The following is a 288,358-nucleotide window of genomic DNA, read 5'->3' as shown; positions in this document are numbered from 1 at the left end:
AATGTGTCTTTCACTTCTAATGAAAAGTAATTTTGCTTTTGTTAATGATTTCAGTGTTAGAGAGAATAATGTGGAGCCATGCAGCTCATAGACTTTTCAATGTTTTTCCCTATTAGAATAGTATAGTCATATCTATTCCTAGGGTTACTCCATATGTTTGTAGGGAATATTTTTATCTTTCTCACTATGCTCAACAACACAATTCTCATTTCCCCAGTAACTGCAACTGGAGAGAGAAAAGATTTTTCCCTTCATTTTCAACAGCTCCTTAAAAACACTTATCCTTTTCCCCTCATATTTATATATAAAGAGTTTTAAATGCCCAAAAATCTAGGATTACAGTGTCCTAAAAGTCCTCCTGGAGAGTACAAAAAAGGCCCTGAGTTGCCCTTCTGGATTTTTGTATGGGTTATTAAATTACTTCATATATTATGACTTATTTTCTGCAAAGCTAGGGAAAATACAGTTTTGAGGAGTTCTTAATCTTGCAGACAGGCAGCAGAGTTGGTCCTTTTGTTTCAAAGACCCCATGATCGTGTAGGCCCTTTTCCCCAGTGTGTACCCACTGGCACTGACTCTAAGGTTTAAGCAGTATATTTCTTCAAATGAATTTGGACCACAGAAATGTAAATTAATTTGAAAGCTTAATTTTCATTCTTCTATTTTTGTAAAGACCTTTTGGCCGTGGAAATGAAGAAGCAGCCAGGTGTCACATGGAAGCATTTTTTTTCAGCTTTCAGATTGAGCCTTTAGTATTGATTAATTGCAAAATTCTTCAGATAACTCCCCCTGTTGTAGCACAGTCCGTCAGTTAAGAACAATAACTTTTAAACCAGTACTTTCCCACCTGGAAATAAAAAGATGGTGGAGGTAAGAAGATAGCTTTGTATATTCCCTGCCATTTGGCTGATGACACTGCCACCCTTAGCCAGTCCCAGACATCTCATGTCTGGCAGAGCATGGATGCAAGAGAGCTTGGTTCAAGATGACACTGTGTCATCAGGTAAATTAGGTCATGGTGGAGAGCCCTGCTATTCCCTTCTCTGAAAGAGGAAGAATCACAACTTTCACTCCTCAATCATCATTTTACTAGAAGCCAAAACTGCCATATTGATACTTGACAATCTCTAGTATGATGGTTCAAATGATGCAATGGAACTTGGAAAACTACAACCACTGCCATATCTTATTTTTTGAGAGATTTCCAATTCAGAAAAGAACATTTAAATGTGTGTCAAACTGCTTTCCTGAAGCAACACTTAGTACTCCCTAAAAATCTATGAATTAAGAGTCAGGACCAAAATTGAAAGCATTTTCTCACATTTTTGCCTCCAGGCAGGCAAAGTTCCCATTCAAAACCAATGTATGTTTCACCTCAGTAATAATTGAGCAGACCATAAGGATTTGGCTGTAGATGAATAGAGTTTTCTAAGAATAAATAACAGGAGGTTCAGTCCAACTTGGAAAGGGAAATAACAACACGTTCTTCAAATTATACATGTCTATATACCTTTGCAATTTCCATCAGAAGATAAATGTGACAACTTCCAGACATTTTTGCTAATCTTGGCATCAGTCACACTGGAAAATATTCTTTGAACGATTTTTTCTCTTTTGGCCTTTGGCCACAATCAGTCCTTTGGGAACTGAATAATTTTATATTTAATAATATTGAGGTATATGAATTGTTTAGTTGAATGTCCCACACATCAAAATAAAGTTCTTATCTCTGATGGTAATATTAGAGATCAAGCCTGGGGAAAAAAAAAAAAAGGATAAAAAAAGAAAGAGCTGCTTTGGAAAATGCATCTTGCTTTTTCTCTAATATATGCAGCATTGTTCTGAGAAGTGTTCTCTCAGGAACAGTCACAGAGTATGTTCCTGGCCTTCTAATGACAAACAGAGATTTTGTTTCTTTAACATTGGGTTAATGTAGGAGAGGTTATGTGTAATCAAATCAGGTCCTTCTTCCAGTAAAAAGCAAAGAATCATTGACTGAAAACCAACTGAAAGCCACTTTAAAGACAAAAGATCTTCATTTATTAATTTACTCTGTAAAGCTGATTTTTCATCTTGTGCAGTAACAAAGGTCATGAAAAACAATGTTTTACAAAGATTTTGACCACAACATTTGAGAAGGGAGCATTAGAGCTTTGTTTATTCATGGATCAGAATTTCTCCATAGTTACTACTCAGTATATTTATCAGTTACAAAATAATTATCTTGTTTTGGGGAATACAGATATTTTTAGGAGGACCTTCTTGCACCTGAATGGCTTTTTTCCTCTCTCTTTACAGGGGATGGACAGCAGCATGCTTGCAGGAGTTAATCTACTAATAGCCGTGGGTGCCATCATTATGATCCTTGGTTTCCTGGGATGCTGCGGTGCTGTAAAGGAGAGCCGGTGCATGTTGATGTTGGTAGGAAAGAAAAGACATTTGTCTACCTTTAAAAGGCCACAGTTACATATGATTGATGGATGGAGTCCTTGCAGGCAGTATCAAATGAGGATGGGAAACTTTTAATTTAACCAAAAACATGATTATGATCCCATGTTTTCATTACTTACTTTGAGTTTGGGCCCCTTCTGAATTCTGCTGTGTAAAAATGATGGTTGGTCTCATCAGCAAGAAGATAGGATCCAGAGAGACTTCAGCATGTCACTGGCTTTTATTTTTTTCCATCCAGCCATTATCAAAGTTCCTTCCATCAGCTTTCATCCTTTACCTTCCCTATTAAATTTTATAAATTCCCAGTTGGTCCACCAAGGACCTCTTGCCTAACTCTCACCTACACACTGTTATCATGACACTATTCTGGTGTGTGCCTCTGATCACCAGCAGAGCACGCTCTATCTTGAGCACCACTTTTTCTCATCTTCAAAGAAAAAATAATTGGAGCAGCTCTGACTGACAAGACATTGTCTCTGCATGGTTAATCAAGCACATGAAAGATAAATGTTAACTTATAAGACATTATATCACCTTGGTCAAAAGTAATAATTTTCTACCCCTTTTGTTTTCTTCCCAGTTTTTCATTGCACTGCTTCTGATCCTGATTCTTCAGATCATAGGAGGTGTTTTAGGAGCAGTGAACAAATCTCAGGTACAGTATTATTCTATATTTTCATTGATGTCTTCATATAGTTTTGTTTGTTTCCAGAAAATTAATAATATGTTTTAACTTGCAGGTGGAAGCAGCCTTTGAAGTTACTCTAAGCACAATGGTGAATTCACTGCAAAGTACTACAGGAGAACATAAAGAGTATCAGGAGGAGTTCCAGAAGTTCGAGAGAAAGGTAATTAAACAGTAAAAAATAAAAAGTTGTTGCTATCCATTTCATCTTTGGTATCTGTCTCCACTTCATTTTATGATTACTCTATCGTAGATTTGAATTTCATTCCCTGGGGATGGGGAAGGGTCTGAGTTAAAGGCTAGTTTAAATACCACAGAAGGGACTTTTGTTGTCTTGATAGGACATGGTCTTCCTGTGATGATTTCTTTGGCAATAGTGCTGTCTATAAGAGCAATGAAGCAAGGCACACCACATGCAAGTAAGACTGACAGTTAGCTACGCTCTTTCATGAGAGCCCTTTCTTACAGATTTCCCTTCTGAAGGAGCATTGATCCTTCACTATATCCCAAATAAGAACTCTCCAGTATTTTTAAGGAAAGATTACCCTAGGAATTAGGAAAACATCAGGAGTGTATCTAATTTGGAATATCCACTGCTATAATGTCATTAAATGCCATGCTTTACTGTGTGAGAAGAGGGAAGAAAATATGATGAGAAGTTGGTTTTTATTGTGTTTGTGCTTTTCCTGCCCCTCCCCCCTGCAAGACCCTAGAAGGTGGACACTTAGTGCAAGCTTGCTCCTGGGTATCTCACAGACAATACCCTGGAATCTCATTGATATCATTGACAGAATACATCCCTTCCCCTCCCACAAGTACATTGCTTGCTATTCTGTTTTTTTCAGTCCCTAATGGGTAATGACTTTGATGGATAAAGTTAATTTTTATGTTTTTAAAGACTGCTATATGAAAGAAAATTAAACAAGGAAGAATATTTAGGTGCCTTATGTTACTTCCATTTCTCCTTCCCCATTCCCCCTCCAGCCTTGTCCTCTGGTTCTGAGACAGCTTATTACTTCTGATATAATAAGGCCTCTGGAGGGATGAGCAAAATGAAAAATCCCATAATTACTGCATTAATTTTTAAATGTTCCACGACTGCTATATTATGTGCCACAGCCTTTGCTTTTATGCAAAATTATGTGAACATTTCCAGCTGCTTTTTAATAGAGGGAGAACCTCAAGCCCAAGTTTGCACCCCTGAGCTTTAGTGGATTGAATATAGTTGAACATGAAGTGGAAACTGCACCTGGTTTAGGTTTCACAAACCTCAACTGGAGCCCTGGTCTCCTCAGTCCATTTCTAGTTTAAAGAGATAACCATCATTCAAAGTGGTTATTTTTCCAGATTTCAAGTTTTATGTGCCTGAATTTTACATTTCCAGTCTGGCTTTTCAAGATGCGAAATATTGATGTTACTGGAGCTGGCAACTTACCTTCTGCAAGTATAACACACAGAAAGTAGGTTTAATTCTCAAAAAATACTATACCCAGTGGTCCAGTTCCATTCTAGCATTGATAATTATTAGCTTTGTAGTATGATAGCATGCTAATTTTTTTTGAGCATTTTATACAGAAAATCTGGTCATTTCCCCCTATATCTTCTTTTTTTTAAAAAAAAAACACAAACAAACAACAGCTGATGCACTTACATTCTGACAATTGGTATAAAAATGCAAAGGGTATTTGAGACATACCAATTTGTGACAACTTCCACATTAAAAAAGATGAAATGAAATTCGTTTTTTGTTGTTCCTTTTAGCTCCCTCACCTACTCTCTCTTTAAACTGAAAATCACCTCTTTTTTAACTCTTCTCCCCATTTACTTCTTTCTTGCAGAACCAGTGCTGTGGATTGCAGAATGGACCTAAAGACTGGGGAGAAAATTTTAACAAACTTTCCTCAAACATCTGCCAGTGCAAACCAGAGGAGCAATCAACAGACCTCTGCATAAAATATCAAGGCAAATACATTTATACAAAGGTGAGAAAAATGTTCACTCTTCCTTCCAAAGAGCTGAGTTTTAACACAAGGTTATCTTTGGTGACTTGTATAGTCAGCAGTTCTGTATCTTTCTGAAAAGGCAAAATTTTGCTTTCTCTTTCTTAGCCAGAGTTACCCCTGTGCCATCTGTTAAGAAATGACTGTTCATAACTCTACTCCTTCCTCTTCCTGAGATGTCTCCAGTTTAGGCCCTTAGCAATCTGTATGGTTACTGTTGTTGAAAATTATTATGACTTTGGGGTCAGGGTATGACTCTGGGTCAGAGCTGCACACCAGCTGCCCTTTGGCTCTCATTCCTCTCTCAGAAGGTTTTGCTTCCACCCAGGCTCATTGTGGTAGTAGACATGTCAACTTAGAGACTTTCAAAATGCTAAGGTATACTGAAAATCAAGCACATTAAATTCAACACCTTTGGGATTTCATAATCCTTTAATAAAAAAAAACCTATAATCATTTTGCAGGATCTTCTGGAGAGAAACCTTACATATTGTGGGATTCATGGCAGAATATTCAAAGAAGGATTTCTTAACGACAGCCTTTTGAAAAATCTTAATTAATGTAATAAAAATAAGGCAAAATATCTGGTGTCAGGCAGAAGGAAAGCACACTCGGAAAAGTAGGCATACCATAGTCCTACCATCTGGTAGACAGTAGAGATCTCAAATAACAAATTTCATGGTTTGCCTGTCTCCTTGTGAGGAAATCTGAACTCCATGGATGTGAAAAAAAATAATAAAAAAGCACAAAAAAATTGAATAACACAAAGTAATTGAAGGTTCAGAATGCTGGTCGTGCAAAATTTGCCAGTATGCACCTAGCACCAAACAGATTTTAGTAAATGTCCATTCTAGTTGTATAATTCTTTAATTGCACAGCTCCTTAATCAGGTCTTGCCTGAGCTGGACCTGACTTCCTCCCCATGTAGTCCCACAGAAGCAAATACTATTTTAAAGCAAAGAAACAGTCTGGTTAAGTAGAGGATACCAAAACCCAATCTGGAAATAAGATGTATACAAATAGGCTGTTTTGGCCACACTTTAATATCTTTTTTGCCTCAGGCAAGCCCTCAAAGGACACATGAGAAGCCATCTGTGAACTTACTGCAGGTGCAAGATATGGCTCATATGAACACACAGGTTTCATGGTGGTGTGAGATGCTAGTAGAGACATCCAACTCTTCTGCCATGGAAAAAAGATTTGAAATTCAGTGCAGTTATGAGTCAGCTTAAATGAGAGATTTTTAGAAGAACTTAAAGGAAAAGACCCACGTGTTTATTGTGAGAGAGGAAAAATGTTGTAAAAATACAACTATATTTGGGGGGAAGACAGTTGTAGTGTTGCAAGAGTAATGTAATTTTGATGTATTTAAGTGGCACTTGGCTTTCCTTCCTGTTTGCAGGAGGAGAATTGTCAGTGCCTGGAGAAGACGCAGTCACTGTAAGAACAGACATATTCAAATATTTGAAAGGAAAGTAGATCTGCATGGAACTTCAGTTGTAGAATCACAGAATAGCCTGAGTTGGAAGTGACCCACCAGGATCATTGAGTCTAATTCCTACACAGCACAGGACAGCCCCAAGAGTCACTCCATGTGCATGAGAGCATTGTCCAAATTCTTCTTGAGCTCTGTCATGCTTGGTGCTGTGAGCACTGCCCTGTGGAGTCGGTTCCAGTACCCAACTACCCTCTGAGTGAAGAAACTTTTCCTGATATCCAAGCTAAATCTCCCCTGACTCAGCTACATGACATTTCCTTGAGTCCTGTCACTGTTCCCAAGAGTGAAGAAATCAGTGCCTACCCCTCTGCTTCCCCTCATGAGGACACTGAAGACCCAAATGAGGTCCCCCCTCAGTCTTCTCTTCACCAGGTTGAATAGAGCAAGTGTCCTCAGCCACCTTTCACATGGCTTCCCCTCAAGGTCCTTCACTATCCTCATGGCCCTACTTTGGACAATCTCTAGTAGCTTTATATCTTTCATATATTCAAATCTGCCCCCAGGATTTGAGGTGAGGCTGCCCCAGCTGAGAGCAGAGCAGGACAATCCCCTCCCTTGCCCAGCTGTGATGCTGTCCCTGATGCACCCCAGGACAGGGTTGTCCCTCCTGGCTGCCAGGGCACTGCTGACTCACGTTCAACTTGCCATAGACCAGGATCCCCAGGTCCCTTTCTGCAGGGCTGCTCTCCAGACTCTTTTTTCCCAGTTGAATCCCAACATCACCAGGGTTTCAAAGTCTGGCACTTGACCTTGTTAAACTTCATATGTATTGGTGATTGCTGATCTCCCTGTTTTGTTGAGCTCTCTCTCTAGAGCCTCTCTTTCCTCAAGGATGTCAACAGCTTCTCCTAGTTTAGTGTTGTTGGCAAACTTCCTTGGTATTCCTTTGAGTCCTGCATCCAGGTTGTTAAAGAACATGTTGAAGAGAATTGTACTGCGAATGGAGCCCCACTACTAACCAGACTCCAGACTGATGTTACCTCACTTACTATAACTCTTTGTGCCTGACCCATGAGCCAGCTGCTTACCCATGGCATAACATGGTTATTTAGCTGTGTGCTGGACATTTTGTTCAGGATACTGTGAGAGATAGCATCAAAATCTTTGCTGAAGTCCAAAAAGTTTACATCTCTTGGCTTTCCAAGATCAGTGAACTGGGTTACCCTGTCATAGAAGGAAATCAAGTTCAACAAGCAGGACTTTCCCTTCATGAAGCCATGCTGATTATTCTCTTCCTTCCAGCTGCAGCCTAAGACCACCAAACACTGGAAAAAGTTAATTTTGAATCTAAGTTTTATAACCAAGTATTTTTAATCCCAAGTCTAATAATAAAATTTGAAGATTCATATCCAAAGATTAAATTGGTGGGAAACTGAAGTTCCATCTCAGATCTGGTCATGGCTGAATTGGCTCTTTCCTGGTAGCAAATGATTATCAAATGAAAGTACAAACACTTCTTTCCTTGTCAACTGAAAATAATGCAAACATTAGGCATTACAGCTGTATGTCTTCCTTTGAAATAGTAACTTTTTATTCTCAGCTACTGAATCTTCATACTTGGGAGGGCAAGGACTTTCACAGAGCATAAGGTACACATTACTGTTAATTAGCAACAAGCCAGAGTAAATTCAAACAACCTTTTTTTAGCACAGAGTTAAAGAGAAAGAAAGAGAAAGTTTGAGAGATTTATTTTAGAAGATGCATTCCTACATAACCATAGGATTATATTGCTTACCTATAATTAATATTTTTTTTTTATTTTTCAGCCTTGTGGAGAAGTGATTATGCAACAAATTAAAGACAATCTGGTCATAATTATGGGGATCGCCTTTGGACTGGCTGTTGTTGAGGTACCAGTGTACACTGTTAAAATACTTAGTAGCTGACAATCAATATGTTCCACTTGGAAATAGATTGGGAATAGGATTAAAACACATGGCTTGCTCAATTAATAGACAAGGGAAAACCACCTCTCGCCTTAGCTATAACCTTACTGTTATTTCACACAAACATATTTCATTAAAAAAGTATATGGCTGTTGAGCTGCAAACTCCAGGTGAGATCAGACCACCCTGCTGCCTCTATAAGTGTATCACATGGGACATTTTCTTCAAAAAAATTGCAAGTCCTGAAACCAGGCTGTGCCTTGACACTGAGCCCTGTATACAGAGAGGTGTGCAAATAAACAGTGCCAGAAGACATGAGAAAGAATAGCCAGATTTTTCCTTCTCTTTCTCAACTTTTTTTTGAGGAAAAAAGCCATCTCCTAAGAAAAATTAGCCCCTAAATTACCTATTTTTATCATTAAGAAGTTTTGGTACAATATTATAATTCTGAGGCATTAAAACTTCAATCATCAAGATGATGCATGAATATGTCTGAGTGCACACATGTGATGCTCCATATATTCCTGTGTTCAAAAACCACAGTATGCAAACTGCTTATTTTAACTTCCTCACCATATAATGAAGAATAACATGCAGGTTTTTCTCTGAAGAGAGGAGGAAAAGAAGTGAGGCTATCCAGTCAGCTACTTGATTTTGATTTGAATAGGAGAAAATGATAAAGAAATGGGATTTCAGCATGATGCTTTTTTCAGTAATTTTTTTCTTTTCACTCTTCCTCTTTGGCTTTCCTCTACTCTCTTTCTCCACCAGTAAATGTTTGAGGGAAAAACAGAAATGAATAATATTGCTGTGGAAAGTTCAGCCTGTTATTCAAAGCAGAAACTTCTTAACGTCATTTGCAAAGGATTGCTCTTCGTGGTAGAAGAGTGGGCAAAAGCTCCAACTCAAAACTGTGTTTCTAGGAAAACAGTAATAAGTGGTGAAGAATTATGTAGCTGCAGCACTGGAAGAGGACAGATCACCAACTTCTTACTCAGCACACGCTCTCTGGTATTTAAGGAGCTATATGTGGGCAGTCAGGTCTCTCACCCTTATGTTTACTTTAAGGGAAAAATAGGTGAAATACACTGTTATTAAATAGCCTTAAAATAGAAGTGTAAAATTGCATCTGTATCCCTAAGGCAAATTATAAGTCACTTTGCTCTAGTTACTGCAGTTATGTGAGTTGTAGCCCTTAGTTCATTGGCCATCATTCTTTCCTGCTCTCCAGCTGGCATTTTCAGCGCTGGCTGCCTTTCCCAGTCATAAAAGGATTAGAAAACAACATAAATAAACAATATGAGACTCAGCACAATTTTTCAGATGGCAATTTGCATCTGATAAACATTTAGATTTTCCATATTAACTCAAGCAATTACAAATCAAAGGCCACTTGCTTAACCACCTCTATGCTCTAGGAAACCCCAGAAAGAAAGAAGTGCTCTTCCCCCCTCTGCCTGCTTCCTTATGCCACTTGTGAGCTGCTACTGCTTTCAGCTCAGCCTACTAGTGAAAATTATATAGATAAGCAGGGCCCAGTTTCATCTGGGTGCAAGTGCAAATGTGGGCATGGTATGTCAGGGGAGCCCTGGCAGTTTATTCCAGGTGTGAGTCCACCCCTTTGTCTTAGCTGTACCTCTGTAGTACATATGCTCTTCTCTGTCTCTTCCTTAAGTAAATAAAGTATGTCAGCATTCATGGCTTCAAAACTGTCTGTTGGGTGCTTTCCACTTTTGTGGAACATCTTCACAAACTGGTTAACTTTAAATCCAGAGGGAAGCTTTCTAATCTGATCTCACCATCTGTCTGCCACGGGTCATGGAATTGTAACCAGTAATTCTCCATACAGAAGGTGACTACTGAATTTTCTATTTCAAGTAACAGCTGCTTCAGTGAACTCATTATTTTTTCTATCCCAAGTCCATTACTGATAAATACAAAATATTTGTTGTGTGATCACTTGCAACTCAAAATAGAGAAGTAGGTTTATAGATGTATACAGTACACACATGTATGTATATACCTGTATACATGCACTTCACACATATGGTTACACAAAAGAGAGTGACAGTGGAAAAGAAGAGAGATTTCAAAGGGAGACAACCCTTAGAATACACAGTGAACATTCCTCTAAGTTTATCAGAAAATAAAATGTTCATTTTTGTCCAAATTTCTTGAATTTCTCTGTAATTGCTGTTCCATTACAGATAACAACTGCATTTTAAACACAGAGGTACATGGGTCCACATGCATGGTGGTAATCCAACTTTTAAACAAATGAAACTTCACCGTGGTGTTGGCAGTCTTACCTGTGATATATACTGATTTCATTATTCTGTTCTGTAAGAGCCACATTGGAAAAAAATCTTCTCCATAGCAGATTTAACCTGCATGTAAATCCAAGACATTTACAAACAAAATACTCACATTGTGTATCATGTGTACCCTGGGATTTCCAGAACTGCCAAGTAATACCAGCAATATATTTGTTTTCCAGATTCTTGGTTTGGTGTTTTCTATGAGCCTCTACTGCCAGATTGGGAGAAAATGAAGCTGTGAAAATGTCAGAATGATGTCACCAGTCAAATCAAGACCTTTCCAGAAAGAAGGCTACAGATTTGGCTGGGCACATTCAGATAAATATATGCATGTCTCAGGCAGCTGTTTTGATGAAACGGCAGCCCTTGTGCTCATGGATGCTTTACAACTTGCAGAATGACCTCTTTATATTTCATAAGACTTAATGATGTGAATATGATTTTTTATTTGCAATAAACATCTTTGTTTATGTTTCTGAGGTGTTTATTTTGTCCAAAGACAGCAATTATATAATGTTGAGAGTCTGAGTTCATCATGTGGTGTGCCCTTATGAATGTTAAACCACCCACAGCAGAGTCACCATAAACAGCTGCAAACCATCACACAGTGGCTGACTGCTCAGGGCAACTCAGGCCCATGGGCACCACTGCTTGTGGAATGGCATGCTTTCATTAAGATAGTTGTGGGTCAGGCTTTTGTTACCTGTGAAAAGGGCAACTAACTTGCAACCAAACAGGAAAGCCACGTTTCCTTTCAGGGATGTTTAAATCAGTATCTTGACAGATGAGATGAAGACTCTTGGGCCGAAATGATGCTTAGGTTGCATAAATGAGCAGGATTTAATGGCATGTGTTTTTCAAATAAGCATCAATGATGAAATCCTTGTCCAAGTGGAGGCAAGGCATACACAGAAGTCAGGCAGGTAAGGTTTTGCCCAGAGCAGTTAAGGCAAGTGGGTGGACAAACACAGGACATGGCTGACAGCACAGCAGCAGCCTTTTAAACCTGCCTGCCTTTGGACTGACCAGCCCATGGAAGTGTTTGGGATACTGACAACCCTGATTGTCCCTGCCCAGATGCCTGGTTTTCCTTGCACACTGCCCATGACAAGGACACCACATCAGCCACATCCTGGGGCACTTGGTCCCTGCCCGACCAATGTCACAGCGGGGATGATCTCCAGCTCCTCTGCCTGGTCATGGTGTCCCACCAAGCTGGGCCTGCCCGTGTGTCCTGGTGTGAGCTCAGCCCATCCCCAGGAAGAGCGTGATGCCAGGGGCTGGGTCTGCCCTGGTGCCCTGCACTGCCCCACTCCTGACTGGGACAGAGGGTTGGGCCAGGCTCTGCCTTGCCACCCCAGTGGAACCCATGTGGTCCCAGGCCCTGGGGAGCTGCTAGCCTTGGTTTCCCTCTAACAGAAAGTAAATGGCTTCGGGGACAAGACTTTTAAGGTATGAGGATGTCTAATGATGCACACAGGGACCTGCTGAGGTTTTACACTGCAGGTTGATGGCCTTCCTGCTGTATGTAGGGATTAGCTGATTTTCCAGCTCCTCTGGGCCCTCATCTTCATAACAGGAAAAGCCTCATATTGCTGCTCTTAAGTGAAAACCACATATCATGCCTCTCTAGTTAAAGACCCCTCAGATGCCCTGAACTGACTGGGAGCACACCCTGACTGCTCCCACCTTGACAAAGCAATGCAACTTGCTTACAAATGCATTAAAAGCTTCCCTTGAGCAGAGGCCTTTGTCCATGTCTTATTCCAGCAGAACTGGGTTCAGGTAATATTCATTTGCAGCAGCCAGTTTTTTTTACAACTCAACCAGAGGAAGTTTCTGTCACATCCCCCATCCTTCCCTTGCACTCAGACCATCAGGCCAAGGAGTGATCCTGCTTTCATTTGTCTCCCAGGAAAGTCATCTAGCTACCAGCAAGTTCTGGCACTTGTCCTTCCCTCTGCAGAACCTCAGAAGTCATGCCAGAAGAATTCAAACTTTATTGGACTAGAGAAGAACCATGACTCCATAGCCCAGCTGTGATATCTAGAAAAAGAAATCCTGGCTTCTAGTTCCTTCTCCTCCCCAGAGTGCTCTTTTTTTTTCTATGCATATCTTATCCATGATCTGAAGTCCTGGGAGCTGAGCCTGAATCACCCAGATGGCAGCTGGAGTCCTGGATTATCACTACAGAAAAATATTGGGAATGTAAGGGCAACATGGAGAAACAGTTGCAGCCTCTTCCTCCTCCTTCCCATTAGAAGGACCGTTCTATTCAAACGAAGAACCAGAGGGACTTCCATAGAGAGGGGTCTTAGAGCTGTGGATGCCTAATGGATGGACATAAGGGGAAATTACAGCTCACCCTTGCTGCCAGGAGGAGTCAACTTCAGGCAGCTGCAAACTTGAGTATTACTGGCATGGATTTGTAATGAGCATTGAGATGAGACTGATGATGTATGCTGGCTCAGACACCAGTCTGGTCCTGTATGCTGCTCTGGGGATCCAGATATGTAAAACCAAGCTGTTAATATATCTAAATTTCGGTTGTCTACTGCCTGTTTTTGGATATAATCCTCAAAATAATCTTTGCTTGCATCAAAATAATGATGTATGACACATTAGATTTTTGCTAAAAGAGTTAAAACTGTTGATACTAAAACCAGCATCAAAATGTTGTCTTCAGTGAGGAACTTTGACACAGGAGTTTTATCTGGAACTAAGGTGAACAGCTCCTCTGTTTATTTATGCAATTTGTCTCTATTACATAAAGCTCTATGGAATAAAAGTAAAGCACTATGATTATATGCTACCATGACTGTTTGAATGGGATTGAGCCATTGAAGTAATTGAGAATATTATCAGCTCCTGGTGAAGTGGGTTTGCCACTAAAATATGCCCATTGCCTCTGATATTGCAAAACTTATTTTCTTCTAATATTCTCTAGCCTCCTGAAGTTTTCTTCCCCATTTTTTTTCAATGGAAACAGCAAAATATTAAGCATAAAGCAAAAAGAAATCTGTCTGGATGAGATTCATCTGGCCATTTACAAAGCAACAGAGTAGAAACTCATATAAGATAATTATGAAATGGTTTGGATTGGAGGATACCTTTAGAAAGCATCTAGTCCACCCCTGCTGCCATATCTGAGCTACCAGTTTTAACTCTCCCTGTAATCAACTAAGATAAAAAAACACATCTAGGATTTGAGCCATCTCATTCTAAAGTAGATGTCCAAAGAGGTTAGGAGAGTGATTTTCATTGCAAATAGGTGAAATTGAAGAGAATGAATCCCACCCCACAATACTGAACTTGTTGAAAACATTAGAAGCACCGATCAGTCAGGAAAGAGCATTAGTCTAATATTCCATGAAGGTGCATAGATTATACATTGATTAATTGACATTTTTTGCTCAGTAATAATCCAGCCTGCTAGGAAATGAGCCCTGCCTATTCTCTAGGCTGGTAGGATAAGATTCATCTGGTGTGCACAATGACGTAACAGACATCCCAGCACCATTTCTTCATGAAGTCCTCTCGGTATTCTTATCAAAGAACATTTATAGTTAGCTATCAACTCAAAATAGCACTGGGACACTTTTCTGAGCCCACAAACACTTTTTTGATCCTGATGTCTGGAATTGGTGAAACGGAATTTGACAATAAATCCTTGACAGAACAATAAAACCATAAGGGTTTTCTTTTGTGGGGTGTTGGGGTAGGTTGCTTTTGGTTTTTCACAACCATCTCATGCAAAGTTATGTTCATTTCAATGTTACCCAATAAAATCAAGCATACAGAGGAAAGACACATGTCCAAGACCTTAGTTCTTTAAAATATCAAAGGGAAAAAAAACATTTGTCATTATAGTCTTAACTGGTATAAGAAAGAGTGGTAGGAAGAAAGACAATGTGTCCTCGTCTTTGCCAATGGAGCTAAATTCCACCTTAAAACCAACTCTATTTAAAACACACTGGTGATTTATTATGTCAAAGCCAAGTATCTATTTAATGGCAACAAATAAGACATCATACCTGGGCCAAAATTTCTCCAAAGACGGATTTGTTACATCATTTAAGGGACTTGAGGGGAGATGTGTTTTTCTCAAAAAGGATTGTGTTTACAGGGAAATGCAGCCCAAAAAGAAGAATGTTATAATTTATGGCGAAATATGAGTCAGTAAAGCAATGTCATAAGCAATGAAGGGAAAATTATTAAGCCTGTTACTGGAAACAAAAATTAAGGAAGAAAAAGACAGAGAGAGATAGACAAAAATAAGTAGGATTTTTTAAAAAATGAAAGAAGAATGAAGCAAAACAGGACAGGTCAACTTGAAAGAAAGAAAAAGCTAAATATTATCAAGATCCAAGAATTGGCTGCACTCAACTGACCATGAGGAGAATTTGGCCCCAGTCCACCTTTGTGTCCTGGATGCCATGTTGAAAGCCAATTCAAACTTTTCTTTAATCAGCGCCAAATCTGCCCCAAATCTGTCCAGCTTTCCAGGCCTCTGAGAAGCTGGGGTTCATCAGAGCATAGCTGGTAGCCAAAGGATGTACCAAGAGACAGATGTAGTAGTTGTATAGCCTCTGGGGATCCTGCAGAACAAAACCAAGGAGGTGAAACAGCTGGCTTTCCCTCTGGAAAGTATACCAGGATGCTGTGGGTCTGGCCAAAGTATTTTTGGAGACATGATTAAGTGAGGCAGCAGGGTTTATTTTTAAATTAAGATGGAGGGTTATCATTTTAAGTTTTGACAAAGGATTGAAACCACAATATTAAAAGCCAGTTCTTGGCTCTGCTGTAAGACCTGTCCTAACTGATTAGCCCAAGGTTTTCTGGCATGGGAGAAACTCTGATCTGTATGGGTATCAGCCCTCCTTAGCTGAGGTGATGTTTGACTTTGGGTTACTTGGGGAGGTCAGTTAGAGAGCAAGCACCTAACATCGCTCCAGGCCAGAATCAAAACCTACTCCTGCAAAGATTCAGGATGGAGAATCTGCCTGGACATTTTTTCTTTCAGGAGGGAACTGGGATGTGCTGATAGAGGGAAATGTTACATGAGGACTTCATTCAGGGACCAAAGGGAGGCTTGGATCTCTTTTGGCTTCATCCATGGCAATTTGATTACTCTTAATACCAAGTAAATGGGTACATTTTCTCCCCACCCCTGTCAATAGCAATATTCTCATCCTTTCACTGAAAGACTTTTTTTTGTGCAGTGGTTTGTATGAAATTCCTTTTTGTTCTTTTCAACTATTTATTTTTTGAACTGAAAGCTGACCCCTCGGTGTGTTTTGCAAAATGCTCAACCTGCTTGGGTTTCTTGGGGAGATAGAGGGGTGATGTAATTCACCACTTGATAAGGCTGAATCCTTTATCTATCTGAACTTGGACACTGGGGAGGAATGGGAAAATCATTCCTCTTCCTTTCTGTCTCAAATCCGCTTGCAATTTTTTTTCCCTTTGTAGAGAAATACAAGTCTCCACTTACTCCTAGACTTCATAAAATTTGCTTGAGCAGTCCAGAATTCTTTAAAAGACAGGAAACAGAGACACAGAAAAGGCATGGAGGAATAAGAGGAAAATGAAGTCCTTGTGCATTAAGAGCGATAAGAGACATATAATACTCGTTTTTCCTAATCTGTGAGGAGCTCAAATTCAGCTAATATAAGTCTTTAGAGAGACTTCATCTGCATTAACCTGTGAAAAGCTGGGAAAGATTGTTTGCCCTGTATTTTATATGGAAATTTAAGTAAACTGGGCTAATGGATTTGTATACACAAGGTTATGGAAGAAACTGGTTAAAACGACCAGAAAAAAACTACGGGCAAACACAAGGGCACTCTCAGACAACTTCATAAAAAAATTTCAAGGCATTTCAGTGCATCACTCCCATACACTGAAAGTCTGTGATCTTGCTAATGTAAAAGATTAATTAGTGGTTTACAGGGGTTGCAGTAAAAGGCCCAAAGTATCAGTATAAGGTTTCACATCTGCTATTAAGTGAACATAATGTGTTTCTAAACTATTTCAAACTGCATTATATTGTTTGTTATCTAAAAGATTTGTCAGGTCAGCTAAACCCAGGCTGATAAATGAATACTGAAAATTTCACTGCTGTAGTGCATTTTCTTGCTAAAGTTTCATCTGAATATATATTTTCACCTTAATACAAATGTTTCTTAAACCCTATTTCATGATACTCATGAGTTAAAGAAGCAGCAACTCTCTGAAATATTGAGTATATCATTATTCAACTTGACATTAAGTTCTTTACTATCACAGTTAATTCAGACCAGGGAGGACCTTTTGTATATTTGATTTGCTGGGGAAGAGAAAGAATTTGAATGTACTTTCTACTGTCTCTGTTAAAAATATATCCTTTAGAATGTACTTAATTTGGTCTGAAAGTTTCTGTCAAAACCATTGATAACATAGCTTTGTCAAAGCTTATTATCATTGATTAGGAGTGTATAAAGAGTAACAAATATTCTGAAGTGGAGCTATGGAAATGAATGTTTGCTGTTCACTGGGGCCTCCAATATTTACTTCTGTTTCCTGCTTGCACGAGTGTCTACTGTAAAGACTGTTGAGATCCTTTGAAATAGGATTAAAATAGACTCTTTCAAGAAAAGCCAGTGACTGAGGAGGTTTACCAGAAGTTATATAGTAATGGTGTGAACAGGAATAGAAATGGATACACCAAAGCAATATACCAGCACTGCATTGATGTGTAGGAAGGGAATTATCATCACTTTTCCTGTTGCTGTAGGAATGGAGTTGGGAGCACACTGCCTTGGTATCCTGGCTATTGCACTTCTGTACATGTTTTTAGACAGTCAGAGTGAACAGTAAGAATCATGTGGAAACAAGGCTCAGAATATCAGAAACTAAAAGTGAATGATAGCAACAGCAACTGAAAGGGGCAGGTGTGACACAAAGCTGAGATAGTTTGGGACAAGAGGGAATGGCCTCAAGTTCTGCCAGGGGCCATTTATATTGGATATTAGGAAACATTCATGGAAGGGGCTCTCAAGCAACAAGAGGAAGTGGCTTTCCAGGGAAGGGGCTGAGTCATCATCCCTTAAGATATTTAAAAGATGAGTGGGCTCAGGGATGATGTTTAGTGGTGAGCTTGGCAGTATGGGTTTATCGCTGGACTCAATGATCTTAAAGACATTTTCCAACCTAAATGATTTTATGATTTTATTATTCTGTGATTCTATAACATACTTAATTGCAACTGGGAGAGGAATTCAGGGAGCCAGAATGTGTATTACATGAGCTGGAGTGGTCATAAGTCCTATGTGAGTAGGAGTGACAAGTCTACAACCCAACCTGATTGGAAGTATGATGGATCCCTGCAGCCTCTTACCAACTGATCAAGGACTGGGATGTTTGTCAGCACAAATGAGATATTACAGACTACTGAACACAACAGAGTGTGCTGAAAGAGAAAGGAAACAAGGACTTGTTTTACGGTGGTTGGATTTAAAAATGGTCCTCTGGTCTAAGAGATATTCCAAACTCTATAAGAGTTCATCACATTAAGTACAGGAAATTGTCTGTCGGATATGGGTTTGGGTACTGTGGCCGAGGTATAAAATATCCAGATGTGCTATCTCTGATATGCTTGATACTCTGTAGCACAATTATGATGAATTACCTTCTCCCTGTGATTTAAGATTCTGCTCTCATTCTACAGATGGACTGTTAGAGTGACATGGGGAACTTCCTGCTATTACCTTTCTCGTATTCCTCATATTCTCATTCCTCAGTCTTTCAGCCAGTGGAAAAAGGATATGAATCAATAGAATAAAGAGGCCATTCTAGAGTACATGGTGATGAAATTGTTTAAACATAATTTTTAAAATATATACAAAAAGAAATACACAAACCATCTGAGAAAAAGAATTGCCTGTGGCTTTAACATAAGAGATGTACTACAGATGAGAAAAACTGTGGACAAAAGACTTCAAGAACAGTTTTTTCAAGCTGAAATTGGCTCTGCTTCAAATATTCTTGAAAGACAGATTTTCTTTGGATGGTAGTGACCATAAGTTGATGTTAATAATGCAAGTCAATTCTAATAATGTGTGGCTTTAACTGCAAAAACCACAGCAATATTATGTAAAAGAAACAACTGCCATGAACTTCTTACTGGCGTGGAGAATTTTGTTTGCAGGTGGAGTGGATTTTATATTTTCCAAGAGGGACACTTGAGGTATTTCTGGTCATATGGCAGCCATTCGTGAAGCTTGAAACTATAGGTGAGAAACTTAGTATAAACCTTCTGTTCTTGTAGATTCCTGATATGAATTGATGCCTATTGTCTGATGGCTATCACTTTGAGTTACATTGGAATAGAAAGGTATTAGAGAGCCTGGAACTATGTAGGCAGAAATTAAAAATGTGCTCAAAGAGATGAAAACAGAAATGAAAATTGGCATCTTTCTCAAGAAATGCAAGCCAATAGACTGAATATTTAGAGAGTATTTCACAGGGTAGCAAACTTCATGTACTACTGCATATTACAGATCCTGACCATCACATCACAAATATGCTAAAGTCTCCACAGAAAGTAAATACAGAAGTTATCTTATCTGTTCTGAATTTCAGTGGATCTGTTTATCAAATTAAGATTGGAAAATTAAGGGGGATTCAGTCACCTAACAATGCATTTTGTGTCTTCTAGACTTCTGTTTGGGCTCCCACTGCTGGTTGATGAGACCATATATATTCTCTGTCCTATGTTACATCTAGCAGCCCTCCATGGATTTCTTCCCCGCCTTAGTAGAACTAATGTGAGACAATCTACTTAAATGTTCTTGATTCTTTCTCCCTAAAAAGTGTTTTCTATCACTTGACTACCAGTTATGAGGGTTATTGCAACAGGCTGCCTACATGCTAACAGCACAAGTCTAGAAAAGTTTGGTTTATGCTGGAAAGAGAATGATTGTGTCAAATGCTGCTGTGGATTAGATACCCAGGTAGCCTACTGTTGTGAATGCTAATTGAGCTACAGTAACTTCACAGTGTGCTGGAAATAAGACACAGGCCTGATCCAAATGCAAGAAGGAAAGTCAAAAAAAAGCTCTTGTGGACCTTGTGGACTTAAGTGTTTTGTTCATGTGAAGAAGTGACATGGAATCAACAAAGCAACAGGCATTATGAGTGAATTAATATCATAGGCAGCAGAAAGGAAAAGAAGGCTGCAAGGAAGGGAATAACTAACATGTTTTAAGGCTGCCAATTGCGGTTCAGTTACACTTCCTCTTCTGAGACTTCATCGTGCACCTGAGAGCAAAGTTATATTGGTATGGAAAATGTTGGGCAGTCTGAAGGTGAGGCAATAGTAGAAAGCTAGGCAGCAAGCACTACTTTAATTAAGGTTCATGACCAGTTCTAAGGCTTGTGCACATGTTGAGGACAGTTTCCTCAGCCATTAGAAGTGCAGAACACACAAAAGTTGTGGTCCCACGATACTACTTTCCATTGCCTAGAAAGGGAGTATGTTTAACTTATATTTTGTATGTTATATGTGTCTTCTTGCTCTGGCCAATGTGTGGCTACAAGTTTTGCAAAGCTTGAAGGTCGCATGCAGCCTAGCATGTGATAAATTCTAGCAAGGATTTATATAGTTATGAAGGTCCAGATGCCTGAAAAGAGTACAAGGCATGACTAGGGTTATGGGTTACAGCAGACTCCGTGTCAGCAGCCTGCTGTCAAGCACATGACACAGATCAGCACCTGAGCCACACTCTGAAGTTTACCTGCAGACAAGAAATGTCCATCCCACTGGAGTATGGATTAGCACAGTGCATGGAAAATAAGCCTTCACAGTCAGTTTATAATTTATCATGTTTACTTCTCTGTAAGATTTTGCGAAGATTATTGAGCAGAACTAAGAGTTAGGGACTCTGGGGGGCAGGTGAGGTGGTAGTAGATGACATAGGTTTGCAGAACAACAGTGAACTAATAAGATGACAGCACACTTTCACAGATTTTTTATACCATGTTGTTATTTTAAACCACCTTGTTATTCTATGCTGAAACTGCAGAATTCTGCAGAGGATGGTACAGTTTTTTTCTAAACACTTAAATTGCTAAGCCACCAAGCTTTTGAAAACTATATCTACTTTTTCTAACAAAAATTGAAGAGTATCAGACTGGTGACCAGAAAACATTCACAGACAGGAGTCAACATTCATGCAAATACAGTGAATTTGTGCAACCTCAGAGTAGCAACAAAGAACACCACATCAAAATCTTAGAAAATCAGAAAACTGTTTTGTTCTATTTACCCTGATTTAGACTAAGGAATCTTTGGGAATCAACAGATTACAAAAGCAAGTTGGTGTTTAGGGCAACAGTGCTGTGTCATTTGTGGAGTAATAATATTCTCCTTGACACCAAACATCTTATTTACCCAGGAGACAAAACGGGGCCAAATCCTCATCTGATGTCAATCAGCATGATTCCTTTGCCATTAGCATGGCTTCAATGTGTTTGATGGAGCAATAGCAATTTACTTGTACTGAGGGCTTTGCCCTGTCTCATAGCTCAAAGAAATAAAGCTGCATTCCAAGTTTTTTGACTGAAGTTGTGTGTAATTTAAATCTTGTTGCAAAAAGTCTGCTCAGATATGTTTTATTCCTTTCTGTTTCAAATGATTTTCATATTCATCACATGAGTTTAATGCAATATGTCTTATTTTCATCAAACCATGACAAACCAAGAAATGTTCACAGGTTATGCCAATGATCCATTTTGCTGAAAAAATAAAAATGCACTTAGGCTAAATTTATGTAGTTGAAATGGTTTCTTTTCCCCCCTGTTTTTAAATTTGCAATGAAATGTGAAGAAAGTAAGCATATGAGACATTTTACATCTCATTAATAACATTTTGACAGTTCTGTTTTGAAAGCCGACTCAAAATAATGCAAAAAATCCAAGAAAATTATATCAATATTATTTTAAGTTAGAAAAGCACCCTTTTTCATTTTTTGCTTTTTTCCTTTTTTCCTTTTTTTAAATTTTCTTTTATTTTTGTTATTTCTTTGGTCATGTTTACAGTGGCTGTCTTAAATTTGCAAAACACTATAAATTCTCTAAATTCACACTTAGAGATATGTTTTGTCCTTACTGAAATTAACAGGAAAATAATCAGAATTACAATTTGCCATGTTTCATAGTGGGCACACCCTACACAGATTTTAATGGTAGCTGACATCAGGAGTGGTGCATACTTCCTCCTGCTATGCTAAGTTTTGCAGTTATTTTTCATACCTTACCATCACTAGAGTCAACTTTTTTATTAAGTGAGGTATTGGGTAGGTTTATGAATTAATTTAGTTGTATATTTGTTATGGTAGCCCTAAAAATCTCACAGTCTTTCACATGTGTGTGTCTCACCTTCAGCAGGCTGCTTCCTCAGTGATGAATTCACTCAGGAGGTGATTATTGCTGAAGACCAACAAGCAAGATTTGTGTGGAGCTTGTGAGAGAAGGAAAGGACCTGAGAGGGGTGGTCAACCCCCGTGGTGAGGAGGACCTGCCCATGTAGGATGTAAGTTCCAGTGGAAGGAGACTTTGACAGACTCAGTATCACCAACAGGGAGTCAGGTCCCTGCTGGTGATACTGAACTGGGGGTCTGAATGCCAAAGGTCTTCCGTAGGAGAAAGGAATCAAAGAATGGTGCCAGTAGTTTGGAGATATTCACACACTGGTGCATGAAATGTTGTGCTGGATTGTTTGAGAGAGGGGGACATGAGAGAGGATCAAATCTCTTGGAGCAGATCTACCTAAAGAGGAAGCTCCTAGTTTCAAATTTCCCTGCACCTCTGTCATCTTTTATCACCCTGTGACTATGGCAGGAAACCTCCTTGTAGATTGGGTTCAGTGTGATCCTGCAATCAGAAGACATGACTCTATACATCCAATCATGTCACTTAGGATTGCCATCATGGAAGTGAAGGGGAGAAAAGTCAGAGTGGGTGAGGACATGGTGAGCCCAATGCTGCTTGGGCCTGCAAGGATCTGATGGCACATCTAAAGAAGTAAGCCCTTAAGTAAGTAAGTAGAAAAATGGAGACCGTTCCTCAAAAGAACTGCACAAGACGACCAAAACAAGCTGCTTCCAAACAGATCCTTGGAAACAGCTAGGGCTGTGCTGGCATGACTTTTTCAGCAAGTCTGGAAATTCCTAACTGAAGCACAGCTCCAGCAGCCAGGCTTTAGTGCAGATCAGGACTCAAAAAGGGCCAGGATGCTCTGATGCATAATTTCCAATGCAGGTCCCACTAGATTAGGATGTGTTTTTCATTTGAAGTTGAGCTACTCTAACCCAGTTCCCTCCAAACAAACAAACAACTGAAGGAGCAAGCAAACAACCCCGTGGGATGGGATGGCTTATTCGTGCACAGCGGGGAGCAAAGTGGGGTGGGAACCAACTGGCTCCAAGTGCCGGCGCTGGCCTTGTTTTCCCCTATAACTTTCATCCTGTTTGTCACTGTAACCAGGGGTTTACAAACCCAGAGCAAACATCTGGTCTGGTTCAATACCAGCAAGAAAGAAAACTGGATATTAGTTTTGATATGATAGTAAAGCAGTTTGATAGTGCTCACGCTGACAGAGCCACCACACCATTTACAATCTCTAAAACTAAATAGGTTTTCATAAAACCCTTGCAAGATCATATTAGGACTGATAATTAAAATTATAATGCAGCCAAGCCTGCTGAGGAGCCGTAAATTTTCTGGGAATTTGGTCAGTGGGTTACATTGATTTTATATTAAGTTAGAGAAAATTTTGTTCATGTAAAGGCAAAAGCAGTTTAAATCTGTTTCATACATTGCAGCAGGGTCTCACTGATTAAAAATACCTGGGCCTGTTCCAAACTTGTCGTCATATTGGCTACATGACTGTTTTAAGCAAACCCCCACAAACAGAAAGATCTGAAAGTTCAAAGCTTATTTAACCTGAGAGTGCTTGTAAAAGGGAAAAAATGCCATTTCTGTATGGAATAATGGCTCGTAACTTTTCCAACATTATTTTTTTCATTAATATCACCTGAATCTGATATGCATGTTTCACAGCAGACTCTAAATAAGAAATCTGGTACCTTTTGGCATGTTATTCCTGTACCATCTGGCTAACAGGTACTGTACTGTTCTTGCAGTGTGACGCACCAAATAAAAAAGTCAGATCTTTTTAAAGTCACAATAAATTTCCCAAATGAGTTTGTGTGAAATGTTAAAAAGCAGAAGATAGAGGTTTTGGGTTACATTGCCTCTAATTTGAAAGGGGGATAAGTGGAGCCAGGTGGGCTACTTAGCCAATACCTGCGTGTTCCAGCTTTTTGAAACTGTGAACATTACACCCGGATACAGATGGAAATTGGAAACAATAAATGATTATTAAGAGACTTTATCATCCTGTAACTGGTCACAAAAGATGAGCCACTCTTAAGGACACTTTTAAAGTGTGCTGCTTAGGCATATATCCGGACAGGTGTGGAGGAGTAGGATTATGCCATATATCAAGTGAGAGGAATAAGATTTCTTAATTCCACTGTGACAAGCGCAAGCATCTTCTAAGAAATAAACCTCCCCTTCTCAGTATTAATCCAGTTTCCTTCTGATGTCTCTTTTTTGGTTAGGACGAGCATATCCCACTTCCAGAAATCTGTTAGTCCACAGATGGAAATGGGGGATGGTATAGGCACAGCGATAGAAAAAAAGGGGGTCACAATCACTTACTGGAGTTACAGCTACAAGTCATAATGGCAGGCTCAGACAATTAAGTTCTTCACTTCCACTGGCCACATCAGACTTATAAGTCCGTATTCCCATAAATTTTCAAAAGAGCTGAATTTCAGGACAACAACTGCAAATAAAACCAAATCAGAACATACTCAATGACATATTTCTTCATTGACTGCTCACAGACAAAGCTTTCCACATGGATGGCCTAATTTTTGGGGGGAATGGCTGGGAAGCAGAAAAATTTCCATCACAAAACCTCTCACTTTCTTCCAACTCGTTTGGCAGGGACCAATTACCCTGCAGCCTGTGTTCCCTGCTGCATGTTCCCTGCCAGTTGTTGGTAGCAAAGGCTGAAGGAAAACCATGGCTCTAGGAGCTTTGGCAACAGCTCAGCTCAGATCCATCACAGCCTCAGGTGAGACAAATCTCCCTGCAGAAGTGTCTGTCTTTTCCCATTAATGAGGAAGGCAGGAGCTCAGGGCTTTCCTTTGGAAGTGTTGAGTTGGTGACAAAATGAATGCTGAGAGATGAAAAACCTCAGCAGGGGAGGATGAACCTCTCTGCACATCTCTGTAACCAGCTGGCAGGCTCTTCCTCTGGGATAGGAGACCACCAAGACAGCACAAGTTTTGATAAAGCTTGTAAATACTGGGCAGGTCTTCCTACACTTGCCTCTGAATCTCACCCCTGTTAAAAGGTGATAATTCTTTTTGGGACAAGTACACCAAGGGGCTGAGCATCAGGATGCCATGCCAGGGACGGGGGTGAAGGGCAATACATGAACCCAAGTCAGGGGTTCCAGCCAGTGGCACCCTGAGAGGAGCATGAGGGCTGTAAGGTCAAGGATGGCTGCAGCCCATGTGGCATACTAGTGGGATAACAGGGGATACTGGGATAGTGGGAGATATTGTGGCCCTGCAGAGGGATCCTGCTTGCACCAATGGGATTCAGAGTCCAAGAGGTCTACTCAGGAGCCTAAGGTATGCCTCTGTTTTGAGGGACAGGTTTTGTTTTATCACAGTATTGCAAGGTTTTCTAGAAGTTCACTGAGCAAAGTGTACACACTTTGGGTTAGAAAGAGAGGCCAGAGCACCCACTGTGCTGGACTTTGGCGATTAAGTTTGTCCATGGCTTTTTTCTGCCTCTCACTCTCATGCATTACCATTTTTTTACATTGCCTACTGTTCAGCCTTTTTTCCTTCACAATAGTCAGCTCACTTCAGTTCCTTGTCAAGCATCACTAGTCTCTGCAACACAGTAATTAGTTAAAGGGCAAATAGGGAAAATAAAACATGAGCTGGAACAGCAGGACTGCATTTAAAAGAAAAACAAAAACCTCTTCCAAAATACCTCCATGCAAAAGAATGGGAAATTATTCCTTGGATTTGGATCAAATCAGGGTATTCCACAAGATATAAGACTTCACTCAGGAGGAACCGCTGGGATGAAGTACAATGGTGAGCTTAACACCATCTGTATTTAAAAGAGAAAAAAACCTCTATTGTATGAGAAATAAAACAATATTTTCAACATTTATATTCATTCTGAATTAGTGGAAATGCCACAAGGATGGTAATTCTTTGACCTAGCACGGAAAATGCCAGTTACATAACAGCAGTATATGTTAACATACTTGTTCCATTTGGGGTATGTCTTACCAGCTTAAATAGCACCGATACTTATAAACTAGTACACAAATGCCTAACAGATGTACAAGTTCACACGAGAAGAAATCAAAAATGTACAAAATCCCTCACTCTTTCACAACTAATCTGCTTTAATGTAGCAAACACAGCCCACTTGCTCTTCCTTCACTGTGAATGCTTTCTTACTCTGTGAGATCCCTGAATCCCAGCCTACCCTTTGTTCTTTCATATTTGAAATAGCTGTTGGACTTTTGGAAGTGCTCTGTAAGACTTTTTTAATTGTCTCATAAGACTCAATGCTCTGAGCAAGCATAAATAAATGTCTTTCAAAACTCTGAGAAGGATTTACTGGGAGGGTTGAGGTGGGTACTTTGCCCCTTACATAACAGCAGCTGAGCTGTAACCCTCAGGGTTTCTTTTCTCCCCTTATCCATGACTGTGAGGCATTCATCTCTGAACAGTTTAATTGTCATTAATTTGGCACATTAACCTTCATCTAAACAGTTTTGAATTCCTAGTTATCCTTCTTTCTAGCTCCTCTCATTTTGTGACTTCGGGTCAGAGCTGTCTGGAGCTGATGCTTCTTCTTTCATTCTTCTTTCTTCTGCCTCTTGTTAGTCATTTCTCCAGGAGAAATGCTGCATCCTTTCTCCAGGAGAGCATGTACATTTGGGATATATCTATGATGTCCCACAGTGTGTTCTTGCAAAGAGATGGCCTGAGAAAGCTGTGTGCTACCAAGCAGAGGCAACACAGCACGGAAGTCTTTGCAAAATAAATCAGCCTGAAATGTTTCCTTGAAGATAAATTTATCCTTCAAAGTACAATAAAATAGTCACCTTGAACTGCAATATTAATTTGGCGTAACTACTTCTACTGTCCAAGCTAGCTTACTTTTGTTCAAGGCAGATTGTTCGTATGGCAGTGATTTGTGTAACAGCACCTGCATGACTCAAATTCGGCTCAGCAGTGGAGGATGTTTGGACTGATCAGTCACACAAGTGAGTTTCTCCAAATGCTGCAGAGTATATGGTCTTGTGTGCTGTATGACACCAAAGAAATTCTTATGCTATTAGGAAACCATGTCATTTCTGAAAGAAATAAGAGAAGAAAACTTCTAGACCAATTATTAGTCCATGCTTGCGGGAGCATAAATAAGGAGTATATTCCTATCTCTTTGGAAGCACTCAGTGCTCTGCTGAACATCCATTACCTTTATGGTCATTAAGCTTAACTAGATGACAGTTAAAAGATGGCAAATGCTGTATTCTTAACAATGCTATGAATCTTGCTGGTTTGCTGTCACCAGTGAGACCTAGACCATCTGGCATTTCCCCCCATGTTCTTTGCTGTAGATCCTGTCTATGGCTTTTGGGTTAGCTCTTCTCCTTTGTCAAGAGAAGCAGTAAATAAGCTGGTAAATCTGTCCTCTGCATTGTCAAATTGTAAAGTTACACCGCATCTGTACTTTCTTCTTTGTTTTGTTTTTTAATAATCTATTGGGTTTGTTTGTTCAAGTTAATGAAAATAGTATGTTATTGTTATGTAGTTATGCCAAAACACTTCACCAGAAATTTCATAAATGTTTTCTGGTGCATTGCCCAGTTTCATGTGGTTTCATTTTTTCCCTTCATATAGAAGAAAAGCACATGGAAGATAAAGATCTTAGGGTTACTACAGCTAGAAAAAGCCCTAGGAAGATTCCCTTAAACAGCAAAAAAGGAGTTAATGAAAAATCAAGTAGAAATGAATTATTGGCTGGCTGGCTAACAGTAAAGCTTTAAGGCCTCAGTCACAGCTTTTATTTGCAACGGTACACATTTATTCTCAGCAGGAGTCCAGCCAACTTTTGGGGGGACTATTTGTGTGAGAAAGCACACATCACCACAGGGAGAGGCTTCGTCACCTAACATTTGCAGCTTCACAAAGTTTCAAAATTGTCCTTTGCTCATAGTAGCATTTCTTTTGGGCTAATGAGTTTCCATACAGTTGAAAGGAGAAGGTCTTTGCCTCCAGGGATTTCACAGCTGAAGGTCAAAAAATTCAAAGGGAATCAGCCAAGGTTTGGGGGTTTTTTTGTTTGGTTGTTTTTGGTTTTGTTTTGTTTGTTTTTGTTGTTCTTTTTTTTGTGCAAATCAGCAGGATGCTACAAAATGACATTTCACTAGCATGTCTCTTAGGATGTCTCTGACTTGTTCTTTTAGTAGAGAGAGGCAATTTTCCCAGAACACATCCATTATCTATGTAAAAATGCTTGTTTTGAGGATGGCACCTGAGAAGTTCTAGAACTGTGAGAAAGAGAATTATAAGAAGACAAAACCTAGCATATTGTAGTTTGTTCTGATACACAGTGCAAAATTTGAGTGCATTAGACTTGCAAGAAGGAATATGTGCTAAAGTGTAGAGTTTGTCCCACTCATGGTAATATATCTTCTAATTTAATTTGAAAGCCTGGATTCTGACAAATCAGCTTTGTATCCCATTTCATTTCTGATTTCTCTGTTGTTCATGTTAAATTTAATGGAAAGCACTCTTTGATTTTATTCAAGTGGGTTCAAACTCTCAAGCATAATTTAGGACCTCAGCCCATTCTAATTGCAGCAACCAGGTCCAAACACTAACAGCTAGACTTGCATATGCAGATTGCCAAATGGAAGGAAAACAGGCTGAAAGAAGCATAAATACAAAGGGCACTGAAAATAAATTTATTGGAAATGAACACTGAGTCTGAATTAAAACCTGAATTGCTTTCAAATCAGTTTCAAAGAACTGATACAGAATGGAAAGGCCTTCTTGGCCAGTATTATGTCCGTTACCTTAGATAAACTAACCTACTAATGATGTATAGTGGAGTCACTTATTTTTCTCTGATGCATCATTATGTATAGCATATATGTGCAAGTCATTTCACAGATCCTGGATTGCTTTCAGAGGCAGAGATGTAGACATATAAGTTCCCAAGTCAAAGTAACGTGACCCTCTTGGTAGCTAGATACCTTTTGTTCCCTCTGTTGCACATGCACTAGTACAAATTTCCCCAAGACCAGTCACATCTGCGTGGAGTTATGTGAGAAGGCACTTTGATGAACCACATGATAAGGGCACAGATTCTGAATATGGGGCCCAGGTTACAGTATTGGGCCACAGTCTTTCCCCTGCTCTAGGACACCTCAGGCCTGAGTAGCATATATTGCACATTTAAGATCAAGCAGAGAAGCTGGATTTGACATTTAATTTAATTACCTGAAAATAAAACACAAAAGGCATGAAGTAAAGAAAAGTAACACAGAGTCTTACATGGTGAGGTGGTGGGTGGTGGTAAACTGCCCCGTGTTATTTCTCAGTCCTGCTTACCACGGGTCCCCACCTCTCCTCACACAGTGCTCACCTTTCCAGCCCCACCCCTCCAGCACCTTTCAATCTGCAGGTCTACAACCCCTTTCACTCATCCCCATCTGTAAATTATCCTGATCTGTATTTCCAGACCTCCTTGTGCCTGATCTCCTACTGCCCATGCACATCCCCTGCCTAAAGCCAAGCTTGTTTATGAGATGATATCCCATCCCTCTCCTTAGACTAGTTCCATCCCCACCTCTGTCCACATCCACTACCTCTCTTCCATCCTGGCTATGTCAACTCCATACCCTGATCGTCTCTGGAGAAACTGGAATTTTAAGAATCTGGTCACAGTCTGCAGCCATGGAGAGCCTTCCAGAGCTGCACCATGAGGGTGCAAGGTGTGGCAGAGAGTGACTGAAACATGACTTTGCCTTGGATCAAAAACTGGCAAGATGTCTTGGCTCTCCCAAAATGTCAGGTACAAGTTTCATGGAGGAAGAACGTGAAGTAGGAGCCAGTTACAAGGGTGTGCATTATCTGACACTTGAGCCCACCATCAAAGAACTAGCAGTTGTTCATCAAACTTACAACAAATTGTTAATGGTAAGTTATTACCAAACTTACAATAAATACAACAATGTCTAGGACAGCTGGGGTTGGGAGAACCAAATATGGAGCTATAAAACTTTTGTGTAGCCACCAAATAAATTCAATTCATTTCCTCTCACACGCAGCGACAAATTATTTCCATGAACATGAGCCTGTCTTATCCTTTTCCTCCACGTTTCCTACCCGCTTCCTCCAGAGGTAGAGGGACAACAATAAAATAAATTTTCTTTTTCTGTCCTTGGAAAGACTCACTGCACATTAGTAACTTCCCTTTTGAAATCTAAACTGAAAAATTATGTGCACTAGCATACCATATTGTGTTATTATTCTTGAAGCCAAGCTCCCCTTGGGTATCTATACAGCTTAAAAAAGCAGTGACATATATATCTAGATAGATAGATAGATAGCTGAACAGATGATTTCCAGTGAAGCCACTGTTCAATGGACAGTGACATTTTGGTGGAATATGTTGATTCTGGCAGAATTTGTGCTGGGAGCCAGTCTGGTAAGCAGGTGGGTGGCCAGAACCACAATATATATTCCATTATACATTTCTTTTGTCTTTCTGACTTTTCCTTCCAATTTGAAATAAAAAAATAAATAAAATCTGGAATTGGTAATTTTTCTGTGGAGCAGGAATTCCTAAGCCTTAACCAAAGAAGAAACTATTTGTTTATTTTTCCATTTGGCTCTTCCTCTCTGTTTCTCTGGCTTCTCTCACTCAGTTACCCTCCCCATTCCCCTGTTTTGTTCCTTCTGCTCATTTTTCCCTTTTCACTATTCCATTTCTCAACTGAACTGTTCTCTCTCCCTCTCTCTCCTGGCTTTGCAATCTATTTCACAGCTGATCCTTTGCTAAGCATGAACTCAGTAACACTGGAGGTGAACTTTCACACTTGCGTCGATTCAGAGGATTAGGGTAGACAGGTTTGACCCTCTTTATGAACTAAGTAAGGCTAATGTATAAAGTTCCTCTCTCTCTGCTTTATAGTCTCTTGGTTTTATTATCTTAACTTGCCATTTTGTTTTAAACCCCTGATCCATACCTAAACACAACCTCATGTGAGCTACCTGGCCACCACCACCACTTCACCATAGCCTAGCTCCCCTCTTTGGGTGCTAGAGTTTGAAACAGGACCTTAAATTAGAAATTACTTCAGCGTTCAGTGCAGTCCCTTTAGTAATGGAGTTCACTAATGGAGTTCCTGCTATAGGCACCTTTTCCCTATCAGCCTGAGAAAAGTTTTACCTCCCTTATTATTTTTCACAAGCAGTAGCACAGGTTGTTTTAATATTCTATGCTGCCTGTAACATATTGCAGATGTACCTGTGTGAAATGGTCTCTCATTATTGGAATGCAATAAAAAGAAAACAAGCTTCTCAAGAGGAAAGAAGGTAAAAGAAAAAAGTTAACTCAGTTTGGGCCTGAAATTCCCCAGATTTTTATACTAGCATTAACGTTTATAATACAGCTATTAAATTACACATAGAAGTGTATTTAAAAGGGCTCTGGGCTAAATTCCATATTCCTTCCTTTACTCAGTCCCTATGTCTGTTGCTGAAGCAGTAACAGAGCTTGCCTGATTAAGGCAGAAAAGTAACATTTGCAAAAGCATGGTGGTGTTTCTAGGACCTCTTCCCTGAAATTCAGAAGCCTGGTGATGCTTGTGTCATGCCTCACAGAACAATGAGCAGACACCTGACACAGCCGAAAGTGCACCATTTCAGGACACATTTCAGTCTGGGCATATCATCTGTGCTGTACCCCAGCTCAGGGCAGAGCACTTCAGCTCAGCTGCACCTTGTTGACCTGGTTGCAGCGTGCTGGAGACTGGGGCTGGTTTTCACACACATTTCTGGACCATAGTTTGACGGTATTGGTTTTGTTATCTGTCCACTGTGTGTTCTTATATGGTGTAGATCTTCTGTAAGTCAGTTTTTAAATGGGACCTAGTCTCCTAAATTAATGGGAAATTTGCAAAAATGCCCATGGAAAACACAAGCAGCAAATGTTTGCCCTTGAAAGAAAGCCCTCATCTGGTATGGTTCTGACACACTGACCCTTTTCTCATTAAGCATGCAGTGTGTTAGGATACTTCAAATGAGGCAAACTGTATCAGATACATATGATACAAGCTGTAGCCCTAAAGGGAAAGGGCCAAGTAATCCAACAGAATGGCATCCATGATGATCTGAAGTATATTTAATGCAGCAGAAAAGTGGTAACAGGATCAAATTATGTGCCTGTGCACTTGTTCTGTGCACCCATGGCCGTCTCTAAAGGGCTTTTGGATCATCTGAGCTGGCAGATGAACTCATTCTCTAATTCTAAATACACCTTCAAATTGCTTGCATGAGTGTGTAGATATCTCCAGTAAGTAACTCGAAGCCAGTACAAGCATTTTCATTTGTTTTAATTCACTGCCTCTGTGAAATGAAACTAAGGCAGAATGTCCCTCTCTTCCTCAGAAGAACAGAGGATTGTGTCAGTGCATATCTAGAGGCAAACTGCATTATTTCACACCAATTTCCTCCATGTTTGGAAAGAGTTCCCTGCGAACACTGGCTTTCACTCAGGGTTTGTTTTTTTAAGTGTAATGTTTATAATGGATCCCTAATAGTTTGAGTGTTTTATTGCCCATTGATGGTGGAGCTAGAAATTGGATTTTATTTTTTTTTTTTTGCATGAGAACATTATCTATGATTTCAATGGACTTTGTGCACTAAAATGTAAGGGTGGATTGCAAATGTGTGGTTGGTCCCATGCCAAAACAGATCTCACCAAAAAAATGAGTCCAAGTCAATATAGCTGGGGATTCTGACTTAGGCTGTGTAAATCTATGAGTTTGGTGATTTAAAACTAGGGGATAAAACTGTAACTGGCCCTCCATATCTTGAGAGATGAACAGTGAGAAAGAAACAGTATTTTTTTTTGTAGTGGAAAGGAAAGAAAACATTGGGCAGCAGTTGTTTGCACTGGGCTAGTTCATCAACACGGTTAACTTGTCAAAGCTCTGCTGCCTTCAGTGAAGTTGCCCCATTTTATACCACTGGAAGTTCTGTTCTGGTGTAATTTATCATTACTGCCAGGAGTCCCTGTAATTTTAATCTTATAGCACCTATGAAGACCAATGTTAGGCACACCACAAGGGAATCATAAACCATTTAGTAATCTTGGATAATCCCTGAAGCTATGAGTCACTAGAAGCAGAGGCCCTTCCTGCATCGTTTGAACCCCTAATTACCCAACACATGTGGGTGAAAAGTGAGAGGCAACAGCAGGGCCAGAAGCAGCCAGAATACACTGGATGAGCAATTTTGAAGGGGACTTCCTTCCCACTAATGTAAACAACCTTCTTTCCTTCCTAATAGTGCACCTGTTAGCAAATATATTCCTGTGGAGCTGCTCTCGTGCATCTGCTTACAACTTTGCAGAGGAAGTAGCTAATTGACATTAGGGGACTTTGAGGTGTTTCCTGACTATAAATGTGCAGTATTTAACACTGCTTTATAGAGCACAATGCTCAAAACCCTGCCAGAAACTCCAGAGCCCTGCTAAAAACATGGAAGAAGCAAAAGGTTTCCATGTCCAGAACAGTGACCTAGGATTTAATCTATTTCCAGGTAGAATTAATAGCAGTCTGGCTTGCAGCCCAGTCTCTTTCTTTGCACAGAATGAGTCCTGATGAGAGTTTTTTCCTCTCTGGGTGACTAATCACATCTCTTTTCAAAGAAACATGATTCCCTTGATCATTCTCTGTTCCTTGGGGTGGAAAAAAATCAGATCTATTGAAGAGAAATCTGAGAAACTGCAAGAACATTTTAGAAGCAGGGTGCAGGCAGCAGGTCTCACGTTGTGCCAGGCTCAGCACATGCTGTGCAGCAGGAAGGGGCTTTCAGCCCTTTGCATGCTGACAGCTTGAAATCACTTGTGACTGCTTGTGGGGTTCACTACCCAGGAGGGGTAGTGCTCTAATCTACAGCCTATGGATGTACATATGAGCAAAGTGTTGCAAAGAGAATGAAGTCCTTCTTTGAATGCATTTTTCAATTCTCACAAAGGGAAACATTTTTAGCCAAGTTTTTGGAAGGAACAAGGTTAATTATCTTGCTCACTGGGAATTTTTTATTCCCTATATTTTGAGCATTTTGATGGATTTCAGTGGTGTTAAGGGCTTGTGTATCTTTGAGAATCCACAGAGAAAGAGAGAGAGAAAAAGAGAGAGAGAGAGAGAGTGAGCGAGATTTATGACTGCCCTGAATGTGTAGCAGAACCCACATCTTCATAAACACAGGAACCAACCAATCCTGTGGCGCAAGCAAAAGGAGTCTCCATTAGCTCAGATGCTCCTTTAGCTTAAATTCTCCTTCTGCTGCATTTGATTCAATCTCATGACAGAACTGGAGGAATTTCTCATAAAAAATGTGTGGCGCCTTAGACAGTAGTGATGGATAGGACCATCAGTCAGTGGTGTTACTTCTGGTCATTGTTCAAGGCAGAAGTAAGCATTTGTACTTCAAGTGTAAAACTTCAGAAGGCAATGGGTTACTGAAAGTTCAACCAGCAGGAAAGGAGAGAGGATTGAGACTCCATTTGCTACAAAGCTGTTGTTGCCTTTAAGACATCTGTAAATCGGGTCTGTCTATTTGGTGTCTCAGATTAGCTGGAATTATTTGGGCCATTACCAAATTATTTGGGCCTGTTTAAATCTTCATCAGCCCAGTACTGGTTAATGGGATGGGATGTCAGAGTATGCCTTGGGGGGAAAAATGAGATATAGGTACTACTCCATACCTCAAAGGTATGTTCAAATTTGCCCCAATGGCTGCAAAGCACACCTGGATGGTAAAAATGCTATGGATTTGGCTATGGGCTTCTCACAGAAATTATTGCAAGAAATTATTAAGAGAACACTGTGAAGTAACAATCTATTACATTTCTGGGAAATTTTTTTCATCTCACTATAGCTGGAAGTTTTGCTCTTTTTTTTACTTTAGGTTTAGCTTGCCTAATCTGTTCCTCTCTGTCTTTTTTCTTCTTTTAGGAAATTAATTTTTGAGTAACTTCAAAAATGGAAAATATTTTTTAAACTATAAACAATTTCTTTTGTTTTCTTGTGGGGGTCTGTTAGCTGGCACTGGTCTAAAGAAGAAATCCCACAGCTTTTGCAGCCAATTTGCTTTGGTTTTCTCCTTTGGTTTATTTTATAGTTACAGAGGCCGGATGGGTGGAGATCAAATCAGTATCAGTGCAATCCCTGTTATATCTGTCATCCCTCAAGTCTGTCTGCTTTCCAGAAATGATTGGTGTTGATTTCAGCAGTTCTATCAGCTAGTATACTGTGCTATTCAGTGCTTCTCTTGCCAAAACACACCTACGGCATCCAAAGGCAGGAAGAAGAAAGTCACTTTTCCACAGCCTGCCTGTACATCAAGAACGAGCTAGCTCATCTCTGAAAGTTGTGAAACAGCCTCCCCTTTTCTGTGTATAATTTTTCCATTTACTAAGCAGCTCTGATTTCCTTTTCACCTGCTGGTATGACTGTCTCTGTGCAAAGAGGCAGCCAAAATTCCATTTTTATTATTAAAAAAATCTCCCAAGCTCCAAATCCTTTGTTCTATTGAGGACACTGGAAGCAGCTCTGGAATGACAGAAATCACTGACAATGTTGACATGTACTTCATAGGGTCTAAGCTTTCTTTCAGTAATATTATGCCAGAGTGTAGATCTTCAAAGAATTTTCTCACTAGAGAATTTCTCAACCTCTACTTTCATACAGCATCAAGCTGGGAATAGATGCTTCCTTGTTAATTTAAATGGTACTTGTCTAGATTCCTTAAATCAAGACAGTATTGCTTTTGTCACTGTACCACTGTGCATATGGGAATTCCCAGAAGATACAGACACTGGCACCACACAAAATAGGTATCAGAGAAGATTAAGATACTTTATGTGTCTTGCAGGCAAGAAACCAGACCAGCTGCCTTGATCTCTGTCAAATGGGAAAGGGCATTAATCAGAATGAAAAGAAACCCAAAACCCGGTTGTCTTCATTTGCTCATTCTAGTACTTGGCTCTTAAGTAGAGGTACATAAAACACTTCTGGGCATATTTAAACTATTCTGTTTTTCAACAGAATTTGATTGATTTAATTTATACCCACTTTTCATGAGAGAGACAGAGAGAGACATCAGCAATATGTAATAGCTCAGGACAGGGAGAAAGAGATATATGCAGTGGGAATCTACATTAGGACAATGATGGTGCTCAAGACTAAGAGCCATAGGCCAAACACAGAAGAATCAGAGGTAAAGTTAATGTTAATTTAAGTAGCATATCAGTTTCAGGTAGTTATGATCCAAAATTCTGCAGGAATGGGTATAATGGAAAACTCATATAGTTTTGATCTTCAGGAACTGTGAATAAAAATAAAAACCAAGAGGATGGAAGAAAGAGGTCTATAACAGCCAATAGAAATGACAAAAAGTAATATGAACGAAAAAAATCACCTAATATAACACTAGCATTTAAGGTTCATTCTACCATGTACTGCAGCACATCTAAGAGTGGCATTTGAAAGCAAAACATGATTTTTACAAAGGAATAAGCCTGATGTTAAGGCTATTAGCATATACTTATGTCATTCAAGACTGTTATTTGAATCAAAGCTCTAGGTATAAAACATAAGTTGCTTTTAACTTAAGTTGGTTTGTTTACTATTGACCAGAGGAAATAAAGTTGCTGATCAGTTGCACTGTATTAAAGCATGTTCAGAAGGCTTGATAAAGTATTTTTCATAGAACCTTTATTGTGTGTCTGATTTATGTCGCTACTTTAATGGTAAGGAAGTTTAATTAATAATAGTTGCATTTCTTGAAGAGAATTTTAACAAGGTGCCTCACATATGAAAAGTACAAAAGTCTCTTTGTTCTGAACAACCTCTAGCAGTGTGTGTAAGGAGACTTTTCCTCACTCCACTCATTCAATAAATTAGTAGGCTGCTTTGAGCAAGTAAGCGGAACAAGATCACAATGCCATCAAGCATCAAGTCTTGGCCCACTGAGTGAACAGTTGTGCCATCAATACACTGCTGCAAAAGATTTATACCAACATCAATTTCCTTCCTTACTTCAACAAAAAGGAGCTTCAAACTCCAGAGATCGTTTTCCAGCTGTGTCTAGCTTGGTGTCAAAAACTAAGCTATTTCTCCTCTGCATGCAGAGAATTTGGTACATGTAGTACATGGACCCACATGGAGTGGGTTGCCTCATCTAAACTCAGAAGCTTCAGATAAGTCAATTTGATTGCTGTAATCAAATCTGCTGAAAACAATCTTTCATGCTTTCTGTTGAAAAAAAAAAAAAAAGGTGAGCCTGGTATTGCAGTGTCCCACTTATTCAGGCTGTGTACCCATCTGAAGAGCATAATGTACTCTCATGTAACTTTTTATAAATATTTTGGTGTTGTCTGAAAGGCAGTTCCTATGCCACCAACCAAAGGCAGGCAGAGTTCACTGAGATTCTGTTCACAGACCCGAACTCCATGCTCTCTCAAAACAGAAATGTCAGGCAGCTTTGCAGGACAGGTCCCCTGCAGGCACCAGGCTGGAGCATGGCCTGGGGCAGCACTAACAGGCACTGGCCAGAAACAGACGGGAGTGTGCTGCTTGTCTCACCACAGTTGTGAACTAGGGTGTGAGGCATGCCCTGCCTGTTTCTTGTTTATTAGAATAGACCTAGTCAATAGGCTTTATCCTGAAAAATACAGTTAATATTGAAAGCACTTCTTTTAGCAGCAAAAGACCAGAGGTTCAAAAGTGACAGGTAGGGCCAAGTGGTATTTTCATGTTGGGAGGACTTATAGACAATTTCCTATGTTTATGGATATAATTTCACCTGTTCTTGAAGAGAAGTCCCCAGAGGAAAAGCTGCATTGCCTGTATGGTCTCGAAGTGAAGTCTGATCAAATGACTTGATTATTTTAGCTATATCCGATAGACTATCTGACAGTGTCTTGAATCCTTCTCTGTGTGTAGAAATGGTGCCTTATACATTTCATAGAAATGCTCTGAAAACTTCTAACAGTTTGGCAAGAGAGCAGTGGAATAGAATAATAAGTTTTTTTCTGATATTTTAGATGTATGACTCATGAAGGAAAAAATAGGCTAAGCATTTTTCAAACATCAGGATTTATGATAAGACTAGGGGAGGTCAAGAATACAATCTTTAATTCCTTCTTTTTGGTGAAGTGTTTTAAAATTCTGGGGTCTAAGACAGGTCATAGGACCTCAGTTTCAAGGGGATGAGGAACTACAATGAACAAAACCTCTCCTTGCAGCACTGTGAACTATGAGTAATCCAAGGGAATTGTGCTAAGGAGTTAACTTAGTCTCATAAGAATTGAAAACACGATGAATGGACACAAGAGAGAGGGTCTATGACCAGAAACTATACAACACTTCCCCAGTGCCTTGGGTTAAACTGAATTTCTGAATGACTGTGATATATTTTAGAATTTAGCTTTTTTGAACAAGTCTCTTACTTGCCATAGGGATTCACTGTGAAATTTATGTACATAGAATTGGGAAGTTATTTTGTGACACTTTTTCTTCACCAGGTGAAGTCCTGTGATTCCTTACAACTCTCACATTTGACTCAAAGAAGTAAGTTATTAATAATGATAATGATTGTCAACAATGGGGACAAAGGGTGAGTTCCTAGGTTTACTTAGATTATATTGTCATATAAAACCAAATCTCTGATAACTACCAACAGGTTAAGAAATACAAAAATGTTGGTTACAGAATATACCACCATTCCTAAGCATGCAGTCCCAATGGTCATACAAGCACACACTTCAAAGCAAAGAGGTAGTTATCACTGTGGAAGCCTGTGCACTTTGAAAAAATTTATTGCATAAACTCAAGCAGGCTTTTTTTTTGGTCTTGGTTATATATTTAACTGCAAAGACAATGGGATTCAAGTGTTCTATTAAAAAAGCAAAAGCAAAGCAAAACGCCTGTATTTCTTCAGCAGATTGAGATAAAAAGCTGAATATGGCCTCTTATATTTGAAACATCTCAAAACCAGACGTAGGGTTTTTTAGTACTGCAGTGTTGCTAATACCTAAGAGCTCTCCAAGGTAAAGAAGCAGACAATGTCTCTTGTTCTTCAGCCATGCTGCTGCAATATCAGTGCAGGTGCTGGCTCAGATAAAGGTTTCTCATAATGCAAACAGTTATTTTCTCTTCCACTGAGAAGCCCTCAGTCAGAATCTCTGGCACACCGCAGGGTTGATGAAGAGGAAGGATTAGAAAAATAAGCAGAGCATACAGGACAATTCATTGTGGTGTATAGCACAGCAGCGATACGGACCTCTTGTGGTGGTCAGACCTCAGTAGGTTTCTTCTAGTTAGCTAATGTGTATTTCACAAAAATTAGCTGGCATTTTGAACATATATTATAACAGTTATAATCAGTCTCAGAAAAAAAAAATGTTTGTGGCTTTCTATTCTTTCTCAAATATCTCTGTGTCTTTAGAAACAGTCTCCTGCATGAATTTTTATTTAAATGTTTTAGAAAACCAGCAATTTGTGGCAATTTTTCCTTCAAAATGTAACAAATTAATTGGAGACCTGAAATTCTATTAACACAGGTCTTTTTAGAGCATTTCTTGTAATATGCACTTTGAAGTGTCCCAGGAAAATCTACTAACTGGGAGAAGTCAACAGCAGTCAGAATAGTTACAACACAAACTGCTAAAAATCAGCAATTTTTCAACAAATAATGAATATACTAGAGTCAATTGAATTATTTTCCTTGTAGAAATTGTAGACATAATTAAAAATAGAGAACAATTAGTGTTATTCTGTATGACAACAAGAAATCCTAAGGTAAAGTGTAGATGGAACTTAAATTATGCAGGCAATTCATTTGCAAGAGCTTGGGAAAAGCAAATGATTAACTAAAAGCCGTGATCTAACCCACCAGATAAATCTGTGAGAACTAAACTGCAGCATGTACACCATTATGAGTGAAAATCTGGTGGTGTTACTTGAATTTCACAAAAAATGTGACCTTTAACATTCACCTATAAATATAGATACATATTACACCCTCTGTTGTGCAAAGGATCTTGCAGACTTGGCCTTATATCAAAGAACAGTGGTTTGGGCCATATCAGCATGTTATGAAGAAGCATTCTCTTAGTTCACTTTCAAAGGCTCCTCCAGTGGGGATCTTCCACGGGAATCCACACTTCAAGTCCTGGCAATACACTCAGAGTTTCTCTGGTATGTATTACTTACATCCCACAAGATTCACAGTATTATGAAATACCATTTTTGCTACTTTCCTCACCTATTTGAAAACTGCTGCCTATACTGCCTGCTAGCTGTGCCCAGCAGCTTGACATTAGCTGTGAGCAGCCTTTCTCATGCACCTCCATGGTCTACCTGGACCTGTACCTATTAGCTCACATAGTATCCCTCAGATGTAGCTCTCTACTCTTCTTTACAGGTAGGTTTTCTTTGGTGAGGTCCTGCTATGAGACCCTCCTGTGGGGCAGGTGCTCCTGATAGCAGTGCTTTTGGTCTCATGCACAGTGACTCCATGCTTCACATGTATTATCAAGTCTTTAAAAAAAAATAAATCTGATCAAATGTCAAGCTTTGGGATGAACACTGCTTTATTCAGGTCATCCTTTAGGAGAGCTGCTAATGTGGAGTCACATGGACAGTGCAAGGGAGCACACCCTTACTCTTGAGGGTACCTGAGCCCAGAAATCCCATTTTATTATGAGTTCTACAAGGTATTGTCCAAGACTAAGGCCCTCATAAGCCCTGGAGTCGCAAGAGCCTGTGCAAACCCCCAACATCTTTAGAGAGAATAGCTTCTTCATATAGCTGTTTTTTCCTCATTTTTTTCTCTGAAGAGAACACTGGGAGAGAACATACAGGCTCCAACAATCTGCAACTGCTGGATACTTCTGCACTTTTGAGCAGTTACACCAGGACCAGATGTTCAACTATTCACTGGAGCCTGAACTAACACATACAAATGGAAGAAAACTCTACACAGAAGAAAATCTCTTCACAGAGAAATAGGAGACTTTGTGTAATTGTGTTCTAACAAAGAGAACACACTAAGGTGAAGAGTTATATTTTATAAGAACATAGTACTGATAGATAAAATCAAATAGACTGATCTGTTCAAGCTGAACTCAGGATGTAAACCAGACAGTAGCACCTGGTTATCTGCAGGCCTGTAATTATTCTAACTCTCCACTGGATGTCAATACTGTGTAATACAAATGTTGGCTCTAAATTCACTGCTTAGAGCAGTGCAAGCCCTCTTTTTAGTTGTGATTATTGTCTAAGAACCTTATTAGATAAGAAAGGTAATCATAGCAAGTGGACCTTGCTCATTCGGAGGTAGAGAGAAGGAAACCTTTAACAATAAAGGCACTGCTTTCTCCCTTACCTGAAAATTTAAGTTTGCAATTGTGATTCTGTTACATAGATGATGCTTCCTGCCCTGAAGTATTTGTCAGAACTGGGGACTTGGTGTCTAAATTTTCTATTAAATATAGATAAAGTATTCTAAATAAAATCAGTTCAACACTACTTTCCAGTTCTTAGTGAGAGACACAGCATTCAGGTACTTGAAACCTGCTGCCCAATAATTTTTAATTGAAAAAAAATTCTAAACCCACATGGCTAAAACTACTGATTGGCTTAAATGAGCCTTAGTTAAACTATGAAATTCAAAGGCTTTATATACCTTTTGCCTCTACCTAAAACCAATTCCCTGGTGCAGAGTTTTGCTCTGCAGAGAAGAGGCATGGTGGAACCACTGAAGGAAGAGCCAACAGTAGCAGAAGTATAAAAACAGGAGAGACAATGGCATGAGGGTAAGGAGTGAGAATGAATAAAGATTCCCTGTCCTGCAGATATAGAAATTTAGAGGATAACCTATATTTCTTTTGCAAGTGCAGTGAACACTCCCCGGTAAAACTTCCATTAAATGGGTGGTGCAAGCACAGGGGAGTTTAATGACCTCTTTGATCCTCCTGCTGCTGCCAGCACAGATGAGAACATGATGCCCCTTTGTTACAGTCTGGTTCTTAAGGTTATTAGAAATGCCTCTGCTTGAATTGAGGTACAAATGAGACCATATGTCAAAAGTCAACAGTATGGATTTTATTTAACAGTAAATGTGTGTGTGAGAGAGTGAGAGAAAGAAAGAGAAGAGAGGTGGGAGAGGACAGAAAGAAAGTGACAGAGACAGATAAAAGAAAATATCACCACTCCGTTTATCCCACCAGGGTCCTGATTATTCTCTCCATCTGGGCTTCTTGGTGGTGAGGATCCCCTTGACAAACATAGAATCCAATGAAATGTGTCTTCAGGCCAGGTGGGAATGCCCAGGTACCATCCTGAGGTGGATCTTTGATGGATCCTGACACCCCCTCTCTGCCTCTCACGTGAATGTCCCGTGGATGTGCCTTCCTGGGGTTGGGGGTTTCACAGCTGGGTGGGTTTGTGCAAGGGAGGATGGGTGTTCACTGCCTCTGACCAGAGGTTACACCACACACCCAAAATTCTCCTCCTCCCTGCTTTGTTGGGTGTTGGGGGGAAGTCTGTGCAAACCTGGCCTCTGTGGGCTATGGCCTCCCCCACCCCAAACCCAGCCAGGGATGATTTTCTGCTGGGTTTGGCTTTCTTGTGGATGCATTCTTCTCCCTCAGCCTTGTTTAGTTCTTCCTAGACCTGAGATGATTGAAGGATAGTGTCTCCTTTATCTTATCTAGGCAGCTTAACTCACAGTCCAAAGGCATCTCCAGGGAGGGATGAGCTTTGGTGTCGTAGATTCTTTATACAGTTTTTGCTATAATGGCCAGAACTCCTTCATAACAATCTTTAAAGCATGAACCATTTCAGTCTCTGACACCCTTGAAGAGGAGAGGGAAACCTGTTGATGACAAAAATCTGAATCTGAGTTAACAGAGTATAATTTTTGAATTAAAAACTTTTTTTGTTTTAGGTAACTGAAAGACAAGCAGTTTAATATACTACTTTTGGCAAAGTAGGGGTGTTCAGGTGGTTTTCTTTCCTTTTTGTTCCCCCACTTCAATATATAGCAAATTAGCACAAACTAAATGTAGAGAACAAAATGAACAGAATTGGGGGTTCTATGACTGAGCTCCTAAAGCTGAGCTGATACCAGTGGCACCCCATGCTTCTGTGATTATGCCTAATGATGCCTGTGGTATTTAACTTTCATAAGGATTTAATATTTGACACTGTGACAAGATTTTTTCCAAGCATGCATACAGTGTTTTTTATATTCTTTATTTGGCATATTTATTAAAAATGTTCTATATTTAAGATTGCTGTAATCACATACATGCATTGGCTACTGGCCACAATGTTCATGCTATTAATCATACCACAGAATTTATGGCAGATGTAAAAATTAAGTTTTATTTATCAAAGTTACTCATTGGAAATGCCAGACCAAGAAATTTTCTCCTTAAGATTTTGACTTTTCTTACATACATCTGGCACTAGGTTCAAGGTTTTAGAAAGGTGTAAATCATATTTTTGCTCCATCCAGATTGTGTTGGCACAAAACTAAAATTACAGTTCCAGAAATGCAAACCCTTTTGTTTGGATGGCCTTTATTTTTCTGCCAAATTATACCACCAGTGATATTTCTTTAGTCTAACACTATTTTCCACTATAATCCCATCTTTTAAGAAACAAACCAAAGCCTCTATCCTTGCAGAAGTTTCAATCTCACAGCAATAACTACCTTTCAATTGAGTTGGAAAGTGGTCTCCAGTGACAGGCTTGGAGGATTCTGGTTACTTTTTCCATAAATAGCTAGATGAAAAGCCAATAGCCTGATAGAGAAAAACAGGTTTGGGGAAGAGTTTTTTTTTGTCTTATGATCCACAAAAGCTCAGATTGAAAATCTTAGCAGTATATGTGTTTATTTACAAAATATAGTATCTTTGAAAACAACTAGCATGAATTTAAGCTGACAGGCCCCAAACAATTGTGAAGTTGTTTTGTGATTTTTCTACAATGGGAAAACCTCCTACAATGCAGATTTACTTGAGTTTTCTATTAAAAAGAACAAATTAGGTACAATAATACAGAACATAAGGAAAAAAACCCCAAACACTAACTACCAAGGTTAGTGGTATGGGACAAAAATACACCCACCAGATGAGTGTACAGAGTGCTGCAGGTTTGTTCCTGTTTTGTTATTTTTCCTTGCAAAATGCTTTTGTGTCACAAGCATTCCTTTTATATGCATATATGATATATTGAAGTGTAAGAACTAAATTAATTCCAGTTGTCTTGTACTTGAACTAATATATGTTAATGTCTGGGGACTTTTTTATTTGCCTTCACTTTCCGAACATTGTTGTAATACATCTTTTTGTACTGGCATCATAGATCTATTATAGGACATTATCATTTAAAAATCAGTCCTTGAGCACCTTATAAACTAGCCCAAATAAAGAAAGTACATGAAGGACAGTATGTAAGAGTATGGATGCCAGCATAGAAAGAAATCCTCTAGTGAGATGCAGAGAAGGAAGTGTTCAGGCTTTCTCCACCCAGGCCTACCAGCTGCAAAACCCTAACAGAAACTGTCATGCTGATTTAAGGCATATCAGTATAAATCCAAGAGTTTCAATGGGCTGCTTCAGGTATTAGTGTTAATATCCCTACAGCTGTTACCAGGAAAAAGATAAACAGGGGCTACCAGGTTCTTTCCATGGTGATACAAATTCAACATACTTATTACTTGTTCTCAAACATTCCTCTCAGGGCTGTTTTTGGTAAGTTTTCCTACATTCCTCCTACTTCAGTGTCTTCTTGTTTGCCAGCATCCTACTTGTACTCAAAATGAGTAAGATTTGTTTTCATGTCAGCATTTCCAGGTGTCAATTTTTGTTCTGTTTCCGATGCAGAAATGCCAGCAGGGGGTTGGCTTTCTTTTTCTGGCTCCACTGTACATTAAGTTCAACATTTCCTGAAAAAGGTTTGTGTTTCAGAACAACTAATTAAAAAAAAAATGAACAAAAAAACCCCAACAACAAGAAAAACCAACAAACTCACCCAAGGCCCAAAACAAGACAGTTAAAGAAAGGAAAAGCTCTCCATTACAGTTTGAAATTTCTTCAAGAGAGGGAAGGTAAAGGGCTGAAAGAACATACAGTTCTCATCCATGACTCTTCATACCAACATATTTCCTCCTTCCAATTTCTGATCACAAATTAGTAGTTTAGAAACTCACCCTGTAGTGTTTCTTACTATTATTCTATATCTGCTTTCACCTAAATAACAACCATCTGGCAGTATATCAAATCAGATTCATGTGATGAACTGTATATAACAACCAGTTCAAGGATTGTCAGGGGAAGGGTTAACACTCCTGCCCTGAGCAGAAGGACCACAGCTGCATGCAGTAAACCCTGCACAAAGACAGTCAGAAAGGAAGGGCTGGGTCAGCTGTAAAGAATTAAGCAAATCCCCCTACTACAAGGAAGGGGAAGAAGAGTGGAATTAAGAAATCCTTTTCTGTTCTTGTCTTTTGTTCATAGTAAAATAGATAACTAGGAACATTTGAAGCGTACCTTGACCCTTAGCCTTTGTACAATTTTTCCTTATGGAGGGCCTTGCTCCTTGCTCTCACAGAACCTGAGTAATTAATCTTCCATTCCAGTAATGTCTGAGGTTTGCACAAGGTGTGTGAAAAACAGACCACATGAACCCGCAAACTCACTTGTTATTTGTCTGGAAATCTGTATCCCTGCTCTCAATTTGATGTTACATCCCTAAAAGGAAAGGTGGAGGGTTTACTCTATGCTGAAATACCCACTACATAAATCCTTCTTCAAGGGTGTGATTGCATTAAAGAATGAAGGTGCCTTGTTTTCCCCAAAGTGTTAAAAGCCTACTTTGGTACAAATAGAATGTCCAAAATGCAGTTCCCTGAAAGGTTTATCACAGGGATATTAAGAAGTGGCAGATCTTCCTTCTACAATAAGTCATGGGGTAGCTGGGAACAAAATACGTGTCACAGAATGTTAGAGATGGAAAGAAAAAATAACAAGGGCTGCTTGGTTTTGAGTATCCAAAGGCTCTTTTGTGGAGAGGAGGAATGTGAAATGCTGGAGCCTGTTGAAGAAAGAAGTCTTTCACAAAAAGCTGTGTTTGAGGATGCTATTATAGCCTGGGACCAAGGTAATGGTACAGTCCAGACTTCTCATGATGGGTGGGGAAGGCCACATTGTGCTCTGTTGTTTCTTTCTGCTCTCTTAGGTCAAGTTTGTTGTAGTACCAAGGGTTATCAGGCTTTGGGCTTTTTGTTTGATCCTTTTTAGTTGCTGCTTGAGAAATAGTTTTCCTCTATGTATCCATGTGAATGTAGCTTATGTATGTATATATGGAACCAGAGTATACATATGGATCTAAATATATAAACATACATACATCTGAAAACTTCTTTAGGAATAAAGCCATTTATATACTGAGTTGTGCCAAAGCAGAGCCACATGCTTATATCTGAAATCAATGAGCATTTTTCTAGCAATAGCAGATGCATGGGGTACGTTTTGATGGCTGAGAGTACAGATTGACTCTTTTTCCTGAGCTCAAATCCAGGCACTTGCTGTTTGTCAGAAGGCTGCTGCACCTCTGGTGTCTTTGGAGGAACTGCCTAAAGGAGCAGCAACCTCCCTGAACCTTTGTTCCTGCCTTCTCTGAGTTGTGTTAGCTGATGCTTTGTGAACTTCTTTTCTCTGTAACCACTGCTGCACTGCATGTGACTGAAGCTGCTGTCTATCTGCAAGATTTACAGCAAGACTTGACTGTAGGTGCAGTTGAGAGAAGAAAAAACAGATTATTTTCTGTCTTTTATTTTTTGTGGGGGGGGGGGGGGAGCGGGGTGGGTGAGACTATATTTCATTTATGAAAACATTTTTCAGTATGATTCGATCTCTTCCTATGTAATTTAATTTGTTGGGTGGAAGGAGGGGATATGGAAGGAAAAAAGCCTATTGTAGAATGTTTTTCAATATAGCAGCAGAAACCAAGACTCCAGACCAACAAACACCTACACATGTGCTTAGCTTTAAATTTGCGTTAGACCCACAGGACCTATATTTGTATTAGATTAATGATGATTATTTGAAGAAAGATGGGCTGGGTGGGATCAACTGGAAAAATATGTAGTTAGAAAAATGTATGCTTACTGTAAACTATTTTTATACTGTGTCAGTTCTATTATACTCTTTTATCTTGCACATTTGGCACACATTTTTTAGGTTTCTAGCACAAGGAATAGTTTGCACTGTCAAATTCAAACTAAGTCCCCATCTGCTAACAGAAGTGCAAGCAGAAACCCTACTGGCACTAGGGAACGTGGTTGCAGAATTGGGAACTTAGCTTGAATGAGCTCCAGGGATTAATTTCCCATTTTTCCTTCCACTGGTGAGTTCAGTAGTCCAGTCCTACTTGTATAGTTTTGAGATTTAGTGTATAGTAGAATAGCAGGAATACTTCGTTAGCAATTCCCTTAATCCTCATATGTGTTTTATCTTGTCTGTACACAAACCTGGTAGTCTGCAGCCAGGTATTTGAGAGCAAAGTTAGAAAGCCATTTTACCATGTGAAATCTGCTCTGAGGAAACTAGCTCTCCCAAGTGATCTGTAAGAACCACCTTACTGCAATTCACACAGAAAGGTCAAGTCAGGTGATAAAGGTGCTGCCACTCAAGTTCCTTTGTGGGGCTGTAACTTGGCTATACCTCTGCAACCAAACTGTCTGGAGAGTCACTACTGAGGGACCTGCAGCCTTGTACTGGGTAAAGTCTTGCAAACATGTAAAAACATATAAACTTGTAAAAAAACTACAATTTGTGTACATCATTGGAATCTCCCTGGATAAAAGATGTCCTATAGAGAGAAGATCATTATTGCTGTGTGGTGATGGATTTACACCTAAACCTCATTAGCTCTATGGTTGAGACAGATTTTAATCTTTTCTTTTGTAGTAGTGCCTAAATGGAAACCACCAAGACTGAGGTAAAACATCTACACAAGACAGCCATTTAGATTGCTCCATTCTCATAATAGGTTCATATTCTGCAAATGTGTCTATTTTCTTCCAAACTGACTAAGAGAGGTGGTCCAACCCACATCAGGTTGAGTGAGGTTCACGGGCACATGTCACAGGGTGACAGACATTATGTTTCTACCTCTAGTGCATGAAGTTAGGGAAAAAAAAATATCCACAACTCAACAACACAAGTGAATTCAGTGTATATAACAACAGATGCCACAAACCCCAGACTTGCAGCAAAAAGCTTTTGCAGGTTGCCCCTTGGGACTTCGGGTCAAGAGTTCCCAGTCTCTCTTCCTTTTGCTCCCACTGTGGTACAATTTCTGTGAGAGCACAGGGCTGGGACTACTGCTGGAGTGACATACCAAGAAAGAAGTTTTCTTTCCTAGATCCTGTAATTCTGGGCTATAATCACACACAAATATCCTCCAGAGACTTTTTGACAAACTGGGATGGCACAGGAGCCATGGAGTCATTCAGCAGAAATTGTTGTGTTTGATATGTCTGTGGGGTTATTGAAGTACAGTGGGGTTTCAGATTTTATTTTCAATCAAAGTGAGTTTTAAATCCCTTTAAAGACTATAAAGCAAATAAATGGAGCAGCACTTGAGTAGCCTAATGTAGTTGATATTTTGCCAATAATTTAGAAATATTCTCATATTTAACAATGCATTCCAGTGTTGAACAAGGAAGCAAATTCTAGCACTGTACCATCAATACATAGTTTCAATGCACCAAATTTCAATGCACCAAGCGTTTGTGTAGTTATGGCAAATTAAATTTTACATAAATTATCAAGAGAAAGTAATTATTGGGCCCTATTGAGTGAAAAATTTCTACAGCAGGCTATGATGACAAGCTATAGAAAAGTAGATGTTTGACTTTTAGACATCATATAATATTCTGGCTTTTGGACCTGCAAATCTTCATGCTTGGTGTGTAGAACCTGGGCTGGAACAAAGGTTTTAGCCCCAGACCTCCCACATTTTAAGAGACCACTCTGAGAGCTAGGTGTTTGGCTATTTGGGGGAGGACCTCTGTCTGTAGATTTGAGAAGAAATTTCATTCTTGGGTAGAAAACACTTTCCAAATCACTGTTTCATTGAATCTGGCACACACTGCACAAAGCTGTATTTTGGGTGAGTCAGCACTTTCCAAGTAAAATCCACTTTGTCAAAAAACTGGCTACTAGCTTTCACCCTGTGCTAGCTGCACAAATCCCCTGCAAGGAAAAAAACCCAGCTGAATAGGATGTTCCAGCTGAAGTCTCGTAGGTGACATAACTGTTTTTTTTCCATTCCTTCCCACAGATCCATCTGACCAAGTGCTGTGTCTTTCCTGTGTTTTCCCAACCATAAGCCTGATCTCTGCTTCATATCGGGTGATTGAGAAAAAAAGATCTCTGACAGCACCAATGCTTGCTTGAAGGCAGGACACACAAGGGTGTGCTGAGTGTGGTGAAATGGGGGATAATCCTGCACAACAAATTAGGCAAGAACTTAATATGAGATCGTGCTGTTGTAAAAGCAGTAGCTTCTGGAGAGTACAAAGTATCACAAGAGAGATCAGTGTCTTACCAGTCTGTAGGATATAGCCCCTGTTGTTCTCCAGTATAGATGTTCCGTTTTTATTTCATTTTGTTAAGGCTTTTTTAATAACTAATAATAAAATAAAATACAAAAGGTGTGTATTTGTATGTATAACTCAACACAAACATAACAAAAGTGAATGCAAAAATAATCATTAAAAGGACAATTGCATGTGATCAACTGAAATTTTTAATAGATTTCAAAGTTAGGAAATGCCTTTAGGAAAGGTATTCATGGAAGGAAGAAGGGGGAAAATATTAAAACTTATGAATAGTTAAGCAGTGCTATCAGAGGGAGTAAATGTTTATGCACCCCAAGAAATATCAGAAACACAACAGAGCTGAACAACCTGCTTCATATGTGTGAAAATCAGGCAAGATGAGAATATTTAATATCTGGGAAGGACAGGTATTGTTGTTCTTCACTGGTTGGTTGGTTGGGGAGGGGGGGGGTTGATATTTGTTTGTTATTTTCTCTGAAGAGGATGACAAAGAAAGATGACGACAGTACTTTCTGTAGGAGCTGGTTTGTGCTGTCCCAAAAGGTTAACTACCGTTCAGCTCTAGGGGTGGAAAGTATCTCACAGCAGTGGAGCTGAAGAAGGCAGGGAAAAGGCCTGAGTTGCAGGAATATGGTATTGTGAAATCTTCCCTCTTTCTTCTCTCCCCTCCCTCCAAAAGGAGGATTAAATACCCACCACAAATAACACTGTAATCTGAACAATCTTTTTCTTAATTTCGAGACTCTTCATATACAACCTAAAGGCTGGGTAGAATTAGGCTACAGACCCAAACCCACTCTACTTCATTCTGACTGGTATGAAAAATGAGGATCATGAGTCAATACCACCTCATATTAAATTATTATGATCAAGAACAAGCTGAAAGCAATGTATATATAGTCACTTTTTTAATAATCGATCTTGGAGACCACTTACCTAATCAGTTGAGAATTGAAATGTGATTATATTATTCTACTGCCTTCATTCATAAATATATTTCCTTAATCAGGGTGGGAAGTTTAGCTGGCAACACATTTCCAACAGCAACCATGTATTTTCCTCATGTCACAAGGCCTCTTTACTTTCATCAGAAAAGAGCACTGAATTTTTAGCTATGTGTGAGAGAAATATTTATGTTGTAGATAAGTGTGAATTTTCATGGTACCTCATGGCAAGAATATTTCTTCAGAATGACCCTGCTGTGCACATTCAGGGAATATATAATTGGATACCATATAAATGAGCAGAAAAAAAAGTCATCACAGCACTTTGAAAGGAAAATAATAGCATTTTATTACCCATTTGGGCAGCATGAAGCAACACAATTTCTAGTCTGACTCCTTAGTGCTGCTAACAAATTTCACTTAGTTTAATAAAAGTATAATTATCTTTTACTTAAACTCAACTCTAACTCATTATTAGAACTGGGCAGAAGAAGGAAATTCCATTTCATGTAGTACTTTGCCATTTCAAATTTAACTATTCTGATTTGGCAGTGAAAACGAAATAAATGTGAACTTTCTCCAAGAGAGGAATGGAGGGTTGGCCAAAAATTCTGAAGCTATTGTTGGACCCACCTGGTTGAACACTGAGGAGCCAAAGTAGAAGGCAGTAGAAAAGATTTAGTTCTTCTTCTGTACCCATCTTTGTTTTGCCAACACATACTTAGCTTTCTGTATATGTTTAAGCACCACTGACTTTACTGGGATTAAGCTCATGTTTAAATTGAGTCCAAGAGAGTTCATGAGCTCTCTCCTGTGAATTAGGCAGTTGACTGGCAGCCAGCACAGCTGTACCAATGGTGTTCCCCAAGTATGCACAAGGACATGCTGTGCCTGCCAACCGAGAAAAACTTGGGTTCCTCCTGCTTGAAAAGGTTCAGCTGAAGTTTGGAAACTTCACCTCACCATTGTACACTCCTACAAAACAGGACTGACACACTGATACTGTGCACTAAAAAAGGGAGCTACTTCTAAATGTGGAAGCTTGCACATGACCTAGTTACAGATGATGAAGGCTGTTAAGGAGGGAGCTAAGAATTTGTGATGTCCTGTCACTGTATTTCTCTGCATTTGAAGACCTATCAATTGCATATAAGGTGTTTGCTTTAGGAAGAGGAAAGAAGAGGTAATATGACCTTTTTCCATCTTTCATCAACACTGAGCAGCTTACCTCTTTGATCTGCTTAGTCTGAGTTGACTGGAGGCCTGGGAACTACAGCCTTCACTGGCAGCTCAATAGCCACTACTTCACTAACATCTTGGCTGAATCAAAAACTCATTTTTATTAGCAGCTCCTCTATTGCATAACATAGCAGGAGGACATTTCAAAAACAAACAAAAAGAAATTCAAAAAGGTAACAAAATATGTTTTTTAGATAAACTATCAACACAAAGAGATTCGAGTCCTCTTTTGGCTGAGGCATACTGCACCTAGTCTTGGATAGTGGCTACTTCTTTATCTGACTTTATCTGGTCACTGAGGTGACCAAAAAGCAAATGTGGTTTTGTTTACATATTAAAATCTAAGTCACAATATGCATCAGGTAATGAAAATTCTGTATTTGCAACTACAATGTTCAGGAATTTACTTTGATTTAATGTTAGAATGTGATTTAATTTAAAAACTGTTAAAATAATGTGATAAAATTAAAAAATGAGGAAAAGCCTGGAAGTACGGCTGTACTTTAGTACTAAGACTTCAGGTGTGAATACTTGGCTGGCTGAAAGAGCCCTCCTTTTGTGGCTAGGTTTGCTGACCATAAATCTGAAGTAAGGAAAGACAGAGAGCTGAGTTGGCATCCCAAAGTACTTATGTTGGTAAAGGCCCCAAATATTCTGTGTGCCCTGAAATGCTGACGCCTGTGTGACTGAAACCAGTAACCTTCTACAACTGCTTTTGACATGGACACCCACATGCAGAGCGGGAGGCCAAACCTCTGAGGGGCAGTTTATTCTGCTGTTTGCAGCTGTATTTGCTTCAAAGCTTCAATTAGCACTTTTCTTCCATGACTGAGATTTCATTAAAAAAAAAATGTTTTGTAAAACATATTGGTATTCTCTGAAAATTTGATAATTGAGCTTCTCAGGTTCTCAGGAGTGAGAGAAAAGCATCTACCTGCAAGAAGGGAAGTTTAAAGTCAACTTCTTCACTGCCTCGTTCCTTGTTGAGAGTCAAGCTCATCTCTTTTTTGGCCTCAAGCAAGTAACCAATCTATAGGTTATTGATACTATTCCAGCTTGGCTCCTGGGTTAGATTTCTTCCCTTCATCCCAATTTAAAAGAAGGTAGTGGTTTTGTCCCTGTTAGAATAGGCTTTGAAAGCTCAGTGGTTCATGAGATGGAATTACCATTTTTCAGCCAGCCCTTTGGTTTTTACTATGCTCAGGGGTAGTTATTGTGGTATTGTTTGATAGGTTTCTGGTAAACCCCCAGGAAAGTCTAGCAGGGAGGAGATAAAAGTAGCTGCAGAGACAGTAATGATCTCCTTGTTTTAATATCTTGTTCACAGCTAAAATATTGAGATTGCAGTTATGATGTTTTTTCTGATCATAGAAAATAGAAAATAGATACTTAAGCAGACCAGGAAAACAGAAGATATCTATTTATTAATTAATTTAAATAAAGGGATATAATAATATAATATTTTGAGGTTTTTCTATTTCAGTACATGGTCAGCAGGGTTGGCTGATAAATCTTTAGTACTAATTTACAAGCCAAATAAATTGAAGAGGCCTAGAATAAAGGCACAGGGTTCACTGAAGACCTGTCTGAACCAAGAGTTCAACCTGCCAAACCCCAGTGACTTGGATACTATAATTGTATTTAAGGAGAGACCCAAGGGAGTTGACATCTATCTACAAAGTAGTTTTGCATATACCACAGATCTGTCCTGTGGTCAGCGACTGAGCTTGTCACACCATATACAGGCAACTGCTTACCACAAATAAGCATCCAAAATGCTACATCCATTTAAAATGACTGCATGGGATAATGTTTTACTCTATTGCTCATTCCACTGAGTAGCAGATCTTTATGATTTATGATAGGGATGCTACTGCATGTCCTGTTTCCATCAACAGCCATTAATCCAAGCTACATACTGCCAGCCAGGACCGGGGTTACACACAGTTTATTTGTCCATATTAGCTGACAAAAAATTAGTAGTATATTGGCAGAATAATTATTTAGGAAGAATTTCAAGTATTTTAAATTATGTTTGACCTCGTAATCTTCATTTCATGTGAATAAACATTGGGAATAAAGGGAAAGGTACACTAAGCAGGATTACAGCCATAAAATATATGCTATTGGGAGCTTCTTCCTTAAAATAGCATTACCACTTGGACACTGTACAGTATTTCCAGCCTATAACAGATGTGTCAACAGCCATGCTGTTGTTACTTGTTTTACCAGCATCTTTTTTGAAACTATTGAAATTCTCTCTCTCCCCTACTCCCACCCTTGAAGTCATGAATTGGTCCTGTTTTACTTAAACTCAACTAAAATATTTTGCATTATCTTCACTAAATGAGGCAGAGGCTGCAAATAGCAGTAGCATCATTCAGTCATGGGGCAGTTCAGATGAATAGGATGGGATCAGCATTACTTCATGTGCTGAGCCATGTGAACAAGAGAGACTTGTGAGAATTTAATCAGCCCAAGTTGTTGCGGTGCCCACATTACAAAAGCTTTCCAGGAATGGATGTGCTAAAAACGGTGAAGGCATTGAAGAAGTAATCCAGCAGAGTCCAGCAAGGCCAATACTGGACAAAAATTTGAAGTGTGAGCAGAGCAAGCTTGTTTTCCAGAAGTGGGAAGTCTTTTCAAGGGTTGGATCAGTGATAGAGGCTCAAAATTTAGCGACGGTCCTTGGCTGCCAAAACCCTGCCAGGTACTAGATTGCTTCTGTGAAACAAATTCAAAAATGTCTTTTCATAGAGCACTGTGTATTTCACAGCGTATCTACCCATCTAGACTATCTATGCAATGTATTCATATAAGAGTCATCTGTCGGTCTGTAAGAGCTAGAGATCCAGTCCAAAGGCTTTGGCTAAAGTCATGCTCATGTTCTGCTCTGATATTTGAGTTGATGTCATGTTGTCTTCATAACTAGAAGCTACATATTTAACATCCTTGAGAAAATACTTCTCAATTTCTTACTGCAAGGTTTGCAGAAGAAGAGAGAACACATATTTAAAGAATCAGTTGTCTAAACATAAGCATCTTGTGCTCTTTTGGATGCTTAAGGATGTCCCATTTAGCCTGCAGGTGAATAAGGATCTTCTACAGGTACTGACAGCCCCAAGTGACTGTGTTACAGCAACTGAGACTGCTCTGTGCCTTTTTTTAGTCAAGTGAGGCTGGTCTCTGAATCTCTGTTGGACTTGCTGGGTTATAGCTTCTGAAAGCAGTGGTCAGTGAAGACAACCCACCAGAGAGCCCTGCACAGGACTGGCAGCCATGTCAAATTAGCTACATTTGGAACACAGCTAAAGTAATTAGGGAGAACCACAAACAGACCATGAATAGTGAACAACGTGGGCAAACTCAAGAATGTGACCATGAATACTGAATGCCACATCTTAAATTTGAGTGTAGGGAAAAAAAAACCCACATTATTTATGAAAACAACAAGTAATGTCAAAACTAAAGGTCTCTGACCTTTGTTTTCCTTTCTTCTTCATGATTTTTTCTGGAAAACACACTAATCAATCCTACTGTACAGTCCAACTTCCTGGAGGTATCCCTCTCATAGTTCTTCATAAACATAACCGCTATCTATCAAAATCCTGAATTTTTCTCTTTCTGAAGTGGGACACAGAGTCTCGGGAAAGAAAATACTAAGAGGTTAGAATTGATCCTGTGGATCCAAAAGAAGGATCCATAGCAAACACTCAGCAAACACAAAAATTGCATGTCTTTAATTTGAGAAAAAATTAATATTTGTTTCCAATTTTATATTAAGTTTTGACATGCTAGCAACTACTTGAATAAATGTAGTGCTTTACATATAGAAATTGCAACCCAAAGGGAGACAGCAATAATTTAGCACACAAAAACCATAGGGCTATTTCTCACTGAGTTGCCAGAGAAGCCTCCCCATATCCTCAGAAGAAATGAAAACAGATGAAGTCCTGCGTAGGCCATTGTCTAGCAGGAAGCAGATCATATTTCTCACATCTGTTACGAGCAAGGCTGATCTGCTCTATTCCTATCAGAGAGATGGTCAGGATCAATGATATGAGGTTTTTCCTTTTTAGGAGTTATACTTCTCATCTTGTTATATACGTTGCTAACTTTACAGTAGTTTGATGCCATGGAGGAGTTCCTACTATTCTGTCAATATTACAAGGTCACTCTACCAGTGTAACATAATACATCCTCAGCTGGCATGCTTCAGGCATTTGAGCAGGTTAATTTTTTTCTAGTAAAATGTAGTGATGCATCTTTCCTATCTGCTGTTCTGTGGACAGTCAGTCCAATGTTAATGTCAAAAGTAACTTCATTTTTGGTAATATATTACATTTAGAAACCACAGATAATGCAAAGGTCTGAATGCAAAATATCATAATACTTTACTTCTGGGAAAGTATTTTTCTTCCTTTTATGAACTATACAAATGTTGAATGATGGAAACCACTTAACATTTTTATCTACTTGCCAGCTTGCCAATATGCAGCAAGGAGAGAGTGTACAAACAGGTTGACAGGCAGTCATGCTTGAAAGCTATGGAGAAAGAAACTCAGGGATAGAATTGAAGGACCACACATTACCTGTAGTTTCCCAAATTCTTTTAAACTCTAGATGCAATCTGAAGCATTTCTGAAATGTAAAAGTCTTTCTCAAATCCAAAGAGCTAGCCGTTGGTAGTGAAAGCTTTGGATGCATTAAGAATATTTAGTCTCCCATATTTTAGAGAGAGAAATTGCCAGAGTAAGTCTTATGATCTTGTGAATCCCATACTTTAATAAAAACTCTCTTTTTTTGCTCCTATTTTTTTGAAAGGTTTATAGTGCAGGATAATATTTAATTATAGTATGTAAGGTAATAATTAGATTAAACCTTGACAGGCTTGTATAGTGAAGCAGCCAATTGTGAAATCCAATAATTTCTTGAAATTACTTCAGAAAAGAATGAAGTTACATAAAACACATGAAGGAAAACTGAGAGGTAACTAAAGACTGGACACAACCACACTTTTTTGTTTATATTTTACATGGGAGAGGACCAAGAGAATCACCAGCAAGGCAAGCTCAGAATGTTAAACATCAGCCATCATTTAAATAAATGCTGAAATATTTACGATGCACATCTAAGAGAGAATATTTGGGTGAAAATTCACAGGTGGCATTGCCCTGATGATTTTACAATCACCTGAGAAATTGTAAATGATAAGATGGATCGAACACAGAAGAGTTTAAAGGGTAAAAATCTGCCACTTTCTGCTCTGTATAAAAACTTGCTAAATGTTTCAGGGCGAACTATCAGAAAGTGACTGAATTTGCCATAGAATATCTCAGAGACCAATGACTGGAAAGTGAGCTTCTGGTGGATCACTTGAAAAAGTCAGTCCGTGAGAATGGCAGAAACATCTATTCCTACTCAAATAAGTATCACAAAAATACATGCCATTAAATGGTACACATAGAGGCAGGCATTTGGACAATGGTAAGAAAATTACACTATGTGTGTGAAAACTACACAGGCAAAAAAGAAAGTGTAATCAACTGCCACTGCACAATGATTTTCATTTAATTTATTAGGTTAATGCACACCACTCACATCTGCTTTCATTGAGGAAAAAAAAGTGTGCATCCATGTCAAGATAAATAATTGTTTGGGCTTTTGGTTCTGAATTAAGATATCATGTAAAGGATAAAATGCTTTTTTCTTCAAAGTAATTAAAAAAAAAAAGCTCAGAATCCGTGTTTTAACATTTGGATGTCAAATGCATTTTTAGTTAGGATGTTCTTTCTACTGTGATTAGTATTCTTAGCAGATGTTTTTGCTCAAGAATCAAGACCATTGGAAACCAATATATTTCTTAAACTAGCTATGTTTTTTGTCAGTGAGAATTTTGATCTAATTGGTATGTGTAATAAAGGGATTTCCTGTTCTAAATATACTGATTTCCTCAAATGCTGTGGCTATGTGTAACATATGTCTCCAAACCAGAGTATCCTTAATTACCAGTCTTCCAGAGTTTAAATTGTGAAAGCTCAAAGATCTTATACAGTTTCAAAATTTAATTCTAAAATTCTGAGTTCAGTGGGATTTGAGGGAATTTATGAACTTTCATGACATGCTCAATATCTTGCAGGATCGGGCCCTTAAGCAATGCCACAAGGAAGTACTCAGAATATGAATTTCTGGATTTTGTCATTTGGGATATCATAGAACTGGCTCAGCAATCGCAAAAAAATTCAAAACATCTGGAAGACATCACATTTCATACTGATGGTACCTACTAGATTTAGGCAGAAAAGCCCCAGTGTAACTTTTTTTTTTAATGCTAGCCCTTTTTGAAAGAAGTTGATCCACACATAGATAAGTTCTTAAAAATGTAGAAAATCTCACCAGATTTGAAAAAGGGTTTAACAGGAGGATTTAGAACAGACTATTATGACAGCCTTGGGCATGTTATAAATGGGCCATATTTGATGTAGCAGAAATGATAGAAGGTGAAAGAACCAAGATTTGCAGAAGAACTGGAGTTTTAACAAGAAGCATGAAGTGGAATATGAAATATTACATCCATATGCTAGAGAACCACATGTCGAACAGAAGGAATGGTAGACTATCAAAGCAGTGACTTAAAATTTGTTGGGTTTGGCAAAGAAAGTCATAATCAGTACAATAAACAGAACACTCAAATACTTAAATAACCTTGAAGAAATGTTGTAACTGCAAACAATATTTCCCTCTTGATTAAAAAAAAATATATAAAAAAATAAAAAGCACTAGTTCTGTTAGGAAGCATTGTGTTTAAGGTTTTTTAAAATTTGAGGGTATGCAACATTACTACATTTTGTTTTTATAGTAAGTACAACTTTTTTGTGAAAACACTACCACTTGTTAAATACTGCATGAACAATATCTACACTTTTGTGGGCAATAAGAAAAAAAGAGTACATTATGCTGCAGCAGCAAACTGCAGATAGCTGGAAGTATCACGGGTTCTACCTTATAGTATTATTTTGTGAAAAATTTCACACAATATTAATGGATTTGCTTCACCCAGTGCAACACCGGAAGCTTTAGCCATTCTTTTAGAACTCCTGAGGACACCATATCATCTTCAAAACTCTGCTTTCTTTCAGCAATTACAGTATGCCACACTAACCAAGATGCTACCTGCAGTGAGCAGTTTAAATTGATCCTCTTCTTTTTGCTTTAATATAAACTAAAGCTAACAAAGTTCATAGATTTCAGGCAGATGTTACAAAACAACAAAGCTTACTTTAAAAGTCTCTGCAGTGTGTCATAATTTACACTAACTGCATATGACTCTAAGAATTATTACTAGCATTTACAAGCAGGATGATAGGATGATAGTCCTGCAAGTTGCAGCATATAGAATGTGTCTTTCATCTCTGAAGCTAACAACTTATTCAGAATTATTTTTTCCTTTTGAGAAATCTAATGCTCAGGTTTACAGCAATTCATGTTTGCTGAATTTTATGTGTGTTTCAGCTATTTTTCTGTGTGCTAGGATAAAAAATTGCACAAATCAGTCACACACCTGCAAATGCATAATGTCCAAAACCAGGTTTTCATTAATCATTCCAAGTAAATTAAAGTTATAGTCTGAAAAAAAATGAAATGTTGATGGAATTGTAAGTTTTCTTCCACTTTCACAGGGAAAAAAGCATGGGTTTCAACTCAAAAGGTCCAGAATACCTCTGTTCTACCTTGTCAGAAGACAGGGTCTACCAAACAAGAAAGTGCTGATTGTGATCCAGCAGCCATTGTTTTCAGTTAGAATATACACAAACACAATTGTGAATTATTTTATTAGGAATGGACAGAATACATGGATCTCCTCATTTTCATGGAAGAGTATGTCCCTCAGTGAAAGGACATGTGATCTCTGCTCTAGGATCCTCACAAGAAGCCTGATTCGTGTCTGAACATAGGGGTTCATGGTAGACCAAAGGTGAAGTGCCTGAAATGCATCTGATGTGATTTATAAAAATCTTGGACATTAAAAATATAACTTCTGTTTTTCAGACATTGTTTCTAGGCATGTTAGTATGAAGTAGCCCCATTGCATACAGCAACCTACTGCAACATGTCAGAACACCTATGCATTTGTGTGCTTGTTCTTATGTGCAGGTTATCAGTGAGTAAAGCAGCAGTTATCCTTGAGTTTACTCTGTATTTAAAAGAAGAAAGGGCAGGACTGTCAAGACAAGAGAATTGAATTGCAAGAATAGGGCTCCATTGAAGTGTTAGCCACTCAGTTGTGATCCGCAGGACCAGCTGCACTTACAGGGTACAGAATCACAGACTACTTGCAACTCCCTCTGCTTGAACTGAAAAGTCCATAACTCTAATGGGTTTTGTGATGACTACCCAGGTCACATAAAGTTAAAGGGTGCAATTAAAGGGTGATATTATTCAGCAATTTTCAACTACAGTACATATGCAATCCTTTCAACAAAGCTAGACATTTTACTCTTCTCTTTTCCCCATGGAATTATAGAAGGAACCTGCAGTAGCATCCTGTGCTAGGGTTTCATCTCTATTTCCAGCTTACATGGGTGCATCAGCAAATGCTCTGCCCTGCCCATTACTCAGAGGGCATCCCTGTTGAAGAAAAGACAGAGAAAGAGGAAGATGGCTCCATTAAAATAAAGGATATTAGGAAGGAAGTCAAGACGTAGAAGAAAGAGTTTAATTTCTACAGCTAGAGCATTTAAAATGAGATAAAAGTTTCAGTTCAGTAACTGGAGCAAATTTTTCTTTTTAAATTAAAATTGACAAGTGTGTAATTAATGCATCGTACATATTAAAAATACTAAGTTTGCTTACATCCTACAGTCAAGATTTTTTTGATACCAGTATGGGGATATTTACAGGTGATGTTTGTTTACTAGGCGTGATTTTCAACAGATGCAAAGCACCTATCAGTGTCTGCAAAGCAATTTCCTCAGTCTCTTTGGGTAATTTTTTTTCATTTGCAACATATAATAATCTTGGCTTACTTCAGCTATCATTGACAATAGTACCATTGCTAGCAGAGGGCAATTAGGAATTCCTGAAAAGAAAAACCAACACAACTTCTTCAGTCCCATTGCTTACTATAATTTACATTACTAGAAAGTTTAAGCCTGTAAATCTAGTTTAAAGTACATCAAATTGGTTTAGCGGGGGTTGCACATCCCAAAAGCTAGATCACTTTTTATCCATTCTGCCCTGAAAATATCTTGTGTTTCTTGATCCCTTGACCACAGGCCAAATCACGGCACAACTTGGAGCAGGCGCTGAAGGCAGAAGCTCATTTCTGCCTCCTGCTTCATTGTGGAATGGCCCATTTTTGGGACCCAAAGGAGCTAACGGTACAGACGGCGTAACAAATAAATTTTACAGTACCCAGTACCATTTCCACTGATGAGCTGGGAAATTTTCAGCTCTCCATTGCCTTATCACTTTTTATCAGTTCAAGGAACATTGAGTCCAAAGCCAAAAATAATTCAATCAAAATCGACATGCCTGGTTAATTTTTGCTGGGTTGTAAACACTCACAAAATACATCTGGTAATTCATCTGCAAGTTTGAGCCAGGAAATGAAGCATAGACTAAAGGAACATTCAGCATGGTGAACTGCTAAGGAAAGATCTTCCTCAGTTTATCCATTGTGGGTCACTTATGCTTTCTGTAGGGCTTTAAATGCTAAGTCTGTTGCTGGCTTTCATCCAGGCCTGTTGCTGGCGCCACAGACTCATAATTTTATCAGTCTTGCCTCTGTTTCATGAACATTTAATTGTTTGTGGGATATTCTTAGAACACAGAAATGATAGATCTTTCTGGCATTCAAATCAATTCATTAATTTGATTTATTTGTTTTCTTTAGCAGCACAAGAGGTTTCAGCTGAATATTTATTTAGAAGGACTTAGTACATAGAGAAATGTGAGGATAAACAAATGTTTTTGCTCCATTCAGATTAGCTGGCTGCAGTGCACATGGAGAATACACAGCCCATGTAGATGCAAAAGAAAAGCCAGTATAAATGTTTGCTTTACAGTATTCAATAAGAACTGCTAGAGGCATAGCTTGTTCCAGGAGAAAACTGAGCTCTGTATTGAGTGTTAGCCACACATCTTTCTGTTTTCAGACTGGGTGTCTTTCTTTGACAATAATCTCTAAGAACAGGGTACCATTCCAGCACATGCAGAATATAGAAATGTATTCATGCATGTTCACTCTTAAGAAAGGATAGGAGTATTATTTCCACATTTTTTTGAGAGAATGAAGGCTTAGCAGGATGTATGCAGATGGCCCCCATGCCTGATGGCCCCGCTTACCACATACCTTACAGTAACATGGATTTTGCATTAAAGAGAACAAAGAGTAACTCAAACTTTCTACTCTCTGGGATGTCACCTTTGGATCCCTGTGCAAGTGGGGAGTGGAAGATGAGAGAGGCAACACAGCAAGGCAAGATCACCTAGGCCCTTAGAACTACTGCAGTCCAGTCCATCTAATTAGACGTAGATGTTTCTCTCCATTGGCTCCATAGGCAGCACTGACTCACAGTGTTGATGGGAAGACAGTTTCACATACTTGCTGCTGCTCTGAAGGAAGTCGTCCCAGTAGCTTTGAAAACTAAAGGATAACTTATTAAGGTGGCTGACTGTTGTAGAGGCAGCGCAGAAAATTGCCCAGTATCATGCAGTCAAGCCACTGGCCTGACAGAAAACTCTGCTGTGATCCCCTAAATCTGGCTGCATAGTTCTCCCAACAAGAACCAGCATGGACCTAAATGACAGGTGCTGCCCGTAGACATATCTTATGATGTGGGAGACAGTGCCACACCACTAGTTTAAATGATGGCAATAGGAAAGGAAAGAGGAGAATGCATTGCTCTTCTCCATTGTGTATCTACACCTGACCCCATGGTAATTGTTCTCTTAGAGCAATATTGAAGTGAGTAATGGAGCATATCAAGGTTCGGCAATGTTATGGATCTCACTGGTATGGAAAATTCTGATTTACACACACTGTAATCCTGAAAGTGAAAATGTTAGTTTTGCTTTTAAAAATAAACCTCAAAATCTCATGCACATCGGTAGGAAAACATTTACCAGTATGGTTTGCTCCTGGAAAATGCATCATGATCATCAAGGATTAATGATTATTTCTTAGAGAAAATAATTTCCACTTTCCTATTTTAATAAAGTTGAAAAAGTTCATCTGGACTTCAAATTATTTCAGTATTTCAACATTATCAGAATGAAATATGCCTGTGTTTTCGTACCTACTTTTGTTTTTTTCTTTAGATATTATATTCCAAAAACACTTTTTAATAATTTAATGGGGGGTTTCTGTGTGTGTGTTGAGGATAGAAATTCTATTTATGAATAGCTCTAGTTGTTGAGGAAAGATGGGAAAAAAAGATTATGTCAAGCTCAAAAACCAGAAGACCAATAAAAAGAAACAAAAAATGTAGTATTTCTTAATATTTGGATTTTATACCAATGCCATGAATGTTGGTGGTCTGACACTGAGGTTTGGCAGTGCTACATTCATTCAAATGCTAAATATTTTTCAGCTCAGTTGTGCTCTCAGACATTTGTGCACATGAACAATTTGCTTACGAACAAGGCATCTGTGCAGAGATCAGCCCATTTGTTCTTAGCCATAGTTATTCACAGTTGATTATTTATTATTCAGTCACATATGAATAGCAACACATTCTGGAAATGCTATTGTTCCAGAAATGCTATATAAACAGGACTTCACCAGTCCCCAAACTAAACCTCAAATATTTGTTGTGATAAAAACTATAACTCAGGTCTTGAAGACTATCACAATGAAAAGGCATGATGGTTACAGAAATGGGGAACTGAGGCACAAAGCAGTGAAGTGACTTCTGACACACTGAAATAGGTTAGTTACAGAGTCCTTTATGCCTTCAGTTAGACACCTCAACCTTGGCTTCTCAGGATACTCTGTTCTTGTGGTAGTATTAAAACACTGAAATGATTCAATGGACATTTTCTTGGACAAACTGTTCTGTGTGTACTTATCCAAAATGGGTAACTATTGACTTATATTGCTGGACTCATATGGGATAGATTAATTTTTAAGCTGCAATTTTTCACAACCAAAATGTTCTTTGAGTAGCAGAGAAGTAGATACAGCTGTTAATACAGTGCCTACCATTAGGGGGAAAAAATTATCTTAAGATTTTCTTGTAATATATCCAGAATTCTTTTTATTCTGCCCCATATACTGTAATTTACTACAGTTTTCCCATTTCGATGCCTGTGTTTTCCTATTTCTCGTATGTTTTCCTGGTTGACAGCAGAAGATTTGTGCTATACCAAGATTTCATTCAATTCAAAATTTGAGATTATCTCTCAATGGACCAATGACAATCAAAATAGTTACTATTTATAATATAGAATTATGCATATGTGGGATTCAGGGTGAAAAGGTTATGTCCCATCCCTGATTTTTAATGTTTTATATATATATATATATATATACAGTTAGCTTCTACGAGAACTCAGTCAAGACTTCATTATCTCTTATTAAATAACGTGGAAGGAACTATTATTGTAACAAGTTTTCTTATAGATTTGTTTCAAAAGTTCTTATATAAATTTCTAGGCAAATGTTATAATAAAGCAATGTAAAATCAAGATTAATTTTTGCTGATCTTAAACCAAATAGAAGGTGAAATTGTCCCTTCACATCAGGCCAGCTACACCAATGCACTTTTGATGAGACAACATCTGAAAGAGCTTTCAGAAGGGTTCTGCATGCTGTCACTTACATATTAGGGATAATCCTTTCAGACTATTGGCAAAATAAGATTGCCACAATCAGGGTGAGGTTTAAAATTTACATACTTCATTATATATTTGTCTTATGGTTCGGATTTGGTTTTGGAGAGCAAGTAAGCACCATTCAGAAAATAATCATCTCTTTTGGGCTGCCAGGGGATCCTTAAGATCAAAATTTGGCTTTCCAAGTGATACGATTCATATGAAATCTGGTGAGGGTTTACAATTTTCACATTAGTAACAGTCAGTTTGTTTCCATCAGAGAGGTTGGAAGCTGTCGTTTTAGTATTTTTTCTGCCTGCTGGTATGTTACAGCATTCACACCTGCCAGAAAATGTCAGAATGTTTATTCCAAGAATAAGAATTTGGGCAGACGTCCTCCTCCCAAAATAAATAGCACAGCAGATATATTCCATAGCGCCTCCAATACTCACAGGTTGGAGTTAGTCATTCTTCCTGTGAGAGGGTGGCCATCAATCACTGTCAAAGGAAGCCTTCAGTCTGGAGTCAAGAACAGGGGTACTTAGATCAATGGATGAGGAGCACAAGGAGCCTGCAGGGAGAGAATATGCCTTTTCATATTTGTGAGACAGCACTGTAAAGTCTTAAAAGGATCTGGGATTGAAGAAGGAAAAATTGCAGTATGGAGAGTCTGCTGGCTTGCCAAGCAAATCATCTTTCAGTCACAAGCTTCCCCTCCCACAAGACCAAAGGGTGAATATTTCATAATAAAATGGAAATGCCAATGGAACATACTCAGCAATCATCTGCATTGATTTACCGGAATAAAATAAAATCTTTGTTCTATTAGAATTAGTACCACAATTTTAAGATGGTAAATGCATAAGAAACACCAAAACTGATATTCAGAAACTAATTTAGTTTGTCAAACTTACTCTTTTCAGATGAGTTCTAATGAGTCTACTTCCAAAATCTTCCATTTAAGTGATATAAAAATAAAACTGAACAGATTAAGAAAGCTTTACAAGGAAAGGTAAAATCCCTTTATATTTAAAGTGATGAAATAGGCTTTGCATTGCCTAAATTTCTGTCTCAGTCACAGACTCCTTGTGTGACCCTGGATGAGTTATTGAATATCCCTTTGCCTCAATACTTACAGAGAAGAAAATATACTTTTGAAGTTGTTGTTTTACAAGCACTGAGGGGCAGCTAATGTGATGTAGATTCTCATCTGACAGAGAATCCCAGTGAGGAAAATGGTTGTTTCAAGCTCTCTCTATAGTCAGAGCAGGGGAGTAAGAAGGTCCTTTGACATTTAATGTAGTCCAGCTATGGCCAGAAGGGTCGTTTAGCATTACCTGTTTTCATGCATTCATAGAAGAGGAAACTTAGGGTTACCAAATTCCTTATATGCCATTTGGCTTACCTGGTTGTCCAAAAAATTATCTCTCTTCCCCCTCACCCCCCCATGCTGATATGACCTCCTCCAGAAGAGTTGGTAACTTCTTTCTTCTTTGTATTTCATTTGGGTCAAGCTCCATAGCTAGACTGTTTCCCAAGAGCTAGTGTAGGAAAAAAACTCCTCTTATGCTTGACATCATCTGGATACAAGAAGACCATGAAGCCTTAAAGGCCCTCTATCTACAGTTGTTAAAAATTCTGTGGTCCCTGGTTTTTTTTTTCTAAATTTTTTTTAATGGGATGTCTGAAACAATATTTTTGTCAAGGTCCTGCCAGTAATAACCTCTCGACTTTCTGAACCGCACATTACATGACAAGTTGAAAACAAGCAGAACTCTTTGGCTGCTAAACAGATATTTATTCACACAGCAACTAAGTCCTCAACTTTTCTTAAAAAAAAAGTTTAGAAACAGCAAGGTGTACAACGGTCTGACTAAAGGCACTCTAAGAACAGACAGGAAACTGTGGTAAGGAACATAATTGCAATACTCACACCATTTATGTATTTTATTATGTTGAACTGAAAATAATAAAAAAAACCCATCAAATACTCTGCTTGCAAATGAGGGCTTGGAGAGACACACTCATGGAAAGTGAACTATTTTTACAGAAAGAACCTATTTCAACAAAAGTGAGGAAAGTTGTCCTTGGTCGGGGCACTGTCTGGAGAAATGGAAGAATTTGGATCAAATCCCTGATGGAGATGAAAACCAAAGGGATTTAGATCATGACCTTCACATCCCAGCTGGCAGTCCAGGACAACCTTGCTTTCTGTCTTCCTTTTCTCCTGATTCTCTGCTCCAGTCCTATGAACTCTGCCAAATCTTGACCCAAATTTACATTTCTATAAATTTCCTGCACTCTCCAGCCCCCTGAATATGAGAAAGTTTCCAGCTCTCCAAGAACAAGTAAGAGTAGGATAATAAAGACCATCCACTTCCTTTGAATGTGAACCACAGTCAGAAACTATATGCTTTCCACCCTTCCTTATGCCTATTTATTGAGTGCCTTCCATTTCACTAGATATAGTTTTATATAAATACAGTGATATTAGAGCAGGGAAAACAGAAATGGCCTAATTTGAAAAAAAAAAAGAACCACCCCCCCCCCAGCATTTATTTGGCTTTTAAAATGGCTTCTTAAATGCAGACAAGGATAAATACCTCCATCACAGACCATGGAGTTTTTTAAATCTCTGACAAATGTTTGCAGGCCTTCAAAACCTCTGAATTTAGCATTTATTTTTTAGCAATGAAGGGTAACCAAGGAGACACACAGTCCTAGACTGAATATCTTTAAGAAGCATAGGATCCCAGACATGGATAAGAAGAGTTTGTTTGTAGTCTATCAATTAATACTACTTCGAATATGTGATCTTAGAAACAAGCATCCTGCAGACAAAACCTATAGGTGGTTGGTGAAGGCACTCACCAATCCAAATCTGACTACTACTGGTTTATTTAAAGATAGCTGTATTAGCTTCATCCTAAGGAATTTCAATGAAATCTCCGAATTTTTTTGAGAAATTCCACGACAGGAATTTCAATTCACGTAAGACTATTGATGCTACGGGCTAGTTGAAAGGTTTTGATTTCTGTCATTTTCCTAGTTGCTTCTAGGGAAATAAAAAATCAATCTCCCATAGCACTTGGCACTTTGTACTGCAAAAGACCATCCATGAACTGTTCTGATATGGTGTCAAGAGTGATATGAATTCTGTGAATAAAATGAGAGCAGATGACAAGCAGAGGTGAGTAGTAATGACTCCATAGGTTAGTTGACATATACACTTGGAAATCACATGCAAGATTGAATGTTTTTTGGTTTTGTGGTGTTTTTTTTTTTGGTTGTTTTTTGTTGGGTTGGTTTTTTTGTTTCTGGGTATTTTTGGGGGGAGGTTGCGGTTGTTTTTTTTCACTTTGGTCATCTAACAGGGAAACAGTTTGATATTTTAAAATTAAATTAGATAAGCTGATAATGAAGACCAATTGCTCTGCATAGTTTAAAATAGGTGGAGAGAGGTCCTTTGATTTGTGTACTTGGGTTAGAACTGGGGCTAAAAAAAATTATAACTCCAAGCCATTTGTGATCTTCCCAATTTGTAACCAACGTGGGAGCCAAGACGCTCCTAAGAAAGCTGTAGCAACTCAGAAATATGAATTACTGCTCTTTTAGTCTTTCCTAGTCATATAGCTTAACAGTGCTCTAATGATTTGCTCACAAGGAAATATGAGTGTCCCCTCCACCCACTCCCACCCTCTCTTCATTGACAGAAATCTTTTCCATGCTCTGCTGAAGAAAGACTTGTTACCTCACTAGAGCCAGGAGCCAGAATCTGCCTTGGAAGCTTTACTTTTCAGGAGGCATGTTTGGGACAAGGATGCAAGGAGAGAAATCTGCAAGGCCAGGTTGGATGGGGCTTTAAGCAACCTGATCAAGTGCAAGGTGTTCCTGCCCATGGCAGCGGGACTGGAACTAGATGATTTTTTAGACCTCTTTCAACATGAACCATTCTATGATTCTGTGAGTGAGAGTGGAGCTCCCATTGCTTGGCACAGGCTGATTCAGGCATCTCCTTAAAGGCGAGGGACCCCAGCAGGTTAATCAAACCCGTCACAATGACTTGGGTCTTCTTCTGTCATTCTGGTGGCACATTATCAGGTTACCCCTTCACTAACAATGTGGTCAAATATCACATCTCTTCAGGGAGCTTATCCAAGGTAGAAAACTACTCTGATTTTTTTTTCTTCTGGATTTATTTGGTTTTTCACAGAGCCAATTCACCACCCAACAGACACAAGGGAGTAAGAGCAGGAATGTACAGCTGGAGGTGGAGGTGGGATTTGCCACACCACTGATTTAGATCAGCTTAAAATGCTGTTGAACTGCACTCCTGAGGACGATTCACAGCCTAGTTTCTGTATATAAAAAATAAAGGAGTCACTAGAGAGCAGTAGGCTCTGCATGAGGTGACTTGGAGCACCTAAGCTAACTGCTTCAAGTCAGCAGCTTGACCCCCCACGTCGAAATACACTGTCATGCAGTAATGATGTTCTGGACACACTTGGGTGACTGGTGGATTGGACTTTTTTCTGCAATGTTTATTGATTTAGCAAATGTGAAGAAAGGAGTGCCAAATCTGGCAATTATTAGGAACTCCATGCCGTAGCCTGCTTGCAAACATACAGTGTTCTGAAATATTTTCCAAAGAGACTGGTTTAATACAAACTGATTCACCACGTTATCCTCTTCACAGATGATTACCTCTCTAGTAACTTATCTGTCTCTTCTTCCTACCTGTATTTTTGCTCATAGCATAATTTCTAATTTAAAATACATGGATACAACATACTCCAGTATGTCTGGGGGCACTCACACTGGCAAATTTTAATAATGTAATTTTATGTGCTCAGGTAAAGAAAACCATCTTCCTTTGAGCTGCTGATGTACTCACAGGGAAAAGAAATCTTTCCAAAAGTATGTGAATCGTGCTTCCTTTCTGAACCACAGCAGGAGACACAGTTACTTTCTAATCATCATGTAAGAAGCCTAAGAAAACTAACTTATAATTTAGAAACAGGAAATTGAGTGCCCAGAATTAAGTATTTGGAGAAAAGTGTAATCAAAAATATTTTCTTTATCTGCAGAGTGAAAAAATGCTAAGAACACAAGCAGCCATACAGTGTAAAAGGATGTACTGCTCATTTTGAGATCACTCTATTTCTAAAGTCATATTATAAAGTATGGTTAGGTAAAAGATTGAAAAATGTCAGGATTCCTCTATTGCCAGGGACCAGGGCCACTATTCAAATTTAAGAGAAAATGTTCTTGGTTTACTCTGAGATTAGTGAGTGGAAAATCAGACAGTGCAAGTGAAGTAAGGAGTTTGGAGAACCTTTTTGCTGAACTATGGAAGTGTTTTAGATTAGCTCAGTTTCTGAAAATACCAGTTGCTGCTGTAAAAGACCCAGTATATTTGCAGCCATAAAAAACTGCTCACACGTTTATTTCTGGAGAACAGTGACACCTAGTGAGCATCCTGACTGAAACTGAGCATTCCCTGGGGTCTTTAAGACTTGAGACTTCTACTCGGACTTAGTTTCTTTTACTACTATTTGAACTTCACAGTTCCTTGAATCTGAACTGCATGTGCTACTCCTCTCTGGCAAGGTCTAATGAACATAAATAGCAAAGTAGCTGTGACATAGAATGGTGAGGGAGATGGGTGAAGGAGTGGGGTAACTTCAAAGAGGGGACTTAAGCATGGCAAGGAATGTGTAGCTATGTGGCCTGGGATACATCCTCTGCTGCAGCAGAGGAATTACGGTGGGAGCAGAGTTGCCCAGGCAACAAGCATCAAGTTGTCAATCAATGGTCAGAAGCCGTATCAGCCAGAAACCACAAAATGTAAGTGGTTCATTAATTAAGCACTTTCCTGGTAGATTTTCTGTTTCTGGACTCCTGGGAAGCTCCCAGCAGAGTTCATAGCTGGCTTCTCATCCTGGAGATCCCAGGGCAAGGAGCCATACTCAATTCCACTTGCAGCCAGATGGACTTCCCCAGAACCTAGTCTGAATTCATCCATGAGATAAAGCCTACACTCTTATCCTGGGGTTCAGCCCAGCACTATGATAGTGCATGGACACATACATGAAGGAACAGAGATGTCAGAGATTGAAATAAAAGGCTTTTGGAACTGAAAATTTCATTCATTTTACATTGTAGCACTGTGAATAAGTGATGAGAGGGATGATACTCCAAGGACCTGTAGAAAGAGGAAAGGGAGTCAAAAGGAATTGGAAATGTCATAATGAAGGGAAAAAAATCTCACAGATTGCAGGGAATCACACTATGATCTTAGAGTTTACAAATTGTTTTCAGGTACACACACACCAAGCTGGAAGTTTTCAGCACTTCATTAGCTTCAAGAGAGGTGATCTTTCACATGTGTGTGATAAATGACCATTATATTCAATACTATCTGTCCAGGCTGTAAGCATCCATTTTATTACATAAATTACATATATTTTATTAGTGTTATGAAGGACACTGGGTCAGATGCAGCAGTTTTTCTTAAAGCAATCTAAGAAAGAGGTCTTCTGTAATGATGCTACTTTAAAAAGGCAGAATCCTTTTACAACAAGGTTATATCCCATATATTCACCTGCCAACATTTGAAGAAACTCAAAAATGATGGTAAGACCTAGACTGGTGGAAAACTAAAGGTAATATATCTTTACATTATGTGATTTGTAGTTTCTAAAGCTGGAGGATGAGAAGTTTATTTTACATGAATGTCTTATTATATGCTACTTGAATAGATGAAATTCCCACTGCAACATTATTTTTGGATCATTTTCTGTATCATGGCATTCACAGTACTGGCTTCTTTTCTTTTCTTTTCTTTTCTTTTCTTTTCTTTTCTTTTCTTTTCTTTTCTTTTCTTTTCTTTTCTTTTCTTTTCTTTTCTTTTCTTTTCTTTTCTTTTCTTTTCTTTTTTTTCTTTCCTTTTTCATTTTCCCCTCACTGCAAATGCTGGAAGCATGCACACACTTGAGGAAAACTTGTGCAAATATTTCAAATGTCAAGAATGGAATCTGAAGATTACCCATTGTGTTACAGCTCTTCTTGTTTTATCTCAGGGAAAAGCACAGTATGTGGACATCTCAAGGAATCTTCATCTTATTGGATAGGCACAACAGGGCTTCTTAGAAGAGGACTGCCGACTGTCATCGCCACACTGTCACCAGCACAGACACTGGCTCTCAGGTCTTGCCTGAATCCTCTCGGAACAAGTGTTTTCCTGCAGAGGTCCGATGAAGAGTTTACTGTAAGGAGGGAATGGGCTGTTGGAAACATGAACAGGAGTGAGACTGTGTGGCATCCAGGATATGGGGGCCAACCATAGTCATGTGATAATGTTTGGAGGACAAAGGGAGCAAAATTGATTTTTTAACAAAAGATCCATTTGCACAACTCTGCTGCCATGAGCAGGGACACCTACTACTAGACAGGTTGCTCAGAGCTTCATCCAAACCAGCCTAGAACATCTCCAGGGATGGGTCCACCACAACTTCTCTGGACAACCCATTTCAGTGCCTCTCTGTACAGACAGCAAACAAGTTATTCAAATCTAACCTAAACCTAATTTTTTTCAGTCTGATGCCATTCCCCCAACCTTGCTGAGGGTGCACTCAATCTCACCTGTCCATGTCACCAGTGGTGACATTAAACAGCACTAATTCCAATACCAAATCACTAGAAATGCCACTTGTCTCCATTTGGACACTGAAGCATTGACACAACTCCTTGAGCTGACCATCCAGCCAATTTCTTATCCACTATTTTGAAGCACCTATCTTGAAGTACCTAGCAGGATATTGATTTACTATTTAAATTTAAATATTAAGGGCAACTGAGAACATTAGAGATACTTATTTTTTATTCACAGGACTAGTGAGATACATCTATGTGATTATTATTTTTGACAAGGTTGTGTTTTAGGAATGGCACTCTCCAATTTCATACTCCCACTAAAAAGAAAACCACAAGCCGCTCCCCTCCCTCCAGTGGGAGACAAAAGGCAGAGATTATGTGTTGAGATAACAATTTAATGGAAACAGCCACAAGATATGAAAATGAACAGTAACAGCAACAATACTAATGACAAAAGTATTCAAAGAGAGAGTGATTTCCACGCACAAATGCTCACCAGGCCCAGAACAATGAAACACAATGATGGACAGAGCCTCTGTACAACACACTTTCACCCAATTGCAAGCCATACTCCTCAAAAATGAGAGACCCAAATTTCTGCTCCCCAGCAATGACATGAGGTGGTATACAATAACTAGCTAGACATGCCCACACAGGTCCAGGCTTTGCCTCTTCAGAGCAACTGTGAACAACTGGCTGAAACCAAGACAGACGACTACCCAAATAACTGGTTTTTATAGAACCACTTTACAGATTTTGTAAGACTTAAAGTTTCTATCCATTGACCATCTATAACCATACAGGTTAAGTTGTCTGTGATGTATTACACAGGTCTGATCAATCCTTAGCTGGAACTGCTGATCCACCTATAAGTTATCTTTGTTACTTATGTTAAGAAAAGGCTTGTTCCTACTGGGAAGAATACTCTCCATATGGTTAGACCATACACAGTGATGCAGTCTTTGTTAAAGCCTTTCCTTTAATAAGCACAAAATGATAAATAGAAATACTTAAAATGAAATAGCCATTCCTTTAGCTTGTGCTCTGTTTTTAACTTGTCTTTTTCTCTTCTCATCAATTAAAAAGTCATGGTTAATAAGCACAATTATTTTCCTTGCCTTTAATCATTGTGTCCCCTATGTGCTGGTGAGGGAGCCCATGTGACTGGAGAGTAGGACTGGAGCCCCTGAGGTAGCATTAAGATAAACAATTACTAAATGTTGGCTTCTCATTTTTATTTCTCCAGATTATAAACTGGAGAGGGGAGTTTAGTTTACTTCTTTGTTTGAATAAAATTATTTGCTGCTCAGCAAATTGGAACATGTTTTTTCAAGCCACAAAGTATTTGGCATTCTTTTCCAAACTAGAATGTTTACTTTACTGTCCACAGACCCTCATTCTTCTATTGCCATCTCCTTCTGTTTCCCTGACCACTTTTTGTCTAGTCTCATGTTTTCCCCTATTGACTGCTGTACTCAGTTTTTCCTTTTGCAGTCAGACTGAATCAGGGTATTAATGTCTGTTCTGTCTCATGTTACTAATATTTTCCTTTTCACTCATACCTGTTTTCAACATTTCCTTTTGAGCTTCCCTACTAAACAGGAATAGATAGAAGAAGTTCCCTGTATTCCATCCTGACACATTATGACTCCCTACTGCTAAGAATAGAAGCTGAAAGGAAGCTCTCCTACCTTTGCAATAAATCACACACTTTTGATATGATGGAATGACCCATGAGCATTCTAGCCAGCAACTAGAATGGAATAATATTCAGGGCAGAGGAGATTTTGAGGGAATTCTGATTCCAACTCAAAACAGCAGTCACTGCCTCCAGAAACCCTCAAGAACACACAGCCAAAATTTTAGTTCTTACAACTTTGTCAAATTTTGATCAACATTTTACAGTAACCATACTTGGGGACATCAGAATGGTTCTTACGCTCCATTGAAAACTTGGATATATTAGAGATAGTATAATTTCAATGGGTGCCACTTGGCATTACTAGGTAGAGTCAAGCTAGTTGCAGAAAAAAAAATAGACAATTTAAAAGAAATATGGAAAATTTAATATAATTTTTTTAAAAATTATAGGCCTTAGGAGAAGCCGGAGAAGAAAAGCACTCTCTAGTGGAGGATGCCAGGAAATCTTAGACACTTAGAAACTGCAGATGTTCTGAAACTCTTATTTGTGGTCTCTCACCTAAAGAAGAAATTGTGTTTTATTTTTGAATCATAACACTTTCAACTCTCAACAAAACTATGTGCACTTGGGTATTTAGGCTTGCTAGGAAATTTTCATACAGTCCTCATAATTCATAAAAATACTTCTAAACCTGTAGACTAAAACTTGAATAATATTTTGTTATAAATAAAGAATTTTTCTTAAATGTGCACACTAGATTTTTTATCTCTTTGATTATTCCTTTATTGCTCTCTTTAGAAGTACATTTAACTGTAAACATAATTTAAACAGGATATTATACATATTTTATACGTATTATTTAAGTCAGATATTTATTACAGGATGCTGCTTTCTGGTTTATACTTGTAAAAAAAGCAGGTAAACCCCACCCCCTAAACCACCCCCCAAAAAACAGTATTTTTAGTTTGAAAATATGCCATGTAATTAAAGATTTAGGAGTATGCTGCAAATTCATAAACCCATACTGTTCAGCTTATACCAATTCATTGATGTGAGACTGGTCTTTTTTCCAGAATCATATTAAGCAACATAGCTGGCATCTTCCTGATAGCATTCATTTACCCATCTTCTGTCCCAGAGGGAAATTATTTGAAAGATATTTTAGAACAAATATTATGCGCATTATTCTATGGGCTTATCCTGGATAAGGGAAAGTTGAAGAAATATCCTTAGACTTGGAATAAAAATTAGCTTTCGCTCAAAAATGACTCTTACTCCCTGTGGAATTTCATTCACTGATTTTGACTTTGATAGGTTACCCATGAACTTCAGGGGGATTGTCTGAGTGTAAGGAACTGTGTGAATAGAAAAGTGAAGATCTGATACCTTAAAACAACTACCAACCTTTAAAAAAAATATCTAGAGATAGATAGAATTTATTCAGAGATTTAATCAGGCCCAACTTGAGATGTCTTGGGGTTATCATGTACTGTACCTTCTCCCTTACCACAGGCATGTATAACTTCACTGGACATGAACAGATAACAGAGTCCTACCAACTATCTAAACTTTCCAGCTAGAGCAATTACTTTGATCTTACAATTACAGTATGTCATCTGCCTAATAAAAATTAATCAGATTATACCCTAAAGAAAAACAATTAATGAAAAAATTATTTTTCCCATTGAATCTCTGAATAGTGTTAGGCTGTATATTAATTATACAAAACATTTACTTGATATTTGCTGAGGACAACTGCTATGACTCCTATCCCTTAATGTTCCATGAATGTAAATTAGATACTGACAGATGACAGTCTCTTGTTCATGTTCTTGTCATCCAGTTGAAGGTGTTGCAGTTTCTGATGCACTGAAACCTCTTCTCCTGTTGCAGATATCTTCTAGAAACATTGTGTGAAAAGCCAACAGGCAAACAAACCATGCAAATAATAAAAAAAATCAGCAAAAGTTTTTGATTTCACTGAATATTAAATCAGTCTGAGAGACAACTAGCAGTTTGGTCTTGAGCTAGGATGATAGTTATTGAGAAAGACAGTTTTGCACAACATTGCATATTCAATTAATAAGATTTTGACTGATTTCACTTTTATTTCCTATTTCAAGGAATGCTACTCTTCTTGAACTAGAACACCAGAGTAAACCATCAGAGGCTAATATTGCAAATAGTCAAATGCCCAGATTCCCTCATCTTACCTGAACCTGACTTTAACCTGAAACTGACATCAATGAGTTTGATCAGTTCCACAAGTTCTGATGCACTTATTTCTATACAAATTTAGTTTTGTGTTGAGCAGTTTACATTTAGTATATAAATAGTACTGTGCAATTTACTTTAGTTACTGCATCATTTAGAGATGTACTATGTAGTTATTAATAACCAAGGGTAACTTGCCTTCCATATTTAAATGCATCTAGTGTACGCATAGGCATATATGTGGGTATTTTACCAGTATTTAATAAGAAAGGCATATCATATCAAATTACTTTGACATAAAATAACTGACTATACAAATACATATATTTCAAGAGAGATATTCCTAGCCTTGGCTAAAGATCTTTTAAGGATAATCTGCAACTTCTTTTTCTCTCTTTTTTTTCTGGCTTTGTTGGAATTTAAATCACCTGACTTTGTAAGTCTTGATGGCCCTTGTAGAATATTGGAGGATGAAGGTATGGTATACCATGGTTCCCTATGGTATGAATAGCATAAAAGAGAGAAGATGATCCGAGAAAATGATGACATGGTACCTGGCCTGTTCCACATACATGTTTTGAATGGATCTGGACAGAGAGCCATGGCTAAATCCATTTGCAAGTACTCATGTATTTGTTACTCAGTACTGGTTAGGATTACACTGGGTTTCATTCAGTATTTAGCTGCTCATGCTGCAGATTAAGAGTTGTCTGCCTTGTGTCTTTTAACAGGCAGCTTTTAGTCAGGTACGCCTGAATCAATTTGATTATTTCCCAACAGCTCCATCAAACAGGAGTGAATTGTTTCCACCTGAGCTATAGTCAACAACTTCAGTAAAATTTTTAAAAAGTTATATAAAAATTATAACATGGCCTTGCAAAATTCTGAATAATGGCCTTGAAATTTCAGATTTACTCACATAGTCACAAATTAGTATCTCAGAGACTAAAATATCCTTGCATCTTCTCCCTTCCCCCTCCTCGCTATCAAAGTTTTTGTACTCGCAGCTGAGTCAGTGTCAGTTTTGCACATCTATATTAGACATTATGCCAAAAATACACTGGAGGGTCTCAGACCACTTTAGAAAGATGCAATCCTATATTGACAATACTCATGAGGGAATATGATACATTTGCATCGGTGCAATTATGACTTTGCCCACTGGCAATCTCCCAGGACACATGCTATTCCCTGACATTTCCTGTAGCAGTTACCTTTCTGCAATGTGTAAGAAGTAGCCCTCTTCCCATCCTGGCAACATCATTTAGTGTGAGACCTAATTGTACATGCCATGAGCTTTCCTCTGCTGACATTGCTGCATATTCACACATGCACTCACCAAAAACTAGTCATTTTTCTGATTTGCATTTATGTCTCTGAAGAATCCTTTCATCTATGCATATAACCTCCTCTTCACCCCTCCTCCTTCTCCAACCTGTTTTCATTTATTAAAAAACACTGCTTCATTTTTTTGCTGAAGCTTGTCAAGGGGCAAGAGATATGAGGATCCTTATTATTCATGTCAGACAAATGTGTGTTTCTCTCTCCTTCAGATATATTCTCTGCTTGATAATCTGCATATTGCTGCTTCTTAAACTAAAGATGAGTTTTGAATTTGCCTTTCATTGTTTTAGCTTTCTCTTAAAGCAATTTGTCAATGAAAGCCAAATGATTCCCAGACAAGGAAGATGGTCTAGTCAATGTGATAGGAGGAAAACAACAAGAACTCTGACACTTAGACCAGTCTCTTTTAATTGTAACCATCAAGTGTGACTTCTCAGAAGCAAGTTCAGTATGTCATATGAGAAGAGATGAAGGTACTATGGAAAAAATATTGGTAAGAAATATCCCACACCATTTACCCCACCTAGAATTATTGGTCATATTCAGCTTGAACATTTAATTCAGCTCTACACTTAACACACTTTGTTGAACTAAGCTACACACTAATAATCTCCACTCTGTTAATATATTGTTCTACATGTGGAAATAAACTTAAAAACCAGTTAAGGTAGAGAATTCAAACTGATGCAACATGTTTTAGCTTACTTTCTGTGTAACAACTTCCCACTTCATAGTAATGTTTCCATATTGCATTGACAAGACTGCCTTTTAAAAAGGATGCATTGATACAAAATTCAGAAAATTTAGTCTAGTCTTAGCTTCACATTGAATGCAGCTTATGCAGGGGTTGGAAGCTTAAATGTTTTCTTGGATGTGAGCTCAAAACAGTATCTTAAGACATTTCCCAGTGGAAAATAATTTCCTTAACAGGGTAGTGGTGAGTCATCTGGTCTTTGTGCCTTAGGGCTCTGCAACTGAGGTGAGTAGATATTGCTACAGCACTCAATCATATGAAACCACAGCTGCCTCATCTGTAACCACATGAGGAAAAATCAATACCATTAGCTTCAGTGAAGTTATCCTGTTGACATATATGACCCTAAATCCTTACCTAGAATGCACAAGGGTGAAGACTTGCAGACAAAAATTACAAAACATCAGAGGACTGAAAGTAAATTTTTCTTTAATCTCTCCCTAGGAGTTGGCTAAATTGTAATAGGTATTGTACAACTATACAAGGGAAGTAAATATAGTCCTCTACTGGTTTTTGCTATATGTGACCTTACTGGTTTTTGCTATATGTGTACCTCTGAACCCTGGGCATGTAGGAAGTGAATTTGTAGGAGCACAAGTGGGATGCACCATACAGGCAAGACTTATTTCTTTCACTTCTTTTAGCTGTCACTTCTACTAGTCAGGACTAATAGGATTAAACTGGAACAGGATGTGCTTTAATTTGTATATACCCACAGCAAATTATCATCACAGCAGAGGAAGCAGCAGAAATCTCATGGCTTAGCAGGACATCTGAGGCACAATACTTACAAAAGATATGACTAAAATACCTTGTTGAAAAATCCCCTTGATTATATGAATTCCCCATTTCCGGCAGAACTCAAGAGCAAATGCTGTCTTCCAACCCAAGCATTTTCTCACTTATATTGCTGTCAAGTGAACGACCTGAGGACTGCCTCTACGTGTGTGAACAGCCGTGTGGGGGCTGCCAAAGGAAGCTCGTTTGCATATGTACAGTCACACATGCATCTAGATATCAGTGCCTGTGCAGTCCTTCCCATCTCTGCATAAAGAAAATTTCTGCACAAAGGCTCATTTAAAGGCAGTTAGAGCCAAGCAAGCTCTGTCTTTTTCCTTTGCCATTTTTTACTTAGGGCACATCACTTCAGCTACAGACCTGACCATGCACATACATTGCTCGCCATATCCCATAATAGGTTCTTGTAGAGGGATAACTTGCTGGGTGACACATCTGCCACTGGCTCTCATGGTTGCTCTCCAGCAAATCTTTTAACCAATTAAACTTAACTTGAGAAAATCACCTTGTTACAGGGCTGCTTCATGTTTGGCCTCTTTGCATTGTTCTCTTATACCCATGTAATCAAATTCCCGAGGTGTCTCCTGAGCAGGTGTTGCATCAGCCTGGTCTGAACCACTGCCTGGAGTCCAGTGGTTATTTCTTTATTTCTGTATCAGCCGTGATTTCCATCACGCAGTTTTTCGCAAACTGCTTATTTTACATACGTGTTTCACAACACACTGAAGAGGAGGATGACCTGACCTCAAGCATAAACCCAAACATCGTCGAAGTCCTCCCAGACAAGTTCAAGCTCCTGAGATCGGGTCCTCGGCGCTGCAAGAATGGGGAGATGCAATCTCCACAGTTCCGCAGCAGCAGGAGCCCCGAACGCGGCTCCAGCTGGAAGCCGAGGAGGAAATGGAAATCACCCCCCCCCGCCACCCATTCTCGCCTCCTCCCCGAACACGCCGCTGGAACTGGAGATCTCTCTTTTTGCCTGCCCTATTGGACCTTGCGGCTCCCCGCGCCTATTGCGCGACCCCATGTCCCGAGGTCAGTCGCCGCGGCACCCCGGGCATCCCGCCGCCCATCCCGCCGCCCCGCTCGCTCCTCGCCTCACCCCGCGCCAGGAGGGCAGGCAGGTGAGGGCAGCCGCCCGCCCCCCCGCGCGGCCTTGCGCATGCGCAGCGCGCTCCCAGGCATGCTCACTGCCGGGGGCGGGGGGAGCGGGACGCGGTGTGGCGGCGCTGCCCGGCTCCCCTCGGCTCCCCTCGGCTCCCCGCGGCTCGGCTGCTGCCCTCGGCTCGCACCATGCGGCGGCGGGCGGCCGCCTGCCTCCGGGCGCTCTGCCTCCTGCTCCACCTCCGCGCCGCAGGTGAGCGGGGGCGGCCGCGGCCGGACGGCGGGGCGGGCGGGACGGCGATGGGGACCCGCTTGCGCCCGGCGGCGCACCTGTTGTGGCGGGAGGCGGAGGCTGCCCGGCTCCGGACCCCGCTAGCCCCGGAGGCGGCGGGAGCGCCCGTCAGCACCGCGGACAGCGGCGGCCGCCGGCGGGCGAGCTCCGCGCTGCGCGCCCCGCGGAGCGGCCGCGCTTCGGCCCCGGATCGCGAGAACCTGGCCGGGGGCTACGACAGCGAGGGAAAATCGGGACTCCCTATATTCCTTCTTCTTATTTTTATTTATTTATTTATTTTTAGATACTGGTGAGGAGGCGTCGCTACTTGTGTGTGCTCGTGGCAGCAGTGCTTTTAGAAAGGGAAATTTCAGCTGCGACAGCAGCAGGCATTTCGGCTGTTAGCGGTGCTAATAAATCCTCTCTCTGCTTTGCTGGCAAAACGTGTGCCTCATTCAGAAATGCGGCGAGCGATGAGCGCCCTAGTACGTACATGAGGTTCCACTGCCAGTCTCGTTCCAGTAGCCAGTGCTTGTATTTCTGGCGTAAATCTCAGGCTTCCTTTAAGCCGTGAAAAACTGCTCATCGTTCAGAGCCTCCGTTTATCCTATGCAGACTTTAGCATATATTATCAGAGGAAGGAAATAAAATCTGGGGCAACTGTATAATTAAATTAAGTTCTCAATTAGTAAAGCTGAAGAGTTTCTTTGTTTTGTCATTTATGACAAGCTTAGCCACTTCTGAAGTATTTAACGGCTTGCAAGTTCTGTGGAGTTTAATTAGGAACTACAATGAAGTGCACAGGTACTGATTCTCTTGGTCCTGGGAATGTTGCTTTAAGGAGAGATTTTTAAGGTGCAACAAATTTGCATTGTCTTACTGCAGAATCATTAGAATGAACAATTGAACTTCATGTCTCTTAATATAGAAGAACTGTATGAACATCCCAAGCAAGATCTATTATGAAAATGATTGCTTTTTTTTTTTTACAGTTGTCAGGAGAAATAACTTTGTCTCTGTTGTTGGTATTTTATTGCCCTGTAATATTAGGCTACACTTCATAAAATTTATGGAGCCTCTTTCCTGTAAATCTATAGTTAGGATGCTCATGCTGTTTTGCCTTATATTCATATGTGCAAGAGATTATTGACTGAAAGATGGGAGCACTTTGTGATCTTTTTTAATAAAAGCCTAAAGCTGCTTTTAAATTGTTCTTTTACAACATGTATTAAATTGACCATCTGTACAAAATTAGAGTACAGCCTCTATTTGACATAACATGCCATCTAATCTCAGTATATCCTCTATTAACAGTACATTTGTTTTGTTGTGCTTTATTTTTCTATCCTGCTAATGGAAACTGGGTGTATATTCTGCCAGTAAGCTGTTCAGCTGCCTTACTAAGTTCTACTTGTTTCATTAATTTTCTGGGAATGCTTGCAAAGAGGTCTTGGTCTTCATTATGCAAATGTCTCAAATCATAAGGAAAAAAGAGGAAAATAGATGTTTATATGGTGCTACTTTTTTGCCTTAGTAGTCATGGAAAATAATTATTTCAGAGAAAGCGAGAGGGAGGATGTTCAAGAGCTGAATTCAACCTTTGCATGGTTGGGCACAGTTTGCACTGAGCACAAGAGCTGTGCTTCCTCTGAGGCAGGGCTGCAAACAACTTACTCTTGTTGGAAGTCATTGAGGATGTCACAACAATGAAATAACAAAGGAAGCTTAACATGCTAAGATACCTCTGTTTTATCTGATACAAGTGGAAAATTTAGTCTTACACAGGCTACTACCATGGACATCTTTTATGTATAGACTAGACTTTTGAATTATTTATGGTGATTTTGAATCTTTGGTTCATGTGAAATCAAAAGATGCATTCTACTTGCTAGGTCACAAATTATATTCCAAATGTCATTTTTTTTGGCTTTTTGTTCTGAGGCTGAATTTCTATGAGATGTGTTTCTAGACAATGCTGAAAACACTGTCAGTAGATATTAGAAACATCTCCCTTGATATCAGTTGGTGGTAATAGATTTTAGAGTAAACATAAGTCTACATTTACTTCAGCTAATGCTATTACAAAAAGAGTTAATGTATTTAAGTAGTGCTCATATAGCAAATCTGGTTTCCTATGGAACTGCAACTCTACTACTGTTGTATTAAAATGTTGTATGAAAAAAGGAAATGTTCTTGTAAAAATGTGATCAGGGATTTTCATGTGCTCGATAAGGTACCATTTTACTGAGTTGACTTAGATACTGATGCTGGTAGAGCATGACAGTCATATTAGCAGAAAATTAAATATGATAGTGCCGTTGGTATGTGCATGTATTGCTATATAATATTGTATGTATTGTGTGTGCATCTCTGAGAACGGAATTAGGCCCTTTTGCTGAGTGCAGCAGGCGAAGTAATCAACCTATATAGAGGTTGCTGTTGCAGGAAGACCTAAATTTGTAGCAAGTGATTACAGGTCAGCATGAACCTTCCACTTAGATTACGCATTGCATGAGAGAGTGCACAACAGGGTAGGTTATACTCTCTTTCAGTATGTATGATCTAATACACATGTCCTTGCAATAAAAACCTAGTGTCTCCCAGGGTGACTAGGAAGCATTGTCTCCTTGTAGAAGAATGACAGGTAGTAAGAAAAACACAAAGTGATGCATTAGGCTAACTTGTAATTAGAGAGCCATTTGAGTCATGCACCTTACTCAACTAATTATCTCTTTCACTTAATTTTCTTTTTTAGAAAATTTTGTTAATTAAAATATATGATGAATTAAGTATCCAGTTACTGGAAATTTGTGGGGGAAAAAAGTAAATCTGTGATTCTGTGAAATAGACTAGGAAAACCAACCTGACTAGAAAAAACACAGTTAACAATCGTGGTATCAACTCATCACCTGCCTTGCATTAAAAACCTCTCTTTAAGAAAGTATTTTTGCAGAATTTGCTTTTAGGATAAACAAATCCTGGTCCGGCAAAAGCAAAAAGTTAACAACTGATTATTTGGTCAGGTCATCTAAGTCATGGTTTCCTGAGAAAGGCTTTACACCAGCTTGCTAACAGCATCTATTACCTCATTTTATTAAGATGTTCATTGCCAGCCTTAAGTCAATATGAACCAATGCTTTCCTGCTAGCCTTTTCAGAGAGGAAGTGTGTAGATCCTTGTCTGGACCTCTTGATGGATCCATTCTTCCAGCCCCTCAGCAGAACCACTTAAACTTCAGAGTAGGAAATAGTGGCATTTTATCTTTTATTGGGCAATGCTGTAGTGACAAGAGGATTGCTTTTATCAAAACTTATATACTGACCACAAACTAATGCTCCTTTGGGTAGAATTTGCTAGGTAGAAATGTATGTTATAAATATGCTAGACTGGTTCTCACACAACTCACGGGGTGTCCTTACTAAGTTCTGCTGAGTTCAGCTTCCTGGTCAAACATGCACTGTGTGATAGATATTCTCATGGTTGGAAATTAATCGAGTGCACTGCAGTTTCTACTTAGATGTTGGGCTGGCCTATTTTCTGTAAAATGCACAAGCTCTGTCACAAAAGTAAGCAAATATGGAGACTGTACTTTCAGGGTCGAGGTGAGGTCTGCACAAAATGCATTTGCCATCAGATCCATTTCAGTAACCTCATACTAATGAATGAATAATTCTAGGTTCTAAATACATTTAGAGTGAAAGTGAAGGAGCTATTGATTTAAAAAAATGAATAAGGATGCTGTTTCATTACACTAACACAGTCTACATAAAGCTGATTCTTATAATTGCCTTTTTAAAAAAATTCATTGCTGGCCATGAGTGGGTGTTTTTACTAGAAGAGACTTTTCTGTCTTTTTTTAGTAGGACTCATGGATAATCAGAGGGTAGTCATCTGTCTCTTCAAAGGTTCTGTTGGGGGAAAAACAATTTTATATTTCAGTTTCTGACTTCATATTTTTGAGAAAGTATTTAGTTGGGAAAGAGACTCATCGTATTTTTACATATGAAAATTTTTTTTATTCATAATTTTAAAAGATATCGTCTGAGAGATGAGAGATTTGTGTTCAGTACATCCATTAGGAAATTATCGAGGTGTGTGGTCTTGGAATCTCTGACTAATTCCATTTATTGTATTATAAAGAAGACTGAAACATCTTAGTGAAGGCTGGTTCCAGCTTCTCTGGAGAGCCAAGTAAGAGAGTTGCTGAAAGTCCATGAATTGGGCTCTTGGGGGACTGTGTCTCTCTAGAAGGAGGCTAATGACATAACTCTGTAGCTGTATTTGGTGGTGGCCCCTCCGCCATAGGGGTGTTACAAGGATTGCTGTGGGGAATTAGATGGAAGAATAGGGCTTGTATTCCATAAAGCACAGTCATTGTGCAGTAGGATTTTCAGCATGGCTTCAGAATAAATACTTGGAGAAGTTAATGAGATCTGCTCAGAAATCCTCAGTGAGATTTTTTAGATCAATACTGCCGTAAAAGAAAGCCAAAACTTTAGGACTGGAGTTGACTTCCCTTCTGAACAGCTATAGATTTCCATGGAGATACAATATATTTCCTTGAAATACTATGTATTTACATCGGTCTTATACAGAGCAGAATTTATCTGCAACCTTCATTGGAAAAATGACAGTAATCACAAAACTAGAAAATTAATGCATCAGTTTCTCACACCTTCTGGAAAAAAAAAAAAATTGACATGAGTGTATATGGTACATTAGTGCCAAGGCATAAGTATGGTAGAATACTTAAGTGCCTTTGGGACCACTAGCTCATCTCTTAATTCACATGAGTAGACCTAGTGAAATCAATGGTCTATGGTTTCTAGTTTCAGTGTTGATGCACCAGGCCCATGAAATGAGATGCAAAGTGTCTTTTTGAAAAAGATACCACTCATATGCTTAATCCAGATTCACTGTAGCTGTGGATATTTTTGGCCAGGACAATCTTTTTCCTACAGAAAAGAACAAATTTAGCAAAAATGAATTTGCAGTTGTTTCTATTTTCAGCAGAATGCTTATTAGAAAGGGAAAAAAATCCTTGCAATCATCTCTTCCCTCCCTTCCTTCCTGCCTCCCTCCCTGTCTCCTTCTCTTGTGTGTATTCCCACCCTCCCTTGGTGGTGCTACTCCACCTTCTCCACACATGCATGTGAGCATTGCACTTCCTTGTTCTCACAGATAACACACGCATAAAGAATCATTTATATACCTGCTCACATACATACGTACGTTTTTGTACTACTTGATTTTGTCTGAAATTTTTGGTTGAAAGTTCTGAACATTGTGTTTAGGGGAAAATCAAAATATTTTTCTGAATTTTTACAATTGTCCTATCCAGTTCTTGCTTAACTCTGGTGTAGTTTATTTACTCTGAATTTTGATGGATCATGGGTACTGTTCCTCTGCTAGAAAATGCCTGGCTTTTGGTTACTGGACCTAGCTAGGAAAGCAGAGAACCCCTCCTATGAAGGAATGTGACTTGGTAGTCCTGTAATGGGATGTTGCCATTGCTAGTAGCAAAGGTGTAAGTTTTGTCCTGATTCTAGAGGGCCTCATGATTGGGATTTGACATATTTAATATTAAATCTGACTTTGCTCATAGCCTTGCTGGTAATTTTTTGACTGCTTTGAAGCACACTCATTTGGGGCACCTGCTCTGTCCAAACTTTCCTTAACCTGCCTCTTTTGGTTGGGTTAGCTCTGACAGCAGTTTTTGTACTTAAGCAAGTATTTGTATCTGTTTTAATCTATTTTTGTGTGTGTGGTCCAGCTATAGTCTATACAGGAGCAGTAACAAAGGCTTGGTAGAACAGCAGAGACTTGAAGAGTGGAAGCAGAGGATGTTTCCTTAGAGGAGTGCAGTTGTGGGATGATAAGATATGGGATACAATCTTGGCACTCTATCATGAAGACTCCATGCTATAAAAAGATCAGTAAAAGGTAAAAATGGAAACCTGGAGCTTGAGAAAACTGATTTTAGGCATTAATGAAGATAACAAAGAGATAATATCTAACATACATATGTAGCACTGTTTATAGTAAATTCAAATATAACTTGGAGCTGCAGACCAACTGAAGAAAGAGTAAGTATAAATGCGTGTTAGAAAACACAGGTATATGTTGCTTCCTAAGAGGAAGGAAGAAGAGAGGAAGAAAAATTTATCAGCATGAGCACCATATCCCTCCTGATGATGGTCTCTAGGTGCTGACAGTTCCTCATAACAATGCCCATCAATAACACCAGTGGGAAGCAACTGAACTGAGGATCCAGAGAAGCATGGAGTTAGAGTAAGATCAGGCAAAGGGACAGACAATTTAATTGAACTATTCCTATAATTGTGACTTTTTCTGTATTCCTTGTTGTTCTATAAAATTTAGATCTAGACTAACAATGCTTCTTGAATTAGTTTGTTAATATTTTCACTATGCTAACAATAATTATAAGGTGTGCTTCTTCCTTGTTTATAAACAAGACTTTGAAAGTAACAGAGGGACTAATCTACCCCAAGGAGGCTGTGAGAAGCTATACAGCAGCATGCCTGACCATTATATCTAGCAACCTACTTTGAGTAAAGAATAGCTTCATTTGTATTGCTCTAATAGATTTTGGCTGAAGACAAAGCAGTGGTGTGAGGGCTTGTGTTTTGGCATTAGTTTCTGAATGATGGGAACAGTCACATCCTGCAACTCCCTCTGTTATTTATGCAAAGTAGTTTCCTAGGTGAATTCTTTTGTTAATTCAAAACTTCATGTATTACCAAAGCAACTAGTGGTTTGTGATTTTTTCTCTTCAGGTTTCCCTGGTGTACCTCACAAAAGCACTTTTGAAAGTACGTTCTGTTGTCCAGCTAACATTCAAGGCATATTTTAGCCACTGTTTTAACTGCATTTTATTGGCAATAATTTTTGGTGCACCATGCTAAATTTCAACAGTTTAGGTTTGGCTGAAAGTGCATAACTTTATTCAAATAAGATTTGGGTTCGATTGATGTACTACTTTGCTGGACAGTACAGATGCAGAGCATATTGCCTCCAGACAGAATTTGTTTTCATTTTTGCTTTCAACATTATTTAAACATCTGTATTTTCCACCAGATATGTTGATTCCTTTTAATATGTTTGTTGGCTTTTTCTTTTTTTCTTAGTTTTTTTTTCCTTTTCTCTTAGTAATGTAGATGAAATAGGGATAAAATAATAGATTTTGTGTCCTTTGAAGCAAGGCCAAAGGAAGGCCTTGTTGCACGCACCAGAAGAGGTAACTTTCACAGGTGAAGTTTTCTAAACCTATGGCAGTGTTTATGCTATGCCTAGAATTACCAACAGTTAGCATTTCCCTTAGTACCATTGCCATTGTGACACCTCCTTGGCCCTTGTACAGACAAGAGGGAGCTGCAAACTCTGCTCTGATTGGGAGTCTGTTTCTATCTCAGTGTTCTAAAAAGAGGCAGGGAATGAATCTCCCAGGTGTGGGAACTTCGGTGTTATTGGAGAGGATCATTGGTCTGCATAAGTACATTGACCTGCACCTCACAGTGACTAGGGTGGCTGCTCAAGAGGTGATAAACCATGGTGCACAAAATGATAAAGCCAAGCCTGTCCAGTCTGGGGCTGGTTTATAGGTTTGAAGGAAGTTTGTATGGGACAAAGAGCTTCTTTCAGAGTGGTGAGCCAAACAGAAAGGAAAAAATCGTGTGGAGCTCAGGATGCAAAATTTAATTACCAAAATTTGGTTAGTATTTTTATGACTGAAAATGAGAAATTACTTGGCAAAAGCATTAAGTACTGTAACTCAACTTGCATTTCAATTAAATTTAAAGTAAATTTAAATTTTTAAATTTTTGGAAGCAATCCGTCACGTTTCAGCATGTTGTTCCCTTATGAAATGAGTCTACATTTTATGCTTTTTTCCCCTTCAATTTCCAGCTTTTAGCGTAAAAACCTCAAGTGGTGTAATATACCAAGTTATTTTTAACTATACAAAGACTTCAGTGTTATTATAGTGCTAGAGTATTAAGTGTGATTATTAAGTAGTATTGTGTATTAAAGTATATGCACTAGGTGTCTATGTTCATTTGTGCATTTTACTTACTAGTCAGATACAGCACAGCACTTTTGTCAGCAGATTTGGGGTGGCTGCACTGCTTACAAGTAGTAAAGATACAGATATATCTCATTATAAAAAATGTGACTGTTCAGGATCATAACTCATTACCAAATTTGTTCAGATTAAGATTAATAACAAGATTTAAGAAATTACCTCAAGTTGTTTTTCCAGACACACATCATTACTTTAGACAGCATTATCACAGCCCTATCAGGTTTACGTTATGTCCCACTGGGACTTCTCCAGTCAAATAAATTCCTGGTTTCTGGCTGTAGAGGATGTTAAGGGGGAGGCACCCAGTTGGAGTGGCTTTTGTGTTGTTGTATCACGGTAAAACTACTTAAAGGAACAAGAGGTGTGAGACTCTGACAAGGAAAACTTCTCTGACTGAGGGTGGGGTAAGTAGGGAGTCAAGTAATCATTTCCTTAACAAGGATGCGAGATAAAATATCTGTAAAGCTCTGACATTTTTATGTTTTAAGAAGATAAAAAACATGCTGTTGTATTACTGGCTGGTTTATGGATCTTGACTAGCTTGAAGTTTTTTATCTGTCTGTTTTAGAAAAGTGAAGGCATTTGGGAATTGGGAGTCTAAAAATTTTCTAGCAGGTTGCTTTGCAATAAAATGTCAATTGTCTGAAACTCTTCAGAGTCAAGACGGTCTAAAGAAATCCTGGGTTTTCCTCTATCATGTAGAAGACAACTAGAACAGTCGAAAGTGCCCACAACCTCCAGCACATCAGATTTACTGTTTATTATAGGCTTTCCTTTCTGCATATATAATGCAGCTTTGTAGTGTGAGACAGGCTCAGAAGCATGTGCTATCTAGCATTACCCATCTGTTTCCATGAGGAAGTTTTGTGCTTCCCATATACTGGGATTATGTGTATATTTTATATGGAATTCTACTGTCCCATTCTCCATCAATCTTCTGTAGATTAGATTTTTTTTTTCTCTTTTAAATTTATGACAGAAATAATTTTATCTTGTATGTTTATACAGACATCTAAGAAGTTCAAGTGAATGCATATTTTGAACCATTAAGCAGAACAGTTGCATTCTGCAGGACAAGGAATTTCATAGGGATTTGTCCAGTTTTCCTTTCAGGAGGGTGGCAAATGGTGGCAATGATAGAAATACTGAAACCAGTATAAGTAGTGAAGATGTTCAGATTTAGAAGGTATGCATTCTATATCACCCTGGAGCTTCTTGTTGCACTTTAATAGATGTAGTGTCATACTTGGTAGAGGTTCTAGAAGCACAGCTCCAGAGACTGGAAATGCAACTAAATCTGAGAATATCTGGAAGGAGAATACTGTTGTACAGGAGCAGCTGAATTAAAGAAAGGGCTTACAGTGAATTAACATAGTAGCAAGATCAAGACAGGGTTTCTTGTTAAAAAAAGAAAAATCTAAGGAAAAGCTGCAGCATTGAGGACCTGCAAGGAAAGAAAAGTTAACCTATAGGTAAAGAACAGAGGAAGAAATAGCAATGTTCATCAGGAGCAGCTGAAATCTAATAACAAGTGGTGACCAGTCACTACATTGTACAGACAGAAGAACTGGAAGGTGGAATGAACAGTTCAGATCAGTACAGAGTCACAGTGCACCTTTAGTGCAAATAAAGGGAGTTGGAATGGTTATTACATGAGATGATCTGCATGAAGAAAGGACTGGATGTTTTCTAGGAACAAAAGGACATACAAACCTGCTGCTCAGAGAAGTTCTGCTGTGGGTTTGAAATTTACCACTGATTATTGTTCACTTTGGAACAAATAAAATTTCCCTTGACGTGAAGAGAGCTACATTTAGCTGAGAAATAGATGAAGACTCAGCATTTTTTTGGATAGAAGAAATAGCATGGAATCACAATCTAACGTCTAGTCTGTTCTTAGTACTGAAGCAGAATAAACTATAATTCTTTGTAAATACACTTAAGGGGAGACAATTTTAGGAGAAGGAATAAAATTATTATGGTTAATGCATAATAGCACTGGGTGAATGTTTCAAGTGAGTCATAAATAACTCTACATCCTGGAGTAGTGTGAAGAGAATATCAGAGCGTAATTTTGGATAAAGTTTGCTAAGCATGTGGAAGAGAAACCTCTAGGAATTACAATGTTGAGCCTTTTCCTAAACCATATTTACCGAATTTTTGTGTATGTTAGGATATCTGAAGCTTAGAAGGCACAAAAATGGGTCCTTCATAGCTTCTGACAATTTCCCTGGTGGCCACAGAAATGCATATTCTTTTTTTAGTAAAAGTACAGATATTTTTTCTCCCTCAGTCTTCTCTCCCTTTAGGGTTGGAGAGTGGAAATATTTAATGGTTTTATGTAGAAGAAGTGCTGGTATTTCAAATTACTTAATTTTCCAAGTGGCTGGTTGGTAATTAATTGCTTATGTTTGGAACTGAAGTCTAGAGGGTCAAGAAGGAACATATTATCACTTCATCAGAGAGAGAAAGTTTAGCTTCCCCTGTAATATCAAAGGTGGCCCATTTGTGAGGGTCATCTGAGGCATCCATGGCAGTCTGGGAGCCAAAGTATGGTAGTAGTTAGGGCTTATACACAGTGTTCTAAGTTTAGTGAAGTTTTTCACATGGGGTGCTGTGGATGCTTGTAACCTACTTAAAATACTGGGGCCATGTGGACTTCTCAGATAGCCAAATGCAGTGTAGTAATTTTCTTGGAATATATCTGAACATCTTAGTGGTTAGCTGATGAAGAAAGTTTTGTGTGAGTATAAAGTGTAATGTTATGTAATTAGAGTTTTATTTTCTCATTACTACAGGTTAAACAATATATTTTGTTGTCCATCTTAAAAATCTTCTACCATGGACCTTGTATTGTTGCAGGGACAAGTGTTACTGATGTGATATTTAGCATCCTAATGAAAGCAAGTCTGGGATTTAGAAGCGAATGGTGATTCTGCTGTTAAAAAGTACTGAGATTCAAGGAGAGGTGATCTTTTTGGGTAGTTCCTTTAACTATATTTTATATCAAAAATATTCAGGGAAGAATTTGGGCTGGTAATGAATTGTAATTTTTTCTGCTTCACTGAAAATAATGAAATAAGAGGGGAAGTTGTATATTGAAGTGGCTAGAAAATGCAATAGAAAGAATTCAAGGAGAATCACAGTTGGTTTGATTCCCTCAGAAACAAAGGAGCAGGAATGAAGACACATGAATGAAGCAAAGAAGACACACCAAATGTGTTGGTGGTTATTTTCCTTTGTCTTACCTATGATCAGTTTTGAAATACTGGTTTTCTGTGAAGGAGACATGAAAATAAATCCAGCAAAGAGATGACTGTGAGAGTGGATGGTGACGATGAGAAGCGCTGATGCTTCCTTGTTTTTATTTTGCCACTGACACAACTCGCTAAATTGCTGGTTAGGACCAACCCTCAGGATTTTATCAATGAAGCCAACATCCACAAAGCTTAATGAGAGCCCAGCTAGTTTAACAAGTTTTGAAATTCAGCTGTCTTTAAGACTATATTCTGCAGTTTCTATTTTTGTTTTTCTTTTTCTCCTGCTTTCAGATGTCTTCCCAAGCAAACCCTGACAAGAGCTCAAAACATGTGACCTCAGTGGTCATCTAGGAGACTGTTTGTTTCAGCCCCTTGAAAGAGTAGTCTTAGATTTAGCATTTTACTTTATAATAGAGGATCTGTGTTCTGTTTTTTTATTATTGATTTTCTGTTCATGTATATTACAAATTGCTTCACTGCCTACTGACAGGGATCCACTTATTCCAGAGAATGCATTTCTCAATGATGCAAAGCAATACTACAGCACAGATAAGGTATTGTCCTTGATTTCCCTAACTGAAATTTCATGAGGAAATTAGGTCAACAGAATGTAATTACCTACACTGAAACCTCCTAAGGGCACTGGGTAGAGCTGTGCAAATGACTGATTATTTTGATTTGCTTACAGAAGCAAAAAAAAAAAAATCAGAGGAAAAATTCAGTTTGAGCAGAACAAAATGATTTTTTGCTCACCCTGAATTGAAGTGTTGTTGGTGGTAAGCTGCTCTTCATAGCTCATTATGAGAATTAAAATAACATTGATTTTATATTTTTTTAACTAAAAATCAGCTCTCAAATTTAACACTGCCAGCAGTATTTGAAGGGTAAATTCCAGGCTGATCAGAGTGAGCTCTCTGGGTTCCCTTCTCTCATAACACAAAGTCCCTTTTCTACCACACTGGGTTCCTTCGAGTGTTTTTCTGAAGGTGACTAATGCAGCTTCCGTTACTATTTATCTGTGAGGCAGTTGATTCTTGCCTATTTTTCTGGTCTGATAGACTGCCTTCCAGACTGGGAGCTAACTGCAGCTATTTTGTTCAGTAAAAAGGCACTGAATATTCATTATTTTTCATCCATTAAAAAAGAAAAACAAAACTGAAAACCAGATAAAAATTTAGTCTTAGTTCCTCTTCTAAAGACATCATCAGGAAATACTTTGTCTTTCAAAAGAGAACTTATTTTTTACTAATATATAATTAGTTAAACCCATGTAATTAGAGAACCACAAAATGGGTATGGGTGGAAGGGACCAGTGGTCCAACTTCCCTGCTCAAGCAGGGTCATCTGAGAGAACATTGCACAGGTTTTCATCCAGACTGTTCTTGAGTATCTCCAGTGAGGGAGACTCCACAAACTCTCTGAGCAACCTGTTCCAGTGCTCAGCCACTCACACAGTAAAGAAATTCTTCCTCATATTCAGGTGGAACTTTTTGTGCTTCAGTTTCTGCCCCTTGCCTCTGTCCTATAGCTTGGCTCTGCTCTGAGAAGAGCCCAGCTCCCTCATCTTGACACCCTGCCTTCAGATACTGATAGATATTGATGAGGTCCCCTCCCAGCCATCTCTTCTTGAGACTGAATAAGCCCAACTCTATCTAACTCTTCGTTGGAAATGCTCGAGTTCCCTGTCTCTAGTTCCCTAATCTAAGAGAGGTTTTTGTGCCCAGCACCAAGGGGTGCAAGGTGTGGCCAAACCCACACAGCTGTATCTCCTCCCACAGACAGCCAGATACTCCATTGGCTGGCCAGGCAATCCTTGAGTGAAGGCTGGGTCATAAAAAGAGTTGGCATAAGGGACTGAAAGGTCTCCTGGTACAAGCATCTGAACAAGGAGTGAAGAATTAGGATTATGGACTGGTCTGAATTTTCTCACGTTTTTAAGTCTGATTTTTTGATCATGTTCTTGACCTTTTCTACTCAAGTGCCTATTTATAAAAGATTATCACTGCTATTCTCATCTTTGATAAAATGCTTTGTGATAAAATACATTAGTAAGTTGGCTGCATGTGTTTTCTGATTGAAGTCAGTATCAATGCAGAAGTTGAACTTGGCTCAGCATATGCTCTGCTTTTGTATGTAATTTTTTTAATATAGCCATGGGTGGAAATATAAATAACATTTTTAAAGCCCTATGAAAATGAGCTTAAGAATTAAGGTACTTAATAGACTATGTAGCGCTGTTAATCTATTTCTATAGAAAATGCATTGTAAGATTTTAAGTGAATTCTTGTACTCCAAAAATATTTTTTCAAATTTCTCAGAACTCAAAGATTTCATTGAATTTCCAGTGTGATCTACAGAATAGCCAAGAGAGGCATTTTAAACTTACTCTTCTCTTTCTACAGGCTGCTTTTCTGGAGACAATGATCACTTTTTGGCAATTCATCAGCGAAAGAGTGGAAAACCTGTGTTTATTTATCACCATGTGGAGAGTGTGGAGAAAAGTCTGGATACAGACAGCTATAAGGATTCCAAACAAAATTTCCATTCTTCTTCCCACACAAAAATAAGCAAGTTGCACCCTGCAATAATTGTTAAATCAGCTTTCCCCAGGTCTGTTTATGACCCATCCCTCAATCTCTTAGCAATGACTGGTCAAGATTTGGAAGTGGAGAATCTTCCCATTCCTACAACGAATGTGATTATTGTGGTAAGTGACCTTTTCTGGGTTCTGGGGGATTTTTTTATTTTGTGAATAAATATGCCTGTAGATAAATAAAGATGGATTATACTTTTGGGTAGCCTGACTGATCATCTAAATCTAAATAATGACCATTTGTCTTGAATTTCTTCACTTTGGTGGAATTTGCATTCATATAATCATATTCTGATTAACAAACAATCTGGTGAACCAGTGCAGAATATAGCCTCTTTGTAGGTAAAGACCTTACCTTTGCCTCAAATGCTGTTGATCCTCTTGTCTTGACTGATGTTTGCACAGTTTTTACTGGACGGGCTTTAAACTTACTCTGCATAGGTCATAAGAGAATGTACTTCAGGGAGCTATTCTACAGAGGCAGTGAGATTTTTAAAGGGTGACATAAAGGCTTCATGCACTTCTATTCCCCTGGTAAATCCACCATTATCTGTTTGAAAAAATATCCTATTTCTTGCAAAGAATAAGAACTTTTTTGGTGGTGTATGCACTTCTTTTGGAACAAATGGATTTGGGACCCTCCACTGTCAGGTAACTGTGTGTGGCCTTTCCCATTCTGAAGATGGTGATGGCAGTGCTCCCTCCTGCTGTGAAAGGTGTATCAGTTTAAACATATACTAATTCCACCCTGCTGCATCCTCACCTTTCATGCCAGTGGAGCAGCCTGCTGTCCCAAGAGCTGTTCTTGGTGGGGTGCACGGTACAGTCTGTATGTGTTCTGCACAGACACTGCTTTCCTCACCCTCATGCATAGGCAGCTCTCCTTGATTCCTGAAGGGAAGAAGAGCTGCTTATAATGGCTTGGGCACTCACTAGAGTGAATTAATAAAGATTAAAGTGAAATCTGTAAATTGCTTGTTTCAGAGGGAGATGAGAGATTCAAGGAGAATGGCCTTTACAAACAAGGAAAAGAGCATAGAACACCAGAGTGTTAGCACACCAAGTGTTTCAGAATCCCATACAAGTTCCCTGTATGGTTCTCTAGAGATCTGCCCTCATGAATGCACCAAATGCAGTAGAGTAGTGACAGTGAAAAGAATAACCAGGATTAAAAAAAAAAAAAGCTGTGCTCTGGACTTGCTGCATCCCATATGAACAAGACCTCCTCCTCAGAGTTTAGATGGCTAGCATTGTTAGTGGACTAGATTCAGCTATGTGGAATTGTCCGTATCAGAGCAAAATACTGAATGGTATTGATGAAGGGAAGGAGATGCCATGCAAACTGGATATATCTATGCCTCAAAACTAGTCTAAGATAGCAGGACCAACTCTGTAGTGAAGGTACTGCTCTCTTCTTTCCATTATTTCACTTCCATTCAGGATGAAACCTTTCTATTAGTGCAAGGAACTCAGAATAGGCATAGCCCGGCTTTTTTTCATTAAATGACACTGTTACCTAGGAGCTGTTATTTTAGTAGGATTTTGCATAGTTTTGGAGACCTGTGGTCCTCAAGTAGTAATGGAAGAATATTGCAAAATATTCTGGGGCTACCCTGATTTTAGCAGACTGTCTCTGTGTCTGCATTAAAAGTTAAATGAGGCAAATTTTCAATTGGCAGATAAATTCACACACACAAAAAAAGTCCATTAAATCTATATTCAGTTCTCATTAAGTGACTTTGGTCTGAGGCTTTGCTACTGTATTTCTAGGATGGAGCTGCTGCTCTGAAGCCTTCTGTTCTGGCTGAGAACCATATGTGCTTTAAGGGGAGGTATAACAGCATGAGCTAATCATGACATGAAAGCTGTTTATTGCTTAGGTTCTTCAGCTGTCTCTGAATGTGCTGAAGAGCAGTGGTTTTGGTTTGTTTCTAATATCATCCTTTCAGAAAAAGCCTCTGGGGAAGCAAGCATATATTTGAAGCCAAAGTGCTGTGAGTCAGGCAGTGCACTGGACTAATTCCACCATCAGAAATTTTGAAGATGCCTTCTTTAAAAGGGCAGCTGTCCCACAACAGGGTGGTCTCTATCATCCAAGCACAGCCCTGCTCCTTCCAGGTTTCTGTACTTCAACGTTCTGTTTCTCCCTCTTGAATGTCATCTGAAGTAGATTGTAGTGTTAATGTAATTACCAAGGGAATGTGGTTTGTTCTGAATTGCATGTGTATTGCTCTCTCATTATTTTGAATTAGCACTTACTGCCTGTTGCTGCTTTCTGGTTTTTAATATACAGGGCAAGCATCAATATTTGTTGTTTTGCCCTGGCTGACTCTTTTTCTTCCAGCCTTTAGCAATGTTGTTGGTTGCTTGACTTGAAAGGGCAGTTGCTAGTGTTAGTGCTTACTGTAATCCAGTTACATGACTGGTGCACAATGTGATTTACTATGAAAGCCAGCAACTTTTTTTTTTTTTTTTTTAAATAAATCAATGCTGTGTTGGCTCTGCAAAGGAAAGGAGACAGAATTCAAGATAATTTCAGTGACTCAAGGTCCATTTTCTTCATGATCAAGGTGGAAAGGTAGGGTGAATGGATGCCTAATGCACAACTATTACAAGGTTAAATTTTGTGCTAAGGACTAAACCATCTGACAAGGCAAATGTTGCCAATGCACAGCAGAGTGCTATGAAGCCAAGAATTCTGCAGGCATTGTGTACAAAAGTGATATTTTGTGACTCTAACAATAAAGAACATGTTAAGTAATTTTACTGACACTAGAGATACTGTAGTGGTTGCCTAAGTGAGGAAGATGAGGTGTTTATTTTCTGGGAGGGAGTTTTATATAATTAAAGGCAATCACATTACCTGATATTAAGCTCCTGTTGCTTGTTTTCATGTGTGTGTGTGTGTTCAGTTCAACTTGTTTATTGAAGGAAGTGAGGACAATTCAGAGCTCTTAGAAGCATTTTGACTGTTCTATGAATGCCTTAGTGCTTACCTATATGTTCTGTTTAGCTGCCTCCATAAATGATGTGAGACCAAGTCATCTGAGAGTTGCTTGGATAACATACAGAGTTGCATTATTTTTTTGAATACTTGAGTTTTCTATTTGAAAGCTTTTATTTTGCATCTCAGAAAACATATACTCATTGAATTAGTAGTGCAGTGAACAAGTTGTCAAAATGTTTATTTGTGTTTATTCCAGGTCTTTCCAATAGTGAATGTAGGAAACAACAAGGTCAAGACAGTACATGGAAAGTAGGAATTGAATGTGGATAATCACTTATGATAGAAAATACAGTCTAACATACTTATTAAAAAAACAAAACACATACAAATGTATACAGAGTTAGGGTTGAACTTGAGAGAAAAGCAGAAGGACTTGTAGTAAAGATTACAGCTCAGAATAGGTCTAAATTATCACCTCATGGATATACTAAAGCATCATCCCTTGTAACCGGATGTAGCTTGGTCTGTCCAAAGCCTCTCTCAGGCACACAAATGTATTGTACCAAGATTGGAGTAAGGTACTCAGATGCTTTTTTTTACTTGCATCCTGTGTATTGTTTCAGAAATGCAAAGGTAATAAACTTGCTCAATATATAAAAATTTTCCCTTTCACACCTCACTCTTACTATACACTTCTTATATAAACATGAAATCCATTTCTTTTTCTGTTGCTTAGAAATGCCACAGTGCTGCACTGTAGGCTAAAATTCAGCTCATCTCTTAATTTTTGTTTGATTCATATGTGTTACTGAACTGAATTGATTTAATTAGTTTCTTTCAGCTAATGTCAATGGGACATATGATTCACAGACAGCCATACAGAGCTTCTCTTTGCCTTTTCCATGGCATTTTGTGTGGGGCTGTGTAAGGCTAAGTACCTCAGAACTATAGCATCCCATACCATCACATCTGTTTTGTCTGCAATATTTGAACTATATACTTTCAAGCATGCTGAAGAGCACAAGGAAGAACTTCAGGTGCTAGTACTTTGAGATAGGATTCTCTCAAATCCAAAAATTAAAGCACAACAACATATGTATCTATAAGTAGGTAGTCATGTGGGAACCAGGTATTCAAACTGGTAATCTATTAAGATGTCTAGCATGTTTCTAAACACTTTCTGGATTATGAGGGGGTTAATATAGATCAGAGACCATATCCAGTAGGCAGACTAGATGTGATCATCCTGATTTGGGGATTAGTACTGACACAGACCATTTCTACATCGGTTTTCTCACAGCCAGAGAACAGTACCAGATGCATTTAATCTACTAGTATAATACAGCCTTGATATCTGCTTCAGGGTGAGTTCCTTAATTCCAAATGGCTGTAGTGACAAGATTTTTATTGATGATAATGGTTGCTTAGGCACCAACTGCACACTGACTACCTATTTAGATATACACACACGCAGACACGCCACTTTTAGTGACATCTTACTCTGGAGCTGATCCCAGCTTAAACAACACAAAATTTAATATTGAAATAATGTGGAAATCCTTTCCCAAATGTAGGCACAATTCAAGTAGGTGGGCTTCTTCTGGGTGGGTTTGGATAGCTGAGAACCATGTGGCTGTGAAACCACAGCAGAACTGCTTTTACACTTATGTCAGATTCATCCCACAAGTACTGCTGTATTCTCTTCTATAACTTTCCTCATACTACGTACTCAGAAAAGATGCATCTTTTGTTCACTTGCTGACATGGCCTTGTCAGATGTAAGAGTTTATTTCTCCTTTAACTTTCCATATCCTGACGTGTCAGATTTAATTACCAGTGTAAAAGCTCAGAATTTGTCTATATTACTTTTTCCTAAATTTTATTTCATCTTCTCACACGTCTTTTTCTGCCAGGAATGTCTACTTTTCTAAGTCTTTGTACTCTTTATGAATCTATGGCATCCACATGAAATGTTGTCTCCAAGTTCCTCTAGGAGCACATAGGACATCCACTAGCTTCTTCCCTGAAAAGACCAGTGAAATAATGGGAACCAGACTACTATATACCCTTTCTTCTGAGCATTGCAATTCTCTCCACTGACTGGTATTTTTGGGGGGCCATAAGAGGAACTCCATGAAAAGTTTCTGATAAAAAGGTGGGAGCATCCAATGCTTACAGTTCTTTTCAGTCAAAAAAATGCTTTTCCTATAGTTGCTTCTTTTGTGAAGACATTTAATGTAGATTTCCTTTCATGAAGATTGAGTACTGTTTGTGGAATTTATTTTTTACTTTTCTTTAAATGAAAAATGGTTGTTTCTTCTCAATGGCAGTTTGGTAATACAAGATGCCTTCTTTTTCAAGGCTAAGTCACTGAGTCTTACTGAATGTGAAGAGTAGGATAGAGAGAGCCCTCAGAGTCACAGCTCCAAGTTGTGTGTGATCTTTCTGCATGCCAGAAGGTAAATGACTTTCTGAGAATCCCAAGACAAGAGGGTGCTCTGATGTTTTTTTCACTTATAGCCTTTTTCACTTTTTCTCCAGCTGTCCACTTGACTGTTTTTCCAGAATCTCTTATTATTCTTTTCTCTCATACTGAATACCATACCTTGACGTAAGATGAAGTCTATTCCTTTCTTCAATTCTTTTTTCTAGGAACTCTTCTATCTCTCAAATGCTGTGTCAGCCTCTGCTGGCTCTGCATCCACCCAGTTAAATGGCCCAGTAAGGCCATGCTAAACAATCAGTAAAGGTATCTTGAAATGTTACAGTCTCAGTCTGATAAATATGCATAGAAGTCTGTGAGAAATGTTGATAGCAAAGCATGATCCATTAAACAGAAATTTAGGATTACCTTTAGGAGACCACAGAATAAAAGTCTTTTTCTTTGGGACCTAGAGAAGGGAAGAGGACTGGGGATGTTCTTACAAAAGAAGAGGCACAGTTTCTGAAGCAAGTGATTTGATGTTCATGCACTTTCTGCCTTGCATCATGTGTTGCATGATATGCTATACTATGGTCAATTTGAAAGTTATTTAAAATGGTAGGTTTATTCTCCCATTACACCCTGTACAGTAATGCCCTAATTTTGCTGGGATAGATGTAGATGTGTATATATGTAGTTCTATCTATTTCTAGGTGCAATTATGCTATATTTCAATAATAGAAGTGACTAAGGAGCTGCTTTTTGAATGCTGTGCCTGACCCTGGGGTCTCAGCCTTGAGTCTGTCAAATTCTGGCTCCAAAAAAATCTATTTACCTCCTGGTGTGTGGAAAATCATACACAGTTTGATGCTGTGACTCAGAGGGCTCTTTGCATCCTACTCCTCCTGACTGGTAGAAGTAGCTTAAGCTCACTCCCTCTGCAGACCTTGTGAAGAGATGGTCAAAATACTTTTGAAAGTATATTAAGCTAAAACAATGGATTGAAAATAAGGCAAAAAATATGAATGAGGAGAACAAGTAGTCCATAAATGACAGGTCAAACAGTGCTGAGGCAAAGAGCCAAGCTATCTATGAAATATAAGGAAAAGTCAGATGTCATGTTTTGTCACTGAACATCTGTTGTTGCTGGCCTAAGAAAGGGATTGGCACTAGCCCAGGCCAAGGAGGCATAAATAAAAAATCATGTCTCTGCAGTGACTTCTCAAAGGAGCTTTCTGAGGAGTATGATCTTAGGATCTAGTAAGGTATCCATCTCCATTTCCAGGTCATGTATTTGTGCAATGCTTGGAGTAGCAGAGGCAAAGTGCCATGCTGTTAGTGAAATTTTAAGATCTTACTCTAATTACAGTGCTGAATTGCTAACAAGCTCTAAATATTAGTCACACATTCCAAGCGTGGGCAATATCAGTCAATACACTTAGTGTGATTGTTCTAATCACTGTTGTGTCTTTTTAAACTTTACATTGTGACCCCAAATATCAGGTCTTCATGGCATTTGGCTTCTAGGCTCAAGTACACCTTCTAGTAAGAGACTGATGCTCGCCATTACTCCTTAAGTTATTACACTCGACATAACATATCTGCAGCAAGCCCTGCAAATAGACCTACTAGCCTGCAGCTCTGTCATTCTGGATTTTGTTTACACAAAGAAATCTAGAGAGTCTGCATTAGTTGGCCTCATTTGCTTTCTGCTTCCTTCTGTGCACTTCAGCAGGGATAATTGCATACTGAACCATTAGCATGGTATTGTATTTGCTGTCAGTCTTTGTGGAAAACAGGAGTGTTTGCTTTAGGTTGTAACATGCACTAAAACCTCCTTAAGGCTCCTTTTTGTCATCTGTTTTGCAAAATGTTCAAAGAATGTTAGTGGGATATTCAGCAACCTAGTGCTTTGATTGATTATCTTACTGCTGGCAACTTCAGGGGTGCTTTTGTAACATTCAGCAGGATGCTACACTTGCATAAAAGCTAGTCATATCTTTCGCAGATTGCCCATATCCTCTTCAGTCACAACGTTCCTTTTCCTGCATTTTTAGTGAAGGGAAGATGTTTCTTGAAGTCATTTAATTTTCTTCATAAGCTGCACCATTTAAATGAAAACAGGATTTCAGGAGCAGGCATGTAACATGTTTTTAAGCTAAAGCCTAAAGTTTCATTAACAGTTAGCCTTGTGTAGTTTTTCTCTAAAGGAGGTGTCAGTTGTTCCATATTTATTTCAACTGTGTATTCATGTTACTGAATACACATGTTATAAATTAAATACTTGTGTGTAGCAGAACAGAATCTGCTTATGTTCCATTCTTCAAATATGTGAGTTTTGTCCTCTAGGTAACAACCTTTATTAACTCATAATTTAATTTTTTTTAAAAAGCATTTCTGTGAAATTAAATTCAGATACAGTTGCAGCCAAATCAAAGATCTTCACTGTTGCTTAAGCTGTATTTTCAAATGTGGGAGACATGCTCAAAGCCTTGCTCCAAAGGAGGTAGGGGAGAAAACAGAATTTGATGTTTTTCTCATTTCACATTATCTAGTTGCTGAGCTAAGGGGTAGAAGGCACCACTTTTCTCATATTCACAGATTAAATTATTTGTTTGATCCAAATCACATTGTTTCAGCTAACTGAAAAATCAGAAGTGTTTTTCTTGGGCTGATCCAGTACAAATGTCTTTTATGTGTTTTGATTTGGTCTCCAAAAGAGGGAAACCCCCCCAAACAAACAAACAAACAAAAGCCCAAGACCCTCCCTCCTCCTTGATTCTTACATGGCCCCATTTATTTTTCTCATTGAAAAAGGCTTCTATACTATTTCTGTGCCATGCTGTACTGAATTCCAGAAGAAAAGACACAGAGATTTAGAAAATAGTGGGAAGTCTTTAGGATTTTTATGACATTCTCCAAACTGTTCTTTGGGTGTTTTCAGCATTTGGGTTCAGAGAACTCCTCATTGGTTGTAATTGCACTGTCTTCATCACCTAGAACAATGCAGACAGGCTTGTATTTCAGGAGGTTGCTCTACCTCTATCAATGTTCTCTTTTCCTCTTACAAGTGAGTGGAGACCTATTACTGCCTAAATTTGACTAAGGAAAGGGAGAGTTTCCTGGCATGCAGAGTTACAGGTGTCACCACTAGAATCACACATACTTTATGTTCAAAATCATAAATAAGCTAAATGGTCGTATTGGGATCATGAGACTCACCAACAGAAAATCAGTGACTACTTCCCACAATAAATCTATGCAATGTATTGATAATGTTCAGGAATAAGGAAGCACTTCTTAAAAATTCTTTTAGCATCCTCAAAGAACTATGTTTGTGAAAACCTGAGTCCCCTACAGTAACATTAAAAGGCAGATAAAGGGCACTCAGATAAAAGACAACAAGACAGCATGTGTTTCCTTATCAGTCAATGTTTTGTTGGATCTGGCAGTTCAGCCTCTGGAATAATCCTTCTGGTTCTTCACTTCTGACTTTGTTGTTAGGAAAAGTGACAGCTTCTGTAAAGTTCCTTAATAGATGGTTCATAATGTGTTCCTGTGTGTAACCCCTTAAATATTAAGCCTAATAAAAACTGCTTTTGAAAAATTAAAAAAAACCACATTATTTTCCTGTCATCATGACATTAATGTGATATTTTAAAACACAGTTTTAAATTTTTGATTAAGCCAAACAATATTTGAATCAGCCAAGTGATATTTTTGAGCAGAAGATGATCATCTTTTACAACACAGTTCTCAACACATAATTTACTTTTTAAAATGCTTCCTAGGTCTAGCATTACTGCACTTTGGCATCTCTTTTGCAAAGAATAAATATTGGATGCTGAAATTAAATTCACAGGCTCAGATGATAATGGGGTTCAAATGTGATAGCATAGATCTCAGGTGTTTTTTCTGTCACCTCAATATCAAACTGATTCATGGAAAGGGGAATAGTCCAGAGAAGTAAGCAGAGAGGTACAAATTCTTTGTCTTTTTTTTGTTGCTGAAAGCATTTCAGTGGTGGTTCACTGTCCTTCCTTTGAAGGTCAGCCATGACTGACAATCTGTAATGGAGCTAATTCTTACTTGTCTCTGCACCACAATGAACTGGTAGAAAATACTTTTAGTGGATACAGTGCTTTGAATTGAGTATAGGATAGAAGCATAATGAGAAGCATTGAGGGTATATATCAAGACTGCTAAAATAATTGGGTTTAATAGTGTAGAAAGGTGGTTGACTGCATATGTTGCATCAATATTTATTTAAACATGAATTGTAACAGATTTACATTTCAAACATTTTTAGGTGTTGGAGAATAACGATGGAATATCTGCTTAGTACAAATTTGGCTGAGATCACATGTTCTACTTAGGAAAAGTCATTGTTAATAAACTGTAGCATAGAAATCAATGACAATGTAAATGAAAATTTTTACATTTAAAGTATGCTAAACTAAATTTATACAATGTCACTGATTGAATTGAATTTCATATTTTTGCCCATTTTTCTGTTGGTACTTTCAGAATAAGAGGTTATCTCTTTGCTGGTACTAATCATACCAGTAATCTTGTTTTCTTTTCAGAAACATACTCAGGGAAGTAAGGATCACTTCTTTTATGGTCCTGTGGTGTTCTGGCAACACTTAACAGCTTTTTGCTTTGTTTAGCCAAATTGTTGTTGATATGCTTTCTTTGTGCAAGACATGGTATGTTGTCTAATTAAGAATACAGTTCTGGAGGCTACTCTATAAATGTATATGTCTAATTTCATGTAGAAAAGTAATTTCATGTTATAACAGCTTATTTTAAGGTACTGTAACATATCGTCTTATAGTGGTGCAGTCTTCTGAGCTGTCAGGTCCTTAAAACATAAATGTTTTAGGTGAGTGGAAGAATGACCTTAAATACTGCACTCTTAGAGCCTTTGTATTCTTTAGGCAAAGTAAAGCTAAAACTGTGTAGAAATTATATTCCTTGTTTTAAGTTGATGATGAAAAATAAGCAGTTATTGTCCCCAAAACATTTCTCACAGACTTTCTCTGAAATGGTACAGAATGCCATGGTTCTGCCTAATTAGCTACAATAAAAGTGTGTACAGGCAATAGAAAGTAACTTGAAAATTACACCCTTTCTTCCCCTGTTTTCTGTTTAAACTGTAGCTGCATTAGCTCAAGACCTCTCCCCTCTGTCCCTTGGCTACTCTGACATATGCTTAATTTTAAGGGTATCTAGACTGACCCTGGTAGAATCCCTGTTAAAAGAGGGCTGTGGAGGGAGAAGGGAAGGTGATTAATAGGTGTAGGAGCACCGCTATGACATACTGTATACATTTGTGTTTGGGCACAAATGACTGGAGTTGGCCAAAGAGGGAAAGATAAACTGCATGTGTAAAAGACCATACAAATAATGAAATAGCAAGAAGTCTCTAGAATGCCGATCAATATATTAATAATTTTTAAAAAACAAAAACAACAGCAACTAACTCATCTAGAAATAGATAATAGGGCAATAACTGAATAGATAAATATATGATTTGAAATCCATAGACTAAATAAAAAATCTGTTTGTGGCTTTAATTTTAAAATATACTTTGTAAGAATCTGCCTGAAAATGGATATAAACTTTAATGAAATAACTGTAATGTGAGGCTTTTGGTAATGAATGAATTAGAAAACCATATGGATACATTAAGTAGAATAATTAATGTACCATACACAGAAGTAGGGCATCCATAAATCGTTTATGATGTCCTCTTCAGCAGTTCTTGGCTATTTGAGTCTTAATTGAAATCCAGGATAGCTGGATGTTAGAAAAACTAGATTTGCTAGTCAGATAAAAGACAAGTTTCATGAAAGCATTAATTAATTTTAGAAGGCCGAGGACCTGATCCATTAAAAATGCTTGCAGAACAGCAATACTTTTGTCATGTTTGGGGGGTTTTTCTATTTTAATTACTCTCCTCCTCTGGTCAATGAAAGTTGTCTTCTACTTTAACTTGCTCAGCAAGCATGATGGAATACTACTGTGTTTATAGAATTAACTATTGAATTGCCCAGACATTCTAAATGCTTCAAATGGCTGTGTGGTACAGTTACAAAAGTAAGGTGATCTATCCTTACAGTAACTGTCAGTGAGCCTGTTTCCTCTTTCAAAGGCAGAGAATCTGAGGACCTTTTTCAGGCAGTTCATTCTGTGCCCAGTCCTTCATGTCAGTAGGAACAGGGAACATAAAATACCTTTTTATGTTTTTTTCATTTTTCTTGTACTTAAACATGATAATTTAAGCTCTCATTTTGTAATCTTTAATAGTGATCTAATTTCATTATTAAGATAGCCAGAATAAATATTTTGCATTTCTCTTATAAAATGAGAGCATTTAATAAATGCTGAAATTAATGTGAGACTTGAGCAATCAGCTTATTCTGCCAAAGAATTATGCCTATGGCAAAATAATCAGGGTTCTTTTAATAAAATGCTTAAGGAAAAATTTTAACCAAAAGATGTATTTACACTATTGGTTCTAAAAACATATGAGATTCAGTCTGACAATAATATTATTTAGTTTGAATACTAGCTCTTTGTTGTGGTGATAAATATGCTAAGAAAAAGTAGAAATAGGCAGTTTATTTTCAAATGCCATATTTGTTTCTGTTCAGGCTTTATGAGTAGGATGTTTTTATATTCAGTTTTTCATTATTCAAAGTAAGGGACTAAAGAATCTTGTAGATAATGAAAAAAACTCTTATAATGTAATGTAAAACTATGATAGAACATATTAAGACCATCACAGAATTGACTAAGTTGGAAAACAACTCTGAGACTATCAACTGCAACCTTTGACAGAACACCACTTTGTCAACTAGACCATGGCACTGAGTGCCACGTCCAGTCTTCTCTTAAACACCCCTAGGCACAGTGGATCCACCACCTCCCTGGACAGCATATTCCAATGCCCAGTGACCCTTTCTGTGAATAGCTTTTTCCTAATGTCCAGCCTAAACTTGCCCTGGTGCAGCTTAAGACTGTGTCCTCTTGTCCTGTTGCTGGTTGCCTGGGAGAGGAGACTGGCCCCCATCTGGCTACAACCTCCTGTCTGCTGGGTGTAGAGAGTGAGGCACATGAAATAGATTTACTGAGCACAGAATTAGCTCACATCTTTCAGGGCTTGCTATTGAAGGCATAGCTGGCCATCTCTAACAAAAAAATGCACAGAGCTGGCCACCTCTAACAGAAAAATCCCTTGGAGTTCCAGTGCTGGGGAATGTATTGCAGACTTTGAGGAGCCTCAATACCAATCTGAGTAATGGTATACCTCTGACCCTGAGCTACTAATGCCTAAGAGCAGCTTTGGTGTCTCCATGTTCATGTGCCATTAGACTGATGACCAAGGACAACTTGAACACTGACAGGGTTTCCAGGCCAGGGAGTGAATTTCTAGGCCAGACTTGAATGTTCCCAAATGTAATTGCCACTGTCAAGCTCTTTCTCTTCTTCTCATGTAATTGATCTTTCTTCTTCTGCAATGCTACCAGTTCATTTGGCTGGCCAGCCAAGTTTGTTTAATGTTTCTCAATGCTTCCTCTTGGCCCACATCAAATTCACTTTTGCTTTGTACCATTATCTTTCAGTGTAAAACAGGCTTAGCATAGTGCTTCAGGATGTTTCAGGGGCTATTGAGAATTTCCTGGCATGCCCTGTTTGACTCATGGGCTGCAGGTTGTCCACTCTTCTGTTACAAGCACAGCCCTATAAATTCTTTTCATTTAAGGTAAGAGATTTTAAACAAAAAAATCCAGTGCTTTTGGCATGCTGCATATTCATATTTTCTGATCAATCACTGAAGAAATTAAATGCTTCAGAAAGACATATCTGATGCTTAAAAGGACTATTCAATCAGAATGTGGTCTCATTAATGTCTTACGTGTTGCCAGTCCCAGTGATCCTAGCCTTTGTTTGACAAAGTTTGGCAAATGCTGCTAGCTTTTCTTTGTCATAATGTTGTTATAACCCTCACCATCCAGTGATCTTCTGCTATTGATCTTTGCTCTTTTGGCCATGTTACTACTACTGCAGTTTCTTCAGTTTAATAGAAAGGAATTAACTATAGTCTTTGTCTCCAATACATAGCTATTTATTTTACTGGCTTGTCTACTTTAACATGGACACTACATCTTTACTTTCCTAAGTCTTATTCTGCCTGGAGGCTGACTGACTCTGCCTCTACCATTAGCTTTCTTTTTCTTGCCCTTTTCTTTAATTGTGGATTTCTTTCAAAATTACTTTGAGGGTGGTGCAATACAAAAATACTTTCACTTTCGTATCACATAAACTGTGATATAGCTCTCTAAGAGCTCATTAGTAATGGAGTGGATCACACATTCCTTGTAGCAATTGAGCTGTATGGGCTGCTGATCAAAAAGCACTGAAATGAACAAAGTCTTCTGAATATAAAAAGTCAAGGCAGAGGTTGAAAATTAATTCCCTTTTCAGAGAATTTTGAGGTAAAAAATTTACCTCACTGGGATAAAATGAAACTATTTAAACCCTTGAACTGGGAGGTAAGGAGAAAATGATAGTCCTGTATCGCAAAAGTCTTAAAGCTCAGGGCTGCAATGGACACTCAGGTTCCAGCACCTCTTTTGTCACATCCTGGTAGGAGCCAAGAGTCACAGGAGAAATTGCTTAAATTATCCAAGGCAGGTAATTTGGTGTCTTTTATTTACATTGTAGGATAGAGGTGAGGTTGGCTTATGGAGGGGGTATTTTCAGTGCATTTGATATTGGTCTTGCCTTCAATATAGGGGAGTTGCAAGGCCAAGTCTCTTAGACATTTAAATGACTTATTCTTCTTTCCAGATTAGATTTTATTTAGTTAGTTCAACTGAGTGGAATCTGTGGTGTTGCTGGAAAAAGGTTTGTCTGGAAGTCTAGTCATTGAATTTAATTATGTGACATATGAGGACAAAGCAGTAACTCTTCATCCTGAAGCATATACAGATCAGGGACCTGAGCTGGGGTCTCCCACATGCAATATAAAACTCTACCATGTATCTGTTGCTTATTCTGACGTAAATCAATCTTCTTAAGGTCTTCAGTATGTTGTCCCTTAGTGAGATTATCAGCAGTATATTCTTTCGCAACAGTATAAAACTAAAAATCTGACAAGAAATTCTGGGGACAGGAACAGGAGAAGGAAGCTCTTCTTAGCTGTTCTTTTGCTAACAGACTGTGCAAAATCAGGAGGCAGTTTATCAGCACGAGTCTCAACACAGATTATCCTGATAAGTTTATATGGATTTGCTCATGCAAGATAGAGATAGTAAGGAGTTTCTCCATCCTTGCTAGAGAAAAAAAATAAGGAAACACTATAAAGTGAAAATTCAGACACATGTTTTTGTACAGGGAGGCACATGTATACATGCAGTCCATGTACTTTCTCTGCTGAAGTGGAAAGGCAGAAGTTGTTTTTCAGAGGCAGCACCAGACAAATTACATAGACAGAAAGGAATCTATAAAATTACTGCTTTGAATTTTGTGCACTCTGTTATTCTCTGTCTTTTAAAATTTGAATTCATATTCTGGAATCGTTTAGTTAAAATCATTGTCAACTAAGACAATGATTTCAGCCAAACTTGTGCTCTATTACTTCTGCATTGTTCGTTCTTTCCTGAATGATATTTTCTGCTGGGACTTACAACTTAATGCTACTGCTGTGAATTGACGTGAAACTTATGAAAATGAGAGTCCTAACTGCTTGAAACTGTTTTGTGTTGCCCAGTGTAAAACTTCTATTTTTCTCCAGTTAATCAGGCATGTAATGTATTCAAAAGCAATGGTTCAGAACATTGCTGCATTTTTCATAGACCCTTTTTTGTTTCATTCTTTTCTGTTTTAGCCAACTATTTGGTGCTTCTCATACAATATTCTCTACCTCTTTTTACCTTTCTCTTTCATTCCTGTAATAAGTTTGCTGGAGTTCTTCTCTCCAGACTATCTGTAGTGCCTACTTGAAACATTTGTGTCACCATCCATTCAGCTAGTCCCCAGTGATTCTGGTCCTTCATCTACTCTCTCTCTCTCACTGCTGTGTGTATGCCATATCCTTTCCTCACCAATGTTTTTGTCTTTTTTTTTTTTTTTTTTTTTTTACATGTGTTTGGGTTTCAGGCTGCGATAGGGCAAATATCTAATCTTATCCAAAATCTTTCATAATAGATTCAAACTTGGAAAAATGCTTTAAATAGCACATCTTTCTTGGTCATGCCCCCATATAGCCATTGGAAGTTTAGCTCTTTATTGGTCTTCTGCACACTTCTGCCTTTGAACTCATCCCTTTTTCTCACACATTCTCATTCTTGTCATGCTCTACTCTTTTACCTTCTGTAGCTGTGGTCCCTTTCCTCAGGTTATTATCAGGATCTTGGCTTGCCTTTGCTTTTGAATCACCTTCTACTTCTGTCTTGCTTATCACCTTTCTCTTTTGGTCCTTCCTTTAGTCTTGTACTTTAATGTTTTCTTTTTCCTCTCCATTTTTACATATTTTGTAGCCCACAAAATTCTCCCAGTAATACATATCAAAAAACTATTAAAAAACTATTTAAATTAATTCTACTGAAACCTAGTCTTCATTAAAAAAAAATCCTTTCAGCACATTTCTTCCTAAATTAATCCTAAATCAATAGAATTCCCTTGATAATCTTCCCCTTTACCATGAATGATCCTTTTTGCCCAGAGTTGTTCTGTTACCAGATCTCTGACAATGCTGTGGATATTGGAAATTTTCTTGAACTGCAATGTCAATTTTCTCACCCTATACTAAGCCAATAAGGCAGGTGTTCTCAACTCTAATTTAATCAGTATTTTTGGTCTGGTGGTGTTTTAGTTTTCTTGTTGATTGGTTTGTTTGTGGTTTTATAGTTGAGTTTTTTTGTTTTTTAAAATTTAGCTTGATCATGGCAAATAACTGCTTTGGTTCACTGTGAATGCACCTATTTTCTTGTTTGCTTGTGTTAAGCTGGAATAAAACAAGTATAGAGTATTCCTGGTTTTGGTATGTGGTTGCTTTGCTCTTGCAGTGTTGCATGGACTTCTGGATTCCAGTTGCTGTAGGGATTATTGTGAAGCACTTACACCCAAGTACTTACAGAGCTGGAATTAAATTATGGTATAACTAATTTCTGAAAAATCCTATTTAAACTCATGAACAAAATATACTTTGAAGTCCAAAATTTAATTTTTCTGGTCTTGACAAAATGTTACAGAGAACAATATATTTTCACTTTGAAAGGGCTAATGTTTGCCACATGAATTGTGACTAGCCAAAGCTATACTGATGCTTGCTCGGAGACAATAAAAAAGTCAGTTCAGCTAAATTAAATATTAATTTAATATTGATTTGTTGTAAGGTGTACGTGTCACTTAGCATCATAAAAGTATGCAGTATTTCTTAAGTGTAGGTATTGAATAGGTTGAATTTGTACTCCATAGAATTTTGGAGTAAAAATGTCTAGTGAAAATGCATCAAGTAACAATATTGTCCACCAGATGTCCCTGTGCTCATAGGTGGTAATGGACAATATTAATTCAACTGTCTAATTGCTTTTATTAAAGTCAATTTGCACATAGTATATGCATTTCCCAAGTCTCTCTTAACCACTATGTCATAAGACCATGAATAACTGGCAATTTAATTAACAGTATTTGAGAGCTGTAGTTATGAAAATAAGTTACAGGAATTCCTTGTGAAGTTTCTACTTTACATCTCAGTTTTGTATGCTTTTTCTTCTCTTGGAAAACAGTCTACCTTTATCATGCATTGCATGGTAAAAGTAGTAACTATTGATCTCTTCTATTTGTCATTTATATAAATTTATAAATTTAAATACATTAGTCATATAAATATTACTAAGCAATATATTTTCATCTATCTGCCATCTGTAAAAGACCTTAAGTAACTATGGATTGTGGATTTTGTGGAGATTTCTTTTAACTTTGGTAGCTGTTGGAGCAGACTTTGGTCATGGCACCTGTATTCATGCAGTGTGTTTCATTTCTGTCAGCTGCTCCCTTGGCTTGCTGTGCAGCATGTTCCAGCCAAGTGCTTGGCTACCAAATGTCTGTGCATGTTTACTGGCTACAGCAGAACTGTGATGTATCCCTTCACACATGGGGACTTAGGCTGCTGCCCTCAAACTTGTAAATAATCATGTACCTGACCATATCCATGGTGGGACCTGGGCAGGTCTGCCAGTGCACGTGCACTTAAGCCTTGTGCCCAGTATGAAGACACAACTTGAATTTTTAGTGGTACCACGCACAGAAAGGACATTGTGTCCTCTTTCTCCCTGGCATAACTAAGCTGCCAGAAGGGCATCTGAATCCATGCTGGGAGCAAGGCCCTGGCATGACTGAGAGATCCCACCCCAGGCATTCATTCTGTCGAGTGTACATGGGAAGATATCCCTGGAAAGTGAGGTGCCAAACATTGGTGGCAGAACCTATGTCCAAGTATTCCTTTCATTTTCTCTGTTTTAAGTTAAAGATTAAATTTTACAGAATTATTATTTTATAATTGTAGTTGTGACCTACCAGGCATTTCTGTGTTTGGCAATCTAATACTTGATCAGAATGTTTGGTTTTAATGATGTCCTTAATGAATCTTCTGCTTTTCAGCTGTAGTTACAGAGTTTTGCAAGATGCAGAGCTTTGAAGATTTATGTTGAATGTGCATAAATATATTTATGGGTATTTCTGTTGTCTTTTGCTTCTATAAAAAATAGAAGTACCTAAAAATTCCTTATTAAAACAGGATAATTTTTATTGCCTCTTAATAGTGCCTTCTCATAATGATTATAGAGCAGTTTCTTTGTTTTTCAACATGTTTGTGATTTCTTTTTTTATTATATGTGACTTTCCTGATCAGTGAGCAGTTATGTGAGTTGTCATACTAGATATATAGATTGATGTTATGGTCCAGCTCTAAAAATTATGATAAATGCCTTTGCCCAAATAAATGTGCAAATGAGACCATATGCCGAATTCAGCAGTAAGGATTTTATTTAACAGTAAATGTGAGAGAGACAGAGAGAGAAAGAGGGAGAGAGAGAGAGAAGAGAAGAGAGGTGGGGGAGGACAGAAAGAGAGTGACAGAGACAGATAAAAGAAAATATCACCACTCCATGGATCCCATGAGCGTCCTGATGATTCTCTCCATCTGGGCTTCTTGGTGGTGAGGATCCCTTTGACAAACATAGAATCCAATGAAATGTGTCTTCAGGCCAGGTGGGAATGCCCAGGTACCATCCTGAGGTGGATCTTTGATGGATCCTGACACCCCCTCTCTGCCTCTCACGTGAATGTCCCGTGGATGTGCCTTCCTGGGGTTGGGGGTTTCACAGCTGGGTGGGTTTGTGCAAGGGAGGATGGGTGTTCACTGCCTCTGACCAGAGGTTACACCACACACCCAAAATTCTCCTCCTCCCTGCTTTGTTGGGTGTTGGGGGGAAGTCTGTGCAAACCTGGCCTCTGTGGGCTATGGCCTCCCCCACCCCAAACCCAGCCAGGGATGATTTTCTGCTGGGTTTGGCTTTCTTGTGGATGCATTCTTCTCCCTCAGCCTTGTTTAGTTCTTCCTAGACCTGAGATGATTGAAGGATAGTGTCTCCTTTATCTTATCTAGGCAGCTTAACTCACAGTCCAAAGGCATCTCCAGGGAGGGATGAGCTTTGGTGTCGTAGATTCTTTATACAGTTTTTGCTATAATGGCCAGAACTCCTTCATAACAATCTTTAAAGCATGAACCATTTCAGTCTCTGACAATTAATTAATTAATCAGTCGGAATGCTGTCTTTAGAAGAGGTCTGCTGTCTGGTGCCTAAGCACTGTAAGGTTTATGAAGTAAAGCAAAACCAGTAGAAACCAAGGAGGCAGGAAGGGAGTGGGATAGAACAAAATTCTAACTAATTTGGAGAAAACAAGACACTTCTGAAAGAAGCATGCATCCTTATCTTGGTGGATGTGCCAAGAGTTTGCCTTTCCTATATTAAGACATGAACACTTCATATTTATTACATGAAAATACATCTTATATTTATATATATTTGTGTATAAATATGTCAAGATGGTATATTGCATGGAAATTTAAGTAATTTTATTTGAATTCCTGGTTGCAAAGTTTTTTGTTTCTGTAAGGTATTGTCTCTGATGAACTGCTATCAAGCAAAAGAACAATAAAAACTGTTTACTTCAATAGCCTGGTAAACAAGGCATGAAAGATTATTCCATGTCTGAGTATTTCCAAGTATTAGAAAAAGTACTCTGATTCCCAAATCCATAGACCAATTGAAATGTAATTTATTTTTAAATCAATTTTTTTCCATCCTAGATATATTTATTTTTATAAACTTATTTTTAGTTTGTGATATACTATGATATTAATGTAAATGAGCTTTCAGGACTAAGGTTTAGTGAAAGTAAAAGCTTTTACATGCATTTTAGCCCTACAGAATGAGCTAAATTTACTTCAAATTTATTTCAGTCCACTGGGCTAATTGTAACTTTATCTTATTAATTTTTTGCAGTTTCCTGGATTATCTCTAGCTCTTTAATCTCGTGAAATATTGTACTTACTAAACTGCTTGCATGTGTTCAGGAAAGCATTCGCTGAAAAAGAAATAGAGACAATTTCTTGCACAACTTTATTAGTCTGAATGTAGGAATGTATACCCCCTACTGTAACGGCAGTAATGAAGTCTGATTCTGTAAGTACTTGCAATTGTTAAATAGATTTTGTGCTCAAAACACGAATTAATAGTATAAAATAGTCAAAGGTATAATAAACCAAGTTGTGACTTAGCTCTATGTTAGAAATATGTTGTTAATGCTGCAGCAGAATGACTTTTGGCTGGTCATTGCATCTTGTGCTTTTAATGACCTAAATTTCAGTTTACAGACAATCTAGCACTGATTATTTTTACAGTGATAGTCATGAAATATTACAATACTTGTGCTAAACTTCTATAAAGTGTATTTCATACAAATATGGTAAGTTTTGTTCAGCGATGGCCTGTTAAAATAAAATTTCTCCCTTAACGCTCTTTTTACAGAAGTAAAAATCCTCCTACTGTGACTTCTATGAATTACGTTTACTGACACGAACACCTGTCTATATATATCTGTGTGTATATATATGTACATATATATGCATTTGCTCAATAGTATTTTATGTACTATTTTAAAGTCAAAACATGGCTAGAAGAAATATGAAACAGTGCAGCAGCTCTGAAGTATTATCTGTAAGATATTTGTAAAATGGAAAAAATATCTTAGATAATATTTATAGTATTACTTCTTTTTTTTAATGCTTACTGTACTTCCATTACTGTATGTTTTTCTATTTCCTAGGTGTGGATGATGCTTTTCTATTTCCTTGTGTGAGGTGATGTTTCCTTGGTAGATGTGTGAAAAATACCCTTGTGATCCTTGGGCTCATACTGTTTCTGTTCTAGGTTGTACGCACATCTGCTCTGTGTCTATGGGGATCTGTTGAAATGTTTGGGCACCTATTTGCCTGTCTCACTGAAAGAAGGGAGCCAAATGAACCTCTGGTCACCTGATGAAACTGAACATGCCTTAGATTGCTTCACAGGACATGGCTCTGTGTTCATTTCTACTTTGATGAGATAAGAAAAGGGTCAAGTTCAGTGTAAGTTTCTGCCTGGAGAGGACTGAGATCTCAGGATGTAGGAAAATGACAGCTACCATCCAGCAGTGAGTGCACTATTTCAGCACATCAAATGTGTGAGGAATGCAGAAGGGACTGAACGAGTCCTGTCTGCTTATACGTTGTTATCTTGAGTCTTTATGAGTATGTCATCTTGAAGCTTTCAGATTTCAGTGAGCATGGACAGCTACATTTTTGTTTTGAATAGCTGTTGGGTTTACATCTGTGGTTCCAGGATACTTCTCTGATAGTTACAGTACTTGCTGTTAGTCAGTGTGACACTGAGCTCTGCCTGAGACCTCCCTGACTGAGATTTCAGACCTCTAGAGCTGCCCAGAATGCAACTGTACTTTGTTTCCCATCTTGTCCTTTCTTTCTTCCCATAAAGGCTTATAGCATTCATGGCATCCTTTTTTTTGAGGACAAACATAACTCCTAAGAGATTTTCAGAGAACTGATCTGTTTACGTTTGGCTGGGCTCCATCAAAGACAAACAATATTAAGTCTACCAAATGGAACTCTACTATTTTAGAGCATTTGTGCTTAAGTTCTACAAAACAGTGCTTGAAGGTTGTTTACGCAATGAAAAAGGCAATTCTCCTAACTTAGTATGTTAGTTATTTCTCTAAGCATTTGGATTGCAGGCCAGGATAGATGCAATATATTCACAAAGGCAAAGATCCAGGAAAAATCTATCCTTCAGCAGAGTAGCATAAATGAACAAAATGTTCCTGATTCTTTAATTGCTTTTCTTTCTATGACTTGCCATATCACATAATAACATTAAATAAAACAGAAGTGCATCTGTCTGATCTTGTAACACTCATTCAAGCTTAACTCCCACGTACTTCAATTTTAACCTTTTCATTTTGATTGTGCTTCTCTTGTTGGAATAGTAGAGGTGAAATACCTGTGACAGAGATAGTACCAAAGAGGGTGGCACATAAGAGAGCAAGAGCAGTAGTTTACCTGGATAAACATGGCCTTGTCAAACTGCTTGTTTCATTCAGCCTGGGGAGTAGTCAGGGAGAAGAATGATCTTTGGAGACAGTCGAAGCTCTGCACTGGAATCTTCTGCCTTTGAAGCAAGGCAGCTTCCCAACACACATTTTTTTTTCTGACCACAACCACACATATGCAAAGGTGCACTCATCTTTAAGAAACTACCACACTCTTAGACATTTTACCTGCGCTCTTCCATATTTTCAGCCTCTATACAGATCATTCTCATGAGCATCTGATTTCTCTTTTGATCACATAGCCTCTTGGACACCAGAGAAGCCAATAAGGACATATCTATGGTACATATCATGAAGAACTAGCTGTAAATGAGCCATATCAGGTAATGGAAACAGTGTGCCATCATCACATAGTAGCCATAAGCATGGTCAACTTGTAAGCTTCAGGAAACTGTTTGGGTATCTCTACACTGCACCTCAAAATGCTGTGACTTAGGAGGTGGCATCTGTAGACATTTGATGAACAGGAAGCATGTGGCCCTAAAGCTCTTTTCTCCTGGTTCCTTAGCCCAAGTGTGAATGGTGCCCACCAAATGTCCATTGAAATGCAAGATCATAAAATAGTTGATAAATAAGGCCTCTGTCATAAACATGTCAAGTATGTAAATTTGGTTCGTTATATGTATGCTAAGTGTTTATTAATAACCATGAAAAAGAGCAAAATTGATTCTTAATTTTCTGAAATTAAAAGATGTAAGGAAATTCTGTTTAGGGACTTCAGCATAAAATGAGATGAGGTACTCAGCAGGAGATGGTTTTTTGCTTTTAAATGAAAATGAGTACTTTTAAAATGTGTTTGGTTATAATTTGCTAAAAGAATTACTAATTCTGGGTAGCTAAATAAAATATACCAAATAATGCTTAAATATTTGCTAGATAAAAATCAGGGAACAGAAGACAGAACTTGCCTCCTTCTGTGCCTAAAGCAGTCACTAAATTGCAGAGTCACAGTCACTTTTGTTCTTTATCTCTTCCCTCAGAAGTCTGAACTTCTCTATACTGGACTGACTTCAGTAGGGTAGATGGAGATGCTGGAAGTCCTAGAATGTCCTCAGACTTGTTAGACAACACTCATCCCTGGGAATTGTTGTTTGAAGTCTCCTTGTAAAATGGAGAATATTTGACCCATATCTTCTTTACATTGAATTACTTCCCTAATCTCCAAATTATTGGAAGGACAGAGTAAGGGTATAAGTCTTGTATTGTCTTGGGTATGAAAGCAGGCTAAATGTCAATAATAAAGTTCTGCCCCAGACCTCTGGAGTAGGAGTTAGACCAGTCACTGTCCACAATGACCTTGGTTTGGTCATCATCTCCAGCATGGGTTTGTGCATGCCTTTGCCTTGGTTGCCTCTCCCTTTAGGTAGGGTATTATTTGATTTTGACACATACTGAGATAGCTGTAAATATACATTCATTATACACAGGATATCTCCTTAAAGCTGTAGCACTGAAAACACAAAAAATCAAAATACAGGTTTGTTGATATTATGTCACAGTTAACATGTTCACTAGTTTGGATCTGGTTTCATCTACTAAACGTGGATAATTTCTTGCTAATTTCTTACTAATCCATCTCTTATAGAAAGTCTCATGGCATTTATATAATCAGAAAGAATCTGACACAATGTGATGGGGATATATATCTAATATAAACAAATCTACATTTACTTCTATGACAATGCAAAGAGATCATTTTAGTGAATTAGTAAAACTGTGAATCAGTCTATAAATGTTTCTTGCTTTTTGAGTGAAAGGCTTAATTTGAAGATGAGGTGCTGCATGCAGATGTGGCAGGTGAGGCAAAAGCAGTGCAAGAAATTACAGGTTTCCATCTATTTTAAAAAAATTTTTAGTTCTGACAATCAGAAGTCAAGATTAATGTGTGGTGCTCAGTGAACTGTCAAATGACAAACTGTTCAGCTCTGAATTCCACTACAGCAAACAAGGCAGACCAAGTAGGTCAAAGTTTATTTTCTGTAGCCCTACATAGGCAGGGAAGTCTTTCTGCTCATTCTTAGTACCTTGATTTCAGAAAGCTTGCATCATCTCCAGTATATTTTCTTGGGAAAGAGAAGGCTGGGAGGAAGGGATGATTGGTAAAGCTCTATTTGTGTTATTACATGTCTTTCAGTATTTTGCAGAGGTTGGTGGTTAACACTGCAGGTAATCATCCTAAACTGTAGAAACGCTGTAAGCCATAGTGGTAATAAATGGTAAAAATTCTCTTGCAAAGGATATTAGTTCTGAAAGTAATGGGTCATGCTCTTAAATGCCTGTACATATTTCCATTTTTATTTTTCAATTTTCTTCCTATTTAAAGGAAAAAAAAAATGGACATTTCTTCCTTGTATTTTTCTCCAACACTGTATATTCTATAGAAAATGATATCAATTAATTAGATCAAAATTAATTTTTCTTAGTTTTCAACACTCCTTCCAATTTTACATATCTTCTTATTTTTCTCTTTTGCTCTTTAGTTTTTCATTAAGTTAATTGTACCTGTCCTTTTTTATGTTTTATGTTCTTTGTTCACCTTTTTATTTTCATTTTGCATTCTGTAATTCTTAAAAACTTGATATAATTTGGATAAGTTAAATAAGCAGTGATATAAAAATAGCACACACATAGAAAAAGGAAAACTTGAAAGGAAATTAAAATAAATAGCAAAGCTGGAAATAATTTCTTCTATTCCATTAGATGGCAAAAATCTTGGATTGGGAAAAAAAGGTGTATCATACTTTTTGTTTTCCAAAATGGAATCACTGTAGGAATTCCAACTGGAATAATGTCAAGTTTGCCAGTGTGTTTGTTGGGTGGGTGTTACTTATAAATTTCATATTAATAACATTCAAATGTTGCTTTCTTTGATAAAAAATAGGACAGTGTTATTTTCCAGTGGGTAAACTTTCAGACAGAATATGTCATTCAGTCCTTCTGGGGCTGACAGCTCTTTTGCTCCTGTGGATTACAATCAAGATTTGGAAAAGTTTAGGAGCTGTTCTCTTTGCAGTGGTCTCAGAAGCATTTGAGAAACTTCAAAGTACCAAGCTGCAGTTCTGAGAGGTTACAAATGAGAGGTTGGCCAACGCCGACAGTCTATTGATCATTGGCTGAATCAGCTGGGCAAAAAGAATGTCCAGGTTTCACTTACATTTTTGTGCATTTTCAGTACCATCTGACATAATGATACCATTTGTAGATGATGCATAGTTCAGGACTAAAAAATAAATCTCCATTAGTAAGAAAATATTCTCATCTGCATCAAACTTTGAAATATTTTACTTTGTATGCTTTCTTATATGAAAGAAAGAAGCATGCTACAAGAAAAAGCTTGTAGCTTATCTGAGTCTGTTGTGGAGAAACCAGTGAAGTTCCAAGTCTCCCAGCAGCTCTGGAGGTTTGTTTTTTTTCCCAAGGACAATTAATTGTATCTACCATATTGTCAGCTCTACATCCTTGCAGTAACAATGTGATGGTGGAGAAGGGCAGTGCAAGGGTGAGGTTTTAGGAGTGAAAGGGCAGCATTGTGAAGTTACAGACTGGTGTGTGACCACTGAGGAATGTGCACTGGCAGATTGTTTACTTAGAGTATTGCTCTGCAGGTTGTCTTCACATGAATGATTCAGGCCAATATCTCTTGAGCAGAAAGTTTATAATGAAAAAGCAGTTTAATTTTTTAAAAATGCACATATTTATGTTTTAGATTAGTAGATGATCTCATTAATATTTTTGATGTTGCTGTTGTTGTTATTAGCCTTGTGATCCTATTTCTAATTCTCTAAGAGAATGGTAAGAACTTAATAGTGGATTAAATTTAAAGTACTTGTATCTTTCAGAGAAAAGAATTATCTCAGAAAACAGAGGAAGTCACTTTATCTTGCTTAACCCTTGACCTTGCCTTGGTAACTAGATGAAAGAATTTGAATCAAAGCTAGTCTCCCCATAGTATATTCTCTACTTTGCAGTTTCTCTATCTTATAAATTATTCCAAATGTATTTAATACTTTCAAAGCGTGTGGTTGCTTTCTAGTTTTACCTGTGCATGTGTGTGTGTCTGATTTACAGCTTAGTCACTTCAAGTTGGAAGAGCACAATTAGAAAAGGTCAGTATGCCTGAAAAACAGGCACGCTGGAATAGTAAATGTAGTTTCCAGCATTCTAGGGAAAAGAGTTCATAATTCAAAGCAATTCAGACAATATTTAATATATTCTGTCTCTAGTATTCATGCATGCATGCACATGGTATCATTCAGTGGTATCACCCGTTTTGAAATCATTCTTCAAAGAAGTTCCCAATATATGTGGTTCAAAAACATGTTTTCTTCAAAGTAGCACAAGGTTTCCATGCAGAAAGTTGTCCTGCCCCATGTAGCTCCCCAGATAAACATGTTTATATATATACAGCTATGGCCATTATATGTATATATATATATATATGTATGGAGTCTATCTAATATGTAGATGTTTTTATACAGTCAATAATATATATATATATCACAGCTAGGTATTCTTGCTACGGTACAAATCTAAAATAATAAATAATAAATGATTAGTAAGCTTAATGTTCATAAAACAAGTCTGTCAAATCAGATTTCAAACTGCCTAATTTTTTAGGGGTAGAGAATTTTGCAGCCAGAATTCTCAATGAGTAGTGACTGTTTTAAAACCTGTTGCTATGTATGTGCTTCAAATATACACTGCAGAATTGCACTGAAGTAAAAACTGAGTTATTCCTAGGTTGCTCCTTGTTTATCATATTATAAAGCATGGTGTATTCTTCCCTGGGTGCACATATGTAACTCCCATTAGCATTCCAGCAAGCACCAAGAAGATAGAAGAGTTCCCCAAGGCCTCTGTGTTATCCTTCATGCATTAAATCATGTGGAGCGGAACAAAATAATCTGAAAATATGAATGCTTTTGATCTAGGGCTATTGAACTGTGTTATCCACGCTGCAGTAATTCCAGAGGATGGTGGCAGCAGCAGCAGAGCTGATCTAGACAAAGCCCCCCTCTGAAAAGCATACAGATATTTTCCTAGGCTTCTTGAAGGCAGTGAGGAACAATAGACTGCTCTGCTCTTGTAGATATAATTGGTAAGTTGCAGAAAAACTGGCAACTATTTGGTGTAATGAAGAAATTTTATAAAGCAAATTTTTAAGTGTTTTGTCATTCAACAAGGCCTTTTATCTGTGCATAGACAAAAGGTATTGATGACTGAGGTCTCCCAATGAGCCATTAAAGATAAAATTATTAGTCTTCTTCAACGTTAAAGCAGGTGGAAACATGAACTTTTAATTCTGAATAAATAATTATGTCTCTATAATATTAAGAGTTGTAAGTAATTGCAGGGGAGGGGGGATCTACTGAAGAAATGTATTTTACAGAAACAGCCTTTTATAAGAGTGACTTGCTATGTCAGAGTTTTGACAAAAAATTTAGGTTGCTTTTTGACTGAAACTAGGGAAAAAATGTAGCAAAATCTTTTGGCCAGTAGTTAGATCAGTTAGCCAGTAGCTAAACTGGCTCTAAATCTACTGTTGACATGCAGTTTCTATCCTCCAATATGTATCAAGCTATTCTTCCACAAGTTCTTTGCAGAAAATTTAAAGAAAACTAAAAATTCTAGTGAAACTCTTTCTTAGAAGACAATTTTTTGGGATTTTTAAAAAACCTATGCAAGACATGCTTAGAACTTTCCTAGCATATTCTGAATCAAATCAACAACCTCATGGGTAATTTAGTTCTATTAATTTATTATCTCCATTGCCATGCCTTTATGTGTTTAAAGTTCATATGTCTGTAAGGTTGTGATCATGAACTCTTATGCAGTAATCATGAGAGTCTCAGCAAATATTTGTTCACTTATTGCTGGTTGTTGTCCTTTCTACCTGCAATAAAGCTAAATAAGCAGCTACAAGCAGTATATACTTATCTCATTGGTAGGCTGATGAATCAGAGTGAATAATTATTTGGAAAACAGACTGCTTCAGAACAAAGAAAATCACCCATCTTGTGTCATCTTAGAAACTTTAAACGTATTACAAGACTACTGGTTAAGAAGGCCAGACGCATTCAAATTAATAGGATGTTAACATTTATTTGTAATGTAAAGAGACAGAGTAAAAGGTCATGGAGAAATTTCATTACTGTAAGTCTGCCAAAGATGTAGCTTCTCCCTGATATGGGACAAACCTTTCTGTAAAAAAGGTTTTCACCAAAAAAGGCATTCACAAATCTCATTTTAATAGGATTTATTTAATTACTCTCTGAATTCAGTGGGAAATGTCCTGATGGCATTAGTCGCATACAATTACTGTTCTGCAAGGTGTGCTGATCTCTCGCACCCTTGGAATTTTATTTAGCAATTCATCACTCCACTGATGTTTGAGAAGGTCTTACCCTCACTGGGTTGTCTCAGAGCTCGGTTCCAAGGCTGGCATGAGAAGTTATGTGTAAGTGTGAACTGAACTGGTGTTGAGGCAGGTACTGCAGGAAAGAAGCTATATGGCAGTGCTGGGTAGGAAGTAACAAAAGGAAAAAACCAACAACAAACAGCATCCAAAAACTATCACTTCTGGAATGTGAGATTTCTTGTTTGGCTTCTTTACTGAAGATCTCATGGTAGAAGTTCAGTTGGTTTTGTGTTACTCATTGTTGATTAAAGATCACATCTTGCTAGTCCTTTTCTATCATCTCTCTCCCATGTTACATTTCATCTTGTGGGATTTTTTTTTTTTTTTTTTTTTTTTTTTGCTGCCTTGTTTCATTTTGCTTTTCTACTCATTTCATAGGGCATGAGGGAGGAGCTATTTATTTCATAGCAGCTATTTCTCATAGTATTTCTCCTTGACTTTAGATTTATTCACGTGACTCATTTACAATGCTTCCCTAATGATTAACACTAAATTTCTAGATCTTCCACTTTACCACACAGATTGACAGCTGAGAGTAAATGAGTAGAGGTTGTCAGTCCATCCACATCATCCTTTTCCAAAAGTCATTCACTGTGTCCCTTCTTTCATCACTCCAGAAGACCTTTTCTGAGCAAACTTACTTTTTCCTTTGCTGACATCACAGAAGGAAATGTTTGAGAAATCCATTCTTCAGTCTTCCACATTTACCCTATTTAGCCCTGTGAAAAAAGCTTCCATTATCATTCCAAATTGTGTCATGTCTGTTGTTTCCATCAAATGTTTTGTGTCATACTATTGAAAAGTGTTGTTCTGCATCCACCGTGTTCTCTTCACACTTTTTTTCATAAAAATTTGGTGAGAACCGGTCAGATGAATTACTGCTCCCATGTATGTTTGTATCCTAAAACTGTGTGAAGGCAGACAGTCAAGGAGATCACGTGAAGGATCATCTTCAAACAGGGTTTTTCTGTAATCTTCTTCCCACTCAGGTCTCCAGTGAGCTGGGGAAGATTTTTCTTCAAAAAGGGTTTAATTTTTTATGAAGCTTCAGGAAAGTGAAATAGTTATAGTAACTGCTAGGAAAAGAAAGCCCAACTGGGCACATAACACTATTATTTGAACCTATTTTAGCAGGAAAAAATGTATTGCATGCATTTTAAAAGTTGTCTTAGCCTCCCAGCACAACCTGAGTTGTTCTCACTTGTTACTAAATTTATCATGACTGCAGAGAAGCAGAAATGAAAAGAGTAAATAAACCTTGAATCTTCACTTCCATTAGTAGTTAATTGTTAACCAAATAATGTCTTGCTTAACAAGATTATATTGGACAGATATTCTTCTTTATTACATGTGCTAAATATTACTGTAGAAAAAGGAAAAAATTCTGGGAAAAATGGGCCAATAGATGTGGTCCTCTGAGAAATAAAAACTTCTGAATCTTTTCTTCTTACTGTAAAACACTAAAGATGGCCACAAGGCTCTGACAAGGGGTACATCTAGAAAATTAAATCAATTGTAGTCTTTCATAAAAAAGGGGAGCTCAGATGTTTTTAAAAGGTTTTTGGTTGTGTATTGTTTTTGTTAATGAAGTTAATTCTCTATAGATTATATAATGCCACATGCATTAATGAATGAATGAATGAATTCTCTTTTCTCTTGTGGCAGAGCAAGTTTCTGGTGAGAAACCAAATTAATGATGAGATATAGATTGGTATCGCCCATCTGACTCTTGCAATCCTACCAGCAGCCTTCAGACAATGTGGGTGGTAATGAGAAGGGCACAGGTATTATCAGAGAATAAAGTAAATTAAATGAGCTCTACTTGTTAGCAAATTATCAGTTCTTCTAGTCTTGCAGACCTGATACTTCAATAAATAATAGGAACATTTTTGATTATACTGTATAAAATGGAATTTTATACAAAGAAGTCATCAGCTTTTCTTCTTTGGCACATAGTTCATGCTATGCCTGAGAGTGTTGTCAGACAGAAAGAAAGAAAAAATCCTTTATGGTCAGGTGCCCATTTCCTGACTTGCTTGTGGCCTTTTGGCTTTTCCAGAACTGACAGCTTCAAAAATCAGAGGATAATACAAATTAACTAGTCTGAACTTGTCTGGACGTTGCTGATTAGACTGCTGTCAGTAATGGGAAAGAATGAACATGCCGAAGAAAACATCAGGCACTCAGCTGTAATTATATCATGTTTGAGATGATGATGAGCAAAAAAAGACACATTGATGAGAAACAGAGATTCTGATTACCCTTCACAATATCTTCCAGCTCTGAGACAGTAGCCTTGAACTGCCTCTCCTTCAACAAATTATTTGATTTATATTATAACAGTTTCTAAACAGAGTTTCTTCTGAGACTATAAGGGATTTAAGCCTTTCCAAGAGCTTTCTAAATTTGCAGAAGTCAGGAGTTGTAAGGAAACATTTTTAAGACAAGGGACTTTTATCAGTGATCCTTTCCTAGCAGTGGAAATACTACTTCTATATGAATACTTTATTTCCTATGGTTCTTTATTAAAATAACTAATATGGATAAACATTCTAACACATATTTCTATTGCTAGCAAAGAATAGTTACCTCACCAAACTATGAAGAACTATGATGAGATGCTGCATAGGGATACTATTAGATTGTTAGAGTGATTATTAGAGTGCCTCTCTGCGTATTCAGTAGGGACTGATCTGTTACCTCACACCCATAGTGTTGACATTACTGGCTGCAACCCAACTGTCAGAGTGTGTTTCAGTTAGCCTTGATTCCCTTATCAAAAAAGGCCTGCAAAACTAATTGGCACAGAGGTGCTTTTGTATCCCTGTTTCAAGGAAAAATACAGTTAAGCAGCAGACAGGCGAGAGGGAATGCACAGAGCAAAGGTGTCATTAAAATATTAGGTAAATCTGGAAGAGTAGAGATTGTCATAGTTGGAGATAAGGAGAGGGAATAGTTAAATTTCTCTCTGATAGGAAGGGGGTTTTATGGTTCATGAGATAACCTCAGAAATTTAAAACACCCTGACTTAAGCAGAAGTTCATTGTTATGATGCACTCTGGTTTAGTGGAAACTGTTTTTGCCAGTGAGTGTCTGGCAATAGTATTCTTATTTAATTGTTGTGTTAGAAGAATTTTTATATTATCCTTCTTAAATGCAAACATTTTTAAAGATACATGAAGGATTCATGGAAAGGTTGTTTTTTTTTTCTGACACGTCAATAATTAATTAAATGGGATAGTTTACTGCTTTATATTAGACAGGGTTTAAAAATCTGTCCTATTATTTGCCAGTAGTAAATAAGTGCTAGATGGCTGTCCCTGCTCATTTGCCAGTCTTGTGTTTTCCTATTGAGGACAATAGATAGAACCATTTTTTTATGAACTGCCACTACCATCTTGTGTCATGACAAATGCTAAACAGGATTTTTTGTGTGTGTACTGAATTAATATTCCTGGCTACTTCAGCATAATTGCTACAACAGTAGACATAGCCTTTCAGTGAAGTATTTGTTGTTACAGATTTCTGATTTTGTGAAAGGAAAGAGGGAAATGGCCAAAAATAGTTTCAGGGCAGATCTTCTGGTTTGCAACTACACCATATGCCCACCACGCACAATATGTCTGATCATTCCAAAAAAATGAAGTCTAGATGGTAAAATATGATGAATGAATTACATGTCTGTATACCACTATTGACTTCAGAGAAATTACACTAGCAGCAAAACTAGCCCAGTGACCTAACAGGTACATCTATTTTCAGACACCTATTTGTGACTCGTTTATCATTTCAGTATGGTTCAGTGTTATATCAATGCAGTTAAGAGGTTCTTTTCTGCTCCTAGAGAGCTTCCAAACTGATTCTGAAACTAATTGAAAAATCGCTCCTCTGTTTTTTCCTCTCAGTTTATGAAGAAATTGAGCTTGTCTGGTCTATAACTCTTTCATAATAGCATCCTCTGTGGGGTTTTAATTGAATCTAGCAAGATGTTCTGAGTTTCTGTTTGCTCTCTTATAAGTAAAAGTGTCATTTTATTCTCAGAGACACTGCTTTTATTGAATCACTGTTAAGGGTATTAAACATAAGCTGTTCCCCATTCTTCTAAAATCTATATTTGGATGTTATTTTTGCATTATATATGACACCCCTGCACAGATTCAGCCCCGTGAGGCTACATGGGGACATGTAACATAACATCATCCACCACTTATTCTTTAGTCATGAGCCAATAGACTTCAGGAGGTCTATGCAAAAATTATAAATTCTAAAGTAGAGCTGTCAATAAAAATCCCCCACGTATTGTCCAAAAAGTAGCCTGCAGAAGTGGCAGCTTGAGACAGGCACTTGCAGCTGAAAAAGAAGGGATGTCAAAAGTTATTGGGGTAAGACCAGAGAGGAAATGCACAGTAAATAATTTTGAGAGAAGTAAATAAACCAGTTACTCAGGGACTCGTGTTTGAGATTACCATACTTGACAAATCTTTCACCCTTTCCTTTAGAACATGGTCTGATCTTCCTATTAATGCCTTTTATTAAATTGACACTAAAAGATTTGATTATGAAGATGTCTAGAACAAAGGATGAAAGTGCCTTTGCACACTGACCTAGAACTAGCTTTTGGAGTCTAGATGAGGCAGAGAAGCCCCATGTGGGGCACTGAGATGGTCTATGCTTTAGCATGACTGAAGAAAAAGGATTTCCCAATGTAAATCAGCAAGCTCTGATCAATGGTTCCATGTCTATTTTCACTATCCAAAGATTGGGTCAAGTGACCTGAGCAGATTTAATAAGTCATGGAGGAAAGGATCTTTTTTTTTCTTTTTTTTTTTCCCAATCTCATCTTTCAATCTCAGTGTAGCCAAAGTGGCACATAATGTGTGGAAAGCCAATGGCAAGGCCAGATTCTGCATCACATTCTGAAAGCAAGCAGACAACTCTGGAACTGTACACTCAGTTTTTTTAAGATTGATTTTTCTTCAGTAGGGGTAAAATGATCATCACAACATCATCTCTTTTGTTTTGATTTGACATTTCTTTCTGTTTAAGTCCTTCTCATTTTTTATATGGAGAAGTTTAAGTATGTTGTGTAGACTTGTCTGAGAGTTTATGGAACAGCTAAAGAACAGAATGGGTTTTGGCATCTAAAATACACACAGGAACATGGGCATGTTGACTTCAATGTATTAACAGTAAAGTAAAATTTTAGCAGTACTTAATGATATTGATAATGATTATTCAGTTCTAGAAAAGATAAATGTAGCTGTTCATGTTTTCCAAATAAATGGCAGTGTTTGCAAGTTTCAGGAAGACAACTCTGAAAGATCTGAAGTTAGTTCATGTTGGAGGGGAATTGTTCTTGACCTTTTAAGTCCAGAAAGTGTATTTTTAAAAACAAAGTCAAAAGCAATTAAATAATTGCGGGAAGTGGTTTTAATGAACTGACAACTAAGGAAACTTTTTTGTTTGTTTGTTTGTTTTAGCATAGTCACTGTTTTAAGCAATTCTTCTTCAATATCACCTGAATTTTCCAGGCTAATAATTTAAATGAGCCAGGCAATTAACGATAATAGATAAAAGTAGCATGCAAATTTAAAGGGACATTTCTTGCTGAGATAATAAAGAAGTTAAGTAATGACAGAGAAGTCAATATATTCTAGCTTCGGGTCTTATTTAGAGGCCTTTTATAATTCACCTGAAGGGAGTATTCAAGTTAGCAGCACTGTCTTGAAGTGAAGTAGAAATTTTGTAGCAAAATCTGTTCTTTTTTAATGTAGATTTCCCTCCTTTATTTTTTTTCTTTCCTGCAAGTTCAGACTTTCCAATATGAAACTGATTTGTGTTGTAGAGTTAAATATTCAAGTTAGTGCCTGTTTTTCTGGGTCTCTGCTTTGGCTGTTTTCATTGTCTTACCTTGACAATTTTTTACCCAATCTGAGCTAATTGGCAATTTGCTAGATAGCATCTGTAGCATTCAAGCATGAGCAGTGGTAGTAACCACCAGGCTAGACTGTGTTTCTCTACCATTTACAGAGTGAATGTGCTTTATATAAAATGGAAGTGGTTCTGAAAGAGAAATCAGGATTTCCTTTGCCAAGGGTGCCAGTTGACCTGTGGGGGCTCCTTCCTCCTACAGGCCAGGAGATGGCAATTAGTTCACCCAGCCACAAGGGTGGCAGAGTGGCAGACCTTTCATCCTTTAATTCCCATGGAGACTTCTGACTGCCATGCTCTTATCAGCAGAGGTAGAAACGTTGACAAAATCTACTTTTTTGTTGTCTTTATTTTGTTCTGTATGTGCCCAAATGTGAAATGCCAAGTGGAAAATGTTGGTTAGTAGCAATTAATTTATTTTCTTTTGAATCTTCATTTCAATGAGAAATCAAAATTTATGGCTTTGCTTCATTGATGCAGTTTGTCGGAGAGATGAAAGCATTGCATATTTCTGCAGCCCTACAGTCAGCAAGGGCTGGAAAATAAATACTGACCTCCAAAATGTATGTCTCTTCCACCTGAGCAGGAAGGATAACTGCTGTCATGGTATCAGTAACAGCAGGCATCCATTATTTGGTGGCAGAAAGCAAACTGGGGGATGTGGCAAACACTTTGTCATTTTTTACTTGTAATGTGTCAGAAAAGAGGGCAGCTTGTACGCCTGCTGAGCTCTGTTTTGCAGAACTTAAACATCCTGCCTTTATTGCAGGTCATTAGTCACCATGACCATTAGAAAAAGAAAAAGATTCACTGGAAAACCTAGAGGCTGGGTTTGTGAGAATGGAGGTGAGAGAGCATGTGCTTTGAATTTCCTGCCTTCATTACTTGTTCTCCCACTGATAGCTGAATTTCTGTGATAAATGGCAGAATTTTGTATAATTAATGCTGTGTATAGTTTGTGAATCAGTTTGTAATGTACTTAAACATCCTTTTAGATGAAAGGTACTCACCCTTATCTCTGTGAATCACTGACTTCTGTCACAGTGAGACAGAAACTTTTTGCCACAAATCACTTTCCTCCTACGCCTCGCAGTTTTCGAAAAACAAGGCATTTCAGGACCTCTATTTAATTTTTATATCATTAAATAAAATCTTTGTCATTGAATCCCTCACTCTTTTAGTAATTCTCCTTGTTTTTCTTTTCCTCACCCTGCATCTCTAGTGCTAATTTAAATGGTGGAAGGTCTGTACCATTGCTAAAAAAAAATGTCTCAACTCTTCTCCCTGTTCAATTCATATTCTATGATTCGATTAACTATTTTCTGAAGATTGTCTCTCTCAAACCATGTGTTTTTCCCACCAAGATACTGACAGAAGAAAAAAACCTTATTTATTATGGAGATGAATTTGTTAGTATATGTTCCATGTACCTCATACAGAGAGACAGCTGAGCAGTAGGAGTTAAGCGATAATAAGTCTGTAACAAAGATATATGCTAATGATGGAGTGCTGTTATCAAACACCATTAAAATGAAAAAAAATTGTCATTACTTCAGCTTATGTAGAGTAAGATAATACACATCTAGTCCATTTTATGGTTTTTTTGCAAAGATGTTAATATAGGTATGAGTAATTTTCCATGCATTTAAAGCACAAGTGATTTCCCACAGTAATCAAAATAGCATTACCATAATAAATTCCTGTTGCAAAGTCTCCATGGAGCATGCTAAGCAAAGTACTCTGCAGCCCTCAGCCTGAATGAATGAAGTAATTTAATGGTCTTATATTCTATTTCATGTAGTTTAAAGTTTATTTTTTCAGTACTAAATGGCTGACAAAACTTTAATCAGGCCCTGATGCTGTGAAGACACTGTGGTGTTGGGGACATAATGTAGTTGTCACCTTTATCTCTCTGAAATTGTTTGCAGTTATATGAAAGTATGGATGACTAAATTGTACATAAAACGATTGTATCATTTTCTAAAGACTTTGAACTTTCAAAGTTATTGTATGGATAATTTTCTAATTATTCTAAAGATACAGAAATGCTCTTTTGAAAGGTGTCTCTTGTGTCATTAGAGGCTGTGAAGGATGTGGAGGGAGAGGATAGACAACATCAGGCACTACAACTCTGTTATCATCTCCCAGCCAAGACTTTCCACTCCATTGTGCCATTTGTGAATCTCTGCAATGGCTGCTAATTAAATTCTAACATTGTGGTGTTTGACTTATCATTTGAATGACTAAATTGACTGGTTTTTTTGATATCATGTTGTCATATGTTTGAATTACTCTCTTCTTAACTTGATTTGGGGTTGGAGGTTTTTTTGGTTTCTATGTGTGAAATGGTTTGGATGCATTTCACATACAGAAAAATAACAGCTGGTGAGGGGGCAAGGAAGACTAAGATGAAGCTACCAACATAAGGGGATAGCTTTATCATATGTGGAGAATTCTTGTCTTCAAACCACATCCTGTATGACTCTTCATCCTTTGTCTAAAAGTTATGTGCGCCTAAATGTGTCCTTAGCAGAAGGAAAAAAATGTTTGTGTTCTGCCTTGCAATGATAGTAATTCTGCTGCAACAAAGTAGGATTAGTCTTGGTGTAATGATTGAATTATTACAAGCATCAGCATAGGCAATTGTCTTTAGCGTCCTAGGTCTAGGTTCAATTTCATATCTCATGAACTAGAAAGGGAAGGGACTTGGTCGGAAAGGATCAAGCAGGAAAACTCTGAAACCATGTACTTACATGGCACCTTTATGGCCCTGCCATAAGGAAACTCTGGGCTGGTGAGAAGGCACCCAGAAACACTGGGTAAACTTTAAATCATATTTGGGCTCAGAAACTTATCCAAATCTAACAGCTTCTGCAAGAGTGCTTTGAACTTTAGCAAGTTCTATGGGGGGAAAAAACAGGTTTTTTGAAATAACTATTCCTAAGGAGGTAGCCTTCCTGCAGCTTCCATATGCTGTCCTGCTGCTCCAAATGAATGAATCAGGGTCTAGGATTGAAGTCTGTAGTGTAGAAGCTGCCTGGGGCACTGCTACTGAGTTTGGTATCTGCAAACTCACACAATTTGCATATTGCCTCCCTGTCCTGTCGCTGGGCAGAGCTGAGAGGATCCTGGAGCTGTCTTCTCTGCTCCTTCCTATCAGATAATTATGCACCTATATCTTCTCTTCTCCAGCCTAAGCAATCACACATTAAGTTCCAACAACTGCTTTGGAGCCATTGTCTTCACCGTGGTGAAATAATGTTTACTTTGGTGCTTGTGTGAGCAGCAGTGGGTCCCCGACCACAGGTCTCTGTCTATTTGAAGTTCACTGGGAACACCAATCCCTTTTGTCCACCATCTTAGTCTTCTCAGTTCATCAGAAGCCTAGAGCTTTTGCCTGAATCAAACCTCTGCCCCTGCTAAAGGCATCTGCAGTTCTTCCCCAGATCTGGCTTATTTCAGGCTCAACAGAAGCCTGGAGCAATTGCTGATTTACAGTGTCTAGTCTCTATAGGGTGTAAGGGCAAGAGCTAACCTGAGAAACAGTTTTCTTCATCTTGCTAACATAGAAGGCAGTATAGTGTTGCAGGCATAGACCTGGTTGCCAGGTCTTTTTGTTATAAAACCATAGGATTGAAAGTAGAGCTTTTTCGGGCATAGATACTCACTTCAGTATTCAGGGTTATGCACATATGGACTTTGCCTAACAGCTCTGGACCAAGAACTGTGAAGTGCTCATTAGCTGCAGGCAGGTGAAACAGGATCCAAAGTAAAACAGAAATGTTGAAACCCTGTATAGCCCCTAAACGCTTTACCCTCTTCAGTGTAGAGTAGCAGAAGGTACACGGTACTCCCAGGGCTGAACTCATTTCTATGCACACTCTGCATCTTTACATTGTTCTGTAGAAAAACACATTCTGAGGCTTCTGCAGAGGAGACCAATTTTTATGAGATCATTATATCCTGGGTCCAATGATATTAGACAGAAGTAGGAATAATCATGCAAAGTGAGGAACTATTAAGCTTATCTAGCAGAGATACAGCATAAAAACTGTTTTGGTTACATTATATTTATATTTTGAAATAATTTATCCTTAGCATGTAATTTAGAAAATAGGGTTTAATGGCTATTGGTAATTGCCTGTATGTTCTGGGATCAGTATGTGTAGTGTTCAAAATTGATGTTACTAATTAAATAACAGAAACAGGAACCAAGAGTTAATTGCAGTCTGTGCAGGTTGCCCCTCAGGTGTTTTGTGTCACCGGGTAAGTCTCAGCTCATTAGTAGAAACAAAGTCAGTAAGTGTTTACAGAACTGGAAGCAGCTGGAGAATTACAAAATCATTACATCCCATAGAAGCTGTGTGCATATGAATGTGTGTGGTCACGGTCATAGTCCTGCTCCTGATCATCAGTGTGAGCAAGACATTAAAGAATTGAGAAGTGGTGGAAAATGACAGCATGCATGTCATTCTTTCTGCTGATTACCAAGATAAAAAGATGTCATAACTGAATTTTACCACTTCCCTGATGTGGGTGTACATCATTCAGTCAGCTCACAGGTTAAATAGGGATTGTATTCACATAACGCCTCCATGTTTTTCTGGAAGTATCTGTTCATTTGTTTATTGGATGTGAGCCCTGACTCACTTTATGAATCACTCCTTCTAAAAATACATTTCTTTGAAGGTAATCTATATATGCTGTCCCAAAATTTTTGTTATCTTGAGTATAGTCATGTTAAGTACATGATGTTCAGGTGGACTTCATCTGAATCACCTAGTGTGTCTGACCTACCTAATTATCCCCAATCCCTGATTCCAATTTATCGCCAAACTTTTGCATTATCTTCACATTTCTGTATGACTTCATGTGGCTCAACAAACCTCTAATAAGCATGTTGACTGGCACAAAATTGCTGCAAGCAGTTTTCTGAAAGACATTATCCATTCCAGCATATTCGTAGGTTTACCCTTCTATTTGATTTTTCATCCAATATGATTACTTCTGGAATAGAATATAAACATCAAATTAGTAACACCCATAATTTCTTACCTTCAAAAGATAACTAGAATCTCCTTCTTTCTTTTCTCTAGAAGTATGAACATTTTGCCATCTCAATATATATCCCTGTTGATATTTGAACAAAAACACCCTACATATACTTAAATCTGTTGGCCCTAGATACTCAATTATAGCTTTCCTTCCTTTAGGCATTGCCAACCATTCATGTAGCCTTCTTTTTTTCGTTTTTTTTATGTGGACTTTGCAGGATGTCATGTAGACTTTGAGGTGTTTATATGGTTATCTAAAGCAATAGGAATTTTTTTTTTTCAGCAGCATAATTTCTATTATTCTGTTTCTAGTCTTTTCACAAACTTCACAGTTTTCTGCACGAGGAAGCACTTTGGGTTTTCATGAATGGGGAATATCCAGATGTCAGCACTCTCTGGATTTGAAAGGAGGACAACTGACTTCCTGGAGGGCCAGACTGTATTTGTAGCTCACAAAGTATTTATCTTTGGCTACTAAAGGTTTTTTTCCTTTTATTTGTGGCCATACTCAGCAGAACCTATTACAAGGTAGAGCTGTCATGGGCAGACTTCCTTTTCCAGATCTGCAGGATATGTAAGACAAGAGCCTTAGGCTGGGGTAGCACTGCCACTGCCATGATCACCATTGTCAGAATTCCAAGCAGCCTGCAAATGGGTTTGCTCTGCAGATAGATGTGCAGCCCCAGCTTAAGGTCAAATTCATTATAAGGCTCTTTAGGAAATGCTGATTGACAACATTTTTATGCAAGCAAACTCATGTCCAAAAATCCCTAATTAAAGGCACTACAGAAGTACCAATATCACTATGGGTGAGAAATTATGCCTTTCATCAAGATTACCTAATGGAATTTGAAAGTTTGAATGCAAAATTCCCATGGAGGATGGAAGCCAATTGATAACATTAGGTCTGTATTCCCAATTCTTTCTCTGCTTTTCCAAGTTTCTGGGGCAGTCTGTTATTACCTCTTAGTAACAGCTCTCACCACATTTTCATCTTTGAACCAAGAATGGCACTGCAGCTTCTCTTTACTACCAGATGTAACACTTCTTCAATCTAGAGTAACCAGTTACATCCTCTACTAACAATTAAAGCTCTACATGTGTTCAATTGTACTTGAAGTTTATTTATTTATTATACACAGGTGTGCATAAATATCCTAAGGATAGATATGACCTTAAAAAGTCTCATATATCCAAAAACTCATCTTCCTTAAGGACATAAACTGTCAACTGGTAGCTTCTTTCTTGCATGAAAGCTTTCTGAAAAACATCTTTAAATAATAAAAATTGTTGGTTTCCTTATGTAGCTCTCAATTCTACATTTACTAAACCATCTTAAAATATTAAAATTAAAGCATTTGAGTGACTGAATGAAAATTTGGAATTTTTACTTACATAAAAGGCAGACTGTCTGTTCAAGTTAAAGGTTAAATATATTTGGGCTCTACAAAATGGAAAGATAGTATTTTTTATTCATTAATTTTTGAAAAATATTTTTGAAAATGTATTTTTTTCTCATTTGTGAGCTGTTCTATGGTCTATATAATCTCTGTATGAATTGCTAGTGCAGAAAACAGAAGAAACAGAATACAAAATGTAAAAGAAATTTTAAAACTTCACAGGTGCAAAGTTAGACCTTAGAATCTCTAATTACAGTCTAATTCTAAAAGACTCATGAATCATAAATATGTTTTCATATTATATTAGGAAAGAAAAGACACTATACAGCTGACATGATGAAGTTCCCATCTTATTCAGGTTATACAAATAATTTAAATACTTGTCTTGTGTTTTATATATTAGCTATATAATATATTATGATGTCAATTAACTGTAAAAGTAGTTCTTAATAAAACAGAAGAATCTTTATACAATACATGCTACAGACAGACAAGAACACACATGTTTAAGTACAGAATAACAGCTTTGGGTTCCCTAGCACAGGAAGGACACCAGGCAGTTGGAGTGGGTCTAGCAGAGCACCACCAAATTGGTTAGAGAGATGGAGCACCTCTTTCTTGAGGGAAGGCTGAGAGAATTGGGGTTGTTCAGCCTGAAAAAGAGAAGGTTTCAGGATGACCTTCCAGTACCTGAAGGGAGCCCACAAAAAGAATAGAGAGAAACTTTTTACAAGGCCATGTGGTGACACGATAAGGGAGAATGGCTCAAGCTGAAAGAGTAGCTTTAAATTAGATATCAAAATAAAAACTTTTCTCTGTGAGGCACAGGAACAGGTTGTCCAGAGAAATTGTGGATGCCCCCTCCTTGGAAATGTTCAAGGAGAGGTTGAATGAGACTCTGAGCAATCTGTTCCTGTGTCTCACAGAGAAAAGTTTTTATTTGCCTATGGCAGGGGGTGGGGTGATTCTGTGTAAATTGATTCTGTGATCCCTTCCAATTCAAGCCATTCTATGATTCCATGACTTGATGAACTCAGGAGGTAGTACATAAAAAGAACTTGAATTCTGTGGTCTTTTTAAATGATATATAGGAAGTCTACTGTTTCTGTACTTTAAAATCTATGTATATCTTAAGATTTTTAACCTTTGACAGGGTTAGAACACTAAGATTTTTCTGACATAAAATATAAAATATATCTCCAAAAACCCAGAAAAAGAGATAGCAAGGGATCTTGGCCAGAATTCTGTGTTGGGTGTCCAAATCTTTTACTTACAGCATTGACATTGCATAATTTTTCATGTTTCTAAGATAAGCAGCACTTGACCTCGGTGTACTTTTGGTTATTCAGACTTAATAAATATTCATAATCCCCCATTAGAAGAACCACAAAAAGACCTACGTGTCCATATAAAAAAGAACAACAAATGTAAACTGAGAATTACTATTTTTTTTGTTAAAGTTTACCTTCTCCTTGTATTCTTTCTCACTCAGCATGACATGGCCCTTCATGGTGTTGTTGAAATTGTTTAGAAAGAATAGAAGCAGCTCTGCCTTCAACAGATGAGACAGCAGCACCCTGGACCATGTTGTACCTGCCTGAAAAAAAGACCCAACCTAGAAATATGATGTATGCAGTAGTAAAGGAAGAAATAAAATCACCATATGGATGACCAAGAGATGATTCTACAAATAGCAACAGTTCTGTCTATTAGAAACCCATGTTGTTGGTTAGGTCAGTGTAGCAGCTGTACAAAATACCTCTGAAGAAATACATTCCAAAGAATTCAGCAGAAGCTGTATCAGTCCTCATGGGCTACGTGAGCTCTTGCTGAACACAGGTCCTACTCTTTCCCCTTCACACATTTAATCAGGCAATTTCTGAAAGCTTTTCTGGGAATTTTATATTTAATGGGGAAAAGATCGTAGAAATGAGAAGCTGGAATAGCAATTTGGTTAATTTTTGTTTCTTTGTTCATTGCAGCATGGAGTTATTCCTTTGATGGTCCATTATTTTTGTTCAACATTGTTTTGGGTAGTGAAATAAGCATTCCTCCACTACAGACACAATATAATGATGAGGCTGGTAAGGCAGGTTTGTTGGTTTTAGTTCTAGCTCAAAGAAAAGGCAAAAGACAGATCAGATGGCAGGCTGAGGATGAGCCCTGCCAGCCCTAATGACGTTGCCAATCAGGTACCCCATTTGCAATAACCTACCACATTTTTCATTGAGGTAACATGATGCCCTGCTGCTTTGTAATGTAATGATGGTTTCTGGGCAGAGGGCAATTTGCTGTATGTAAAGCCATGATAGTAAAATTATGGTAGAGATGGGGCCCAGCCTGTTGCTGTATGCACACCTCTGCTCCTCTGTCTTGCCATCCTGTTGGGTGGTGAGGTAGGACTGCACCCTCATATTGAGTTGTATGATAAGGCCTCTGCTGTACAGGGCTGGCCAGAGATGGGATGAATGGATATAATATATACATTTAGACTGCTGCACAACACTGTGATATCTCTGTCTTTTGGAGGAGTAAAAGATGGGACATGAATGCTGTCCAAAATACATGATTTGCCAGCATGGTGTGAAGAGAAGATAAAACACAGCAGGGAAGTGGGAAGTGAGGATAGTGCAGGAAATAAAGTTCTTGAAAGCTCTCCAGTAAATTCACATCTACATCTTTGAAAATACAGTGCATGTTTCATCCAAGATGGATTGGATCCATTGTGTTTGCTCCTGTGCACTGGCCAGAGGCTGTGCAGGCCTGGCACATCTGTGTCCTGCTGTGTGCTGTCCTGCAGGACTTCTCTCTGGAAGTCGTTTCAGTGGGATAATGTCAGGGGATTTTCTTCCCAGAAACCTTTGCTGATTAGGACCATTTGCAAAATGGATTTCTGTCTTATCATAGCAAATGGGAATGAGACCTTTAAAGGATAGATCATTGAGATATTTTTTTCAAAACAAGCTAAAGATCAGTTAGACACTATGTATAAAAAATAGACAAGAATGACCATAGTCTCCAATGAATCTCTGCATGATGCTGTGAGAAAAAAGTGTAACATGAATATACAAATTTAAGTAATGCTCTTCCACTTTTCCCGAGGCTTTGTAGCTCTTTGTTTCATTTTCTTTTTCCAGTTAACTTCTGGACTTGTTGAAGTAACACAACTCCCTGGTAGGTTAGGCCATAAATTTTATCTATATACCAACAGAGGTAGAAGCCATACAGCCTTTTAACAAGTACAGATGCTATTGTCTCTTTCCTTGGATATGAGGTAGATGTCCTGTTTGTTGGGTTTTTTTAATGAATTATAGAAGTCCTCTTGCCATAATTTGCAGGATTTTTGTTTTGAGACGACAGGTATAAAACAGATACTGCTCTGGATCAGAGCCCTACACTCAGTATCTGAGAAGTTGCATGTTTATTCGCAGGCATTTCTTCCTGCCTGCATGGAACAGCAGCTGCAGAACCACTGGGAATCTCATGGGTTTTCAGAGTAAAGGAAAGAGGCAGAAAGTGTGCATAAAGGTCCACCTGTGGCATTCACACACAGGAGCAGAACCTCTCAAACACAAATTGCACTGGTTGTGGTCACTTGGGGGAATCGAGGAGAGAGGAGAGAGGAGAGAGAAGAGAACTTCCAAATCTGTAACTGCTATTTCTTACTGAAAGAATTAAAAATTGTTTTTCTTTTGTGTGTGCCTGAGAATGAGAGGACTATATGCAAATACTTTTCAATATTCTCTCTTGAGGACGATGAATTTTAGAAATAAAAGGGGAAAAAAAATAATTTTCTCATTCTAAGTATCTGAGTTTGGCTTTGACAGATGTGTTGCCTGTTTTAAAAAATGAACACAGAGTGGTCTTCTGATCGCATATAAAGGACAGAGATTAAAGATCCATGAATTCAGCTTAGTCTCCCTGTCATTTTAGAGATGTAACATCCAACAGTACAGGGCAACACATATTTGTGCTTCATATTTGACCTAATTTCTTCATTTTGACCTCACAAGTGGAGTCCCCCCTGAAGAAAAGTCTTCCAAATTAGCCTGAAAGCCATTTTAGAAAACTTTTTCTCTAATAGTTGAGTCAGAAATCTTGTCCTGTATTAGGGCATTTGAATCACAGTGTATGGATAGTATTATCAAAGCCAGAAACCTGCTAGTCAAAAATACAATATTGTTATTAACATTAATAGGAATTGTTGAGGTAAAATTCTCCTTAAATCTTTGAAGATTTGGTTTCACTGTTTTTCCTTTACCTGTGCCTCCTCTCTTTAGTTCTAGACAGAAGAGGAAAATCCAGTCAGCCCAGCTGATCATGGGAAAGGGAATTTTTACCTAAAAGCTTCTGAAATTCATTCAGTATTAGCATCTTCAGAAGGTCAAAGCTCCTGAGACAGTTGCCAAAATCATGTAATTGTGATGATCAAGTGATGTGTTCACTCTTATGATTCCATCAGTTATGGGATTCCATGACAGAATGAAACCCAAAGTAATTAAGGTTTTATCTAAGAAAAATATTTCAGACCCCAAGGGTTTTCTTTCTTTTTGCTTAATTTTCTTTAAAGTGCAAAATGGTAAAAGGAACATAATTCCAGAATAACCAGGTTGTCTTGTATTGTCTGTCTTGGGTTCATGTTGATTTGGAGTGCTAAAGTAGGAAGGGTAAAATCAGTAATATAAGTTTTATTTCAATAATTTTTGATTATAGTGATAATAATGTCTATAAACAAACTTCTTTGGGCTAAAAGGCTGAAAGCAGATAAGGATACAAAAAGTACTGACAAATTGCATCATGCTAAACAGCTCTTGTTGTTGGACATTTGTTTCCAGAAAATGGGATTCTGATCTCTCAAGAGTTGAAGGCTAAGAATTGCTTCTTACTTTCAAAGCCTTGGCTGTGTTGGACCATTACTCTAGACTGCCCTGGGACATGAGCCTTATTCAGGAATCTCACAAGAGCACCCATTTATGTAAATACCTCAATTCCAGTTGAGTCAAATGTATTTTAAGACTTTTTTTTTTTCTCCAGATTTATTTCAAATTTTGTTCTTACTGAGCCCAGGAGCTGCAGAAAACTATGATTATGAGAAAAAAGGGAAAGCATTTGCCTCTTTATATAACATTCCCATTATGTCTGAGTTCAGGTAGATTTTGTTCATCTGAAACTAGCAATAAAAATTGTCTTTGAAAAGAAATGCATGAGAAAGCTAGGATGTCAACAGTACTGAAATATTACTTTGATTTTCCAAGCAGAGAGAAAGATTATGAACAAGAGTAAGTCAGTGGGAGTCTTTTGGTCACATCAGTTCCTGAAAGATATGGAAGTTGCTGTTCATCTTATGTTTCTACTTTTGTTCTTCATTAGTTTGTAAGCTTATATAGATGTTTATATCCATGCCTGCTACAAACAAAATTTAAAATTCTGAAGATATAAAGAAAAAGATGGTTTTCAGGTGGGGTTTTATATCTGCAATTTTTTTTTTTTTAGAAGGCATTTTGACTGTCTTTTGTATTAAGGACCATTATACAAAGGTGTAATAGGAACTCAAACTTCAGTAACTAAAAATAATTTCAAAACAGATAGCTGAAATGATGGTTTACAAAAAGAGCAGGAAGAAACAATACTGGCTTCTGGCATTTAGAACTTAACACTGGCTCTGCCTAGAGATTTAATAATTGGACTGAATTAATAGATAAAATGAGGGTTTTACAGAAAGAGCAGAAGAAACAATACTGGGTTTCTGGCATTTAGACCTTTACCTAGAAGTTTAATAATTGGACAGAAAAAATCAAACATATTCTAAAGTGCTGTGCTGAACAGGCTCAAAAAGATCTGTTTGCTCTGAGGATTACAGCTGGCTTTGGGATGATGAAATAGGATGTGACTGGTACAATCATGCTGTGCATAAAAGTTGTGCTGGACATAATAGCACCATGAATTTCTTTTGCAGTGCAGGCAGTAAATTTTTTGCCAATATTGAATAAGGACAGATAGGAAAATTTTATGGAGCTCATTATACATGCCTCTCAAAGAACAAAAAGGTTGAAATAGTGTTCAGCTGAGCTCTCCCAGCTCTCTTTGTGTTTCCAAATCTTTGCATTGTCTTGTGTTTTTCCATCATCTTGTCCTTTGCAACTGCCTGCCATAAGGGAGAGGGCAGGGAGAAATGGATGGATGCAGGAAAAAGCCTAGAAAACTATCACAGTTTTGAAATTAGCTTCAGCTGTTATTTTAAGAAAATTGAAATACTTTGTCATTAAGAAAATCCCTGTCCTTGAAATGCAGCTCCTAATTTATTAAGAAAAAAAAAAAGACAGGAAGTAACTTTCAGGGGCAACATTAAATAGTCTGTGAAAGATGCTGAAAAGTTGTATTCTACATATCTGACCTCCATCTTTCTAAAATATAAAAAAAGCCTATGAAGAGTCAAATTCTGTTGTTTCCATTTATAGGCATAGAACTGAAGCAATATAACTGAGGCAGACTTGCTAAGGCCAGAGGCATAGCAACATTTCAGCCTCTCATCCATCAGTAACCAATTGCACGTGCTCCCAGTTTAATGGTTTTTTAAAATAGCCATGAAGAACAAGAGGAGCTACTGCAGCCTCTTGCTCCTTTCCTTTCCCCTTCCAAAGGGCTCCCACCGTACAGAGACCTGCTGGTATTGGTATTATTTAATGGTGAGGCTGCATCAAACTTGTGTCCTATGGGCAGTAGATCATTTTGCCTTCTTCTCTCCTACAGCCCGTCAACAATGGCAAGCATGCATACCATGGGCATTTAGGATATGGAATTCTGCAATACTCTTACTCAAGAAAGGTCCTCTTAACTTTCCTGGGCTCTGAATAAGGTTGCTCCTCTGCTGAGTTGTAGGGGCTGTGGGATGGTAGTTTCTAAAAATCTGCAGTGCATTCAGTGTTTGGAACCTGTACATGCTTTCTCACTTTGAAATATATGATTAATGATTGATGCATTAATGGCACCACAGGAAAGAGGTAAAGGGAACTGAGTACAATGAGCATTGTGAGGATAGTGTTACACATGGTTTCAGACTGTCACCCCACTAACTACCTCACATTGTGGTACAGCAATGACCCACACAATTCAGAAGCCAGGAGAATGAAATAATATACCTTCTGAGATTTCATTTGGAATAAAGACAACTATTCTGAATCTTCTCACTCAATGTGATCAGTAAATCTGCATTACCTTGTTGCACCACACTGAAAGAGCTGGCTCTTATCTTTTCTAAGAGACTGCAAGTTCAGAGATTAATGCAAAACATAAGACTGCTAGAAATCAAAGTGCACCTCTTGAAGACAGGCATTAACAAACTTTATCCTTAGTAAGCTGAATTTCATTCTCATACATTTCAGCCATCAATGAAGGTCATAAAGTCTTCCTATAGCTCACTGACTCACTGCCCAAGAGCAAGTAAGCTCAATGAGGGAATTGAGGGAATCGTGGCCAAGAGCCAGACCTCACAGATGGAATGTTTCTCACTCTTGTGCTGATGCTTCCTACAGAATTGATCAAATCAGCTGATCTCCTTTGAGAAATTAGTTCCTCTCCCTGGATAAAGAAACGTAAATCTGTCACACAGCTGAGGCAAACCAGTTTAGTCATATCACACACACACCTCCAGGGCAGTTTTGTCAGTCTGAGTAGTGGGTGCCAGCAGAGTGCCCTGGCATCACCTCAACAGCTGGTATGGTGTCTTCAACATCTGTGATGCAGCAGTCTCTAGGATTGCCTTCAGCTGGTACCTACCCATTCAAACAGGACATGAATGAAACCCAGTTTCTAGCCCAAGATGATGGGCAGCACTCAAACCTTGCAACAGCAGACTGAGAACATTCTGTTCTTGTTGCACTAGGGTTCATCTTAGATTCTGTTAGATAGGGATATGATAGTCAACTGTACGACAAGGCTTGTAGCATGTCTTCTGTACATGCATAAGTGACTTTCAGCACCCATACAAGCATTCAGCCCTATTCTTACCTCATATTCAGTCTTTGGCCTCTGCAACTTCCTGTCGTGTAAAAGTCTGTGGATTAATCACAGTGTGGAAAAGACTCCTTTGATTTATAAATTTTCATTTTCTCCTATTTTCATGAACATTCACTTGAAAATCACTTTGAGGGGAGACCATAAAGCTATCTGGACTAATTGGATCAACCCTCTATTTCTCACCAGTGTTACTTCTGTCTTTGATTTATTTCAGAGAGCTAATAACACACATAAATATTTAAATGTATATGCGTTCATGAAAAATTGATCAAGAGCCATAATTGCTATTTATATGAGAAATGCGTAATTCCAGGAAATATTATGCTTACTTCAAACAAAATTTTTTTCATAACATATGTGGGTTGGGGTTTTTTTCCTAGCAAAAGTGTGAGTGAAATTCTACATTGTCACATCTTCAAAAGCAACATATAAATATAATAAACTCCCCTGGACTACTCAGGACTGAAGCAATCAAAGTAACCTATTCCTATCAGTTTTTTCTAATATTTATACAGAACCAGCTTAGGGTTCCATTTTCTCATCACCCAAATACTATTTGGACAAGCACTTGTATTTTTGCAGTCTACATGTGATATTTGGGACTGTTCAGCAGATTTACTTATTCTGCAGCCTCAGTGTCTCCTCATTAGAAAATGGATGACTTGAACAGAAGCATGTTCCAGGTCAAGAGTATTTCTCATTGCTTTTCACCCCTTCTTATAAACTCAAATATATGCCTGTCATTTTTCTAATATTTCTGGTGATTTTCACTACACTTTCTTCAGTAACTCTTCCCTGACATTGGAAGTATTTAAATATCCCAATATTGATAATTCTAGTCATATTGTGTTTTAGCACAAATATATTATGTATGAAAGTTTGAGTAGGTCACTGCAAACAACTGCTGATACACAGAAATGTGAAGATACTTTAATTAATCACTAGTAATAATTTACTTTATACTCATGAGAATTTTATCTTACTTTACAGACATAATTCAAAGTTTAATGTGGACCTCATAAAAAGGCAGGTCTTTCTTCCTGGAGAAAATCACATGGTAGTGGGAGAGGTAAATGGGAAAGAAGTGAATGCTTCTCAGATACCAGTTTGACTTAGGGCAAAGTCCCTTTGGAGTGGCACTTGGCAAAATGCGTTGTTGTAATTGCATAATTCTGGCTAGGGATATACTGCCTCCCATGTGATTCATGGACTACATGAGACACTAAAATTGCTGTGACACATGACTCACATAATTTTAGAAAGCAAAAATATTCTGTGGATGTGTATGAGGCACCTGAGCCAGCTGAAGAGGTTCACCTGATGCCCAGTGCAGCTGCAATCTCAAATATTGAACAGCAACAGGAAGGAAAATGTAATGTGTTTAGGGAGAGAAAAAGAAAGAAAATGCAGGTATTTTCACAATTTTTGTCATACTTCTTGTAGTCCTGCATCAAAACTGTACAAATACATCTGCAATACTTTCAACTTCCCCCCCCTCCCCCGCCGATAAATACATCCTTCTTTTGGTTGTACAGCTGAGACTGTCTGATGAAGGTGAAAGAATGAAACACCGTAACACTCATGAACTGTAGACACTCACTGTGCAGGCAGCAGATCGAAGTGCTCAGATAGAGGGACCCATAGCTTGGCCATAGTGCAATATTTGCAGAAAATCCTCCTCTTTTATGGCATTTTTGTTGGTTTTTTAAAAAAAATATATAAATAATTGGAGCTCAGGCAAGTAAGAACACTCTTCTGAGCTTTCTCACTGGTTTGGCTTAACTAAATAAGTGTGTTTATTTTAATTTTTGTTTTAGCACAAAACAGAACTCACTACCCAGTGGCCCTTAAGCATGTAAAATTCCTAAGCGTATATAATTTTTTTATTTAGTTTTCATCCTTTTTAATAAAAGTGATGTTAAGATGTATACTTTCACCTTTAATCTTCTTTTTCCTTGATCATTTTTGTTCTGCACAATCAGTTTAGCTAAAGGTTTAAGAAAACATCTGTGGTGGTAGGATCAGAAGGAGCTTTGGGGGGAGCAATAATGCATAGAAATGGAATTGTCTATTTGAAGCTCATTGCAGAAAGGATATAATTGATGATAAGCAAAATTTACGAAGGAGATGCTTCTCTGAATTTTTCTTGAGAAGCAGAAACTGACCTGGCAAATTATGATTTATTGTAATATCCTAAAAATATTATTTCAGACTCAGTGTTACACATTCCCTTTCATGTTAGAGATTTTTTTGTCCCTTTAACATGAAAAATTTTATTAGAAAGCCCATGTAGGATGTCAGTTGTGAATGACTAGCACTGAGTTTCCCCTTCTGGAACTCTGTCTTCCCAAGTTTTCTGCTACAAGCAGAAAACTGCTTCACTTCAAGCTACCTTTTTCACTTGGATCAGAGGAACCTAGAAACCGTCGCCAGAGTTGCAATATCCAGGTTGGTAATTGCTCAGGAAAATGAGCTGTCCAGGGTGTTCGCCTCTGGGCTCAACAAGTCGCTATTGCCAACAGAGGCAGCTGATTCAAAATTATAACCTCCTTGGGGAGGTGGTTGCAATCCATGATAAACACTGCAGATGAGCAAAGGTAAAGGATTAGTGCTGTTTTACAGGGATGCTTCAGTCCTTTCTTTTCCAAAGAAAAAGGAGCAGCTAGAGGAACACAGTAAGACATAACTTGTATATCTATGTTGATGCTTTGTTTTATTTATTTATTTAGAGTGATTATTTTACAAGGGTTAATTTCACTTTTTTTTTTTTTTGCTGGTGGTGTTAGAATTCAAGGATTTCATTTTTGTAATTATAACCTGTAAATGGCTGGTCAGGTATCACATATAATGACATTTTATATTGTTTGTCCGAGTACAGGTATTGTTGCATTTGTACTTCATCCATTAGCAGTTTCCTATCCTAATCTCTTGCCTTTGTGGACTATAGCCAAAATAGTATCTAGGCATGCCATCAGAATGGCACATTGATATTAAAATATTTAAATGTTAATAAAATTTTGAAAATTTTCTGATAGAAACACTTAAGACTTCTTTTTCCTTTCTGTTTTCTATATTCTTTCTTTTCTTTTTCCTCTGACTAACTTTTCTCAACAAAAATTGTTATACTTAAAAAATTGAAGAAAAGCAGTTTTACACCAGACCCTCAGACTTAAATTTCAATCACCTTCAGGAGGCATATGCCAGAGTCAAGAACATAATGACCCCAAGTGTTGCCTTCTCCCAGACCAGTCTGATAAGGTTGTTATTGAGGAGACTCATTGCCTATGCTGAATAGACATAAATTAGCTGTGATCTTGTCAGAAGGAACTTGGGAAAAGACTCTAATTTTGCCCTGTCCCTGTCATTTACTGTGAGAACCCAGAGTTGGCTGCAGTATAATGAACTTGATACATTTCCAATCTAGTCCACTTCTGCTTTATGCTTCTACGAATACAATACCAAAGAAAGGATAGTAGAGAGCACAGAGCACATTTGTGATGTTCTACTCACTCTAAAGTGGGTGCTTTCAGGATTCTATCAAGCATTTATGTAAATCACCTTTCACTGATTGAGTTAGAAATTCCATTCCTAAAGTGACAGATTCTGGATTGCTTATTTTACTTTCGACAGGAAGAGTCAAGTGCACTTGCTGTGCTGTCTGAAGTAGAAAAAGGTGACCTGTAATACTCTTACTTAATTTTTGCTATAATTGCAAAAAGATTGAGAAGATTCACACTGACAGCAGAAAAGGAGAAACAGATCCCTTCAGTGGACAGCAAAGCAATGTTCTTATAATCAATGTGAGATGCTTCTTCCTCAGATATTTCTTGGGTATTTTAGGGATGAAAAGTAAAAAAAAAAAAAAAATCTTTATAGCTGTAAAAAATGCATCCTGAGATAAGGCCTAAGAGCAAATTTCTTCCCATCCACTTAGGAAGTTATCTGACAGGGTCCTGTAATCTCTGTGTGCAAGGCCAGGTGAGATTTTTAAGCAGGCTGATGCCAGACTGACAGAGAGCTGGGGTCTTCAGGCTTCCCCCAGGACCACAAAGCATAATGTAGATGTTACAGAGCACACACACTGCAGCCTTGGATAAATACTTGTTAAAGGACATGGTGGACCAAATTCAGGCCTGGTAGGCAGAAATGTGACTCTTCTGAAAATAAAGGAGTGTCACCACATGTTACTGTCCCTGGTTATGATGAACCACAATCCCAGCTTACTGAATCTATGAGAATTTATTACCTCCTTATAGGCTCTTCAAGATCTTCTATTTCCTCTGAAGCTAGATATTTTTCTGGTTGTTTCATTTCCGTGTCTTGATCAGTGAGGTTCATAGCACCTATTTAACAATGTCTCTAGCAATATGTTATAATACCTGTCTCAAGTATGTTTAAATGAATGTATTTTGATTTTATGCCTGCTAATTTTGCTCAGTAACAGCAGTTGTTACTTAGCCCATAACTCAGGGTCAGCTTGGACATTCTTTGTGCCATCCTAATGGATCTCTAGGGACCCTCATGACAGTCTTTCTATTTCAGCAGCAGGACCCTTTCTCATTTACTCAAGACCTTCACACCAGGTTGTCTTAGTATAGTGACAGCTTCAAAGTTCCAAACCAATTCTTGTTAGATGTTCCATGAGTCAGTTTAGGCTACAGAAGAAAAAGTGCTAACATCTGTTTGACCTCCAAATGTCCCCTCTCAGGACATCTCTATATTTCAGTTATAAAGTTGGAGGAGTTTTGTAACCACCGAGGATGTCTAATTCAAGAAGATGTAAAGAGAAGAAGATTTTGCATTTTGATAACACCAGGGTAGAAAGAGAATTTTAGTGGAAAGATCTTATAATACTTCCAATTGAATTAAAGCTCAGTTATGTGGTAAAAGCAGATCTCATGCATCAAGACCTGAAAATCCTAGTAGTGTAAAAAAAAAAAACCAAGAAAAAGGGAGGAAAAATAGGAAAACACTCAATACTGACAGAAAAATCAAATTGATAGTGGAAAGGGAAAGCAAATATTTTGTGTTTTTAAACATCAAAACAAAACAAAAAACATTTTAAAATATTTTTTGTTTTATTTTATATTATATCTTAAAAATACTGATAAAGAACAACAGTCAAAATGTATGGTGTTGTTTTTCTTTGAGATAAATATTTCCTTTCTGAACCATAACCATATTCCCAATGTGATATACAAGCCATGGATATTAATTCTGTTTATGCAGTTCTGGTTAGGAAGGAATTGGTTCCTCAGAGTAGCAAGCTGGCCCATGGCTCTAGATAAGAAATTTAAAATAAAAATCTTTTTTATCTCGAATCAGCAGGCTCAGGCAGAACTTAGTAACTTCCTAAGTATGAAGTTACCAGAAGCATTGGAATCCTGTGGCTGTCTGACATAGTTATCTTTCCTCTCTTCTCCACTACATATTGTCTGCAAAAGGGTTATGAAAGCAAAGAAACAGACCCCAAAGCACCACAGGGAAATACTGTCTACCAGGCATCATGTGAAGACCCAGTATCTGGGTCTTCTTGGACACAGAAGATTTGAGCCTAAATTATTTCTTGGGTAAAATTCCACTGACTTCACAAAAAGAATCTGAACTTGAGGAAAATTTTATTTCACTATCATTCTAACACAGGGAAAGAAAATGCTTCAGGTGCTCTAGTTTGTCTCATCCTGTGACTTGCATGAGGAAGCTTTAGGAAATTCAAGCATAGGGAATGTATCCAGAATGTTTCATTTCTGATCTCAGAAACTGCTAATCAAAATTAAAATTGTATGATTTCACTATCTGACTCATTCTTCACCTTCAGGGAGATATGCTAAGACAATATTCCAAAAGAATCTTCATTGTGCAAACTCAACATCTCGTTCTTTAAGGATGCATTGATATTTAATGCTTGACTTTCATTCCTAAGGTAGTAATTGCATTATCTTTAACACTGTGACTTATCCAAGGAATTAAGACAAAACCATCTGAAACCCATTCTGAGTGTACTTGGGTAAAGGTGGTACTTTGCTAATGAATACCATTTAAGGTACTTAAATGTGTCTTTGGACTTATTATATATTGTGATGCACATAGATTACACAGATTATTTTTACAGGAAAAAAAAAACAACAACAATTAGTGAGAAGCCCCAGAGATCAGTCATCTTGAGAAGTAAGTGTCTTGAGCAAGGAGTTCATTTGGACTGATATTGTTTTTCAGACACTGCAAATGGATGTAAACAAGCTGAATATCACATTGCTTCGGATATTTCGCCAAGGAGTGGCAGCAGCACTGGGACTGTTACCTCAGCAAGTCCATATCAACAGACTCATTGTAGGTACCAAAAGACTGTGTGTATTAAAGTGTACCTGTTTATTTAAATTCTCTTAAATTTATTTTCCTGTCACTATGGAAGAGTGCAACTCAATAGAACAGGAAAATACTTATTCCATTTCTTCAACTGCACTACAGAAAAGTAGATCCCCATTACAAAATTATTTAAATTTTCTTTTGAAAATACACCATTCTCAGCTAAGCCAGATAAATCTCTTTTTTGGCTAAGCCAGATAAATCTCTTTTTTGTCCTATTCATAAGGAGATTGCTTATCCCTTCATTTTCCAATGCAGTTCTTTTTCATGTTCACACATTATTCATGTTTTGTTTCTCAAAGGTTGAATATTGCTCAAAAAATACACGTGGCTCATCCTTTCAACAGGATCTTCACAATTTATCCTCAGACTTCCCATTAGTAAATTAAATGTCATCTACAATATTAATATTCATGCTTTGTTATTCTGCTATAATAACCTGTCCTCAGAAATTATCTTGTTGACTACAGTATCCTATTGGCAAAAGATGGTGATAAATTTGCTTCTAGCAAAAAAAGACTTTTTAAAATCAACTGTCATTGTATGTTTTTTTGTGTATGCATACTTAACACTGTTGTCTTTTTATGACAATTTTACCATGAAGCAAGAAAACCCAACATCACATGTGTATTGCTAGCCTTCAGTTCACTTTGCAGAGGGAAGAAAAGCTTATTTTATTCTACATGCAGATTGAATATTAGGGAAGAAAACTTGCAGGTTAAGCAAAAAAGTATTTTCTGCCTTGAAAGTTTGATAAGATTGTATACATCGAAAAGGATTATAAAACTCCTTCAAATAATGTCTCTGTGAAAAAAGATCTCACAAAAAATACAATGAGAAAGATCAATAGGAATACACTGCAGCCCTTTTCATGTTCTTCAGGAATCACTCATTCGTGACAAGCGATGCTAAATTTCATTTGTCCTCTGCATTGACCAAACTGAAAAGTTTAAAGACCTATTCAAAGAAAAGCACAATTAAATGAGAAATGTTTTGGAGTCTGAGATGTGTATTTTAACATACTGAATCATCTAGTAGCTTTCTTACTATGTTCTTTAGAAATTATGTAAATAAACACAAGAAATATGCTGTTTTTTTCCTACTGGCTACACTGCTTTTTGCTTTCTCCTCTCATTTATGATTTAAAGGAAGAGATAATGTCATTCTGCACCTGCATATAGCCCAGAATACAGTGAGTACTATTTAATTAGTCTTTTCAACACCTGTAAAAGTTCTTCTGTGGGTCAGTATTTCAGCGATACAAGAAAGCAAGCAAACTTTTCCTCTATTTGCTCTAAAAATCACACATGGTCAAAATTCACAAGGAAGACAAATACATTTTAGGAGACATTATTCCCACTTTTCATCTTTCTAACATGAGACAGTTCCTCTTAAAGAGTGCTGGCAAGCAAGCAGAGTAAATAAAAATTAATCTTTCTTTGTTCCAGTGTAGTCTAAACTATTCATCTAGGCTCCCTGTAAAAGCAGTAGAGAGGATGGTAACTGCGGGAGAAGAGGCATTGAGATCCATCCCGATTGTACTAAGACGGATTAAATAATTCGCTAGAGATGCCAGTCCCTCTCTGCTGACTTTGAGAGGTAGACAACTGAAGGGAGGTGAGGTGACTCACTCCCAAGTGAGCGACTCTCAGAAGTGATCAGGAGTCTGGAAGCCAGAACGTGGATGGGCACAGGGGGAGCAGCCAGCCTGCTAACCTCTTACATTAACAACACGCAGTGTGCCAGGAAATATTAACTCTGTGTTTCCAGTGTCTCTTAATCCTTCCAGTACATCCTCCTCCCATAATGATAATGGTCCTTTAATGGCATAGTGAAACTCATAAACAGAGGAGGCACAAAACTCTGGGAGTGCTGCATACCCACTATGCCTTGCCTGGTGCCTGTGACCTGCATGCAGCAGCAGTCCCCTTCCCATGTCAGTCTGAGTACAACCACAGCCTCAAATCAGTTTTTGCAGCTACCTTCGGTAGCCAGTGTCCTTACCATTCTTATTGAGCAGATGGACCAGCAGCACATGTGAGACCACAGAGGACAGATTTAAGGCAAACATGTTTGAAAGTGTCCCTTTCTGTGCAGCTCTATTTTAAATGCAAGGAGTACTTTATGCAAAGGTATTTTCAGAATAGCAAAAGATGTCTTTTTCTTCACTTCAGTAGAGATAAAGATGCACATTTAAGGTGATGGGAAGGAGGCTGGGGAGATCAAGGTTATCCCAGTTTGAACTGATCTCTCCCATCGCATAATGATGAATAGCAAATAACCAGACTAGTGAGGTTCTTGCTTGCCCAGGGAGCAATGCAGGGAGCAGCTCCATGCCTACCTCATGTGTGTGGAATCCCCCAGATCTGGACTCTACTCCACAGTCTCAGCTATACTGGCCATAGTCCTGGGGTACAAGGGTTCCCCCATCCTGTTTGGACATCAGAGATGTCTCCTATGGTGTTCAAGTCTATCACAACAACACAGAAACTCTCTTTCCTTTTGCCACATTGAAACAGAGTGGGCATCACTGACATTTCTAATACAGAACCTCTTAGGCTGCCAGGACTGCATCAAAGCCATCAAAGGGCAAGAATTAAGAGATAGGGGAATGGACATTCTCAGGTAACCCCTTAAGTGTTAACAAAACTTCCCTAGTCCTTTATTTTTTTGGACCATACTAAGTTGCACTGCAGCCAACTAAAAGGACTTTATTGTGGTGTATGTGTCTGCAATGTGTTGACAAGGGGCTAGAAAGTAATGTCCAAACATCACAGCACTATGCTAAGCATTCCTACTTCAGCTCAGTTCAGATGAGCTATCTGCTAAAATCCATGCTGGCACATTGCCATTGACCCCATCCCATGGCTCCTCCTATCACTATGTTACATTGATTGTTTAATGATACTAGAATCAGGAAAAGTCTACCTTGTCAATATTGATTGAGACAAAGCACACATGCCCAAGTATAGGATTTGCATTTTCTTCCACAGTCTGCTGGGATTTACAGAGACAGGCAAAAGGTATGCTGTCCTCACAGAGCAGGTTGAACCTTTATATTCCATGCTTTTGCCTTTGGAATTATAGTTGCAATCTAGAGACAGCAGAGATTATCTAATAAAAGACCCTTCTTATGATTTTGCTGCTTATTTTTTCCCCTAGGGGAAGAAGAACTGTGTGGAACTGTTTGTGTCTCCATTGAACAGGAAGCCAGGAATTTCTGAGGCACTCCCATCTGAAGAAGTTCTGCGTTCCCTTAATATCAACATTTTGCATCAGAGTTTATCCCAGTTTGGAATAACAGAGGTCTCCCCTGAGGTTGGTTATCAATTTTCTAACCTTTATTATTTTGATACAGATTAGGCACTTACATCCTTGGTAGTTTTCCAGCTGAGGTTCTCAAGCATGAGGCAGTAAATGTATAGACTAAGATAGCATCACTACTGTAAGGCAATTATCATAGAATCCTAGAACAGCCTGGCTTGGAAAGGACTTTAAAGATCAACTTGTTCCAATGCCTCTGCCATGGACTGTTGCATCTTTCACTAGACCAGATTGCTCAGAGCCCCATCCAACTAACTGTTAGATTGCCTTAGGAGTGCTTTGTTAGGCTATTTACTCTTTAGTATCTGGGTGCTCCTCGCACAGATGAGCTACCATTGAAATCAGAGTTTAGATCCTAAGCATGCACTAATTGCCTTCAAGGAAGTGGACATAAGGAATTCCAGTGTACTAATGGGGATAGGAAGATACAATAATTTCAATAGAGAGATAAATGGAATGCAGATACTAGGTGTCACCATTACTACCTATGTAACTTTTGTCTGACATGGTTTTGAAAAACTGAATCTGTACATTACACCCATGCTTTTTTATATATTTTCAGGATTGGCAAGAGATTTATTTTTTTTTTATGTGCTCCAAAAATAGGGTAAAAATAAAACTTGTAGCTATTATTTGTATGACTTCATCTGTTTTTTGGGAAAAAAAAAGAAAATCCATTTCAAAGCAGAGAGAGCATTGTCATCTCCACAGCTTGTCTGAGACATTATCAGTGAGATGGAGCCCGCATCTATTGAGTGAGCTCATATCTAATTCTGGGCCAACAGTTTAAACTGTGTCCAGAAAATGAAAGAAAGCAAAAGCCTTAAGGCTAAAAAGCCAGTGAGCTCATGGACATGGCCACATCACACTGCATTTTATTTATCATCTTACCTGAAGCCCTTGCATACATCTGAAGACCCTCAGAATATAGTTCAGGGCCAAACCCCTTCAATCATGTTGTCAAGAATCAAGATTTTCAGTGAAAACTCTCAGTTTGGCAGAGGAAGTGTCCGTGTCCAAAAAAAAAGTGGGGAAGAAAAATTAAATACTCTGATGATCTGTGTTTCCCTCTATGGATAAAAAGTTCCTGGGGTTTTTCATATCCAAAGCTGTATTTGAGACATTGAGACATGAACTATTGGGCTGTCATGCTTACCTGTGTTTCTACTGATTAGAAACTGTTTTGCTCATTTTAAGTATTCTAAGAATCTAGATGTCTTTGTTACAAAAAATGAAATATAAAGCAAGGCCAATTCATGTTCTACTACAGTATTCTGCCACTATCAAAATTCAGATTCTCAAGTTTTAGCTGTTCTAACACAAAACATAGCAAAGCAGTAGTTTCCAAATGTCAAATCAAGTCTTTAACCTAAGTGAAGCTTCCATTAGGTCAGAATATCCTTTGTGTCTGAAGCACATGAGTCTGACGGTTGGGATAGAGACAATTATCTATTCCTAGTACTTCAGTTACAAATAACACTTCAGGTAGACATGGGGAAAGAACTTATATTAATAATAGATGAACAGAGAAATGTCGTCAAGCTATGAAGAGATGCTGGAAAAGAACTGAGCATTGAACTCAAGAGCTCATCCTGAGTTAGATACATTTCAGTAATCTGGATTGCTCAGATATTTGTATTTTCTTTCTGAAAAAAAATGTAGATAATAATTTAGAACAGGATTATTAGAATGAAAGCTGTGCAGTCTCTAACTCCTAATACTGTTGGAGACACAAGAGATTATTTTAATATTTCAACTGATAGTAGATTATACAGCTAAGGCATTGATTCTGAAAAATAATACAGCTTTACGCTAATAGGTATGCTTTATGGATATCAGTAAATAGCTTACGTGTATATGACTATACAGAAAACAACATCTAAAAAACAGAGACATACAATCTTCACTTGGTCAGCTACTAACCACTTGTTTTCCCTCAACTTGCTCTAAGAACAAATTGTTCCAAAAAAAGTAACAGTGAACTGAAAAAAACAGGCAAACCTCTGAAGGAAAGTATAGTTATACAAAGCCTTACATAGCTTTGATGCATTATTTTACCCATTGTAAAATGTTCTGTGTGTGCACTTCTGTGCTATCAATCCTGATTAAATCAAGAGCTAAAATTGTACACTCTTCTACCAAAAGTATGAATGTTTCACAACCACTATTGCATTTGCATTATCAGTGTATCTGTGCACAAAGGAAGCATTACTTTCATCTTTCCAGGTGGGCAGCTGACACAGAGATGTTAGGGCTGGAATTTGTCTCCTTTTTCAGCTGTATTTCAGTAAGAGCTGCCTGAGGCTTTAAAGTCTGCTGGCTCTCTCTGTATGGTAAACAAAGAGATACGTTTGACAGGCAGTTCATCCCACCTGTGAGACACCTCTCCTGAGATTGCTTGGCTGACCCTTTTTAACAAAGTTCAGTGTAAACTAGACCCCCAGAGGGCTAATGCTGTGGGAGATTAGGCTGTCCAAAGAAATTTTACCAAGATTATGTAAGAAAACCCCCATGGAAAACTGCTCTGCTCAAAGTCTCAGCCCATAATATATCATAAACAGCAAAAGTCCCAGTGGATGTCAGTACCTGGAACTACATTTCCATTCATTACAGAAATAATTTGCTTGTTCACATCTGCTGATGCACTGATCACAGGTTGATGTATTTTCAAGTAGATTGCCTATCTCAAAATGATATCCCAGTTTCTTATTCTGCAGTAGCTGAAAGAACAGTTTCCCTGTATGTCTTTGCTGTAGGAACCACTAGAGTGCTCTACTGCCTGGTGTAGAATGAGCTATGTACCAGTGGGGATGGGTAAATTTAAAGGAGTCTTTGCCATTTCAGGGGTCCAGGACAATGTCTGTACCTTTCATATCTCCTTGGTTTTCCAATGGCTTGTTGTAGTTGTAGCACTTGCTCTTTTATGGTGGTCTAAAGTTTGTGTCTGAAGTGGGATTTCAGACTGAGTTCTGCTCCGTGGGATGTACCACAATCAGGACCAGACTTCTCCAGAGCAAAGTACCAAATTGTTGCTTGATGGTATGACTAAATTCAATTACTTAGGCAGTCGGTGTTATTATGGTGTGGGAATGCTGGCTTCCTAATGTCTTTAAAATTGCTTGGATTAAAATAAAATACTACTGGATTTCAGAATTTACGAGAAGAGAATTTGAAGTGATTTTGAATGACAAAATAACTAAATTTATAGTGAATAAAATAAAGGTTACTATGTTTTGAGAGCTAAGCTAACTGCCATCTGGAAATGTATCACTGAAGGAGAAATTTCCAGAGTTCATACCAAAATTATGCAATTCCAAAATGTAGCATTACAGTCTCCTTACACAAAGAGGTTGCCTTTGAAGTGTGTGATATTAACATATTAGAGAAGAAATCAAAGGAAGCAATCATGTACTTAAAGAAACTGTAAGTTGCTGTCAGAACAAGCGATCAAAACCACTATCTTCAAAATTACAACAGCCTGGACTGACAGAGGCTCCTGGGAACAAAGCAGAGCACAAGGACATCCTCCTGTGATCAGGCAAGGCAGCTGTAGTGTAACACCTGCATGGCTGCACCCAGAGTGCCCAACAGGAACAGGAGCCCTGCAGGCTGCCAGTGTGGATGAGGAATCACAGCACTTCATCACACTTGTGCCTAAGGTAGAGCTTTTGGGGAGACACTGTCATGGGAGACATGGTTAAATGGCTATTACCCGGTGTCCTGTGAGCCTGAGAGGTCACACACATTCCTACGTGTTTTTACTGGGGGTGGAAGTGATTTCTTGGCAGCCTTTCCTAATGTGCCTTTGCTAACATAGTTAAAATAGCAGAGGAAACAAAGCTATTCAGTGTGAACTTCCATGAACCCTTTTTGATCTTGATTTCTACCCCCAGCTCCTTGTAAGCTTTTCTCTGAGCTCAGAACTACAGCATGCTACGCTCTCTTTAGTGTTCCAGCCCAAAGGATTAATTTGGGTTAGCTGACCCAATTTGCAAATTCACCTGTTTTCCACTGAAAATTTACCTTCTCTGGCAGGTCCTGATGCCACAGAAGAATCTTTCAGTCACGGATTTTACAGTGTCTATTTCAGGTCAATGTCTCTCTTGTTATTATCAAAAGCTGGCTGCTCATTTTACTTGCTTGTAGAAATACTCCACTATTTTTTCCATAATAAGACCAGAAAAGCCAGAGTGGATTTTTAGTATCTTTAAAAACAAAAACAGTTTATAAAAGTTGTTTAGAAAAAATATTTTTGTTCCAGTTCAGCAGATATCCTTGTGTGCAGGCACTCTTCATTAAGATTAGTGATTGAATGGCATTGTAAGAATACATTTTGGTTCTTCTGCACGTTGTATTATGCTGAATTCAAACCATTTACATTTACCTGGTTCATTCTGCCTGAAAAACTCACCTTATTGGGGACTCATTAGGGAAGGGAAATACTAGGAAATTATGCCTTCCTCCCTATTTGCTCTAGGATCTGATGCTCTTTGAGCTACTGGAATCTTCTTGCCACTCCATCTGCTCTGATATTCCCCTGCCTGTATTAGCTGCAGATCTTTGCAAATTAGTATGAGTATATCCTCCAGCCTATTCCTCAAAAACTATCTGAAGGACAAGAATCCTCTAGTTTTTGTGCTGCATTTGGCCAACCTATTAGGTTTTTTCCTGGGCATCAGCAGTATGTAGGGAGCGTGGCAGTTTCTATCTCTCTTATCAGTTTTCCCAGACAAAGGAACAAAGTTCTGAATGAGCAACACTAACATCTTGAAAAGCAATTCCTTATCATGGTTGTGAGATGACTCAGTTACTGGGGGTCACAGCTTCTTCTGTCATTAGAAAGCAGCTTAAGCAATGATTTTGCTCTCCACCAATTAGATCCAGGAGAGAGATTTCCTTGAGTAGATGAAGGTACTACTAAACTGTTTCAAAATGGTGTGTCCAGTAAGTTTAAGTTGTGGTATACGTTTTTTACTCTTTTTACAGCATCTGTTAATATTCTTTGAACAGTATTGTTAGAAGGACAAATTAGGCAAAGACATGTCCTGAGCACACATAGCATTAGACAGATATCACAGAGATTAATTCTCTTAAAGTCTTCTCTTCATTTACTCTCTTCACTCTGTTACATGTATGAAGTCTATTATAAAATATTTTTAAAGTTTTGTGACATTAATGAATTAAAGTTTATTTAAGTCTCTCATCCACTAAACATGTGACTAAACATCCTATTAGCTCTTCATTTACATTTTAGTGTATTTGTCCTTTCAGTGAAGAGGTATTAAACCACCCCATCCACTCACGTACAGAAGGTCAGCACGGCCAATTCTCCTTTAGCTCCTGCTTTTTATCTAAATTTCCTCCTGAGAGATATGAAACACCGGAAAGCCATCAGGTAACCCACTCAGGGTCAAACATTGAGTTTATAGCTAATAGGCCACAGCTGCAGCTGCTGCTGTCACTATGGGAATTCCCATGAAGCTCAACAGGAGCAGTCTTGGATATGGAGCAGCTGCAGGTTTGGGCTCTGAGCCAGTACTGGGACCCAGGTCCTGTGCCCTGAGCACAGCAGAATGACCTTGCTGGGCTAAGATAGCAGATTGCACAGAGCACTGCAACCCACTACAGTGGCAGCAGTGTTTAAATATGTCTAGGAACAATTTTTGCAGAAATATTTGGCAAGATTTCCAGCTTCTCTTTGAAAGACCTGGGTTTTAAGTTGCTCATTAAACATCAAACTGACACTTTATAAGCCTTTTTACACTATCAATACTTGCAACATTTTAAAGCCGAGACCATTAAATGATGCATGATTACACACACACACACACAAAAAAAATATACTAATTTTACAAGAGTGGTTTCTGTAGCTGTCCTGAAGGATTTCCATGCTGGTGCCCAGGACTATTACTTTCAAAGAAAATTCTTCTTTACTATGCTTTCAGCTCTCAAGCTGTCAACTCCCAGTTACACACGAGCATGTCTTCAAGCAAGCAAGTCTGTAAATTATCCATGCTACCAAATTCCTCTCTAAGTGCATTTTGTGGCAACTGTGTCTATGAATTGTCTTGTATTGTCCTGACTCTTTTCAAAACAAGCAGCGCATAATCCTGTGCTAAAAGGAGGTCCATGAAAACTATATCAGGATCTAGCACCCAGCATTTTTTGTCACCTTGTTCTCTTCCTCAGGCCATGATCCTCCTCCTCAGGAAGTTTTCCCACATTAATTCATCATCATCCAGATTTTCTGTGTTTGGGAGGCTGAAGAGTCTTGGTTTTGGGAAGCTTTATCTTTTTGGAGGACAAAGGTGGCTTGATACATTAGCTGTGCAAAAGAGCAGGCTAATGGGTGGCTAAGCAGACCCTGGGGCACAATGTACCCATGTAAAGTGTTAGAGCATCCCTGCAGTTATACAGGCCCATTGAGCAGCCACTCATCTCTATGTGGAGGAACTCCTTCCTCTGTGCCAGTCCTCTTACACAACATCCCCAGAGAGGAAAAAAGGCTGCATTGTGATGGGAGGATAATTTAGTAGTTAAACAAGGCTTATTTAAAGCCATTAGAGAGTTTCAGCAAGACAGAAACATGAAGACCTTGACCATTTACAATGGAAACCAGAATTTTAGAAAATTGGTTTTACTCAGTCTGAGAACTCTACTGAAAAGACACAATTAAGAAAATAAGAGCAAGTAGCTGAAAATTGGAGGAGCAATGTCTACTGAGCTGTGGTCTCAGAAACATCAGACAGTATACTTTATTCTAAATAATATATTGCAGTTAGACTGGGGGTACATGTACTTTGTTTCTGCTACAAAATCTCTGTTTGAAAATACAGAGAAATTCCAGTAATTTAATAGTCCAACCAAGTCCCAGTGCTGCAATAAAGACAAAAATAAATGCTTTTACAATCATTATTATTTCATAATCCCCAGGAGTTCCCCAGGAGTTCTGGAAATTTTAGTGTGCACAGCTGTTTCAGAAATATTCTATCAGCAGGAAGCCAAAGATAATGAGGTTAAGCATAATCGGAATTATATATAGACAGATAATGAGATTATTTTCAGCAAAACCAATATTTTTTACATGGGGGTGTGTGTGTAATCTAGAGGTGACAGTGTGAGGGCTTCCTGGCACATGAAGGCAAATCAGCAAGTCACCTGCTCTTTGCTCCATGTCAGGTGTAAACACTGGGAAGGGTGCGGGTGCTGGGGCTGGAGATAAGCACTGGGGAGAAAGAGGCAGGGCGAGCGCTTCCCAAAGCCCGTGCAGGAGCACAGCCCTTTGACCTGACGAGCCAGGTGGTTTCCAAGAAAGGCGCTGGGTCTTGTTTGCTTTACCTCCAAGCATCCTGTGGCAGTGGTGGAGGAGAATTCTCTCGGCAGCCGTGGAGGGCTCTAAATCCCTGCACAGCGCTGGGAGCATGGGTGGTCCTGCTCCGTGGACTGGGCATGGGCAGGGGGTGCCAATAGCAGCGTTCAGAGTCATGCCATGTGCTGTGGAATTTCAGTGCTGACAAAGCTGAGGAGAGTGATTAATGTCCAGTGAGAGCTATTTAATCTGCACATGCCACGCTAACTTTTTTTTCTCTTTCTGTTTCATTGCTTAAAAAAGAAAAATGTTTTGCAAGGCCAGCATGAAGCAGACAAAATCTGGAGCAAAGAAGGATTTTATGCAGTTGTCATATTTCTCAGCATCTTTGTCATTCTAGTGACTTGTTTAATGGTAAGTTTCCCTTTTACCTTTATTTTGGTTTTTATTTTTCTTAGTCTGAAGGATAGGGTCACACCTTCTGTACATGGCAGGTGTTTTCTCAAGGCTATCAGAAACTCAACACTAAGGTAAGAATTGGTAACTCTCATAATGCTGGGAAACCAAAGTTTGAAGAATCACATCTCTTGATGTATTTTGAGTTGGGTGAAGAATGTAACTAGAAGGAAGCTGAAGAAATAAAGCACATTCTTAAATCTACAGAGTAACTGTGTAGGGATATGAGTGATGACTTCTCAACCTTCTTAGGTCCCAGGATCCGTGAAGTCCTCTTACCTGCCTTTATTTTAGTTTTATTGGATAGCAAAAGCAGCACCACATTGACAGACTGTTGTCAGTGTAGAGTTTTTAGAGTGTGTTGGTATTTGTGTATCAAATGCACAAATTTTAAACTGAAATAACTGGTAAATACATGAAGTAGTAATCATATTTTTGAGCAACTTTACCATTCACATTGTATGAGTTCAGTGGCCAGGTTTCTGAGCATTAGGCACAAAATTTTAAAGTGTTGAGTGTGAGATCTGCAATGGTCACACAGAAGATGAACAACAACACTACACCACCACTAACTTCTGTGGGGAAATTTTTACATTTTTGTCCAATGTTGTACCTTACATGTTTTCCTTGGTTAAATTGTGTAATACTTCTGTTGTGCAGATATATATATGTGTTAACTGAATTCTCTGACAATTATCAGCATTTATGAACGCATAGTATCTTGGAGTCTTTTGAGATATTTTGCTCTCAAATACATTTAATTTTCTTTAACCACTTACAACCTTAAGACAGAAAGCATGTTTAATCTGAAGTTATTTTAAAGTGCTCACATTTATACAAATGTTCACAAAAATTTACAACAAAATGTTATTTAATCTTTTAAAGTCTCCCTAGGCTTTGCAAAGCACTTATTTTTCACAGGAAATTGTTGCTTTATTTAATTTCTACTTGTTGTCTCCACCTCTCCATTCCATTTCATTCAGAAAGAGGAGGGTAGCTCTAGAAATCTCTTCTCTCTACTTTGGTGAAGAGATATTTTGGTCATCATTGGCTATTTAACTGGAAGGGTATAGAAGATGTTGGCTGTCCTTGTCCTGGTACCACAAAATATTTTCATTAATGGTCTGGAATGCTTATACAATATTGGAAATTGTAAGCATTCTGTATGATGGTATCAGAACTTCAAATACTCTTAGGGTGCCAGAGAAAAGATGGGAAAGAACAAGAATATTGCTTGGCAGGGACAAGAGCTCTAATCATGTGCATCAATCCAACGTAGGAAATAAGTGGCAAAACCAAAGTTCTGTAGGAAAGGTTCCAGTGGTATCACAGAACAATATCACAGAAGTAGATAAGCAGATAAGCAACATAAATGTTGCAAAAGATACACTTCTTACCCCAGGATATATAAATGGGGATATGATCTCTGAGTTCAGCTCAGATATAGTAATTATTTGGTTGTAGAATCATGTCTTACTCATTTTCTGTTGTCTCTCTCTACCACATTTGTGAAAAATTTCAGGCAATTATAGGAGGAATGAGAGGCAAGAGTGATCAGAGACACAGAGGACATGAAATAATTTTGTTTATTTATGACAGGGAGAAGGTGCAAGCAGTAACATGGTAGTTCTCAAACATGGGAAGATTTCAAAGGCTGTCGTAAGGAAGAAGATACTATTTTCTCAGTTGGGGATTTGAAAATAAGAAAAATTTTCACAGGGTGATTTGGCTGACTCAATAGAAAGATCTTTGCTTTCACATGTATCACTAGACCCTGGATTGCATTCCTTGGGGAAGCTTGGGAGGTTTCACCCATTAAGGTTTTAGGGAAACATCTGCCAGAGTGAGTTTGGGTGTAGTTGATCTGAAGTTAGGTGGAGGTCAATACTAGCAGCCTCCTTGAATTCCTTCCAGATGGAGTTGCTATTATGCTGTGGTCTTTTCTGCAGACCTTTGTGTTCCTCCCAGGTCCAACCTGTATCTTTACCTGTGCTACTGTTTAGACTGTGCAAATGGACGCTGTCTCAGATTTTGCCAGGACCTGATAGTACATGGGGTATGTGCAATCTGTAAAGCTAACAAACAGCTCATGTTGGTTTTTATCCCATTTAACATGTGTCAGAGTGGAAGATTGGGTTGATCGCTATATTTTTAGCCATTTCTGGATTTTTTACTTTATCTAGAATTCATCAAAACTGTTATAACCCTGTAACACTTTCTGAGGAAAAGTGTTAGTGCTTAGGTCAAAAGTTGTTTGTTTGATTATTTTTCAATTTCTGCTAGTGTGAAGCTATCTTTTTTTCCTAGGGTCTAATAATAGATTATTCAGTAGTATATTAAATAATACTTGTCCGCATTTTAGAAGTCAAAACCGTAATTCCTTGAGTCCCCAAGGAGTGAAATTGTGTCAAAATATATTTAGTGACAAGAAGGTATGGTAAGAATTGTCATGGCCATGAATATCTGAGCTATTTATCAGCTGGTTATCAGAAACAAATTAGATGAAAGTACTCACTTTAGGAAAAGATAGTTAAAATATTTCAAGTCCTTCTTTTCTCTTTACTGGTACCAGTGTCCTTGCTTCACCATAGGGCTACTTTTTCTGCAAAATTATGGCAAAGATATCTTATCCATGCAATTCTAAACCCTTCAGAATGAACAGATGGTTTACCTAGCTAAGTCTTGTTTAATGTGTGTATTGCTAAGATATTAGGTCAGTTCCTAGCTAAACCTCTAATTCTAATCCTTGAACAAACAAACCCATTAGATATATCCAGTCATCACTGGAAAGCTATGGAGTGATAGATCTTTTTGTGGTGGTAGCAGGAAAACATCTGTTGAACTTCTGACTTCCATAGAAGATGCTCTGGTCTAGGTTTTGTCTTACTCAAGGATCCAAATCAAATGCTTTACAGGAACACATATAGCAAAGTGGAAAGTACAAGGCTATCTGCAGACACCTTCAAAAAACTGTATAAGTGCCTTCCATCTACACCCGCAATATTTACAATTCTCAGAAATTTCACAGCTTGTAAGGTGTTTTTTGAAAATGGAACAGCTATGGCTCAGAAATTGTTTTTGCAATGCCCTCCAAAGAAATAATAAGTGTTGAACAGGTGTAAGTTGGGTGTCTCTGGAATGACGTTACTGAGCACAAGCTACCTGCCTGCCCTCACCAAGCCAGGGTACAGCAACATCAATGTAGAGTTTCATGGGAAGACATCAGAACAACTTCTGCTTTTGTTACTCATATCTGATGTCCAAAGCAATATGTGGACAGATAATCCTGGTATTCCAGTGTGTTCAGAAGTCAATTTATTGGTGATTGTAAAGCACACTTTTCTGAACAGATGGTTAAATAACTTCATAGGCAATTCACCACTTCAGCTTTATTTCAGAATAGTTAATGTTTCTCTGAGGATATTGGAGCCTATCACTATCTGGAGGAGTATTTCAGAGTAATAGCAACCTACTATTACAAAAGTGACCAAGTCAAGTTTCTCTGTTTAACCATCAGCTCCATGCCAGATAAGTAAGGGCTTTTAAGAATATCTACTCTAAAACAAATTGAGGCTGTTGTAATTAGAGACTTGTATCTGGCTAAATCATAAACTTTTATTTTATTTTATTTTGTGTCATTTTCTCTTTTGCATTAAAATGTTTAGAATTTCTTCTACATTTACTCTATTTATCTATGCCTTCTGTAACTAATTTCCATTCTGTGTTATTTGCTCTTTTAATAATACTACTGCGGGTATTACAAATATGTACTGACTCACAGTGAGAACTGTTAAAATCCCTACTGCCCACGTGTACACTCTGCAGTTTATGTAATGGAAATACTTATCTTGTTGTGGAAAATGCTGTGTAACACTTGTGACTTACCTTTAAGGAATGAAAGCCACGTATAGCAATCTTATCCAGCATTTGTGATACCTTCCTTGCCTTGATTACCAGGCAATTGGGATTGAACTATCCTCTTTATTTCTGTAGGTTCTGTACAGATTAAAGGAGAAGATCCAGTTGTCACTAAGGCAAGAGAAGGAAAAGAAGCAGGAGATCCACCTCTCACCCCTTCCCCTGCAGACATCTCAGACTGAGTATAAGACCACCAACAGCATGGTCCAGCCTCAACAGGCTCCAAAGGTTATCAATGTTGTAGTGGACCCTCAGGGCCAATGTGTTCCTGAGCTCAAACCTCCTCTGTGTGCCAGTCCATCTCCTTTCAGAATGAAACCTGTGGGACTCCAAGAAAGGTAGGATGGTGCCTGCTGTGCTCAGGATTTATTCTCATTTCTTATACTTGTGCTTCATGATTTCATATGTTTCTCTTCTGTCAATGAATGAAAGACTTTGCCATCCAGACATCTGAGAACTGGGATTTTGGTGTATTAACATCTATTTCATAGGTATTCTCTCCTTTCCTTTTCTTTGCATATGACCAAAGGTTCAGGTCATATGAAAATGTTCAAGTTTGGGCTGAGATTTAACTTCATTAGTGGCATTCTTTTTGCTGATTATATTCTTCCCATTTCCAGAAATTACTCCAAAAAATAATTTTTTTCATTTTTCATTGAGTTTTGCCTATGTTGATCCTGGAGATCCTGGAAGAGAGTTAGAGTGCTGGTTATGTGTTGTCAGCAAAAGACATTCTTATTCTCTGGGAGTCCCTAGCACCTGGAAAATTTAGAAAAAAGAAATATTTGCACCAAGTGCCTTTAGCAATCTCATACAATGTTTACATCATCATCTTTAGATAAATTTTCTTCTTTAATGCAGCTTTCCATGATGGGCAGGATACAGTGCAAAGTCAACAGGCTTTACAAAAAGGAGGAAGTGATGAGTAATGAAACCAACTCTTGTGTGCAGTTCCTCAGAAATACTTAGGCACCAAACCCTGTGACTCATTTTATCTTTAAAAACTGGGCCACTGCTCTTTTTGTAAAATTAGTTATTCTTCCCACAGGAGAATCCACACTGACATCTGTCTCTCCTCTGTTAGAAACCTGTATAATTTCTTGTCTGATGGCTGCAGGCTGCTTTCATAAAGCATCAGTGCTCTGAATAGCTCACATAGCATGCAGCTGTGCAACTGAACTCTCCTGCCCTGGCACAGACGATAAATGAAAGAACAGACGCCATGCAGAGACCAAGCAGAGCCTCATCTGTGAGGACTCTCAGTCGAGCTGTAACCCTGATTCAGTTTGAACCATGGGGATTTCAATGATAGAGATTTTATCAATGGATTTATGACAGACAGAGCTCAGGGAGTGGGATTGTTTCTTCTGTGACTAAAAGAGGCTTAAAGGGAGACCTGTCATAAAATATATAGTGATATCACTGAAGAAGAAAAAAAGGAATGGAGGGAGCAAATAAATACAGTTTGAAAATATCTCTCATTCCACAAGACCTTAAAAATAAAGCCCACAATCATGGGAATCACATAAGTAATTTAGTTTAGCTAAGTCTATAATACTTAGTACCTAACATAGTATATGCAATAGTTGAGAGGGACTGAGGGAAAGGGATTTGTAGAGGGATTTTCTTCATAAGGAGAAGAAACTTTTTTTACATAAGGGGAAGAAACTTTTCCATTTCTCAAATAAAGACAAAACCAATTGATTTAGAATATTAATTTCCACCACAGATACTCTGCATTTAATTCTCCTAAAACTAATTGCATCCTTTGGAAGGGCAAAGTTCTGAGTCAGGTATGACAAAATGGAGAGCTAAGACACAAAGAGAAAACTAAACCTGATGTTTGACTGAGTAAACCAGATCTTTAGGTTATTACTAAGGATAAAAGAAGTTGAATAAATTGAGTACTTCAGTTTCTACTATAAAAGAACACTACTAGACTGTTGTGAAAAAGCGAAATCCCTTTTGATAACATCCCATTGTTCAGTTCTTTGTGTCATGTTTAACACAGTTAGTCTCTATCAGCCCAAGTCCACTCCTTAGAAATGGTTGCTTAAGTTTGTTTCAAGCTCTGTGTACAAAGATCTGGGGATATGAGGGAGAGAACTTTAGGGAATAGTTTATTTTCTGTTACTCTGATATAAGAAGCTATTACTATGTATATTTCTTATTTATTTACTATAACCTTTACTATGAACAAATTTGTATGCATTCTAACACTCAGCAGCATTGAAAGCAAAAATAGTGCGCTGACGCATTCTGACTCAGATTTTATCTGGTGACTAGGTAAGTGGTCAGTTTAAAACTCCTCTTCACTTTTCTGCCCCCAAAAAATCCTTGCACTGCAAGGCAGCCTTGGGCCATCCTCATTACGTGTGTGGACCTTATAGCATGGATCTGCGCACTGCAAGGAGCAGCAAACCATGCACAAAGCAGTCTAATGCCAGCTCTTCTTCTATTAGTATGGCGTGGATCAAGCCTGGAGGTCCCATCCTGCTCATGGCACAGCTTTGGGGCACCCTTTCAATAATTTTTGCTATGCTGATTATGTTTTCTGCCAGGGGAAGAAGCTCTTGTCAGACTAGAGTGGATGTGGGGGCTCCTTGACAAATTTAGCATGGAGATTCCTTTGGTCACATGGCTTTACAGTGGTTCCTGAGCAGTATTTTCTAACTATCCAGACTACTCCCTGGTTTGATTCCTTAAGAGGGATCCATAGTCATGAAATGCCTTGTATGATCCAGATCAAACTGTCCCTGGTTTGGGTCATGGTTCATTGATTTCTCTTTCAGCAGATTGTGAGCTGTGCATAGCCATCTAGGTGGGAAGTTTGTGACAATCTCTCTGAAGAATGGGACAGAAAAGTTGAATAATGCAACCTGATCTAGTTGAAAATGTCCCTGCTTATTGCAGAGGGGTTTGATTAGATGACGTTAAAAGATCCCTTCTAGACCAAACTGTTCCATGATTCCATGCCTCTCTCTCAAGCTCTCTTTGGTTTTCACACTAGGTGCAGCTTTGAGGAACATACCCTTGACAGGACAAGGGGCAATGACTTTAAACTAAAGGAAGTTAGATTTGGATTAGCTATAAGGATGAAATGTTTTTGCAATGAGAATGAAACACTGGCACAGTGTACCCAGAGAGGTGTCAGACGCCCCATCCCTGGAAACATTCATGGTCAGGTTGGAATGAGCTCTGAGCAACCTGATCTAATTGAAGTTGTCTTTGCCCATGGCAGGGGAGTGGGACTATGTGACCTTTAAAGGTCCCTTCCATCCTAAAGTATTCTATGATCTAAATGCAAAAATATAGTGGAACTGAGTTTTCATAAAGCACCACATCAGCCTCCGGCTCTCTGAACTTTTCCATTTTTATTTGAAATAGCATCGGTCAGAGGAAAACAAATTGTTAATGGACTACTGTGCACGGATAAAAATATTTCTGGGACTTTTTCCAGCTTCTTAAAACGTATTGTGCTTCTGAATGCTAGAGCCAAGTCCATGAACATATTTTTCTGTGCACCTGGAAATGCTCTTACTCGTCTATTTCTGTAAGACGCAGCTTCCCGGCAGATTCTTCGCAAATACCGCACGCGTGGGTGCCGCGGTGTCCGTGCCCCGTAGGCAGGAGCGGCGGTGCCCGGTGCCCGGCTGGGTGCGGCTGTGCCAGGGAGCAGGGACAGTGACACCTGGAGCCGGCAGGCAGCACTGTCATCCCGGAGCCGGCTCCTGGAGCGGGGGAGGCGGTCGCGCAGGCAGGATCTCAGCTGGCCCGGTGGCCGCAGGACGCGGTCCTGCCCCCACGCTCTCGTGAGACTCCACCTGTTCAGCTCCAGTGCCCCCGGCATGAGAAGGATGTTGCCCTGTTAAGAGCGAGGAAGGCCATGGGAAGGATCAGATGGCTGGAGCACCTCTCCTGTGAGGGAGGACAGGCTGAGAGAGCGGGAGTTGTTCAGGCTGGAGAAGAGAAGGCTCTGGGGACACCTTATTGCACCCTTCTGATACTTGCAGCGGGCCTATAAGAAAGATGGAAACAAACTTTCTCTTTAGGCGTATTGCACTAGGACCAGGGGTAATGGCTTCAAACTCAAGGAGGCTAGATTTATGTTAGATACCATGAAGAAGTTTTTGAACATTTGAGGTCAGGTTGAATGGGGCTCCAAATGACATATTCTAATCGAAGCTGTCCTTATCCGTGGAAAGTGAGTGGGACTAGATGACTTTTAAGGGTCTTTTCCAACTCAGACTATTCTCAGATTCTTTGATTTTCTTAAATGCTCATCGGGGATGCGTGCTCACATGCAGCGTGTAGTTTGTAAAGGGATGGAGCAGTGGTGGCCAAGAGCAGAGTGGACTGAAGGCGTGGAGGTGAGAGGGCTATCAGAACAAAGAGACACTGTGCCCTTTCTATTACAATTGCTGAGGCAGGCAAATGAAGGGCTATTTCTTCACTGCATCCTCTGGATCATTCAGTGCAGAACACGTAAAAGTTGCTCTCTTTTTGTATGTTCACAACTGCTACTCCTTTGTGGCAGAAACCTTCTCCAGTGGTGACCCACACTGTTCTGTTACTGACAAAGGAGCAGGAGAGCTCCTGTTCTCCTGTGGGTGTCTTCAGTGATGAACCGTCACAATATCACAGTGCTGACGCCTGACTTTCGGATGTAAAGAATTGTTTTCTCTTCTGTGAGCACAACTATGAATATTGCATCAGTGTTCACTTTTCTACTTAGTCTTTTTTAGGTTTATATGAATAATATATACTTCTTCCTTCAGCAGAGTAAGGTTTCATTTTATTCTGTTTATTGGCCCAAAATTCATCTTGATATGAATGGTCCTAGCCAAAAGCAGAATATAGTGAAGTGGAATGTGTTATTTTAGATTTCATTCTGACATACCAAGCATTGAAAATTCTTAGTACAAGCAGTGAGTTGTTAAATCACATTCATGGTAGATATAAATATAAATGTTACCACACCAGCACAGTATTGCAACTGGGTATACGTTTTCTGTGGCCACTGCAGCTGTGAGTTTTAGTTCCAGTGTTATTTGTGACTAAGACAACTGCATTTTAACTAACTAGTGGACAATATGATGTTTTGTTCAAATTAGTTACTGTGCAAATATACATGGAAGAAAAGAAAATGTGGAAAATGTCTCTGTACTGTGTGTTGAAAACAAACAGTGCTTTGGGAAATTTTCTCAAGCATTTATATTCCATTCTAGCTACAAAGACCTAAAACTGGCTATTATGTTTTAAAAATCAGAAGGAAAAATCACAGCTCTGTGTTTTCCTAGTCTGTTACATATTCATCAGAAAATTATTCTGTCTAAAAGGAAGAGCTTCTTCATGTTCACATATCAGGATGTCAGGGGTATACAGGACTCTTATTCAGAACAGAGAGTATTTTACATGTGTCTTGTGCTGTTTTTTTCTATGAAAATATACACAAGAGAGTGAAGATGATAATAGAAAAAAAGTTGGCAAATAAAGCAAACAAGCTGGCAGATAAGTGAAATAATACAAAATTTTTAAATGTGAAATCAAATAATTATGCAATGATATGGAGGCACAGCTGTGGCACAGGAAAATAGAAGATACTCTGTGAAAGGGAAGAGCCAGCAAGAGCAAAACTTGGAGGGGAGAGGGGGCATCGTTCAGCAGAATGTGCAACCAAGCCTGCAACCTCTACAGAAAATCAGGCATCAGAATAGAGAACAGTAGAGAGACAATCACTTGAATCAATCAATTATTGCTCTCTACAAACATAACAGATGAGCAAAATTTGGCTTGAACTCTGACTGTGAGGACTTTGTGTCATGTTGCTTTTCCCCAGAAAGCAGAGCCATACTACACTATAAAAATCCTATGCCACAGTTAATAGAATCACACAGTGAGATTTCTCTTACCATCCTGAAGATCCCTGTAAATTGGCAGCAGAATTCTTTCTCCAGTTCTAAGGATTATTCAGTAGACATGCAGTGAGTACAGCTCTCTGTAAGTATAATAAAATAAAAGTTAATATAATGTGCATTATAATGCTAAGTGCTCATCTCTGTCCACTTCCTTGCTACATGAAAAAGAGAGATATTCTAGGTGGAAAGAAAGGCAAAATAATTTTTTAATAATCTAAAAAAAAGATTCAGATAACCCATAGGAGTCTATGGAACTCAGTGCCAAAAGGTACATTTTTAAACAGGAATGTATTAGCAAAAGGTGCACGCACAAATAATGAGAACAATTACTATTCTCTTTCTGTCTTCAGCATCCTTCCTCAGAAGGATCTTGTATTTTTACATCTTTATAAAGGAGATTTTATATAATTTGGGCTACAGGTTTGAAGGTGAAAAAAAATCTCATAATATTGTAATCTATTCTCTTTTATTAGTCATTCTGCATAGACACACAAATTATTAAACTATAGCTTCAGCCTGTTAGTCAATTTCTGTACACTGTAAATTGCCATCTGGATGACAAATACTGTGGATGACAAATACCACAAAAACTAACTCTAATACCTGTTTTCCTCATTTTAGGAAGGCAGTATTCATTAAAATGAATCATTATCTTAACAATACAGCATACTGAATAAAACCTCATAAGAAACATTGGAGCCAGGGTAAAGAACCTGATGTGCTCTTTTCTTCATTAATATAACCTCATCTGCACCTCAGGATATTACTGTTCAAGCACGTCTGCTCTAATCGATGAGAAAAATTTCCAACAATTCTGTCTCTGTTCTGATTTTTTAGATCACAGAGCACAGTTGCTGCCAATACATTTATGGTGTTCCATTATCGTTTTACAAAACCGTCCATTGTGGGTAATAATTTCAAGTAAAGCTCAAGAGGGTAGCACCTTGCAGTGGGGCTACTGTAAACATGCCAGATTTTGTAGTTTATTGCACAAACATGGGAACTTTATTTACAGGAAGGGGCCTTGGATTTCCTGGCTAAAGTACAGTAGCTTTGCATAGATTTGGAGGATAAATTTTCCCTATTGTGTGGCGCTGAATATGCTTTCTGCATTCTTAATTTAAATCATAGGGATTGTTTTAGGAAAATGTCAGTGTAATTGTTTGAAGCAAAGCTATGTGCCAACACAGAAGTACAAGCTGTGGAATAGTTTAATGGTGATATCCTATCAGAAGGAATTTGCAAAGCACTAGGGACCAGTAAACTGAGTTTTAGGTGGGAAACAGGAATTTTTGTGCTCTGATCTGTCTCTTCTACCAAATCCTTAGAGCACTTTGGGCACAGCACATAAATCTCTCGACATATTCCTAACCACTGGATTGAGGATGGCTAGATGCTGTGTCCATCTGAAGAGATGTAGCAAACATGAGAATTTTAACCTGAGGTACAGTAAAACTCCTACTTAGTACTATTTGTTCACATCATTTAAAAAGTGTTAAAGAGTACAATTACAACCCCCCACATACACATTTTCTGAAAGACCTACACCACATTTCTCTCATTTGGCAAATATATTTCATCCTGGTGTGTAAGATCATAGAATCATAAAATGGCTGGAAGGGACTCAGAAGAAGATCTAATTCCAGCCCCACTGCCAAGAGCAGGGACACCTTCCACTTGGTCAGGTTGCTCAAAACCCCATCCAACCTGACAATGAACACCTCCAGGGCTGGGGCATCCACTTATAAATTTGATATACCCAGATATAGCACTAAGGCTGTGTAGCAGAGGTTGGTTTGTGTCCATACTGCTAAGCTCTCTTTGCCTCCAGAGAAGCAGGGAGTGGATACAGACTGCCTCCTGGGGATGGTTTGTGCCTGTGCTCCTTCCCAAACCATTAATTGCTTTGAAGTGCTCTTGTTGTCAAAGGCTGAAAACAAACCACAGCTGCAATGATTGATATGTAACACTGTCATTCAGGGCCTGGGATTGTTTACCTGGCACTCAGATTTATTTTTTTTTCAAGATGTAGCTTGGACATGAAGTGTGCAGTGGGTGTAGCAGCTGATACAAGGGGAGCAATCCTGACTGTAGGCAGTTACTTATAGCCGTTTAGATAATTGTCTTTTCAGGGGTCATCCTGAAGCCCTTCATTGTGGCTTCCCTCCTCCTCAGGCCATCTCAACTAGCTGGAAAGCCACGCTGATTGCTGCCACCTGCAGTCTGGGTGAAGAGTAGAGGCAAGGACTGTAAACCTGGGCTACTGAGGTGGGAGAAACTAAGTAATGGGGAAAATGAGATGGGATCCAGCTTCGAGAGTCTCCTCAATGCCCAAGAGGTCTGTGTTGGCACATGGATTCATCACTAGAGAGAGAATAATGCTGTGCCTTCAACCTGCATCTGTAGAAAATTTCTGCGAGTGCACAGTAGCTCTAAAAACTTTCTGCAAGTGCCAGATCTTTGAGTTGCATGAACGTCTGTTCTGCTCAGCCCGTTACAGACATCTTCGCTTATCTGCAGTGTAGGAAGAGGGCAGGAATGTGAATTGTCCCCTTTCTCTGGAGAGGAAGTGAACTCAGTCACCAGCCTAACAAAGACGCTCTAAAACCCACATTTTAACTATTTGACTCCTGGCTGGTTGAGAAGCTGTTTCGGTTGTGTTTAGAGCTCTTCGAAGCAAAACCCTGAGGGAACTGTAATCTAAACAAATAAATGGAAATAACTGTGTACCATTGTCCAAACTTACACCCACAGTCCATTTCCCCATGTCTATGGGACAACTTAAAATTACTTCAGATTAATGTGGGTAGATGGTAGTCTTCTACTCCTATTTCCATCTCTGCATTGAATTGTCCCACATTTCTTTTTTCTTCTCTTGTGAAGAAATAAGCTTTCTGAAGCACACGACTCTCAATTTTGGGAGTAGTTAATATAGGCAAATTAGCCTACCCTTGTTTAGAGAAATTCTTATGATGGCCCTCTGCTCTCATGTACAGAGGAATGCTCCGTGTAGCATATGCAGTCTATGCCTACCCATAGTTTCGCCTTTACTGTCCTCTGGGGTTTAGTCAGGAATTTTATAATAATTTTATTGTATTCCCAGGTCTCTTATCTGGCGTTTATTCTTGTTACTCCAGTTGCTACTGGTTTTAGCTTGTACACAGGAAACTGCAGTGCCAATCAGTGTCGTTCCCAAGGTGACAGGAAACCCTATTTGGTCGGATGTTGATTGTGCTTGTCTTTACGGCTCCACCCATCACATTTTCTTCCTTTTTGGCTTAAGTTAAGACAAATTAATCAGTGGCTGCCATCTGTTAGACAGTTTTGGTGGGTTTGCAGTGATTTGTCCAGCTGATCTTTTGAAAAGTCGCACAGGGGAAAATATCTATGTTAATACTTAAGTGCTTCTTGAGCCTGGGATTTACAGGGACCAGTTTTGACCTGAACACATGAGTAATTTGAGTTGTGTGAGTGATGCCCTTGTCTTTTTCAGCATCAGTTTTGGGTCTTTAAGCACCGTTTGGGGATCAGAGGGTTAAACTCTGATGCAGCTTTCCAGTGACTGATTTCCTCAGCTCCTCTCTGCCTCTAATTTGTTTCTGTGCTTGACCATCCAGGCATGGTTTCTGTGACTGCTTTACCAGCTGTCCTAATTTGCAGGCAGAGTGGGACATCTGGGAAAGAGAGGAGATGCACATTAGCTGGACTTGAATGGTCTGAGCATCTCGTCTCAGCCCTTAGCAGGATGTGTCCATCTGTGACATTTGCAATCTAATATACCAATTTTTCACAATGGTAGTTTGGAAGTGCTGTGCTTCTTTATGAGATTGGTTTGTAAGGAGGAAGTATCTCCTGAGCCCTTGACTAGTACCCTCAAGTACTGGTTTCAGCAAAACAGTGTAGAAGGAAACATCCATATGAGATATCCAGAGTTCTGATATTTAGAAGGAATTTTCTCATTTGGGGTTTGTATAGAAAAGTTACCTTGAGTGTCCCCATTAATGTCTGAAAAAGACTAATGCTTCAAGTCAAAACAAAAATATTCACCTTTCCTCTTATTTTGGAATTAATTATCTCTGTTCATGACATTTCCTTTACAGGGCAGCCTAAAGCTGAACTAAGTTCAGTTTCCCCTGAATTTAATATGGTAGGAACAGACAGAGAAAACAGTTAAAGAAAGAAAAGATCAAAGTGCATCCAAATCTGCAATGTAAGATATCCAAGTATATTTTGAATTGCAAGAAACCATTTGCTGGGCAGTGCTTGCATCCAGCTTATTTTGTAGCCATCAGTTAACAGTCCAGGCCATGAATCTCTTCTTTGAGTGCAATCGTAATTAATTTTACTTCTATGCAGTGCTAGGAGATCTCTTAAAAATTATGAGAGCTAAGTAAATATACTACTTCTTTTTTGAAAAATCCGGTTCTGGATATTCAGCAGAGATCTCTTGCATAGTCAGAGCTAATATGTACAGAAAACTTAACATTGTTAGCTAGCAGAAATGTCTCCTGTTTGCACATACATCTTTGCTCAAAGAACACTGCATGTAAATCTGTGGGCCAGACTATTTCTCAGCTCTTGTTGGAAATTCTCCTTAGTGTTCTCTCAGTACCTAGAGCCTTGGTCACAGATCAGGATCCCTCTGTGCAAGACTCCATACGTACGCAAAAATGCGGTGTTCCTCAGTCCAAGAGACTTACATTCTAGACACCAGACAAGGTAGTAAATGCATACAGACAATCAGATGCCTCAGGAAACAGAGAAGAAATAACATCATGGCAGAGATGAGGATGCCCAAAGTATACCATGAGAATGGCTCAGCCAAAGAAATATCACCCAGAGGCAGAGCTGATTCCATGTGGCACTAACATTTCAGCCAGGCTCTTGCTAGAGTTGTCTGCTTTGGTACCATCACATCCAAGCTGATGTACCCATTTGGTTGGGCTTTGAACCTTAGTTGAGTTTCCAAGACATTTCAGGAACTCTTTTTGTGATTTTCATACTAAGAAAAGTGGGGCATTAATTGGTTAAGTGATCCAATATGGTATTGCAAATCAGTGCCTATCTTCATAAAATACCTTGGCTTTGAACTCTCCATTCATTCCTCTAACCAGCGGAGTCTGTAGGAAGCTACAAAAGTGATATTTCTTTCTGGAACAGGGATTCTCCTTATGTTCTCTATCAAAAAATATACTTTGTAGCTTAACATAGAGTATTGTTACTAATTTATGGTATATATAATTATCCTCGTTATGTTAATATTGTGATTTGATAACAGGAGTAAAAAAGAGCACAGCAACTTCAAATGACCGCTCAAATATGCGATAGGAATCAGAAAGGGAAGTAGTGTATATAATTCCCACACAGAAAAATGTCGTTAAGTACAATGTTTCTCTAGGGAACTCAGTCCCAGTGCTTCAGGATGACCAATGGCAGTTCTCTGGAAAACTGCTGCCAGCAAGAGATGGGGCTGGCGCTAGGCAGGAGGCAGCTGAATTTTCCCCTCTGCCAGAGCTGACTCTTCTGCTTCCCACCATCCCCTGACAGCGGCATCTCCTGTTTTTGAGATGTCTCAAATCCTTCCTGAGTCATAAAAAATTCCCCTGGGAGACTGCTGCATAGTCCAGAGGCTTTCAGTTCCTTTCCCTGGATTTGATAGTGGATCTAAAAGCACACACAAGAAGAGAAGGAAAACAATCAGAATGGCAGAAAAGTGCACAAGTTAATTTGCATGGACTTGTTTCACTTCAAACTCTGTTTAGCTTGTTTGGCCTCAGTGGATTTCTAGAAATATCTGGGAAGAGAGTTTGGCCCACAGAGCACAATACTGAATAGGTTTGCAAAAGAAGGCAGCATTGTGCAAAGCAGAAAGCTGGTATTGTAATTAATCCTCAAGTTAATCCTGTAGCTACAGAGAGTGCATTCACAATTTACTGATAAGATTATAATAAAATAATTTTTTTTCTGCTTCATCACAAGGATTTTCACAAATCAAGATGGTTTAAATACCCCTCAAGTCCCCATGTATAGTGCTGACTATTGCCTGGCTCCCAGCTACAGAGCTCATCATCCTGGGTCAGTGCAGAGGTCATAAGGTGGGCTAAGAGCACTGTCTGAAGGAAAAACTGCAGAAGGGAACATCAGGTACAAAGGTGGGGAAGCACCCCTTGGTGCAGGACATTCCTAAACTACAGATTGCCTGAAGATGGAGAACATACTGAAAATAAGTAACAGTATTAATTAAGCAATCAGTAATTTCTGCTTGCTTTGTTCTTGTGTTCTTTCCCTAAACCTCCTCTTTCTATTGAAAACAGGGTACTGGTCAACCTTTGGCTTTACAGAATACACCAAATTTATGTTCATGTTTCTACAGTACTGCCTTCAATGTATGTTAGCCTGACCTATCATCATTAGCCATATGAAGCCCTGTGTGTTGGAAGCATTTGTGCTAAGACAGATGGCATGGAGGTCAGGCTGGAAGTGATTTTGGTTTATCTTTCAGATATGACTTTTCTCCTTTCTCTTTATTTCTTAATGCAGTGTGCATTTAGAGGAATACTACTTCTGTCAGGATCCTCACTTTTCCTTCCTTTATTCAAATTCATAGAAGTAAATTTTAATCAAGCTGTTTAAGTTTCTAAATGCCACGAATCCTTTGCTAATAGAAGCCTGTGAATCTGAAGCAACTGTTATTATTTCGCTCCAAAATTTTTAATCTGTTTGGACTCATTGATGGTGTGTATGAGAAAAAGTAGATCAAAAAGCCTTTGCTCTGGCCTTCACCACTGAGTGCAGGTACAGGTGCATTTCCCTGTCCTGGAGCCCTGCCTATACAGCCCTCTATAGGAATGTCTCTGATGAAAGCAGGCAGGCAGTCCAGGGCCATGGACTTCAAGGGGTCTGCAGAGCTCTCTAGAAAAGAGCTCCAGATCACTTACCTGTCAGTTCTTCATCAGCTGTTCAACCCTAGATGGGACTGCACAGCTTGGCAATATCTCTTTTAAAGGTCTGCCTAACCTCTGAAGTGCAAGATAAAGTACACCTTGGCATTCAGACATTTGCAGCTGTCTTAAAAGCATTTAAACATTGCTCTGTTTCAAATTGCAAGCCTAAGTGGATTTCCTAAAATTTATTTTCAAAGGGAATGCAGGCACTTTTCACAATAATATACTTGTTTGAGTGAGCCTTTCCATATAAAGCAAGGCTGGAAAGCCAGACTATGAAAGTGGATCAAGAAAAAAATAATCTGGAAAAAGAAAGGTTTATATACATATCTTAGGTGTGGTCTGGAGACTTTAGAAGCAGCTAAAGGGCAGATCTAAGAGTACATGTATGGGTCCTGTCTCTACAGCTTAAACCCCATCAATTCATAGTACAGCTTAGGCTCATTAGTCACCCTGGAAATGGAGCTGTGTTCCAAAGTGGATGTACTACAAGGATTTGGGGTCTGTAAAGGCAGCCTCAGGTGCTTTGTCTGCTGTGTGACCGAGCAGAGCTGTTCTGCTGGCTCCCTTTGGAAACGTCCATAGGTGGCGCAGCTCTGCTGAGCAGCAGTGTGTCTCTGCAGGCTTCGCATTCCTCAGACACTGCTGCTGTTCAGTCATTTCTTCAAAGTACACTAACAATTCATTTGTCTGCTTAGAAATCTTCCGTGTGACACTTGCAGCGCTTTAAAGATAATGAGGACCAAGTCAAATAAACAAGGAATGTGCTTTTTTATTATCTTAAGGTTGACAGGGTGTAGTAAACGCCTCTTTTCCCAGATGTTCCTTCCTGTCTTTCCCAAATGGCAAACTCACCAGGAAAGAACTCATTGTACTGATTAGTCTTCAAGTCACAATAAAAAAATCATTTTCTCCTACTGATACTGTCTGAAGATACTGCCCATTTGCATTAAGAATATTCCTGCCCATGTCTTTTTCCAGGTCAGCTGGTTTTGGTTAAAATCTCAAAAGAGTATTGAAGGACATTAATGTGCAAACAGATTATGTATTTGCTTGTTTGGATGTAAGGGTTGTAGATTATATGCCTTAAAGGAGCAGCAGTTGCGGAAGTAGAATTTGTGCTTAAGAGATTGATTATTATGGAATATATGAAGCTAAATTGACTTACCTGGGGCTCCTCTTATGAAAAAAAACCAAACCAACTTTTTTTTTTAATCTAAAAGATGAAAAATCTAAGATCCATTTTTCATTTATTTAATTATAGACCAACTGAATAGCAGAAAATGTCAGTTAAGTAGTCTTAAAAAAACACTTCCTTGAAGCTATTGCTGGAGTGTTGCACCTCTCCATCCTCACTGATTAGATCAGTTTTCCTAGATAGTCTGTTTTCTGTGTAATGCAGACAAGCACCCTCTGGGCATGATGTAGTGCTCAGTGAAGAAGTGAACCTTGCATGTTCTGGAAAAGCAATCTGGTTTTGCACCTGGATAAGAGATCTAAACTGGCAATGGTGGTACATAGCTAAAGCCTCCTTCAAGGTCTTCCAGAGGTACTTATGAACTGAAAGCATAGAGGGGAAATTTATGCACCAAAAATATTTTGCAAATTGTTTTTTTCCTTAATTTTTAAGTAAAATATACAGCAGACAAAAGATGTGGGTTTGTTTGGGGTTTTTTGTTGTTTTTTTTTTGTTTTTTGTGTTTTGACAGTCCTTTCTGGCTTACCCTAAATTAATGCATTATCTGAGCTCCTTAAGCTGTGCATTTATTTAATATGTGCAGCTCTAGCAGTCAGTTATTATTCTTCCCCATTCTCTTTTCCCTTTTCCTATTCTTTTAACTCCTTTTGCTTATATTCATTGTAGTTTGGTTTAAATTAGCACGTGCATTAATCAGAAAGAGAACAGGTCATCATCCAGTAAGATTGGGCAATGAGGCCTCCTGTATGAAATAGAACAATGCTGCAATGCAAGCAGATGAGAATAGTAATTAACAAGACTGCATTCAATTAAAGCTCTACCATCTAAAGACAATTAATCACAAATCGCTAAACATTTGTTCAGCTCTTGGAATAAACAGCTCAAATAAGCACAACAAATTAGCATCTTCATTTGTTTTTACTTTTGAACATTTAACTCAATTTTCACTCATGCTGCAGACATATATATGCAACTATGAAGCAGAAACAGAGCTTTATGTTGCCATTCAAATTTTATTGAAGATGTAAGTTTGCGTGACAAAATGCAATTTGATTGTAGAAATAATCTACAGGAAAAGATGGGAGGCTGTTTAAGCTTTGCATTTTTGAACAGTCAGTTCCCGTAGCTGAGCAGCATTGCCTTATCGAGGGTAGAACAGGAGTGAATTGGCAGAACATTAGAAAGCCTGATTAAAAGAGGGAAAGTTGAAACTACACTCATGTCAGCTGTTTTCCTCTACAGGATATTGAGCCATTCCTGTCCTAACCAGATACTGATTGCTTAAAACTTAATCCAGAAGTACTTGTCAAAACCGTTTCCTCAGCTCAGTTTGCCCTGCTGAGCTGTGAGTAGGTCCTGAGAATTTTTTGCAATTTAGTGCAAGACGTATTGGCCTTCTCTCGCTCATGGCTGTGGAGACAAGATCAGACCCTCTAGAGAGAACACGAAATGCCTCCAGTTCTCGAAAAAGCTATTTAGACTTCATAGCTGAACCTCCAGATCTGTTTCTGTGGACTCAGAGAGAGGTGGAATATGCTGCCAGGAGATTTCTTGTTGCTGGGAGGCCACAGAGGATTGGAAGTCTTGCCTCACAGCAGCCATATATCCCTCTTCTTCCTTCAGTAGGTACACAGATTGCTGTCATCATTTCCAGACCCCTTCTTCAGAGTCAGAAAACATCTGTGTTAAGAATAGACAGATAAAGAATAGTAAAAATACAACACTGGAATACTGTGAGGAGAGGTGTGTCACAGAGCAAACATGAACAGAAATAGCAGATATTCTTCCCAAGAACATGCATACTTCATATTATTGCCTTTCTTAGAGTCCTGAGCTTAAATATATTCTATCTATGGCTTTCAGGTGATAGGTATTAACTTCAGTGTTATATCCAATTAGCCTCTGTAAATGAGGTCCTTGGTTTGGTGAGATGGGTCTGCTCACATCAATGGCTACAGGATTTGCCTCAGGTGCAGATATCTGCAATAAATATCAATTATATTAACCATTTAATTGTTAAGCATGTTTGTGGAAAATTGGGCTAATATCTACCTATCTGTCTAGAATCTCCTCTTTGGGGAGGAAAAATCAGAGCCAGGTGAATGTTTATTTGTAAGAGGAATAAGGTTTTGGAAATGAAGCCAGGAACCTGCAGAAAATGAGAGGTTTACTGTTTCCATGCATGGCAAGAAGTTAGTAGGTAATTTCTGGTGATTTAAGTAGCACTGGTATGTCAGGTATGCAGGAGAGTGGGGAAGGTCAAGTTTTGACCTACTGCACACCCAAGTGCTGAAGGTGGAACTGATTTCTTGAATTTTTTTATTTATATGCATAATACATAAGCTGCAAAATAACCAGACATGAGCTGAGCAGAATAGATCCTTCAAGGTATCAGGTTCTATCAATTTAGACTGGTCATAATGCAAAGTAATTCTCATTTGGCCTTGTTAGTTGGTTGATCTCAACTTCTGATTTTTGAGTACTTCAGTCTGGGGTATGATACAGGCTTGGTTTGTTGATAATGTCGATAACCTCAGGTTGGAGTGGTTCCTGAAAGCCACTATTTCAGGAGTGGTTTCTGAAAGCTCTTGCTCAAGTGTAACCCAGAATTGTTAGCAGGTAAAGCAGAGAGCATTTGGGAAACTGAGTTTTCACTGTGGGTCTACCAAGCATGGCATCTGTATGTCAGGGCTTCCTAGGGCACCTGGGAGTGTAAAAATTAAAAGAACAGTATGTGCAATAAATACTACATGCAAATCTTTATGTGTTGGGATGACATTTACATACTTACCTAAAGATTTTAATTATTTTCTCAGACTAATACTGATTATATTGATTAACCTTTGTGGAAAGTAAGAGTAAATAGGAGCATAATTATGTTAATGGGTATTGTATATTATCAAAACTCATGGGGCTTTCTATCAGAATATTCTTTAATATGTGCTGCAGCACAACAGAAAATTGAAACTTATGAACTCTACATTTCCAATGTAAATGTAAGAAAAATGAATCTTGATATTTCAAATTGGGATGGTCAATAATGGATTTTTATTATATTTGTAGAAGACTTGTTTGAGATAGTATTCTGATGCTCAGAAGAAAATCAAGAGATTATCATGCCCATTAATGTAGCCATACTCTCATTCTGCCCTATTTTCTCATGACATCCAGTAATATCTGCAGCACATGATGGACATATATTTCAGGCTAGCAAGTATGGAGCAAGAATAATATATATTGATATTTAGAAACATATAGAAATTGTCCTTATGCGTTAGAAGCAACTATTTAATAGTACTGTGAATGTTAGTTTAAAACTTACCAAATTATTGCTTCAAATGAGTGTCATCTCTTGACCTTCTCAGGACTGTCTGTAATGGATGTCATAGATTTTCATTTGTGAAGAAATGTCTCAGTTTATTAGATGATCCATATTACTATTTGCCCAAGGCAGAAAGAAAACAGCAATATCTTCAGTCATTTAAAAATATTATTTTAACTTCTCTGTACTTCTGCTTTTCTATTTTTCCTTTTTTTCAACGCTGATTTTTCTTGATGAGGTCACAGTTTTCTATTTTTATTTATTTTCTGTTGGTATAGAGGATTAATAACAATACTAAATACTTTTCTAATTCACTGTACTTTTCACACTTCAATGGACTTTTACGTATCACATTAGTTCATCTACATGAATGTGATTTCTCTTACCTGTTTTTCTAAAAGCAGAAAGAAAGCATAGAACTGTTTTTTCCATTGTTCTTTTTTCCAATTTTCTTTTTCATTTGAATTGTTCTACTGAAACATAAAACTAGGTATGCAGGTGAAGTCTGGCAGCAGTAAGGGAGTAAGTGCTGGAAAGCATGTGCCTAGTTGTGCTCTCCTAGTGCAATTTCAGCAGAGCAAACCCCACCTGCACTCTGTGCATTTGATGATGAGATGGACCCACAAGGTGAGATACTCAGGAGCCAAGTCTAGGCCTAACCTGTGGGCTCCAGAGGAACAAAAGGCACAGGGGAATTCTGTTTTTCCTTTCAGTAAAATCCAGGGAGAGTAGCCTTATGGAATGTTCCCTTGTACAAGCGGGTTCTGAGGACCCAAAACAAACTCTCTCCCCAGCAACTCATCCAGCTTCATTCTTGATGCTAATTGATGGCTTTCTTCACCTGCACGCCTGACCCAGCTCCCTCCTGGGCTGCCCAGCAGCTCTGCCAGGGGACAGAGGAGCAATGGCACAGGAGGAAGCACCTCCCATTGTCCAGGATTCTGGGGTCAGAGAGCAATGGCTCCTAGGGGGCAGCAGCCATCACCGCTGCTTCCAGAGCCACTAGAGAGAGAATGAGAGGCCCAGGCTCAGGAATCTGGGCGTTGCATTTTTCAGGAGTGCTGAATAAACATGGGAAGGTGTATTTAAAGAAATTATTCAGCTCAAATAAACAGCTGGGAAAACGTGTAGGGCAATTGGATTTTCATAATCTACATCTATGGCTTAATTTTAGGGTCAGGGAAGACCTGGAAATGACCTCACTAATGTTTAATTGGGCTTAGTAGCCCAGTGGCCTTCCAAGGTGGACAGGTGGAGCTTCCTTTCAAGAATTTTCAAACAAATGTTGCTTTTAAAAGTTTTTATTTTATCATGCCTTGTAATAAAATCTGCTTCTGTAAATGTATTATTTAAAATATTCTGGTGGATTCTCATCAGTGGACTTGTTCCTATTATCCAACTGAAAAGAGAACTGTGAGTATGTAGTAAGACCCCCTTTGGGATTTCAGACAATACACAGACACAAGTGGTTTCCTGATTGCTCTTATTCATGTACCCAGTGATGAGGTGGCTGTCCCAGCTGGTGGAACTTTGGAAGAGTTAGTCTCCTGACAATTTTAATATAATGTTGTCACGAATGTTTACAATTACTCAGATTCCTCGCGTGGTACTCTTCCCCATCAAGACACAAGCTCAAGAGGATGCTGGGGTAGGTGTATCGAAACAAAATCTTCTCTTATTTGTCCCAGACTAGTCATACGGGGAACATAAAGAGTATAAAGTTATTTAAACGGGGGGAAAAAAAAGTCTGGCTAGGAGAAAAAAGGGGAAAACCTATGTGTATGGGTCCCTTACTCTAATTTGAAGTGGAAAAGTACCAGTCAGGAGATACACACATACATACAGATATATATATATATATATATATATATATATATATATATATAAAATGTATCTCCAAGTAAAATGAGCTGACGTGAAGTGTCACTGGTCTGATTGTGATTTCCTTATTCAAAACTTCATGTAGGCAAGCAATAATTACCAAAAATGGGCTTTCTTTTAGGTGGTTCCTCCTTGTTGCCAGCCTTGTGCAGTCCCTCCTAGAAAAGTAGGAAAAGGTGACCTCAGTAGGTAACCTCTTTCCATCCAGGTAGTAAAAAGAGAAGAAAATTTCTGCTTTCTATTCTTCAACAGAGAGTGAGGAATTTAGCTATTAGAGGAACACTGAGAATCCAAAGAGTCTAGAGAAGGACCTGAGACTATAAGCATCTTCTATTAGAACATACAAACACTTGACGGTTCAGGCCTTCCCTCATCTTTCAAGAATTTAAATTGTTTTGTTTTCATCCGTATTCCTCAGCATAAAGAATGCAATAAAGAAGTATGTGTGATTAATAATAATATTGATTATAGCATTTCTAATGTATGTAAACATTATTTAAAGAATGTTATTAATTGAAGAATAATTATTCAAAAGGGTTATTTGAGATACCCATATTTATGGAAGAATTACCTCTAGAACTAGGATCTATTGTTTGTCCTCTTATGAACTTCTAAGAAAATTGCTTTATATTAGTATTTTATTCAATGTGTACCTTTTAATGCATTAAATATGGGCCTAAGAACCGGTTCTTCTTTCCAGATTAAGAAAGATCCTCAAGACCAGTGTTCATCAATAATCCCCATAAATGGTAAAAGCTGTGAACTCACAGTTATAATTAGATCAGGTATTTTTTTTGTTGTTGTTAAAAAGGAAATCACCATTGCCAAGACTGTCAGTTATAACAACATAAAAGCCAAAGAAAATATTAACATTTTCACTGTACTTTGTTACTGGACAATGGGAATACTTTTCCTCCATATTAGGAAATCCCAGTAGGCTCTCCCAGAAGTATGTTTGAATCTAAATTGCTACCCATTTCTCAACCAAAGGTAGCCTAAACAGATTTGGAGGGATTCATTTCACAGCTCTTCTGTGGATTTCTGGATGGTTTTCAAAAGATTGGATTTGCAATATATGCACTAGAGCCACCTGTTTGAGGGACTGCCGTTTTCCATTGAATAAATTGCTAGTTATGGTCAGAAGAGGTGCTTGTGTGGGAGGGATTTTGTGGCAGAGAGGTCTAACAGGATGTTTTCCTTGAGAACTGGTGCAGAGCTGGGAACTGATTTCCTCCCACAGTCTGAGGCAGTCCCCAGAGAAATGGGATGGGCATATGAGGCAGCACCCTCCCGCAGGGTCCAGCTGAGAGCAGCCACCACTTCCCAGACTATCACAGGTCTGGATTTGGGTGTGAGTGCTGTTACTGCTGACTGGGAGTCCGGTACCATGCAGGCTGTGCCACGAGGCACAGATCTCTACTGCTAGTCTGTGCATGTACCCACCCACTTCCCTGTGCCAACAGAAATTGTCCCCATCTACCCCTGAAGGCAGCTGACTGACAGTTACCATCTGCAGGCCTGGGCACCAAACCTCTTGCTGCCACCCACCCATCACCTAAGCTGAAATAGCTTGTGAACCAAGTGACACAATATGAGTCTCACCTATTCCACTAGGTGATCTTGTCTCTTGTATATGATTACTTTGTGCTTCACTGAGTGACAGGTGAGTGACTGGAGTAATTTCTATTCATGTAGACTGACATGATAGAAGTTGCTTAATTTAAAATAAAATTACTGAAGCATCTGCTGATGTGTATGAGGTTCAACGAGGTGAAGTTCCAGGTCCTGTGTTTGGGTCACAAAAACCCCATGCATCAGCTGGGGGAAAAGTAGCTAGGAAGCTGCCCAGTGCTTGAGGACATGAGGGTGCTGATCAATGGGATCTGAACATGATCCAACATGCACCCATCTGGCCAAGAAGGCCAATGGCATCCCGGTCTGTGTCAGGAATAGTGTGGTCAGCAGAATCAGGGCAGTGACTGTCCCTCTTCACTCAGCACTGGTGAGGCCACACCTTGAGTTCTGTGTCCAGTTCTGGGCCTCTCACTACAAGAACGGCATTGAGGTGCTGGAGCATGTCCAGAGAAGGGTAATGGAGCTGGGGAAGGAGCACAAGTCCTTTGAAAGGCTGATGAGGCAGCTGGGGAACTTTAGCCTGGAGAAAAGGTCAGAAGTGACCTTATTGCTCTCTACAACAACCTGAGAGGGGGTCAACCTTTTCTCCCAAGCTGTCAGCAACAGACAAGGGGCTTCAAGCTGCACCAGGGGAGACTCAGGGTGGAAGTTAGGGAAAGTTGTTTTGCTGAAAGGGTTTGGAATTGGAATTGGAATTGAAATGGGCTTTCCAGGGAGGTGGTGGACTTACCATCCCTGTAAGTGTTCAAGAAACAATGGGACATGGTACTTAGTGCTGTGGTTTAGTTGGCATGGTGGTACTCAATCAAAGGTTGGGCTCACTGGTCTTGGAGGTATTTTCCAATCTTAATGATTCCGTGAGTTTATAGAGGAAAGAATTCCCCTAACATTAGTAGCACTTATCTCACAGATACTATCAGATGATGTCTGTATTATATTTATAATAATATGTGGTATTACTGTGAAAGGGACAGTTGTATCTTAACATCCAGTGTTCAGAGAGGTGTGCAGTCACACTCTCCCAGCAGTTCTCCTGCAGATGAGAAATGCACACAACCATGCAGAATTTCAGCAGAAAAACTAGAATCACTGGATAATAGATTATCCAGTACATGGTTAATCATTGGCATATGGGATTTACAAATGGGCAAGACATAGAGCTGTATACCGATCTGGCAGAATGACTATTAGGAGAGACTTGAGATAATCTTATATTATGTTTGTGTCTATCCAAGGATGATAGAGTAACCAAGAGTTCAAAGACCTTCCTTGTAAGCACAACTTAATGGAGAGTCAATGAAGTGCAGAGTTCGGAATCAAACTGGTGTTCTCATACCTCTGTACGTGCATAACTGCTTGGTAAATGTTAACTAAGCTGGGCATCTGTAGTCCAGTTCAGTGAGCTGAATCTGTGAGTCTTATAGGATTGATTGCTGCTTAGTAAACACAAAAACTTTGATAAATGCCTATAAATTTGTGTTTAGTCATCACAATTTGCAGACCATGGATTTTTTGCAATCGTTATGCCTAAAGTTAACGGTCAAGTAGATAATATTTGATTGATGGGTTGAAAATACAAAAAAAGCCAGTTTTCTTAAGTGTTGTTCTGAGAAAGCCCCAAAACTAATAGGGTTCGTACCAAGCCCTATACAAGTGGAGTCTATTTGTATTTTCATGGCTCAAAGTTCTTACTGAATCCAACTTTATTTTCCTGTAGAAATGGAAATGTTATGAATTTTATAGTCCTACAGGAGATGTTTGGCATTTCCAAATATCCCCTTTTAAGTCTATGATCTCCTCAGACACAGATCATTTAGTGTGGTTTATTCCCTCTGCCTTCCCTTCTCCCTAACATGAGACATTGTCTACTGTTTTGATAGTCACAACGTTTATACTGCCTTTCACTTATTTCAGCTGTTTTCATCAAATTTTCTTGCTCCGTTATGTATATTTAATTTCAGCAAATTCTTAAACATGAACCTGACATAACTGTGAATTTATTTCACATTTCTACATGTATCAGTTAGAAATAAATCCCCTGTGCTTTTTTTCTGTGAAATATTTCTTCCTTGCTAAGATACTGCTTTTGCATTTGACATTCATAACAATAAAGTAGCATATAGGGAGCTGTTTCTACTTCTAAGAATAATTCAGATAGTTGCCCCCACCACACATTCTTGCAGATTGGTTGTTAGATTGAAGAAGTAGGCTGTACTTGATTTTCCATCTGCTCAGTGGTACCAGTGAAACTAATCTTGTAGTCTTTGCATGCCCAAGTCCACTAGTGACTGTAGGGAAAGTCAGGGTGCGTAAATAACTGAGGATCAGCGTCATGAGTATGGGATTTTCAGTAACACAACTTGTATAACCATTTGAATTATTTTCTAATGCAGACGAGGATCCAATGTCTCACTGACTTTGGATATGAGCAGCTTGGGAAGTGTTGAACCTTTCGTCACTGTGCCAACCCCACGAGAAAAAGTAGCGATGGAATACCTGCAGTCAGCTGGCCGCGTCCTGACACGGCAGCAGCTTCGAGATGCAGTTGCATGTTCTCATCTACTTCAAACAGAATTCATGGTAAGTTTAACAACATGCTTGAAATGAGGATTTTTAACACAAATGACATAACAAAAACTGTGGGGAAAAAATAATTGGGCAACACTTTAATGTTAAGGTACAAATCATTTCCAAAGGGCAGATTAGATAGTTTCAAGGTGGGGTTTTATGTTTGCGCACTAAGGACAGATAAATCAGTCATGGATAATACAGATTCTTCTTGGTTTGAAGTCCCATCATAAATGAGCTAAATATTATAATAGAGCTACAGTGCAAACAGTCAGAACTGTAACACTATAACAGTTTCAAAGAGATCATGAAGGCTGTGATGAAAACACAGTAATGATTGGAAATTTTGGTTATTCCCATGTAAATACCATGTTTGTTTGCAATTTGAGCACTAAACTTTTAGTCACTGTAAAATATATTTTTTTTGAGCAGATAGGGACACCCACAGTCCCTGTCCAAAAGGGACTTTCTTCCCAAGGTTCAAAATACATTTAACAAGCATGCCACACAGCAGCCTTATATACTCAAGACAAAAAACCCTGAAGTGTCTTACAAGTTACAAGTATTTATTAGTAAAAAGGGTAAGAATCTAAAATGAAGAAATTGTCCAGGTGGAAAAAAGAGCAGAAAATCTCAGTCAGGGAAAACACATTACAACACATTACTTTAGGAAGACCTGAAAAAGTCTGATATTGCAAAACACGTAAATGAAAAAAGCTGGCAGAAAAAAGGAGACACTTTTTACAAGGGAAAAACAAAAGAGCATAAACTGATTCCACTTGAATGTGAAAGCTGAGTGAAGCAGGGCAAAAAAAGGTTTTGAATTTTTAAAAATCCTAACTCCATGTTTAAACAGATCAAAACTACGAAGCTTACTAAAGACTACAATGGTCAGTTGATGATCCAAATGGTAGAAAAGTGCTTTGGGGAAGCTGAACCAGTAGGCGAGAAGTGACTCCATTATTTGCATCTGCAATGACCCTGGAAGAACTTAGGAAATTTCCTACATCTGTGCCAGGGGTAGGTTCAAGCAGATCACTAGAGGTTCTGTTTGATATTGAAGCATTAGTGGAAGGGATTCTATAACAAATCAACAAAATTAATAAAAATAAGCTAGTAGTCACCCAGGAATCCTAAAGGAGTCCATATATTCACTTACTGGTGTATTAACTGAAGAGATGTAATATAGCAGCTGTGCTTCAGCAGCTGAGGAGTCAGAGGGCCAGAGGTAGCAGTTTTTCAGCAGAGTTCCAGAACTGACCCAGAGAACTGTATGTCTAGAAATCTGATATCTAAATCAGAGAAACTGGAAGGAATTTAAATTAAACATGCCGCAGCACATGATCCCTTAGGTTTCATTTTGTTTCCAATTTGTGCATGTGAATCAGTAGATGATGAGTGCCATCTTAGTCTAAAAATAGCTCTTCATTATGAATAATTGCATCCTATGGAGCAGCCCTTATAATTACATTTAAAATCCAAGGTTTATAGTAAAAGTAATTTGCTTAAGAAAAGTAAATCCCTCAGTTTTTCTACCAAAATTTGGACAGGCAGTGTACACAGAAAAAGTTACAGTCATCCAACATACTTCTATCACCAGTTATGCCATAGGTTCTCTGCCATTCTGCTGCTTATGCAGGAAAGTCAGAAGGAATAACTTCATCATGCTTAAGCCCCCCATGTTAGGAGACAGTTTGTACAGACAAATTGGCACCTCATAGAATCCTGTTTACCCGAATCATCTCACACAGCAGTTGTGCACAGCTCTGGGGAGACAGAGTCACATTTCATATGTCCCTCAGGGGGGCACAACATGACTTTGGCCATTCAGTGTTTTCACAGAATTTTGTTGAAAATGTCATGACTTGTCTATTCTGTTTTTAAACCATTTTAAAAAATGTGTTTTAAGATGAATCTGTTGAACAATATCTGTTTACTATGTTCCTTGCCACAGATAATAGCTTAAGTAGGAACTTGAGGCATGCGAAGAACGCAGTATATATGCCTCATCCATTCTGCTCACACAGCTTATCTTAACTAGCTAAAGAAATACAGTAAGACAGTCTTCTGGACACTAGAACTATTAGCTCTCATGAAAAGCTTCCAGATGTGAAAAAAGTGGCGAAATGTTCAAAGTTTTCAGTGGAAAATGAAAACATGAGTGGTTTTAGATTATTTTTAGTTCTTCATTTTTTTGTCAACAGTTAAAGGGACATTACTTAATTAAAGGGTGTGTGTATATATATATATATATATATATATATGTATATATATATATATATATATATATACCTGATTTGCAAAGAGGAGGAAACACAATTTGGCCAGCATATATGATTTCTTTAGTAGCCTGAGGTGCTACTCTTCAAAGGATAGAATATCTGAAGTTTGTGACGGAACATAAAATTCATTCCCAAAACACCAGAATGTCAAGAAATACAGTCCTGCATGGAAAAGTGCCTGATCGTTAAAACTAAAAAATTAGGTCCTCATAAAAATGGAGGGGTTAGTATCATGACTACCTGCCTGAATTTTCCTAAATTTTGCCATGTTTTCTTGAATGCTTTCAGATATCCAAATCATAACTCTTCAAGTGTATGGACATCATTTAAGACCTAATGTGAGCCAGAATAGCTGCTATTAGAAAGTATCACTCAGAGAGGGGAACCGACCCATGAACAGTGTGCATATGCATCTATAATTGCATGCAAGTGACTGAGCATGGGAATGTGTGCAGCTTATGCATTATTTGCAATTATTTAATAAAATATATGTGTTTAATAAAACAATTATATATATATATATAGCCTATATACATACAGAGTTTGTATACTAGTTTGTACATGTTCCTGCTATTTGCAGTCTGCTGGGCTTATTTGCTCCCCTGTTAGCAGGAATGTTATCACCATATTATCCTGATCTTTTTTTTTTTTTTTTCTGGAATAATCTCTTTTTTCTCACAGCCAGTTTCAGAATAAGTGACTTGTCTGTGGCTGTGATCCACGGTGTATTGTCAGATTTCTGTCTGTGCCCTTGGACTCACAAGTACTTACTACTGGGAGGAGACCACTGATTAGAAAGTGTTTACAGGATGTAAGTGATTAATGTTATTAATGGTCCCCATTGGCCCAAAGAAATGTGTTTCTTTTTTCAACTTGGTGGCAGTTTTGCATCTGTCAGAAACTCACCAAACGATGAACTATTTAAAAATTCCAGCAGGCATAGTAAGGGAGACAGCCAGGCATCTGGAAGACTCTCACCAACCACCATCTCTTGGGCAGGCAGAGGACTCTTCCTCATGCATCTTTTTCCAGTCTCTAGTTGACAGACAGAGAGCCCATTAAGCACAAGCTTAGTGTCTTACTCTCTCTCTTGGTGCTTAGTTTAGCACAAAAACCTTTCAGAGGCCATGTACTGGTGGTGTTTGTGCTAAGCCACAATTGAGCTAGGGAAGCTCTAGGTCAGCCAGTTGGAACAATTCAGAGCGCAAGGGCCAAGGGTAAGAGTCTCAGACAGAGCTCACCATTGGGAAGTGGTAGAAGTCAGAAGTGAATGTGAGAAGGGTATGAGCTCATTTTGTAGTTTTGTAGATGAGGAAGCAGCATTAGATGCAGGACAGAGGTGAGATGGTTTGACCTGAGGTAGTGGGGACAAGGTTTATGCAAGAATGAAGTCTTAGAAGTGAGAAGATCCTGAACTTAAGACAGTCATCATACAGATGGCAGTACAGTGATCTGAAATAGGACTGGGTGGAGTACCTGCAAGGAAGGTGTGTCTTAGCAGCAACGCTTTGGCTGGCCTGACACAGCAAGTCATTCTTTTGAGAAGCCAGCTGAAAACCAAGAAGAGATCAAGGAAGGAACTGAGTGAGGGAGAAGGGAAGAATAAAGAAGGTCCACAAAATTAATGGGCATAAAGCAGAAAAGGTAGAAAAATAAAAATCAGCACAGATGTAACCTCACATAAGTAAGATGTTTGGAAGTCAAGTTGGGAAGTGGAGATGAATCACAGCATTTCAGTATAAGCCATCTAAATTTTACTTAACTTTGCCATATCTTCAAGCAGTGAAGTGAGAGGGTAGCTTCCCCTGCTTGGTGAACCCATGTAAAAATCTGCTGCTGGGTGCATGCTTGACAAGGTGTTAGAAGTATCATCCTTGTTCCTTTAAGAAAAAACCCTTGAGAGGTTGGTCATGCTGAGCAGGACCAGAGCTTGTGTCTGAAGGACAGGGACCATGCATCTCTTCTGTGCCAATGTACTGGGCAGGCCTGCACCTCTAGAGTAGAAACCAACTCGTTTTGGAGGAAAATCCTTAAGTAAATTTTCCAGTCATGCAAGCCAACAGATCCTCCTCATGTTCCTATGTGTCTCTCAGAGGCAATTACGTAATATGCCGCTGTCTCTTAGGCTAAATGTCCTAGGGTAGCATGATGTTTCCAAGTCTCTAGTTATAACTGTTCTTTTAAGTAGAAGTATTAATTTACTGAAGATCGAATTCAGCTTACTCTAAGACTATTTAAATTATGGTGGCCAAAAAAAAAAAAATCAACATAAAAATGAAGATTTGAGCAAACTGAAGCATTTTTAGTGTGATTTTGCTAGATTATTTTAGTTCGTAAAACATCCCCCACAATCATGAAAGAAACAAACAACCCCTGCATGTTTCATCCTGCCATTTTTAAAGTTTTATTCAGCTGTAGAAACATTATTTCAAGACCTCAAAATCAAAATTGTTCATATTCTCCTTTAAATCAAGTTAAACGTTTTGTTCAATGCAAGTTTTGCGAATTTTTACTTTTCATGCAGACAAATAGTTTGAAAAACAGTAATTTTGAGTTTATGAGGAGTTTATTATTTGTGTATTTTTTAAACGTAAACGAAGCTGTCACATTAGTTACTTGCACATCTGCAATGTAAATCAGTCACTAAAAGATGAAAATGAGAAGCAGCAGAAATAGCTTCAGATTTTTATTACTTTTGAGTCTGAATGTAAAAGACTAAGGCACTTCGTTCTAGTATTTTAAATAAAAGGCAAGTGGGATCTTTGAATTTCATTGGTAAGGGCTTAGCACAAAATTTTTTAAAAGTTTGCCATATATTAATATTTAATTATTTTTAACATTCCTCCCTCAATTATGTGAAGTATTGCTCTTTTTTGCCACGGTACGGTACTTTTGAATTCCACCTTTCTAGAACTATAGTACACTTTGGTCCTAATCCCATAAAAACTTTTTTCTATTTTTTTTTTCCCTAATAATTCATCAAAAGTGTTCCCTGGAAGTCACCCCTTCAATATGCAACTCCCTGTGTTTATTAAAGGAAGGGTGTTGACAGGCTTGAGGTGGGAACCACTTTTTTGCTTAATAACTTTGATATTAAGAGACAGTTGTGTAACAGCAGATGGCCTTCTGGTGATAATTTCCTGCATGTCTCCTTTGGAAACATCAGTCTGATTTAATTTATTTTTTTTATAGGAAATACCAATGAATTTTGTGGATCCCAAGGAAATTGACATCCCAAGTCATGGAACTAAAAACCGCTATAAAACAATTTTGCCAAGTAAGTGAGCTAGCCCATGGTTTCCTACTATGACATTTAGTCCTGCTTTGAGAAAGTATTGCTGTGAAAGTCTCACTGTCCTTATATTTGCTTAATGCGTACCCATTCATACTTGTATTTATAATCCATGTAAAAAGATAACAGAAACCCAGTGCTATAGGACTGGCAAATGCAGACCTCTCGCTGGATGTCTTAGTAGGTACACAGGTTGGCAGCAGCCCAGCCATGTACTAAAGGGCAAGCCTGGCTCAAGCTGATTTTCTCTGAAAGGCAGCTCAGGCAGATGGGGAGAATGAGGTCTGCCATGCCTTGCAGTAGCTCCTCACCATAGCCCAAAGCCTCTTGCTGTTACTGAATTCCCTCTGGTTGGGTCAAGATACTTGGGACTAAAAAAACCCAGACTACAAAAAGCAGGTGTAACCTATCTTGTCACTATAAGGCTTCCATCTTTAAAGGTCCTCTGGTGATTGCTTTTTATCTGCACGCACTAAACTCTCCTTGCAGAAATCTGTTTCCATTCCTGAAGCAGTGCTGCCTCTTCATTGCTCTTTACTTGTTGCTGCCTTGCTATACTGCTTCTGTATTTTCATTGGCCTAAATTCTTATACAATTGCTTTGTTATAATTGGATGTGATTGAAAACTTTTCAGTGGAATAGTTTTCCTTCAAAATACATGTTTCTCTGAAATGCACCTATTTTCATAACATTCACTGTTGGATAATGAGATATTCCATTTCTCTTTGATTAAACATGTTGTTTTGTGTTCTGTTTCAAAATAGCTTGCAGAAGTTTTAACATTGCATGAACTATAGACATGAATAGTTGAGTTTTTATAATTTTTGACATCACCAAAGTTAAAAAGTTCAGTGATTCAAAATATTACAGAAAATTCCCACAGAAAAATGTAAATCTTTTTCTTAGGTTTGGAATGAAGAATACTTTTAAAATGACAGCATATCCTATCAACTAGAAATTTGCTTTCTAAACATCTGTAGAATATCCTTGTGTGCCTGTTATATGTTAGTTGTTCAAATTCACATAAATTATGACGTTTATCTCACTAAACCTGAAAACATTATAATTTGTTCATATCACACCAAGGCCTTGAAGTCATACTAATGAAAACTGATGGCCTTCAGCCTCTGGCTTAATCTCAGAAATGTGATATGTAGCTGGGGAAGAAGTTTGTGTGGAGGCCTTGCTTCTCTTCAGCCTCCAGTAACATTTTCATTGTGTTCAAGGTTAGTTTATCTATTGCAATCAATAGCTGTGTGCATCTGAGTACTGTCAAGAAATTTTGAAGGGAATTAAAGACAGAAGGTAAGAGAATGCAAGTTAGATACCAACAATCTGACAATTGACTGTCCCTTAGAGTCTGGCCCTGTGACAGCGGGATGTACAAGGAGGGTGAAATCCTAACCCCTTTAATGACAGCAGGACTTTTGCCATCTGCTGTAGTGGAGACAAGATATCACCAGCCCCCTTTCTGCTTGATGGGCAGATTTTTGGAAGGAGTCCTCCCTTCCCATAGCATCTCATGTCCAGGCTGCCCCGGTCACCATCAGTTTTACCTCCAGCATGCCTTGCAAATGCAATGAGTCCAATTTCACTGCAGCATGTGTTTTGAATTGGGCCGTGCTTGATGCTGATAAGCTTTGAGAACCAGCGTGCCTGTCTTCACCTCCAGTTAGCTGGGATGTGCTGCTAGCTGCACAGCACATTTCCAGCCCAAGCACACTGCTGCTGTGCACCACAGCTACCCACTGACATCTGTAACCATCCTTGACAGAAATCAGATCTGTTGTGTGTTAGCACCCGGTTTTTTTCAAAGAAGATATTTTTGAGGATTGAGGCACATGCTCATAATAAATATTCACACACCCCACACCCAGTCTAAGAGGGTTTGGAAATTATTGGAGTGATTAAATAGAACAGCTTTCCTGCTCAGATTATATCAACGCACTCCTTTGTACATCCGCATCAGCTTTTCCATTCCCAGCACTGGGTGCGTCTCCTGAATCAGGGCACCTGTGATGACAAGTGACGTCCTAAAAATGCCCAGTCCTGCCAGCTCCTCCCTCCACGCTGCAGTGGATATTCTCATTTTCTAAGAGATAATTCCGTGACTGGGTGCATGAGGGCAGGTTTATTTTAGCAGATACCACCCAGCCAGACACACTCATGTGAAATACAACTTATGCCTATTGAAAATTATTCTATATGGAAAACCACAAAGTACAAGAGATGTTACATTTCTGTGACAGATGTTTCAGTTGCAGTATAACTTAGCCAATGTTCTTATGCAAACACCAGGCTGCTGCTTTAAGTTCTTTAAGTGTTGTTTGCATTACAATAATATTCTAATTCAGGTACTGAGGGGCCAGTGTGGGATCAGAGCTGAGTGATGAAGCAGTTCCTTAACATCAGTGTTTCTCCATCCTTCCTCCTGACTGTGACTTCATCCATAGCTCCTGTTAAACCCTGATCTGTATCTTTAGCTGCATCCCCCTCTGCCACCAGTCTACAGTATTTCTCATGCCCTCTGAGCAGGTTTCCAATCCTGCACCCAGATTTCCCAGTCTCCCACCACAGCCACATTCCTCTGGCAGAACAGCAGCCCTGCTTTTCATTCCTCATCCTCTTACTCCACATCTTCACCTTTTCCTGCTTGTCTCCTGCAGCCCCCACTACATGTCCCTGCAGCAGCACCTCAGCTTCCTGCTATCTTCCCATATATCTCCTGCTACTTCTTCAGCCCTATATCTTTCCTACTTCCTGTCTGACTTCTCCATCTCAAACCAGAAACAGAATTCCTGTGGTATTTCAGAGTATGTATGGACTTTTGTTTACAAAGGAACAAGTGGTTTAATACTATTCTGTGGGTATCTTTGTATGTGCAACACATCCATTAGTTTACCATTCCCCATCCCTCTCTGAAGACTAACCTCAAGTCAAAAATCGGCAGAAAAACACCCTGGTCAGAACAGCAGATTCACACTAACATGAAGACAGGAACCGCTTAGGAGGTCACACCCAGAAGTCCTCAAGCTTTTGCTTGAAGTGCTTGTGCTAACACTGGCTCTGATGTTCCACTAAAGACAAGAGGAAAGCTAAATCATATGATCAAAGTACTTTATTCTGAAAGCATATAAACAGATCCTGGAAAACCATTCTCTTGATGCTGAAATTTTTGAGCTCCCTTGCACTCTTCAGTCCTGACCACAAACAGTAATATTTGCTCCAGTTCTGCTCCCAAATGAAAGCACCAATGGAGTTCATGGAGTGAATGGTCCTCCAGTATCCATGGCATGATGGGAGGTTGTCTAGCACTGCTTCCATATAACCCCGCTTGTTTCCTGCGTGTCTCCTTGTTACCAGGCACTCTCATAGAGGCAAGTTACAGTCCCTTTAACACCCTTCTATTCCTCTAATGTTATAAATTCAGGACATTAATTTGTAACATTAATTTGTTAAAGGTGAAGTTAGAAGAAGCACCTTCTACTCTGCTGAGAGAACTATTCCAGACTTCCTAGATACATGGAAAAAAACAGCAGTTATTTTGCCTCAGTTAAAACTGTAGAAGACATATTTTATTAGTAATGATCAGTGCTTTGCAGCACCAGTGCATTTTCAGATATTGATTAATTCAACCTTGCAGTAACATCTGTCTTTCTGCTGTAGCTTCAGACTCTAAGACTTTGCCATCCTTAAGGATAAGATTATTTACCTCCAAGGTATTTGTCATTCAGGAGGAAGCTAATGACTTCCATTTGTGCCTGATGATTGCCTAGTGGCTCTGGATCTTTAGCATTGCTCAGGTTTTCCTCATCTCCAAGCTCAATTTACAGCACTTGCCTATTTTATAAGTGATCATGACTGTTAATTTATAAAAGATTCCTATTCGGAAGCAGTGTTTATTTCATTGATTGGAGTTGGAAGGCGGTCTCAGAAATTGTGAAGCTGATTTAGCTGCTCCCTAGTAACAGGGATTTATCTCAAGATATGGCAATTTAACTGGATGTTGAGTCTGCTTGGAAGAGGTTTTTTGAGGTAGGGGTCAAGCAACACCAGAATCAGAGGCATTGTGTGAGCTAGAGGAAGCGTTGTTGTTTTTTCAAGGCCACGTAACCTCAGGCATTTGTGGAAATGGCTAATAACCACTCTGTGCTGAAAAGAAATGAGATGTTTCCTGTCCTCATATTGTTAAGTGGAAAAAAAAGCTCTAAGTGAAAAAAGTTAGAAAAGCTAGTACAACGGTACTTTAACACAAGTTAATTAGGGTTCAGGTGGTGCTATTAACCACAGAAGGTAAGACTCCCATGTGCAGACTTTGAAGGCATGCAGTCATTTGCATATTTTAAGAAACATACTATTAAAACATCATCCTGGGTTCTACAAAGGTTCCACTTCTGTCCAAGGTGCTCCTGTGACCTCCAGTGGGAAAAGGACATAAAGTATGTTTGGGATCATCCCTCCTCTTCCTTTGATTTGCAAAGGTCTTACTGTGTTCTTAGGAACAAGATGAAAAGTCACAAAAGAAATCCAGAAGCAACTCTGAAAATTAGTAGGCTTTGCTGCAGCATATGTATGTATATATCAGTTATATATTTTTTGTGTAAACAGCAGGGCCACACACTAAACAGTGTTTTCTTATCTCTTTCCAGCTCAGTGCCCACATGTGTGTCTTTAAACATGTTGCCTAGTTTTGCACTCAGCAAAGGAGCTATCCAGAAGCTATTTCTAAACTAATAGGTGTGTGTATACTGTCAAAAACCCCTGCTGACTATAAGCAAAATGTCAGAATAGAAGATATTTTTTTCAGTACAGAAATACTTCTGTATAATTTTGTTAGTGGTAGAACATTTTTACAGGAAAAGCTTGAAGAAAGCCAAAGTGTGTCCCCAGAAAGCCACAACATGGGCATCTGGCTCCTGGTCTTCTTCCTCCTTTCTGTTACATTGTATATTTGAGAATATACTGCTTTAATTCCAAAATGGCATTACATGGGAGGGAGGTGGAGAGGGGAGAGTTGCATCTTCACAAATGAAGAAGCAAAATCTTCTTTTCCAGGAGGGATTTAATAATCCCCAGCTCTCTACTCAATAGAACTGATCCCACTCCATTCTAGAGCATCCAAGACTGAAGGAAAAAAGTGTGTGAAAGAAAATGGTCTTGTATTTTGGCATTGTGTCACCAGTCCAGTACAAATGAATGGTCACAAATTGTGTCAGATGAGGACACAGGACTGAAGGGAAGAATATGGATTACCTAGTCTAGCCCCTTACAGTGAACTTATATTGTTGTAAAATGCATATATTTTATTTCATCCCAGACAGAGGAATCTTTTCTTAATTTAAATCAAACTGCCCAGTGCTGTCACTGAACACTACAGCTTCAGGCAAAAGTACCGAAGTCAAGTTCAAAGGGCTTGGTGTAACTATGAACCATTGTACAATGACAGGACACAGGTTTCAGGACAGCCTAGGCAGGTCAGCTCAAAAAGCAGCACGGGCAGACTCGACCTCACTGAGCATTGCCTGGGGCTGACAGTGTTGCTTCAGTGCCCACCGCTGGCAGAGATGGTTCTGCACAGCCCAGCATTGTGCAGTACAGGGGTGCCTTAGTTACATGTGATGATCCTTTACAGAGGGAAGAATTTGGTACATAATTCTTTAATGCTTGACAATCCCAAATAACGGTAGGTTTTTTCCCTTCAGGAAGTCTTTGATTTTCTTTAGAAATCTTCTAACTATGGGTTTTCTTATTAATTTCTATCTTCTTTGTGCTCATAGATCCTCTAAGCAGAGTGTATTTGAAACCAAAAAATCCATCTGACTCCTTGAGTACCTACATAAATGCTAACTACATTAGGGTAAGTAAATGTACACTCTTCATGTACTTTTGAGAAAATATTTTATTTGCCATATGAATACCTGGCTTTGCCAAGGTGCCACTTATTTTATTCTTTCCCATCTTCACTGAGGATTTCAAATATTTTTGTCTCCATATGTGTGTTAGAAATAGTTTCATGAGCCATTTCTAACAAAGTCACATAGTCGTGAATGTACAAAAATGGTTGTAATAAAAAATCAAATTGTTTATAAAAACATTAAGAAACACATGCACTACTATCTGTTTACTTTGGTATTTACTATTTCATAAATAGTAAATACACCTACTTTCCCATAGTAAAGAAAAGAGGGGTACCTTTTAAAGGTGTCAGATACCAGTATTTTCCAGATACCAATTGATAGTCCTGAAATCAACAGTTAAGTAATTAAATAAATACTGTAACAAGTTTGTGAAAAGGAACATAAATAGACATGTTAAACATACACACGTGCCTAAAACACAACCATTCACATTTTACTCCCTATACTGGTCACATGACAGAATGACGAAACCAGCATGAACCCTGTTGGAAAGCAGTATTTCTAAGTGTCAGGTATGCTATAGTCCTTGATTACACACACCCACACACAGAGCTTTCTTGAACTCATTACAGAGTATATCCTAAACAGACTACAAAGAAACTACTTCAGTCATATTGTAAGAGTGTAGTCCTCTACCTGCAAAATTAAATGTTTTCTTTAGGTCTGTCCAGACCTTCAGCTGTAATAAGTAATAGTGCAATGGAAATTTGGCCACAGAGCTCTACAGTGATGTTGCTTCTTAAACTGGCAATACATTAATATGTAGGTACACAGCACTATGCCGTTTACCCTACCTCACTTTGCATCCTGTACTTTCAGCATTTCTTATGAAGACATCATCATGTAACTAAGCAGAGTGGTTCTATTAGGACAGCAACAACATCATATCCAAGAGCCAGGCCATATGTTGACTCCTCTGAGGTTGCCCTTTTCCCTATGCCACCCTTCACTCTCACATATGGTGATTTCTCCTGCTACTAACACCAGTTGAATCTGTCAGCAACTATGGAAAAAAATGCAACCCAGCAATAAAATGAAATTTCACATCCATATATGCAAAATCATTGGGCTTGCTGGGATCCCAACAGACCTGTCTTGGACAATGTGTCCTGGTTTGAAAAGACAGGTGTGCTAGGGAAGAGCAGGGCCTTCCCTCGAAATGGAGCCAATAAATCCCTCCCTCTGAATTAGTGTAATTTTGGAATTAAGGGGCTCTCAGGCAAAGATATGGGGATAGGAATAACAGTTCTTTACTAGAATATATATATATATATATATATATATTTACATATTTATATTTATATGCATATATATATATATATAACCAGGCGAACAAAACAAGAACAGCTATGACATTACCACCAAACAGCCCAGGACCCCAGCAGCAGTTCTCCTGGCTGTGCACACCTTTCCTTTCCCCGTGCTGCAGCTCCCATCCCACTGGCAGTCAGTGCCAGCAGCTCCCGGGGGCAGGGACAGATGCGCTGATCCCGACGTGGCCACGGGAGCGCTGGGGGCGATGGAGGCCGTGTCCCCACGGGAAGGCCGGAGGAGAGGCTCTGCTCACGGATCCCTGGGGCAGCGTCGGTCCCGGTGTTCCGGCAGGATGCTTGGAGGCGGCAGGCCGAGGCAGGAGGGTGTCCCGGCAGGGCTGCGGGGTCCAACAGCAGCAGAGGCAGCTCCCGGTGCTGGGATGGCGGGCGAGGTTTTCCAGCGGCCCTGCTCCCCCAGAGCCAAACGAGCGAGAGAGCGACTGCCCCCAGCTCTCCTTTACCTGCCCCTGATCTCACAGCTCCCCCTGTCACTAGCCATCAGTGCTAGCACCTAGCCATCAGTACTTCTTGGCGTGTCAATGGGAAAAAGATTCCACAGACAAAGAGGAGAGGAAAAATAAAATGAACCCCCAACATTATGTTCACGCGGATTGGTGAGTGGCAGGAGGACAGATTGTGCCACCTGAGTATTGTCCTGCTGGTTTGTGCAATGACAGTGACAGTTCTCATGGAGAAGGGCTCCAAAAAGGAAGACTCAAGGCTAGAGGTTCCCACACTACCTCATGTTATTCTCCATTCACTCATTCCCTCCCGACATTGCCAGGCTCTTTCCTGCATTACTATTGGGCACCCTGTCGCTGCACAAAATCATAACTTCTCCTTTCCACACAAAAAATAAAGTGCATCTTTTTTTCCCATTTCTTCTTGTCTTTCCTCTCTTCTGCTTCCCCACTCTTTGCCTGACCTTTCTTTGACCTTCTGAATGCTCATGTGCATCCTGGGACTCCCTATAATCCCTGTTTATGTTGTCCTTCCTATAAAGTCTCATCAGGGCGCTTCTCCCTTAGAAAACATTTATAGCAGAGTCTTTGACTCCACAAGAAATCATGTATTTTAAAGTTTTTTCCTGTCATGAATCTTTATAGATACCAGTTTTATAATTCTTTTCTTTCCTGTGGCTTGTTGATTATAAACTAGCTTGTAAACACTGCTGCAATTTAAATTATAGATTAAAGTACCACTGGATGAGGAAAGTCCCAGTAACTTGAAGGATGGAGTTACCTAAAAGAAGCCAAGTAAGGAGGGAAATTTGAGAGAATTTGTTGTATTCTCAGGACCATTTAGGTTCATCAAATCTGTTTCCAGGAGAAGAAAACTGTTCTGCTGAAAAATTTCTGATCTGCTCTACTTTTAGTTGTACCTTCTTCCAGTTCATTTTTTTTTTATTTCAGATTAATTTTTCTGCTCTTTCTGCTCTTTTATTCACCTAAAATATTGATTGATCACATGAATTTAAAGTAAATGCTTTTGTGTCTGTTTCTAAACCAGGGATATGGAGGTAAAGAGAAGGCTTTCATTGCAACTCAGGGACCCATGATTAATACCGTGAATGATTTCTGGCAGATGGTTTGGCAAGAAGACAGCCCTGTCATTGTTATGATCACAAAGCTGAAAGAAAAAAATGAGGTATGACAACTAGCCAAACTGAGAAATTATTCCTATAGCTGCATACTATAGAAGGGACTTCAGAAGATATAGAGGGAAACTAGCAGATAACTGGTTCTTAAACAATCTGTTAATAAGATATGTGAAAAATAATGAGGGGGTAGCCAAATATACCAAATGCAATGGCATAACCATCATAAGCCATTATGTATTAAAAAAAAATAATTCCTTTTTCTAGATCTGTGCTGTTGGGTTCCTAACTTTTTAAGAAACACCTCATTTATCTGTTGGTCACCTCTGTATTTCTTTTTACTTTCTGGTATATAAAGACTACATGGTTAATGCTATGATTAGGGGTTTCCTGATGTGGCTGAAGTTTGCACTTTGCTATAATTTCAGGGATTTAACCCATTGCCAGTGTTACAAATCTTCTGGACTATCCCAGAAATACAGTTTGGGCTTGCAGATGCCAACACCGCAGAGGAACTTAGACAGAATGGAAATAATGCTCTTTACCTTGGTATCAATCAGACTTGACAGTTGCATTTTAGTGGCTAATGGCCGACTAACTGTCTGTTATGTATTCCATTGCTTTTGCATCAATTCCACACTATATCTTCATTATCTTTATTTAGTAATCATGTAAAGTTTTGTCAGGCTTTCCTTGATAGTGCCAGGATCCATATTTCTAAATACCAAAAATTAGGAACAAAAATCACTCTTCCAACACAAAACCTGGTCTGGAAGACTGGGTGTTGAAATGGTTTGCGGGGTTTGTGGACAAGAGGGAATCACAAATAAAGGAGATGTATTTTTTTTCTTGAGTCTGGACTTAGTAACAATTCCCTGCTCCAGGTAGGTGCCTCGATCAAGTCTCAGCACCCTGCCACACAAGCACCAGGGCTGTATTTCCCCTGCTATACTCACACCCCCACTATTCAAACTCAGAAGCATGATGGTAGAGCAACAGAGTTTATTCAGGCAAAGTTTCTAGTCTGAGTGATCAAAGACCAAGAATCTGAGTGCATTCCCAGGGCTCAAACTCACTGCTCCATTTAAATGTGCACTCAGTACACATACTCTTCTTTCTTCTGCCCTTGACTGTTGCTTCATTCTTTCTCAGCATGAGTTTGGACTTCTAAAATGAACTTAAAATCCAGGGGATTTTAAGAAGCTGTATATAAAAAGTAGGTTGTTCCTGTAAAATGTCCCAAGGGCTATTCTCACACCAGGTGCCATTTTGTGCTAGACTGTTCAAAGGTGTTCAGAATCCCACATTTAGGATTAATCATGAAAGCATAGCAATTGGCCAGGCTAATAGACCAAAAAAAGTAAGTATTTCACTGAGGAAATGCTGACTGTTTAAACACTTACATCTGACACCATGTAAGAAGAATGACTTGAAAGAAGTGCCCAGTGGTTTTCATCATGTCAGGAAGCTCTGTGTTTACCTGAATTACACAGGGTCTAGGCACTGGTGTTTATCGTCATTGTTGTGCCTGGCAATGCTAATTTCCTCCACACAGAAAGGGTGAGGAATCTCAAGTCGTTCCCAGGCTATATAGAGAGGCTGTGTTTGTGCAAGCTGTCCTGACTAGAAACCTTAGGAGCTCTCCTACTATCAGCAGGTTCCTCCTGAAACCTTGCTTGCCACTGAAAAGAAAGCAAACTCTTATTGGCCATGCTCAGCATATTATCTTCACTGTTAAAATATTTGCTCTCAATAGAGAAGGCAAAAGCAGATCATATTTAGCATAATAGCTAAGTAATAGCTTGGTATTTTTTCCTTTCTGAGGTCTGCTTTATTTCCATAATTTTCAGGGAGGTGCATCTGCAATATACAGTCATACAAATACCTTCATATCTGCAAACATATTCACCTCTCAACAAATAAACCTCCATACCTGACTCTCATGTATAGGCTGTATTCTTTACTTGGTATAGCACCAGTCAGCTTCCATTTGAGCTATAATGTACTGTAATGTATGAAGAAATGTATAAAGAAGGAGCTTGAAATGAGAGACACATGAAAAACCTTAATCTCAACAATAAATTAATTTACTTTGCATAAGAAAAATTATTTGGGACATTAGTGTCCTAGTTCAAGATATTGATGTAACAAATTTTCACTAGCAATGGTAATTGTGTGAAATGATGATATATAAAGCTTGCTGTAGAGTTACTTTCGTGTATCAGATGAAAAGTGGTTTCCACTTGCTGTGCTAAGTGTGAGTTTTTGCAAGATGGATGAAGATATGAGTGTAGAGTGCTGAGCAAAATATTTGTTTCAGCTGTACAAAGAAAACATGCAGAATTTGTAAAACCTGTGCCTCAAAACTGCACAATGTCTGAACAAATTGAAAATCCACCTGTGAAAGAGAGTCCACAGCAAAGGAGCTTCTGCCTGAATAACTGGTGAGAAACTTGGAAACAAAGCCATGGTTTTGGGGTTAGTAGGAGGAAAAACACATCTCATCTAGTGATCTAGGTACCCTCTGTGGTCACTGAAGAGCAGTAGTCACCTCCAGAGAGTGATCCATCCCATTTTGAGAGAATGAGATAAATCACTAATTGAAGGTGACCATCTCTAATTCTGTACTAATATTCTAGGACACAATCCTCTAAAGCTTTAGACACAAGGCACATAAGATTTTCATTAATTACTGCATTTAGTCAGAACAACTAAGTGGAATTTAGATAAATACATGGGGTCTATGAATGTCTCAGACATATATATATATGTATTATTTTATACAGAAGTTTATAGACTTCTGTTGTGTCAGCTGATTTTTGACATTGAGCTATGTACTATATCAATAATAAGCATTTGTTCTATCTTCAAAACTTACTAACAACGTCAACTGTTAAACAGGAAACGTATTTTGGGAAGAGTAAGTAAAGAATCTCGTATAGCTTTCTGCAAGAAGAGAGCACTAATACTGCCTGATGCATCCGATTACTCAGATAATGCAAATCTTGTTGTCAGTAATTATCTAGGACAATCTTGTTAACTCACTGTTTACAGCTCATGTCATATTTCATGTAATATTTTTCCCGGTTGGTCTATATATGGTCTACCCCTATATACATACAGCCAAGTAGATTTTGGAATTCAGAAATCCTACCTTTTACAGAGTTCACATAAGCTTCTTTGAAGATTGATTATTAGTTGAGTATTGGTACCATAGATAGGTTTTGGAAGAACTTAGGAAGATTTGGTGCTAACTAGGAGGATTTCAGTATATGAAGGCACATCCTGCAAGCCCTCTTAAAGTGTACCTCTCATGCTTGAGTCAGTAGAGACAGTCAATAGAGAGAGGGCAGGAGTAAAAAGGGCTTCTGGAATTGAAGCTTGGCTGTTATTATTCTTTACTGTTGTGTTATTGAGACCTTTAATGTGTAAATTTATAGGCATAGCTATATGGAGAAATACCCCAGAAGCAGAGTTGTACTAAAGCAACTGCACAAATATTTGAGAAATGTTAAATTGATTTTGTTCAGGGTCCAAATCCAGAGAATGTAAGGGCAGTAAATACCATGTCACCTGGGACAGCCTTCCTCCATTTGGCAGAACTGGGGACCAGGCTGCAATAGGTGCCATTTGTGGCAAGTTGAAAACATTGACTGTGATAAATCACAGGTGCCAGCCCCAGAGTGTGGGCAGATCCCACTCAGTTATAGAGATCCTCAGGAGCAGTCCCACAAAGCTTGGTCCCCGGTGGGCATGGACAGGGCATGCCAGGGGACAGGAGAGGGAATGGAAGGAAGCCCAAGCCTGCAGCCCTGTCGCAGGGGGAAGGACAAAGGCTGAAATCAAAAGTCATATGAGAGAATGTTTCTTGTATAAATTTCCTGTTTGTCAGGGAATATTTAGTTGGGAGTGGGGAGGGGCTGTGTTTGGTTGTTTCTGATACTGTGTGCTGTGAATTTTTACTGCTGGACATCATGAGGCTGGACACCAGACTCCTCATCCACTGCATCTGATGTTGGAACAGGTTTAAAATGTACCTACTAGAGAAGAATTTTCTTCTATGTCCAAGTAACAGCTTGAGGCAGTTTACTTTTTTTATTATGGTCCTGATATTTTATGTATTATTTTCTGTATGTCTGATAACTTTACCCCTCCTACTGCCACCTTTTTTCCCTTTTTACAGTTGAATTTCAAAAATATGTTAATTCCCCACTCCTTAAAACTGCTTGCATGAGCTTATCCCACCTGTATTTTCAAGGCTATTTTTAAAGCAGCAAAAAACAATATTTTTAAAAGATGCACAGCAACAGTGTTGAAAATAATCCATTGTATCTCACTAAATGTAGACACACTGTTAAATGAAAGTTATTTTCATGAACAGTCACATTTCATTGTCCACCCAGCACAAGTTGCCAATTCCAGTTCTGGGAAAGAGTCAAGAAAAATACTATTCTGGAGTGCTTGAAGGCTTTGTAGTGAGCGTTGCATGCTTACATTTATCAAGAAGTCTCAGGAGCTTACTCAACTATTGTTGATTGTCAGGGCACAATTGTGTATTTAGACTTTTCTTTTTCCCATATTAGCACTGAAAACTACACTCCCAGGGAGGGGCATGAACTGCAGATCTGGCAGATGATAGTAACTATATGTGTCACATGGGTAGACTGTGGAACTTGTGAACACTCTTTTTCTTACAAATTTGAGTATTTTATTGCCATTCTCGATCTCTACGGGGAGACAGCAAATTTAGGATGTTCGAGTAGTTCTGCAAAAGACAGGATTTGAATGAAACCAGTCAGAATGGCCAGCATTATTTCAGGAAATGTGGCTTTCACACACCTTGCACTATTAAGGTAATGAGCATCTATTTTTAGAAAAGTATTTATACAACTGAGGTGATTGAGTTCAATTCACTATTGGGTTATCGAGTAGCAATTTAAATATCACACCTCGTGGTAAAGCCTTGCATTTCACTGATTGTTTTTCTGGATCATTTTTAGTGGTATTTTCTGGAAGTAATACTTTATGGCAATTAATTATATTGAAGAGATTGTTTCAATTGGCTGCATTATGTAGGCTACTGTCTATCTACATGTGTACCGGTTGCTTCAGCATGAGTTTGTGAGGAAATACAAACAAGGTCTTTCTGGGATTCCTATTATTGTAGAACACTTCTCTTGGGGTTTGGGGTTTTTTTGTTTATTTTGTTGTTGTTGTTGTTTATTTGGTTGGTTATTGAGTTTTTATACCTGTGTACTGGATACTAAAACAGAAGGTTTCATTTAAGTGTTGGGGTATCTTTTTATTTAATGAATTACTTGGACTGGGCAGCATTATTTCAGAAAACGTGGCTTTCAAACACCTTACATTCTTAAGGGAATAAACACCCATTTCTGGAGAAGTATTTATACAACAGAAATATTTGTTTTCATATAGACTATGGAGATACTCTAATTGAAATTAATACTGAAGACTCAAAGATAAGCAAACCATTGCAGAGGAAAAATAAAATTATTTACCTTGTAAATACTATTTCTTCATCTCCTTTTTAGTAGATGCTTGTCAGATGAACTGCTGAGATAGTGTAACACTATTGATTCATTGAGAATTCTGTATACAATTTTTTTAGCTTTAGAAAGACCAAAGATTTTTTTTTAACACTAATTTCCAGAAAGTGATAAAGTAAAATAACTCAGGTTCTTCAAAATACTTTAACATGCACATTAAGCCAAATTGAATGCAGTAAGATCTAAAGACACATTTGCATGCTTTCTTGTATTAGGGCCCAGGAGTGTAAATAGGATGAAAAGTCTTGTGAGCAGAGGAAAAATTCTGAATCTCTCACTCAGAAGGAAATCTCATTTGGAAAGACAAAACTTCAAAAGTTTAATTTTAGAATTTTCTAGGGAAAAAACTTTAATTTTGAATGTGTTAAATAATTCCTATAACTGAACTTTACTGAGCTTTTAAGAATAAAAACAGCTGTGCAAATTGTTCTGTGGAAGAGAACTATGCTGTAAAACTCAGATCTTGAAAACTAAGCCTAAGTCATACAGTAAGAAAAATCTTATTTAGGAATACTTCTGAGATTAATAACACTTCAGTTGAATTCATTTGGATTTTGCAGGAAAGTACATTTTGTGTAATACTTAGATATGAATATGGCTCCAGGATCCAGTTGTTGATGACACTGATGCTTGCTTTCCAGAAATGTGTGCTTTATTGGCCAGAAAAAAGAGGAATCTATGGGAAGGTTGAAGTCCTTGTTAACAGTGTGCAAGAATGCAAAAACTACACTGTCCGTCAGCTTACAATAAAGGTAATAATCTGCATCTGAGAAGCATCATTCACAATTCTCTCTTTTCTTTATTGTTAAATGAAGTTAAAGTGTTGGCTTTTTAAAAAGATTTTATTTTTTTTAGGAGGAGTTATGACAGGTGCCCCTCTTGTGAGTTAACTCCCCATATTACAATCTCATGCTACCAAATTGGCCTACTGCTCCTGACAGAGCATTACAATAAATTATGTATTGGGAAAATTTGTTTAGTGTTTCAACCCCAGCATTGAGAAGTGAGCAGAAGTCATATCATCCAATACAAATTACCCTAGCCCATATTTAGCCCCTTGTTGAAGTAAGTGGTAGCAGACTGTTGGAGAGACTAACTGAACAAACTGGGATATCTTATTAATCTAGAAGGGCAGTTCTTCTGCATCTTTGACTTCAATACCCTTGTGATTTTAGTATCGGACCCTTATGATAATGACCTTAAAAGGTAGAAATACATGATAATCTAGTGATTCAGAAGCCCATATCAAGCTATTCTCTCTAGGTGTTGTAGCTGATATACCACAGACCTCTGACAATTCCCACATGACAATGCAATCATGAAGTCAGTAGTCAGGTGGACAAAACAGAACTTACACAGCCGGAAAACCAGCCAAGTTTTCAGGTGCACAAACCCTTCTTACACTGAGTGTCTGGAAGCACATCGGTTCCATCCATGGTTACATTCTCCAAGTCTAATATAAAAAATTGTTTAATCTCTTGTAACATTTTTCTTGTCTTTTCATCGTAACATTGTAAGAAATAAAAATAATACAATTATTCATATAAAATCTTTGTGTTATTCTCAGCAAGGGAGTCAGTCCCGCAGTGTGAAGCACTACTGGTACACATCCTGGCCCGACCACAAAACCCCCGACAGTGCCCAGCCTCTGCTGCAGCTCATGCTGGATGTGGAAGGGGACAGGGTGGAATCACCAGGCAGAGGGCCTGTCGTTGTGCACTGCAGGTAATTAGCCAGTCCTTCTCTTAACTGACTGCCTAAAGCAAGGCTACAGCAAACTGCATCAAATAGCCCTCCTAAAGTATGTGTTTGAGGAAGAGCACAATTCCCCAGTTCCTCTTCATGCTAACTGACTTTTTCAGTTCATATTTGAGGATATGAGTATTGATGAAAATTCCCTTGTTGTTAGCAGATCACTTCTGAACTGTTGTCTATTTCTGCTGATGAACTCTACTTTTGAAAGACCAGCTGGAAAAATTATTTTCCTTTTGTTTCTTATTTATGATTTGCTTACTTTTTTGTCTTGTTGTATGATTACATACCTAATCCAGATGCAGTGCCTGGTGACCAGTAGGCTATAATATTGCAAAGCAAGTCAGTTTTGAAGAGCAAGCATCAGGTACAAATTTGGAGACCAAAACATATCAGTACTACAATTTGCAGGCATTTTCACAAAAACAGTTGGTTGGATGTTCAAGAGCAAATTGTTGTTATTTTTGTTATTCAGTACTCAAGAATAAAGTTTTACACACATAAATTATAGTGCACAAGAGAATGACCTTCTAATAATTTTAATTTAGTTCTATTTTATTGCTTTATATTGATTCATTACCCCATGTTGCAATTTAAGTAATAGGAAGTAGCAGTTGATTTGTTATACTGGGGGAAAGAAGTAAATGAAGCAAAACAAAAAGTAAAAATAAAATCAGTATTTTCTTACTTGGTTTGTCTCATAACGGTGATAATACATCTCTTAGAGTTGGGATAATACTTCTTTCTTTTTTTTTTCCTAGAAGTACATTAAATCAGAACTTTTCATCTTGAACAACTTCTTTCCAGATCCATATTTAGGGGATTTAGAGAAATGGAAGACAGATTTGAACCACCCATAATTTTTGAAAACTAGAATATGATGAATAAGCAACTTTCCCAAATTTTATGCAGCTGCATTTATCAGGAATTGTAGTTTCCCTAACAATGCAGAAACCTGTGGATGCCTATTGAGAGTGACCTTTTTCTAGTATGGATCTTCAGTAGTGAAGGTCTTTAGAAGAATGGGATGTCTTTCTGAGATGAGTGATATGGCAGTAAAGTCTGTAAGCATGGGCAGGAATTTATTAATCATTAAAGAGAGATATCATCTCAATTGTGATTAAGATATCATCCCAGTTGTGATTAAAATTCATAGTTCTTCAGTCACAACCCAACTATATACGTTCATTACACTATGGTCTACAAATCTCACACTCCATTTTCCAGTCAGACCATATCTTCCCTTTTTGTCTGAGAGGGCTATGAAGATCTGGACCCCAAATTCATGTTTTAACTATTTTCCTCCAATTTTCCTGCCATTCTGCATGAAAGCCATGAGTTACACTGCATTCCAAATTACTTAAGCAAGAAACAGAGTGGGGCAGAAATTCTCAAAATTGTCGAGGCCTCAGGGATAAAAATAATGCCAAAATGGCTGTTTCCCAGCAGGCATCAAGAAAACCTGGGGAGCTATAGCACCAAATCCTTCACCATCCTGCAGAATCACAGGAGACAGAGAGTTAACTTCACCAGCATGGGTCTAGGTCCTTTTTGCCTTCATGGTTAGAAGTATAGTTAGCAGAACCCCTGTATACTTTGAGGGCTTTAAACATAAAGCCCTACTGAATTTTGTCTTTAGGTTGGCTTCTCCCCCTTTTCAGTTCATATCTCCATCATTTGCTTGAACTGAGCCAGAGAATACTCAGATTTTGTAGTGCTAATGAAGCTTGGTTTTCTTACTTGTTTGCAATCTGAAAAAATGTAAGCCTCACAATTACCCACAAATGGACTGCTGAAACAGTGCACACTTTCATTTCCCTCTATGAAAGTGAGCTGAGAAATCACCTTGGTGGACGTGCACCCAGGAACTGTGGGTTCTAGCAATTCCATGTTTCATATTTTTTGTGTGTTTTCATATCTATTTAATGTTTTCCACATAATTCCTTGATCTGTGAGCTTCATTCCCCTACTAAATTTTGCCTTTTTTTTTCAGTGCTGGTATAGGAAGAACTGGATGTTTTATTGCCACAGCCATTGGTTGTCAGCAGTTAAAGGAAGAGGGAGTTGTAGATGCATTGAGCATTGTCTGCCAGCTACGAGTGGATCGGTGAGTTCCAGAAGAACCACAAATCAGTCAATGATTCAGAAATCATTACCAAAATTATTTGGTAATGATCAGTAATGATTCAGTAATGATTCTGAAAACATTTTCACAGTTGAATATTACTTTACATGAAATGGCTGCCTTTGCTTTTGCTGACTTTTATGATCACATTAACTGAATATTCAAGGTAACATTTGTATTTAGGTCCTGAATAGGGAATCTCATTGTTTTCTGGGTGCAACGTCCAATGAATGAAATTTCCCTGAAATTACAACCCTGTAGTTGCTGGGCACTTGTCATTTCTCTTTCCCCTTCCCTAGAATTTTCTGATTGCTGTCTGCATTATCTAATTAGGACACAAGAGATGTGAGGCAGTCTGGAGGCAAGGGGTTTTCTTTGAGACTGGATTGACAAAGCAATCCAGGCTCTCTGAGGATGTAGTTTCTTTGAGCACTGGAAAAAGACAGATCTGGTACTGTTTCCTCAGCTGTGCTGGGGGTCCTTTTGAATTGAGTTGACAAATTTACCCAGCCTAAGAAAATACCAAGGCGTTTGTTCCAGACTTTTCTGAAGTCAGATCAATTCCCTGACTGCATTCACAGCTTGGGAGCAGGAACAGTGTAAGCCAGCATTGTTGCAGAGTGCTTTGTTTTGTGAAACCATGGCTGAAGAGGGATTTGTGTTTTAAAGGAGGATGTGGGTATTGTGCACAATGGAAACTTTGGTTGGGTTGTACTTTTCTTTCCTATTCTGCTTGGAGAAACAGGATTTTGTATAAAGCAAATAAACAGGATTGCACCAAGAATAGAAGAGTCTCTTCTGCTGTAGGTACAGGTCATATAATGTCCTTGCAAGTATCTTAACTGTTTCTGACATGCGTATCTTCTTTAAATGAAAAAAATCCATAAAGGTGCAAATGCTGAAAAAGAGCTTAGGTCAAAGGGTTAATACAGAATTTTTTGTGCTGTGAAGCGCTCTGAAAGGTACTGAAACTGTGAAGTGCAGAAGGACCAGAATCCATATAGTTGACTGTGTTTATGGATCATCTCCTCTGCCTTCCCTTCCCATATGGCTTCATCATACTAGATGTTGTAATATGATCTTTACAGGGCAGCATGAGCCACTTGGAGTGTAAAATTCTCCAAGGGGAGTTATTGACCTAAAAGTCTCAGCCACAAAATAAGAAGGAATAGCTGAGGGAAAAAATGCTTACTCTGTTTTAAATTACCAACTGCAAATTTCCAGCCCTCTTTTCTGAATATCTGTCTGTCTTATTGAGAAAGGTTTGAAGTGTTCTTTCCCACTTTAGTATTTCTATTATGAGAGAATTTTTCTTAATGCTTTTAAAATACATTATAGAGAAGTGGTCTCAGCTGCCTCTTTTAATATCCCTATTTCTGACATAAAAAAGCAACCTAGATTTTCAGCATTATTAACTGACAACACAGTTTTATTGAGTGGATCTGCCTAATGAACTTTCTTTTACATATTAGTATCCTAGATAAACTTGGATAGAGAATGGAAATCTGACCCAAATATAACACTTATAACAGCAATTTCCATGACACAAAGCTTGTTACAAGAATTGTTAAATATTGTGATTTGTACATTTTTTGTATTTTTTCAAGTTTCAGGTTACATAGATTACAGGGATCTTGCTTCATATTCTCAGGCATTGCCTGAGACAAAGAGTATGTCTCTGCTGTAATTTTTAAAGACATTCTTCTGGATAAAACTCAGTTACCAAAACCTGTCTTTTCCTTTTTTTTTTTTCCAATTGGCCATACTGCAGAATGAATCTCACTGACCTGGCAGTCAGTTTATAGTCACAATTATTAAAGCTTATCAGCCCCTAAGACTGCAGTAGCCACTGCCAGCCCTATCAGATGATGGGTCCATAAAGTGGCCAAGTGTCAGTGTTACATGGACAAAGCTCAATGAGACTGGCCTCCCTGTTGACACAGTGCTGACATGGTGGTCATTGGCAGCTGGTGTGTGAGACAGGGTCATTACACATGTCATTAAGCTGGAAAAATGAACTTAAATGAACCCACTAGACTTGGCCACAAGTGCTGGCTGTGGCCACTGTGCTGTTGCAGCACAGTTACTGGCACGGCCAATGGTAGCTGTGGGGTACAATCATGAGCAGATTAGGATCAGTGCTGAGGCTCTCTTTCTTTTTATGTTGGCCAGCAGCTGAGATCCAGATTTTTTATTTGTCCATCAGATTGCCCTAAAAAACAAAAACAAAACAAAACAAAACCAAAAAATTGAGCATTTAGCAAAAAGCTGAACAGAATGATTTTTATCTGACCACCAAGATCCAGCAACCTGGCTAGGTGGTACACTGAATATTTTATCCCTGGTATCCTATTTCCACTAGGTTCCTGGCCACTCTATCTTATGCTCAGAACTGCATCTTCCAAACACAGCTTACTGATGGAATGAGCACGCTCAGGGATGTCCACTCTCATGTGGATTTTTTATCACGGGTCCATGGCCACATTTGTACCAAAGTGAATCGAGCAATAGGAAAAAAGAAAGGAGTGGCTCACAAGTGGTGTTGTAGTGACTTACCAATACATTCCAATTGCCCAGCACATTCAATGAAAACCAAACAAGCATCCAGGCAAATTGCAGATGGTGGCAAAAAAGTTATGCTGGAAAATAGTTTAATTAATGGTCTGTGTAGCTCTCCCTGGAAACAGAGTTTTAAATAGCGCTCCAACAGGGATTGAGACAGAACAGAGCTGATCCTAGGTAGGGTATGTCCAGGTACCTTCTTAGCTGTTTAGTGTAAGTTAAGGGGTGAATGGATCTGACAGTAATTGTCAATGCTGAGCTGATATGAGAAAATGGACCATCCACTCAAAATATTGGCCCAGGATAGAAATACAGCCATGATCTGTGTGAATTTGTAAAAAGACAGACCCACAGGTCTGCTCAGCTTGCTTTTTTACCCAGTTTATTTTTAATATTTTGCAACAGAAACAGGAAATGTTTGATGTGAGGCATCTTCAAGACTTACTGTGACATCGAGAAACTTTGCACATTCTTAACCTTAAAGGCACATTCTTGGAATGACATCCGATAACTTTGCTCTTGGCTCCTCAGACAGGATGAAAAGAGTTTCCAGTGTGCGTCAATTCATTGTTTAAGTGTTTTGACTAATGGCCCCAGGTTAAAAAAAAAGTAATCCCAAACCCTGCATCACATTCATACTGGAGCAGACTGCATGCAGCTGCACTAGCAGCAAGCCAGAGGGCAGGGTAAAGGACTCTTTATGCATCCCCTGCTACCCAAGCCAAAATGGTCACAGTCCCTGAGCCCTCAGGATACCAGGGTCTGTTCTTCCAAGCATGAGCCCAAAGTCTCAAAGAAACAGAGACCCCAGCAGCTCACAGAGTAGCTGGCACTGCAGGCTGGCAGATAGACAAAGGCTGCACACCCAGAGGTGCTGTAGATGTGGCTATATCCCTTCTGGGCACTAAGGACATGGTAGTGGAAACCTCCCTCCTTGAGCAAATTTCCTCCTGAAATGCTCTTCCACACAGCCATTTCCACAAACCAGTGTCTTGGGGTCACGGATAATTCCCTGCTATTAAATGTGAGCCTTGCATAAGAACAATGGTAAGAAGGACTTGGGATACTGGTAGATGAAAAATTAGGCATGAGTCAGCAGTATGCACTTACAGCCCAGAAAGCCAAGTGTATCTTGGGCTGCATCCAAAGCACCGTGGCCAGCAGGGCCAGGGAGGGGATTGTGCTACTCTGCTCTGCTCTGGTGAGACCCCACCTGGAGGGGGTGCATCCAGCTCTGGGGTCCCCTGCTACAATGGATCCAGAGAAGGGCCATAAAAATGGTCAGAGGGACAGAACACATCTCCTGTGAAGAAAGTCTGGGAGAGATGGAGCTGTTCAGCCTGGAGAAGGATCTGGGAACATGTTCTTACTGCCTTTCAATTAAAAAGGGGGCTTATAAGAAAGACAGAGAAAGCTGTTTTACCAGGGTCTGTAGTGATAGGACAAGAGATAATGATTCAAAACTTAGAGAAAGTAAATTCAGATTAGATATTAGGAAGAAATTATTTACTTCCCCATCCTTAGAACTCTTTAAAGCCAGGTTGGATGGGGTTCTGAACAACCTGGTCTTAGGGGAAGGTATCCCTACCCATGGCAGAGCTAGGTGGTCTTTAAGGTCCCTACCAACCCAAACAATTTTGTGGTTCTATGGTTCAAGAAATCCCATGTATAATGGCACTGGCAAGGCTAAGTTGTCTGAACTTCTGAATAAGACTCACACACCCTTAAGCTGACAGAGATATGGACTGTTTGCTCATGCAAGGTTCAGAAACATCACAACCTCTGAACTGTGCTTGCTAACATAGGGCAGACATCGTGGTGCTGGGCTCAGCCCTCCCCACCCCCCATTCTTACACACACTTTCTTGGGGGTTTTGTGTGTTGCTTCAGCCCTGAAGAGGAAAGAGTGAGGATCTCCACCACGCAGCCTAGTGCAGCCAGAATTGTTTTAACCTGCCCTTTCTGCTAAGTGCTTCTCCCTGGATACCTTCCCTTCCTCCACCCCTTCCACACAGCGGAGCTAACCTGGGAAGTGCACTCCCTTAGAGAACATCTTGGGGGAACATTGATGAGGAAGGCAGGGAGAGAAGCTGTTTGGGAAGGGATTGCATGTGAAGAGCAGGACGCAGCAGCAAGGAGGAAGGAAGAAGCCTAGGCAGCACAGAGGACCAGAGCAAAGCCCTCCCATCACCTTTAGTATCTCACTGCATCTCCAGGCAGGGGACAAGCACAGAGGAAAGCAGCTGACGGCAACAGGCAGCCAAGAGTTATGAATTTGTGGATGTCTTTGTTGGTAAAGCTGTGAGTGCTGCATTTTGGGCTGGATAGGACCATTTAAGGGCCTGTGATTTTGTTCCTAGGAATAACATATCATAATAGCCATGTGGCTTACTGAAAGGTGTTCTATATTTGCCTGAGCTCATTGGAGGGATGCAGACCACTGGTCGCTCGATTAAAGAAGTAGGTATTCTTTTAATTATGATTCTCCTGCCACAGCCATTTAGCCATCCAGTAGCACTGAGGAAAATAAAAGGACCTTGTGTTGTAGATAACTTTCTCTAATACTGAAGGACAATACTTGTTGAGGAAATTTTACCATTTTTCAAATAGCTTGGCATGTTAGTACCATATTTGTTGTTAGGGATCTCATGAGATTTTCAGACCTGCTCCTGCAAGATATCTGGCTCCAACAGTGCTCTGGATCCAAATGCCTCAGGAATTGAAATGTTTCAATGAAGACCTAACTGAAGCTAGATGTGACACATATCTTAATGTATTCCTTCTCACTAAGGCCATTTAGTCTTTCATTATACCAAAGGTAACTAGCTGCTCCAGGGCATACTGAGGATGAACCAGGGGCTTGTTTCTAGCATCAGAGTAGATATATTTGAATATCCTAGCAGATGAGATAATAGAAGTAGAACTAAGTAAACTTGAGGCCTTGCTCCATGAGAAGGTAGACCTCAAGTACCTCAGTATTGACAGAAAGAGGCTCAGTTTAAATTCAGAGCTAAATGGTAACACTATCATATCTACCTCCTGTAGTACATCCCCTTCTTACCACACTGAAACTGGCACTGGAGATGTGGAGCTTGATCCTCATACCTGAAAATTTGATTGTTATCAGATGAATGTGTAAAATGTAGGCATTTAATCCAAACTGGCTGCACTTAGTTCTTTTTATGGTTAGGTTAAACTCTTCTGCATTGTTGGTAGTGGAATGTTTCACTGCTGTAAAATTTTGTAGGTGGTGGCTGTTCAGACAGGATGCATTGTAGGCGTTAGAAAGAGGACAGGAAGAGCTGTTCTCTGCACAGGCCATCTGCAGGTCACAGAAGGTTACATTTTTAGTAAAATACAAAAATGAAAGGCCAGATTCTGTCTATTTCCTTGCTCCATCAGTGGTAATGCTGCATCCATGTATCTGGCCTTCCTTGCTCAAGTGATTGAGCAAAATCTTCTTTGAGTATACTGAATTTGAATTGTGGGTTTTAATACTATAGACACCAGATGTTTTATTCTCTAGTTCTTACTCTGGTGAAACTGGGAATTTTTCATGTTGGACATGTGCTGGGTGACATAAGTTATGAAGAAAGTAATTTTGCTCTGACAAAAACCTCCCACTTACTCAAGCAAACTAAGTCAAAATCTGAGAAAAGGGCTTGTGTCATCTGGTGGTCATGGGGCTGGCAGGAGCTGGAGGGTGTTGCAGTCTTAATAAATAAGATTTCAATGCAGTGTGTTTCCTTTCCAGGGGTGGAATGGTTCAGACCAGCGAGCAGTATGAATTTGTGCACCATGCACTGAGTCTGTATGAAAGCAGACTTTCTGCAGAAGCTGTCCAGTGAAGCCAAGGCGGGTAGAACAAAATGTCAGTCTCTTGAGGTAATTTGCTTCATTACCTACCAGCAGCTTCTTCAAGGAGTTTACTGCAGTGGGAGAGATGGCTTTGAGGCCAACTTCCGAAAGGATTGTGGATGGTTTGGCAAAAGTACAGAGATTGCTGGACCCTTACTATATATGAATGTATTGTGAGCTTCCCAAAAATGATTTATAAAGAAGGTACTGTACTGAAACTACACATGGATTTTGTGTATGTATCTAAAGGTGGGTTTAATTCTGTAATGCTGATATCTGCCATATGGAATGTATGTATGTGCTACTGCTGCAGTCAGGTGGACATTGGGACTTCTACAGAAGAAATGTTTTAACAAGTGTATAAAAGCTTTGACGTTTGCAAACTGTCTTGTGAATGGACTGTCAACTGTACTGTAAAGTGCTATTACTGATTATGTGGTGAGCTTGTTTCTTGGCCACATAATATTCTTGCTGCTAAAATTGCAAGTGTTCAACTATGGATTAAAAAAAAGGAGTTAATAAAAAAATAAAATCTTGTTTTTGAAAATATTCAAAAGCAGTTAATATTTTATATGGAAATACATGTTCTTCATACTATTAACTATTAAATGTGTATTTACTGTAGGTCTTACAGAGCAGTTGCAGAGCACAATGTCTGTTATTCAGTGTGTATGTATCTACCCTATACTGTTGATTGTCTTAAAACATGCTTCTGCTACAGACCTGAATCCAGTGTATTTGTAAATTGTGTAAGTCATTCAACTTTTAAAAGAAACTTTGTAGCATATATGAAATGGTTAAGGATTTTAAATATTTGTCTGTCTTTTATTAATACAGAAATTTTTGCATATGTTGTTTATCTGCTCTATTTCTTTCAGTAAGAGATAGATGCCTTTAGTGATACGGACTCTTCCATGACAGGTTATACAAGAAAGAAAATGCTGCTATGACTCTTTCTTTTATTGTTCTGTAAAAGTTTGTTTTTAAGAGATATGTGAAGTTGGCATTATGGCTTACAGCACTGGGAGGTCTGTTTACAAGGTATAATGAGTTTTTAATGCAGTGATGTTGACTTTGCTTCATACTGCTAATAAATTACCTTAATATAAAACATTAACTGAAGTCTCTGTTCTTGCCTAGAGTAGTTCATGCACATACTCTTGTATCCCCACAAACAAGGCTCAGACCAGCACAATTTGGTCAGCCTCCACCATGGCTTCAGACCACTTGGGAACCAATCTAGAGGACACAGGCAATCCCCAGCTGACATAGAGCAAGGTGCACCACCTGATGGGAAGGCAAACCCAGCATCACTTGATTCCTCAGGGGAAGTTTCTGTAAGACCTGGTACAGATGCCAGAGCTTTGCCTCTTCCTCTTCCCCTTCCTGCTCACCCTCCACTTAGCTTTTAGAACTCGTGGAGTTAGAAATATATTTAGATTTTTCTTGACTGTGTATAGTTACAAAAACTTCATGGTTTTCCCTGCATAATATAGAATATACTTAGTCTGCACGGTCCAGATGACCTGTAGATTTGTAATTGTTCACAGGCAACAAATTGCACAAAAGTATGATCCCCCTTTTTTTAGTCTAAAGAGATTCAATAAAATCTCTTGTAATTTCACAGGTGCTTGAAAACTTCTCTTTTGCTTGTATTTTTCCAAAATAAACCAACTAGTAAACTGAAGAATCATATGAAAGGACAAAGTGCTGTAAAACCCCCCAAAACAATTGAATAGAAGGAAGTGCTCGTCACTGACTTTTTCCCCCATGAAGGCACATTTCCTTCCTAGCCTTCGCTTCACTTATCTGAGGTGGGTTTTTTTAAGAGAAGCATGGGGAGTTGCTAGAGGGAAAATGGATTCCTTATTTCACGTCCTGGTTTCTACCTATCTTGCCTTGACATTCTCAGGTAAGTGTCTCTCCCCACTTCCCCTCTGCTGAATTGCTCTTTCTGCCACTGAGCAGAGCCCTCTGGCACAGCCAGTGATTTACGAAAACCGAGTCACCTCTTCTCTGGGCTTCATACCAGAGGAACGAGGGGCAGGGCCAACACAGCCCATTCTGTTTAGATTCCTTTCCAAAGGAAAATAAATGTCTTCGTCTATGCTGGAAATACTTCTTTTTTTAAGAACATCTCCTGATAGACAATCCAGGAGCTGAGGTTTTGGGACAAATGCTTCAGAGGGGAAATTCCTATCTTTTATTCATATTTTATGAAACTTCAGAGAGAAGAACTTTCTGTAATGCTTAGTTAGAAAGTTCCCAGGTCTGTAAAAACAGGGGAATGATAACATCAATTGAGGGCAATAAATACACATTTGGTTTAGCACTTTGTAACAAATGGGGCTGGAAATATTTGAGTAACTGAAATTAAAAACAAAGAACAACCTAAACATGATATGGCAGGGAGGCTGCATTTGAAATAACCAGTTCTGTGTTCTCTAACAAGTGTGCATATTGCATTGGTAACTTTCTGAGATTTTGATTAATGCACTGTAATTTTCTTCATTTGAGTAGCTAGTGTTGATCTATAAGTGTGGTGACACAGAGAACTAATCTTATGTGAATTGGAATGGTCACAAAGCTAACAGCTAGAGACATTGGAGTAAATCCAGTAAAACAGATGTACTTCCTATCAGTAAAGAACCTCCATTCCTGGAACACAGGCACCGAGGGACACATTGATTTGTGAATATCCTCCTATGTGTTTCCCTCAGAAGCATTATGAATTTTACTGAAACAACGTTTAGGCAGTAAATTATATTTTTAAATGTCTGTGTTGTGGAACTGAAACAGAGACGGAGAACTCATGTAGATCTCTGTATGCTTTCCAGCAGGGAAAATGAGGAACTGATGTTGGAAGTTAATATCTCTTGTATTTCTTTTATGTCCAGTTTATTTTTTTCTTATTTTTATATATAATGAAAGTCAATATAACTCTGCCACAATAGCTTGGGGTTTTACATTTTCATTATTTACATTACCAGCACATGCATCATGTGGGTGTTGTGTTTGAAGGGATTTTTTTAAATAGGTTCAACTTATGGCAAGTTTCATGAAAAGTTCAAGGTGCAGAAAGTGGGAAGAGAGATTTATTTGATTATGTATTTTAAATCATTGAGAATTTGCTTTTTGTCAGGAAAACTTGTAATCTATAATATTTTTCTGGAATTTTCCTTTTCCAGAAGGGTTTCTGATTATCCATGTCCAGAAGCAGCAGTGTCTTTCAGAAAAGAGAGGAGTCATTATGGAAAAGTGCAATATGACCAGCCTGAACCAGAAGTGGCAGTGGATGGCAGATGACAGGCTCCTCCATGTGAGGTCTGCCCAGTGCCTGAGCATCTCTACGCTCTCTGCTCTGTTGTCTCGCAGCATCATTGTCGATTGTCCCCAGGCAGTCAGGTGGAATTGCCACGAGGATGGGCTCCTGAAGGTGGCCAACAGCTCTCTTTTCCTCACAAAACAAGGTCAGAAGGTAATGGCCAAGCGGAGTAAAAAATACCTTCATACATGGATGCAGCTAAAAGCCAGCGAGACTGGAAAACCTGTTTATGTAAATCTGTGCTCAAAGCAAGGTGAGTTATTCCTTAAAAAAAATATCCTGGGAGTTTTGGTGACAAAAATGTCTCTGTTAGCTAACTCAAATGTAAAAAGTTATGATATATTATTCATACAGAAGAATGGTTTTCGCAGTTGAAAATTGTTTTGAGAGCTATTAAAGATCAGCTGGGATGAGTGCTGTCTTTATCACAGCTGGTGGAGTTTTTAAGCCACTTTATATTTTCAGGATGTCTCTCCTTTTGAATACTCCCAAACTTTGTATCAATGTGCTTATATGTAATCTCAGCACACTATTATTGTGTCATTTCCTTTTTCCATTTCTAAACTGTGGGTACTGGTTCCTAGTAATTTTCAAAAATGTGGATGCAAAGAAGTTCTCCTCCCCATTCATTTTATCATACAAATCCAGATTCAGTCTGTCAAGAGCAAGAAGACATCTGAAAATCAGATGCAATTATTTCTCTGATTACCCTAAATTCATGATTAGAACAGTCATGGCTTACACATTTACATGTTTATTCATTATTATGTGCGTAATTTTGCTCTTAGATGCCATATACATGAGAACATTCAAAATCCCGAGAATAATGAACTGAATCAAAAGTCTCAGAAATTCTTGGAATAGTACCTTGAAGTGCAAAGGTGCACATACCTACAGACACATAGCAGTATATCTGTGTAGTTATGGGTTTTCATATCCATGGCAAAACAGAAGGAACAGTGGTTTGAATACTGCTTGATAATTCTTTCTTCAATATCCCATTGTCAGTCCTTCCTGGCAATCCTGTTAATATTGTCCTTGTGCACTATTAAGCAGATCTTTATAGTAAATAAGAACAACCTACAGGCATCTTTTTTACTGTTAATTATTGTCTTTACAGGGTTAAAAAATGTTTTGTGGCCCAAAACTGTTGCATGTGGACAAGTTTTTAGAATATTTAGTCCAAAATCCTCATTCTTTCTACACTCCTAGTTATTGTAAGGCAGGATACCATTGTTTTCAGCAAATTTGTACTTGCAGAGCTCTACTTACAGGACCAGGACTACTCGCCTGAATGGAGGTATGAAAGGACATCTTGCAGAACCAGGGAATGGAAAAGTGGTCATGATGCCATCCCAGCTCTCACATATATGTTAGAGATTAAAAGGGCAAAATAATTTGAAGTACTGTGGGGTGCATACGGCTTGCATATTCAAAGGCACTATGAACAGTTCAGATGAGGTACATAGGTAGTGTTATTTCGTTTAGATAGCTGGATGGAGTGTGGCCTAACAAAGTTAAAGTAACCTTACACAATTTTCTTTATCATCCTCAGAGGTGAAGCAATTTAAGACCAATAAGCACTAAGAGAATTGTCATGGGATATTATAGCACCTTCTCATCTATTTACTGTGCTGAAATTCTCTCCATAGACAGGCCTGTAAATCTTTTATAAGAGTGTTACTTATTTTTGACAGCTCTGAGAAGCTCTGCTGAAAAATCAACAAAAAAACATTATAATCCTCAATACATAACTAAGAATTGTAGGAATATAAGAAGCTCATAATGTGGAAATAGTGCAAAGAGATTAATTTTTCAAACAGTAGTAAGTACTATGAGAACAATGTCTATTGCCCCCAGTTCTGGTCATGGCATCCATATACATGTCAAAATTTTCAATACTGAACGTGTAAAATTAGTCTTCCAAGAACATCTATCTGCTTTCAGTGCAAGCAGAAGTGGATCAGCCTAAAATAACATATTTGGTCTATATTTAGCTGAGCTAGTGAGAAATTGAGCAAAATCTTTGGAGCTGAAATGGCTGTAAGCTTTTCTATTCCTGACTAAGACCACATTACCCTCTGTTTTCACAGTACTCATAAAAATATTTATATTTTGGCATAGGACTAGCTCACTAAATTGCATCCCAAACATCAACCCAGATAGAGTACAACTCCAAACCAAATAACTGCAACTACCTTTTATTCTGGACCTTACTCAAATATCAAACATGATTTTTCTGAGCCTGGGGAAAGTCTGAGCTTGGATTTGGATTTCAAATCAGCCATCTGAGATGTGTTTGGATTTACATGTTTTGTAACGGTCCTGACCTAAATGACTGTGGAAATCAGGATCATTTTGGGAATATAACCTTTCTCTGCTTACTCAGAGGTAATTCCAAATCTTGCAGCAAACAGTCCTTCTCACACAAACTCATGTTTGAATCTGGCCTCTAGCTGAAACAGCTAACATGAAGAATGGTCATAAGGCATCAGTATCCCTTGAGAAAGTGAGACTTTGTTTCCCACCAGATTCACAAGGACATTCTGGGCAGAGGAGAAAAAAAAATCTCTGTAATGCTAAAGCCTTCTTTTCACCAGCTCAGTTGGGTTCAGAGCTTCTCTAAGCTGAGAAACCAGGAGAAGGAACAGGAATGGAAACAGGCAAGAGAAAAACATGGGGCAGGTGAAGAGGTAGAAGGCAGGATAACTGAAAAGAGCAAAGACTGTTGTATGTAAATAACACTTGGGGAACAAATGTCCACCACTAATGCTGACACACTAACCCTGATGTCAGTCCTGAGCTGCATAAGCAATTCTTACAAGTTTCTTTTGTTCTGGGTAGGTTAATTTCAATAAAATATCCGATTAAGAACAGACGCAATGCTATGTGGCACCTTGAATATTACCAGCAAACCTAAAAACCACTGCTGACCAAAAATTTTTCACTAAGTAGAGAATTACTTCAAGTGAGGAGACACAAGGCCAAGCTGTATGCTGCAGTTATGCACTGAGATTGTCACACAGGCTGTAGAGCAGTCCAGATGCAGAAGCTGACATGACCTTCTGTAATATAATGCTCTTTGTAGCATTTCTCTTCTATTATATCATATGTGGTAGTGACAACCCTAAACCTGTGGATATTGAGACATTCAAAATGAGTAGATGATTTTGTGGAGAATTTGCTTACTGTTGTGTGCCAAGCACTGAAGAACCATAGTGGGATCTACAAAGATATAAAACATGTTGTACAAGGAATTCAAATAACAACTAGAACGTCTTTCTATCTCTTGTTTGTTTCCAGTCTGGAATAGACAAAATACCACATACCAGGTATGAACTGAAGTCTGATGTGCCATCTTATGCTGTTCCTTCCCCCTTTTCTACCCTTGGTTCTTGTCCAGGGTCATTTCTTTCACATGAGCTTCTCTCTTCCCCCTTATCCCCTTTTCAGTTTAGCTGCTTCCTAATCAGAACTTCTGCTAATTACATTCACATCCCTCTGCTGATGCTTGAGATGGAGTGCAAAAGAGATCAGAGCAGTGCACACTCCAAGCATGTTCTAAACCACTGAAGCAGCAGTAGCAACTGCAGAACATGGGAAGGGAAGACTCATACACCTTCTTAGGACTCTTGGGGAGGTGGAAAAGCACCAAAGAAAGGTGGCAGAAGCAAAGAAAAGGCAGCAACTCTTACCTATTTTTGAAATAGTGTAAATTAAATACCTTTAGATTTAAAGCTTTCCACACTTTTAGTGTTTTTTTAGATACTGCAATAATCCATCCGTAAGTTCACCACTGATTGTGATATTTTGTGTAACATTTACAATTTTCTTGAGGATAAATTAGAACAGTGATAAACAATATTTTCATTCCACCTTTAGGTTGACTCAAAACATTTTTCCTAAAATATATTCACTGAAATTCATTTTAATCTCTCCAAGTTATTTTATAGGGTTTTGTAAGTATAAGAGTTTGCTAACATCTATGTGAACCCATGAAATATCAAAAATTACTTAAATCTCCTTTGTTTGGTCAAAGAAATACATGGCTGACTACTTTTGTTGAGCTCCACCTGGACAAAGAGGGGCATCAATGTCAGATCCTTGGACATAATTACAAGACCTTGTACACAATCCAATGGCACACTGGTAGAAGCTCAAAGATAAATGTGGGTTTAGATTTTCTAAAAAGAAATGGAGAAATCTGCAGTGTAGCCTAAGTCTCTGGGTTTTGTAAATTTTCAAATTCTCAGTAAGTCACAGCACAAAGAATATAGAGCAAAACCAGCTCAGCTACTTCCATAAAGAAAAAATGGAACAATAGGCACAGCTTCCCAGAGCAATCAGACAAGTCCTGCTTTATGACTTCATCTTCTGCTAGTGCTAACAAAGACACCAATTCCAAACAACTATACTGGTATTTTTCATTATTACATTCTCTCCCTTTGTTTTGTATGCACTTCATGTAGAAGCTGGGGTGGGTTTGAACTTCTAGGTGTCTAAATGTAGGTGCCTGAAGGAAGGGATTACTTCACTTATCTCAACAAGCTGCTTTTTGTCATTTGAGATGCTCCACAATATTCCACCTAATCTCTGGCTGCCAGCCCAGAAAGACATAGGTCTCCCATGAGTGTCATGAGAGCCCTTGGCAGATGCCTCAGATGCCCTAGGGCAGTTCAGATTCCACTAGGTTTAGGCAACTAAACCAAGAACTACATAATTCCTGAGTACTTGAGCTCTCTTCAGTAGAGGTGCAAACCATGAAGTTAACGGAGTCTAGATGCCCTTCCAGTGGCCAAAACCTCACTTCAAGGTGAGCTGGAACTACCCATAGTGTCAGAAATGGGCCTGGGGCATCAATGGTGTTATCGTCATAGCTACATGGATGTTCTGCTACTGCTGATGCTGTAAGAACCTTTCAGTGGCTACATCAGCATTTCAAAAAGAAGCAAGTAAAAGAGCAGCTCAGTATTAGACTGGAGTTTGGAGACACCTCTCTGGCATAAAATACAAAGGAGATACTAATTTCTACAACATTCAAATAAAGAAGGTAAAAATTTTCAAGCAGCACAGATTTTGCAGGTTTTAAAAGTCACATTGAATGGGAAAGAAAGAACATTTAGTGGATTTTGTTCTTCTGTCATACTCCTACATACAACACAAATCTGAATTACCCTTTTTTTTTTTACAAGTAGTTAGACAACTAAAAAGATAATTCATTTTGTCCTGCACATAAAGAGATTTTAAAGCAACCCCTTCTTGTTTCAAGTCTTGCAGTGAGTTAGATGCACTCTTACAGAGTATTTTGTATCTTATACACTAAGTATCTGATTCAATTATGTTTCACTAGCAGTTCAGCCTCAGTTTTCTGAAACTGTGCTCTAATATAGTAGGCAGATCTGTAAAATGTAAGCTATTTCAGAAATCTGCACTGTGCCAGCTCAGCTAAGGCTGAAAGCACCACTGTAGGGCTCTCAGTTCTTGACAATTAACCAGCACTTTTGCTCTTCATACATGCAAATGTATGGAAGTCCCTTCTTGTAAGCAGCCTGCTGCTGTGTGAGTGGATGTGGTTTGCAGTACACCCAGTGGATGAAATATGCAGTTAGTCAGAGCATCATCATTTCTCCTAGGTGTGCTACTGATTATTACAATATTATGTTCACACACTGTATATCATGCAGCCACCAGTGATCATCAATGTCAGTGCTGCTGTTCTGTTCCCAAGAACAGTTATATGACTGATTTTCACAGAGGCTGCTGGAACAATGCTACAGGCATCTGAAAAATACCACTGCTGAGATTTATGTGATGTCCAGAGAGGAGGTGATATTTTTCTGGTTAAAAAATTTGGAACTCCAGTTGTGTAGAAATCTGCTACATGGGTCATACAATATGCAGCTTTCTTTTTTAGGTGCCTGCTACTGAAGAAGGGCTATGAGGGTCCTTATGCTAGGATCACAATTGTGGTTTTACTCAGAATATAAATGTGGATTATGAGTTTCTGATAGTGGGTAACAGATATGAACCCCATTAGTCAGTCCACTGTAGGATATATGAAAAATACTGGCACATATATCTGAAGTTCCAGTATGGCATAGTGCAATACACAAGTCAATTCCATCCATAGGTTACAGGTAACAGACTATAACCAGTATTTTCTGGAAAAGATCCTTTAGCTGGAAACCCAGAGTAGCCCAAAGCTTAACAAGAAAGGTGGGGTCATGCAATGATCAAATGCTTGTTCATGGAACTTCTGTGGGATGGTGGAACTTTGCTGAGGACTAAGTGTTTTGCTTCCAGGACAGTTAGGCTCTCCCCTCAGCTCCCCTCAGAATGCTAGTTATTCCCTGGCTGCTGAGTCCCATAAATGTCACTGACACCACCAGCTTCCTTTTCATGGAGGACCAGCTGTCCTAAAGCACAATTGCACTGGAATGCAAACGTTTTCCTGCTGGAATCACTACTATTTGTTTATAAATTAAGATTTTTTTCTTTTAGTGTGTTTGCATGTTGGGTGTGTAAATATATATTTAGGAACCCAACTGTGTGGTCTTTTTTTCCTGAGCAACTGATGACTGCAGATATACCTTTTTCATGCTATCAGTAAGTTCTACTTCTTGCTGAACTCAGAAACATCTGAGAGACATAGAGCTCTTTCCAAGTCCTCGAGGCTAGGATTTTTAGTTGACTAATGTAGACTTTCAGAGACCCACAACTAATAGGAGATCTCCAGGAATGATGACTGACTTGAAATCTAGAGTGTCTGGACTTGTGTCAATTCATGGGTTTGTTGCAGCAGCTGATGACAGTTTGAGCACAAGGTTCCCATCTTGGTGGGAACCATGAAGTTTTGTGACATGGAACCACAGCAGATTCTGCACCTCAGGCTCTCTACAGGGAGTTCTGCAAAGGCAGCAGCGTGAAGATGATCATGCAGAGTTGGATAAGACCTGAGGTTTCCATAAAACGCTTTGCACAAGTGTAAGAAAGAATTAGATCTGTAGTGTTGTTTTCACTGCCTTTACTTGGAAAAATATTTGATCAGAATTTTTTTGTAATTTAATGGAGACTTGGATTTTTTTTATTTTTTTTTTTAATTTCCAGTGAAGCGCAGTTAGATAAAAGGAAGGAAAACATCTACTCTGGATACCAAACCTCTCCAGTAAACCACTACTTTTCAAAAAGTTCCAGAACCATGCATCAGGTGAACACACCGTGCTGTCAAGCACAACAAACACTTGTATGGAAAATGTCTCCTACTAGGGATTGAAAATCTCACTTTTCTGTTCAAATCAGAGTGCTGCAAATTTCTTTACATTAATATGTTAACATATATATTTCCACATATACAAGAAAAACCTGATAATGTTGATTTTATGGAAACTCACCCACTGCTCCTTTGGGCAAGAGGTAATCACAGATTGCCCAGCTAAGACATCATAACTACATGCCAAGTAATTGCATTTGAAAGCTTCTGCTGCAATTTAACCCAGTCACTACTTTGTTTTTAAAGGATTTGTGAGCTAAAATTGTTATAGATGGCAACCAGCCCAGTGGCTCAGCAGCAAAACAAGGTTCTGTCGTGCTGGAGACCCCAGTTCAAGGACAGACAAAGTGTCTTGGGCAGCGAGCCAAAACACACTAGCTGTGTTGCAGCAATGGCAGGGCAGCTTTTTGTGGGAAGGGGCCAGTGAGTAATTCCAATAGTTTAGCTGAAATGTGATGCTACCAGATGTAGAGGCCACCATAACTTGAACCCTGCCCTCACTGCCACAAAGAAAGGATATTAAATACATACCGATGGGAGGAAGAGCCTGGAAAATGTGGAGGAAAAATGTGTAGTAAAATCTTTCCTGAGCTCTAATTGCAATGTTGGCTTTCTCTGAAGGATACGTGACTAAAAAAGCAAATCCACTGTCATATTTGCAGATACTTCAGTTAAGTAATAGATCATTAGCTGAGCCATGGGAAGGCAACAGTCAGGGATTAGCATGGGGTCTGAATAGGACTGATTTTAGAAAGCAAGAGAAATGTTCATGTGAGCACAAGGAACTTACCTCAAATACATATGTTGAGAAAAAAATCTTGAATAAGTAGTTTTGAAAAATTATACTGAGCAAAGCCATGTTTTAAACTTACACCAACAAAGGCAGGTGAGAATCTGGCTCATGCACTTAAAAAAGGAGGTGAGAGGGCTGACAATATAAAGCTGATACTGTGTGTCATTTTGATAGATACAAGCAAATGGAAAAGTTGGAAGTGAAAAACATTGCACTGTTAATGACAAAGCACAACTTTTCCCCTCCCTTCAGAATCTCTGACAGACTACATTTAAAAAGAATTGTATGAGTGTTCAGGGACATTAATTTATTTTTTTTCTGGTTGTGTTTTGCAGGCCTTGGTATTGATGCAAAACCACATTTGTACTGAAAACAAAAAACCTATAGAACTGATAGATGCACTTAAACTACTTGGAAGTTGTATCAGCCACATTTATTGAATTGAATTAATTGTTTATAAAAATGTAGATCTGATTTTAATAATTTTCCTTTGTCGTAGATCTCCAAGATGCAGACACTTCTGTGTGGGGTACTAGAACTACATCCCCCTCTTCATATGCTGTTACTTCTAGGCCTGAAAATGTGTTGAAGAGTAGCACAGAGATGTTCATCAGAAATGTGACTGAACACTTCAGTAAAAACCCCCTTGAAAACCTCTACTTTGACTTGAAATCTGCAGTAACAGAGAAAACCTGGATTCCAACAACCACTCTTCAGTACTCTAGCACTACAGAAGAGGTAAGACAGAAGAATTACTGATTTTTATTAAGCCTGCTCCACTCTGTGGAGCCTGATAGCTATTACAAGTGGATTTTTGTGGGCTTAAAAATAACAACAAACCAAAACCTGAAAAAAGTAGCTACAGGACTAAGCTTTGCTCTTTTCTTGGTGGCATGCTTTGTTTTGATGTTCATGCTGACAGTGTCCTTTGCTAGAAACCTAGCTGCAGAAAAATTCTGCCACTTATGTATAGCCCAATCCTGGTGCACATGTTGCATTGGGGAAAGTTCAAGGGAAATTATCAGGATATTTGAGAAGCAATGGAAAGCTCCTGGATGTGGCAGGACCCACAGGAGTCTGGGTATCTGCTCTCAGTGACTTGGGCTCTGGTATTGCTTGTTGCATGATGTGAGGGTCTAGGTCTAATTACATGCTAAGAATTACAGTATGCAATAACCTTATTTACAGATAATTACATACATTGTTTACAGATCAAAGCAAGAGAGATCCAAATGCTTTAACTGGCCTCAAAAGGTACCCTGGCCTTGGCCATGGTCAGGTTATCTGCTGGGTGATAGGCAGAGTGGAAACACACAAACACTTCTTGGTCTCTGCTCTGTCTGACCACAAACAGCCCTGGCAGAGAAGATGAACGGGACTGCCAGTTCCAGCTGTAGAAGGAGCACATGGCAGGCCATTTACACCAAATCAATTTCCAGTCTTCCTTTTCTGCAAGACTCAGTTCAGTAATCTGAGAGCAAATCTGGAATCACCACTGGCAAAATGTGTACAGGCAGTTAGAATTAAAGCATGAAGTTCATTATTGGTCACTGTGTTACTATGATCATTTAGTGGTTTAGAAGTGAACACCTCTAAATTCCGTGTCTTATCTTCCAGGAGACCACACTACACTCAATGTATTGGGGCAGGCAAACATGTTTCAGTTACTACTATATGTTGAAGTGGATAAGACTAAGAAGCGTGTTTTATGTTTGGGAAGGCTGTGGACAGTATCTGGGTCCATAAAATTGATGGTTTATGAAGCCTAACACCACTGTTCTGATGCTGATGAGGGGAGGGGACTGAGCCAAGGATGGATGCACTGCACCCCATTCCACAGCTGATGCAGTTCTTTTAAAACATGATCTCTCAGGCTTGATGCATACAGGCTGAGCTTATTTCCCCAAGCCCTTGTTCATTTGCATACATCCTGCACAGAGTACTTGTTCCTCCAAGTGGAAATGTCCTATAAAATCAGGTATTATCCAAACTGCCTCCAGCACTACTACTTCTGCTATTACATAATCTTATCAAAGCAAAAGAAATGGCACCATTTTAACAGAAACTACTCTCTCTTGTGTGTCTACCCCATTTTACCTCCTGAATCACATAATTTGCACTTAGCAAGCTGCTTAGGTCAAAACTTTCAAACCAGAATTCTGTTTTATGTCTGGACAGATAAACTGTCTAAGCATATCTACAAAAGAAAAATCAGTAATAGCTTTTGTTTGTAGCCTCCAATTGGCTCTAGACACTTGAATCTAGATATACCAAATTAGACAGATAAAATCTTTGGCCTCCATCTCTGTTTACCAGTCTTTAGAATGGAGTTTAAAACTTTTTTTGTCAAACTTCAGGGTTGTTTAAAGGATTAACTGGATTTAACACAGTACTTTGAAAACACGTAGACTAAGTGCTGAGTATTGTTGTGAGGAAGACAATACTTTCTATGAACTGCATTTGCCTAGGCTGGGGCCTCTTGTTTGCAGAAGTAAAGCCATGTTGCTATTTGGCTCTGCACATACCCATTTTGGGGGGGGGACAATAGTGACATTTCAATTGAACAAAATGTTTAGTTTAGAGCTGCCTTGGATTTCAAGTAAAACTGCAGCTTGCACTTTGAATCCTTGACAAAAGCTATGCAAAGCCCATTTCCTCTTGATTAGAGAGACAGAGAGGTTGGTGTTAAAAGAAAAAAAAAGTCAGGAAACCTTGGGAAAGTGTCTGAAAGGGACTTTGGAGCCTGCTATTAGAGACACGTCCGGCAACTCCCAAAACTCACTTCCAGTTCTTTTTTCAGTTTAATTAGTTTCTTGGCTTGCCACACAGGTCAGTAAGTGTTAAAGGCTGTGTGACTGCTGATTTACTAAAAGCCCATTTATTCAATACCAGTCTGGAAATAATTACTTGTGTTATGTTGGCTATTCTATATAAATATATTGCTACCAGTGAATGGTGGACCCCTCATGTTTTATTCCAGTGCTGTCATAGGTATCTGTGTCAGACCTTACGGGTGTAGCAACTTTTGCTGGATAACATACAGAAGCAAGTCTCAAAACCTGTAATAAACCAGTACTTTCCTACTAATTAAAAAAAAAAAATATATAGCAAGAATAAGAGTAATAAAGTAGGAACTTCTGTATTATGAGCACTTCTGAGAAGAAGTAATACAATTTTCCTCCACAAACTATCTTATGCTAGCTAGAACAGACAAACAGGTATTTATTTCCAAAAGTCTTTAAGTTCTGCTTATGATAGGTTTCACTTTTTTTCCTTGAATTTTAAGTTTGCAGTGTTGTTTATGCTTCTTTTTCCTTTTACTTATTACATCTACTTATATAACTTACATCTAAATATCCAAATTATATCTTCCCTGCAAGTTCAGGTCATGGATGTTTTCAAAAATCCTTAGAATAATGTGAGATCCTTTTCAAGAAAAGGCACATAACCCTGAATGTTTTAATTTTCAGACAGGGTTTTGAAGTAATCCAAACATGCCAATAAGCCTTCAGATTTGCACTTCTTCAGTGATGGAAAAGTGTTGGTGCAGTTTATGCTGTTAAGCCCAAAAAACACGATGACCTAAAGAAGAAATCACACTGTAAAAGTCTCACCTTAAATCATTACAAGACATCTATCTCATTTTAGTCCCAGTTTAAGTCTAAGAAAGACACCTTGTGTTTGCCATCAATGATGTGATTGTCCATGTGCTAGCTCTTTGGGGTTTGGTTCCTCCTTCTGTCTGAAGTATGTAAAACATCTCTTCCCAGGGAGATCTTGGAATGGGCTTGATCAAGGAATGGGCTTGAAAATTACATAATAACCAACACAGATTTATATTGTCACTTAAGGCAGTGGTCATAAAGTTAGTATCGTCAACTTTGCAGAGTACAGCACAACACTTTCAGTGCACGTCCCTAGGACCAGGCACGGGGCTCCACTGCGACTGATTGTTTTCTGTAAGTGCAGATAACACCCTTGAGTGCTCAGACTTTTGATTTCAGAACAGAAGAAGGAGAGCTAAGGTTTTTCACATATTTGTATCTCGTTTGACAATCTGGTGCCAGAAAAATCCCAGAGCAGCAGCTCCCCAAGAAGGCAGACTAATGTTTGTAATCTAGAACCTTTTTCTTCCTCAAAGAGGGCAAAAGTGATGCAGAGATGGTGTTGAACTTGCTTGAAGTACTGCTTTTAAAAATTAAAATCCCACATGCATAATGCAGTACAGAAATATGCAGAAAAATGCCATTCTCATTGAAGTAAAATATCCATTTCCTTCTCTTTTGTGCACCCCCAAATTCAGTCCATGGCTTCTATTGTGTATTTGAACATCTGAAGGTGCAAAATGCTTCTGTCTCCCCACATACACACTTACATGCGAGTTTTGGGAGGCTGAAATTTAAACAAGAAGGAAATGGGAATGCATGACAGAAATTGAAAGTTTTTGCTTTGGCAGTAGCCAACTTGGAGTTGCACGGAACTTTATTGCGCAGTTTGAAAACAGGGAGACTTTCTTGCTTTCCATGGTGTGTGTAATTTTAGCTTAGGAGTTATTCAGAGCATGTGGGAAAGAATTGTTTAGATGGCACAAGTTGAAACTGAAAAGGGAGAAGACTTGGCCACTTACAGACAGACTCTGCTGCTGCAGGCAGGAGGAGTTCAGAGCTGGGCTCTGCTGGGCTCTCCTGGATACAAGGTCTCTGTTTGCAGTGCTATATGGCCAGGGAGAGAATGGTGGCTTTGGTGGTCTGTGGTTAACCCTTAAAATGATCAGTTTGGGACACGGGAGCTGGAGTGGTGGGCTACTGATAGCTGAGGCCAAGAGGAGGGTGGGCCAGGAAGCAAGATGGCTGTGAAGGGTGGCAGGTGTGAGAAGAGCAGGCATGTGAGATGAGGTGGCTGTGGAATGAAACAAGCACGAGGCCGAAAGGAGTGGCAGGCAGGAGAAAAAGGAGCCACAGGAGGCAAGGTGGCTGTGAGGGTAAGGCAGGCAAGAGGCACGATGGGACTGTGGCAAGACCAAAATGAGACAAGGCGGCTGCGAGGTGGGGCAGAGGCAAGAGGACATTGTGAGGCGATGCAACCCTGAGCCAAGGCAGCGCCAAGTGAGGCGCAGCCAGGGCGAGACAAGAGTGCTGCCCCCAGGAGCGGCACCGCTGAAGGGCCCCGTGCGCCGAGGGAACGCTCGGGAGGACAAGAGACAGGGGAAAACCGACACGAGGAGGAAGCGGTGAGGAAGGAAAGGAGCTGGGGTGGGAGAGCAGCTGGGAGGAAGGTGGGATCCTTAAGGAGAGAGGGGCGGCACCCCGGGGCCGGTGGGCTGCCCGGTGGGCTGCAGGTCCCGACTCGCCGAGCTTCGCCCCCCGCAGCGAGACGCGAGGAAATCGCCTCTTGATTGCGGAAGTCGGCGGGAAGGGCTCCGGGAGAGTCAGCCCGGGTCAGAATGGCAGCGTGGGAAGCGGCGGTCGCCTCCCCCGCCTCCTCCGCTCCTCCTCAGCCGCGGGCGGGCAGCCCCCCCAGCCCAGGCCGGTGTCAGGGAGGCGGCTCGGCGCCCGGGGCAGCCCCGAGCGCATGCATCAGGCGGGCGGCCCGGCACAGGGCTCGGAGCCCGGCGGGGAGCGGGGGCCCCCGGGGCCCGCCGCCGCCACTTCGCTTCTTCGGATCCCCCAACCCCGCCGACCCCTTCCCCTTTTCCCCTCCCCGAGAGGGTTTTTGGGGTTAAAAACTGTCGGCGATGCTGAGCTATGGAGCGCGATTCGCCCTGTGGACGGCGCTGGCCCTTACCAAGGTGAGCGGCCGGGAGTAGACGGGCGGTGTAGGGTCGCCCCTCGCAGGTCGCGGGCGGGCCTGGGGAACACGGGCAGGTTCGCCCCGCACCGGCACGGCGCGGGGACGGGGCTGGGGGCTGAGCCCGGGGGTACTGGCGGGTCTTTCAGCGCTCTCCCCGCTCTCCACAGGCCGCGCCGGGGCAGGCGGCGGGATGCAGCGCCAACCTGACGGAGCGGAGCGTCGCCGGGCAGAGCGTTCGGCTGCGCTGGGGCACCGCGGGCCGCGCCTGCAACTTCAGCCTGAGCGGGCACTCCGAGGACGGGAAGGCGGCCGGCTGCCAGCCCGACCCCGAGGGCAACGGCACCTACGGCTGCACCCTGCGGGACCTGGAGGCCGGGACCTGGTACCACCTGCGCATCGAGCCGCTGGCCGGCGGCGAGGCTCTTAACATCTCCCTGCAGACAGGTACGGGCGCGGGCACGGCAGGTGCGCGGGGAGGGACGCCGCGCTTTTCCTTCCCTTCCCCTTGCTTCTGCCGGCTCCAAGAGGAGGAGGAGAGCGATGCTTTCACAGCTACTACAAGCGGACAGTGTTTGCTGAGCGCAGCTGCCCTGCGCTTAAATTCTATTTAGCCCGCTACCAGAAGTAACTACTGCCGGCAGTTAACCCAGCAGGTTTGAAAGAAGGTGCTGCGAAGATATTAAGTCAGTATTTTTTTTTTGTAGTCGCCCTTAGCATCCTTTGTGCTCATGCAGACATATTGTTGTCATAGTTCCTCAATTGACAGTTTATTTACCCTGTTTAAAACATAGTCTATTTCATAGCAGATTAGCCTTCTTTAAGGATAACTTACTGTTTCAGCTCATTTCCATACTTTTATTCTGTCTAACCAGAATCTAAAAGTCAGAAAGTAAGGCTGAAACTTCCTTCTTATATGTTTTCCTTGGATATCACCAGGGAGGTGTTATGATTTACAGCTGTGTGCAGAGCACTTACAGTGACACATCCATGACTGGCTGTAGAAATGGTCCAGCAGCCTGACAGAGGGCTGCCAAGGAAAGCACCCTTTCTGCATTCCTGTTTGTCTGGGCATGTGAACAGTTCATCTGTAAAGCAATAGACAACACTGAATGACAACAGCTGCAGTGGCACAATTGGCCTCTTCTAGCTGTATTTGTGCTTTTTTTAAGATGATAAAATATAATATTGTTCAACCTCTTAAAGGCAGTAGTTCAAGACCCAAAACAGAGATGTCTTAAATAAAGTCTTTTAATAAAAATTAAAATTTTTAATAAAAATTAAGTGCCTCTCTGATTTGCTCCTAAGGTATTAGTTTTAGAGAGGTATTTTAATATTAGTATTGAGGATTATAGCAGCCAAATACTTCACAATTACCCGTTCAGAGGTGTCGCTTTCTGTCAGAGCCTTTTTTCTGCATTAACCATACAAATGCACTAAATACTCTCCATTAATTTGCTGTGGTAGCTCTAGTTAAAAAAAAAATCCATGGACAAGTCTGCTTGTGTCATAGCTATACACTAAACACAAGTCATGTCAGTTGGTAAAAATGAGTAATAGTTTCCATGCAGACAGTGATTTAAGTTTGTTGTGCATCATGCTGATTGTTTTTAATATTGATAACATGTAATGTGAAAATTTAAAGAATAGATGAGCCATTATCAGAGAGACAGATATAAATCACCATAAATTTTGTATGGTAAAGGTCTATTGAACATTTGCATAGAAGTATAGAAGATACCACTTTATAGCACATTTTTATTAATGCACAACCATTAACACAGAAGCTTGTACATGCCATTTATGACTTTTTAGTCACTAAATAGGTTTTTCAAGGCTGTAAGATGAAAGTTTTTGGAAGCAGCTGATCATTAGTCCTGTTATGTAGCTGACATCAAAGTGAAAAGTCTGATTAAAGTTCAAGTTGAAATACTTAAAATTGGTATACCATAGTTGGAGTGGATTTTGCATAGCAGAGATCAGTCAAAAGCATGAAATAAGACTAGAGGAGCCATGAATGTTTCCTGCAGAGAGCCACTCAGATTTCACAGTGGTTCCTTGCTTTCCTTGAGCTGAATTGCTTGGTGGTGTTCAAAATACACAATTACCCCTTAAATTTGTCTTTCGTTTTTTTCTGAAGAACTTTTCTAAATTATGCCTGTTAATAACCCATGTTGTATTGTCCATAATAAGCTTTTCAATGCAGAACGAGGAAGGATTATTCCTCTTATGTTTCCACCAGGGGTAGCATTTTAAGCTAGTATCATGGAAGCTTGTTTTCACCTGTTCCTTTGTAGCTTGATGACAGTAGTTTTAGTTTACTACCTACTGAGCCTGAGTGCCTATAGGCGTGTGTTCCTGGAAATTGTCTTGTGAATATGGAAGTATAAACAGTCTTTCCAGCCATCTTGTAAACAAAATTTTCACCAGTTTCAATGGCAGTGGAACTGAGCTATCATGGGCCATCTAAAACCATGATCTCTGACCTTGGTACTCAGTGAGGTTCCTTTCCCGAGCTCTTTAGCTAAGGAAAATGGTCTAAGCTGTCCATTGAAAGTGCTCTCTCTACTGGCTATCAAAGGAGGTTAGGTTAGACCAGGAACCTGTAGTGTAGTTGGTTGAAGTGAAAGGAATCCCATCTCATAAGGGTTTTTTCTTGCAAAAAGGTGTTTGAACACCTGTGTCATCTTGATACAATAAATACACATGAGAAAGTTGCAGATTTGTTTATATACCTAGTTCACAAAGTAGCTTTTTGCTCATATTCAATCCTGTAAAAACTTTTGTGTGCCAGTTCTGAGTTTAGTTTTCATCAGATTTCTTTTACAAAGTACCTGAGTAGCTAAGCACATAAAATCCAAAACATTTGGTTAAATTTTGAGTGTGATCTTTTCTAACTAGGGATTTACAGTGAAAGAATAGAATAATGCATGCCACAGTTGCAGTGGCAATGTAAAAGTTTGGAGAGGACCAAATTGACCTTTTGACTATACAATGTCACATTAAAATCATGGTCTGTTTTGTTTGCAAGTTTGATATTCCAGTAGAATAACTGTGCAGCTCACCAAGATTCCATAAACTCTCAAGTAACACCAAATTCACCCTTGTGAATGTTTTTGTAGAGAAGCAGCTTCTATTTCACTTGTGGATACATGGATCTAAAGTCTAATAATGTGTGAAATAGTGGTACAAGAATCTACACTAGTCCTCTGAAGTGACTGTCTTTACTCAAGAAATTTCCATCTGTGGGTTGTCAATTTAAAATTTCCATCCAAAATTATGGAAAATGAAGTCACATATCCACTTCATAAGCCATGTATACATAGATATGGAAACACACAGTGGGCACATTTGTGCTATTTTGGTAGAATAGGAAAGAAAGAAAAAGCTGATAACACCATTTTTCAGCTCCGAGATACAGATAAATTTTCCACTGCAAAACTGAAATTACAGATGTTAGTAGGCACAAGTCTGTATATTTGCTTCATATTAATATTTACAATTTGTTGGGATTTTTCTAAGATATATATATATATATATAATAGCACATAAAACCATACAACTAGTCAGCATGCTGCTGACATTATAAAGTTGGGATATACATCTTTCAGTCCTTTCATGTTATATTCTTTGTTTTTTTCAGCAAAACTATTTCTGTGATTAAGAACTGATGTAAGGAGAAAGATGGTAGGATTTTGCCTTTCCTGATTTCAAGTAAGATACATTTAGAATTCTGAATCTCCAAATGTCTGTGTACCAGTATAACTGTATTTCAGTGAATGACTAGGTCTAGTTAAAAGCAGTAATATATTAATAGATCCTAAATTACAGTTAAATTTATAAATTTCAATTCTGTATTGAAATTCAGATTTGAGATACTGGTCTAGAGAACCACAAAGAACAATTTGGCAATTACTCCACTTTCAACTATGTCTTCTAAAACATACTTACAAATGCCATTTTCAAAATAGTTGTCTACAAAAATATTGCAGTGCTATATTATGTTACTGCCTAATCCAAGTCTCCTGTACTGAGAGAACTAACAGGTAAATAAAAATTTGTTAGAAAATCCAATAAATATTTGAATGAAAAGAAGATAGGATTTTATCTTTTTAGACACAGACTGTTAGAGTGTTTCTTTCATTGCAATATGTAACTCTCTAAATGCCAGAAGCATACCCTGGCCATGTGTTCACTCCTGTAAATTTCAAATTATTTGGGACAAATTTGATTTATTAGCCATCTGTAGGAACAACATATGACATGGCTCTAACTATAGGCTGTATAATCCTATAATCTTTAATCATGTAATGGTTATGATCATTGTTTCAAAGTCAGAGTACAAAAAGAAATTAAATAACCATGTTTTAAAGATTCTCTAAGTTGCATATCATCCCAAAGAAATGGATATTTTTGCTTAGTAAAGACACTGAAATCAACCCTCTTTACTTAATTTTCAGGAAAGTCCTTATGAAGTAGGTTACTGTTTTATGAAGAGGGAAAGCTAGGAAAAAAATGGATACTGTGGTAGGAAGATGACTGAGACTGGCAGGAATTCCCTGTTACTAAGTCGTGGGCTCATACCTCCCAGTTGTTTTTTTTTTTTTCTCCTGTGAAAAGCAGGTGTGTCTCTGTGCTACAGGCTGTATCTGGTAGTCAAGTCACTGGAGTTTGACATAGCCATATCTATAAATTGGATCTGCAGTGTCTGTGTACACAAAGCATATCCTCTTCTCCAAAAGTGAAATTGGAGTTGCAATATAATTCGAAGACCATTAAGTCTTCTGAAAGATGCCTCTGTAGACCAGGGGACATTAATTTGTATAGTGTCAAATGGTATAAAAATATCTTGATGAAAATATTTTATTTCTGTGATATATCAGTATTGTATCATTGCCAACAGTGACTTGTATAACAATATAAATGGTTTTTTAAGTGTTTGTTTCCATCCAGGGCTCTTTCAGCCCAGGCACTTCCCAGTTCTCATTGTTCCTTTGTTCTAGCGGATGTACAAAGCACTGAGTGTTTTGTTTTCTGGACCAGATAGATTAGATAAAGTCTGAATTTCTGAACTTCACCTTCTAGGCACGCAACTTTCTTCTTTGCTCATGCACCTTAGAAGACAGATTACCCAGGACAGTATAAGTGCTTCTAAAAATGCAGATATCTTCTTTTGTCAAATTCCACAAATAATACAGATGACAATGGTGATTACTTTTGGAGGACTAAAGAACAGTCGACCTTATCCTAACTTAGTCAGAAAGAGGGTTAAACTTCTTGACAATTATCATGACTGCTCTCTCAATGTCAGTCAAATTAAAACATTTTCAGCTGGCTGTGCATCTGACCATATATAGTGCTGGAATTTATTTCTGACTTCCAAAGTCTGACCTTTCAGTTTGGAACAATTGCCTTCAAGGAACAAGATTATACCCCCACTATTCACTTTTGCCAACATAATGGTCTTTAGTGGCTTAGTATATATTATAGGTGGAGCTGGTAGTCAAGCCTATTGTTAAGATTTCCTGACACTTTTCATTAAAACCTCATGTTTCAGTTGCTGTAACTGGATGAAGTTTTAACTATTTGGCCTGAAGTTTGATGTGCTTGGTCTTTGAATTGATTTTTAATATTACTTTTTTTTTCAGATTTAAGTAGATTTATTTTGGCCTTGTAGAAAGTGGTCAAGAAAACATAGTTAATTTTATTGATTAATTTTATAAATTAATTTAATTTTCATCTCTTTTTTTTTGAAGAGCACTAACATCTCTGTGGTCCAAACACAGAATTTGAATTTAAGCAGTGACGTGGGTACAAAGGGATGCAGTATTTTTCAGAGTCACAGAAAGGTTGAATTTGGAGGGGACCTCTGGACGTCATCTGGTCCAAGCCTCCAGCTCAAGCAGGGCCACCTGGATCTGGTTGCCCAGGACCATGTCCAGTCAGTTTTTGAATGTTTCCAGGGATGGAGATGCTTCGTTGACATTCCTAATGTATTTGATTGACAAAGTATGCCACCTAAAATTGGCACTACTCTGTTCTCAGCAGAGCTTTGTAGAAAGTGCATAAACCTTCCACACCACCCAGAATTTGAAAAAAAAGCAGCTTAAGGGCTCCTAAGGCACTCCTACTTGCATATTTGTAGGCAGGGGTAGATTCAACTTCATCTTTTCAGCATTTATATTGCATTTTTAAATTATGTGATTGACACATTTTCGTGTCCTTTGTTCAGGGAACCAAGCAGCAATGACTGCACTAGAAAAACAGTCTTGTTCTTCTGTGTTTGAGGTGCTGTTCATGCAGAGACCACAGTTCTCAGCATGGATGCACCTTATATTCCTGTTCTGACGCTAGGAAAGAGTGGCATAGAGCGTACTCTCGTGTACTCTTGTAGGCAAATCTATTCCTAAATTGTTGGGAAACTTTAACATCCCAACTTATGAAGGCTTAATTTCACTGCTTTGGGTTGTTTCATGACACCTTAATAAGCATTTGCTTAACCTTATTGAAAGACATAAACATCAATACCTTAGTACATCAACATGTAATGCATTTTGTATGGTTTGCATGAAATCTTGTGAGTGATGAAATACACTTGGAGAATGAAAGCAACCAGATTCTTTAGGTTTGGTCAGTTGCCTTTCCTTTAGAATGTATCTTATTTCACGGGTGATTTTACTGGAGAGCTTCTTAATAAACAACATAATGAATATTGAGAGTTTCAGAGAAGTAATCCCAATATTAGTTCCTTAAGCTATATCCAGTATACTGTTTATTTTTTTTTTTAATTTATATGAATGGTACTACAACAGAGCAGAAGCATATTCTGTCAGAATCTGTTGGAAGTCATTGAAGCTAACACTAAAAACAAAAGATCATTGACCTTAAATTTGTATGAATGCTCATGCCCATAACTGATTAAGTGTTTAGGGTGAGTGCTGGGAAGTGAAAGCTGTTGCTGCCATCTATAAAGCTACATTACACTGAGGCACTGAGTATAATTTGCTGGGTTTACATGTTTGCTGTTTCTTATTAAAGTTGCTACAGTTTTACTGTCAAAAATTTTCCCAGCTTGTAATATACATCCACAGTGGAAGCGTTTTGCTATGTGTATGTCTATGTGAGTATGTACAAATATATAAAAGTAATACTTCTGAATTCTGCAAGACTTGCTTGTAGACTGGTTCCAGTGCACAGTGTTCATAAAAAGAAAGAAAACCTTTTGAAAAGTGTTGGCAGCATGATAATGATGATGATAAAGGGAGAAATTTGGAAGATTTTTTGTGCTGCTGTGTAAAATTTCAGACAAACCCAAAGCAAGAAGTGATTTATGTTTTCTGTTTGGTTTTTTTGTTTGTTTTTGGTTTTTTTCCTCCTAACTGCAGATCCCTTGCCACCATCTCGTTTGGTAATTAATAAGGAAAAAACTACACTCACAAGCTTGCAGGTTCAATGGGATCCTTCCTCAGGAAAGGTGGACATGTACAAGCTAGTATTATTTGATCGTGATAAGAAAAAGATACAAGAAGTCTCCATACCAGGAAGAACTTCAAAAACAGAAAATACATTTTCCAGTCTCATTCCTGGGAATAAATACAACATTGTCCTCAGTGCCATTGCTGGAAATAAGACTACCCCAGAACTTCACATAAGTGGATCCACTGGTAGGACTTCTTTTCCTGTGGTTCATCTAAGTAAAAACACTTACACTATTCTGCACTTCTGAATTTTGAAATTAGCAAATGGGTACAATTCTTCTATATGGCTATTTATTTACTTATTTGTTTATGTAAGTATCTATTGATTATAAGTAGAAATAAAATATGAATGACATAAAGAATTGTTTGCTAAGAATAGAGTGTCATTTTCATTGTGTATTTGTGGTTGGGTTTTCAGTAACTCTAAAGAAACCAAACATATTCCAAGAGTACATCTATTCAAAATTGCTAAAATAATGGAGATAACCATTGGGCCTTAAGCATGTGTTCTTTTTACACCAACAGTGCCATCTCCTGTGAAAAATATTGAAGTCAGCATCAAGACAGACACTATTCACGTTTCATGGTCTTCTGGCTCTGGATATGTGGATCATTACAGGCTGTTGTTACTGAATAATCATGAAACAGTTCATGAGGTTCACCAGGAAGGTTCTGTGACCTCCTATACTTTTTCAGGACTTACAGCAGGCCACCTATATAACCTCTCTATAGTAACCCAGGCTGCAGGATTGGAGAGCAGCAGTTTTCAAACAGTCAGGACAGGTATGATTTCAGAATTCATCACAACAAAACAAGATGCTAAGGCCATAACCTATAATATTATAGGACACATATCAGAAAAATAAGTGATCTGTATTCTGAGTTAGAGACACCATAAGCTTATTTAGTTCCCTAAGTTACCACTGCAACAAACTTAGAGACTAAAATGAAAGTAGAAAAAGTGTGAAAGGGAAGTGGAAAAAAATGTAAAGTAGGTTAAGAACTTTAAAATTAAGTGGTGATTTGGGTTCTTTGGGGGTTTTGTTTGCAAAGTTGGTTGGTTTGACATGGGGTTTTGTGGATTGTTGGGATTTTTTTTCTTTTCACAAAGAAATATTGATTCACAGAACTAGAATTTTAGAAATTTTTTTCAGGAATGTTTTCTTATGCTGGAGTTCTGTGGTCATAGAGATAATGATGACATCCTACAGAGTACAATTAAAAACATGTTAAAACACTTACATAGGCAAAACTTCTCTCTCCTTAATTTCTGGGAAGAGTAAGGTGCAATTTCTTCTACAGAAATCTTATCATGTAAACATAATGTAATATTAAGTGAAAATAATGACATGTCTAGGATGCGCAGATGAGTGCTGTTGTCTGGGCTTTTCTGGGGATTATACTAATTTAATTCTGTTTCTTCAGAAATTTTTATTTCTTTTTATTGTAGGGTGAAAAAAATCTAAATCTCACAGGTATTCTTAGGGCATAAAAGCATTCCATATAGCTTACAGCATGGTCCTGCATTTTAGTACCTACTGTGCCCTGAGCCTGAGGAATTAAGATATTGGCTTTTCTTTTGGTGGAGCATTTGGTGGAGCATTCTTTTTCTTATTGGCTATGCTTTTCTTTTGGTGGAGCATTTGAATAAAGGAGTGTTATTCAAATCCTTTTTATACTGATGTAAATCATGCATAGCTGCAGTAATGCTGTAATGTTTACCAAACTGTATGCAGTCATCTCTTGTTCTCAGGAGCATGTTCATGATCTAGTTTATGGCCAAAATTATGTCTGTTTGTGCAAAATTATGTCTGCTGAAACATTTTCTGTTCCATGAAAAAAGAGTGGATACCATAAGACGTGTCATTCTCAGAAGTGCAATGTCTTACACAGGGCAGCATTCGGATGCACTGTGACCAGGCTTTACCTTTTCACTATTCAGGCAAAATCATTTATACTCTATCTCATATTACTATTCATAATCAAAACTTTATTATGGGAGTTTGGGAGGCAGCAGGTCCTATAAGTTTTGTGGTAGATGTTTTTTATCCTCATTCTTTTTTTTTTTTTTATAGCCCCAGCTGAAGTCTTAGATCTGACGGTGACTAACGATGGCAGCTTAGATGCTTTAAAAGTTAAGTGGAGAGAACCTTCAGGAAGCTTCAATTTCTATAATATCACTCTGTCTCATCTTGGATCAGTTAAAGAAGTCAAAACTGTGCAGCCACCAACCACAGAGACGCAGTTTGACAAGCTAATTCCAGGACGTCTTTATCAGGTTACTGCCCGCACAGTCAGTGGTGAACTGTTCACTGACCGGATGGCAGCTGGCAGGACGTGTAAGTCTTCTGCTTCAGTAAGGACATTGCAACTAATGCTATCTTTACCTACACTGGCCTTGTAGCAAATCATTGTAAGAGACAAAATTATTTGGATTCCAGGCAAAATGAGATTAAGAGCACAATAGTGTTTCAGGAATACCCCCTGCTGACTCTGGCCAGCCAAATCTGACAGCCAAAAGCTGCTCCAGCATATTTTGAGAGCAGGCAACCCTCGTGAATTTTTATTGGACCTTATAGTTGAGTGAGTCTGTTACAAAACTGTTGCATACTACTGCACTTTTGACCAACTTTCTTATCTTGAATTCAGCTCAGCATACTGCATAAACAGAGTTACATTATGGGGAAATGTGCATGTAGTCGAATTATTAACAGTTTTTAAAGTAGTTTTGCAAGGTCTAGTGTTATTCCTTCTTCCAGACACAAATCTACAAACCAGAAAAGACTACATCTCAGATTCTTTACTATAAACAGCATGGATTAACAAAGGCATGTGGCAGCTGGGATAGAGCTGAGTTATGAGTTTTTTATCTTATTTTAGAAGTAATAATTTTCTTTCAGGTATCTTTTGTATGAGTTCTGAACATGAAAAATCCTGCATAATTCTCCCACAGCATTACTGGCCCTAGAGGTGTGTCATCATTTCCATATCAGAATAGCCTGAGCAAAAGTTAGATTGTAAAAAAAGTCTAATCCAGTGAAGAATGCTTCATAAATTTCTAGTAGACTCAGAGCCAAAAAGTAGAAAACATGTGTAAGAGAGCAGAGTACTTATTTTAGAAAATATTTATTGTCTATAACTGAATAACTCATGCAAAAGTCACATCCTTGACATACCTCGCTGATACTCCATTTTCAGTGCAGGCTGGAAGAGCCCTAGAAATCTTTCATATCCAGGAAGTACAAAGCTGGACTGGTTTATATGCATATCTGGTTGGGTTTTTTTGTTTTTGTTTTTTTTGTTTGTTTGTTTTTTGTTTGTTTTGGTTTGTTTTGTTTTGTTTAGCCTACCATTAAAGTCCTTTAAGATTACCATTTCACTCAAAAGAGAGAACTTGAGGCCCTCAATCAACACCACTGATCCCCAGCTTTGTGACCTAGACCCAGTGCTTTCAAAGTTGGGAATTAGAAGTCCTGTTTCCAGGGTTGCTAATCATATGCAATTCCTTAACCACAGATGTCAAGAGCTTTGAAAACAATAATTTCAGCAGAAGCTCTGTAGAGTAAAGACAAATTTTTAAGTCTAGACTGTCGGGTCTACAGATGCTGAAGGGATTAGACTCTTAGGGTCTCTCTCACAGAGAGAGCCAGGTGCCCAAGAACCTAGTACACTCATTGCTGTGTGTTGAGAGGGTGCCTAGAGCAGCAGAACCAGCCACAAAATGTGGTGAGAAATACGGACATCTCAGAGATTGAAACTTCGTGCTATTAAGGTGTGATGATGTCCAGCCAACCCGACAAAGCTGAACTCTTATTTGTTATAATATAAGTTCATCTATGCTTCCTAACAATATACTGTGTGCTTTTATCCACTTACTCAGAAACTGAAACACATTTCCCATATTCACTGGCATATGAAAATTCTAGGTCTGATATCCAGCTATCCCCATGGGAAGTGAAGCCAGTGAGTATTTTGTGATGCTGGTAGAGAGGTTTCAATCCTGTGCTAGATACTGAGCAATTAAATATTAACTAAGCTAGGTAAAGCATAAGAACATGATGCTAACCTGGTGGTTTACAGTTAATACTTGTGGATGGTCTCAGGGCTCCAATGCTGATGTCTGAGTATCTTAATACAAAGCTTACAGGTATCCTGTCCTAAGGGCCTGCACTTCTCTTCTAATCTCTGCTTGGTCCGGCTAATACTTAATTATTCCACAAAAATCAGAAAAGCTTTAGTGGTCCAATGTGACCTGGAGTGAGGAGTATAGGGTAAGAAGGTTAGGCAAGTAAATTCAGGGTCCTTGAAGTCCTTGAAGGACTGGAGGGAGTGGATGCTTTAATGGACCACTGTCTTAACCTCGGTGCCTTATACAGCTGTGAGGAATTAAGGCATACAAGGTGGAAGAAGCTGTTTCTGTGAAAAAAGACTTTAGGCTTTGCATTCCTCCTGCTGATACCAGAACTGGGCCAATAGAGATTGAAGTTTCAACCTTAGCAGTGAAAAAATGATTGACAGTTTCTGAGTGAGCTTAAGTGCAGGAAACTACAGGGAACCTGACTGAAAACTGCAAGGTGCATCCGAGAAGTGTGCAGGCGAGATTTTGCCTGCCCTAAGAGGGGTTGTCCATTTCTGAAGTTAGAAACCAGCAGGAAAATAAGTGAGTGGTTTTTGTGGGGAAGAGTAAAAATTGTCTTTAAAATGAATGCAAACCTTTGCAACTAGATAACTCATGTTGCTTTAGCTGGTCCAAGCGCTTGTACAGTAGCTGTGCTGACAGACAGGTTTTGCCAGTACATGTACACCTCACCAGAAATACCCCACTTCAGAACTGCCTTTTCACTTTCTCATTCTGCAGTTCCCCAGAAAGTTTTAGAGCTGCAGGCGGGCGCTGGTGACTGGTCTCGGTCTCTGCGAGTGACCTGGGTGCCCCCTGCGGGAGACTGGGAGCGGTACCACCTGCTCCTGTGGAACCGCTCAGCCCTGGTGCTCAACACCACCCTCGAGAAGGACACCACCCAGTACCTCGTCCGTGATGCGGGCCTCATCCCAGGGAGGGAGTACGGGGTGGAAGTCATTGTGGAGAGCGGCGATTTGCAGAGCAAAACGAGTTGCACGGGGAAAACAGGTCAGCATGCTCATCCAGGCACTGTGAGAGTGAAAAGTGATCAGCTCTGTGAACAAAGTACTTGGGAGCTCACAAATTAATGTCACTATTAATACAGTAGAAAGGATCTCCCTTGTATACTACAGAAATAATTTTAACAGTTCTGTGAAAACTTTTAGGATTACTTTTGTAGTAAATGTTTTGTTAGTGAAAGTTGTGTGGACTATAATACTATTCTGCCATGACTCATTGCCATGATTTCTTACATTACATGTTTTCATTTCATTGCTATATTTTGTAGCTGATTGCAGAGCATCCTATAAAGGTCTTAAAGAAAGCATATAGGCCTTCCTGTATTGTTCATCCGTATGTTTCCTTGCCAGTCTGTATAAAGAATATTAACCATGTAGCTAAGGTGTATCTTAGTATGGCTGTCCTATAACATCCCAGTTCTTGTTTTTGTGCTCCATAAAGAAAATGAGTTAGTCTATTCAAGTCTGTGTTCCCGAAGGAAATCCATATACACTACAGGGACATGAGTGGAATTCTTTTGCAGTGTGTTAGTCAAAGCCACATCTGATTTACTTCAAACTTAAAAAATAATTCCTACATTATTGTTGGAATTCCTTCTCAGTGAATGCAGAATAAGTGCATTTCAAAGGAAAGGACAACCTGGAGTAGGCAAGGCTTCAGTCTAACCCTTATCTCACAGAAGAATGGGAGATAGGACAGGGCCATTCTACTTTATCCTCACCCTTCTTGGGCCAACCTTTTCTGCTGTACCCTTCCCTGTCATTCCCTGAGGACTTAATTTTGTTAATTTTGCACAACAGCAAGACCAGTAGAACCCACAGAACTGAAGCTTTCTCCGACTTGTAGCAAACTTGATCAGAGCAAGATACAGTCTCATCTTCCTTACTTTGACATATGCTGCAAGTAATTTAAGTCTATGGTGTTACTTTTAATTGACTCAGCTAAGTAAATAATAGTTGGACCCAATGATTTTAGAGGTCTTTTCCAACATAAGTGATTCTGTGATTAGAACATGGTCCATTAAATAATAACCAGCAGTGGATGTATGATGACTGTGTTTGACCCACAGTGAGGTGCATTATGTGTCTGTTATGAAGTATAGGTATTACACCCTGTTGTGACTCGGTTTTCTCTTAGATTAACCCACAGACTTGGAAAGTGAGCTGCAGTTTGATGTGACAGGGACAAAATCAGATCAGGGACTATATTAGGCAAGACTGGTTTGCTGGGTATGCAGGCACACACACACATGAACATACAGAAACACACACAGGAATGCACTGATCTAATTCTTTCCTTTATGCCACTGTAAGTTTGAAGTGTCTCCCAATTTGACTGAGGTATAAACCAATTCAAAATCAATGTCACTCTGACCCTATAGTTTTCATCCTTGTTTTTTTAGGAATATATTGGTACAGATCTGATTTATGGTACAAAAGTTTTATATCCTTGTTCAGCAGCCCAGAGTTCAAGAGGAAGTTTGCTGGCTTCCCTGCATTTCCATTTGCACTAAAATATACATTCTGATGTAAGTTTAAAACTAAGCATTACAGCCATAATGCATTACTGAAGTTTGCTGATATCAGTCCTTTACAGGAGGAGGGGCACAAATATTAGATTTGTAAGAATGGCTTCCTAGAGAAATGTAAAGAATCTCCTCTTGATTACAGATACTCTGTTGCTGTCACATTTCTGTCTTATAGAGCACATTTCTTACAACAGCTTAGGTAGGGCATGTGTGCTCACTACACAGTCCTGTTCTTGTTGTGATATCTGTGTACTTTTCCAGCTCCAGAGCCTGTTCTCCAGCTCCGTGTGAAGCACGCTAATGAATCTTCACTTAGTGTCATGTGGATGACCCCTGTTGCAGAATGGGATAGCTATGTGGTTTCCCTAGGACATAGTTCTCTCCCTATTGTCAAAAAAATACTTGCAAAAGAAGCTAAGGAATTCACTTTCACTGACTTGATACCTGGAAGGAAATATACAGCTACTGTCACTACCATTAGTGGGACTTTAAGCAACTGGACTTCAGTAGAAGGAAGAACAGGTATCATCTTGTCAAGCTGTTTACTTCTGTTAATCATTAACAATTTTTCTTGCTTTGTAGTGAACTGAATTAACTTATTGTCTAAATCTCAAATGTCTTGGTCTTATGTTTGTTTCCTCAGTAAAAAAAGTTACATGTCGGAGTCTCTTGTTTCTGACTGTCCGTTATCTTGCAGTATTTATTAAAGATTTTTGGAAAATAGATGTGTAATTCCTGGCAAAACAGTTTTCTGAATTATTATGTCACATCTAATCAATCTACATTAGCACAAGATTCTGTATAAGACGAACCATTGTCACTGTGTATTTTCAGGAGGGTCACTTCCTTGATACAGACCATTTGTCATGTGGGAAAAAGAGAAACATCACCGCACAGGAAAATGTTACTTTATGGGGAACATTCCAAGGCTGACAGACACAAAACATATGTGACCTTGAAGATGTATTTTGAATCTTTTTGCTCTTCTGATTCCAGAATATGTATTTGTTACTGAGGATGGTGACTGTGTTGCAAGGAAGATCTCTTTCTCACCCCCTGCAGGGTGCTAATTTTTTAAACCATACAGGTTGCTTTACTCTGCTTAAGCACTGACTCAAGCATTCTCCAGTGCAAGAAAAGTTTTAAAATGTAGCTCTGGCCTTGCACAACACAGGGAAAAGCAAGCTGATTGTGTCTGAATCTAAGCATGCCTAGGGTTGATGGTGGTCCTTACTTAAATTTTATAACTCCTTCCAAGGCCTGGGAAGTTTAGCTTATCCTTTCATTTCTCTGTTATGTTATTAGATAGCTGGAATTTCACTTCCATCTGACTGACACCACTTTAGGGGACCTTTTCAGGCATAAATGACCTACTTCACCAGTATGAGTCAATGCTAGAAAATACATCAGGCACTGATTGTGTGTCAGTATTACATTCAAAGTGAGTTATGAAGAACAAACATAATTTAGCTTGAACATAGGTTTTAATAAGGTTTTTAATAAGACCTCTGAATATTCCTTGCAGCAGAACAGCTTACTATGCTTGAAAAATATTGCTATAAATATGACAGAAATAGGTCTTACTTCCATCCCAGACCTGTCAGCTTCCAGTGAAACCTGCAGTATCACTGAAAGAGCATATAGCACAGAAATGTGGCACTTTAGTGCCTTGTTGGAGCTAACTCTTTTATGAGAGCATTATAAAATGGGGAAGATTTTTGATTGAGTTTTCAACTTCACATTTTCTTCAGCAATATGCCTAACTTTCTACCTTTTGTTAATGATTACTACACCGGTACTATGTGTGCAAAACAGTTGATATAAAACAAGAACGGAAGAGTGCATTCACATTTTGTAAAGTTAGAGTCTTCTTTACTTCAGTTGTGCTTGGTCATGTAAACAGAAATCTTTAGAAGCAATTGTATTTCCTTGCTTTGACCAAATATTGTCAAATCATATTTAAAAAAAAAAGAGGATTTGGGGTAAAATTTGTGCTACATGTTACATTTCTTTGTTATTTCTTTATCCTTTTTGGTCTGGCTAAGTTAATGAGCTTATGCTTAGATAAATGTTTATGTTTGTTTAACAACTCATCTTTTGATGCTATAAAAGTCGTTATCCTGCAGATCTTCTGACGTAAAAAGTTACCATAACTATGCATTTCAGTTATCCCCAAAATTAAAGGGTCTTACACAGTATAGATAACCATGCCTGAGGTATTCTTCAAACAAGTTTGTCATTTATTAGAAATGAAAGATTTGGAATGGGGAGGAAAGGGAAAATGAAAGACAGGGACTGTATTTGAAGTAGTTATCAAAAAAAACTGAGTGATTTCCTAAACTGATGTCTATTTAATTGTATTTATAAAATGCCATCTCTTTCAGTTCTGTGATCTTGAATTATTTTCATCTGACTGAGAAAAGTTGTGCTAAAGCCTGAAAGACCTTTCTGAGCCTTAGTTAGTTTCCCATAGACCACATCCCAGACAGGAAGCAGTCCCCACTTAAAGTATTTTTAGTCCTGTTGAGTCTGGCTGCAAATTGGAATGTTCTTTTGATGTACTTCCTCAGTGTGACTAAAGTTGTGTTCTTTGGGGGATTCTGTTTTGTTTTATTTTGTTTCTCCTCAGTAACAGTATGACAATTTCCTTTTCAGTGCCAGCCCAAGTGACAGGTCTGACTGTGGCAAGTCAGGGGTCAACCAACAGCTTGTTCACTAACTGGACAAGAGCACAGGGAGATGTAGACTCATACCAAGTGCTACTGATTCACGAGAATGTTGTCATTAAAAATGAAACTGTTCCCAGTGAAACCAACAGATATCACTTCTATCCCCTGAAACCTGGAGGACTCTATTCAGTTGTTGTCACCACTGTCAGTGGAGGGATATCTTCAAGGCAAACGATTGCAGAGGAAAGGACAGGTAAAAAGGAAAACACTTCAGCATGCTATTTGGTAGTTCTTAAAAGCTGAATTTATCTAAGAGAATGATTAAGAATCACTTAACCTAAGTGATTAAGCCACTTCACTGAGAATTCAGAAAAGCAGGAGTTTCATCCATATATTTCCATATGTGGACACTGTATGTCTAGATTTGTGTAAATATAGCTTTAGAGAGATAAATGCTCTAACTGCAGTGGCAACTCTACAGCAGGATCACTCTGTAATGAAGGCAAAAACGTGCCCTGAGAGCAATGAACAACTATGCTGGGCAGATCTCTCCTTGGAAGGGACTTTCTTGTTCCACTGGCTATGTGGTAGTATAGGATGATTGCTCCTTACTTTTGTGTGCCAAGAACCTGCCTAAAGGAGGTGGGGTGAACTTGAATCTCAGTTTCTCACAACCCGTTCTTTTTCTTTAATCCAGCATCAAAGAATGTGCTCCAGAGCTAATTAGTTATTATGAGGTCCTTCTGTAGTTCATAGAACAAGATTTACTGTAGCATCAAATTCTTTAGGTTTAAAGAATCATGAAATCTAAACCAGCTCTGTGGATATTTAGAGGAAAAATTTGGCAACATAGTGCAATTTCACCCATTATGTGAATTTGGCAAAGGCCATGCATTCTGCAGTTTTCTGCAATGTTCTCCTTGAAAACATCTATTTTCAGGTTAGAAGGCAAAACAAACCTGAAAAAAAAGAGAAGAATAATACTAAAGGGCTTAAAGTAGATAAGTGTATTTTGTAAAATCTGGTGGGGCGAAAGGGGGGGGGGGGGGGGGGGGGCGGAGATTGACTCTGACAGCTGTTGTCCAGCCCCTCTGCTGAGGTAAATGCAGAAGGGTCCAGTGAAAATTTGGAAGTTCATTATGTCTAACTTCTGCCCCTATAATAACTGAGAGTTTAGTACCTGAGTGATGATAGTTCTGGCAATGCGGAGACTTTGAGGTCACCTTGCTGGCTTGAAAAACAGGTGGCGTTCATGCTTCGTCCACTAGGCGTCAGAGAATCCACTGGAAATTAAACACTCAGCATCTTACCAGCCTCACCAGTTACTGCTGTTACTGAGGAATGGCAATTTGAGAGAATAACGCAGCTTCTGGGATTTTAGAATTGCTGGGATTCTAAGGACAATTTCCTTCACTGTATTTTAAAAAGCAGATGAATGTTGCTGAGAGGAAATCAGTGCAGAACTTCTCAGGAGTCCCAGACTGTTTATTTTGCAGGGGATGGCAAGGGATTATCACAACATTAAGAATTGGCTAGTTAATGCTTTTTTTGTTTTTTCCTCATTTTTGCACAGTTCCTTCCAGCGTGACTGGAGTAACGGTAAATAACTCAGGTCGGAGTGACTACCTCAGTGTTTCTTGGCTGCCAGCTTCTGGAGATGTAGACAGTTATTTGGTAACACTCTCTCACGACGACAAGATTGTTCAGACTCTCACCATTTCCAAATCATTCAGTGAATGCTCCTTCAGCAGCCTTACTCCTGGGACACTTTACAATGTGATGATAACCACAAAGAGTGGAAAGTATGAAAACTATTCCCTCAGCCAGGAACGAACAGGTAAAGAGAGGCTCTGGGCAAGTACAGTCAATGTAACCATTGTTATGTTGGTAATGGCTAATGTGTAGCCTTTAACAATGATTTATCAATATCTGACCAAACTGGGATGGATGAGTAGGGGTTGGAGGGTCAAACCATGAAATTGCAGCTTTACAGACTTAGTTTTATTCTTGTGACCCTGTTTCTGCTTTATTTCATGCAAAAGTAGCATGAAAATTTTTAGCATGAATAAAAGTCATGTCAGTCCTTTTGAGTAACCAGAAATCATGTATCAGTTTTGGTTCAAATGTGTTGTCCTGCCCTTAATGCCTCTACTTGGCCTTTCAAGTGTATCCTGTAGAGCATCTCCTCAGAAAGTTACTCGCTGAAAGAACAGACTAGGATAGGCTAATTAGTAAAATATTAATGAGGTGTCACAATAATGAGTAACACCCATGTTGATTGGTTTTTTGGTAATGTAACACACATGTCTATGGTTTTTGATCATGCAATTTTCAGGATATTATAACAAGAACAGAGAAATCTCAGAAAAGGATGGCAATAATGATGGAGAACCTTTTAAAACTTTTTCAAAAATTGAAAAAACTGAGAACTTTACACTTTGTAAACAAGTAGAATAAAAGAAAGATTGTAAGGGGTGTGAAAATAACAAAGAGTATCAAGTTAGTGCAATTTTAGTCTTCTCATGATCTAACTGAAAATCTAAGGAACAGCCACGAAAGGACAAGAGCCAAATTTTGGATCAGTGTTTGTCTGTGAAACTCACTGCTCTTACAAAGTTCCATAAGTTCCATAAGACCAAAAAATTAGAAAGCCAAACCATGGGATTGTCGTAAGATGTAAAGCAGCCTGGAAACTGCATATACTATTTTATTGCTTAAATCCAAATTGTTGTCTTTTAGCAACTTCTTCACAAAACTCTGGTAACTACCACAAATGTAGTTCTCTGCCACAACTCTAGTTACTTCAGGAAGTTATTGCTTTCTGAATCTTTAACTGTGTTTTTTTTCTTCAGTCCCTTCAAGTGTCCAGGGACTTACTGTCAGCAATTCAGCCAGAAGTGACTACTTGAAGGTGTCCTGGTTACATGCATCTGGATACTTTGATAATTACGAAGTGATCATCAGAAACAACAATGATTTCATCCAAACAAAAAGTGTCCCAAAGGATGAAAATGAATGTGTGTTCACCAATCTCGTCCCAGGGAGGCAGTACAGTGTCACGGTCAGCACGAGGAGTGGGAAATATGAAACTAGTGAAAGGGTCTATGGCAGAACAAGTAAGTAAGCAGCCTGGAAACATTCTGAGACACCCCAGGGTATTTTTTTTTTATTTACCATACACAGGAACAAAAATCTCATATGATTTTAACATATATTTTTTAACATCGAATGTTGACTATGACTCTTTGAATGTGTGTTATTCCAAATACAGAAAGCAGTATTTGGTTTATGGCCAGTGTTTAAGTTACAAACAAACAAGAAGTGAAAGAAGAGACCTGTGATGTTAAATTGGAAAGCAGGTCTTGAAACATTGAAGTCAAAAAACCAGTTGTACAGTTTTCCATAAGATCTTAGTATTTATAATTAAATTATGCCAGAATGTACAAAACAGTTTTTTTCTGGTAATGGAAGTGTATAGGAAAGAAGATAGATTAGACCGTACTCTATTTAAACTACCCCAAGCACTCCAATTGGAGAGCATGGGACAAGAGTGGTAGGGTGCCTAGCTGGGAGCAAGCAAGGATCTGAGTGCAATCTTCATCTGGCACTGTATATGAGTTAAGGAGCCATGCTGAGAAACTCAGTTTATTAACAAAGATGTAGCATGGGGCAAAAATAACTTACCTGTGTCTAGCACAAGTTGGAAACTGCATCATGGTGCTGCATCACACAGATGGATTGCCTTGGCTTGGCACTAGTTCAGGCCTCTTTTCTCTGTTGTACATGCAGATATTACTTAGTTTTTTGTTTTGGGGGGGGGTTGTTTGTTTTGGTTTGTTGGGGTTTTTTTTGTCTTTTTTTTTTTTGGCTGGGTAAACTCCCTGCAAGCTCCATTAATATTTATTAGTTAGATGGGGTACAAACTACCCAAAAAAGTGCAGTCTACTGCTTTTTCTAGGAAACTGAATGAAAAATTGCAGCTCAGAGGCATGCCTTCAGAGCTGCTAGGTTTTTGCTGTGATCTGTTAGTAAGTACTGAGAAGTTTCCCATCTTTCTTCTTATCTCTTCAGTGCCAGAGTCAGTGAAGGAATTGACTCTTAGTAACAGGAGCACAGAAGATCTGCAGGTAACTTGGTCAAAGGCTGAGGGAGATGTTGATAAGTATGAGGTTCAGCTCCTCTTCAATGACATGAAGATCTTCCCAGCCATTTTCCTTGGGAACACCATTGAGGAGTATTGGTTCACAGCTCTGACTCCAGGACGTCTATACAAAATTCTTGTTTTGACCATCAGTGGAGACGCACAGCGTGCTACTTTCATAGAAGGCCTGACAAGTAAGAAGTAATGTGGTATTCAAAATGTGTTTAGGCTTCTCTAGAACAAACTACTGAAAATTAAGGGTGAGCCATGATTATATTCAAGCTCCTGTAATGCTGGCTCAGAGACAGCAGATATCATTGAAAATCACACCAGTACATCAGCCAGCTTGTGACCTGTGCTTAATAAAAGTGTCTCATTTACTAATATTTGATTGTTGACAGAGAAACTGATTTGTTGCATGGGAATTGTATTGAGATGTCAGCATTTAGGTTTCTGTTATTCCCATGCATGCCAGTTGTTTGGTTTGTGTCTCTAGCTAAATCACTTACCTATTTTACACCTCTATTTGCCTACCTGAAGTGAATGATTGAGATAATAATGGCAAAAGGCTAACTGACTGAGTGTACCTGAAGAGCTTTCATTTTTTGAGGCGTTTCTAATGCATCACTGGGACAAGAGGAAGGTTAGACACAGAATTGCTTTTCTAAAATGGTATAATCCCACACAAATGTTTACAATTTTACTTGTGTTTACCCGTAAATATCGTTACTTGTACCTGTAAATGATCTTTCTCTTTTGAATCATTTTTCTGTGGCCATAAAATAGGTAGAAATTAGGAAGCCTGAGTCAAACAGGAAATTTGTGAGCAGATGCCTTTTTTCCCTGTTTTCTTCCAGTTCCAAGCAAGGTCCGAAACATTCATGTGTCACCTAATGGCATGACAAACAGCCTGAAAGTGAGCTGGACCCCTGGAGGTGGAGATATTGATTCCTACACAGTGACCATATTTCAGCAAAACCATCAGCTTGATTCCCAGAGTGTCTCCAAACACATCTCTGAGCACATGTTTCACAAGTTGGAACCGGGGGAGCAGTACCGGGTGGTGGTGCAATCTAACAGTGGCACCTTGCACAACAGCTTAGCAGCTTTTGGGAGAACAAGTATGTTTCTCTTGAGACAATGAGAAGGTTGCATTATATTTTCCCAGAGGCTGACCCTTGTTTAATAATGTTTATACATGTACCATAGGGCATGGGGGACATTCAGAATCATGGGAAGATTTTGTCTCAAAGCATGAGTCATGATGTAGGCATGAGCCTGTAAATACCAGTGAGATGTGTCATTTCAGTAGCTTTACCTGGGTGAATATGTATGGAATTCTAGTCCAGCCCAGTGTCTTCCTTCATAGGATGAATGCAGTTCCATCCCTCTCATCTCCTATGCCTGTACACACATCCATTCCATGTAGTCAAGTATTATGTTCTAGCAGAACCTATTGCATGATCAAGGCTTGTTAGACAACATACTGTCCCAGTATCCAGGGTGTCAGAGCAAAACAATGCAATACCTTGTTTTTAATCTATCCTCTCTCTTTAGCACCTTCAATCTATGGCCTTGACTTTTGTGCAGGAGCTGCTGACTAACATTTTCTTTTCTGGGATACTATTTTGCACCAATTTATCACTCCTTTGTTTTTCGTATTCCTTTCTTAACTGTTTCAGTCAGTTCATTTTACTCTCCTTCTCCATCTTTTCATGATAGACTGTTTATATCTGTTGCTTCTCCATTCCTGGTTCAGATATCCGTGATGCTCTGTAATTTTATCTGTTTGTATTTATGTCTAGGAATTATTTGTTTGCATGACATATGAATAGACATTTATTTTCCCACAAGTGAAGTTCTTGATTGAAAGTTGTATTCTGTTAATTACTTTATTCAGATTTGTGTATTGAATGGTCTTTATTTCACCTGGTAATATCCTGCCTTTAATTGTTACTTCCAGTTCCAGCCTCTGTCCAGGAATTATTAGCCCATCATTCTTACAGCAGTCATTCCTTATTAGTAACCTGGCAGAAAGCTTCTGGTGTAGCCGAAAGATATGACATTCTGCTCTTGAATGAGCAAGGAATCCTCCTGAGTAACAAGTCAGAGCCAGCTACATCCAAACAGCACAAATTTGAAGATTTACTAGCTGGCAAGAAGTATAAGATACAAGTTTTGACAGTCAGTGGTGGACTCTTCAGTAAGCGTGCAGAAACTGTTGGCCGAACAGGTAATCAGAACATCTTGGTTTGCTTATACTTCCCTCAGATATCATTAAAATACATGAACCACCTGTATATCTTGATTCTGCAAAGATTCTAATAAGGTACAGACTCTGGATGTTTATGCATAATTTTTCCTGATACATGCTTTGTATATGAATCATATACATAATAATAATATATTAATTAATAATTATATACATATATAATAATAATGTGACCATGGTTCATTATAAGGGTATTAAACCAAAGTGCCGAATGCTTCCCTCTTTTGTGGCAATAGCTGAATGGTTTATTGTCATCAAGTTTTTAATTCACAATCTCAAGGTTCTTAGTGCAGGATTTGATGTGAATACACACTTCTGAACTCAAGGCAAGTCTTGCTTGCAGTCTTTACTGATTTAAAGCTCCTTGTAGAAGCTAGTGGATAGTTCTGTTTGAGCACGGTCTAGACAGGGAATCAGGCCTTCTGGGAAATAAAAATATTGTATTGGAGAGACTCGGTGGAATTTCATAAATGCTTTCCTCTTGTTTCTGACAGTTGCTGTTGATATTACTTAGCTACTTGTGGTTTAATTGAAATGTGTTACAGCCATGAGTTTATTAAAGGCTCAGCTTAGTGCCTAGACTCTGATAATTACTCTTACATTTATCCTTCTTTTCAGTTCCAGCAGCTGTTACAAATCTGAAAGTCACAGAGAACACCACTGACCGACTGTCCTTCAGCTGGACCACCTCTCAAGGGGAGCTTGATTCATATGACATCTTCCTATACAATCCAGACAAGTCCCTTCATGACAGGATTTCGGGAGAGCAGCATCTCCAGCAGTGTTCCTTCCAGAACCTGCGTCAAGGCAGGATGTATCGAATGGTGATTGTTACACACAGTGGAGACCTCACTAATGAGTCATCTGTCTATGGAAGAACAGGCAAGAACATCTAAGAAAACCATCTGTCTCCAGTGTGGTGCTCAGGGGGGACACCAGTGAGCTGCTTTGAGTCTGATGCTCATACTAGATTAGAGCAACTATTAAAAGTATCAAAATTGGCTGTAATACAAAAAGGCATTAGTTATATAAAAAGATAAATTTTGAATGATGTAGTTACAGCAGGAAAAATGAAGTTAGAAAACCTACAACACTTCCAAGGAGCTCATGTCAGAAGAAAGGCATCCCAGTGTGTGCTCCTTAAGCAGGAAAATGGCTGTCTCCCATCCTAAAAGCAATAATGGCCTGAGTGGAAAAGGCAAACAGGCAAAGCAAGTAGGGTTATGGGATAGAGTGTCTACCAGTAAAATAAAACTTGTTTCCCATGGGGAGCTCTGGCTGCAGCTCTGTGTTTGTTCAGCCGCATGTGGGAAGCAGTTTTCTAAGCAGCTCTAGCAGCTCTGCTGTTGTGAAACCTTTCTTTATTCCCCTGGGGCACCATATAGGAACCCATCTGTGGGACTACATCTGCACGATGGTGCACTTTCTTCAGCTACCTCAGAAATGGGTGTTTCCAAATACTGACTAGGAAAAAGCTGCTTAACATTTTCAAAACTATCCGTTATAAACACTGCCACCTCTTTTGGTAACAGTGGCAGTTCAAAATAATAAAGGAAGCTACTAAGATATGCTTTCTGCTTTTCAGCCAGCTGTAGTGGCTGTCTAGTTTATAAAATTACTATCATGACAGGACAAGTATAAGGTCTGCTTGATCTTTTTGCTTCTTCTCACCCAAAGGATATTCTACATAAAGTAATACTAATTCCTTCTTTTTTCAGTACCCGCCCCAGTTGTTGGTCTCAAGGCATCCAACCGAAACATGACAGACAGTCTGTGGTTCACATGGGGTCCAGCAGCAGGAGATGTTGACTTCTATGAGCTGAATCTTTATAACCCAAATGGCACACAGAAAGAAACTGAGCAAAGCAAACACCTGGAAGAGTGGCATTGCCAGGGGCTCATTCCTGGCAGAAAGTACACTTTGGTTGTGGTGACTCACAGTGGTGACCTGACCAACACAGCAAATGCTGAAGGAAGAACAGGTATGGGATTTTTTCTTAGTCCCATCTGTTTGAATTCGTTAGTCCACAACTATGCAACAGACTTATTCTGAGGGAGGATTTATTTTAAGAGTCATTGAAGGTACAAAAATGAAAGATAACCTTAAGTACATTAAACCAATAGAATGTGAAAGAAAAGCAGTCAGCACTGTTTCTCTTTCAAAGGCTCAGGAATATGTTGCAACTGTGAAAGTTACCATCATCAGCACAGGTGCAGTAACTGGCTGTGCATACAAGATAATACAAACTACTTTGAGATGCATGAAGAAAATAGTGCATGTTTCATTTTGTCTTGTTTAAAAATTTGTTAAGAATCTCTTTTTTCTTCTCTCCTTTTCCCCCCCACTTTCTGCATAGCACCCAGCCCTCCTAACACTGTGTCGTTTACTGATGTTGCAAACACTTCTTTATCAATCACTTGGCTGGGTCCTCCAGACTGGACAGACTATGATGATTTTGAGGTGCAGTGGCTTCCAAAGGATCCCCTCACAGTATTCAATCCCTACAGCAGCAGCAAATCTAAAGTACGCATCATCTATGGCCTGCGACCAGGAAGACTGTATGAGTTCAGTGTCAGAACTGTCAGTGGTGACAGCTGGAAGACATACAGTCAGTCACAGTCTGCAAGTGTGAGAACAAGTAAGTAAAAATTTCCATTGCACCCTAACACTCAGCTGAAGAAGAAGCAAAACTGTGAAATATTACCAATTCCTTATGCAATCAGTAATTTCCATTAATAAATACATGAATGACAGTGATGAATTAAGCTAGATTCTAAGCCCTTGCTGTGTGCAAGGTCAGCTGTTTAAAGGCTGATAATGGACATACATTTATAATCTTCACATCCAGAGTCAAGCTGTTTGGTTGCAGAGCCTGAATCAATCAGTTTCAGGGGTAAAATAAGGCTGAATATCCATACTTCTCTGATGGTAGTATATTGAAATAATCATGTTTCTGAATGATAAGACAGGAAGGATGAAAGAAACTGTGCTGTAGTAGATTTGAAACTGGAATCAGTGTTTCACTGCTCTGTGTTTCTGCCCATGTCTGTGAATCTGTTTCACCTCTAGGAACCTCACTTGCTAGAGATTTGAAAAAGTGACATGAAATTGTAAAAATAACTGAGTCGTGGCAAATCCTCATGTCATTTGGGGTGGGGTTCGGCTCTAAATTGAGATCTGTGTTTGAAGCTACATAGCTCTTTAATACGGCATAATAATTAAAATTTCACCTGTAGTTAATCACATAAGTGTAGCCTGCCATTTGAAGGTGAAATCCTTATATGTTACATGATATAAATAGTTCTCCCATATTACATGGATGAAGCATATTTCTGTGTTATGTTTTAACAATATGGACACATCACATGCTGCCTAGGAAACCCGATCAGTCATGAGGAGACAGTGTCAATATTGACTAAGTGACCACATGGAACCTCCAAATGAGTTGTAACAACTTTCTAGAAATCCATTTCTTTGTGGTGTTGCTGTTTATGTTAAGACTTCATCAAGGAGGAGTTTTTTCCATGTTTTCACAATTAATTACTGGATCTTCACAATGCTGGTGGGGCAGATGTCACTAGATCTGATTTCAGGTGGCTAAAATGATTCAGACAGCCTTACATAATAATCAGGCAGCACACATTTGCAGGATAGCTGGGAATTCTGACTCCCAGCTTCCTGCTCTGATCTGATGTTTGGTGCAGAATCTAGGAGCTGTCGTGTGAGCAGAATGTATGACACCTGTCCCTTTTCCCACCAAGCTTCAACTTCTCAACATTTCTCTAGAACCAGACAAGATACAAAGCCTTCACTGTCGGCCCCAAACCTCTACTGCCATCGCGTGTTCCTGGACTCCTCCCGATTCTGACTTTGATGGGTATAGCGTCGAGTGCAAGAAAATGGACACTCGTGAAGTGGAATTTTCTAAAAGGATAGAAAAAGACAAATCTCTACTTAATATTATGACCCTTGTTCCCCACAAGCGATACCTGGTGTCCATCAAGGTTCATTCTGCAGACATGACGAGTGAAGTGGTTGAAGACAGCACCATCACAATGATTGATCGTAAGTGGAATTCAGAGTTTCCCTGAAGATAGACGCTGAGCAGCAATAAGCAATTGCTCATGTTGGTTAGACAGTAAAAGGAATTCTTAACTCCACAATTGCCAATGTGTGGAGTGGTGGCCAAAATGGACTGAGCCCATCCTTTGGACCCTGTTGTGCCAGACAATGCAGGATTTTGACTATATTGCCTCTTATTACATTACCAGACCAAATTATTTGGCTCATTCATGAAATATAGCCTGAGAAACATAAATACCTTGTCCTCATCATCACATGCCCTCAGTTGTCTTCATGCTCACTGCTTGGCTTTCTTTTTTGTATGTGCCTGTTTCCCCTCATAGATGGTAGCCATCCTCAGCACAAATTACCATCAATTAGGACATTGGATTGTATTACTACATTCTCTTTTGGCTTCTATAGACTCTCCTGAGGTGCTGCCTGACCAAATTACTTCTAGGACTTTTCCCTGAGGGAGGTTCCAGATTTCTATAGCATATGCTTTGAAACAGATTCTTCAGTTTCTCTACCCATAGGCTACTGAGTGGAGCGTATCAGTAGCATCTGCTGGTACCTCTGCACTGCCAGGCATCACCGCAGTCAACAGCCTGCCATTGCTGACCCTAGAGTTGCCCCAGATTTTGCACTACCTCAGGATTCAGTGGCACACCACAGTGCAGAGGCCCGAACTGTTCCAGGGCTAAACTTCTCAAAAATGAGAGGATGGCCAGGAAGCCTATACTGAGGGATGACTCTGTAGCTGTCTATTAAAAAACACATTTGCGTGAAATGCTAGATCATAAAAATTGTACTTGCTTTGGGAGCTGTTATGCTAAACTAGAGGTCAGTCACCAGCCCACCCTCTCCTTTGTCCCTCAGTTTCCTTTTAATCTCCTTCGTCTGCCACACAGAATACTACAGATCAACATATAAGACCTTGTTATTCATGTCACAAGAAGTGAGACTGAGTCCTATTTGAAAGTTTGCTGATCATGTTTATTCTTACTTGGTTTATGTTCATGTTTGTTTATTGTCACTTACGTGTTTTGAACACTGCTGCTCTCCCCAACCCTGGACACCGTACCTTAAGGGAACACAAAAAATTGCAGTTAGTTTTTGTAGATATAAGAGGCTTAGCTAAAAAGCATATATATATATGTATGAATTTTTTGCATTCTAAAAGCTTTTGAAATTTAGCCACCTGCTTACGGTTTTTTATGTTTCCCACATGTGCAATATAGTTTCAGTACTACAGATTTTTAGAAGAATCAGCAATGTAGATCCTTAAAATTGTGACCTTTCTGCACTTTCTTCCCTGCATACTTCACTTTCCAGTTTACTTCCACTGTGTCATTGCTCAAGGTATAGTTTTGTATCATACAAATAACATTTCCTATGGAAATTCTGTCAGTCTAGAATATGGTACTCTGAAGTTGAATACTGTGTCTGCCTAACCCTGGCTGTTTCTCTGGAAAAGAAAGCAGAAATACAGATGCTTAAAATATGTAGCTTCTGTACTGAGTGTGTTAAGTGGCCTCCAAATTGCTTAAACCTGTGTTGTTTTTAGCAGCTACAATTTCTGTTTTCATAGGCTTGACACAACTTTAATGCATTTCCATGTAGGCTTCTGCAGGAATTCCTACTGAGGAGGTGTCACTCTTATTATGGTGAACACATTGCTGGCTTGTTTTGTCTTTTGGCAGTTTCACTGTGGGAGGTGAAGATACTTTCTTGACTGCAAAGAGAGTAGAATCAGAGGCTTGGGTCCAGGCAACCAAGATTTATTACAAATTGCATTTTCCTTACTAGGTCGAGCTCATAGGAAGTCCATAGGTAATGCTTTCTATTTTGTATTTATTTTTTATTTATTTAATTACTCAGGTCCTCCTCAGCCACCTCCAGATATACGAGTGAACAAAAAAGAGGTGCTGATTACCAAATCCTCCATCAACTTTACTTTTAACTGCAGCTGGTTCAGTGATACTAATGGAGCTGTGAAGTACTTTACTGTGGTTGTGAGGGAGGCTGATGGTAAGTGTCATGATTTAATGCTATTCTCTCTATAGCAAATAAAATTTACATGGGGAAGTACATCCCTATCACTTCACAGCAAAGGGGTTTCTCATCATCATACAGGTTTTGGATCTATGCTTCCTCCCTAGCATGAGGATGTAGGAACTCAGTCCTATTCTCAGAAAGTCTGTAGCAACCACAGAGCTCAGACAGAAGTAGTATTTAGCTTCTGTACTCTAGATTACATTGTTACGTATGTTCAGACAATTTCTGTAGTAGAAGACTTATGTTGATTGCCATTGCCAGTGAACAGAGATTTGTGCCTTGCTGTGCACAAAAAGTAGTTTAAATGTTAGGTGTGAACACTAAAAGGCAACTCTTTTGGAGAGTCTCAGTAAGCCATGCTGAGGAGACACAGGTCTGCCAGGTCATGTTTGCTAACTGGAGATAATTTCTTTGTATGCAGCCCTATAAAACAGAACAGAAATTGTCCTTGTGGCATGCACGTAAACCTCACTTTCTTCAGCTGACCTATAGTTGAGACATGTATCTGAAAAATCAGATACAGTTCTCAACAATTTATATCTTATTTTAGAAGTGGCTTTATTTAATGGCATACCAGGACATATTTTGTGACCCTTATGAAAGTTTCTTAGTCTTTCTGTCCATCAGCCTTTAGGAAAAAATAAAACCAGATAATACTTCCACTGTCTGCTTTGTCATGTTTGGGCAAACTGTAAAGTTCCTTGAGAAAGGGACTACTCATTGCCATAGCCTTGCCTGAGTCTCTTATCCAGTACTGTGAATTTACATTCAGGGGACCCTGGTAATTTCCTACTTTTTTTTTTCTCTATATGCAGTAGAGTTGTCAGTGTGGGGGATTTTTTACTTGCTTTTTGAAATAGCTAGTAGTAGGATCCAGGAATCTGTATCACAAAAACTCCCACCAACAGCACAGGAAAAAATGTCATAGCATTCGACTTGGGCATACCTATTGCTGTAAAAGTTCCACTGAGGACTTGTGGGGAAATCTGTCTTAAAAATAATAGAAAGGTTGGTACTAGAAACAAGGTACCCTAACCATTGTAGTTTTGTATTCATGAGGTAGCCTCCAAGAAATAGAAAATTGGATAAGAATATGTCTGTCAAGTGCTTGAGCCTATAAACCTCATCATATTAATGGCTGTGGCATCTAAACCTCACGTCTTTCTCTGCACATGACAGGTAGTGAAGGACCAAAGCCTGATGAGCAGCACCCATTACCTTCCTATCTGGAGTATAAACACAACGACTCTATACGCATCTACCAGACAAATTATTTTGCCAGTAGCTGTGCTGAAAACCCTGACAGTGACTATAAAACCTTTGACATTAAGCTTGGAGGAGAAATGGAAGATTTGGGAGGAAAGTGTGATCCAGATTACCAGAAATTCTGCGATGGACCTCTAAAGCCTCGAACTGCATATAGGTTAGACTTATATTGGTAGTTGTGCCCTGTTGCATTATTAGGCTAGGTGTCATCTGGGTGCCTGATCTACTTGAGCTTCTGTACATTAGTAACTGTGTTGTACAGTGTACTTTGTATTTCACTGCAAATTTATGAAAGCTTTCTCCATGCCCCTGTTCCATAGGTAAGAACCAATCATTCACTGGCATAGGAATGATATGATTAATTATGCACAAAACTCTGTGCAGTGAATAAGCTTATTTATTTACCTCCACTTGATGGAAAGATCTCCTATTGCTGCTTAACATTTGTTCGGAAAGACTAAAGGTGATTCACTAAGTTAGAAGAGTACTTAACAGAAGAAGGCAAGCATGCTTTGTTCAGTCTGGCAGAACTACTTCACTTGTTCTTTTGGAACAGGCTAGAAAAGCATTGGAGGCCATTCTCTCCTGTGGCGCCATCCTCAGGCTCCAGAGCTAGGTCCAGGTTAGTTGTAGAGTGTAGAAGAGGGTGACTGCCAAGACTAGCCTCAGCAATTTGTCTGTGAGACCAAACATGAGCTCCAGTGTGGCTTAGTGATACCCCTCCCACAGGCAAATACTGTCCCAAGAGATCTGCAAGCTGCTCACTGAAAAGGCAGAAGGGACATGCCAAGGAGTGCCCATTGTGCCTCTTAGCTTCTTCATCATCATTAAAACAGTGTTAGCCTACTATACTTTGCTCTCCTTAGGGCACGTTTCCCAAAACCTCAGTCTGGGAAATACCCACGTTACCAGGAGAACAAAGAGAGCTATAACATTTATCCATTAGCACAGTCATGCTCAGCCAAGTGAAGGGAAAATGTGTCCCCCCTGAGAAACATTTCTGAGTCCTCTGTCCTCTGCAGCTTCTCCTAGTCCTGCCTTCAGACACAGTCAGGCTGTGTGCCAGCAGTCAGAGCCCCATCTGTTACCTCTGCCAGGGTACCTCAGAGTCCTCCACTTCTACTAGTTGGGCTTCCCCCAAATTTAACTCAGGGGTCAGTATTATTAATTAAGCTGAAGACATTAACTCAGGTGTCTGTATTAGGAGTTATCTGTGGTCAGTGGAAAGGTTTTAGTTGTTTCAAAGGGGCAAATGAGTTTTTACTTTTCTGCTGTTGGTTCTGAACATCTGGTAAGCCATTTTTACTGTTTTTTTTTAGAATCAGCATACGAGCTTTTACTCAGCTTTTCAGTGAAGACCCCAAGGAACTTCCTAAACCGCTCTTTGCAGACACCTTCTTCTCTTTACCAATCACTACAGAGGCAGGTTAGTTTCAGGCTGCAATCAGTGACTGTGCCATGTGATTATATATTGTGCTTAAACATCTAGAACTCTGGCGTCTAGAAGTGTTTGTAAGGAGTGGAACAAAGTTTGTTGTGCATGTCCTGAGGGCTGCTCTGAGAAGAAGCTGGAGCCTTGGTTTATCTACCTTTACTGGAAAATTCAGAGCACTGTTTGACAGAGCTGCTGAAAGTAGAGAAAAGGAAAAATGCTTGGTGGGGCTTTCACCAAGAAAGCTTCTTACTGCAAGAGAGCCTCTCCCATATAATGGAGTTGTGCTTTCTTTCACTGTGGCTAGGAGTGAAAAATTTTCTTTAATGGTTTGAAAAAATGAGCACAGAAAAATCAAGGCCAGGTTTTAGCTAAGTGTTTTAATGCCTTACATTTCCTTGCATTTAGCCATTTTCTTCAGCTGATAGTAACAGATCTCCTGAAAGTTATTGATTCTCTGATTCTTCTGATACTTTACTCAAGATATATAAATACACTGTTTTGTTTCTAGAGCCTCTCTTTGGAGTTATTGAAGGTGTGAGTGCTGGCTTATTTTTGATTGTGATGTTGGTGGCTGTTACTGCTTTATTTGTCTGCAGACAGAAAGTGGGGTAAGCTGACTCCCTTTATTAGTCTCTGTTATTGAAGTCATGTCAAATTATATTCATTTAAGTAATACAATTGATTAGGCATAGCTAAAAATTGGATGGATGCACTGAACTGTTCAACAGATAAAATCTATGTCCCCCAAATTCTGTACACACTAAGTATACAACTAATGACTTGTATATTAAGAAATCTATATATACTTAATTCAAATGGTGTCAGAATTATGTCGTAGAGGATCCTTGCAACTTTTAGTTTGCAATTGGACTCTGAATAGTTCTGAATAAAAAATGGTGTATCATTAAAAATTTATCTTCTGTGAAAAAATGTCTTCTGTCAAAAAAATGAAGTGTCTGATTAATTATATCTGCATTGTAGATGGGAAGCTTTTGAAACTGTTTATTTAGACTACCATTTAAATTCAAAAATACTAAGTGGCTTTACCTCAGTGTTCAAAATATTAGCTCAAACTTCTCATTTTTGTCAGTTATAGTTGTATATTTCACTATATAGATTAATCTTAAATAGTGGACTTATATCTTTTTAAAAAGTAAAATAGTCAACTGAAAAAATCTTTATCCATTTAAACTATTTTGCATGACTGAGAGATGTGAAATTCTTTGTAGTTTCTAAAATTAGAGAAAAACCTCAACATTTCCAGTGCGTGGGAACTTGCACTGCAAGTCTGAAATTCAGTTCTTTTACTGATACAAAATTAACCTGATATGTTTTTGAATTTACTTTTCGTATGCCAGAATTTCAGATTGAAAAAAAACCTGTGTTCTGACTAGTCATAGCTTTTAGCCGAAATGGATAAAGTTCATTATAGAATGTGGTTTTTTGTTGTAAGTTATATACCCAGCAGGACGGCAATAATACTGGTATGGTTTTCCCACATCACACAAAAAGAGAAAGTGTTCTCTAAGGGAGGTATCTTGAAGGAGGAGATGGCAGCAAAAAGATGGAAAGGCAGCACTAGCTGTGTGAAGTAAGTACCACTTCTGTGGCTTTCCCAAAGCCTGCTATGGTTCTGCCACTTAGACCTGCCATGAACTTGGGCATCTGCTATAGGGCAGGTCTGCAGAATGGATGTGCTGGAAGACGTAGACCTTTTACAGCTCTGAAAATCTACCTACATGTTCCTCTACATGTAGAGAATCAACCAATTTAGAGTCCATCTTAGCATAGGGCACCCTCCTTAATCATGGACTAGGCTGCGAGTGTTTCAGAACAAGAAAAATGTCTTACTACCTGTGCCATGCATACACTGCACATCACTATTCCTGAGCTAAAATACAAGAAAACTCTGTGCCTCAGCTAAGAGCAATGTCACAGGATCAGATCGAAACACACTGGAAAACAGTAAACTGGAAAAAAAAGTATAAGTTATGTCATTGCCAGCTCTTACCAGTTTCAAAACTTAATGATATGACAGAATACCTTCCTTTTTGTTCCAGCAATGGCCATGAGAGACCTACAACAAGGCTGAACATTCGCAGAGACAGGCCACTGTCAGTCCATTTGAACTTGGGGCAAAAAGGGTAATGCAAAAAGTTTGTTTTTTTAACATGGCATTATGGGTTGAACAGACTCATCTGATCACTTACTGATAAAGTGTTTCTTTTTCTTTTGAAATAATTTCCAGGTACCGGAAAACTTCCAGGTAAAAAGAAAAAAATTAATACCTAAAAACTTGTTGGTAACCAACTGGATATATTATGGCTGTGATTCATCCTGTGATTTTCTTCCTCCTGTTGAATATTTCAGTCCGATCAAAGTCAGTCACTTTGAGGCACACTTCACCAAACTTCAAGCAGACTCCAACTATCTTCTGTCCAAGGAGTATGAGGTGGGATCTTAACCTAGGCAAAGGAGTTGCCTTGTGAAGGGGTGGGATGACTGAATCAACTGATTAATGTATTGGAAAGACCTGTTTGTCTTATTCACACAAATCCAAATAAGGTGGACCATTTCATTTGAACTCCACTTGTCCATATGCAGAAACTAACTCTTCATTTGGCATCTTCTGGTTGGCAGCCTCTGCCTCACAACTGTCTGGCTGAGATCGGGAGCATTTGTTTGTATGGCCCATTTGTGTCATAAAGTATGGAAAGTACCTGCCAGCCATGCACTTGCTTTTAAACAGTATGATTACCTATGTAATTTCACTTTTTTTGGTTTTTTTAAACCACGTGTTTTCTGTCCATGTCCCTTGAGATCTGCTGAACACTGTTTCCCTTTGTGTTGTCTTGTCGTTTAATTATTTTACCTCACATTTCATTCCTGTTTCTTTTTTGCAGGACTTGAAAGATGTAGGTCGAAACCAGACATGTGACATAGCACTTCTGCCAGAGAACAGAGGGAAAAATCGATACAATAATATATTGCCCTGTGAGTTTTAGCTTTGGTTGTGTAATATTGCATCACACCAGCTATTTTTCACTTTTTTCAGCAAGCCTAGTGGAAAATCCCTTCCCTCCTTTCCGTCTGAGATGAAATATCTCTGCCAGCTCAAGTTCTTGTGCTAGGAGGCAAATGATGCATGGCCCTGAATGGCTTCAGACAGACCAGTAATTTAATTTCACACTAGAGGTGTAATGACTAGCATTCAGTCCAGGGAGAAAAAGCTCCAGCTATTAGGGGCATTCAGTCACTGTGATAATAAGGATAGTAGAAATAACAGCAGGGTATTTTACATATGGGGTATCATCCATTCAATGCTCTTTGACAGCCTTGCCAAATCTTTGTTCTTCAGGGTACACAGCAAACCTACAATGCAATGCAGAGTTAGTGTGATTCTGCATGGTGAGACACATGTGTCAAGTTAACTCTGTTCTTCTCAGGCAAGTCCTGTCTGTTGTTGAGAGGTTCCCCCTTTAATCTCCTACCTGTCATTTTGGAGGTAGACCATTGAGGAGGAGCACCACGTAACTCATTGCTCCACATCCTCACTAATGGATGTGGCATGTGCTTGCAGCACAGCCTCTCCTTTGTCCTGCCTGCTCATGCTAGCAGTGATACCTGACTGAGATCCATCATGGCATTATCTCACAAATCATTGTCCTGGCAGCTCAGGCACTATGTGTCTTTGTACAGAGGGCCTTTCACCTACAGAAGATGTTTGGCCTGCTCAGCATTAGCTCAGAATATCACTGAAGTGCAACTGTTCTTTCAAGGGCAGAGCTGGGTGCTGCTTTCCAGTACAGCACACTGCTCTTAGGATCAAAGGAGGATGCTATTTTGGCCCTTTTGTTGTCATAACAAATCCTATGCAGCTCAGCAGAGGAAATTCAGTATATTTACTGCTTCCTTTTTACCCATCTATCTCCCAGTCTCTGGAACACTCCACAGCACTCACGAATTAAAGAGGCAGTAAAACCAGCAGTTATTCCTTATAAATTAGCTCTTCATAAAAAATCTTGTAATAGTACTGGCAGTCCTTTCACAAATGCATTTCTGTAAGTGCCGAGAGGGACTGAAAATCAAGACCCAGCCCTAAGCCTCTTGTAATCAATTTCTTGCTAGATGATACATCAAGAGTGAAGCTTTCCAATGTGGATGATGACCCTTGCTCAGACTACATTAATGCAAGCTACATACCAGTAAGTGACTCAAGGGTGGTGTTTTACAGTCCTCCTTCCAGTGGTATTTTTTCCTTCATCTAAAGCTGAATATAAAGCTGGATGGTTGAGGCTCCCCTCCCCCTTCCTTGATACACTTGAGCTAAAAAACTGAGAAGTCATTTTGTGGGTGTGCTGAAAGACTGTGTCTGACTACCATTTAGTTAACTGTGAGTGATTTACCCAGCACTTAAGGACACTTTCTTGCATCCCTGTAGTTATGTAAGATAGCAAGTCTAATTGGCCAAGGACATATTTTTAAAGGTCGCTGATTTTATACAGTGTCCACAGCAACTGTAGCTATCACTGCAGGTGGCATCCTCACTGTGGAGCTGTATCTCATCCTGACAGCATCAGCACCTTGCAGGGTGATAAAACTGGCTGAAATTAAAATATTGTCCTTTGCCAAAGAGTTACGATTGATATTAGCAGTGACTTTAGCAACCCAGATTTCAAGCCAGAACTCAGCTAATTTATTAAAAATGATTAATAAAACAAAAACCCCTAGCACTTTTAAAATTGCTTGAGACTGTGCTGAACACAAAAGAGCAGTGGAAAGCCTTGGCTGTCACAAAAGGGACAGTATTTAGATATACTGCCACAGTCTCTTCCTTCTCTCTGTTCCAATCAGTCACTTGCTTCCAGGTCCAAGGCAACAATTTAGCTTTCAAAACTGTTGTCCCAGCAAGGGTTGCTGCAGAGCCCTGGCTGCAACCCCAAGGCTTTTTCAGTTGCTAGAAGATACTTTTTGCTCCTTTTTAGAAACTAATGGAGTTCTCTTTATTTTCAGGGCAATAATTTCCGCAGGGAATACATAGCAACTCAGGGCCCTTTGCCTGGAACCAAAGATGAGTTCTGGAAGATGGCATGGGAGCAAAATGTTCACAATATTGTCATGGTAACCCAGTGTGTTGAGAAGGGCCGGGTAAGCAGTGACTCTTCTTTATTATTAATGTCTGTTTTAACATCTATTAAAAGTTTTTGCTTTTTATTTGTATCACACAAAAGCCAAAAAACCCCAGTCGAGGAGATATACAGCATGAAAGAAAATGTACAATATAAAGACTGGAGACAGATTAAGGATGTGAAATGAGGATGCACAGACTGTCTCAAAATCATGCAGCATGTCAAGGCTAGAATTAGGAACAGAGTTCAGTGCTTCTGGTCTCTAATCCAGGACTTTTTTCACTAGACAACTCTCTTCAGCATGCAGAAGGACAGCCACCAACAAAAAAATGCCTGCTTATCATATCAACTCTGGTCAACTTCTACTCTAAATACAAGTTCTGGAAAGCAAATGTTGATCAGTAAATACATCAAATTATCTCTGATATATAAGCCCTGATGTAGTTAGCAAAGAGACCACTCATGCACTTTACACTCTTACTGAGTACAGGAGCAGCATACCTCCCCAGGTTTGACCACATCCTGTACTCTTTGTAAGACAGTGACTAGACCTGTAAGAAGATTAAACAAACTTGAAGTAGTGATCCTCTAGTGGCACATATATGGTCAGTTCCTTTCAGCTTACCATTTTTTACTGAGGCAAGAGTGAAAGCTGACACAGAATAGTATCTGTGTCCTTCTGCATCTCACTAGTTCCAAATGAGATCCTACTGCCATGTCTCAGTAAGAGGTGAGGAAGGAGCACTGGAGGTATAGCTCTGATCCAAGCAGAGATTTGAGAAGTGTTGGCACAGAAAATAGGATCACATCTGTGAAGTGCTTCACATTCCCCTGATCACAAATAAATTATGAGAACTTCCACTTCATACCCCCATGCTAACCCGTTCCCATGCCAGACCCTGCTTGTTGACATGGCAGAGAGTGACATCTCTCTCTGAATCAGCTGCTGCCTTTCTTTCTTCATCTTCAGGCACAAGAGATCTGAAGTCTGCTTCTGCCAGTGCAGGATGGAGGCACAGTTTATAGCTGTTTCAAGCACTAAATCTGTCTTTCCTTGTGTCCTCGTAGGTAAAGTGTGATCAATACTGGCCTCATGACCAGGATTCCTTGTACTATGGAGACCTGATTGTTGAGATGCTGTCTGAATCGGTGCTCCCAGAGTGGACAATACGAGAGTTTAAAATCTGCAGTGTATGTTCGCTTTTTTTTCCCCAGTTAATTGGCTTAAAACACTCGCAAGGCTAAATTAGGAATGTTTATTCTGCTGTACCACAGTTGCATCATGCCTGGCTCCCCTCTGGAGGAAGCTGTAGCATTTTCTCTAAAAGTACCTGTTTTATGTATCCCTTTCTCTCTTGTCCTGATGACCCACATTTTTGAATCCCAACAGGAAGAGCAGCTTGACTCAACGAGACTCATTCGTCACTTCCACTACACTGTATGGCCAGATCATGGTGTGCCAGAGACTACCCAGTCCCTGATTCAGTTTGTCAGAACTGTAAGAGATTACATCAACAGGACCCCAGACACTGGACCAAGTATTGTACACTGCAGGTATGTGCAGCAGCAAAAGATCAATGGCACAGAGCCCTTATGTCTATCCTTGGAAAGATCCCAAATCGTCCCTGTTAGACTATGGGCAGCCACAGAATCTGACAGATAGCTGATGATCTTAAGTTTCCAAATACGTTAGAGCAGTATTCCCAAGGCATGTGCATTCACCTACAACCTCACCCTGGAGATGCCTTGAAGATTATTCTTAGGGAACCACTGTGTCTCTGTGGTACCACTGGAGAGCACAAAAGTGTCAGCAGCTGCCACTGCTCATAAGCTTTTGCATTCCTAAATTGCCCATGTGCTGCTATTGTGGCCTAATGTTTGAATCACAAAGGTGTGTTTTAAAAGGTAAGATACATCCAGTGTGAATCTAACTATGCATTATATGTTGGATGTTGAGACTAGCTGACAGATCCATCCTTCCCCTGTTCTGACTGAGACTCCCTTTTCTTACTGCCTTTTCATGCTCTTCTGTTTTTTCCATCCCTGGCAGTCACAGGGCTGTTTTCCCTCAGTTCTGTGGTCCAGCCCTACACTTGCATTAAAAATGACAACATTGAACTGCCTGATCTGTTATCCACTAGCCAGTAGCAGCAGAGTATAGCACTACTCAGAGAGAAAGAGTGTGGTTGGTGCTGTATCTTCTGAAAATATCACTATCACTGCTAGTACCTGATTATAGTATCTGACTCCTCCACCATTATATGGGCTGAGGCTCATATCTTGCCTGCCTGTGTCTGCCTGTACAGCATGTGCTGCAGCATGTCAGGTGTCTACTGTGTCCCACAGCTGCATCCCTGGAAGGAAGAAGTTTCAAAGGTAGAGTCAGGTGCAGTCTTTCAGTGTATCTCGATGACTGGGTTAATCCAAAGCAGATAGCAGTGCAGGCAGTAGCAGAGATACCTCTACCATTACTATCCTTTCCTCCTTCCTGAATAAATTCCATTCAAAAGTGTTACAAATACCCAAAGGTGCCATTTTAAAAATTTGCTTCTCACCCTGGAGATTAGAACTTTACAAAAGTATCACATGAAGATAGTGAACGCTTTGATCCATCTGCTTTTAAATCTCTTGGGTTGTTTTCTTTTCCAGTGCTGGTGTTGGCAGGACTGGCACATTCATTGCACTAGACCGAATTCTTCAACAGCTGGATTCGAAGGACACTGTTGACATTTATGCAGCAGTACATGATCTAAGGCTTCACCGTGTTCACATGGTTCAGACAGAGGTAAGATTTGGATAGCCTGCTATGCAGCGACAACAGCTGCAGTATATAATAATCAGTCTCTCATCTTAAAGGCTCTTAAAGCACTTTGCTCTTATTCCATTGTGAAATACTAGGTAGATGTATTTTAGCTCTGTGAGAATTTCCAGTTCAGGGTTTTTTCCATTGGCTCTCTTAGAGAGGGTCCAAACCATAACAAGTGGCAGTTATGCTTCTGTAGATTTCTCCTTTTTTTTGCCCTGGCCCACAATCACCCCAGAAGCATTATGCAGCAGATGCTTAACAGCACACTGTTGCTTTACTGCAGAGTCCAGTAAATGAGCTTTAAGTGGAGATAGGTCCTTCAGGGATGGGTTTGGAAGACAAGCCTAAACCATACAGGTAGATTGACACAAAAGGAAAGAGGAATTTAGAACAGAGAAAATTAGATGTATGCAATTTTAAAACTCTAGCCACTGTAAACTTGTGCCTTTGCAGGTTATGTTTTATTGAGCTGCTCTGTCATTTTATTAAAATGATTTTGAAAAGTTGATTGGCATTCTCCTAACATACTATGGAAAAGCAAGTACATTTATTCTCAAAGTTCAGAAAAAGTAAATGTTCTGTATTTCTTTCTGTGCTTTTGAAATGGAAAAAAAATGATGTTGTACAGATAGGAGCTAAACACTTAGGAGCTGATTTAATAAAGGTGTGTTGTGGAGGTAGTCTTTGCATTCTCCCTGTGAACCATTATTAGAAGAATGAAAACAAGTTTGATGGGTCTGCCTGTAGCTTGATACTAATGGAGTTCTTTGCTGCAATTTGGAAACCAATATGTCAGTGGCAGCATTTTCTGATAGATGTAAAAGTCTCATATGGGCATAAAGAGAGGCTCAGCTGGGAACACAAAACAAAGGGGTTCCTGGAAATATCTTAATCCCAGAAAATCTTCCATTGAAGGGGAGACACATTCCCAGCCTGGTCTGTGCATCTTTAGAGACAGATCCTCCTACATTCCCATCATCCATAGCCTGCAATGTCAGACAGACACCTCAGGAGAGTGGCACTTTTTCCCTAGTTGGAATTAAAAGGCTACTACCTCAAGAGCCTAAATTTGATTTACAGACAATTAAAGTTGCATCATACAAAACCTACTTTTGGCATGAGCTTGACATGGCATCTAAGTCAAAAGGCAGCCAGATCCACACACAAGTCAAAGGCCACAGTACCATCATACTTGATAATATTCAGTCACAGAAAAACAGCAACGAAACAATGCCCCTGCTTCAGACTTGGCTCAACATTGTTTAAGACAAGGGACTGCAGGTGGAGACATGCAAGGGAAGACTGTGCATCAGCTCAAAAGGCAGCGTGCTACAGCAGCTGTAACCATTCCAGTCAAAAATGGTCTTTGCCAATGAAAGCCTCCATGCTTGGCCAACTTTCCATCACATTGGTGGGTGGGGTGCAGGGTTCTGCTCCACAGAGAAAGCAGCTGCATGTGCATAAAGGCAGATATCCTCACTTTCCCAGAGCCAGATCACTGAAAAAAAGACACAGAGCAATGGCCGAAGATGTGAGGGGAGAAAATACATACATTGGAGAAATTATGTTTTTGAGATAATGTTAAAAGGTATGCCTTGATATATATAAACATACTTAGCCTGACTTTTAGGTACCATGTTACACTAATCAAAATATTATAAAGACTCATATTATAAACCACAAAGAAGAGCAAAGCATGGAAGTTTAATAATCTATTATGTCAAGACAGTTTGGTGAGTAGTCAATAGTCAATAACATGCTAACCCTTTGGTTGTGAATGTCATCTTAGCTCCATTTTATGAAAGACACTCTTCAGAAAAGACTGTCATCTTCTGCATAATGAGTGACAATCTTAGAACTTATGCTGGATCAAAAAATAGTTTTTTCAGAGATTTTTCTGATTTTTTCAGACTTGGGTTTCTCATGGTTGTCTGCAATATTTATATGTTATTATAAAAACTCTGTGGAAAAATATTTATTTTCAGAACAAAAAGAAAATTCAGGAAATCGTTTGTCATGCTGCCCTGTTCATATTAATTCTTCTACATATACTTTATACCAAAGCATTCAGATGTAGTAGCTATCCAACATAGCACCACATGAACTTTACAGTTGCTATAGCTTTTACTAATGGCATGATCTGTCAAAACATAATGTATTTATTTATATTTTTCTGGTATTATTTCTAAAGGGAGGTGATCACAGAAGTTTACTATATTACTAGTGTGAAAAGGAGATTAATTTAAGAATGATATTTTAATTCTTACCGTCACCCTTGATTTTGTGAGGAAGTTAGCTTGCAATGATTTTTCACAGTACAGAAAATTAAATTGCAAAATTTCTCAGTGTCTTAAAAAGAAATTTTTTGCAGTGTCAATATGTGTATCTACATCAATGTGTGAGAGACGTGTTAAGAGCCAGAAAACTTCGCAGTGAGCAAGAAAATCCCTTATTTCCAATATACGAAAATGTGAATCCAGAGTATCACAGAGGTAACTGCAAGTTTATCAAATTATAAAATGTTTCAAATGTAGTAGCTCACTGACAGTGTAATTGAGGGGGAATTGTGCTATCCTTAACCATTGATATTTCTTTACTTCCTGGACCTTCATTTGTTCCCTCTGCTCTTTCCATTCTTGCAGTTGTGTCTTTATTTTCTCTGTTAGTAGTCATTATAACATCACTTCCCGCTCCTGCCTTACCTTTATGCTCTCGCTGCCTCACACTTCATGATTCCTATGCTGTCAAGGGAACTGAACCCCTTTCCCTATCATGATGGTTAGTTTTACCTCACAAGTCTTTGCACCATCCATAAGCAACTGAGGCCACCAACAGCACTCACTGGGCTCTTCTGTTTCATTCACGGTGTTTGATTTCTGTCTGCATCACCTTCATCTGCTGTTGACCATATAGGCAGCCTTGGGAAACTTCCCATCTGCCTTGACTGGTAAATATAGGCAACCTAGGCTGTGTTCTTTCTGTCTCCCCATACTCCCTGTCCTTGTAGGCTTCTTTTCCTAGTCTGTATCCAGTCCCTTGCTGATTAGAGTTTCAGGAGTAGCAAACCTAGCAGTAGCACTGGCCTTCACCTCCTGTACCCATGACCAGAGGACCAATGTGGAGAAGCTGTAAGCAGTGATGATCTTATGCCTTGGTAAAGCTGATTCTTAAGGGATGCAGAAATTTTTAGGGTCGAGACTGAAGGATCTCAGTAGCTCCACAAATTTCAACATTAGGAATTAGGATTATATTATAATGCATCAAAATAATTTTCTTGATCTAGCCTCTAGAAATCAGAGTTGTCATTAACAGGTAGAATAGGCTTGGAGGAGTCCAGGAACTGAAATATCCGGGTTCCACACATTGAGAGTCCAAGCAGAGGTGTGATCTGATCTCTAGCTGTTTCATCAGTCACCAGCCAGTGCTGCTGCCACACAGCCACCACTCAGATCACTGCTGAAATCTCTGTTGGTTTACTTTTTCTAATCTCAGTTTTCCTTGCTTTCAGATGCTGTTTATTCAAGGCACTAAGAATGTTAAGATATCTGCTTTTGTGAACACATTTGTTAACCAGGAGTTTTGTTTTGGCTTTTTTTTATGTATGTATTTCATGCACCAGAAAGGTGCCAGACCTTTTGGTTGAGATTGTGTATAATTTATTGGTCTGGTGATTTTTTTTTTAAGATATATAATTTAAATTTAATAGATATTAATGTATATAATTGTATTTTGGCATTATGTAAATATGTATTTTTTCTATATTGTTTATATTAATATTATGCTTCAGATAATACTATTTTTTCTTATCACAGTTTTTATAAACTGTTCTACATAAACTATTTAAATTGTATGGCTAACAGGACTGCTGCATTTGGGGCTCTATTGGCACGACACGGGAAAAGTCCTATATGGAGAACCTCATTTTTAAAAAATATTTCTATGTTTGTGGGATGAAATAAGCTACTATTAAGCAAGGCAACAGTAATCCTGTGTAGGAATTACAATACTACTCTACACTTTAAACTTACCGCTTTTCATCTCACAAAAATGGGAGTCACCCATACCACAGTGGCATCCCTTTGTATAGAACTCATTAACAACCGAGCAAAACAAGGTTCACCTCACTAGAAGCAGCTGTTTCAGTCTAGTGTGACATAGTAGAAAAATATCAAACAACATATGCTGCAGTGAAGTCTAGCAGACCTTTCTCCCACCACATACAGGTGAGGGAGACAGGTTACATAATGATTTCTTTACACTGGTTTAAGAGAGCAGAATTAGACTGCAATTTATGCCTGTGCACTTCCACATGTGTATAGTTTTAATTAAGAAAGATGCTCAAGGAAACACCTCTGACACTTGTGTTCACAGACCTGTGAGGCTATGAAGTCTAGAAACTTCCATAGAACAATGATGTACCATGACAGCCAAAGAAGTACAGAGATTGCAAACATATTGGAACAAAGATATATAAAGCTATATATCCCACAGTTTACACGACTGGCCTTAAGCCTTTTCCCCAAGTGTTGGTATCTTTCAAATGCCACTTGCTTTCACAAAGGGACAGTTTGGCCTCAGAATGTCTTCATAGAAAGAATTCTCCACTAGAATGTTACCCTGCACCACAGGGGCAGTTGGAATGGAAAAAGGCTCATCAGGGAATATAGGCTAGCAGGACTGTGCTGATCATAGAATCATCAAATGTTTTGGGTTGGAAGAGACATTAAAGATCATCTAGTTCCAACCCCCATGCCCTCAGGCAGGGACTCATTACTGAAAACTGTGGTGATTAGCAAGAAGTACAATCAAAGAGCACTTACCAGGTATCTTGCCCAGCCAAGTGGATTATGCACAGCCTCTCTCTCCTCTGCAGAGAGGCTTCTCATTCAAGAGTCTCAACACTCTGTTCAGTTATTACTGTCTTTATAAATTGCTCCTCAAACAAATAGTGAAGAGACAGTACACAGTTCTTCTCCATCATGAAAAGGAGTTCATAATTCTTCTTTCATGTGTCTACCCATACTTTTCCTAAAGAAAACAGCTTGTTGCTGAAGGCAAGTGCCTAAATTCCACTTCTGTTTTGGAGAAAAATAAATATTTCTGAAGGCCTTCTGAGGATCAGTAAGTAGCTAGGTAAGTGCCTAACTGAGGAACTCCTGTGGCACAGGAGAACTGTGCACATCCATGCCACTCTATATTTTCCTAGAGAGAAGGCAATAGCCTGATAGTCACTCTTCCTACTCCATCTGGAATCTCATACTTTCTTGACCAAATATTCTCATGTGCCTTAGCAGGCACCCCTCAAATCAGCTGTCACATCTGCTCAAAATGTGTAAACTTGGTTAATCTTTTTAGGTGTTTCTGTGTGAAGATACTGCTCATCCCTCCTGCACATCTTTGGCACTGCACAAACCTCAAAATTCACCACCCTTAATGGAAACTGAAGAAGAAGGGAACTAGCATTAGAGTGAAGGACATTTTCACAGATCAAAGTCTAGGCAAAACCACAAAGAAATATGCATTTTTTTTTTGCAGATGCCTTCTTTTCTCTATTTCCTTTGCTAGATGACTAAGTTAGCAAGGAAGGACAAACAAGCATGGAAGCTTTAGATCGATTGTTGATCATGCTAATAACTGCTGGAGGCATCATGAAAACTGCTGTTGTGTTACGTGCACTGCACTTGGTCCTTTCTTTTTTGCAGGGATAGCTGAGGAACGAAGATCACCATGTTAGTTACCAGCAGTACAATTACACTGTTAAGACACACCAAGTGTACCCTATAATTTACCTCACACTCTATATCACTGTGTCATTTTTAAATGCTGAGGCAAATGGAGCCCACTTAATACTATATGATATGAGGGCAAAAGTCTGATTGTGTGCTCTGTATGTATGTTGCTCATCATTTTCAGAAAGATGCACCTCATTCTGCAGTTTATTTTCATTCTCAGCTCCCTTGTCTGTAGCTACAGAGTTCACATGTGTACCAAAAATGATGATGTCATAACAGACAGCCAGTTTAATCTTTTCTCTCAGCTAATAATGGACACAGTTTAGAAGCCTCTTCCTCCTCATCACTTCATAACATGACAGATGACCTTAAACATTCTGGCACAGTGCTCTTGAGCAGCTTTACATTTCTGCCCAAATAGGTCACACATGAGAATGTATACACATATTATTGCTCTGGTTCTGCTCTCTAGCCAATTCAGCTCATATGAAACCAGTGTAAATCCGCTGAGAAAAAGTAAAAAAGTATCTATGTAGCATTTTGTTAATATACAACACCTACTTCTCAGTATAAGTAGTTATATTTACTGTGCCTGGAAGGTGAATAGCAAGACTGATGGGAAATGGTTAATGTAACAACAGTTGATTTGAGGGAGCTTGTGTGCTGAACAACGACAGCTCGTAAGGAAAAAGACATCTTTTGAATGTCCTTGATTATGTTCAGAATTCCCTTCTTGATGTTTCCCAATAATAATGTTAGAAAGCAAGGCTAGTGTTGTTGCTGATCCATAAGCTAAGATTTGCACACTTGGAGCCCATCCTTCAAATCTCTGCATTGTCCACAAAGCTACCTGAGTACTTTCATGAAAGTCAACTGGAATGCTTTCCTGAAGAAAATACCATTCCACTTCTGAAGCACTTGCAGGGTTGGGCTTTTAGGTTAAATCAAATTTTTGTATTGAAAGTTATTTAATAATGAAAAAATAGCAATAAATATTTTTTTAATCTGTGCAATACAATTACAAGATCCACTAGCAATTGTAGGAAAAAGATTTTACATAGCTGGAGTTGATAAGTGATATTTTTTGTTACTAATGGAACACAAAAGTGGGTGAGAGAAATAGGCATACTGTGAAGATGTCAAAAAATGCAACTTTATACATTTTTCTCTGCTGCTATAGTTATTTAGCAATAAATAATGCCTAAAATGCCAGAAATATTATTTTGTGCCATAATATACTATGAATTTCCTTTCAATTGTAGAACAGAGAAAAGAAAATGCGTGAGCTTTAGGTTTATATTATGTATTGTATATGATTATTTACACTTTGACTATGAAAGCAGAAAGTTAAACACTTGGACAGATAGGAGTACATGAGCACTTAGCCATGCTCCTCAGCCTGCGATTTAATATATGGGCTAGAGGGATGAGAACAATAGCCATTAAATCACTCTATCATCATCTCCCTCCAAGGTCACATATCAGAGAAATGCACCTGACACTCAGAGATACAGCCTACCACAGCCACAGCTTCATGTCCAAGGAATGCCTTGGCAGGTGCTTAACATTTGTTCATATTTCTTTCAATGCTTCAGACATACAGTTTGTGTAAATAAAATGTGTTATAGGATGATCAATGCTTCCTCATGGCCCTGCCACAGATGTCTGGGCTCTGGAGCTGTGAGCTCTGGGACCTATAGTCCCAGGATACTGTAACTTTGAACTGAAATGAGTGCTCACCCCAGTATTTGGGCAACTTGTGGTAGACCCCATGCTCTCAACTGTCTCACTCACTCTGACAAAATCAAACTCCTGACCTGTTGGTAGCACCACTATGGCCAAAGCAAAATGGTCTGTAATCAGTGACCTCACAAATCAACAGCTGGTTCAAACAGGTATTTTTATTTTTTTTAAGGCTGGCAGGAAATACTGGAAACTAGGGACTAGCTAACTGAGAAAAAACTGCAGAATTTGGACACGTACAGTGTCAGCAATGTCCGTAGTCTAATATACATGACAGTTTAGTAGTTTCTTGGTTTATTTGAAAGCTAAAGAAATACTGTAAGTAACATTAAGAAACTAAGTATATATTGCTCTAGAGCAGGCCAGTACACTATAGTGAAAATCCCACAGTTTTGAAATGTGGCTAGCCATAAATTCTTTGTCAGTGCCTGGAGTAAAGTGTCTGAAAAACATCTTCAGTACGTATTCCATGCTCATATGCAATATAATTGCTTATAATTGTGTTCCTAACAAACACTGGGTGAACACAGAACTGTGCTATTATTGTCAATTTAATTTATGCATTTAAGTATATTTTTATATTTTTAGCTACAGTCAACAAATCAAATGTATTTGTATGTATTATACACATTTTTATAAATACTTCATGAATAAAACATTCATTTAAAAAATAATATTGTCTTCTGTTTGACTGCCTTTTCATTATGGATTTTGTTGTCCTGATGCTCAGGGAAAAGGTCATAAGTGAGTGATTTCAATTGAGACAGTCTTCAGGGAACATTAAATTCATCAGAAGCCTCAGCCTGCTGGGGGAAAAGAGGCTCTGCTGTTGCCCGCTGGCCAGATTAGTGTCCATGTGGAAAGATACCGTTGTTCTCCTCCCTGGTTTTGTGCCCTTCTTTAATAAGCCAGATACTGTCTGGGTTATGTAGTGGGTATTTGAAACCACGGTGGGTCTTGAATTTGAGTGCCTGTTATTTTAGAGACATTTTGCCAGGCAGTTGTACCAATTAGCAACGCACTGCGGTTCCATCGCTTCCTGCCCCTCAAGGATCTGGACCATGCTTTTTAACAAAGTATTTCTTCTTCTCCTGCTCTCCACAGTTCTTAAAAACCATTAGCATAACTATCCTTGTGGGGTCAGGGTGCTTGGCAGTAGCGTGCTTACTGCCAATGCTCTATTTTAGTTACTCCTTATTGGTCATCAGATGTGTTTAAGACAAGTTTGTTTAAAAGAAGGAATGATTTATTGACTTGTACTGTGAACTATTTGCTGAGTGGATGTGTAGTGAAGGCTGAGGGAGTTGTGAGATTTTTTCTTTGTGATGTAAAAGTTTATCTCAGTTCTGCTCTGTCCTGAGATCAATGTAGACACAAAAGAGAAGTGATAAAGATATACTAGTGTACTGTTAATATCTCCACACAAGAGAAAAAAGGCCAACATTTCAGACAAGAATAGCTACAAATGTTTTTACAAGGTACAGTAAGGAAACTCAAGAGTCTCTTCTAGTTAAACAGAACACAGTGGTTGATTCCAGTAAAAATATCCCCAGAATCTAATTTTTAACCTTGATATTTTTACATGCACTTGATTTGTACCTTGGCTTCATACCTACAAGCTGGTGGTTTTGTCAGATAAAATCATCTCCTGTGCCATAATGTCAGTTTTCTGTCTGTGCCTGTCTTCACTACCAGTTGCTTTATTGCGCCCTAGAAATAGCTGCTTAGATGTCTTATGGCAGGCAGGATATGGCAATGCTGGTATGTCAGCAAATAAAAAAAAACCAACAATCCAAAAAACCCAAAAAACCAAAATAAAACAAAAAAAGAAACTACACAAAACCAAACCAAACCAAAAAAAAAAAAAATCCCCCCTTCCCAAAAAAAATAAAAACAAAACACCACAGCAGAAAGAGAGGGAAAAGAAAGCATTTCAAATAATTTGTGGAGATGTTCCAAAAGCAAGAAACCCTTCTGCTGTTCCCCGGGTCAGATGCTCTGCAGGGGCTGCACAGGCCATGGTGGGGTCAGGAGGCAGCCGTGGTGTGGCTGGGCTGGATTGGTCGCTGAGCCGCTCACAGCCTCCCCCTGGAACTGACCTGCTGTTGGTCCTCCTCAGGCCAAAGCTGCAGCTTCTCAGGGTCTGGCTCCTGCAGGTGCCTGGCATCCTCTTTATACCCCAGTTGGGTGCTTAGTGCATCATGCAAAATCTCACTACAATGAGCAACTTTCCTTGGGATAAGAGATGTCCCAGCTCCTAGAGATCTGGAGTAGCTGTCAGCAGCAGGGAGCAGGCGTGAAGGCACCTTGGTCCGAGAGGGCAAAGTGTTTAGTGGTGCTCAAAGCCTTTAAATCTCCACGGAAATCATCACCTCAGGACCCACAGCTTTGCTCTTGCAGAGGTCCTGGGGCCCCTAAAAGAGGCTAAAATTCCCCTGAAGGCTGCCACTGACCAGGCAGTGTCCCCATTGTCACCACAATGGGGAAGGTACACTCCAAGCCCAATTGCTGGCTGCCCCCTGCACCCCTCCTGATTCAAATTCCCAGTGGGAAAGGGTGGCAGAAGCATGTCCTAGCCAACAGAGTGCTCCAGGTAGGTGCACACAGTTTCAGGGTTCAAGGAGAGGGGAAATGGTGGGGTAGCCCAGCTGGGATTCAGCACTGGAGTGTTCCTCTCTCCTTGCTGAGGTCTTCAGTCACTGAGCTGTGGGGCTGCAGGGCATGGTGGGGACTGTAGAGGCATGCAGTGGGGACACACCAGCTCTACCAGTGCCCCCATCCCAAGGCTCACAGGGATCTGTACACTTCAGGGGCCCAGAGCATGAGCTCAGTGCCAAGAGCCAGGCCAAGATGGCAACAGCCACAGCCTTGAGCAGCAGCCGAATGCCAGGCTCCAAGCGCCGCTGGCAAACACTGCAGCAGCTTGGCCAGACATCATTGTACACAGCTTTTTGCACACTCATGCCAAAACCCCTGCCAAATCACACACTATGTCCTTGCTTGACTTTGGTGGTTGTTTGCTGATGCACCAAACCAGTAGCAGATGGAGCAGCTACTTCTTACCAGGGATAAAGGCAGAGGTTCCCCACCCTCCCCACATCAGTGAGACCATTATAGGGCAGGTATAAAGGAGTGAGCTGAGTGAACCCCTCCTGGGGGCCCATGTCTCCCAGTAGCCCTTTTTCAAAGGTTGCACCTCACTGATGTTTTTCTATGTATCTGTCTAAGCAGAGCTGGTTTGCACAAAGCACTAAAACTATCTATGTTTTACTAAGCAGTACCCAAGTGTATCCTCATGCATAGGTCCAAAACTTGGGGAGAAGAAAGCTGAATATGAGGCTACTATAACACCTTCATAAAAACCCTTTGGTGGGTTATCAGGAGCATAAATTTGGCTTTGATCTGGCACTTCTTTCTTGTGTCTAAATCCTTGTCTCCACTTCCAGCTCAGAAACTTTTACTATGGAAACTTATTAATAGAAGCTCTAAATATTAACCCTTCCCACTACAATCACAAGATCTCTCCCAGTCCTGTTGGATACCTGAGATAAATGTACCTCATTTTTGCCCAGATCGAGTTTGAGGCTGTAGTGTGGCCAGCACAGGAAGAAGGCCCTCAAATTCTGTTTTCCATACCAGAGAGAGTAAAGAATCTTGACATTAAAAGAGACTAGGGACATGCTGGATAAGAACACCCAAACTTCCTAGAAAATCAATTACAGACCATATGGCCTGTAGTAAAGCTCTCCAAATATGTTTGGTATGAGTAGAGCTACACTATAAAAACACAAAGTAAAAATAATTGGATGCAGAAAGAAAAGTGAAGATGTTCAGAATGCTCCATGCATCTTAGCTAGGGAAAAAATGTTGAACAAATAGGAGACAGCTACATAAAGGCCCATGTATTATTTTGGGGCATTTCTCCAGCCTGTCAATGACTAAATTTGCAGTATTGAAACCACTAAGACAAAAAGACGGATAGTTGCAAAGGCAATAAAGAGATATATAATGTCCAAAGTGTCAAACATCAGAAAATATATGGTGAAGACACTACAGGTGATAAATGCCAGCATCCTCTTGTCTTATGATTGGAACTAAAAGACACCTGGAGCCAAATTATTTGTGAGAATTCAACTTTGAGAGAATGAACTGGCAGACAACTGGAATTAATTAATGCCCAACCGTTCTGTGCTAGAAAGGTTGGAGAGTACTAAAAATATCCAAGGAGCCTGTTTCTTTACACATCACACCAATTAGATCTGGTCAGGCTGTGACAAATTTTCTGTAAACATTCTGGTGAGTAAGCAACTCCCCCAGCACTCTCCAGCAGTTGCCAGGGTGAAATCTTGCCTCTAAAATGCCAGAGCTTTCAATTACAAAAGTGGAGAAGGGAAAAAGCAAAAAGAAATGCTAGCATCAACTATATTGTGGTTGTTGAATCAAGGCAGGTAAGAAAATTTCAGATCCTTGACCTGGATATGTTCTTCACCATGGATTTGTGTTTGCTTTGCTGGGATTAGATCTAAACATCTTATTGCACTGAGTTCATGAGAGAAAAAGGAGACAATACAGAAAATATGGTGAGTGATTTTTTTCTGTTCTTGTCTAGGGAAGATGCATCCATTTCAGTGGGGAAAAACATGCATATATCCATGCTGGAATGGGAAGGCAGCTAGGAAGAAGGATAAAGCCACCAAAGTCTTCCAACTGTATTGTGGTGACATCTTTTATTTATTTCCCCTTCTCTATCCAGTGCACTGTCAGAGATCAGAAGAAAAAAAAGCCTGTGAAGGACCATATGTTGTGATCACAGGGGATGGTCTCTGTTGTGCTCTGAGCAGAGGGCTGAGCTGACAAGATCACACCGTGCAGGAGCACACTCACCTCACCCATGGGGTCCTTGCACCAAGGGGAGACCCACTTCTTCCTCGCTCAGCTTTGCCAGGGAAAGCCACACTGCAATTGTCTGCGTGGGATGCTGCTGTGCCCAAGGAAGTGGCTCTCTCCCAACCTCCT

At 38.9% G+C, this 288,358-nt stretch overlaps 3 protein-coding genes across 4 annotated transcripts in view; all 3 read left to right on the top strand.

Annotated features, from left to right (window-relative positions):
* Positions 1–11,071, top strand: part of TSPAN8 (tetraspanin 8) — a 16,805-nt gene extending 5,734 nt beyond the window's left edge. The window contains exons 3-9 of the mRNA XM_062491199.1: positions 1,254–1,262; positions 2,299–2,421; positions 3,032–3,106; positions 3,192–3,299; positions 4,975–5,118; positions 8,401–8,484; positions 11,018–11,071. Of these exons, the coding sequence (XP_062347183.1) occupies positions 1,254–1,262; positions 2,299–2,421; positions 3,032–3,106; positions 3,192–3,299; positions 4,975–5,118; positions 8,401–8,484; positions 11,018–11,071 (597 nt within the window). The remainder of the gene's footprint in view (positions 1–1,253; positions 1,263–2,298; positions 2,422–3,031; positions 3,107–3,191; positions 3,300–4,974; positions 5,119–8,400; positions 8,485–11,017) is intronic.
* Positions 11,072–94,486: 83,415 nt separating this feature from the next.
* On the top strand, positions 94,487–218,697 carry PTPRR (protein tyrosine phosphatase receptor type R). The gene is made up of 13 exons (XM_062491198.1): positions 94,487–94,786; positions 149,820–149,933; positions 153,132–153,287; positions 160,906–161,016; positions 165,052–165,314; positions 188,268–188,454; positions 193,917–194,001; positions 199,794–199,873; positions 202,757–202,894; positions 209,053–209,163; positions 209,979–210,136; positions 212,157–212,270; positions 218,604–218,697. Exons 1-13 carry the CDS (start codon positions 94,724–94,726, stop codon positions 218,695–218,697), a joined length of 1,674 nt encoding a protein of 557 aa, XP_062347182.1. The 5' UTR covers positions 94,487–94,723.
* A 1,867-nt stretch (positions 218,698–220,564) lies between these two features.
* PTPRB (protein tyrosine phosphatase receptor type B) lies at positions 220,565–279,398 on the top strand. 2 transcript variants are annotated; one of them, XM_062491197.1, is made up of 34 exons: positions 220,565–220,619; positions 221,896–222,285; positions 230,595–230,833; positions 236,053–236,329; positions 243,268–243,546; positions 243,886–244,143; positions 245,436–245,699; positions 248,219–248,488; positions 250,290–250,550; positions 252,684–252,950; positions 254,271–254,534; positions 255,550–255,813; positions 256,769–257,032; positions 257,696–257,959; positions 258,802–259,071; positions 259,729–259,992; positions 260,829–261,092; positions 261,468–261,749; positions 262,898–263,176; positions 265,055–265,204; positions 266,411–266,654; positions 267,817–267,923; positions 268,441–268,540; positions 269,993–270,076; positions 270,181–270,198; positions 270,303–270,384; positions 270,836–270,926; positions 272,061–272,137; positions 272,946–273,080; positions 274,130–274,252; positions 274,452–274,615; positions 275,711–275,846; positions 278,239–278,359; positions 279,376–279,398. In XM_062491197.1, exons 1-34 carry the CDS (start codon positions 220,565–220,567, stop codon positions 279,396–279,398), a joined length of 6,630 nt encoding a protein of 2,209 aa, XP_062347181.1. The 2 variants fall into 2 exon arrangements, with proteins under 2 accessions (XP_062347181.1, XP_062347180.1); XM_062491196.1 differs by lacking the exon at positions 279,376–279,398 and adding an exon at positions 279,180–279,211.
* Positions 279,399–288,358: the final 8,960 nt, after the last annotated feature.

The sequence above is a fragment of the Cinclus cinclus genome, chromosome 4 (assembly GCF_963662255.1).
Source record: "Cinclus cinclus chromosome 4, bCinCin1.1, whole genome shotgun sequence".
In the NCBI taxonomy this organism is placed as follows: domain Eukaryota; kingdom Metazoa; phylum Chordata; class Aves; order Passeriformes; family Cinclidae; genus Cinclus; species Cinclus cinclus.
This window is presented reverse-complemented; position numbering and strand designations above follow the sequence as displayed.

Coding starts and splice junctions, on each gene's coding strand:
- PTPRB (XM_062491196.1), top strand. CDS start 220,565: ATGGATTCCTTATTTCACGTCCTGGTTTCTACCTATCTTGCCTTGACA. Junction 273,081..274,129: donor AGTGTGTTGAGAAGGGCCGG/GTAAGCAGTGAC, acceptor GTGTCCTCGTAG/GTAAAGTGTGATCAATACTG. Junction 275,847..278,238: donor TTCACATGGTTCAGACAGAG/GTAAGATTTGGA, acceptor AATTTTTTGCAG/TGTCAATATGTGTATCTACA.
- PTPRR (XM_062491198.1), top strand. CDS start 94,724: ATGACTGGTCAAGATTTGGAAGTGGAGAATCTTCCCATTCCTACAACG. Junction 202,895..209,052: donor AGCTGAAAGAAAAAAATGAG/GTATGACAACTA, acceptor CTTGCTTTCCAG/AAATGTGTGCTTTATTGGCC. Junction 210,137..212,156: donor CCTGTCGTTGTGCACTGCAG/GTAATTAGCCAG, acceptor TTTTTTTTTCAG/TGCTGGTATAGGAAGAACTG.